Consider the following 274,826-nt stretch of genomic DNA (forward strand, 5'->3'; position numbering starts at 1 on the left):
AAATAGCGTTTTCTAAACCTAATACCTGTTTTCATAACCAAAAGTAGATATTTTCTCTAGAAAATGATGCACTGTAGCATTATAGGATGCATTTCTACCAGAATACCCGTTTTCCTCTACAAATGATGGACATTTCCACCCAAAATGACAATTTCTGTTAAAATTTTTACCATTTACACATGAATATCACCACTTCTTCCAGAAATAAGAAGTTCTCTCTTAAGTATCACTCCGTATTCTGGCAAAAATACATTTTTCTTACCTAAGAAAATGCTTTTCATTCCTGAGAATAGTATGTTCTAAACAACATATGGTTTTTAATTCCCAAAAGAAGATATTCTCTCTACTAAATGATACTTAGGAGCATAATATGACACATTGATTCCAGAACACCAGTTTTACTCTACAAAATAAGGACAGTTCCACCCGAAATATCAATTTCTGTCAAAACATTAAAAATTTTCACACGAATATCACTACACATACCAGAAATAAAAAGTTATCACTGAAGTATCACCAATTATCCTTTCAAATATTTCATTTTCTTTCCAAACTAATGCTTCTCATTCCTAAAAATAGCATTTTCTATACAAAATACTGGTTTTCATCCCCAAAGGTAGACATTATCTCTACAGAATGTTCCTTTGGAGCATAATAGAATACAGTGTTTCATGAATTCCTGTATTTTTCTACAAAATAAGGACATTTCCACCCAAAATAACCATTTCTGTCAAGATTTAGAGAACTTTGACATTAATAGCAGTACTTATCCTAGAAAAAAATAAAAAGCTACATTCTTGAGTATCACTTCTTATCCTTGCAAAAATTACATTTTTCTTAACAAATACAATGCTTTTCAGCCCTAAAAATATCATTTTCTCCCCAAAATACTGGGTTTCATCCTCAAAAGAAGACAGTTCCTCTAAAAAATGAATATTTGCAGCATAATATGATACATTGTTTACAGAATACTGGAATTCCTCTTTCAAATAAGGACACTTCCCCCCTAAAGATCAATTTCTGTTCTAAATTTTGAAATTTACACACGATTTTCACTACATAGACCAGAGATAATAAGTTCTCTCTAAAGCATCACCATTTATCCTGGCAAATATTTGAGTTTCTTTTGAAAATATGAATTTTCTTCACTAAAAATAGCGTTTTCTAAACCTAATACCTGTTTTCATAACCAAAAGTAGATATTTTCTCTAGAAAATGATGCACTGTAGCATTATAGGATGCATTTCTACCAGAATACCCGTTTTCCTCTACAAATGATGGACATTTCCACCCAAAATGACAATTTCTGTTAAAATTTTTACCATTTACACATGAATATCACCACTTCTTCCAGAAATAAGAAGTTCTCTCTTAAGTATCACTCCGTATTCTGGCAAAAATACATTTTTCTTACCTAAGAAAATGCTTTTCATTCCTGAGAATAGTATGTTCTAAACAACATATGGTTTTTAATTCCCAAAAGAAGATATTCTCTCTACTAAATGATACTTAGGAGCATAATATGACACATTGATTCCAGAACACCAGTTTTACTCTACAAAATAAGGACAGTTCCACCCGAAATATCAATTTCTGTCAAAACATTAAAAATTTTCACACGAATATCACTACACATACCAGAAATAAAAAGTTATCACTGAAGTATCACTAATTATCCTTGCAAAAATTTCATTTTCTTTCAAAAATAAAGCATTTCATTCCTAAAAATAGCATTTCTAAACAAAATACTGGTTTTCATACACAAAGAAAGACTTTATCCCTACAGAATGATGCTTTGGAGCCTAATAGAATACAGTGATTCAAGAATTCCCAAATTCCTCTACAAAATAAGGACATTCCCACCAGAAATATCAAGTTGTGTCATAATGTAGAAAACTTTCACACTAATATCCTTGCTTATCTCAGAAATAAAAAGGAATCTCATAAGTATCACTAATTATCCTTTCAAATATTTCATTTTCTTACCAAACTAATGCTTTTCATTCCTAAAAATAGCATTTTCTAAACAAAATACTGGTTTTCATCCCCAAAGGTAGACATTATCTCTACAGAATGTTCCTTTGGAGCATAATAGAATACAGTGTTTCATGAATTCCTGTATTTTTCTACAAAATAAGGACATTTCCACCCAAAATATCCATTTCTGTCAAGATTTAGAGAACTTTGACATTAATAGCAGTACTTATCCCAGAAAAAAAAAAAAAGGTACATTCTTGAGTATCACTTCTTATCCTTGCAAAAATACATTTTTCTTAACAAATACAATGCTTTTCAGCCCTAAAAATATCATTTTCTCCCCAAAATACTGGGTTTCATCCTCAAAAGAAGACAATTCCTCCAAAAAATGAATATTTGCAGCATAATATGATACATTGTTTACAGAATACCGGAATTCCTCTTTCAAATAAGGACACTTCCCCCCTAAAGATCAATTTCTGTTCTAATTTTTGAAATTTACACACGACTTTCACTACATAGACCAGAAATAATAAGTTCTCTCTAAAGCATCACCATTTATCCTGGCAAATATTTGAGTTTCTTTCGAAAATATGAATTTTCTTCACTAAAAATAGCGTTTTCTAAACCTAATACCTGTTTTCATAACCAAAAGAAGATATTTTCTCTAGAAAATGATGCACTGTAGCATTATAGGATGCATTTCTACCAGAATACCCGTTTTCCTCTAGAAATGATGGACATTTCCACCCAAAATGACAATTTCTGTTAAAATTTTTACCATTTACACATGAATATCACCACTTCTTCCAGAAATAAGAAGTTCTCTCTTAAGTATCACTCCGTATTCTGGCAAAAATACATTTTTCTTACCTAAGAAAATGCTTTTCATTCCTGAGAATAGTATGTTCTAAACAACTTATGGTTTTTAATTCCCAAAAGAAGATATTCTCTCTACTAAATGATACTTAGGAGCATAATATGACACATTGTTTCCAGAACACCAGTTTTACTCTACAAAATAAGGACAGTTCCACCCGAAATATCAATTTCTGTCAAAACATTAAAAATTTTCACACGAATATCACTACACATACCAGAAATAAAAAGTTATCACTGAAGTATCACTAATTATCCTTGCAAAAATTTCATTTTCTTTCAAAAATAAAGCATTTCATTCCTAAAAATAGCATTTCTAAACAAAATACTGGTTTTCATACACAAAGAAAGACTTTATCCCTACAGAATGATGCTTTGGAGCCTAATAGAATACAGTGATTCAAGAATTCCCAAATTCCTCTACAAAATAAGGACATTCCCACCAGAAATATCAAGTTGTGTCATAATGTAGAAAACTTTCACACTAATATCCTTGCTTATCTCAGAAATAAAAAGGAATCTCATAAGTATCACTAATTATCCTTTCAAATATTTCATTTTCTTACCAAACTAATGCTTTTCATTCCTAAAAATAGCATTTTCTATACAAAATACTGGTTTTCATCCCCAAAGGTAGACATTATCTCTACAGAATTTTCCTTTGGAGCATAATAGAATACAGTGTTTCATGAATTCCTGTATTCCTCTACAAAATAAGGACATTTCCACCCAAAATATCCATTTCTGTCAAGATTTAGAGAACTTTGACATTAATAGCAGTACTTATCCCAGAAAAAAAAAAAAAAGGTACATTCTTGAGTATCACTTCTTATCCTTGCAAAAATACATTTTTCTTAACAAATACAATGCTTTTCAGCCCTAAAAATATCATTTTCTCCCCAAAATACTGGGTTTCATCCTCAAAAGAAGACAGTTCCTCTAAAAAATGAATATTTGCAGCATAATATGATACATTGTTTACAGAATACCGGAATTCCTCTTTCAAATAAGGACACTTTCCCCCTAAAGATCAATTTCTGTTCTAATTTTTGAAATTTACACACGACTTTCACTACATAGACCAGAAATAATAAGTTCTCTCTAAAGCATCACCATTTATCCTGGCAAATATTTGAGTTTCTTTTGAAAATATGAATTTTCTTCACTAAAAATAGCGTTTTCTAAACCTAATACCTGTTTTCATAACCAAAAGAAGATATTTTCTCTAGAAAATGATGCACTGTAGCATTATAGGATGCATTTCTACCAGAATACCCGTTTTCCTCTACAAATGATGGACATTTCCACCCAAAATGACAATTTCTGTTAAAATTTTTACCATTTACACATGAATATCACCACTTCTTCCAGAAATAAGAAGTTCTCTCTTAAGTATCACTCCGTATTCTGGCAAAAATACATTTTTCTTACCTAAGAAAATGCTTTTCATTCCTGAGAATAGTATGTTCTAAACAACATATGGTTTTTAATTCCCAAAAGAAGATATTCTCTCTACTAAATGATACTTAGGAGCATAATATGACACATTGATTCCAGAACACCAGTTTTACTCTACAAAATAAGGACAGTTCCACCCGAAATATCAATTTCTGTCAAAACATTAAAAATTTTCACACGAATATCACTACACATACCAGAAATAAAAAGTTATCACTGAAGTATCACTAATTATCCTTGCAAAAATTTCATTTTCTTTCAAAAATAAAGCATTTCATTCCTAAAAATAGCATTTCTAAACAAAATACTGGTTTTCATACACAAAGAAAGACTTTATCCCTACAGAATGATGCTTTGGAGCCTAATAGAATACAGTGATTCAAGAATTCCCAAATTCCTCTACAAAATAAGGACATTCCCACCAGAAATACCAAGTTGTGTCATAATGTAGAAAACTTTCACACTAATATCCTTGCTTATCTCAGAAATAATAAGGAATCTCATAAGTATCACCAATTATCCTTTCAAATATTTCATTTTCTTACCAAACTAATGCTTTTCATTCCTAAAAATAGCATTTTCTAAACAAAATACTGGTTTTCATCCCCAAAGGTAGACATTATCTCTACAGAATGTTCCTTTGGAGCATAATAGAATACAGTGTTTCATGAATTCCTGTATTCCTCTACAAAATAAGGACATTTCCACCCAAAATATCCATATCTGTCAAGATTTAGAGAACTTTGACATTAATAGCAGTACTTATCCCAGAAAAAAAAAAAAAAAAGGTACATTCTTGAGTATCACTTCTTATCCTTGCAAAAATACATTTTTCTTAACAAATACAATGCTTTTCAGCCCTAAAAATATCATTTTCTCCCCAAAATACTGGGTTTCATCCTCAAAAGAAGACAGTTCCTCTAAAAAATGAATATTTGCAGCATAATATGATACATTGTTTACAGAATACCGGAATTCCTCTTTCAAATAAGGACACTTCCCCCCTAAAGATCAATTTCTGTTCTAATTCTTGAAATTTACACACGACTTTCACTACATAGACCAGAAATAATAAGTTCTCTCTAAAGCATCACCATTTATCCTGGCAAATATTTGAGTTTCTTTTGAAAATATGAATTTTCTTCACTAAAAATAGCGTTTTCTAAACCTAATACCTGTTTTCATAACCAAAAGAAGATATTTTCTCTGGAAAATGATGCACTGTAGCATTATAGGATGCATTTCTACCAGAATACCCGTTTTCCTCTACAAATGATGGACATTTCCACCCAAAATGACAATTTCTGTTAAAATTTTTACCATTTACACATGAATATCACCACTTCTTCCAGAAATAAGAAGTTCTCTCTTAAGTATCACTCCGTATTCTGGCAAAAATACATTTTTCTTACCTAAGAAAATGCTTTTCATTCCTGAGAATAGTATTTTCTAAACAACATATGGTTTTTAATTCCCAAAAGAAGATATTCTCTCTACTAAATGATACTTAGGAGCATAATATGACACATTGATTCCAGAACACCAGTTTTACTCTACAAAATAAGGACAGTTCCACCCGAAATATCAATTTCTGTCAAAACATTAAAAATTTTCACACGAATATCACTACACATACCAGAAATAAAAAGTTATCACTGAAGTATCACTAATTATCCTTGCAAAAATTTCATTTTCTTTCAAAAATAAAGCATTTCATTCCTAAAAATAGCATTTCTAAACAAAATACTGGTTTTCATACACAAAGAAAGACTTTATCCCTACAGAATGATGCTTTGGAGCCTAATAGAATACAGTGATTCAAGAATTCCCAAATTCCTCTACAAAATAAGGACATTCCCACCAGAAATACCAAGTTGTGTCATAATGTAGAAAACTTTCACACTAATATCCTTGCTTATCTCAGAAATAATAAGGAATCTCATAAGTATCACCAATTATCCTTTCAAATATTTCATTTTCTTACCAAACTAATGCTTTTCATTCCTAAAAATAGCATTTTCTAAACAAAATACTGGTTTTCATCCCCAAAGGTAGACATTATCTCTACAGAATGTTCCTTTGGAGCATAATAGAATACAGTGTTTCATGAATTCCTGTATTCCTCTACAAAATAAGGACATTTCCACCCAAAATATCCATATCTGTCAAGATTTAGAGAACTTTGACATTAATAGCAGTACTTATCCCAGAAAAAAAAAAAAAGGTACATTCTTGAGTATCACTTCTTATCCTTGCAAAAATACATTTTTCTTAACAAATACAATGCTTTTCAGCCCTAAAAATATCATTTTCTCCCCAAAATACTGTGTTTCATCCTCAAAAGAAGACAGTTCCTCTAAAAAATGAATATTTGCAGCATAATATGATACATTGTTTACAGAATACCGGAATTCCTCTTTCAAATAAGGACACTTTCCCCCTAAAGATCAATTTCTGTTCTAATTTTTGAAATTTACACACGACTTTCACTACATAGACCAGAAATAATAAGTTCTCTCTAAAGCATCACCATTTATCCTGGCAAATATTTGAGTTTCTTTTGAAAATATGAATTTTCTTCACTAAAAATAGCGTTTTCTAAACCTAATACCTGTTTTCATAACCAAAAGAAGATATTTTCTCTAGAAAATGATGCACTGTAGCATTATAGGATGCATTTCTACCAGAATACCCGTTTTCCTCTACAAATGATGGACATTTCCACCCAAAATGACAGTTTCTGTTAAAATTTTTACCATTTACACATGAATATCACCACTTCTTCCAGAAATAAGAAGTTCTCTCTTAAGTATCACTCCGTATTCTGGCAAAAATACATTTTTCTTACCTAAGAAAATGCTTTTCATTCCTGAGAATAGTATGTTCTAAACAACATATGGTTTTTAATTCCCAAAAGAAGATATTCTCTCTACTAAATGATACTTAGGAGCATAATATGACACATTGTTTCCAGAACACCAGTTTTACTCTACAAAATAAGGACAGTTCCACCCGAAATATCAATTTCTGTCAAAACATTAAAAATTTTCACACGAATATCACTACACATACCAGAAATAAAAAGTTATCACTGAAGTATCACTAATTATCCTTGCAAAAATTTCATTTTCTTTCAAAAATAAAGCATTTCATTCCTAAAAATAGCATTTCTAAACAAAATACTGGTTTTCATACACAAAGAAAGACTTTATCCCTACAGAATGATGCTTTGGAGCCTAATAGAATACAGTGATTCAAGAATTCCCAAATTCCTCTACAAAATAAGGACATTCCCACCAGAAATATCAAGTTGTGTCATAATGTAGAAAACTTTCACACTAATATCCTTGCTTATCTCAGAAATAAAAAGGAATCTCATAAGTATCACCAATTATCCTTTCAAATATTTCATTTTCTTACCAAACTAATGCTTTTCATTCCTAAAAATAGCATTTTCTAAACAAAATACTGGTTTTCATCCCCAAAGGTAGACATTATCTCTACAGATTGTTCCTTTGGAGCATAATAGAATACAGTGTTTCATGAATTCCTGTATTCCTCTACAAAATAAGGACATTTCCACCCAAAATATCCATATCTGTCAAGATTTAGAGAACTTTGACATTAATAGCAGTACTTATCCCAGAAAAAAAAAAAAAGGTACATTCTTGAGTATCACTTCTTATCCTTGCAAAAATACATTTTTCTTAACAAATACAATGCTTTTCAGCCCTAAAAATATCATTTTCTCCCCAAAATACTGGGTTTCATCCTCAAAAGAAGACAGTTCCTCTAAAAAATGAATATTTGCAGCATAATATGATACATTGTTTACAGAATACCGGAATTCCTCTTTCAAATAAGGACACTTCCCCCCTAAAGATCAATTTCTGTTCTAATTTTTGAAATTTACACACGACTTTCACTACATAGACCAGAAATAATAAGTTCTCTCTAAAGCATCACCATTTATCCTGGCAAATATTTGAGTTTCTTTTGAAAACATGAATTTTCTTCACTAAAAATAGCGTTTTCTAAACCTAATACCTGTTTTCATAACCAAAAGAAGATATTTTCTCTAGAAAATGATGCACTGTAGCATTATAGGATGCATTTCTACCAGAATACCCGTTTTCCTCTACAAATGATGGAGATTTCCACCCAAAATGACAATTTCTGTTAAAATTTTTACCATTTACACATGAATATCACCACTTCTTCCAGAAATAAGAAGTTCTCTCTTAAGTATCACTCCGTATTCTGGCAAAAATACATTTTTCTTACCTAAGAAAATGCTTTTCATTCCTGAGAATAGTATGTTCTAAACAACATATGGTTTTTAATTCCCAAAAGAAGATATTCTCTCTACTAAATGATACTTAGGAGCATAATATGACACATTGATTCCAGAACACCAGTTTTACTCTACAAAATAAGGACAGTTCCACCCGAAATATCAATTTCTGTCAAAACATTAAAAATTTTCACACGAATATCACTACACATACCAGAAATAAAAAGTTATCACTGAAGTATCACTAATTATCCTTGCAAAAATTTCATTTTCTTTCAAAAATAAAGCATTTCATTCCTAAAAATAGCATTTCTAAACAAAATACTGGTTTTCATACACAAAGAAAGACTTTATCCCTACAGAATGATGCTTTGGAGCCTAATAGAATACAGTGATTCAAGAATTCCCAAATTCCTCTACAAAATAAGGACATTCCCACCAGAAATATCAAGTTGTGTCATAATGTAGAAAACTTTCACACTAATATCCTTGCTTATCTCAGAAATAAAAAGGAATCTCATAAGTATCACCAATTATCCTTTCAAATATTTCATTTTCTTACCAAACTAATGCTTTTCATTCCTAAAAATAGCATTTTCTAAACAAAATACTGGTTTTCATCCCCAAAGGTAGACATTACCTCTACAGAATGTTCCTTTGGAGCATAATAGAATACAGTGTTTCATGAATTCCTGTATTCCTCTACAAAATAAGGACATTTCCACCCAAAATATCCATTTCTGTCAAAATTTAGAGAACTTTGACATTAATAGCAGTACTTATCCCAGAAAAAAAAAAAAAAGGTACATTCTTGAGTATCACTTCTTATCCTTGCAAAAATACATTTTTCTTAACAAATACAATGCTTTTCAGCCCTAAAAATATCATTTTCTCCCCAAAATACTGGGTTTCATCCTCAAAAGAAGACAGTTCCTCTAAAAAATGAATATTTGCAGTATAATATGATACATTGTTTACAGAATACTGGAATTCCTCTTTCAAATAAGGACACTTCCCCCCTAAAGATCAATTTCTGTTCTAATTCTTGAAATTTACACACGACTTTCACTACATAGACCAGAAATAATAAGTTCTCTCTAAAGCATCACCATTTATCCTGGCAAATATTTGAGTTTCTTTTGAAAACATGAATTTTCTTCACTAAAAATAGCGTTTTCTAAACCTAATACCTGTTTTCATAACCAAAAGAAGATATTTTCTCTAGAAAATGATGCACTGTAGCATTATAGGATGCATTTCTACCAGAATACCCGTTTTCCTCTACAAATGATGGACATTTCCACCCAAAATGACAATTTCTGTTAAAATTTTTACCATTTACACATGAATATCACCACTTCTTCCAGAAATAAGAAGTTCTCTCTTAAGTATCACTCCGTATTCTGGCAAAAATACATTTTTCTTACCTAAGAAAATGCTTTTCATTCCTGAGAATAGTATGTTCTAAACAACATATGGTTTTTAATTCCCAAAAGAAGATATTCTCTCTACTAAATGATACTTAGGAGCATAATATGACACATTGATTCCAGAACACCAGTTTTACTCTACAAAATAAGGACAGTTCCACCCGAAATATCAATTTCTGTCAAAACATTAAAAATTTTCACACGAATATCACTACACATACCAGAAATAAAAAGTTATCACTGAAGTATCACTAATTATCCTTGCAAAAATTTCATTTTCTTTCAAAAATAAAGCATTTCATTCCTAAAAATAGCATTTCTAAACAAAATACTGGTTTTCATACACAAAGAAAGACTTTATCCCTACAGAATGATGCTTTGGAGCCTAATAGAATACAGTGATTCAAGAATTCCCAAATTCCTCTACAAAATAAGGACATTCCCACCAGAAATATCAAGTTGTGTCATAATGTAGAAAACTTTCACACTAATATCCTTGCTTATCTCAGAAATAAAAAGGAATCTCATAAGTATCACCAATTATCCTTTCAAATATTTCATTTTCTTACCAAACTAATGCTTTTCATTCCTAAAAATAGCATTTTCTAAACAAAATACTGGTTTTCATCCCCAAAGGTAGACATTATCTCTACAGAATGTTCCTTTGGAGCATAATAGGATACAGTGTTTCATGAATTCCTGTATTCCTCTACAAAATAAGGACATTTCCACCCAAAATATCCATTTCTGTCAAGATTTAGAGAACTTTGACATTAATAGCAGTACTTATCCCAGAAAAAAAAAAAAAAAGGTACATTCTTGAGTATCACTTCTTATCCTTGCAAAAATACATTTTTCTTAACAAATACAATGCTTTTCAGCCCTAAAAATATCATTTTCTCCCCAAAATACTGGGTTTCATCCTCAAAAGAAGACAGTTCCTCTAAAAAATGAATATTTGCAGCATAATATGATACATTGTTTACAGAATACCGGAATTCCTCTTTCAAATAAGGACACTTCCCCCCTAAAGATCAATTTCTGTTCTAATTTTTGAAATTTACACACGACTTTCACTACATAGACCAGAAATAATAAGTTCTCTCTAAAGCATCACCATTTATCCTGGCAAATATTTGAGTTTCTTTCGAAATTATGAATTTTCTTCACTAAAAATAGCGTTTTCTAAACCTAATACCTGTTTTCATAACCAAAAGAAGATATTTTCTCTAGAAAATGATGCACTGTAGCATTATAGGATGCATTTCTACCAGAATACCCGTTTTCCTCTACAAATGATGGACATTTCCACCCAAAATGACAGTTTCTGTTAAAATTTTTACCATTTACACATGAATATCACCACTTCTTCCAGAAATAAGAAGTTCTCTCTTAAGTATCACTCCGTATTCTGGCAAAAATACATTTTTCTTACCTAAGAAAATGCTTTTCATTCCTGAGAATAGTATGTTCTAAACAACATATGGTTTTTAATTCCCAAAAGAAGATATTCTCTCTACTAAATGATACTTAGGAGCATAATATGACACATTGATTCCAGAACACCAGTTTTACTCTACAAAATAAGGATAGTTCCACCCGAAATATCAATTTCTGTCAAAACATTAAAAATTTTCACACGAATATCACTACACATACCAGAAATAAAAAGTTATCACTGAAGTATCACTAATTATCCTTGCAAAAATTTCATTTTCTTTCAAAAATAAAGCATTTCATTCCTAAAAATAGCATTTCTAAACAAAATACTGGTTTTCATACACAAAGAAAGACTTTATCCCTACAGAATGATGCTTTGGAGCCTAATAGAATACAGTGATTCAAGAATTCCCAAATTCCTCTACAAAATAAGGACATTCCCACCAGAAATATCAAGTTGTGTCATAATGTAGGAAACTTTCACACTAATATCCTTGCTTATCTCAGAAATAAAAAGGAATCTCATAAGTATCACCAATTATCCTTTCAAATATTTCATTTTCTTACCAAACTAATGCTTTTCATTCCTAAAAATAGCATTTTCTAAACAAAATACTGGTTTTCATCCCCAAAGGTAGACATTATCTCTACAGATTGTTCCTTTGGAGCATAATAGAATACAGTGTTTCATGAATTCCTGTATTCCTCTACAAAATAAGGACATTTCCACCCAAAATATCCATTTCTGTCAAGATTTAGAGAACTTTGACATTAATAGCAGTACTTATCCCAGGAAAAAAAAAAAAAGGTACATTCTTGAGTATCACTTCTTATCCTTGCAAAAATACATTTTTCTTAACAAATACAATGCTTTTCAGCCCTAAAAATATCATTTTCTCCCCAAAATACTGGGTTTCATCCTCAAAAGAAGACAGTTCCTCTAAAAAATGAATATTTGCAGCATAATATGATACATTGTTTACAGAATACCGGAATTCCTCTTTCAAATAAGGACACTTCCCCCCTAAAGATCAATTTCTGTTCTAATTTTTGAAATTTACACACGACTTTCACTACATAGACCAGAAATAATAAGTTCTCTCTAAAGCATCACCATTTATCCTGGCAAATATTTGAGTTTCTTTCGAAAATATGAATTTTCTTCACTAAAAATAGCGTTTTCTAAACCTAATACCTGTTTTCATAACCAAAAGAAGATATTTTCTCTAGAAAATGATGCACTGTAGCATTATAGGATGCATTTCTACCAGAATACCCGTTTTCCTCTACAAATGATGGACATTTCCACCCAAAATGACAATTTCTGTTAAAATTTTTACCATTTACACATGAATATCACCACTTCTTCCAGAAATAAGAAGTTCTCTCTTAAGTATCACTCCGTATTCTGGCAAAAATACATTTTTCTTACCTAAGAAAATGCTTTTCATTCCTGAGAATAGTATGTTCTAAACAACATATGGTTTTTAATTCCCAAAAGAAGATATTCTCTCTACTAAATGATACTTAGGAGCATGATATGACACATTGATTCCAGAACACCAGTTTTACTCTACAAAATAAGGACAGTTCCACCCGAAATATCAATTTCTGTCAAAACATTAAAAATTTTCACACGAATATCACTACACATACCAGAAATAAAAAGTTATCACTGAAGTATCACTAATTATCCTTGCAAAAATTTCATTTTCTTTCAAAAATAAAGCATTTCATTCCTAAAAATAGCATTTCTAAACAAAATACTGGTTTTCATACACAAAGAAAGACTTTATCCCTACAGAATGATGCTTTGGAGCCTAATAGAATACAGTGATTCAAGAATTCCCAAATTCCTCTACAAAATAAGGACATTCCCACCAGAAATATCAAGTTGTGTCATAATGTAGAAAACTTTCACACTAATATCCTTGCTTATCTCAGAAATAAAAAGGAATCTCATAAGTATCACTAATTATCCTTTCAAATATTTCATTTTCTTACCAAACTAATGCTTTTCATTCCTAAAAATAGCATTTTCTAAACAAAATACTGGTTTTCATCCCCAAAGGTAGACATTATCTCTACAGAATGTTCCTTTGGAGCATAATAGAATACAGTGTTTCATGAATTCCTGTATTCCTCTACAAAATAAGGACATTTCCACCCAAAATATCCATTTCTGTCAAGATTTAGAGAACTTTGACATTAATAGCTGTACTTATCCCAGAAAAAAAAAAAAAAAGGTACATTCTTGAGTATCACTTCTTATCCTTGCAAAAATACATTTTTCTTAACAAATACAATGCTTTTCAGCCCTAAAAATACCATTTTCTCCCCAAAATACTGTGTTTCATCCTCAAAAGAAGACAGTTCCTCTAAAAAATGAATATTTGCAGCATAATATGATACATTGTTTACAGAATACCGGAATTCCTCTTTCAAATAAGGACACTTCCCCCCTAAAGATCAATTTCTGTTCTAATTTTTGAAATTTACACACGACTTTCACTACATAGACCAGAAATAATAAGTTCTCTCTAAAGCATCACCATTTATCCTGGCAAATATTTGAGTTTCTTTCGAAAATATGAATTTTCTTCACTAAAAATAGCGTTTTCTAAACCTAATACCTGTTTTCATAACCAAAAGAAGATATTTTCTCTAGAAAATGATGCACTGTAGCATTATAGGATGCATTTCTACCAGAATACCCGTTTTCCTCTACAAATGATGGACATTTCCACCCAAAATGACAGTTTCTGTTAAAATTTTTACCATTTACACATGAATATCACCACTTCTTCCAGAAATAAGAAGTTCTCTCTTAAGTATCACTCCGTATTCTGGCAAAAATACATTTTTCTTACCTAAGAAAATGCTTTTCATTCCTGAGAATAGTATGTTCTAAACAACATATGGTTTTTAATTCCCAAAAGAAGATATTCTCTCTACTAAATGATACTTAGAAGCATAATATGACACATTGTTTCCAGAACACCAGTTTTACTCTACAAAATAAGGACAGTTCCACCCGAAATATCAATTTCTGTCAAAACATTAAAAATTTTCACACGAATATCACTACACATACCAGAAATAAAAAGTTATCACTGAAGTATCACTAATTATCCTTGCAAAAATTTCATTTTCTTTCAAAAATAAAGCATTTCATTCCTAAAAATAGCATTTCTAAACAAAATACTGGTTTTCATACACAAAGAAAGACTTTATCCCTACAGAATGATGCTTTGGAGCCTAATAGAATACAGTGATTCAAGAATTCCCAAATTCCTCTACAAAATAAGGACATTCCCACCAGAAATATCAAGTTGTGTCATAATGTAGAAAACTTTCACACTAATATCCTTGCTTATCTCAGAAATAAAAAGGAATCTCATAAGTATCACTAATTATCCTTTCAAATATTTCATTTTCTTACCAAACTAATGCTTTTCATTCCTAAAAATAGCATTTTCTAAACAAAATACTGGTTTTCATCCCCAAAGGTAGACATTATCTCTACAGAATGTTCCTTTGGAGCATAATAGAATACAGTGTTTCATGAATTCCTGTATTCCTCTACAAAATAAGGACATTTCCACCCAAAATAACCATTTCTGTCAAGATTTAGAGAACTTTGACATTAATAGCAGTACTTATCCCAGGAAAAAAAAAAAAAGGTACATTCTTGAGTATCACTTCTTATCCTTGCAAAAATACATTTTTCTTAACAAATACAATGCTTTTCAGCCCTAAAAATATCATTTTCTCCCCAAAATACTGTGTTTCATCCTCAAAAGAAGACAGTTCCTCTAAAAAATGAATATTTGCAGCATAATATGATACATTGTTTACAGAATACTGGAATTCCTCTTTCAAATAAGGACACTTCCCCCCTAAAGATCAATTTCTGTTCTAATTTTTGAAATTTACACACGACTTTCACTACATAGACCAGAAATAATAAGTTCTCTCTAAAGCATCACCATTTATCCTGGCAAATATTTGAGTTTCTTTTGAAAACATGAATTTTCTTCACTAAAAATAGCGTTTTCTAAACCTAATACCTGTTTTCATAACCAAAAGAAGATATTTTCTCTAGAAAATGATGCACTGTAGCATTATAGGATGCATTTCTACCAGAATACCCGTTTTCCTCTACAAATGATGGACATTTCCACCCAAAATGACAATTTCTGTTAAAATTTTTACCATTTACACATGAATATCACCACTTCTTCCAGAAATAAGAAGTTCTCTCTTAAGTATCACTCCGTATTCTGGCAAAAATACATTTTTCTTACCTAAGAAAATGCTTTTCATTCCTGAGAATAGTATGTTCTAAACAACATATGGTTTTTAATTCCCAAAAGAAGATATTCTCTCTACTAAATGATACTTAGGAGCATAATATGACACATTGATTCCAGAACACCAGTTTTACTCTACAAAATAAGGACAGTTCCACCCGAAATATCAATTTCTGTCAAAACATTAAAAATTTTCACACGAATATCACTACACATACCAGAAATAAAAAGTTATCACTGAAGTATCACTAATTATCCTTGCAAAAATTTCATTTTCTTTCAAAAATAAAGCATTTCATTCCTAAAAATAGCATTTCTAAACAAAATACTGGTTTTCATACACAAAGAAAGACTTTATCCCTACAGAATGATGCTTTGGAGCCTAATAGAATACAGTGATTCAAGAATTCCCAAATTCCTCTACAAAATAAGGACATTCCCACCAGAAATATCAAGTTGTGTCATAATGTAGAAAACTTTCACACTAATATCCTTGCTTATCTCAGAAATAAAAAGGAATCTCATAAGTATCACTAATTATCCTTTCAAATATTTCATTTTCTTACCAAACTAATGCTTTTCATTCCTAAAAATAGCATTTTCTAAACAAAATACTGGTTTTCATCCCCAAAGGTAGACATTATCTCTACAGAATGTTCCTTTGGAGCATAATAGAATACAGTGTTTCATGAATTCCTGTATTCCTCTACAAAATAAGGACATTTCCACCCAAAATATCCATTTCTGTCAAGATTTAGAGAACTTTGACATTAATAGCAGTACTTATCCCAGAAAAAAAAAAAAAGGTACATTCTTGAGTATCACTTCTTATCCTTGCAAAAATACATTTTTCCTAACAAATACAATGCTTTTCAGCCCTAAAAATATCATTTTCTCCCCAAAATACTGGGTTTCATCCTCAAAAGAAGACAGTTCCTCTAAAAAATGAATATTTGCAGCATAATATGATACATTGTTTACAGAATACCGGAATTCCTCTTTCAAATAAGGACACTTCCCCCCTAAAGATCAATTTCTGTTCTAATTTTTGAAATTTACACACGACTTTCACTACATAGACCAGAAATAATAAGTTCTCTCTAAAGCATCACCATTTATCCTGGCAAATATTTGAGTTTCTTTTGAAAATATGAATTTTCTTCACTAAAAATAGCGTTTTCTAAACCTAATACCTGTTTTCATAACCAAAAGAAGATATTTTCTCTAGAAAATGATGCACTGTAGCATTATAGGATGCATTTCTACCAGAATACCCGTTTTCCTCTACAAATGATGGACATTTCCACCCAAAATGACAGTTTCTGTTAAAATTTTTACCATTTACACATGAATATCACCACTTCTTCCAGAAATAAGAAGTTCTCTCTTAAGTATCACTCCGTATTCTGGCAAAAATACATTTTTCTTACCTAAGAAAATGCTTTTCATTCCTGAGAATAGTATGTTCTAAACAACATATGGTTTTTAATTCCCAAAAGAAGATATTCTCTCTACTAAATGATACTTAGGAGCATAATATGACACATTGTTTCCAGAACACCAGTTTTACTCTACAAAATAAGGACAGTTCCACCCGAAATATCAATTTCTGTCAAAACATTAAAAATTTTCACACGAATATCACTACACATACCAGAAATAAAAAGTTATCACTGAAGTATCACTAATTATCCTTGCAAAAATTTCATTTTCTTTCAAAAATAAAGCATTTCATTCCTAAAAATAGCATTTCTAAACAAAATACTGGTTTTCATACACAAAGAAAGACTTTATCCCTACAGAATGATGCTTTGGAGCCTAATAGAATACAGTGATTCAAGAATTCCCAAATTCCTCTACAAAATAAGGACATTCCCACCAGAAATATCAAGTTGTGTCATAATGTAGAAAACTTTCACACTAATATCCTTGCTTATCTCAGAAATAAAAAGGAATCTCATAAGTATCACTAATTATCCTTTCAAATATTTCATTTTCTTACCAAACTAATGCTTTTCATTCCTAAAAATAGCATTTTCTAAACAAAATACTGGTTTTCATCCCCAAAGGTAGACATTATCTCTACAGAATGTTCCTTTGGAGCATAATAGAATACAGTGTTTCATGAATTCCTGTATTCCTCTACAAAATAAGGACATTTCCACCCAAAATATCCATTTCTGTCAAGATTTAGAGAACTTTGACATTAATAGCAGTACTTATCCCAGAAAAAAAAAAAAAAGGTACATTCTTGAGTATCACTTCTTATCCTTGCAAAAATACATTTTTCTTAACAAATACAATGCTTTTCAGCCCTAAAAATATCATTTTCTCCCCAAAATACTGGGTTTCATCCTCAAAAGAAGACAGTTCCTCTAAAAAATGAATATTTGCAGCATAATATGATACATTGTTTACAGAATACCGGAATTCCTCTTTCAAATAAGGACACTTCCCCCCTAAAGATCAATTTCTGTTCTAATTTTTGAAATTTACACACGGCTTTCACTACATAGACCAGAAATAATAAGTTCTCTCTAAAGCATCACCATTTATCCTGGCAAATATTTGAGTTTCTTTCGAAAATATGAATTTTCTTCACTAAAAATAGCGTTTTCTAAACCTAATATCTGTTTTCATAACCAAAAGAAGATATTTTCTCTAGAAAATGATGCACTGTAGCATTATAGGATGCATTTCTACCAGAATACCCGTTTTCCTCTACAAATGATGGACATTTCCACCCAAAATGACAATTTCTGTTAAAATTTTTACCATTTACACATGAATATCACCACTTCTTCCAGAAATAAGAAGTTCTCTCTTAAGTATCACTCCGTATTCTGGCAAAAATACATTTTTCTTACCTAAGAAAATGCTTTTCATTCCTGAGAATAGTATGTTCTAAACAACATATGGTTTTTAATTCCCAAAAGAAGATATTCTCTCTACTAAATGATACTTAGGAGCATAATATGACACATTGTTTCCAGAACACCAGTTTTACTCTACAAAATAAGGACAGTTCCACCCGAAATATCAATTTCTGTCAAAACATTAAAAATTTTCACACGAATATCACTACACATACCAGAAATAAAAAGTTATCACTGAAGTATCACTAATTATCCTTGCAAAAATTTCATTTTCTTTCAAAAATAAAGCATTTCATTCCTAAAAATAGCATTTCTAAACAAAATACTGGTTTTCATACACAAAGAAAGACTTTATCCCTACAGAATGATGCTTTGGAGCCTAATAGAATACAGTGATTCAAGAATTCCCAAATTCCTCTACAAAATAAGGACATTCCCACCAGAAATATCAAGTTGTGTCATAATGTAGAAAACTTTCACACTAATATCCTTGCTTATCTCAGAAATAAAAAGGAATCTCATAAGTATCACTAATTATCCTTTCAAATATTTCATTTTCTTACCAAACTAATGCTTTTCATTCCTAAAAATAGCATTTTCTAAACAAAATACTGGTTTTCATCCCCAAAGATAGATATTATCTCTACAGAATGTTCCTTTGGAGCATAATAGAATACAGTGTTTCATGAATTCCTGTATTCCTCTACAAAATAAGGACATTTCCACCCAAAATATCAATTTCTGTCAAGATTTAGAGAACTCTGACATTAATAGCAGTACTTACCCCAGAAAAAAAAAAAAAAAGGTACATTCTTGAGTATCACTTCTTATCCTTGCAAAAATACATTTTTCTTAACAAATACAATGCTTTTCAGCCCTAAAAATATCATTTTCTCCCCAAAATACTGGGTTTCATCCTCAAAAGAAGACAGTTCCTCTAAAAAATGAATATTTGCAGCATAATATGACACATTGTTTACAGAATACCGGAATTCCTCTTTCAAATAAGGACACTTCCCCCCTAAAGATCAATTTCTGTTCTAATTTTTGAAATTTACACACGACTTTCACTACATAGACCAGAAATAATAAGTTCTCTCTAAAGCATCACCATTTATCCTGGCAAATATTTGAGTTTCTTTTGAAAATATGAATTTTCTTCACTAAAAATAGCGTTTTCTAAACCTAATACCTGTTTTCATAACCAAAAGAAGATATTTTCTCTAGAAAATGATGCACTGTAGCATTATAGGATGCATTTCTACCAGAATACCCGTTTTCCTCTACAAATGATGGACATTTCCACCCAAAATGACAATTTCTGTTAAAATTTTTACCATTTACACATGAATATCACCACTTCTTCCAGAAATAAGAAGTTCTCTCTTAAGTATCACTCCGTATTCTGGCAAAAATACATTTTTCTTACCTAAGAAAATGCTTTTCATTCCTGAGAATAGTATGTTCTAAACAACTTATGGTTTTTAATTCCCAAAAGAAGATATTCTCTCTACTAAATGACACTTAGGAGCATAATATGACATATTGATTCTAGAACACCAGTTTTACTCTACAAAATAAGGACAGTTCCACCCGAAATATCAATTTCTGTCAAAACATTAAAAATTTTCACACGAATATCACTACACATACCAGAAATAAAAAGTTATCACTGAAGTATCACTAATTATCCTTGCAAAAATTTCATTTTCTTTCAAAAATAAAGCATTTCATTCCTAAAAATAGCATTTCTAAACAAAATATTGGTTTTCATACACAAAGAAAGACTTTATCCCTACAGAATGATGCTTTGGAGCCTAATAGAATACAGTGATTCAAGAATTCCCAAATTCCTCTACAAAATAAGGACATTCCCACCAGAAATATCAAGTTGTGTCATAATGTAGAAAACTTTCACACTAATATCCTTGCTTATCTCAGAAATAAAAAGGAATCTCATAAGTATCACTAATTATCCTTTCAAATATTTCATTTTCTTACCAAACTAATGCTTTTCATTCCTAAAAATAGCATTTTCTAAACAAAATACTGGTTTTCATCCCCAAAGGTAGACATTATCTCTACAGAATGTTCCTTTGGAGCATAATAGAATACAGTGCTTCATGAATTCCTGTATTCCTCTACAAAATAAGGACATTTCCACCCAAAATATCAATTTCTGTCAAGATTTAGAGAACTTTGACATTAATAGCAGTACTTACCCCAGAAAAAAAAAAAAAAAAGGTACATTCTTGAGTATCACTTCTTATCCTTGCAAAAATACATTTTTCTTAACAAATACAATGCTTTTCAGCCCTAAAAATATCATTTTCTCCCCAAAATACTGGGTTTCATCCTCAAAAGAAGACAGTTCCTCTAAAAAATGAATATTTGCAGCATAATATGACACATTGTTTACAGAATACCGGAATTCCTCTTTCAAATAAGGACACTTCCCCCCTAAAGATCAATTTCTGTTCTAATTTTTGAAATTTACACACGACTTTCACTACATAGACCAGAAATAATAAGTTCTCTCTAAAGCATCACCATTTATCCTGGCAAATATTTGAGTTTCTTTTGAAAATATGAATTTTCTTCACTAAAAATAGCGTTTTCTAAACCTAATACCTGTTTTCATAACCAAAAGAAGATATTTTCTCTAGAAAATGATGCACTGTAGCATTATAGGATGCATTTCTACCAGAATACCCGTTTTCCTCTACAAATGATGGACATTTCCACCCAAAATGACAATTTCTGTTAAAATTTTTACCATTTACACATGAATATCACCACTTCTTCCAGAAATAAGAAGTTCTCTCTTAAGTATCACTCCGTATTCTGGCAAAAATACATTTTTCTTACCTAAGAAAATGCTTTTCATTCCTGAGAATAGTATGTTCTAAACAACATATGGTTTTTAATTCCCAAAAGAAGATATTCTCTCTACTAAATGACACTTAGGAGCATAATATGACATATTGATTCTAGAACACCAGTTTTACTCTACAAAATAAGGACAGTTCCACCCGAAATATCAATTTCTGTCAAAACATTAAAAATTTTCACACGAATATCACTACACATACCAGAAATAAAAAGTTATCACTGAAGTATCACTAATTATCCTTGCAAAAATTTCATTTTCTTTCAAAAATAAAGCATTTCATTCCTAAAAATAGCATTTCTAAACAAAATACTGGTTTTCATACACAAAGAAAGACTTTATCCCTACAGAATGATGCTTTGGAGCCTAATAGAATACAGTGATTCAAGAATTCCCAAATTCCTCTACAAAATAAGGACATTCCCACCAGAAATATCAAGTTGTGTCATAATGTAGAAAACTTTCACACTAATATCCTTGCTTATCTCAGAAATAAAAAGGAATCTCATAAGTATCACTAATTATCCTTTCAAATATTTCATTTTCTTACCAAACTAATGCTTTTCATTCCTAAAAATAGCATTTTCTAAACAAAATACTGGTTTTCATCCCCAAAGGTAGACATTATCTCTACAGAATGTTCCTTTGGAGCATAATAGAATACAGTGTTTCATGAATTCCTGTATTCCTCTACAAAATAAGGACATTTCCACCCAAAATATCAATTTCTGTCAAGATTTAGAGAACTTTGACATTAATAGCAGTACTTATCCCAGAAAAAAAAAAAAAAAGGTACATTCTTGAGTATTACTTCTTATCCTTGCAAAAATACATTTTTCTTAACAAATACAATGATTTTCAGCCCTAAAAATATCATTTTCTCCCCAAAATACTGGGTTTCATCCTCAAAAGAAGACAGTTCCTCTAAAAAATGAATATTTGCAGCATAATATGACACATTGTTTACAGAATACCGGAATTCCTCTTTCAAATAAGGACACTTCCCCCCTAAAGATCAATTTCTGTTCTAATTTTTGAAATTTACACACGACTTTCACTACATAGACCAGAAATAATAAGTTCTCTCTAAAGCATCACCATTTATCCTGGCAAATATTTGAGTTTCTTTTGAAAATATGAATTTTTTTCACTAAAAATAGCGTTTTCTAAACCTAATACCTGTTTTCATAACCAAAAGAAGATATTTTCTCTAGAAAATGATGCACTGTAGCATTATAGGATGCATTTCTACCAGAATACCCGTTTTCCTCTACAAATGATGGACATTTCCACCCAAAATGACAGTTTCTGTTAAAATTTTTACCATTTACACATGAATATCACCACTTCTTCCAGAAATAAGAAGTTCTCTCTTAAGTATCACTCCGTATTCTGGCAAAAATACATTTTTCTTACCTAAGAAAATGCTTTTCATTCCTGAGAATAGTATGTTCTAAACAACATATGGTTTTTAATTCCCAAAAGAAGATATTCTCTCTACTAAATGATACTTAGGAGCATAATATGACACATTGTTTCCAGAACACCAGTTTTACTCTACAAAATAAGGACAGTTCCACCCGAAATATCAATTTCTGTCAAAACATTAAAAATTTTCACACGAATATCACTACACATACCAGAAATAAAAAGTTATCACTGAAGTATCACTAATTATCCTTGCAAAAATTTCATTTTCTTTCAAAAATAAAGCATTTCATTCCTAAAAATAGCATTTCTAAACAAAATACTGGTTTTCATACACAAAGAAAGACTTTATCCCTACAGAATGATGCTTTGGAGCCTAATAGAATACAGTGATTCAAGAATTCCCAAATTCCTCTACAAAATAAGGACATTCCCACCAGAAATATCAAGTTGTGTCATAATGTAGAAAACTTTCACACTAATATCCTTGCTTATCTCAGAAATAAAAAGGAATCTCATAAGTATCACTAATTATCCTTTCAAATATTTCATTTTCTTACCAAACTGATGCTTTTCATTCCTAAAAATAGCATTTTCTAAACAAAATACTGGTTTTCATCCCCAAAGGTAGACATTATCTCTACAGAATGTTCCTTTGGAGCATAATAGAATACAGTGCTTCATGAATTCCTGTATTCCTCTACAAAATAAGGACATTTCCACCCAAAATATCAATTTCTGTCAAGATTTAGAGAACTTTGACATTAATAGCAGTACTTACCCCAGAAAAAAAAAAAAAAGGTACATTCTTGAGTATCACTTCTTATCCTTGCAAAAATACATTTTTCTTAACAAATACAATGCTTTTCAGCCCTAAAAATATCATTTTCTCCCCAAAATACTGGGTTTCATCCTCAAAAGAAGACAGTTCCTCTAAAAAATGAATATTTGCAGCATAATATGACACATTGTTTACAGAATACCGGAATTCCTCTTTCAAATAAGGACACTTCCCCCCTAAAGATCAATTTCTGTTCTAATTTTTGAAATTTACACACGACTTTCACTACATAGACCAGAAATAATAAGTTCTCTCTAAAGCATCACCATTTATCCTGGCAAATATTTGAGTTTCTTTTGAAAATATGAATTTTCTTCACTAAAAATAGCGTTTTCTAAACCTAATACCTGTTTTCATAACCAAAAGAAGATATTTTCTCTAGAAAATGATGCACTGTAGCATTATAGGATGCATTTCTACCAGAATACCCGTTTTCCTCTACAAATGATGGACATTTCCACCCAAAATGACAGTTTCTGTTAAAATTTTTACCATTTACACATGAATATCACCACTTCTTCCAGAAATAAGATGTTCTCTCTTAAGTATCACTCCGTATTCTGGCAAAAATACATTTTTCTTACCTAAGAAAATGCTTTTCATTCCTGAGAATAGTATGTTCTAAACAACATATGGTTTTTAATTCCCAAAAGAAGATATTCTCTCTACTAAATGATACTTAGGAGCATAATATGACACATTGTTTCCAGAACACCAGTTTTACTCTACAAAATAAGGACAGTTCCACCCGAAATATCAATTTCTGTCAAAACATTAAAAATTTTCACACGAATATCACTACACATACCAGAAATAAAAAGTTATCACTGAAGTATCACTAATTATCCTTGCAAAAATTTCATTTTCTTTCAAAAATAAAGCATTTCATTCCTAAAAATAGCATTTCTAAACAAAATACTGGTTTTCATACACAAAGAAAGACTTTATCCCTACAGAATGAAGCTTTGGAGCCTAATAGAATACAGTGATTCAAGAATTCCCAAATTCCTCTACAAAATAAGGACATTCCCACCAGAAATATCAAGTTGTGTCATAATGTAGAAAACTTTCACACTAATATCCTTGCTTATCTCAGAAATAAAAAGGAATCTCATAAGTATCACTAATTATCCTTTCAAATATTTCATTTTCTTACCAAACTAATGCTTTTCATTCCTAAAAATAGCATTTTCTAAACAAAATACTGGTTTTCATCCCCAAAGGTAGACATTATCTCTACAGAATGTTCCTTTGGAGCATAATAGAATACAGTGTTTCATGAATTCCTGTATTCCTCTACAAAATAAGGACATTTCCACCCAAAATATCAATTTCTGTCAAGATTTAGAGAACTTTGACATTAATAGCAGTACTTACCCCAGAAAAAAAAAAAAAAAGGTACATTCTTGAGTATCACTTCTTATCCTTGCAAAAATACATTTTTCTTAACAAATACAATGCTTTTCAGCCCTAAAAATATCATTTTCTCCCCAAAATACTGGGTTTCATCCTCAAAAGAAGACAGTTCCTCTAAAAAATGAATATTTGCAGCATAATATGACACATTGTTTACAGAATACCGGAATTCCTCTTTCAAATAAGGACACTTCCCCCCTAAAGATCAATTTCTGTTCTAATTTTTGAAATTTACACACGACTTTCACTACATAGACCAGAAATAATAAGTTCTCTCTAAAGCATCACCATTTATCCTGGCAAATATTTGAGTTTCTTTTGAAAATATGAATTTTCTTCACTAAAAATAGCATTTTCTAAACCTAATACCTGTTTTCATAACCAAAAGAAGATATTTTCTCTAGAAAATGATGCACTGTAGCATTATAGGATGCATTTCTACCAGAATACCCGTTTTCCTCTACAAATGATGGACATTTCCACCCAAAATGACAATTTCTGTTAAAATTTTTACCATTTACACATGAATATCACCACTTCTTCCAGAAATAAGAAGTTCTCTCTTAAGTATCACTCCGTATTCTGGCAAAAATACATTTTTCTTACCTAAGAAAATGCTTTTCATTCCTGAGAATAGTATGTTCTAAACAACTTATGGTTTTTAATTCCCAAAAGAAGATATTCTCTCTACTAAATGATACTTAGGAGCATAATATGACACATTGTTTCCAGAACACCAGTTTTACTCTACAAAATAAGGACAGTTCCACCCGAAATATCAATTTCTGTCAAAACATTAAAAATTTTCACACGAATATCACTACACATACCAGAAATAAAAAGTTATCACTGAAGTATCACTAATTATCCTTGCAAAAATTTCATTTTCTTTCAAAAATAAAGCATTTAATTCCTAAAAATAGCATTTCTAAACAAAATACTGGTTTTCATACACAAAGAAAGACTTTATCCCTACAGAATGATGCTTTGGAGCCTAATAGAATACAGTGATTCAAGAATTCCCAAATTCCTCTACAAAATAAGGACATTCCCACCAGAAATATCAAGTTGTGTCATAATGTAGAAAACTTTCACACTAATATCCTTGCTTATCTCAGAAATAAAAAGGAATCTCATAAGTATCACTAATTATCCTTTCAAATATTTCATTTTCTTACCAAACTAATGCTTTTCATTCCTAAAAATAGCATTTTCTAAACAAAATACTGGTTTTCATCCCCAAAGGTAGACATTATCTCTACAGAATGTTCCTTTGGAGCATAATAGAATACAGTGCTTCATGAATTCCTGTATTCCTCTACAAAATAAGGACATTTCCACCCAAAATATCCATTTCTGTCAAGATTTAGAGAACTTTGACATTAATAGCAGTACTTACCCCAGAAAAAAAAAAAAAAAAGGTACATTCTTGAGTATCACTTCTTATCCTTGCAAAAATACATTTTTCTTAACAAATACAATGCTTTTCAGCCCTAAAAATATCATTTTCTCCCCAAAATACTGGGTTTCATCCTCAAAAGAAGACAGTTCCTCTAAAAAATGAATATTTGCAGCATAATATGACACATTGTTTACAGAATACCGGAATTCCTCTTTCAAATAAGGACACTTCCCCCCTAAAGATCAATTTCTGTTCTAATTTTTGAAATTTACACACGACTTTCACTACATAGACCAGAAATAATAAGTTCTCTCTAAAGCATCACCATTTATCCTGGCAAATATTTGAGTTTCTTTTGAAAATATGAATTTTCTTCACTAAAAATAGCGTTTTCTAAACCTAATACCTGTTTTCATAACCAAAAGAAGATATTTTCTCTAGAAAATGATGCACTGTAGCATTATAGGATGCATTTCTACCAGAATACCCGTTTTCCTCTACAAATGATGGACATTTCCACCCAAAATGACAATTTCTGTTAAAATTTTTACCATTTACACATGAATATCACCACTTCTTCCAGAAATAAGAAGTTCTCTCTTAAGTATCACTCCGTATTCTGGCAAAAATACATTTTTCTTACCTAAGAAAATGCTTTTCATTCCTGAGAATAGTATGTTCTAAACAACTTATGGTTTTTAATTCCCAAAAGAAGATATTCTCTCTACTAAATGACACTTAGGAGCATAATATGACACATTGATTCCAGAACACCAGTTTTACTCTACAAAATAAGGACAGTTCCACCCGAAATATCAATTTCTGTCAAAACATTAAAAATTTTCACACGAATATCACTACACATACCAGAAATAAAAAGTTATCACTGAAGTATCACTAATTATCCTTGCAAAAATTTCATTTTCTTTCAAAAATAAAGCATTTCATTCCTAAAAATAGCATTTCTAAACAAAATACTGGTTTTCATACACAAAGAAAGACTTTATCCCTACAGAATGATGCTTTGGAGCCTAATAGAATACAGTGATTCAAGAATTCCCAAATTCCTCTACAAAATAAGGACATTCCCACCAGAAATATCAAGTTGTGTCATAATGTAGAAAACTTTCACACTAATATCCTTGCTTATCTCAGAAATAAAAAGGAATCTCATAAGTATCACTAATTATCCTTTCAAATATTTCATTTTCTTACCAAACTAATGCTTTTCATTCCTAAAAATAGCATTTTCTAAACAAAATACTGGTTTTCATCCCCAAAGGTAGACATTATCTCTACAGAATGTTCCTTTGGAGCATAATAGAATACAGTGTTTCATGAATTCCTGTATTCCTCTACAAAATAAGGACATTTCCACCCAAAATATCAATTTCTGTCAAGATTTAGAGAACTTTGACATTAATAGCAGTACTTACCCCAGAAAAAAAAAAAAAAAAGGTACATTCTTGAGTATCACTTCTTATCCTTGCAAAAATACATTTTTCTTAACAAATACAATGCTTTTCAGCCCTAAAAATATCATTTTCTCCCCAAAATACTGGGTTTCATCCTCAAAAGAAGACAGTTCCTCTAAAAAATGAATATTTGCAGCATAATATGACACATTGTTTACAGAATACCGGAATTCCTCTTTCAAATAAGGACACTTCCCCCCTAAAGATCAATTTCTGTTCTAATTTTTGAAATTTACACACGACTTTCACTACATAGACCAGAAATAATAAGTTCTCTCTAAAGCATCACCATTTATCCTGGCAAATATTTGAGTTTCTTTTGAAAATATGAATTTTCTTCACTAAAAATAGCGTTTTCTAAACCTAATACCTGTTTTCATAACCAAAAGAAGATATTTTCTCTAGAAAATGATGCACTGTAGCATTATAGGATGCATTTCTACCAGAATACCCGTTTTCCTCTACAAATGATGGACATTTCCACCCAAAATGACAATTTCTGTTAAAATTTTTACCATTTACACATGAATATCACCACTTCTTCCAGAAATAAGAAGTTCTCTCTTAAGTATCACTCCGTATTCTGGCAAAAATACATTTTTCTTACCTAAGAAAATGCTTTTCATTCCTGAGAATAGTATGTTCTAAACAACTTATGGTTTTTAATTCCCAAAAGAAGATATTCTCTCTACTAAATGATACTTAGGAGCATAATATGACACATTGTTTCCAGAACACCAGTTTTACTCTACAAAATAAGGACAGTTCCACCCGAAATATCAATTTCTGTCAAAACATTAAAAATTTTCACACGAATATCACTACACATACCAGAAATAAAAAGTTATCACTGAAGTATCACTAATTATCCTTGCAAAAATTTCATTTTCTTTCAAAAATAAAGCATTTCATTCCTAAAAATAGCATTTCTAAACAAAATACTGGTTTTCATACACAAAGAAAGACTTTATCCCTACAGAATGATGCTTTGGAGCCTAATAGAATACAGTGATTCAAGAATTCCCAAATTCCTCTACAAAATAAGGACATTCCCACCAGAAATATCAAGTTGTGTCATAATGTAGAAAACTTTCACACTAATATCCTTGCTTATCTCAGAAATAAAAAGGAATCTCATAAGTATCACTAATTATCCTTTCAAATATTTCATTTTCTTACCAAACTAATGCTTTTCATTCCTAAAAATAGCATTTTCTAAACAAAATACTGGTTTTCATCCCCAAAGGTAGACATTATCTCTACAGAATGTTCCTTTGGAGCATAATAGAATACAGTGTTTCATGAATTCCTGTATTCCTCTACAAAATAAGGACATTTCCACCCAAAATATCCATTTCTGTCAAGATTTAGAGAACTTTGACATTAATAGCAGTACTTACCCCAGAAAAAAAAAAAAAAAAGGTACATTCTTGAGTATCACTTCTTATCCTTGCAAAAATACATTTTTCTTAACAAATACAATGCTTTTCAGCCCTAAAAATATCATTTTCTCCCCAAAATACTGGGTTTCATCCTCAAAAGAAGACAGTTCCTCTAAAAAATGAATATTTGCAGCATAATATGACACATTGTTTACAGAATACCGGAATTCCTCTTTCAAATAAGGACACTTCCCCCCTAAAGATCAATTTCTGTTCTAATTTTTGAAATTTACACACGACTTTCACTACATAGACCAGAAATAATAAGTTCTCTCTAAAGCATCACCATTTATCCTGGCAAATATTTGAGTTTCTTTTGAAAATATGAATTTTCTTCACTAAAAATAGCATTTTCTAAACCTAATACCTGTTTTCATAACCAAAAGAAGATATTTTCTCTAGAAAATGATGCACTGTAGCATTATAGGATGCATTTCTACCAGAATACCCGTTTTCCTCTACAAATGATGGACATTTCCACCCAAAATGACAGTTTCTGTTAAAATTTTTACCATTTACACATGAATATCACCACTTCTTCCAGAAATAAGAAGTTCTCTCTTAAGTATCACTCCGTATTCTGGCAAAAATACATTTTTCTTACCTAAGAAAATGCTTTTCATTCCTGAGAATAGTATGTTCTAAACAACTTATGGTTTTTAATTCCCAAAAGAAGATATTCTCTCTACTAAATGATACTTAGGAGCATAATATGACACATTGTTTCCAGAACACCAGTTTTACTCTACAAAATAAGGACAGTTCCACCCGAAATATCAATTTCTGTCAAAACATTAAAAATTTTCACACGAATATCACTACACATACCAGAAATAAAAAGTTATCACTGAAGTATCACTAATTATCCTTGCAAAAATTTCATTTTCTTTCAAAAATAAAGCATTTCATTCCTAAAAATAGCATTTCTAAACAAAATACTGGTTTTCATACACAAAGAAAGACTTTATCCCTACAGAATGATGCTTTGGAGCCTAATAGAATACAGTGATTCAAGAATTCCCAAATTCCTCTACAAAATAAGGACATTCCCACCAGAAATATCAAGTTGTGTCATAATGTAGAAAACTTTCACACTAATATCCTTGCTTATCTCAGAAATAAAAAGGAATCTCATAAGTATCACTAATTATCCTTTCAAATATTTCATTTTCTTAATAAACTAATGCTTTTCATTCCTAAAAATAGCATTTTCTAAACAAAATACTGGTTTTCATCCCCAAAGGTAGACATTATCTCTACAGAATGTTCCTTTGGAGCATAATAGAATACAGTGTTTCATGAATTCCTGTATTCCTCTACAAAATAAGGACATTTCCACCCAAAATATCAATTTCTGTCAAGATTTAGAGAACTTTGACATTAATAGCAGTACTTATCCCAGAAAAAAAAAAAAAGGTACATTCTTGAGTATCACTTCTTATCCTTGCAAAAATACATTTTTCTTAACAAATACAATGCTTTTCAGCCCTAAAAATATCATTTTCTCCCCAAAATACTGTGTTTCATCCTCAAAAGAAGACAGTTCCTCTAAAAAATGAATATTTGCAGCATAATATGATACATTGTTTACAGAATACCGGAATTCCTCTTTCAAATAAGGACACTTCCCCCCTAAAGATCAATTTCTGTTCTAATTTTTGAAATTTACACACGACTTTCACTACATAGACCAGAAATAATAAGTTCTCTCTAAAGCATCACCATTTATCCTGGCAAATATTTGAGTTTCTTTTGAAAATATGAATTTTCTTCACTAAAAATAGCGTTTTCTAAACCTAATACCTGTTTTCATAACCAAAAGAAGATATTTTCTCTAGAAAATGATGCACTGTAGCATTATAGGATGCATTTCTACCAGAATACCCGTTTTCCTCTACAAATGATGGACATTTCCACCCAAAATGACAATTTCTGTTAAAATTTTTACCATTTACACATGAATATCACCACTTCTTCCAGAAATAAGAAGTTCTCTCTTAAGTATCACTCCGTATTCTGGCAAAAATACATTTTTCTTACCTAAGAAAATGCTTTTCATTCCTGAGAATAGTATGTTCTAAACAACTTATGGTTTTTAATTCCCAAAAGAAGATATTCTCTCTACTAAATGATACTTAGGAGCATAATATGACACATTGTTTCCAGAACACCAGTTTTACTCTACAAAATAAGGACAGTTCCACCCGAAATATCAATTTCTGTCAAAACATTAAAAATTTTCACACGAATATCACTACACATACCAGAAATAAAAAGTTATCACTGAAGTATCACTAATTATCCTTGCAAAAATTTCATTTTCTTTCAAAAATAAAGCATTTCATTCCTAAAAATAGCATTTCTAAACAAAATACTGGTTTTCATACACAAAGAAAGACTTTATCCCTACAGAATGATGCTTTGGAGCCTAATAGAATACAGTGATTCAAGAATTCCCAAATTCCTCTACAAAATAAGGACATTCCCACCAGAAATATCAAGTTGTGTCATAATGTAGAAAACTTTCACACTAATATCCTTGCTTATCTCAGAAATAAAAAGGAATCTCATAAGTATCACTAATTATCCTTTCAAATATTTCATTTTCTTACCAAACTGATGCTTTTCATTCCTAAAAATAGCATTTTCTAAACAAAATACTGGTTTTCATCCCCAAAGGTAGACATTATCTCTACAGAATGTTCCTTTGGAGCATAATAGAATACAGTGTTTCATGAATTCCTGTATTCCTCTACAAAATAAGGACATTTCCACCCAAAATATCCATTTCTGTCAAGATTTAGAGAACTTTGACATTAATAGCAGTACTTATCCCAGGAAAAAAAAAAAAAGGTACATTCTTGAGTATCACTTCTTATCCTTGCAAAAATACATTTTTCTTAACAAATACAATGCTTTTCAGCCCTAAAAATATCATTTTCTCCCCAAAATACTGGGTTTCATCCTCAAAAAAAGACAGTTCCTCTAAAAAATGAATATTTGCAGCATAATATGACACATTGTTTACAGAATACCGGAATTCCTCTTTCAAATAAGGACACTTCCCCCCTAAAGATCAATTTCTGTTCTAATTTTTGAAATTTACACACGACTTTCACTACATAGACCAGAAATAATAAGTTCTCTCTAAAGCATCACCATTTATCCTGGCAAATATTTGAGTTTCTTTTGAAAATATGAATTTTCTTCACTAAAAATAGCGTTTTCTAAACCTAATACCTGTTTTCATAACCAAAAGAAGATATTTTCTCTAGAAAATGATGCACTGTAGCATTATAGGATGCATTTCTACCAGAATACCTGTTTTCCTCTAAAAATGATGGACATTTCCACCCAAAATGACAATTTCTGTTAAAATTTTTACCATTTACACATGAATATCACCACTTCTTCCAGAAATAAGAAGTTCTCTCTTAAGTATCACTCCGTATTCTGGCAAAAATACATTTTTCTTACCTAAGAAAATGCTTTTCATTCCTGAGAATAGTATGTTCTAAACAACTTATGGTTTTTAATTCCCAAAAGAAGATATTCTCTCTACTAAATGACACTTAGGAGCATAATATGACATATTGATTCTAGAACACCAGTTTTACTCTACAAAATAAGGACAGTTCCACCCGAAATATCAATTTCTGTCAAAACATTAAAAATTTTCACACGAATATCACTACACATACCAGAAATAAAAAGTTATCACTGAAGTATCACTAATTATCCTTGCAAAAATTTCATTTTCTTTCAAAAATAAAGCATTTCATTCCTAAAAATAGCATTTCTAAACAAAATATTGGTTTTCATACACAAAGAAAGACTTTATCCCTACAGAATGATGCTTTGGAGCCTAATAGAATACAGTGATTCAAGAATTCCCAAATTCCTCTACAAAATAAGGACATTCCCACCAGAAATATCAAGTTGTGTCATAATGTAGAAAACTTTCACACTAATATCCTTGCTTATCTCAGAAATAAAAAGGAATCTCATAAGTATCACTAATTATCCTTTCAAATATTTCATTTTCTTACCAAACTAATGCTTTTCATTCCTAAAAATAGCATTTTCTAAACAAAATACTGGTTTTCATCCCCAAAGGTAGACATTATCTCTACAGAATGTTCCTTTGGAGCATAATAGAATACAGTGTTTCATGAAATCCTGTATTCCTCTACAAAATAAGGACATTTCCACCCAAAATATCCATTTCTGTCAAGATTTAGAGAACTTTGACATTAATAGCAGTACTTATCCCAGAAAAAAAAAAAAAGGTACATTCTTGAGTATCACTTCTTATCCTTGCAAAAATACATTTTTCTTAACAAATACAATGCTTTTCAGCCCTAAAAATATCATTTTCTCCCCAAAATACTGGGTTTCATCCTCAAAAGAAGACAGTTCCTCTAAAAAATGAATATTTGCAGCATAATATGATACATTGTTTACAGAATACTGGAATTCCTCTTTCAAATAAGGACACTTCCCCCCTAAAGATCAATTTCTGTTCTAAATTTTGAAATTTACACACGATTTTCACTACATAGACCAGAGATAATAAGTTCTCTCTAAAGCATCACCATTTATCCTGGCAAATATTTGAGTTTCTTTTGAAAATATGAATTTTCTTCACTAAAAATAGCGTTTTCTAAACCTAATACCTGTTTTCATAACCAAAAGTAGATATTTTCTCTAGAAAATGATGCACTGTAGCATTATAGGATGCATTTCTACCAGAATACCCGTTTTCCTCTACAAATGATGGACATTTCCACCCAAAATGACAATTTCTGTTAAAATTTTTACCATTTACACATGAATATCACCACTTCTTCCAGAAATAAGAAGTTCTCTCTTAAGTATCACTCCGTATTCTGGCAAAAATACATTTTTCTTACCTAAGAAAATGCTTTTCATTCCTGAGAATAGTATGTTCTAAACAACATATGGTTTTTAATTCCCAAAAGAAGATATTCTCTCTACTAAATGATACTTAGGAGCATAATATGACACATTGATTCCAGAACACCAGTTTTACTCTACAAAATAAGGACAGTTCCACCCGAAATATCAATTTCTGTCAAAACATTAAAAATTTTCACACGAATATCACTACACATACCAGAAATAAAAAGTTATCACTGAAGTATCACTAATTATCCTTGCAAAAAATTCATTTTATTTCAAAAATAAAGCATTTCATTCCTAAAAATAGCATTTCTAAACAAAATACTGGTTTTCATACACAAAGAAAGACTTTATCCCTACAGAATGATGCTTTGGAGCCTAATAGAATACAGTGATTCAAGAATTCCCAAATTCCTCTACAAAATAAGGACATTCCCACCAGAAATATCAAGTTGTGTCATAATGTAGAAAACTTTCACACTAATATCCTTGCTTATCTCAGAAATAAAAAGGAATCTCATAAGTATCACTAATTATCCTTTCAAATATTTCATTTTCTTACCAAACTAATGCTTTTCATTCCTAAAAATAGCATTTTCTAAACAAAATACTGGTTTTCATCCCCAAAGGTAGACATTATCTCTACAGAATGTTCCTTTGGAGCATAATAGAATACAGTGTTTCATGAATTCCTGTATTCCTCTACAAAATAAGGACATTTCCACCCAAAATATCCATTTCTGTCAAGATTTAGAGAACTTTGACATTAATAGCAGTACTTATCCCAGAAAAAAAAAAAAAGGTACATTCTTGAGTATCACTTCTTATCCTTGCAAAAATACATTTTTCTTAACAAATACAATGCTTTTCAGCCCTAAAAATATCATTTTCTCCCCAAAATACTGGGTTTCATCCTCAAAAGAAGACAGTTCCTCTAAAAAATGAATATTTGCAGCATAATATGATACATTGTTTACAGAATACCGGAATTCCTCTTTCAAATAAGGACACTTCCCCCCTAAAGATCAATTTCTGTTCTAATTTTTGAAATTTACACACGACTTTCACTACATAGACCAGAAATAATAAGTTCTCTCTAAAGCATCACCATTTATCCTGGCAAATATTTGAGTTTCTTTCGAAAATATGAATTTTCTTCACTAAAAATAGCGTTTTCTAAACCTAATACCTGTTTTCATAACCAAAAGAAGATATTTTCTCTAGAAAATGATGCACTGTAGCATTATAGGATGCATTTCTACCAGAATACCCGTTTTCCTCTACAAATGATGGACATTTCCACCCAAAATGACAATTTCTGTTAAAATTTTTACCATTTACACATGAATATCACCACTTCTTCCAGAAATAAGAAGTTCTCTCTTAAGTATCACTCCGTATTCTGGCAAAAATACATTTTTCTTACCTAAGAAAATGCTTTTCATTCCTGAGAATAGTATGTTCTAAACAACTTATGGTTTTTAATTCCCAAAAGAAGATATTCTCTCTACTAAATGATACTTAGGAGCATAATATGACACATTGTTTCCAGAACACCAGTTTTACTCTACAAAATAAGGACAGTTCCACCCGAAATATCAATTTCTGTCAAAACATTAAAAATTTTCACACGAATATCACTACACATACCAGAAATAAAAAGTTATCACTGAAGTATCACCAATTATCCTTTCAAATATTTCATTTTCTTTCCAAACTAATGCTTCTCATTCCTAAAAATAGCATTTTCTATACAAAATACTGGTTTTCATCCCCAAAGGTAGACATTATCTCTACAGAATGTTCCTTTGGAGCATAATAGAATACAGTGTTTCATGAATTCCTGTATTTTTCTACAAAATAAGGACATTTCCACCCAAAATAACCATTTCTGTCAAGATTTAGAGAACTTTGACATTAATAGCAGTACTTATCCTAGAAAAAAATAAAAAGGTACATTCTTGAGTATCACTTCTTATCCTTGCAAAAATTACATTTTTCTTAACAAATACAATGCTTTTCAGCCCTAAAAATATCATTTTCTCCCCAAAATACTGGGTTTCATCCTCAAAAGAAGACAGTTCCTCTAAAAAATGAATATTTGCAGCATAATATGATACATTGTTTACAGAATACTGGAATTCCTCTTTCAAATAAGGACACTTCCCCCCTAAAGATCAATTTCTGTTCTAAATTTTGAAATTTACACACGATTTTCACTACATAGACCAGAGATAATAAGTTCTCTCTAAAGCATCACCATTTATCCTGGCAAATATTTGAGTTTCTTTTGAAAATATGAATTTTCTTCACTAAAAATAGCGTTTTCTAAACCTAATACCTGTTTTCATAACCAAAAGTAGATATTTTCTCTAGAAAATGATGCACTGTAGCATTATAGGATGCATTTCTACCAGAATACCCGTTTTCCTCTACAAATGATGGACATTTCCACCCAAAATGACAATTTCTGTTAAAATTTTTACCATTTACACATGAATATCACCACTTCTTCCAGAAATAAGAAGTTCTCTCTTAAGTATCACTCCGTATTCTGGCAAAAATACATTTTTCTTACCTAAGAAAATGCTTTTCATTCCTGAGAATAGTATGTTCTAAACAACATATGGTTTTTAATTCCCAAAAGAAGATATTCTCTCTACTAAATGATACTTAGGAGCATAATATGACACATTGATTCCAGAACACCAGTTTTACTCTACAAAATAAGGACAGTTCCACCCGAAATATCAATTTCTGTCAAAACATTAAAAATTTTCACACGAATATCACTACACATACCAGAAATAAAAAGTTATCACTGAAGTATCACTAATTATCCTTGCAAAAAATTCATTTTCTTTCAAAAATAAAGCATTTAATTCCTAAAAATAGCATTTCTAAACAAAATACTGGTTTTCATACACAAAGAAAGACTTTATCCCTACAGAATGATGCTTTGGAGCCTAATAGAATACAGTGATTCAAGAATTCCCAAATTCCTCTACAAAATAAGGACATTCCCACCAGAAATATCAAGTTGTGTCATAATGTAGAAAACTTTCACACTAATATCCTTGCTTATCTCAGAAATAAAAAGGAATCTCATAAGTATCACTAATTATCCTTTCAAATATTTCATTTTCTTACCAAACTAATGCTTTTCATTCCTAAAAATAGCATTTTCTAAACAAAATACTGGTTTTCATCCCCAAAGGTAGACATTATCTCTACAGAATGTTCCTTTGGAGCATAATAGAATACAGTGTTTCATGAATTCCTGTATTCCTCTACAAAATAAGGACATTTCCACCCAAAATATCCATTTCTGTCAAGATTTAGAGAACTTTGACATTAATAGCAGTACTTATCCCAGAAAAAAAAAAAAAGGTACATTCTTGAGTATCACTTCTTATCCTTGCAAAAATACATTTTTCTTAACAAATACAATGCTTTTCAGCCCTAAAAATATCATTTTCTCCCCAAAATACTGGGTTTCATCCTCAAAAGAAGACAGTTCCTCTAAAAAATGAATATTTGCAGCATAATATGATACATTGTTTACAGAATACCGGAATTCCTCTTTCAAATAAGGACACTTCCCCCCTAAAGATCAATTTCTGTTCTAAATTTTGAAATTTACACACGATTTTCACTACATAGACCAGAGATAATAAGTTCTCTCTAAAGCATCACCATTTATCCTGGCAAATATTTGAGTTTCTTTTGAAAATATGAATTTTCTTCACTAAAAATAGCGTTTTCTAAACCTAATACCTGTTTTCATAACCAAAAGTAGATATTTTCTCTAGAAAATGATGCACTGTAGCATTATAGGATGCATTTCTACCAGAATACCCGTTTTCCTCTACAAATGATGGACATTTCCACCCAAAATGACAATTTCTGTTAAAATTTTTACCATTTACACATGAATATCACCACTTCTTCCAGAAATAAGAAGTTCTCTCTTAAGTATCACTCCGTATTCTGGCAAAAATACATTTTTCTTACCTAAGAAAATGCTTTTCATTCCTGAGAATAGTATGTTCTAAACAACATATGGTTTTTAATTCCCAAAAGAAGATATTCTCTCTACTAAATGATACTTAGGAGCATAATATGACACATTGATTCCAGAACACCAGTTTTACTCTACAAAATAAGGACAGTTCCACCCGAAATATCAATTTCTGTCAAAACATTAAAAATTTTCACACGAATATCACTACACATACCAGAAATAAAAAGTTATCACTGAAGTATCACTAATTATCCTTGCAAAAAATTCATTTTATTTCAAAAATAAAGCATTTCATTCCTAAAAATAGCATTTCTAAACAAAATACTGGTTTTCATACACAAAGAAAGACTTTATCCCTACAGAATGATGCTTTGGAGCCTAATAGAATACAGTGATTCAAGAATTCCCAAATTCCTCTACAAAATAAGGACATTCCCACCAGAAATATCAAGTTGTGTCATAATGTAGAAAACTTTCACACTAATATCCTTGCTTATCTCAGAAATAAAAAGGAATCTCATAAGTATCACTAATTATCCTTTCAAATATTTCATTTTCTTACCAAACTAATGCTTTTCATTCCTAAAAATAGCATTTTCTAAACAAAATACTGGTTTTCATCCCCAAAGGTAGACATTATCTCTACAGAATGTTCCTTTGGAGCATAATAGAATACAGTGTTTCATGAAATCCTGTATTCCTCTACAAAATAAGGACATTTCCACCCAAAATATCCATTTCTGACAAGATTTAGAGAACTTTGACATTAATAGCAGTACTTATCCCAGAAAAAAAAAAAAAGGTACATTCTTGAGTATCACTTCTTATCCTTGCAAAAATACATTTTTCTTAACAAATACAATGCTTTTCAGCCCTAAAAATATCATTTTCTCCCCAAAATACTGTGTTTCATCCTCAAAAGAAGACAGTTCCTCTAAAAAATGAATATTTGCAGCATAATATGATACATTGTTTACAGAATACCGGAATTCCTCTTTCAAATAAGGACACTTTCCCCCTAAAGATCAATTTCTGTTCTAATTTTTGAAATTTACACACGACTTTCACTACATAGACCAGAAATAATAAGTTCTCTCTAAAGCATCACCATTTATCCTGGCAAATATTTGAGTTTCTTTCGAAAATATGAATTTTCTTCACTAAAAATAGCGTTTTCTAAACCTAATACCTGTTTTCATAACCAAAAGAAGATATTTTCTCTAGAAAATGATGCACTGTAGCATTATAGGATGCATTTCTACCAGAATACCCGTTTTCCTCTACAAATGATGGACATTTCCACCCAAAATGACAATTTCTGTTAGAATTTTTACCATTTACACATGAATATCACCACTTCTTCCAGAAATAAGAAGTTCTCTCTTAAGTATCACTCCGTATTCTTGCAAAAATACATTTTTCTTACCTAAGAAAATGCTTTTCATTCCTGAGAATAGTATGTCCTAAACAACATATGGTTTTTAATTCCCAAAAGAAGATATTCTCTCTACTAAATGATACTTAGGAGCATAATATGACACATTGATTCCAGAACACCAGTTTTACTCTACAAAATAAGGACAGTTCCACCCGAAATATCAATTTCTGTCAAAACATTAAAAATTTTCACACGAATATCACTACACATACCAGAAATTAAAAGTTATCACTGAAGTATCACTAATTATCCTTGCAAAAATTTCATTTTCTTTCAAAAATAAAGCATTTCATTCCTAAAAATAGCATTTCTAAACAAAATACTGGTTTTCATACACAAAGAAAGACTTTATCCCTACAGAATGATGCTTTGGAGCCTAATAGAATACAGTGATTCAAGAATTCCCAAATTCCTCTACAAAATAAGGACATTCCCACCAGAAATATCAAGTTGTGTCATAATGTAGAAAACTTTCACACTAATATCCTTGCTTATCTCAGTAATAAAAAGGAATCTCATAAGTATCACTAATTATCCTTTCAAATATTTCATTTTCTTACCAAACTAATGCTTTTCATTCCTAAAAATAGCATTTTCTAAACAAAATACTGGTTTTCATCCCCAAAGGTAGACATTATCTCTACAGAATGTTCCTTTGGAGCATAATAGAATACAGTGTTTCATGAAATCCTGTATTCCTCTACAAAATAAGGACATTTCCACCCAAAATATCCATTTCTGTCAAGATTTAGAGAACTTTGACATTAATAGCAGTACTTATCCCAGAAAAAAAAAAAAAAGGTACATTCTTGAGTATCACTTCTTATCCTTGCAAAAATACATTTTTCTTAACAAATACAATGCTTTTCAGCCCTAAAAATATCATTTTCTCCCCAAAATACTGTGTTTCATCCTCAAAAGAAGACAGTTCCTCTAAAAAATGAATATTTGCAGCATAATATGATACATTGTTTACAGAATACCGGAATTCCTCTTTCAAATAAGGACACTTCCCCCCTAAAGATCAATTTCTGTTCTAATTTTTGAAATTTACACACGACTTTCACTACATAGACCAGAAATAATAAGTTCTCTCTAAAGCATCACCATTTATCCTGGCAAATATTTGAGTTTCTTTCGAAAATATGAATTTTCTTCACTAAAAATAGCATTTTCTAAACCTAATACCTGTTTTCATAACCAAAAGAAGATATTTTCTCTAGAAAATGATGCACTGTAGCATTATAGGATGCATTTCTACCAGAATACCCGTTTTCCTCTACAAATGATGGACATTTCCACCCAGAATGACAATTTCTGTTAAAATTTTTACCATTTACACATGAATATCACCACTTCTTCCAGAAATAAGAAGTTCTCTCTTAAGTATCACTCCGTATTCTGGCAAAAATACATTTTTCTTACCTAAGAAAATGCTTTTCATTCCTGAGAATAGTATGTTCTAAACAACATATGGTTTTTAATTCCCAAAAGAAGATATTCTCTCTACTAAATGATACTTAGGAGCATAATATGACACATTGATTCCAGAACACCAGTTTTACTCTACAAAATAAGGACAGTTCCACCCGAAATATCAATTTCTGTCAAAACATTAAAAATTTTCACACGAATATCACTACACATACCAGAAATAAAAAGTTATCACTGAAGTATCACCAATTATCCTTTCAAATATTTCATTTTCTTTCCAAACTAATGCTTCTCATTCCTAAAAATAGCATTTTCTATACAAAATACTGGTTTTCATCCCCAAAGGTAGACATTATCTCTACAGAATGTTCCTTTGGAGCATAATAGAATAGAGTGTTTCATGAATTCCTGTATTTTTCTACAAAATAAGGACATTTCCACCCAAAATAACCATTTCTGTCAAGATTTAGAGAACTTTGACATTAATAGCAGTACTTATCCTAGAAAAAAATAAAAAGGTACATTCTTGAGTATCACTTCTTATCCTTGCAAAAATTACATTTTTCTTAACAAATACAATGCTTTTCAGCCCTAAAAATATCATTTTCTCCCCAAAATACTGGGTTTCATCCTCAAAAGAAGACAGTTCCTCTAAAAAATGAATATTTGCAGCATAATATGATACATTGTTTACAGAATACTGGAATTCCTCTTTCAAATAAGGACACTTCCCCCCTAAAGATCAATTTCTGTTCTAAATTTTGAAATTTACACACGATTTTCACTACATAGACCAGAGATAATAAGTTCTCTCTAAAGCATCACCATTTATCCTGGCAAATATTTGAGTTTCTTTTGAAAATATGAATTTTCTTCACTAAAAATAGCGTTTTCTAAACCTAATACCTGTTTTCATAACCAAAAGTAGATATTTTCTCTAGAAAATGATGCACTGTAGCATTATAGGATGCATTTCTACCAGAATACCCGTTTTCCTCTACAAATGATGGACATTTCCACCCAAAATGACAATTTCTGTTAAAATTTTTACCATTTACACATGAATATCACCACTTCTTCCAGAAATAAGAAGTTCTCTCTTAAGTATCACTCCGTATTCTGGCAAAAATACATTTTTCTTACCTAAGAAAATGCTTTTCATTCCTGAGAATAGTATGTTCTAAACAACATATGGTTTTTAATTCCCAAAAGAAGATATTCTCTCTACTAAATGATACTTAGGAGCATAATATGACACATTGATTCCAGAACACCAGTTTTACTCTACAAAATAAGGACAGTTCCACCCGAAATATCAATTTCTGTCAAAACATTAAAAATTTTCACACGAATATCACTACACATACCAGAAATAAAAAGTTATCACTGAAGTATCACTAATTATCCTTGCAAAAAATTCATTTTCTTTCAAAAATAAAGCATTTCATTCCTAAAAATAGCATTTCTAAACAAAATACTGGTTTTCATACACAAAGAAAGACTTTATCCCTACAGAATGATGCTTTGGAGCCTAATAGAATACAGTGATTCAAGAATTCCCAAATTCCTCTACAAAATAAGGACATTCCCACCAGAAATATCAAGTTGTGTCATAATGTAGAAAACTTTCACACTAATATCCTTGCTTATCTCAGAAATAAAAAGGAATCTCATAAGTATCACTAATTATCCTTTCAAATATTTCATTTTCTTACCAAACTAATGCTTTTCATTCCTAAAAATAGCATTTTCTAAACAAAATACTGGTTTTCATCCCCAAAGGTAGACATTATCTCTACAGAATGTTCCTTTGGAGCATAATAGAATACAGTGTTTCATGAATTCCTGTATTCCTCTACAAAATAAGGACATTTCCACCCAAAATATCCATTTCTGTCAAGATTTAGAGAACTTTGACATTAATAGCAGTACTTATCCCAGAAAAAAAAAAAAAGGTACATTCTTGAGTATCACTTCTTATCCTTGCAAAAATACATTTTTCTTAACAAATACAATGCTTTTCAGCCCTAAAAATATCATTTTCTCCCCAAAATACTGGGTTTCATCCTCAAAAGAAGACAGTTCCTCTAAAAAATGAATATTTGCAGCATAATATGATACATTGTTTACAGAATACCGGAATTCCTCTTTCAAATAAGGACACTTCCCCCCTAAAGATCAATTTCTGTTCTAATTTTTGAAATTTACACACGACTTTCACTACATAGACCAGAAATAATAAGTTCTCTCTAAAGCATCACCATTTATCCTGGCAAATATTTGAGTTTCTTTCGAAAATATGAATTTTCTTCACTAAAAATAGCGTTTTCTAAACCTAATACCTGTTTTCATAACCAAAAGAAGATATTTTCTCTAGAAAATGATGCACTGTAGCATTATAGGATGCATTTCTACCAGAATACCCGTTTTCCTCTACAAATGATGGACATTTCCACCCAAAATGACAATTTCTGTTAAAATTTTTACCATTTACACATGAATATCACCACTTCTTCCAGAAATAAGAAGTTCTCTCTTAAGTATCACTCCGTATTCTGGCAAAAATACATTTTTCTTACCTAAGAAAATGCTTTTCATTCCTGAGAATAGTATGTTCTAAACAACTTATGGTTTTTAATTCCCAAAAGAAGATATTCTCTCTACTAAATGATACTTAGGAGCATAATATGACACATTGTTTCCAGAACACCAGTTTTACTCTACAAAATAAGGACAGTTCCACCCGAAATATCAATTTCTGTCAAAACATTAAAAATTTTCACACGAATATCACTACACATACCAGAAATAAAAAGTTATCACTGAAGTATCACTAATTATCCTTGCAAAAATTTCATTTTCTTTCAAAAATAAAGCATTTCATTCCTAAAAATAGCATTTCTAAACAAAATACTGGTTTTCATACACAAAGAAAGACTTTATCCCCACAGAATGATGCTTTGGAGCCTAATAGAATACAGTGATTCAAGAATTCCCAAATTCCTCTACAAAATAAGGACATTCCCACCAGAAATATCAAGTTGTGTCATAATGTAGAAAACTTTCACACTAATATCCTTGCTTATCTCAGAAATAAAAAGGAATCTCATAAGTATCACTAATTATCCTTTCAAATATTTCATTTTCTTACCAAACTAATGCTTTTCATTCCTAAAAATAGCATTTTCTAAACAAAATACTGGTTTTCATCCCCAAAGGTAGACATTATCTCTACAGAATTTTCCTTTGGAGCATAATAGAATACAGTGTTTCATGAATTCCTGTATTCCTCTACAAAATAAGGACATTTCCACCCAAAATATCCATTTCTGTCAAGATTTAGAGAACTTTGACATTAATAGCAGTACTTATCCCAGAAAAAAAAAAAAAAAAAGGTACATTCTTGAGTATCACTTCTTATCCTTGCAAAAATACATTTTTCTTAACAAATACAATGCTTTTCAGCCCTAAAAATATCATTTTCTCCCCAAAATACTGGGTTTCATCCTCAAAAGAAGACAGTTCCTCTAAAAAATGAATATTTGCAGCATAATATGATACATTGTTTACAGAATACCGGAATTCCTCTTTCAAATAAGGACACTTTCCCCCTAAAGATCAATTTCTGTTCTAATTTTTGAAATTTACACACGACTTTCACTACATAGACCAGAAATAATAAGTTCTCTCTAAAGCATCACCATTTATCCTGGCAAATATTTGAGTTTCTTTCGAAAATATGAATTTTCTTCACTAAAAATAGCGTTTTCTAAACCTAATACCTGTTTTCATAACCAAAAGAAGATATTTTCTCTAGAAAATGATGCACTGTAGCATTATAGGATGCATTTCTACCAGAATACCCGTTTTCCTCTACAAATGATGGACATTTCCACCCAAAATGACAATTTCTGTTAGAATTTTTACCATTTACACATGAATATCACCACTTCTTCCAGAAATAAGAAGTTCTCTCTTAAGTATCACTCCGTATTCTTGCAAAAATACATTTTTCTTACCTAAGAAAATGCTTTTCATTCCTGAGAATAGTATGTCCTAAACAACATATGGTTTTTAATTCCCAAAAGAAGATATTCTCTCTACTAAATGATACTTAGGAGCATAATATGACACATTGATTCCAGAACACCAGTTTTACTCTACAAAATAAGGACAGTTCCACCCGAAATATCAATTTCTGTCAAAACATTAAAAATTTTCACACGAATATCACTACACATACCAGAAATTAAAAGTTATCACTGAAGTATCACTAATTATCCTTGCAAAAATTTCATTTTCTTTCAAAAATAAAGCATTTCATTCCTAAAAATAGCATTTCTAAACAAAATACTGGTTTTCATACACAAAGAAAGACTTTATCCCTACAGAATGATGCTTTGGAGCCTAATAGAATACAGTGATTCAAGAATTCCCAAATTCCTCTACAAAATAAGGACATTCCCACCAGAAATATCAAGTTGTGTCATAATGTAGAAAACTTTCACACTAATATCCTTGCTTATCTCAGTAATAAAAAGGAATCTCATAAGTATCACTAATTATCCTTTCAAATATTTCATTTTCTTACCAAACTAATGCTTTTCATTCCTAAAAATAGCATTTTCTAAACAAAATACTGGTTTTCATCCCCAAAGGTAGACATTATCTCTACAGAATGTTCCTTTGGAGCATAATAGAATACAGTGTTTCATGAAATCCTGTATTCCTCTACAAAATAAGGACATTTCCACCCAAAATATCCATTTCTGTCAAGATTTAGAGAACTTTGACATTAATAGCAGTACTTATCCCAGAAAAAAAAAAAAAAGGTACATTCTTGAGTATCACTTCTTATCCTTGCAAAAATACATTTTTCTTAACAAATACAATGCTTTTCAGCCCTAAAAATATCATTTTCTCCCCAAAATACTGGGTTTCATCCTCAAAAGAAGACAGTTCCTCTAAAAAATGAATATTTGCAGCATAATATGATACATTGTTTACAGAATACCGGAATTCCTCTTTCAAATAAGGACACTTCCCCCCTAAAGATCAATTTCTGTTCTAATTTTTGAAATTTACACACGACTTTCACTACATAGACCAGAAATAATAAGTTCTCTCTAAAGCATCACCATTTATCCTGGCAAATATTTGAGTTTCTTTCGAAAATATGAATTTTCTTCACTAAAAATAGCATTTTCTAAACCTAATACCTGTTTTCATAACCAAAAGAAGATATTTTCTCTAGAAAATGATGCACTGTAGCATTATAGGATGCATTTCTACCAGAATACCCGTTTTCCTCTACAAATGATGGACATTTCCACCCAGAATGACAATTTCTGTTAAAATTTTTACCATTTACACATGAATATCACCACTTCTTCCAGAAATAAGAAGTTCTCTCTTAAGTATCACTCCGTATTCTGGCAAAAATACATTTTTCTTACCTAAGAAAATGCTTTTCATTCCTGAGAATAGTATGTTCTAAACAACATATGGTTTTTAATTCCCAAAAGAAGATATTCTCTCTACTAAATGATACTTAGGAGCATAATATGACACATTGATTCCAGAACACCAGTTTTACTCTACAAAATAAGGACAGTTCCACCCGAAATATCAATTTCTGTCAAAACATTAAAAATTTTCACACGAATATCACTACACATACCAGAAATAAAAAGTTATCACTGAAGTATCACCAATTATCCTTTCAAATATTTCATTTTCTTTCCAAACTAATGCTTCTCATTCCTAAAAATAGCATTTTCTATACAAAATACTGGTTTTCATCCCCAAAGGTAGACATTATCTCTACAGAATGTTCCTTTGGAGCATAATAGAATAGAGTGTTTCATGAATTCCTGTATTTTTCTACAAAATAAGGACATTTCCACCCAAAATAACCATTTCTGTCAAGATTTAGAGAACTTTGACATTAATAGCAGTACTTATCCTAGAAAAAAATAAAAAGGTACATTCTTGAGTATCACTTCTTATCCTTGCAAAAATTACATTTTTCTTAACAAATACAATGCTTTTCAGCCCTAAAAATATCATTTTCTCCCCAAAATACTGGGTTTCATCCTCAAAAGAAGACAGTTCCTCTAAAAAATGAATATTTGCAGCATAATATGATACATTGTTTACAGAATACTGGAATTCCTCTTTCAAATAAGGACACTTCCCCCCTAAAGATCAATTTCTGTTCTAAATTTTGAAATTTACACACGATTTTCACTACATAGACCAGAGATAATAAGTTCTCTCTAAAGCATCACCATTTATCCTGGCAAATATTTGAGTTTCTTTTGAAAATATGAATTTTCTTCACTAAAAATAGCGTTTTCTAAACCTAATACCTGTTTTCATAACCAAAAGTAGATATTTTCTCTAGAAAATGATGCACTGTAGCATTATAGGATGCATTTCTACCAGAATACCCGTTTTCCTCTACAAATGATGGACATTTCCACCCAAAATGACAATTTCTGTTAAAATTTTTACCATTTACACATGAATATCACCACTTCTTCCAGAAATAAGAAGTTCTCTCTTAAGTATCACTCCGTATTCTGGCAAAAATACATTTTTCTTACCTAAGAAAATGCTTTTCATTCCTGAGAATAGTATGTTCTAAACAACATATGGTTTTTAATTCCCAAAAGAAGATATTCTCTCTACTAAATGATACTTAGGAGCATAATATGACACATTGATTCCAGAACACCAGTTTTACTCTACAAAATAAGGACAGTTCCACCCGAAATATCAATTTCTGTCAAAACATTAAAAATTTTCACACGAATATCACTACACATACCAGAAATAAAAAGTTATCACTGAAGTATCACTAATTATCCTTGCAAAAAATTCATTTTCTTTCAAAAATAAAGCATTTCATTCCTAAAAATAGCATTTCTAAACAAAATACTGGTTTTCATACACAAAGAAAGACTTTATCCCTACAGAATGATGCTTTGGAGCCTAATAGAATACAGTGATTCAAGAATTCCCAAATTCCTCTACAAAATAAGGACATTCCCACCAGAAATATCAAGTTGTGTCATAATGTAGAAAACTTTCACACTAATATCCTTGCTTATCTCAGAAATAAAAAGGAATCTCATAAGTATCACTAATTATCCTTTCAAATATTTCATTTTCTTACCAAACTAATGCTTTTCATTCCTAAAAATAGCATTTTCTAAACAAAATACTGGTTTTCATCCCCAAAGGTAGACATTATCTCTACAGAATGTTCCTTTGGAGCATAATAGAATACAGTGTTTCATGAATTCCTGTATTCCTCTACAAAATAAGGACATTTCCACCCAAAATATCCATTTCTGTCAAGATTTAGAGAACTTTGACATTAATAGCAGTACTTATCCCAGAAAAAAAAAAAAAGGTACATTCTTGAGTATCACTTCTTATCCTTGCAAAAATACATTTTTCTTAACAAATACAATGCTTTTCAGCCCTAAAAATATCATTTTCTCCCCAAAATACTGGGTTTCATCCTCAAAAGAAGACAGTTCCTCTAAAAAATGAATATTTGCAGCATAATATGATACATTGTTTACAGAATACCGGAATTCCTCTTTCAAATAAGGACACTTCCCCCCTAAAGATCAATTTCTGTTCTAATTTTTGAAATTTACACACGACTTTCACTACATAGACCAGAAATAATAAGTTCTCTCTAAAGCATCACCATTTATCCTGGCAAATATTTGAGTTTCTTTCGAAAATATGAATTTTCTTCACTAAAAATAGCGTTTTCTAAACCTAATACCTGTTTTCATAACCAAAAGAAGATATTTTCTCTAGAAAATGATGCACTGTAGCATTATAGGATGCATTTCTACCAGAATACCCATTTTCCTCTACAAATGATGGACATTTCCACCCAAAATGACAATTTCTGTTAAAATTTTTACCATTTACACATGAATATCACCACTTCTTCCAGAAATAAGAAGTTCTCTCTTAAGTATCACTCCGTATTCTGGCAAAAATACATTTTTCTTACCTAAGAAAATGCTTTTCATTCCTGAGAATAGTATGTTCTAAACAACTTATGGTTTTTAATTCCCAAAAGAAGATATTCTCTCTACTAAATGATACTTAGGAGCATAATATGACACATTGTTTCCAGAACACCAGTTTTACTCTACAAAATAAGGACAGTTCCACCCGAAATATCAATTTCTGTCAAAACATTAAAAATTTTCACACGAATATCACTACACATACCAGAAATAAAAAGTTATCACTGAAGTATCACTAATTATCCTTGCAAAAATTTCATTTTCTTTCAAAAATAAAGCATTTCATTCCTAAAAATAGCATTTCTAAACAAAATACTGGTTTTCATACACAAAGAAAGACTTTATCCCTACAGAATGATGCTTTGGAGCCTAATAGAATACAGTGATTCAAGAATTCCCAAATTCCTCTACAAAATAAGGACATTCCCACCAGAAATATCAAGTTGTGTCATAATGTAGAAAACTTTCACACTAATATCCTTGCTTATCTCAGAAATAAAAAGGAATCTCATAAGTATCACTAATTATCCTTTCAAATATTTCATTTTCTTACCAAACTAATGCTTTTCATTCCTAAAAATAGCATTTTCTAAACAAAATACTGGTTTTCATCCCCAAAGGTAGACATTATCTCTACAGAATTTTCCTTTGGAGCATAATAGAATACAGTGTTTCATGAATTCCTGTATTCCTCTACAAAATAAGGACATTTCCACCCAAAATATCCATTTCTGTCAAGATTTAGAGAACTTTGACATTAATAGCAGTACTTATCCCAGAAAAAAAAAAAAAAAAAGGTACATTCTTGAGTATCACTTCTTATCCTTGCAAAAATACATTTTTCTTAACAAATACAATGCTTTTCAGCCCTAAAAATATCATTTTCTCCCCAAAATACTGGGTTTCATCCTCAAAAGAAGACAGTTCCTCTAAAAAATGAATATTTGCAGCATAATATGATACATTGTTTACAGAATACCGGAATTCCTCTTTCAAATAAGGACACTTTCCCCCTAAAGATCAATTTCTGTTCTAATTTTTGAAATTTACACACGACTTTCACTACATAGACCAGAAATAATAAGTTCTCTCTAAAGCATCACCATTTATCCTGGCAAATATTTGAGTTTCTTTTGAAAATAAGAATTTTCTTCACTAAAAATAGCGTTTTCTAAACCTAATACCTGTTTTCATAACCAAAAGAAGATATTTTCTCTAGAAAATGATGCACTGTAGCATTATAGGATGCATTTCTACCAGAATACCCGTTTTCCTCTACAAATGATGGACATTTCCACCCAAAATGACAATTTCTGTTAAAATTTTTACCATTTACACATGAATATCACCACTTCTTCCAGAAATAAGAAGTTCTCTCTTAAGTATCACTCCGTATTCTGGCAAAAATACATTTTTCTTACCTAAGAAAATGCTTTTCATTCCTGAGAATAGTATGTTCTAAACAACATATGGTTTTTAATTCCCAAAAGAAGATATTCTCTCTACTAAATGATACTTAGGAGCATAATATGACACATTGATTCCAGAACACCAGTTTTACTCTACAAAATAAGGACAGTTCCACCCGAAATATCAATTTCTGTCAAAACATTAAAAATTTTCACACGAATATCACTACACATACCAGAAATAAAAAGTTATCACTGAAGTATCACTAATTATCCTTGCAAAAATTTCATTTTCTTTCAAAAATAAAGCATTTCATTCCTAAAAATAGCATTTCTAAACAAAATACTGGTTTTCATACACAAAGAAAGACTTTATCCCTACAGAATGATGCTTTGGAGCCTAATAGAATACAGTGATTCAAGAATTCCCAAATTCCTCTACAAAATAAGGACATTCCCACCAGAAATACCAAGTTGTGTCATAATGTAGAAAACTTTCACACTAATATCCTTGCTTATCTCAGAAATAATAAGGAATCTCATAAGTATCACCAATTATCCTTTCAAATATTTCATTTTCTTACCAAACTAATGCTTTTCATTCCTAAAAATAGCATTTTCTAAACAAAATACTGGTTTTCATCCCCAAAGGTAGACATTATCTCTACAGAATGTTCCTTTGGAGCATAATAGAATACAGTGTTTCATGAATTCCTGAATTCCTCTACAAAATAAGGACATTTCCACCCAAAATATCCATATCTGTCAAGATTTAGAGAACTTTGACATTAATAGCAGTACTTATCCCAGAAAAAAAAAAAAAAAAGGTACATTCTTGAGTATCACTTCTTATCCTTGCAAAAATACATTTTTCTTAACAAATACAATGCTTTTCAGCCCTAAAAATATCATTTTCTCCCCAAAATACTGGGTTTCATCCTCAAAAGAAGACAGTTCCTCTAAAAAATGAATATTTGCAGCATAATATGATACATTGTTTACAGAATACCGGAATTCCTCTTTCAAATAAGGACACTCTCCCCCTAAAGATCAATTTCTGTTCTAATTCTTGAAATTTACACACGACTTTCACTACATAGACCAGAAATAATAAGTTCTCTCTAAAGCATCACCATTTATCCTGGCAAATATTTGAGTTTCTTTTGAAAATATGAATTTTCTTCACTAAAAATAGCGTTTTCTAAACCTAATACCTGTTTTCATAACCAAAAGAAGATATTTTCTCTAGAAAATGATGCACTGTAGCATTATAGGATGCATTTCTACCAGAATACCCGTTTTCCTCTACAAATGATGGACATTTCCACCCAAAATGACAATTTCTGTTAAAATTTTTACCATTTACACATGAATATCACCACTTCTTCCAGAAATAAGAAGTTCTCTCTTAAGTATCACTCCGTATTCTGGCAAAAATACATATTTCTTACCTAAGAAAATGCTTTTCATTCCTGAGAATAGTATTTTCTAAACAACATATGGTTTTTAATTCCCAAAAGAAGATATTCTCTCTACTAAATGATACTTAGGAGCATAATATGACACATTGTTTCCAGAACACCAGTTTTACTCTACAAAATAAGGACAGTTCCACCCGAAATATCAATTTCTGTCAAAACATTAAAAATTTTCACACGAATATCACTACACATACCAGAAATAAAAAGTTATCACTGAAGTATCACTAATTATCCTTGCAAAAATTTCATTTTCTTTCAAAAATAAAGCATTTCATTCCTAAAAATAGCATTTCTAAACAAAATACTGGTTTTCATACACAAAGAAAGACTTTATCCCTACAGAATGATGCTTTGGAGCCTAATAGAATACAGTGATTCAAGAATTCCCAAATTCCTCTACAAAATAAGGACATTCCCACCAGAAATACCAAGTTGTGTCATAATGTAGAAAACTTTCACACTAATATCCTTGCTTATCTCAGAAATAATAAGGAATCTCATAAGTATCACCAATTATCCTTTCAAATATTTCATTTTCTTACCAAACTAATGCTTTTCATTCCTAAAAATAGCATTTTCTAAACAAAATACTGGTTTTCATCCCCAAAGGTAGACATTATCTCTACAGAATGTTCCTTTGGAGCATAATAGAATACAGTGTTTCATGAATTCCTGAATTCCTCTACAAAATAAGGACATTTCCACCCAAAATATCCATATCTGTCAAGATTTAGAGAACTTTGACATTAATAGCAGTACTTATCCCAGAAAAAAAAAAAAAAAAGGTACATTCTTGAGTATCACTTCTTATCCTTGCAAAAATACATTTTTCTTAACAAATACAATGCTTTTCAGCCCTAAAAATATCATTTTCTCCCCAAAATACTGGGTTTCATCCTCAAAAGAAGACAGTTCCTCTAAAAAATGAATATTTGCAGCATAATATGATACATTGTTTACAGAATACCGGAATTCCTCTTTCAAATAAGGACACTCTCCCCCTAAAGATCAATTTCTGTTCTAATTCTTGAAATTTACACACGACTTTCACTACATAGACCAGAAATAATAAGTTCTCTCTAAAGCATCACCATTTATCCTGGCAAATATTTGAGTTTCTTTTGAAAATATGAATTTTCTTCACTAAAAATAGCGTTTTCTAAACCTAATACCTGTTTTCATAACCAAAAGAAGATATTTTCTCTAGAAAATGATGCACTGTAGCATTATAGGATGCATTTCTACCAGAATACCCGTTTTCCTCTACAAATGATGGACATTTCCACCCAAAATGACAATTTCTGTTAAAATTTTTACCATTTACACATGAATATCACCACTTCTTCCAGAAATAAGAAGTTCTCTCTTAAGTATCACTCCGTATTCTGGCAAAAATACATTTTTCTTACCTAAGAAAATGCTTTTCATTCCTGAGAATAGTATTTTCTAAACAACATATGGTTTTTAATTCCCAAAAGAAGATATTCTCTCTACTAAATGATACTTAGGAGCATAATATGACACATTGTTTCCAGAACACCAGTTTTACTCTACAAAATAAGGACAGTTCCACCCGAAATATCAATTTCTGTCAAAACATTAAAAATTTTCACACGAATATCACTACACATACCAGAAATAAAAAGTTATCACTGAAGTATCACTAATTATCCTTGCAAAAATTTCATTTTCTTTCAAAAATAAAGCATTTCATTCCTAAAAATAGCATTTCTAAACAAAATACTGGTTTTCATACACAAAGAAAGACTTTATCCCTACAGAATGATGCTTTGGAGCCTAATAGAATACAGTGATTCAAGAATTCCCAAATTCCTCTACAAAATAAGGACATTCCCACCAGAAATACTAAGTTGTGTCATAATGTAGAAAACTTTCACACTAATATCCTTGCTTATCTCAGAAATAATAAGGAATCTCATAAGTATCACCAATTATCCTTTCAAATATTTCATTTTCTTACCAAACTAATGCTTTTCATTCCTAAAAATAGCATTTTCTAAACAAAATACTGGTTTTCATCCCCAAAGGTAGACATTATCTCTACAGAATGTTCCTTTGGAGCATAATAGAATACAGTGTTTCATGAATTCCTGTATTCCTCTACAAAATAAGGACATTTCCACCCAAAATATCCATATCTGTCAAGATTTAGAGAACTTTGACATTAATAGCAGTACTTATCCCAGAAAAAAAAAAAAAAGGTACATTCTTGAGTATCACTTCTTATCCTTGCAAAAATACATTTTTCTTAACAAATACAATGCTTTTCAGCCCTAAAAATATCATTTTCTCCCCAAAATACTGGGTTTCATCCTCAAAAGAAGACAGTTCCTCTAAAAAATGAATATTTGCAGCATAATATGATACATTGTTTACAGAATACCGGAATTCCTCTTTCAAATAAGGACACTCTCCCCCTAAAGATCAATTTCTGTTCTAATTTTTGAAATTTACACACGACTTTCACTACATAGACCAGAAATAATAAGTTCTCTCTAAAGCATCACCATTTATCCTGGCAAATATTTGAGTTTCTTTTGAAAATATGAATTTTCTTCACTAAAAATAGCGTTTTCTAAACCTAATACCTGTTTTCATAACCAAAAGAAGATATTTTCTCTAGAAAATGATGCACTGTAGCATTATAGGATGCATTTCTACCAGAATACCCGTTTTCCTCTACAAATGATGGACATTTCCACCCAAAATGACAGTTTCTGTTAAAATTTTTACCATTTACACATGAATATCACCACTTCTTCCAGAAATAAGAAGTTCTCTCTTAAGTATCACTCCGTATTCTGGCAAAAATACATTTTTCTTACCTAAGAAAATGCTTTTCATTCCTGAGAATAGTATTTTCTTAACAACATATGGTTTTTAATTCCCAAAAGAAGATATTCTCTCTACTAAATGATACTTAGGAGCATAATATGACACATTGATTCCAGAACACCAGTTTTACTCTACAAAATAAGGACAGTTCCACCCGAAATATCAATTTCTGTCAAAACATTAAAAATTTTCACACGAATATCACTACACATACCAGAAATAAAAAGTTATCACTGAAGTATCACTAATTATCCTTGCAAAAATTTCATTTTCTTTCAAAAATAAAGCATTTCATTCCTAAAAATAGCATTTCTAAACAAAATACTGGTTTTCATACACAAAGAAAGACTTTATCCCTACAGAATGATGCTTTGGAGCCTAATAGAATACAGTGATTCAAGAATTCCCAAATTCCTCTACAAAATAAGGACATTCCCACCAGAAATACCAAGTTGTGTCATAATGTAGAAAACTTTCACACTAATATCCTTGCTTATCTCAGAAATAATAAGGAATCTCATAAGTATCACCAATTATCCTTTCAAATATTTCATTTTCTTACCAAACTAATGCTTTTCATTCCTAAAAATAGCATTTTCTAAACAAAATACTGGTTTTCATCCCCAAAGGTAGACATTATCTCTACAGAATGTTCCTTTGGAGCATAATAGAATACAGTGTTTCATGAATTCCTGTATTCCTCTACAAAATAAGGACATTTCCACCCAAAATATCCATATCTGTCAAGATTTAGAGAACTTTGACATTAATAGCAGTACTTATCCCAGAAAAAAAAAAAAAAGGTACATTCTTGAGTATCACTTCTTATCCTTGCAAAAATACATTTTTCTTAACAAATACAATGCTTTTCAGCCCTAAAAATATCATTTTCTCCCCAAAATACTGTGTTTCATCCTCAAAAGAAGACAGTTCCTCTAAAAAATGAATATTTGCAGCATAATATGATACATTGTTTACAGAATACCGGAATTCCTCTTTCAAATAAGGACACTCTCCCCCTAAAGATCAATTTCTGTTCTAATTTTTGAAATTTACACACGACTTTCACTACATAGACCAGAAATAATAAGTTCTCTCTAAAGCATCACCATTTATCCTGGCAAATATTTGAGTTTCTTTTGAAAATATGAATTTTCTTCACTAAAAATAGCGTTTTCTAAACCTAATACCTGTTTTCATAACCAAAAGAAGATATTTTCTCTAGAAAATGATGCACTGTAGCATTATAGGATGCATTTCTACCAGAATACCCGTTTTCCTCTACAAATGATGGACATTTCCACCCAAAATGACAGTTTCTGTTAAAATTTTTACCATTTACACATGAATATCACCACTTCTTCCAGAAATAAGAAGTTCTCTCTTAAGTATCACTCCGTATTCTGGCAAAAATACATTTTTCTTACCTAAGAAAATGCTTTTCATTCCTGAGAATAGTATGTTCTAAACAACATATGGTTTTTAATTCCCAAAAGAAGATATTCTCTCTACTAAATGATACTTAGGAGCATAATATGACACATTGTTTCCAGAACACCAGTTTTACTCTACAAAATAAGGACAGTTCCACCCGAAATATCAATTTCTGTCAAAACATTAAAAATTTTCACACGAATATCACTACACATACCAGAAATAAAAAGTTATCACTGAAGTATCACTAATTATCCTTGCAAAAATTTCATTTTCTTTCAAAAATAAAGCATTTCATTCCTAAAAATAGCATTTCTAAACAAAATACTGGTTTTCATACACAAAGAAAGACTTTATCCCTACAGAATGATGCTTTGGAGCCTAATAGAATACAGTGATTCAAGAATTCCCAAATTCCTCTACAAAATAAGGACATTCCCACCAGAAATATCAAGTTGTGTCATAATGTAGAAAACTTTCACACTAATATCCTTGCTTATCTCAGAAATAAAAAGGAATCTCATAAGTATCACCAATTATCCTTTCAAATATTTCATTTTCTTACCAAACTAATGCTTTTCATTCCAAAAAATAGCATTTTCTAAACAAAATACTGGTTTTCATCCCCAAAGGTAGACATTATCTCTACAGATTGTTCCTTTGGAGCATAATAGAATACAGTGTTTCATGAATTCCTGTATTCCTCTACAAAATAAGGACATTTCCACCCAAAATATCCATTTCTGTCAAGATTTAGAGAACTTTGACATTAATAGCAGTACTTATCCCAGAAAAAAAAAAAAAGGTACATTCTTGAGTATCACTTCTTATCCTTGCAAAAATACATTTTTCTTAACAAATACAATGCTTTTCAGCCCTAAAAATATCATTTTCTCCCCAAAATACTGGGTTTCATCCTCAAAAGAAGACAGTTCCTCTAAAAAATGAATATTTGCAGCATAATATGATACATTGTTTACATAATACCGGAATTCCTCTTTCAAATAAGGACACTTCCACCCTAAAGATCAATTTCTGTTCTAATTTTTGAAATTTACACACGACTTTCACTACATAGACCAGAAATAATAAGTTCTCTCTAAAGCATCACCATTTATCCTGGCAAATATTTGAGTTTCTTTTGAAAACATGAATTTTCTTCACTAAAAATAGCGTTTTCTAAACCTAATACCTGTTTTCATAACCAAAAGAAGATATTTTCTCTAGAAAATGATGCACTGTAGCATTATAGGATGCATTTCTACCAGAATACCCGTTTTCCTCTACAAATGATGGAGATTTCCACCCAAAATGACAATTTCTGTTAAAATTTTTACCATTTACACATGAATATCACCACTTCTTCCAGAAATAAGAAGTTCTCTCTTAAGTATCACTCCGTATTCTGGCAAAAATACATTTTTCTTACCTAAGAAAATGCTTTTCATTCCTGAGAATAGTATGTTCTAAACAACATATGGTTTTTAATTCCCAAAAGAAGATATTCTCTCTACTAAATGATACTTAGGAGCATAATATGACACATTGATTCCAGAACACCAGTTTTACTCTACAAAATAAGGACAGTTCCACCCGAAATATCAATTTCTGTCAAAACATTAAAAATTTTCACACGAATATCACTACACATACCAGAAATAAAAAGTTATCACTGAAGTATCACTAATTATCCTTGCAAAAATTTCATTTTCTTTCAAAAATAAAGCATTTCATTCCTAAAAATAGCATTTCTAAACAAAATACTGGTTTTCATACACAAAGAAAGACTTTATCCCTACAGAATGATGCTTTGGAGCCTAATAGAATACAGTGATTCAAGAATTCCCAAATTCCTCTACAAAATAAGGACATTCCCACCAGAAATATCAAGTTGTGTCATAATGTAGAAAACTTTCACACTAATATCCTTGCTTATCTCAGAAATAAAAAGGAATCTCATAAGTATCACTAATTATCCTTTCAAATATTTCATTTTCTTACCAAACTAATGCTTTTCATTCCTAAAAATAGCATTTTCTAAACAAAATACTGGTTTTCATCCCCAAAGGTAGACATTATCTCTACAGAATGTTCCTTTGGAGCATAATAGAATACAGTGCTTCATGAATTCCTGTATTCCTCTACAAAATAAGGACATTTCCACCCAAAATATCCATTTCTGTCAAGATTTAGAGAACTTTGACATTAATAGCAGTACTTACCCCAGAAAAAAAAAAAAAAAAGGTACATTCTTGAGTATCACTTCTTATCCTTGCAAAAATACATTTTTCTTAACAAATACAATGCTTTTCAGCCCTAAAAATATCATTTTCTCCCCAAAATACTGGGTTTCATCCTCAAAAGAAGACAGTTCCTCTAAAAAATGAATATTTGCAGTATAATATGATACATTGTTTACAGAATACTGGAATTCCTCTTTCAAATAAGGACACTTCCCCCCTAAAGATCAATTTCTGTTCTAATTCTTGAAATTTACACACGACTTTCACTACATAGACCAGAAATAATAAGTTCTCTCTAAAGCATCACCATTTATCCTGGCAAATATTTGAGTTTCTTTTGAAAATATGAATTTTCTTCACTAAAAATAGTGTTTTCTAAACCTAATACCTGTTTTCATAACCAAAAGAAGATATTTTCTCTAGAAAATGATGCACTGTAGCATTATAGGATGCATTTCTACCAGAATACCCGTTTTCCTCTACAAATGATGGACATTTCCACCCAAAATGACAGTTTCTGTTAAAATTTTTACCATTTACACATGAATATCACCACTTCTTCCAGAAATAAGAAGTTCTCTCTTAAGTATCACTCCGTATTCTGGCAAAAATACATTTTTCTTACCTAAGAAAATGCTTTTCATTCCTGAGAATAGTATGTTCTAAACAACATATGGTTTTTAATTCCCAAAAGAAGATATTCTCTCTACTAAATGATACTTAGGAGCATAATATGACACATTGATTCCAGAACACCAGTTTTACTCTACAAAATAAGGACAGTTCCACCCGAAATATCAATTTCTGTCAAAACATTAAAAATTTTCACACGAATATCACTACACATACCAGAAATAAAAAGTTATCACTGAAGTATCACTAATTATCCTTGCAAAAATTTCATTTTCTTTCAAAAATAAAGCATTTCATTCCTAAAAATAGCATTTCTAAACAAAATACTGGTTTTCATACACAAAGAAAGACTTTATCCCTACAGAATGATGCTTTGGAGCCTAATAGAATACAGTGATTCAAGAATTCCCAAATTCCTCTACAAAATAAGGACATTCCCACCAGAAATATCAAGTTGTGTCATAATGTAGAAAACTTTCACACTAATATCCTTGCTTATCTCAGAAATAAAAAGGAATCTCATAAGTATCACCAATTATCCTTTCAAATATTTCATTTTCTTACCAAACTAATGCTTTTCATTCCTAAAAATAGCATTTTCTAAACAAAATACTGGTTTTCATCCCCAAAGGTAGACATTATCTCTACAGAATGTTCCTTTGGAGCATAATAGAATACAGTGTTTCATGAATTCCTGTATTCCTCTACAAAATAAGGACATTTCCACCCAAAATATCCATTTCTGTCAAGATTTAGAGAACTTTGACATTAATAGCAGTACTTATCCCAGAAAAAAAAAAAAAAAGGTACATTCTTGAGTATCACTTCTTATCCTTGCAAAAATACATTTTTCTTAACAAATACAATGCTTTTCAGCCCTAAAAATATCATTTTCTCCCCAAAATACTGGGTTTCATCCTCAAAAGAAGACAGTTCCTCTAAAAAATGAATATTTGCAGCATAATATGATACATTGTTTACAGAATACCGGAATTCCTCTTTCAAATAAGGACACTTCCCCCCTAAAGATCAATTTCTGTTCTAATTTTTGAAATTTACACACGACTTTCACTACATAGACCAGAAATAATAAGTTCTCTCTAAAGCATCACCATTTATCCTGGCAAATATTTGAGTTTCTTTCGAAAATATGAATTTTCTTCACTAAAAATAGCGTTTTCTAAACCTAATACCTGTTTTCATAACCAAAAGAAGATATTTTCTCTAGAAAATGATGCACTGTAGCATTATAGGATGCATTTCTACCAGAATACCCGTTTTCCTCTACAAATGATGGACATTTCCACCCAAAATGACAATTTCTGTTAAAATTTTTACCATTTACACATGAATATCACCACTTCTTCCAGAAATAAGAAGTTCTCTCTTAAGTATCACTCCGTATTCTGGCAAAAATACATTTTTCTTACCTAAGAAAATGCTTTTCATTCCTGAGAATAGTATGTTCTAAACAACATATGGTTTTTAATTCCCAAAAGAAGATATTCTCTCTACTAAATGATACTTAGGAGCATGATATGACACATTGATTCCAGAACACCAGTTTTACTCTACAAAATAAGGACAGTTCCACCCGAAATATCAATTTCTGTCAAAACATTAAAAATTTTCACACGAATATCACTACACATACCAGAAATAAAAAGTTATCACTGAAGTATCACTAATTATCCTTGCAAAAATTTCATTTTCTTTCAAAAATAAAGCATTTCATTCCTAAAAATAGCATTTCTAAACAAAATACTGGTTTTCATACACAAAGAAAGACTTTATCCCTACAGAATGATGCTTTGGAGCCTAATAGAATACAGTGATTCAAGAATTCCCAAATTCCTCTACAAAATAAGGACATTCCCACCAGAAATATCAAGTTGTGTCATAATGTAGAAAACTTTCACACTAATATCCTTGCTTATCTCAGAAATAAAAAGGAATCTCATAAGTATCACTAATTATCCTTTCAAATATTTCATTTTCTTACCAAACTAATGCTTTTCATTCCTAAAAATAGCATTTTCTAAACAAAATACTGGTTTTCATCCCCAAAGGTAGACATTATCTCTACAGAATGTTCCTTTGGAGCATAATAGAATACAGTGTTTCATGAATTCCTGTATTCCTCTACAAAATAAGGACATTTCCACCCAAAATATCCATTTCTGTCAAGATTTAGAGAACTTTGACATTAATAGCTGTACTTATCCCAGAAAAAAAAAAAAAAGGTACATTCTTGAGTATCACTTCTTATCCTTGCAAAAATACATTTTTCTTAACAAATACAATGCTTTTCAGCCCTAAAAATATCATTTTCTCCCCAAAATACTGTGTTTCATCCTCAAAAGAAGACAGTTCCTCTAAAAAATGAATATTTGCAGCATAATATGATACATTGTTTACAGAATACTGGAATTCCTCTTTCAAATAAGGACACTTCCCCCCTAAAGATCAATTTCTGTTCTAATTTTTGAAATTTACACACGACTTTCACTACATAGACCAGAAATAATAAGTTCTCTCTAAAGCATCACCATTTATCCTGGCAAATATTTGAGTTTCTTTTGAAAACATGAATTTTCTTCACTAAAAATAGCGTTTTCTAAACCTAATACCTGTTTTCATAACCAAAAGAAGATATTTTCTCTAGAAAATGATGCACTGTAGCATTATAGGATGCATTTCTACCAGAATACCCGTTTTCCTCTACAAATGATGGACATTTCCACCCAAAATGACAATTTCTGTTAAAATTTTTACCATTTACACATGAATATCACCACTTCTTCCAGAAATAAGAAGTTCTCTCTTAAGTATCACTCCGTATTCTGGCAAAAATACATTTTTCTTACCTAAGAAAATGCTTTTCATTCCTGAGAATAGTATGTTCTAAACAACATATGGTTTTTAATTCCCAAAAGAAGATATTCTCTCTACTAAATGATACTTAGGAGCATAATATGACACATTGTTTCCAGAACACCAGTTTTACTCTACAAAATAAGGACAGTTCCACCCGAAATATCAATTTCTGTCAAAACATTAAAAATTTTCACACGAATATCACTACACATACCAGAAATAAAAAGTTATCACTGAAGTATCACTAATTATCCTTGCAAAAATTTCATTTTCTTTCAAAAATAAAGCATTTCATTCCTAAAAATAGCATTTCTAAACAAAATACTGGTTTTCATACACAAAGAAAGACTTTATCCCTACAGAATGATGCTTTGGAGCCTAATAGAATACAGTGATTCAAGAATTCCCAAATTCCTCTACAAAATAAGGACATTCCCACCAGAAATATCAAGTTGTGTCATAATGTAGAAAACTTTCACACTAATATCCTTGCTTATCTCAGAAATAAAAAGGAATCTCATAAGTATCACTAATTATCCTTTCAAATATTTCATTTTCTTACCAAACTAATGCTTTTCATTCCTAAAAATAGCATTTTCTAAACAAAATACTGGTTTTCATCCCCAAAGGTAGACATTATCTCTACAGAATGTTCCTTTGGAGCATAATAGAATACAGTGTTTCATGAATTCCTGTATTCCTCTACAAAATAAGGACATTTCCACCCAAAATATCAATTTCTGTCAAGATTTAGAGAACTTTGACATTAATAGCAGTACTTATCCCAGAAAAAAAAAAAAAGGTACATTCTTGAGTATCACTTCTTATCCTTGCAAAAATACATTTTTCTTAACAAATACAATGCTTTTCAGCCCTAAAAATATCATTTTCTCCCCAAAATACTGGGTTTCATCCTCAAAAGAAGACAGTTCCTCTAAAAAATGAATATTTGCAGCATAATATGATACATTGTTTACAGAATACCGGAATTCCTCTTTCAAATAAGGACACTTCCCCCCTAAAGATCAATTTCTGTTCTAATTTTTGAAATTTACACACGACTTTCACTACATAGACCAGAAATAATAAGTTCTCTCTAAAGCATCACCATTTATCCTGGCAAATATTTGAGTTTCTTTTGAAAACATGAATTTTCTTCACTATAAATAGCGTTTTCTAAACCTAATACCTGTTTTCATAACCAAAAGAAGATATTTTCTCTAGAAAATGATGCACTGTAGCATTATAGGATGCATTTCTACCAGAATACCCGTTTTCCTCTACAAATGATGGACATTTCCACCCAAAATGACAGTTTCTGTTAAAATTTTTACCATTTACACATGAATATCACCACTTCTTCCAGAAATAAGAAGTTCTCTCTTAAGTATCACTCCGTATTCTGGCAAAAATACATTTTTCTTACCTAAGAAAATGCTTTTCATTCCTGAGAATAGTATGTTCTAAACAACATATGGTTTTTAATTCCCAAAAGAAGATATTCTCTCTACTAAATGATACTTAGGAGCATAATATGACACATTGATTCCAGAACACCAGTTTTACTCTACAAAATAAGGACAGTTCCACCCGAAATATCAATTTCTGTCAAAACATTAAAAATTTTCACACGAATATCACTACACATACCAGAAATAAAAAGTTATCACTGAAGTATCACTAATTATCCTTGCAAAAATTTCATTTTCTTTCAAAAATAAAGCATTTCATTCCTAAAAATAGCATTTCTAAACAAAATACTGGTTTTCATACACAAAGAAAGACTTTATCCCTACAGAATGATGCTTTGGAGCCTAATAGAATACAGTGATTCAAGAATTCCCAAATTCCTCTACAAAATAAGGACATTCCCACCAGAAATATCAAGTTGTGTCATAATGTAGAAAACTTTCACACTAATATCCTTGCTTATCTCAGAAATAAAAAGGAATCTCATAAGTATCACCAATTATCCTTTCAAATATTTCATTTTCTTACCAAACTAATGCTTTTCATTCCTAAAAATAGCATTTTCTAAACAAAATACTGGTTTTCATCCCCAAAGGTAGACATTATCTCTACAGAATGTTCCTTTGGAGCATAATAGAATACAGTGTTTCATGAATTCCTGTATTCCTCTACAAAATAAGGACATTTCCACCCAAAATATCCATTTCTGTCAAGATTTAGAGAACTTTGACATTAATAGCAGTACTTATCCCAGAAAAAAAAAAAAAAAGGTACATTCTTGAGTATCACTTCTTATCCTTGCAAAAATACATTTTTCTTAACAAATACAATGCTTTTCAGCCCTAAAAATATCATTTTCTCCCCAAAATACTGGGTTTCATCCTCAAAAGAAGACAGTTCCTCTAAAAAATGAATATTTGCAGCATAATATGATACATTGTTTACAGAATACCGGAATTCCTCTTTCAAATAAGGACACTTCCCCCCTAAAGATCAATTTCTGTTCTAATTTTTGAAATTTACACACGACTTTCACTACATAGACCAGAAATAATAAGTTCTCTCTAAAGCATCACCATTTATCCTGGCAAATATTTGAGTTTCTTTCGAAAATATGAATTTTCTTCACTAAAAATAGCGTTTTCTAAACCTAATACCTGTTTTCATAACCAAAAGAAGATATTTTCTCTAGAAAATGATGCACTGTAGCATTATAGGATGCATTTCTACCAGAATACCCGTTTTCCTCTACAAATGATGGACATTTCCACCCAAAATGACAATTTCTGTTAAAATTTTTACCATTTACACATGAATATCACCACTTCTTCCAGAAATAAGAAGTTCTCTCTTAAGTATCACTCCGTATTCTGGCAAAAATACATTTTTCTTACCTAAGAAAATGCTTTTCATTCCTGAGAATAGTATGTTCTAAACAACATATGGTTTTTAATTCCCAAAAGAAGATATTCTCTCTACTAAATGATACTTAGGAGCATGATATGACACATTGATTCCAGAACACCAGTTTTACTCTACAAAATAAGGACAGTTCCACCCGAAATATCAATTTCTGTCAAAACATTAAAAATTTTCACACGAATATCACTACACATACCAGAAATAAAAAGTTATCACTGAAGTATCACTAATTATCCTTGCAAAAATTTCATTTTCTTTCAAAAATAAAGCATTTCATTCCTAAAAATAGCATTTCTAAACAAAATACTGGTTTTCATACACAAAGAAAGACTTTATCCCTACAGAATGATGCTTTGGAGCCTAATAGAATACAGTGATTCAAGAATTCCCAAATTCCTCTACAAAATAAGGACATTCCCACCAGAAATATCAAGTTGTGTCATAATGTAGAAAACTTTCACACTAATATCCTTGCTTATCTCAGAAATAAAAAGGAATCTCATAAGTATCACTAATTATCCTTTCAAATATTTCATTTTCTTACCAAACTAATGCTTTTCATTCCTAAAAATAGCATTTTCTAAACAAAATACTGGTTTTCATCCCCAAAGGTAGACATTATCTCTACAGAATGTTCCTTTGGAGCATAATAGAATACAGTGTTTCATGAATTCCTGTATTCCTCTACAAAATAAGGACATTTCCACCCAAAATATCCATTTCTGTCAAGATTTAGAGAACTTTGACATTAATAGCTGTACTTATCCCAGAAAAAAAAAAAAAAAAGGTACATTCTTGAGTATCACTTCTTATCCTTGCAAAAATACATTTTTCTTAACAAATACAATGCTTTTCAGCCCTAAAAATATCATTTTCTCCCCAAAATACTGTGTTTCATCCTCAAAAGAAGACAGTTCCTCTAAAAAATGAATATTTGCAGCATAATATGATACATTGTTTACAGAATACCGGAATTCCTCTTTCAAATAAGGACACTTCCCCCCTAAAGATCAATTTCTGTTCTAATTTTTGAAATTTACACACGACTTTCACTACATAGACCAGAAATAATAAGTTCTCTCTAAAGCATCACCATTTATCCTGGCAAATATTTGAGTTTCTTTTGAAAACATGAATTTTCTTCACTAAAAATAGCGTTTTCTAAACCTAATACCTGTTTTCATAACCAAAAGAAGATATTTTCTCTAGAAAATGATGCACTGTAGCATTATAGGATGCATTTCTACCAGAATACCCGTTTTCCTCTACAAATGATGGAGATTTCCACCCAAAATGACAATTTCTGTTAAAATTTTTACCATTTACACATGAATATCACCACTTCTTCCAGAAATAAGAAGTTCTCTCTTAAGTATCACTCCGTATTCTGGCAAAAATACATTTTTCTTACCTAAGAAAATGCTTTTCATTCCTGAGAATAGTATGTTCTAAACAACATATGGTTTTTAATTCCCAAAAGAAGATATTCTCTCTACTAAATGATACTTAGGAGCATAATATGACACATTGTTTCCAGAACACCAGTTTTACTCTACAAAATAAGGACAGTTCCACCCGAAATATCAATTTCTGTCAAAACATTAAAAATTTTCACACGAATATCACTACACATACCAGAAATAAAAAGTTATCACTGAAGTATCACTAATTATCCTTGCAAAAATTTCATTTTCTTTCAAAAATAAAGCATTTCATTCCTAAAAATAGCATTTCTAAACAAAATACTGGTTTTCATACACAAAGAAAGACTTTATCCCTACAGAATGATGCTTTGGAGCCTAATAGAATACAGTGATTCAAGAATTCCCAAATTCCTCTACAAAATAAGGACATTCCCACCAGAAATATCAAGTTGTGTCATAATGTAGAAAACTTTCACACTAATATCCTTGCTTATCTCAGAAATAAAAAGGAATCTCATAAGTATCACTAATTATCCTTTCAAATATTTCATTTTCTTACCAAACTAATGCTTTTCATTCCTAAAAATAGCATTTTCTAAACAAAATACTGGTTTTCATCCCCAAAGGTAGACATTATCTCTACAGAATGTTCCTTTGGAGCATAATAGAATACAGTGTTTCATGAATTCCTGTATTCCTCTACAAAATAAGGACATTTCCACCCAAAATATCAATTTCTGTCAAGATTTAGAGAACTTTGACATTAATAGCAGTACTTATCCCAGAAAAAAAAAAAAAGGTACATTCTTGAGTATCACTTCTTATCCTTGCAAAAATACATTTTTCTTAACAAATACAATGCTTTTCAGCCCTAAAAATATCATTTTCTCCCCAAAATACTGGGTTTCATCCTCAAAAGAAGACAGTTCCTCTAAAAAATGAATATTTGCAGCATAATATGATACATTGTTTACAGAATACCGGAATTCCTCTTTCAAATAAGGACACTTCCCCCCTAAAGATCAATTTCTGTTCTAATTTTTGAAATTTACACACGACTTTCACTACATAGACCAGAAATAATAAGTTCTCTCTAAAGCATCACCATTTATCCTGGCAAATATTTGAGTTTCTTTTGAAAACATGAATTTTCTTCACTAAAAATAGCGTTTTCTAAACCTAATACCTGTTTTCATAACCAAAAGAAGATATTTTCTCTAGAAAATGATGCACTGTAGCATTATAGGATGCATTTCTACCAGAATACCCGTTTTCCTCTACAAATGATGGACATTTCCACCCAAAATGACAGTTTCTGTTAAAATTTTTACCATTTACACATGAATATCACCACTTCTTCCAGAAAGAAGAAGTTCTCTCTTAAGTATCACTCCGTATTCTGGCAAAAATACATTTTTCTTACCTAAGAAAATGCTTTTCATTCCTGAGAATAGTATGTTCTAAACAACATATGGTTTTTAATTCCCAAAAGAAGATATTCTCTCTACTAAATGATACTTAGGAGCATAATATGACACATTGATTCCAGAACACCAGTTTTACTCTACAAAATAAGGACAGTTCCACCCGAAATATCAATTTCTGTCAAAACATTAAAAATTTTCACACGAATATCACTACACATACCAGAAATAAAAAGTTATCACTGAAGTATCACTAATTATCCTTGCAAAAATTTCATTTTCTTTCAAAAATAAAGCATTTCATTCCTAAAAATAGCATTTCTAAACAAAATACTGGTTTTCATACACAAAGAAAGACTTTATCCCTACAGAATGATGCTTTGGAGCCTAATAGAATAAAGTGATTCAAGAATTCCCAAATTCCTCTACAAAATAAGGACATTCCCACCAGAAATATCAAGTTGTGTCATAATGTAGAAAACTTTCACACTAATATCCTTGCTTATCTCAGAAATAAAAAGGAATCTCATAAGTATCACTAATTATCCTTTCAAATATTTCATTTTCTTACCAAACTAATGCTTTTCATTCCTAAAAATAGCATTTTCTAAACAAAATACTGGTTTTCATCCCCAAAGGTAGACATTATCTCTACAGAATGTTCCTTTGGAGCATAATAGAATACAGTGTTTCATGAATTCCTGTATTCCTCTACAAAATAAGGACATTTCCACCCAAAATATCAATTTCTGTCCAGATTTAGAGAACTTTGACATTAATAGCAGTACTTATCCCAGAAAAAAAAAAAAAGGTACATTCTTGAGTATCACTTCTTATCCTTGCAAAAATACATTTTTCTTAACAAATACAATGCTTTTCAGCCCTAAAAATATCATTTTCTCCCCAAAATACTGGGTTTCATCCTCAAAAGAAGACAGTTCCTCTAAAAAATGAATATTTGCAGCATAATATGATACATTGTTTACAGAATACCGGAATTCCTCTTTCAAATAAGGACACTTCCCCCCTAAAGATCAATTTCTGTTCTAATTTTTGAAATTTACACACGACTTTCACTACATAGACCAGAAATAATAAGTTCTCTCTAAAGCATCACCATTTATCCTGGCAAATATTTGAGTTTCTTTTGAAAATATGAATTTTCTTCACTAAAAATAGCGTTTTCTAAACCTAATACCTGTTTTCATAACCAAAAGAAGATATTTTCTCTAGAAAATGATGCACTGTAGCATTATAGGATGCATTTCTACCAGAATACCCGTTTTCCTCTACAAATGATGGACATTTCCACCCAAAATGACAGTTTCTGTTAAAATTTTTACCATTTACACATGAATATCACCACTTCTTCCAGAAATAAGAAGTTCTCTCTTAAGTATCACTCCGTATTCTGGCAAAAATACATTTTTCTTACCTAAGAAAATGCTTTTCATTCCTGAGAATAGTATGTTCTAAACAACATATGGTTTTTAATTCCCAAAAGAAGATATTCTCTCTACTAAATGATACTTAGGAGCATAATATGACACATTGTTTCCAGAACACCAGTTTTACTCTACAAAATAAGGACAGTTCCACCCGAAATATCAATTTCTGTCAAAACATTAAAAATTTTCACACGAATATCACTACACATACCAGAAATAAAAAGTTATCACTGAAGTATCACTAATTATCCTTGCAAAAATTTCATTTTCTTTCAAAAATAAAGCATTTCATTCCTAAAAATAGCATTTCTAAACAAAATACTGGTTTTCATACACAAAGAAAGACTTTATCCCTACAGAATGATGCTTTGGAGCCTAATAGAATACAGTGATTCAAGAATTCCCAAATTCCTCTACAAAATAAGGACATTCCCACCAGAAATATCAAGTTGTGTCATAATGTAGAAAACTTTCACACTAATATCCTTGCTTATCTCAGAAATAAAAAGGAATCTCATAAGTATCACTAATTATCCTTTCAAATATTTCATTTTCTTACCAAACTAATGCTTTTCATTCCTAAAAATAGCATTTTCTAAACAAAATACTGGTTTTCATCCCCAAAGATAGATATTATCTCTACAGAATGTTCCTTTGGAGCATAATAGAATACAGTGTTTCATGAATTCCTGTATTCCTCTACAAAATAAGGACATTTCCACCCAAAATATCAATTTCTGTCAAGATTTAGAGAACTTTGACATTAATAGCAGTACTTACCCCAGAAAAAAAAAAAAAAAGGTACATTCTTGAGTATCACTTCTTATCCTTGCAAAAATACATTTTTCTTAACAAATACAATGCTTTTCAGCCCTAAAAATATCATTTTCTCCCCAAAATACTGGGTTTCATCCTCAAAAGAAGACAGTTCCTCTAAAAAATGAATATTTGCAGCATAATATGACACATTGTTTACAGAATACCGGAATTCCTCTTTCAAATAAGGACACTTCCCCCCTAAAGATCAATTTCTGTTCTAATTTTTGAAATTTACACACGACTTTCACTACATAGACCAGAAATAATAAGTTCTCTCTAAAGCATCACCATTTATCCTGGCAAATATTTGAGTTTCTTTTGAAAATATGAATTTTCTTCACTAAAAATAGCGTTTTCTAAACCTAATACCTGTTTTCATAACCAAAAGAAGATATTTTCTCTAGAAAATGATGCACTGTAGCATTATAGGATGCATTTCTACCAGAATACCCGTTTTCCTCTACAAATGATGGACATTTCCACCCAAAATGACAATTTCTGTTAAAATTTTTACCATTTACACATGAATATCACCACTTCTTCCAGAAATAAGAAGTTCTCTCTTAAGTATCACTCCGTATTCTGGCAAAAATACATTTTTCTTACCTAAGAAAATGCTTTTCATTCCTGAGAATAGTATGTTCTAAACAACATATGGTTTTTAATTCCCAAAAGAAGATATTCTCTCTACTAAATGACACTTAGGAGCATAATATTACATATTGATTCTAGAACACCAGTTTTACTCTACAAAATAAGGACAGTTCCACCCGAAATATCAATTTCTGTCAAAACATTAAAAATTTTCACACGAATATCACTACACATACCAGAAATAAAAAGTTATCACTGAAGTATCACTAATTATCCTTGCAAAAATTTCATTTTCTTTCAAAAATAAAGCATTTCATTCCTAAAAATAGCATTTCTAAACAAAATACTGGTTTTCATACACAAAGAAAGACTTTATCCCTACAGAATGATGCTTTGGAGCCTAATAGAATACAGTGATTCAAGAATTCCCAAATTCCTCTACAAAATAAGGACATTCCCACCAGAAATATCAAGTTGTGTCATAATGTAGAAAACTTTCACACTAATATCCTTGCTTATCTCAGAAATAAAAAGGAATCTCATAAGTATCACTAATTATCCTTTCAAATATTTCATTTTCTTACCAAACTAATGCTTTTCATTCCTAAAAATAGCATTTTCTAAACAAAATACTGGTTTTCATCCCCAAAGGTAGACATTATCTCTACAGAATGTTCCTTTGGAGCATAATAGAATACAGTGTTTCATGAATTCCTGTATTCCTCTACAAAATAAGGACATTTCCACCCAAAATATCAATTTCTGTCAAGATTTAGAGAACTCTGACATTAATAGCAGTACTTACCCCAGAAAAAAAAAAAAAAAGGTACATTCTTGAGTATCACTTCTTATCCTTGCAAAAATACATTTTTCTTAACAAATACAATGCTTTTCAGCCCTAAAAATATCATTTTCTCCCCAAAATACTGGGTTTCATCCTCAAAAGAAGACAGTTCCTCTAAAAAATGAATATTTGCAGCATAATATGACACATTGTTTACAGAATACCGGAATTCCTCTTTCAAATAAGGACACTTCCCCCCTAAAGATCAATTTCTGTTCTAATTTTTGAAATTTACACACGACTTTCACTACATAGACCAGAAATAATAAGTTCTCTCTAAAGCATCACCATTTATCCTGGCAAATATTTGAGTTTCTTTTGAAAATATGAATTTTCTTCACTAAAAATAGCGTTTTCTAAACCTAATACCTGTTTTCATAACCAAAAGAAGATATTTTCTCTAGAAAATGATGCACTGTAGCATTATAGGATGCATTTCTACCAGAATACCCGTTTTCCTCTACAAATGATGGACATTTCCACCCAAAATGACAATTTCTGTTAAAATTTTTACCATTTACACATGAATATCACCACTTCTTCCAGAAATAAGAAGTTCTCTCTTAAGTATCACTCCGTATTCTGGCAAAAATACATTTTTCTTACCTAAGAAAATGCTTTTCATTCCTGAGAATAGTATGTTCTAAACAACTTATGGTTTTTAATTCCCAAAAGAAGATATTCTCTCTACTAAATGATACTTAGGAGCATAATATGACACATTGTTTCCAGAACACCAGTTTTACTCTACAAAATAAGGACAGTTCCACCCGAAATATCAATTTCTGTCAAAACATTAAAAATTTTCACACGAATATCACTACACATACCAGAAATAAAAAGTTATCACTGAAGTATCACTAATTATCCTTGCAAAAATTTCATTTTCTTTCAAAAATAAAGCATTTCATTCCTAAAAATAGCATTTCTAAACAAAATACTGGTTTTCATACACAAAGAAAGACTTTATCCCTACAGAATGATGCTTTGGAGCCTAATAGAATACAGTGATTCAAGAATTCCCAAATTCCTCTACAAAATAAGGACATTCCCACCAGAAATATCAAGTTGTGTCATAATGTAGAAAACTTTCACACTAATATCCTTGCTTATCTCAGAAATAAAAAGGAATCTCATAAGTATCACTAATTATCCTTTCAAATATTTCATTTTCTAACCAAACTAATGCTTTTCATTCCTAAAAATAGCATTTTCTAAACAAAATACTGGTTTTCATCCCCAAAGGTAGACATTATCTCTACAGAATGTTCCTTTGGAGCATAATAGAATACAGTGTTTCATGAATTCCTGTATTCCTCTACAAAATAAGGACATTTCCACCCAAAATATCAATTTCTGTCAAGATTTAGAGAACTTTGACATTAATAGCAGTACTTATCCCAGAAAAAAAAAAAAAGGTACATTCTTGAGTATCACTTCTTATCCTTGCAAAAATACATTTTTCTTAACAAATACAATGCTTTTCAGCCCTAAAAATATCATTTTCTCCCCAAAATACTGGGTTTCATCCTCAAAAGAAGACAGTTCCTCTAAAAAATGAATATTTGCAGCATAATATGATACATTGTTTACAGAATACCGGAATTCCTCTTTCAAATAAGGACACTTCCCCCCTAAAGATCAATTTCTGTTCTAATTTTTGAAATTTACACACGACTTTCACTACATAGACCAGAAATAATAAGTTCTCTCTAAAGCATCACCATTTATCCTGGCAAATATTTGAGTTTCTTTTGAAAATATGAATTTTTTTCACTAAAAATAGCGTTTTCTAAACCTAATACCTGTTTTCATAACCAAAAGAAGATATTTTCTCTAGAAAATGATGCACTGTAGCATTATAGGATGCATTTCTACCAGAATACCCGTTTTCCTCTACAAATGATGGACATTTCCACCCAAAATGACAGTTTCTGTTAAAATTTTTACCATTTACACATGAATATCACCACTTCTTCCAGAAATAAGAAGTTCTCTCTTAAGTATCACTCCGTATTCTGGCAAAAATACATTTTTCTTACCTAAGAAAATGCTTTTCATTCCTGAGAATAGTATGTTCTAAACAACTTATGGTTTTTAATTCCCAAAAGAAGATATTCTCTCTACTAAATGATACTTAGGAGCATAATATGACACATTGTTTCCAGAACACCAGTTTTACTCTACAAAATAAGGACAGTTCCACCCGAAATATCAATTTCTGTCAAAACATTAAAAATTTTCACACGAATATCACTACACATACCAGAAATAAAAAGTTATCACTGAAGTATCACTAATTATCCTTGCAAAAATTTCATTTTCTTTCAAAAATAAAGCATTTCATTCCTAAAAATAGCATTTCTAAACAAAATACTGGTTTTCATACACAAAGAAAGACTTTATCCCTACAGAATGATGCTTTGGAGCCTAATAGAATACAGTGATTCAAGAATTCCCAAATTCCTCTACAAAATAAGGACATTCCCACCAGAAATATCAAGTTGTGTCATAATGTAGAAAACTTTCACACTAATATCCTTGCTTATCTCAGAAATAAAAAGGAATCTCATAAGTATCACTAATTATCCTTTCAAATATTTCATTTTCTTACCAAACTAATGCTTTTCATTCCTAAAAATAGCATTTTCTAAACAAAATACTGGTTTTCATCCCCAAAGGTAGACATTATCTCTACAGAATGTTCCTTTGGAGCATAATAGAATACAGTGCTTCATGAATTCCTGTATTCCTCTACAAAATAAGGACATTTCCACCCAAAATATCAATTTCTGTCAAGATTTAGAGAACTTTGACATTAATAGCAGTACTTACCCCAGAAAAAAAAAAAAAAAGGTACATTCTTGAGTATCACTTCTTATCCTTGCAAAAATACATTTTTCTTAACAAATACAATGCTTTTCAGCCCTAAAAATATAATTTTCTCCCCAAAATACTGGGTTTCATCCTCAAAAGAAGACAGTTCCTCTAAAAAATGAATATTTGCAGCATAATATGACACATTGTTTACAGAATACCGGAATTCCTCTTTCAAATAAGGACACTTCCCCCCTAAAGATCAATTTCTGTTCTAATTTTTGAAATTTACACACGACTTTCACTACATAGACCAGAAATAATAAGTTCTCTCTAAAGCATCACCATTTATCCTGGCAAATATTTGAGTTTCTTTTGAAAATATGAATTTTCTTCACTAAAAATAGCGTTTTCTAAACCTAATACCTGTTTTCATAACCAAAAGAAGATATTTTCTCTAGAAAATGATGCACTGTAGCATTATAGGATGCATTTCTACCAGAATACCCGTTTTCCTCTACAAATGATGGACATTTCCACCCAAAATGACAGTTTCTGTTAAAATTTTTACCATTTACACATGAATATCACCACTTCTTCCAGAAATAAGAAGTTCTCTCTTAAGTATCACTCCGTATTCTGGCAAAAATACATTTTTCTTACCTAAGAAAATGCTTTTCATTCCTGAGAATAGTATGTTCTAAACAACATATGGTTTTTAATTCCCAAAAGAAGATATTCTCTCTACTAAATGATACTTAGGAGCATAATATGACACATTGTTTCCAGAACACCAGTTTTACTCTACAAAATAAGGACAGTTCCACCCGAAATATCAATTTCTGTCAAAACATTAAAAATTTTCACACGAATATCACTACACATACCAGAAATAAAAAGTTATCACTGAAGTATCACTAATTATCCTTGCAAAAATTTCATTTTCTTTCAAAAATAAAGCATTTCATTCCTAAAAATAGCATTTCTAAACAAAATACTGGTTTTCATACACAAAGAAAGACTTTATCCCTACAGAATGAAGCTTTGGAGCCTAATAGAATACAGTGATTCAAGAATTCCCAAATTCCTCTACAAAATAAGGACATTCCCACCAGAAATATCAAGTTGTGTCATAATGTAGAAAACTTTCACACTAATATCCTTGCTTATCTCAGAAATAAAAAGGAATCTCATAAGTATCACTAATTATCCTTTCAAATATTTCATTTTCTTACCAAACTAATGCTTTTCATTCCTAAAAATAGCATTTCTAAACAAAATACTGGTTTTCATACACAAAGAAAGACTTTATCCCTACAGAATGATGCTTTGGAGCCTAATAGAATACAGTGATTCAAGAATTCCCAAATTCCTCTACAAAATAAGGACATTCCCACCAGAAATATCAAGTTGTGTCATAATGTAGAAAACTTTCACACTAATATCCTTGCTTATCTCAGAAATAAAAAGGAATCTCATAAGTATCACTAATTATCCTTTCAAATATTTCATTTTCTTACCAAACTAATGCTTTTCATTCCTAAAAATAGCATTTTCTAAACAAAATACTGGTTTTCATCCCCAAAGGTAGACATTATCTCTACAGAATGTTCCTTTGGAGCATAATAGAATACAGTGTTTCATGAATTCCTGTATTCCTCTACAAAATAAGGACATTTCCACCCAAAATATCAATTTCTGTCAAGATTTAGAGAACTTTGACATTAATAGCAGTACTTATCCCAGAAAAAAAAAAAAAGGTACATTCTTGAGTATCACTTCTTATCCTTGCAAAAATACATTTTTCTTAACAAATACAATGCTTTTCAGCCCTAAAAATATCATTTTCTCCCCAAAATACTGGGTTTCATCCTCAAAAGAAGACAGTTCCTCTAAAAAATGAATATTTGCAGCATAATATGATACATTGTTTACAGAATACCGGAATTCCTCTTTCAAATAAGGACACTTCCCCCCTAAAGATCAATTTCTGTTCTAATTTTTGAAATTTACACACGACTTTCACTACATAGACCAGAAATAATAAGTTCTCTCTAAAGCATCACCATTTATCCTGGCAAATATTTGAGTTTCTTTTGAAAATATGAATTTTCTTCACTAAAAATAGCGTTTTCTAAACCTAATACCTGTTTTCATAACCAAAAGAAGATATTTTCTATAGAAAATGATGCACTGTAGCATTATAGGATGCATTTCTACCAGAATACCCGTTTTCCTCTACAAATGATGGACATTTCCACCCAAAATGACAATTTCTGTTAAAATTTTTACCATTTACACATGAATATCACCACTTCTTCCAGAAATAAGAAGTTCTCTCTTAAGTATCACTCCGTATTCTGGCAAAAATACATTTTTCTTACCTAAGAAAATGCTTTTCATTCCTGAGAATAGTATGTTCTAAACAACTTATGGTTTTTAATTCCCAAAAGAAGATATTCTCTCTACTAAATGATACTTAGGAGCATAATATGACACATTGTTTCCAGAACACCAGTTTTACTCTACAAAATAAAGACAGTTCCACCCGAAATATCAATTTCTGTCAAAACATTAAAAATTTTCACACGAATATCACTACACATACCAGAAATAAAAAGTTATCACTGAAGTATCACTAATTATCCTTGCAAAAATTTCATTTTCTTTCAAAAATAAAGCATTTCATTCCTAAAAATAGCATTTCTAAACAAAATACTGGTTTTCATACACAAAGAAAGACTTTATCCCTACAGAATGATGCTTTGGAGCCTAATAGAATACAGTGATTCAAGAATTCCCAAATTCCTCTACAAAATAAGGACATTCCCACCAGAAATATCAAGTTGTGTCATAATGTAGAAAACTTTCACACTAATATCCTTGCTTATCTCAGAAATAAAAAGGAATCTCATAAGTATCACTAATTATCCTTTCAAATATTTCATTTTCTTACCAAACTAATGCTTTTCATTCCTAAAAATAGCATTTTCTAAACAAAATACTGGTTTTCATCCCCAAAGGTAGACATTATCTCTACAGAATGTTCCTTTGGAGCATAATAGAATACAGTGCTTCATGAATTCCTGTATTCCTCTACAAAATAAGGACATTTCCACCCAAAATATCCATTTCTGTCAAGATTTAGAGAACTTTGACATTAATAGCAGTACTTACCCCAGAAAAAAAAAAAAAAAGGTACATTCTTGAGTATCACTTCTTATCCTTGCAAAAATACATTTTTCTTAACAAATACAATGCTTTTCAGCCCTAAAAATATCATTTTCTCCCCAAAATACTGGGTTTCATCCTCAAAAGAAGACAGTTCCTCTAAAAAATGAATATTTGCAGCATAATATGACACATTGTTTACAGAATACCGGAATTCCTCTTTCAAATAAGGACACTTCCCCCCTAAAGATCAATTTCTGTTCTAATTTTTGAAATTTACACACGACTTTCACTACATAGACCAGAAATAATAAGTTCTCTCTAAAGCATCACCATTTATCCTGGCAAATATTTGAGTTTCTTTCGAAAATATGAATTTTCTTCACTAAAAATAGCGTTTTCTAAACCTAATACCTGTTTTCATAACCAAAAGAAGATATTTTCTCTAGAAAATGATGCACTGTAGCATTATAGGATGCATTTCTACCAGAATACCCGTTTTCCTCTACAAATGATGGACATTTCCACCCAAAATGACAATTTCTGTTAAAATTTTTACCATTTACACATGAATATCACCACTTCTTCCAGAAATAAGAAGTTCTCTCTTAAGTATCACTCCGTATTCTGGCAAAAATACATTTTTCTTACCTAAGAAAATGCTTTTCATTCCTGAGAATAGTATGTTCTAAACAACTTATGGTTTTTAATTCCCAAAAGAAGATATTCTCTCTACTAAATGACACTTAGGAGCATAATATGACATATTGATTCCAGAACACCAGTTTTACTCTACAAAATAAGGACAGTTCCACCCGAAATATCAATTTCTGTCAAAACATTAAAAATTTTCACACGAATATCACTACACATACCAGAAATAAAAAGTTATCACTGAAGTATCACTAATTATCCTTGCAAAAATTTCATTTTCTTTCAAAAATAAAGCATTTCATTCCTAAAAATAGCATTTCTAAACAAAATACTGGTTTTCATACACAAAGAAAGACTTTATCCCTACAGAATGATGCTTTGGAGCCTAATAGAATACAGTGATTCAAGAATTCCCAAATTCCTCTACAAAATAAGGACATTCCCACCAGAAATATCAAGTTGTGTCATAATGTAGAAAACTTTCACACTAATATCCTTGCTTATCTCAGAAATAAAAAGGAATCTCATAAGTATCACTAATTATCCTTTCAAATATTTCATTTTCTTACCAAACTAATGCTTTTCATTCCTAAAAATAGCATTTTCTAAACAAAATACTGGTTTTCATCCCCAAAGGTAGACATTATCTCTACAGAATGTTCCTTTGGAGCATAATAGAATACAGTGTTTCATGAATTCCTGTATTCCTCTACAAAATAAGGACATTTCCACCCAAAATATCCATTTCTGTCAAGATTTAGAGAACTTTGACATTAATAGCAGTACTTACCCCAGAAAAAAAAAAAAAAAGGTACATTCTTGAGTATCACTTCTTATCCTTGCAAAAATACATTTTTCTTAACAAATACAATGCTTTTCAGCCCTAAAAATATCATTTTCTCCCCAAAATACTGGGTTTCATCCTCAAAAGAAGACAGTTCCTCTAAAAAATGAATATTTGCAGCATAATATGACACATTGTTTACAGAATACCGGAATTCCTCTTTCAAATAAGGACACTTCCCCCCTAAAGATCAATTTCTGTTCTAATTTTTGAAATTTACACACGACTTTCACTACATAGACCAGAAATAATAAGTTCTCTCTAAAGCATCACCATTTATCCTGGCAAATATTTGAGTTTCTTTTGAAAATATGAATTTTCTTCACTAAAAATAGCGTTTTCTAAACCTAATACCTGTTTTCATAACCAAAAGAAGATATTTTCTCTAGAAAATGATGCACTGTAGCATTATAGGATGCATTTCTACCAGAATACCCGTTTTCCTCTACAAATGATGGACATTTCCACCCAAAATGACAGTTTCTGTTAAAATTTTTACCATTTACACATGAATATCACCACTTCTTCCAGAAATAAGAAGTTCTCTCTTAAGTATCACTCCGTATTCTGGCAAAAATACATTTTTCTTACCTAAGAAAATGCTTTTCATTCCTGAGAATAGTATGTTCTAAACAACATATGGTTTTTAATTCCCAAAAGAAGATATTCTCTCTACTAAATGATACTTAGGAGCATAATATGACACATTGTTTCCAGAACACCAGTTTTACTCTACAAAATAAGGACAGTTCCACCCGAAATATCAATTTCTGTCAAAACATTAAAAATTTTCACACGAATATCACTACACATACCAGAAATAAAAAGTTATCACTGAAGTATCACTAATTATCCTTGCAAAAATTTCATTTTCTTTCAAAAATAAAGCATTTCATTCCTAAAAATAGCATTTCTAAACAAAATACTGGTTTTCATACACAAAGAAAGACTTTATCCCTACAGAATGATGCTTTGGAGCCTAATAGAATACAGTGATTCAAGAATTCCCAAATTCCTCTACAAAATAAGGACATTCCCACCAGAAATATCAAGTTGTGTCATAATGTAGAAAACTTTCACACTAATATCCTTGCTTATCTCAGAAATAAAAAGGAATCTCATAAGTATCACTAATTATCCTTTCAAATATTTCATTTTCTTACCAAACTAATGCTTTTCATTCCTAAAAATAGCATTTTCTAAACAAAATACTGGTTTTCATCCCCAAAGGTAGACATTATCTCTACAGAATGTTCCTTTGGAGCATAATAGAATACAGTGCTTCATGAATTCCTGTATTCCTCTACAAAATAAGGACATTTCCACCCAAAATATCAATTTCTGTCAAGATTTAGAGAACTTTGACATTAATAGCAGTACTTACCCCAGAAAAAAAAAAAAAAAGGTACATTCTTGAGTATCACTTCTTATCCTTGCAAAAATACATTTTTCTTAACAAATACAATGCTTTTCAGCCCTAAAAATATCATTTTCTCCCCAAAATACTGTGTTTCATCCTCAAAAGAAGACAGTTCCTCTAAAAAATGAATATTTGCAGCATAATATGACACATTGTTTACAGAATACCGGAATTCCTCTTTCAAATAAGGACACTTCCCCCCTAAAGATCAATTTCTGTTCTAATTTTTGAAATTTACACACGACTTTCACTACATAGACCAGAAATAATAAGTTCTCTCTAAAGCATCACCATTTATCCTGGCAAATATTTGAGTTTCTTTTGAAAATATGAATTTTCTTCACTAAAAATAGCGTTTTCTAAACCTAATACCTGTTTTCATAACCAAAAGAAGATATTTTCTCTAGAAAATGATGCACTGTAGCATTATAGGATGCATTTCTACCAGAATACCCGTTTTCCTCTACAAATGATGGACATTTCCACCCAAAATGACAATTTCTGTTAAAATTTTTACCATTTACACATGAATATCACCACTTCTTCCAGAAATAAGAAGTTCTCTCTTAAGTATCACTCCGTATTCTGGCAAAAATACATTTTTCTTACCTAAGAAAATGCTTTTCATTCCTGAGAATAGTATGTTCTAAACAACTTATGGTTTTTAATTCCCAAAAGAAGATATTCTCTCTACTAAATGACACTTAGGAGCATAATATGACATATTGATTCCAGAACACCAGTTTTACTCTACAAAATAAGGACAGTTCCACCCGAAATATCAATTTCTGTCAAAACATTAAAAATTTTCACACGAATATCACTACACATACCAGAAATAAAAAGTTATCACTGAAGTATCACTAATTATCCTTGCAAAAATTTCATTTTCTTTCAAAAATAAAGCATTTCATTCCTAAAAATAGCATTTCTAAACAAAATACTGGTTTTCATACACAAAGAAAGACTTTATCCCTACAGAATGATGCTTTGGAGCCTAATAGAATACAGTGATTCAAGAATTCCCAAATTCCTCTACAAAATAAGGACATTCCCACCAGAAATATCAAGTTGTGTCATAATGTAGAAAACTTTCACACTAATATCCTTGCTTATCTCAGAAATAAAAAGGAATCTCATAACTATCACTAATTATCCTTTCAAATATTTCATTTTCTTACCAAACTAATGCTTTTCATTCCTAAAAATAGCATTTTCTAAACAAAATACTGGTTTTCATCCCCAAAGGTAGACATTATCTCTACAGAATGTTCCTTTGGAGCATAATAGAATACAGTGTTTCATGAAATCCTGTATTCCTCTACAAAATAAGGACATTTCCACCCAAAATATCCATTTCTGTCAAGATTTAGAGAACTTTGACATTAATAGCAGTACTTATCCCAGAAAAAAAAAAAAAAGGTACATTCTTGAGAATCACTTCTTATCCTTGCAAAAATACATTTTTCTTAACAAATACAATGCTTTTCAGCCCTAAAAATATCATTTTCTCCCCAAAATACTGGGTTTCATCCTCAAATGAAGACAGTTCCTCTAAAAAATGAATATTTGCAGCATAATATGATACATTGTTTACAGAATACCGGAATTCCTCTTTCAAATAAGGACACTTCCCCCCTAAAGATCAATTTCTGTTCTAATTTTTGAAATTTACACACGACTTTCACTACATAGACCAGAAATAATAAGTTCTCTCTAAAGCATCACCATTTATCCTGGCAAATATTTGAGTTTCTTTTGAAAATATGAATTTTCTTCACTAAAAATAGCGTTTTCTAAACCTAATACCTGTTTTCATAACCAAAAGAAGATATTTTCTCTAGAAAATGATGCACTGTAGCATTATAGGATGCATTTCTACCAGAATACCCGTTTTCCTCTACAAATGATGGACATTTCCACCCAAAATGACAATTTCTGTTAAAATTTTTACCATTTACACATGAATATCACCACTTCTTCCAGAAATAAGAAGTTCTCTCTTAAGTATCACTCCGTATTCTGGCAAAAATACATTTTTCTTACCTAAGAAAATGCTTTTCATTCCTGAGAATAGTATGTTCTAAACAACATATGGTTTTTAATTCCCAAAAGAAGATATTCTCTCTACTAAATGATACTTAGGAGCATAATATGACACATTGTTTCCAGAACACCAGTTTTACTCTACAAAATAAGGACAGTTCCACCCGAAATATCAATTTCTGTCAAAACATTAAAAATTTTCACACGAATATCACTACACATACCAGAAATAAAAAGTTATCACTGAAGTATCACTAATTATCCTTGCAAAAATTTCATTTTCTTTCAAAAATAAAGCATTTCATTCCTAAAAATAGCATTTCTAAACAAAATACTGGTTTTCATACACAAAGAAAGACTTTATCCCTACAGAATGATGCTTTGGAGCCTAATAGAATACAGTGATTCAAGAATTCCCAAATTCCTCTACAAAATAAGGACATTCCCACCAGAAATATCAAGTTGTGTCATAATGTAGAAAACTTTCACACTAATATCCTTGCTTATCTCAGAAATAAAAAGGAATCTCATAAGTATCACTAATTATCCTTTCAAATATTTCATTTTCTTACCAAACTAATGCTTTTCATTCCTAAAAATAGCATTTTCTAAACAAAATACTGGTTTTCATCCCCAAAGGTAGACATTATCTCTACAGAATGTTCCTTTGGAGCATAATAGAATACAGTGTTTCATGAATTCCTGTATTCCTCTACAAAATAAGGACATTTCCACCCAAAATATCAATTTCTGTCCAGATTTAGAGAACTTTGACATTAATAGCAGTACTTATCCCAGAAAAAAAAAAAGGTACATTCTTGAGTATCACTTCTTATCCTTGCAAAAATACATTTTTCTTAACAAATACAATGCTTTTCAGCCCTAAAAATATCATTTTCTCCCCAAAATACTGGGTTTCATCCTCAAAAGAAGACAGTTCCTCTAAAAAATGAATATTTGCAGCATAATATGACACATTGTTTACAGAATACCGGAATTCCTCTTTCAAATAAGGACACTTCCCCCCTAAAGATCAATTTCTGTTCTAATTTTTGAAATTTACACACGACTTTCACTACATAGACCAGAAATAATAAGTTCTCTCTAAAGCATCACCATTTATCCTGGCAAATATTTGAGTTTCTTTTGAAAATATGAATTTTCTTCACTAAAAATAGCATTTTCTAAACCTAATACCTGTTTTCATAACCAAAAGAAGATATTTTCTCTAGAAAATGATGCACTGTAGCATTATAGGATGCATTTCTACCAGAATACCCGTTTTCCTCTACAAATGATGGACATTTCCACCCAAAATGACAGTTTCTGTTAAAATTTTTACCATTTACACATGAATATCACCACTTCTTCCAGAAATAAGAAGTTCTCTCTTAAGTATCACTCCGTATTCTGGCAAAAATACATTTTTCTTACCTAAGAAAATGCTTTTCATTCCTGAGAATAGTATGTTCTAAACAACTTATGGTTTTTAATTCCCAAAAGAAGATATTCTCTCTACTAAATGATACTTAGGAGCATAATATGACACATTGTTTCCAGAACACCAGTTTTACTCTACAAAATAAGGACAGTTCCACCCGAAATATCAATTTCTGTCAAAACATTAAAAATTTTCACACGAATATCACTACACATACCAGAAATAAAAAGTTATCACTGAAGTATCACTAATTATCCTTGCAAAAATTTCATTTTCTTTCAAAAATAAAGCATTTCATTCCTAAAAATAGCATTTCTAAACAAAATACTGGTTTTCATACACAAAGAAAGACTTTATCCCTACAGAATGATGCTTTGGAGCCTAATAGAATACAGTGATTCAAGAATTCCCAAATTCCTCTACAAAATAAGGACATTCCCACCAGAAATATCAAGTTGTGTCATAATGTAGAAAACTTTCACACTAATATCCTTGCTTATCTCAGAAATAAAAAGGAATCTCATAAGTATCACTAATTATCCTTTCAAATATTTCATTTTCTTAATAAACTAATGCTTTTCATTCCTAAAAATAGCATTTTCTAAACAAAATACTGGTTTTCATCCCCAAAGGTAGACATTATCTCTACAGAATGTTCCTTTGGAGCATAATAGAATACAGTGTTTCATGAATTCCTGTATTCCTCTACAAAATAAGGACATTTCCACCCAAAATATCAATTTCTGTCAAGATTTAGAGAACTTTGACATTAATAGCAGTACTTATCCCAGAAAAAAAAAAAAAAGGTACATTCTTGAGTATCACTTCTTATCCTTGCAAAAATACATTTTTCTTAACAAATACAATGCTTTTCAGCCCTAAAAATATCATTTTCTCCCCAAAATACTGTGTTTCATCCTCAAAAGAAGACAGTTCCTCTAAAAAATGAATATTTGCAGCATAATATGATACATTGTTTACAGAATACCGGAATTCCTCTTTCAAATAAGGACACTTCCCCCCTAAAGATCAATTTCTGTTCTAATTTTTGAAATTTACACACGACTTTCACTACATAGACCAGAAATAATAAGTTCTCTCTAAAGCATCACCATTTATCCTGGCAAATATTTGAGTTTCTTTTGAAAATATGAATTTTCTTCACTAAAAATAGCGTTTTCTAAACCTAATACCTGTTTTCATAACCAAAAGAAGATATTTTCTCTAGAAAATGATGCACTGTAGCATTATAGGATGCATTTCTACCAGAATACCCGTTTTCCTCTACAAATGATGGACATTTCCACCCAAAATGACAATTTCTGTTAAAATTTTTACCATTTACACATGAATATCACCACTTCTTCCAGAAATAAGAAGTTCTCTCTTAAGTATCACTCCGTATTCTGGCAAAAATACATTTTTCTTACCTAAGAAAATGCTTTTCATTCCTGAGAATAGTATGTTCTAAACAACTTATGGTTTTTAATTCCCAAAAGAAGATATTCTCTCTACTAAATGATACTTAGGAGCATAATATGACACATTGTTTCCAGAACACCAGTTTTACTCTACAAAATAAGGACAGTTCCACCCGAAATATCAATTTCTGTCAAAACATTAAAAATTTTCACACGAATATCACTACACATACCAGAAATAAAAAGTTATCACTGAAGTATCACTAATTATCCTTGCAAAAATTTCATTTTCTTTCAAAAATAAAGCATTTCATTCCTAAAAATAGCATTTCTAAACAAAATACTGGTTTTCATACACAAAGAAAGACTTTATCCCTACAGAATGATGCTTTGGAGCCTAATAGAATACAGTGATTCAAGAATTCCCAAATTCCTCTACAAAATAAGGACATTCCCACCAGAAATATCAAGTTGTGTCATAATGTAGAAAACTTTCACACTAATATCCTTGCTTATCTCAGAAATAAAAAGGAATCTCATAAGTATCACTAATTATCCTTTCAAATATTTCATTTTCTTACCAAACTAATGCTTTTCATTCCTAAAAATAGCATTTTCTAAACAAAATACAGGTTTTCATCCCCAAAGGTAGACATTATCTCTACAGAATGTTCCTTTGGAGCATAATAGAATACAGTGTTTCATGAATTCCTGTATTCCTCTACAAAATAAGGACATTTCCACCCAAAATATCCATTTCTGTCCAGATTTAGAGAACTTTGACATTAATAGCAGTACTTATCCCAGAAAAAAAAAAAAGGTACATTCTTGAGTATCACTTCTTATCCTTGCAAAAATACATTTTTCTTAACAAATACAATGCTTTTCAGCCCTAAAAATATCATTTTCTCCCCAAAATACTGGGTTTCATCCTCAAAAGAAGACAGTTCCTCTAAAAAATGAATATTTGCAGCATAATATGACACATTGTTTACAGAATACCGGAATTCCTCTTTCAAATAAGGACACTTCCCCCCTAAAGATCAATTTCTGTTCTAATTTTTGAAATTTACACACGACTTTCACTACATAGACCAGAAATAATAAGTTCTCTCTAAAGCATCACCATTTATCCTGGCAAATATTTGAGTTTCTTTTGAAAATATGAATTTTCTTCACTAAAAATAGCGTTTTCTAAACCTAATACCTGTTTTCATAACCAAAAGAAGATATTTTCTCTAGAAAATGATGCACTGTAGCATTATAGGATGCATTTCTACCAGAATACCCGTTTTCCTCTACAAATGATGGACATTTCCACCCAAAATGACAGTTTCTGTTAAAATTTTTACCATTTACACATGAATATCACCACTTCTTCCAGAAATAAGAAGTTCTCTCTTAAGTATCACTCCGTATTCTGGCAAAAATACATTTTTCTTACCTAAGAAAATGCTTTTCATTCCTGAGAATAGTATGTTCTAAACAACATATGGTTTTTAATTCCCAAAAGAAGATATTCTCTCTACTAAATGATACTTAGGAGCATAATATGACACATTGTTTCCAGAACACCAGTTTTACTCTACAAAATAAGGACAGTTCCACCCGAAATATCAATTTCTGTCAAAACATTAAAAATTTTCACACGAATATCACTACACATACCAGAAATAAAAAGTTATCACTGAAGTATCACTAATTATCCTTGCAAAAATTTCATTTTCTTTCAAAAATAAAGCATTTCATTCCTAAAAATAGCATTTCCAAACAAAATACTGGTTTTCATACACAAAGAAAGACTTTATCCCTACAGAATGATGCTTTGGAGCCTAATAGAATACAGTGATTCAAGAATTCCCAAATTCCTCTACAAAATAAGGACATTCCCACCAGAAATATCAAGTTGTGTCATAATGTAGAAAACTTTCACACTAATATCCTTGCTTATCTCAGAAATAAAAAGGAATCTCATAAGTATCACTAATTATCCTTTCAAATATTTCATTTTCTTACCAAACTAATGCTTTTCATTCCTAAAAATAGCATTTTCTAAACAAAATACTGGTTTTCATCCCCAAAGGTAGACATTATCTCTACAGAATGTTCCTTTGGAGCATAATAGAATACAGTGCTTCATGAATTCCTGTATTCCTCTACAAAATAAGGACATTTCCACCCAAAATATCAATTTCTGTCAAGATTTAGAGAACTTTGACATTAATAGCAGTACTTATCCCAGGAAAAAAAAAAAAAGGTACATTCTTGAGTATCACTTCTTATCCTTGCAAAAATACATTTTTCTTAACAAATACAATGCTTTTCAGCCCTAAAAATATCATTTTCTCCCCAAAATACTGTGTTTCATCCTCAAAAGAAGACAGTTCCTCTAAAAAATGAATATTTGCAGCATAATATGACACATTGTTTACAGAATACCGGAATTCCTCTTTCAAATAAGGACACTTCCCCCCTAAAGATCAATTTCTGTTCTAATTTTTGAAATTTACACACGACTTTCACTACATAGACCAGAAATAATAAGTTCTCTCTAAAGCATCACCATTTATCCTGGCAAATATTTGAGTTTCTTTTGAAAATATGAATTTTCTTCACTAAAAATAGCGTTTTCTAAACCTAATACCTGTTTTCATAACCAAAAGAAGATATTTTCTCTAGAAAATGATGCACTGTAGCATTATAGGATGCATTTCTACCAGAATACCTGTTTTCCTCTAAAAATGATGGACATTTCCACCCAAAATGACAATTTCTGTTAAAATTTTTACCATTTACACATGAATATCACCACTTCTTCCAGAAATAAGAAGTTCTCTCTTAAGTATCACTCCGTATTCTGGCAAAAATACATTTTTCTTACCTAAGAAAATGCTTTTCATTCCTGAGAATAGTATGTTCTAAACAACTTATGGTTTTTAATTCCCAAAAGAAGATATTCTCTCTACTAAATGACACTTTGGAGCATAATATGACATATTGATTCCAGAACACCAGTTTTACTCTACAAAATAAGGACAGTTCCACCCGAAATATCAATTTCTGTCAAAACATTAAAAATTTTCACACGAATATCACTACACATACCAGAAATAAAAAGTTATCACTGAAGTATCACTAATTATCCTTGCAAAAATTTCATTTTCTTTCAAAAATAAAGCATTTCATTCCTAAAAATAGCATTTCTAAACAAAATACTGGTTTTCATACACAAAGAAAGACTTTATCCCTACAGAATGATGCTTTGGAGCCTAATAGAATACAGTGATTCAAGAATTCCCAAATTCCTCTACAAAATAAGGACATTCCCACCAGAAATATCAAGTTGTGTCATAATGTAGAAAACTTTCACACTAATATCCTTGCTTATCTCAGAAATAAAAAGGAATCTCATAAGTATCACTAATTATCCTTTCAAATATTTCATTTTCTTACCAAACTAATGCTTTTCATTCCTAAAAATAGCATTTTCTAAACAAAATACTGGTTTTCATCCCCAAAGGTAGACATTATCTCTACAGAATGTTCATTTGGAGCATAATAGAATACAGTGTTTCAAGAATTCCTGTATTCCTCTACAAAATAAGGACATTTTCACCCAAAATATCCATTTCTGTCAAGATTTAGAGAACTTTGACATTAATAGCAGTACTTATCCCAGAAAAAAAAAAAAGTTACATTCTTGAGTATCACTTCTTATCCTTGCAAAAATACATTTTTCTTAACAAATACAATGCTTTTCAGCCCTAAAAATATCATTTTCTCCCCAAAATACTGTGTTTCATCCTCAAAAGAAGACAGTTCCTCTAAAAAATGAATATTTGCAGCATAATATGACACATTGTTTACAGAATACCGGAATTCCTCTTTCAAATAAGGACACTTCCCCCCTAAAGATCAATTTCTGTTCTAATTTTTGAAATTTACACACGACTTTCACTACATAGACCAGAAATAATAAGTTCTCTCTAAAGCATCACCATTTATCCTGGCAAATATTTGAGTTTCTTTTGAAAATATGAATTTTCTTCACTAAAAATAGCGTTTTCTAAACCTAATACCTGTTTTCATAACCAAAAGAAGATATTTTCTCTAGAAAATGATGCACTGTAGCATTATAGGATGCATTTCTACCAGAATACCTGTTTTCCTCTACAAATTATGGACATTTCCACCCAAAATGACAATTTCTGTAAGAAATTTTAAAATTTACACAGCAATATCTCCACTTCTTCCAGATATAAGGAGTCCTCTCTTAAGTATCACTTCGTATTCTGGCAAAAATATTTTTTTCTTACCTAAGAAAATGCTTTTCATTCCTAAGAATAGCATATTTATAACCACATCTGCTTTTCATCGCCAAAAGAAGAAATTTTCCCTACAGAATGATGCTTTGGAGCAAAATAGAATACGGTGTTTCTAGAATTCCCAAATTCCTCTACAAAATAAGGACATTCCCACCAGAAATATCAAGTTGTGTCGTAATGTAGAAAACTTTCACACTAATATCCTTGCTTATCTCAGATATATAAAGGAATCTCATTAGTATCACTAATTATCCTTTCAAATATTTCATTTTCTTGCCAAAATAATTCTTTTCATTCCTAAAAATAGCATTTTCTAAACAAAATACTGGTTTTCGTACCCAAAGGAAGACATTATCTCTACAAAATTATGCTTTGGAGCATAACATGGTAGATTGTTTCCAGAATTCCTGTATTCCTCTACAAAATAAGGACATTTCCACCCGAAAAATCGATTTCTGTCAAGATATAGAGAACTTTGACATTAATAGCTGTACTTATCTCTGAAAGAAATAAAAAGGTACATTCTTGAGTATCACTTCTTATCCTTGCAAAAATACATTTTTCTTACCAAATAAAATGATTTTCATCCCTAAAAATTGCATTTTCTAAACCAAATAATGGTTTTCATCCCCAAAGAAGACATTTTCTTTACTGAATGTTGGTTTGTTGGATAAGAGAATCCATTGTTTCAAGAATTCCTGTTTTCCTCTACAAAATAAAGACATTTCTACCCCAGTTATCTGTCTCCAGATGAAGGTCAACCCAATGCTGCCATGACTTGAGCAGGTTGCCCTCCCTTTGCTGCTTAACCCAATGCTGCCATGCGATGTGCAGGGTGCCCTCCAGTTGCAGCTCAACCCAGTACTGCTATGCCATGTGCAGGTTGCCCTCCAGCTGCAGCTCAACCCAGTGCTGCTCGTCCATTCGTTGCTCACCTGCTTCTGCTCCTGCAGCAGCTTCAGACACTGCAGCGCTCTTAATGTTCCGCTGGCAAATTGGGCCCGCATTGCTGCACTGCTCACACAGCTCCTTGCAGGACCTGAGCCAATTGCAGAATGGGGCCGGTGGGTTCCGTGCTGCCCCACTGCCCCTGCCCCACCCTGGGTGGCTTCTATGAGGTCAGAGTGTCATTGTGACACACCAGCACTGGAGGGTCCTTGAAGGTCACAGACGCAGAGCATGGTTTGTGATGGAAGAGTCCTTGAAAGTCATTAAGAACCAGGGAATGGTTTGGGTTGGCATGATCTCTTTGGGAGGCTCCTTGATGGCCCTCCTCTGGACCCTTTCCAAAATCTCTATGTCTTTCTTGTACTGAGGGCTCCACACCTGGACACAGTACTCCAGATGGGGCCTCACAAGAGCTGAGTAGAGAGGGACAATCCCTATCCCTGCTGACCACCCCTCTCCTGATGGAGCCCAGGATCCCATTTGCTTTCCGAGCTGCCAGAGCGCACTGCTGGCTCATGTTAAGTCTCTTGTCCATCAGGACCCCCAGGTCCTTCTCAGCCGAGCTGCTCTCCAGGACAACTCCTCCCAGCCTGTACAGGTGCCTGGGGTTCTTCCGGCCCATGTGCAAAACCTTGCACTTTGCCGTGTTGATCCTCATTAGATTCACACAAGCCCAGCTTTCTAGTCTGTTGAGGTCCCTCTGAATGGCACCCCTTCCTTCCAACGTATCGACCGCACCACTCAGCTTGGTGTCGTCAGCAAACTTGCTGAGGGTGCACTCAATTCCCTTATCAATGTCATTAATAAAGATGTTCAAGAGCACCGATCCCAAGACAGACCCTTGAGGGACACCGCTCGTTACTGGCCTCCACCTGGACATAGAGCCATTGACCACCACCCTCTGTCTGCGGCCTTTCAACCAATTGCTTATCCATCGAGTTGTCCACCCATCACATCCACTTCCCTCCAATTTGGAGATGAGGATGTGGTGGGGGACCATGTCAAAGGCCTTGCTCAGGTCCAGGTAAATGACATCAGTCACCTTCCCTTCGTCCACCAACACCGTCACTCCATCATAGAAGGCCACAAGATTAGTTAAGCATGACCTTCCCATGGTGAAGCCGTGCTGGCTGTCTCGGATCACATGCTCATTCTTTATGTAATGGAGCATGTTGTCCAGGACGATCTGTTCCATGATATTCCCAGGCACGGAGGTGAGACTCACCGGCCTGTAGTTCCCCGGGTCCTCCCTGCTCCCCTTCTTGTATATGTGAGTGACATGACACATCCAGCAGCAGCTCAACCCAATGCTGCCATGCTATGTGCAGGGTGCCCTCCAGTTGCAGCTCAACCCAGTGCTGCCATGCCTTGTGCAGGTTGCCCTCCATCCAGCTGCAGCTCAACCCAATGCTGCTCGTCTATTCATTGCTCACCTGCTTCTGCTCCTGCAGCAGCTTCAGACACTGCAGCGCTGTTAATGTTCCGCTGGCAAATTGGGCCCGCATTGCTGCACCGCTCACACAGCTCCTTGCAGGACCTGAACCAATTGCAGAATGGGGCCGGTGGGTTCCGTGCTGCCCCACTGCCCCTGCCCCACCCTGGGTTGCTTCTATGAGGTCAGAGTGTCATTGTGACACACCAGCACAGGAGGGTCCTTGAAGGTCACAGTGGGTTTGTGTCTATGTTGGGTTTGGGTTTGAGGATTGGGTTTGGGGTAGGGTTGGTTTTAGCTTTGGAGTTTGGTTTTGTGTCTATGTTGGGTTTAGGTTTGGGGTTTGGGTTTGTGTCTGTGTTCAGTTTGGGGTAGCTGTGGTTTTAGCTTTGGGGTTTGGGTTTGGGGCAGGGTTGGTTTTAGGTTTGGGGTTTGGGTTTGGGATAGGATTGGTTTTAGGTTTGGGGTTTGGGTTCAGGGTAGGGTTGGTTTTAGGTTTGGGGTTTGGGTTTGGGGTAGGGTTGGTTTTAGATTTGGATTAGGGTTTGTGTCTATGTTCGGTTTGGGATAGGATTGGTTTTAGGTTTGGGGTTTGGGTTTGTGTCTGTGTTCAGTTTGGGGTAGGGCTGCTTTTAGCTTTGGGGTTTGGGTTTGTGTCTATGTTGGGTTTGGGGTAGGGTTGCTTTTAGGTTTGGGGTTTGGGCTTGGGGTAGGGTTGGTTTTAGATTTGGATTAGGGTTGAGGGTAGGGTTGGTTTTAGATTTGGATTAGGGTTCAGGGTAAGGTTGGTTTTAGGTTTGGGGTTTGGGTTTGTGTCTATGTTGGGTTTGGGGTAGGGTTGGTTTTAGGTTTGGGGTTTGGGTTTGTGTCTGTGTTCAGTTTGGGGTAGCTGTGGTTTTAGCTTTGGGGTTTGCGTTTGGGGCAGGGTTGGTTTTAGGTTTGGGGTTTGGGTTTGGGATATGGTTGGTTTTACGTTTGGAGTTTGGATTTGGGGTAGGGTTGGTTTTGGGTTTGGGTTTTTGGTTTGGGGTAGGGTTGGTTTTAGATTTGGATTTGGGTTTGGGGCAGGGTTGGTTTTAGATTTGGATTAGGGTTCAGGGTAGGGTTGGTTTTAGGTTTGCGATTTGGGTTTGTGTCTATGTTGGGTTTGGGGTAGGCTTGCTTTTAGGTTTTAGGTTTGGGGTTTGGGGTAGGGTTGGTTTTCGATTTGGATTTGGCTTCAGGGTAGGGTTGGTTTTAGATCTGGATTAGGGTTCAGGGTAGGGTTGGGTTTAGCTTTGGGGTTTGGGTTTGTGTCTATGTTGGTTTTGGGGTTTCAGTTTGGGGTAGGGTTTGTTTTAGATTTGTGGTTTGCGTTTGTATCTATGCTGGGTTTGGGTTAGGGGTACAGTTGGTTTTAGGTTTGGGGTTTGGGTTTGTGTCTATGTTGAGTTTGGGTTTGTGTCTGTGTTGGTTTATGGTTAGGCTTTGGCACTGGATTAGGGTAGGGTTGGGTTTGGGTTAGGCTTCGGCCTTGGATTAGGGTTCGGTTTTGGTTTAGGGTTTGGGATGGCGTTTGGGTCAGAGTTAGGGTTGTGAATCATGCACAACTTAAGCAGATCCAACCTGAAGGACAAAGGCGCTGGAGTAAATGTCAGCTCAGGAACAGAACTGGGAGTGGGCCGCAGAGTTTGCTTTCAAGGGAAGATTGGACAGATGTGCTGCTGTTGAAAATAAGATTGCAGATGTGCTGGTGTTGAAGATAAGATGGCAGAACAGATGCCTCAGCTGGACGTAGCATCAACAGGAACCAGTTTGGGCACCCCCCCTTAGAGAGTTGGGCATTTATAGTGAGAATGGCTATTAGCCTTCATCCCACCACCACCAGAGATGTTCATTAATGCTTGGAATCTCTGCCCATGTCATTGGGATTAATGACCATGTATAGGCTATGCCTATCAATGGGTAGTCGCTGCAGTGATCCCCACGCACCCAGTGCTGCAATAAAGGGAACAGAACTCATTGGCGTGTCACATTCCTGTCTTGATTTCCTTGGCTTCACCATGGCCACAGCTTATAGGACTGGTCATAGATCAGCTTCCAAAGCCCCTTTTTTTAAAGGAGATGCCACAAAGCTGTACTGCCTGGTGGTGTTGTTGATCAGGTAGTAGAGAGCATTCAAAAGTCTCCAAATGATGCATTATAGAAAGCTGCAGCCACATCATGAATCCCTTCCCCTGCCCCCATCCCCAAATCCATCACCAATCAACCCCTCCATCCACGGCCCCAAATCCCCCCCTTCCATTTCTAGGAACCAATGAAGCTACATTGTGTGCCTCCGGTGGCACAGTGGTTAAGGACGCCACTTTGCAACACCAGAGGCCCGGGTTCAAATCCCCCCTGTGTCGCAAGTGGTAGAAGTGCCGCTCTGCTACTCAGGAGGCTCAAATCCTGGGGGTTGGACTCGATGATCTCTAAGGTCCCTTCCAACCCGCACGAGACTGTGATACTCTGATACATCCATGGCCCCAGATCCATCTCCAATGAACCTTTATTCACAGCCCCAAATTCATCCCTCCATTTAGAGGAACCAATGAACCCCTTTATCCACAGCCCCAAATCCATCTCCAATGTACCTCCACCCATGACCCCAAACCCATCACCAATGAACCTTCATCCACCACCCCAAATCCATCCCTTCCATTTATAGGAACCAACGAACCCCTTCATTGATGGCCCCAAATCCTTCCCTTCCATTTATAGGAACCAATTAACCCCTCCATCCCATCCCCAACCCCCCACTTCCCCCTTCAGCCTCAACGCACAGAACTGACACATTGTGGGCCTAAAAATGAACCCAAAATCCAAACCCTAAATAAACAGGCCCAAAATGATGCAAAATGAACCCAAAACCAGACCCCAAATTAAGCCGTGGGGCTTCCAAACTCCACCTCAGCACCTTCCCACCTTTGGCTGCTTGATGCCCCCCATGGCAGCAGCTCTCCTGCCCTGCTGCAGCCTGTAGAGCATCTCCCCCCGGTTCCTCCTCATCTTTTCCTCATAGCTTCGGCCCTTTAAGGTCATGACGTCGCCATATTCCTCCTTCAGCTTCTTCATCACAGCCTTCAGTTCCCCTTCGTACCTCGTGAGCTCTGCGTTCAGCTGTTGCCGTGTCTCACCAGGCCATGATGGGAGCCCATGTTGGCCTTGGAAGCCATTGGGGTTGGAGTCTGGGATCCCACGTTGACCTATAAAGAAGCCATTGGGGTTGGAGTCACGGCCACCCAGGAGGGGGGTTGAAGGCAGAGCACAGATGAGGGTCCTGCATCCTGAAGGAGCATCTGGTACAGAGCAGACACATCTGAAGGATGAGCTCCAGCATGGCTGGCACCAACAAGGAGCAACCCAGGATGAGCAAGAATGGCCCCAGGGTGGGAACTGCCTCTGGACAGACATGCAGTGACACTGAAGGTACACGTGCCCACAGCCACCAAGGGAGCGGTGCTGCAGCCAGTCTTGGGATGGAAATGGCACTTTCCATCTGCCACCTCCATCCTGCCCAGCAGTGGGAGGGGTGCCAGGAAGCAGCAGATGCAGAGTGTGACCTGCTTTTATTTTAATCTCCAGAGCGAGTTGCCATCTGGGATGCGGTGGCCGCCTTTGTATGAGAGAATCATGGAACAATTGGAGCAGGAAGGAACCCCAAAAGGGCACCCGGTCCCACCGCCCTGCGGGGAACAGGGACACCTACCTCCAGATGAGGTTGCTCTGAGCCTGGTCCAGCCTGGCCTTGAAAGCCTGTCTGGGCACCCACCACCTCTCTGGGCAAGACATCCCAGTGCCTCACCACCCTCCAGCCAAATCCTTCTTCCTCCCATCCAAAGCCAATCTTCCCTCTTTCTGCCTGAAACTGTTTCCCCTCCTCCTATCCCAAGTGACCCTGCTAACAGCTTTAGAAAGCCTTCATGCAGCATGAAAACATGCCTGTGAGCAAACAAGCAGAGAGAGCAGCAAGGATTGCTGTTGCACTGCGTCACGCCGCTCACTGCCCTCTCCTCCCTTACCAACTCCCCAAAATAAAGCCCACCCCCCCCCCCTTCAATATATACTCATTAATAACACACACACACACACCCTTTATATAGAAACCCGGAACGCAGCGTTGGGTGCGGCGCAGCCCTGGGGCAGGAAGCGCTGATGATGGGAGGGGGCCGGGCCATATACACTCATATGGGCCCGCCCCTAAGCTCTGCCCCCCTGCACGGAAGGACACAAAGTTCCCCTGTCGTGGCTGTGGGTGACCACTAGGGGGCGCCGTAGGCATAAAGATTGCCCCCCACGCCCCTTCCCCTTCAACCCAATTTGGTTCCAAAGAGACCCCCCCGCCCCCCCCATTAAACTGGGGTCTTAGAGTGCCCCCACTGACTCCAAATACCTCCCCCAACCCACCCTATAGACCCCAAACCCACCCCACTGCACCCTAATCCCACCCCACAGCCCCCAAACACCCCCCCAAGCCCACCTTAAAACCCCCAAAGTCCACCCCATAACCCCCAGATACCCCCCAAACCCACCCTATGGCCCCAAAATCCACCCCTCAGCCCCCAAATACTCCCTTAAACCTACAATATAGACCCCAAACCCACCCCACTGCACCCTAATCCCACCCCACAGCCCCCAAACACCCCCCAAGCCCACCTTAAAACCCCCAAAGGCCACCCTATAACCCCCAGATACCCCCCAAACCCACCCTATGGACCCCAAATCCACCCCTCAGCCCCCAAATACCCCCTTAAACCCACCCTATGGATCTGAAATCCACCCCTTAGCTCCAAAATACCCCCTTAAACCATGCTGGAGCCTTGGGGGCGGCTGTTGGCGGCCCTCAGCCCACAAACCTCTTCCGCTCCCTCTGCCGTTCCCCCCCCTCCGCCCCACGCAACCAGGTCAGGCCTCTCCGGTCTCCACTCCCCCTTCCCCCCATTATCCCCAATGGGTCCGTGCCGTAACCCGCTCCCCCGGAGGGAACGCGTGCTCTGCGGAAATGAGTCCCCTGGGAAACGCGATCCGCTTCACTGGCGTTCCGCCCTTGCTTTGGTTCTTACGGCCTACAGAGCCGGAGGAAGGCGATCCCGGGAAGGGGGGGGGGGTGGTGTCCTCAGAGGAGTGGGGACGTGTCAGCTGTGTCTCCACGGAGGGCTGTGTGTCCCCCCCCTACAGGTGGAGCTGCTGCTGCTGCTGCTCGTGTACCCCCGTGGGCGCCCCCCCCCACCACCCAAAACGGAGGGGGGCTGCGGGGATACCTGAGAGTATTGGCTCGGGCGCCCGGCCCCCCCCGGCCCAAAGCGTGCAGCCGCTACCTGCGGCGTTTGGCTGCCTGGAGCCTGGGGGGGTTACGGGAGGGCTTTGGCACGATGGGGAGCCCCGGAGGGGGGTTACGGCTTTGCCTCCGTTTGGAGCCCGACAACGCGACCCCCCCTCATCGCCTCCACATCCTGCCGGTGCTGCTGCAGGTGGGGGGGGGGGGGCTCAGGGCTGATCGGTGCGGTTGGAGTCGGGGGGAGCAGAATTAAGGCTCACCCTGCGCCCCTCCCGGTTTTCCCCCCCACCCCCCACTCCTCCCGGTCAATGCCCTATTCAGCTCCTAAGGCCCCGGGCGATGGGGGGTGTCTCCGACTCCTCTTTGCCCCCCCTTCCTTTACCCGTAGCGGCTCAATTGCGACCCTACCCCCACCATGGGATGCCTCCAGGCGACGCCGCATGTTCGACGCCATGTGGGAAATGCTGGGAGTGGGACCCGAAAGCCAGTTGGTGTGAGAAGGGGCTCGGCCCCCCGCCGTCATCACCCCCTTCATGTTGGATGAAGGGGACGGAGATGGGGGGTGGGTGGCGGCCGCCTCGTTGCCCCCCCGTGGTCTGGCCATAGGAAATAATTCATCTCGATGGTTTTCTTATGGATTCATTTGCTTCCTCGAGGTTGTCCTGACATTTGGCAATTTCCTTCAGTAGCGTTTTGAGCCTTTTCACTTCTGCATCCTTCTGCTGTAGAAATATCACATTCCAAACAGGACGAACCAGATCATTTTAGAAACAATTACAAGCCAAGTTGCATTTTGGTGTTAAAAACAGCCATAGACTCATAGAATAGCCTGGGTTGAAAAGGACCACAGTGTGCAGGGTCTCCAACCAGCAGACCAGGCTGCCCAGAGCCACATCCAGCCTGGCCTGGAATGCCTCCAGGGATGGAGCATCCACAACCTCCATGGGCAACCTGTTCCAGTGTGTCACCACCCTCTGTGTGAAAAACATCAACCTAATATCCAACCTAAACGTCCCCATATAACTTTAAAACCATTCCCCCTTGTCCTATCACTATCCACCCTTGTAAACAGCCATTCCCCTGCCTGTTTATATGCTCCTTTCAAATACTAGAAGGCCACAGCGAGGTTTCCCTGGAACCTTCTCTTCTCCAAGCACAACAAGCCCAGTTCCCTCAACCTGTCCTCACAGGAAAGGTACTCCAGCCCTCTGATCATCTTACTGGCCCCCCTTAGCGTTATTTGCAATTCTCTTTTGCCTTCCTGCAAGCACACCTGCTTCAGGGCACATTTCATCCCACTGTTAGGCCTTGTAAGAAGCACTATGGCAAGTCCATATGCAGAAAACACTGGCATTCCATTCACTAACAGAGAAACTATTCTGCCCTTGCTCCTGACTCTTGTCCCTACCTCCTCCTGCACTGGGCAGTGTTTGTGGGCAATGAAAGAAATACCCACATTCTGGAAAATACAGACAAAAAAGAAACAGGCAGAAAAGCGGCACTAATACTTTGTCACTGGTGGGAATCTCCACAGAAAGTGCTGTGCTAAAGGTGTGAGGTTAAGGGATCATCACTGTCACGATAAAAGTCAGAGCATGGAAGATTTAGCGATGGCGTGCTGACTAGAAGGAAAAAACAACACTTACCTTGGAGCTTGTTCATTTTCTCTCCTTTCATCAGATATCATCATCTACGTAGCTCTGAGGTTGGCCAAAGCCTGTTGCCATGAGCTTTGCTAAACGCAACAGTGCTGTGGCTCAGAGGTATTACACCGGCACATAGCATAGGAGAACTCCATAACCCAAGTGTCAAGGGAAGAAGAAAGGGGAACTGTTACAATTAATTACGTTCACTAAATTGATAATTGTAGGCTTCTTGTCACACACTACTGCCTACAGCAAAACAGCACAGATGTTGACAACTGTGATTTCTGCATACAAGCAACCACTCGAGGCTGAGCACACTCTCCTGTCCCTTTGCCATGTCTAGAAAGACCCAGAAGAGCTCAGTGTTCTCTTGCTGTTAGTTTACATCCTCCAAGCACTTCCAAAGGCACGCTGCTCTGTAGAAAAAGCTGAGCTGCCCAGAAAGTTTGTGCAGGAAGAAGGCAGCAGTATCAGTGCACGTCATCCTGGGGGATCTGAAAGCATTTGTGAAGAGAACAGGGAAAGAAGAGGGAAGAGAGCAAAACCAACAGGCACTAGCACTGCTGCCCACAGGGGGCGGGGCTTGAGGCAGGGCCTGTGCCAGAGGGGGGCCTGGCACAGTTAGGGCCAGCTCAGGGCCCAGAGCAGACGGGGAGCAGGCAGAAGCAGGGCCTTGGGGCCCAGGATGGAGGAGGACCAGGCACAGCTGGGGCCAGCTCAGGGCCCAGAGCAGAGGGGGACCAGGCACAGCTGAGGCCACTGCAGGGCCCAGGTGAGAGGGGAACCCAGCACAGTCGGGGCTGCTTTGGGGCCTGGGCCGGAAGGGGGCCCGGCACAGCCAGGGCCTATCCCCCTTTTTTGCACATATGAAATGCTCCCAGCTGTGCTGCACAGCAGAACATCTTTCAATGGAGATGAAAGCCTGTGAAATGAAAGAATCCTTTCTTATTTCTTTCACATTTGTGTTTGTTGACTGCAGTTCCAACCAGGTGGACTCGCAGTGTCTTGCAAGTGCCACCTGGAAGCAGGTACAGACTGGAGACACAGCACCCTCAATGTCCAGGTGAGTAACAGCAGCCAAGGAGGCCTTTGGGCTCTGCAGGGTCCAAGTGTGGAGCATTACACACAGGAGCAGCTGAGTATAAAGACAGTGGCAGAGCTGCAGAGCTTGCCATAGTAGGGAGGCACAGTGGCTCAGCTCATTTCCCACAGTAACACAGGAAATAAGAGCCATGAGGGAAATGCAGATGCCTTCTGCCCCCATCAGAGGGGAGGAATGAGCTGCACTTCCACAGAGACATTCCTCTCACAGCCACTCACACCTCAGGTGTGGAGGGACGAGCTGGGGCTGCTGGTGGCAGCTGTGGAACACTGCCATCTGTGGTGCTCCATCCTACCTTGGAGGTGGGCATGTAGAGCTGAGGACCTTTGTCACTGCACAAATGACTGCAAGCAGAGATGTAGCAGAGGGAACATAAAGCATTTGATAACTTATACAAAGCAATGAGTAATAGAAATGACAATATTTCCAACCAAATATCCCCCATCCTAACAGTCATATCTGATCTCTACAATCCCACCCAAACAATTTCCCAGCCCCCTCCAATTCCTCCTCACTATCCCACCCCTGAATTTCCCTCCCCCAATTCCCACACAGTAATTGCCCACACTAATTACCAGCATGCAGGGCATGGGGAACACCTGTTCCTTGTGTGCAGACACCTGGAAAAAAAAGAAGTGGCAGGGAACTGGGGGTCTGTAGCAGGTTGTGGAGGCTCTGCATAGAACGTAACCCCAGACCACAACCCCATCAGCTGCTGGAGCAGCATCATCCCTGTCATTGGGGGATGTTGCCAGTGGTGGACAGGGACACAGGGAGAAGCCACACCTTGGTGTAGCTCTGATCTGCTCATGTCCAGTCCAATCTTCTATAGCACTTTCCATCTTCTGTCCTTTGTTCTTAACCGTAGCCTTCCTTCTCTTCTGCTCTTTTCCTTTCCTTTAGTTGACTTACCTGTATCTGCTTTTCCCCTCTTCTGTTCTTTTACTGCTCTGGTCAGCATCCAGTGTCTGCACCGCAACTCTAGGTTTTGGGATGGAGAAAGGTACACAGGGCATAGATTTGTACAAGAAAAGCTCTCTTGCTGTGCCCAAAAGATGACAAAAAGGAACCCTCAGGACCACAAAGGCAGCTTGTTTCTCCAAAGGCCACAGCGTAAGCTCGTGTAACTGGGAAGGACTCTGTTATACATCTCCTAAAAGTGCCTTTGAATTAATAATTTTCTGGTCTTGTTTCCAATTGTTGCTCAGAGGAAATGAGGTTTTTATCCTTGTATCTTTGCAGGAAGACAGAGAGGAGGGAACCTGTCTGGTGAAATGCTCAGGTGCTGTTTCCTTCCTTGCACCAACAACCTGTTTGTGTCCATGCGATGCCAGTTGTCCTCCTGACAGTTTCTACCGGTCCTTCTCCGAGTCCTTCTGCTAAGCACTGCTATTTCTGTATCCTCGGGGCCCTGTTAGGACTAAAAAGGGGAGCGGATAACAGACGGAAGGATCTGGCCTTCTGCTGGGTGAAAGCCGCCTGCATGTCCTGTTCCTGCTTTCTCTTTTCCCCAGGTGGCATTGTGCTTCCCAAGGAGCATATGGACCTTTTAGATGGGAGTGCGCAGCAAGGAACACATGGGGTCTCAGCTTCCTTCCTGCTCTACATCTGAGTGAGGGACACCGTGACCTGCTCAGGAGGCAAGATGTCATGTCAGGGAGGTGTGTTTTCCTTGTTGTTTTTTATCATCTGTGCTTTGCTTTGCTGTGTTATTTTTTTTCCTTTGCAGTTCTATGGTTTTCTTTCCTATTTGGTGTTTTCTATGTCGTGTTTTTTTTTGTTTTTTGTTTTTTGTTTTTTTTATAAGTTTTTTTCTGTTTTTCCTTGTCTTAGTTTTTTTCTTTTGTTTGATTTATCATTTTTTCTTTGCTTTTATTATTATTATTTTTTTTAATTCTGTGTTATTTCCTAAAATCCTTCATGGTTTATTTGTTGTTGTGTTTTTCATCTATGTTTTGCTATTTTTCTTTATATACGCTGTATGAGAACTGTTGAATCACAGTCTGAGCCACTGATTATCACCTAGGGAAGGGACCTGGTCAGCCCTGGTTAGTGCAGGTGAGGCCAATGCAGCTGAGTGACTGGAAGGGATGGAGCCTGGCTGCACCTCTCTTACAGCTCATTTTTGAAGGCTGACTGCCCCTGGGTGGAATTTTTTTTGATGGTTTCTCCTCTGTGGAGTTTGTTCTGTGCACTTCCATCCTCAGTGGTGGGTGAGCCATTCTTTCCTTACCTTTGTAGTATATTCACACTGTGCTAGTCTTTCTGTTGTTACAGATAGTATGTGTTTTTTTTTCTATTTGTTTTCTGTGGTTTTTTAAACTTTGATTCCCTGGTTTTTGGCTTGCTTTTTTTCTTTATATTTCTTTTTTTTTTTTCTTTTTCTTTTTTTTTTTTTTTTTTTGCTGTGTCCTATTCTGCTTTACGGTGACATTTGCAAGAGACTGTGAATTCTCCTGGTTCAAATTGCAGTTGGCTTAATCAAATGTGTAAGAAATATATAAGGGCTGCTGAGGCCAGGCTGGAGTTGCATTTCTTTATGAACTGGGGTGTTGCTGCGGATGCGTTTCTCTCCTGTTTTGTCTCTTTTGCGGCTGTTCAAGAATATTAGATTGTGCTATGTCAGTGTTTGTTGCCATCCTGCTTTCTCTTCTCTGTCTTGCAGGTCAGCTCGTGCTAGAAGTCAGTGGTATCACTGTATGAATGGAGGTCAGTTTAGGAGCAGCTGCTGATGGAAGGAATCAAGACCAGGCTAATAAATGGAAGCATCTCCTGGTAAGGTGTCAGAGGTGGCAGTAATGATGTCTGTCATCGTTAAAACCAGAGGGCAGGCTCATCCGAGTGCTTGCTGACTGATACTTCGGAGTATCTCGTTCTCCAGCTGAACGATAAGAAAGCTAAATATGCTGAGCCATTACAGCTTGTGCTGAAGTTGTGAATGTGCTCCCAGATGTTTCCTTTAGTGGTAAATCATGTTCTGGCACTGTGGTAGTCCTATCTCTGGCATGATCTGGAGCACCGTGTCTTGTTGCGAGCCTTGTGTGCCTGTTTCCATGAACCTTGCTTTCTTTCTCTCTTCAGAGTAAGGGCAGGGTGCTTCCTTGCTTTTGGTGGATTCATCCAGGAGGCTGTTAGAAGGCCAAATGCAATGTTCATTACATGGAGGGACAGGATGGGAATGGACTGTCGTTGCCACCAGGCAAAAGTGAGTTTCTTATGTCATGAATGATATAATTTTGATTATTCAGAGCAGTTGCAGTGTGGTAGAGGATGTCACGAAACCATTTATTTGGGAGCGCAGGGAAGAGTCATGAGAACCGAAACCGTAGTTTCTGTTTTGGCTGTCAAAATGGTGGAGTTTCTTTGGGAGGGCAATAGCTGGGCTTCCTGTTAGCAGGCCCCCTCTGAGAGATTGGGCTTTGCTTGCTGCTTTGCTGTGCCTACCTGCCTGCTCCCTGTGCTTGTTCCTTTTACATTTCAGTGCTTCTTTTCCCTTGCTTGATGCTTTTCCCTTTCAGGGCTTCTTTTCTCTTTCAGTGCTGCCTTTGCCCTTTATGTACTCCTTTTCCCTATCAGTGTTACTTTATGCTGTTCCTTTCCCTTTCGGGGCTCCTTTTCCCTTTCAGGGCTGCTTTTCATTGCTTATTTTCTTTTTCAGGGCTGCTTTTCCCTTTCAGGGCTGCTTTCCTTTGCTTATTTTCTTTTTCAGGGCTCCATTTACCTTTCAGGGCTCCTTTTCACTTTCAGGGCTCCTTTTCTTTATCAGTTCTCCTTCTCCCTTTCAGGGCTGCATTTTCTTGTTCCTTTTCCATTTCACTGCCGCTTTTCCCTTTCACTGCCGCTTTTCCCTTTCATGCTGCTTTTCCCTATTAGTCTTGCTTTTCCCATTCATTGCTGCTTTTCCCTTTTATTCTTGCTTTTCCCGTTCACTGCTGCTTTTCCCTTTCACTGCTGCTTTTCTCTTTCACTGCTGCTTTTCCCTTTCACTGCTGCTTTTCCCATTCCATGCTGCTTTTCCCTTTTAGTCTTGCTTTTCACTTTTAGTCTTGCATTTCCTTTTCACTGCTGCTTTTCCCTTTTAGTCTTGCTTTTCCCTTTTAGTCTTGCTTTTCCCTTTCACTGCTGCTTTTCCCTTTCAGTCTTGCTTTTCCCTTTCTGTTCTGCTTTTCCCTTTCACTGCTGCTTTTCCCTTTCACTGCTGCTTTTCCCTTTCACTGCTGCTCTTCCATTTCACTGCTGCTTTTCCCTTTCACTGCTGCTCTTCCCTTTCACTGCTGCTTTTCCCTTTCACTGCTGCTTTTCCCTTTCAGTCTTGCTTTTCCCTTTCAGTCTTGCTTTTCCCTTTCTGTTCTGCTTTTCCCTTTCACTGCTGCTTTTCCCTTTCACTGCTGCTCTTCCATTTCACTGCTGCTTTTCCCTTTCACTGCTGCTCTTCCATTTCACTGCTGCTTTTCCCTTTCACTGCTGCTTTTCCCTTTCAGTCTTGCTTTTCCCTTTCTGTTCTGCTCTTCCCTTTCACTGCTGCTCTTCCCTTTCACTGCTGCTTTTCCCTTTCACTGCTGCTTTTCCCTTTTCACTGCTGCTTTTCCCTTTTCACTGCTGCTTTTCCCTTTCACTTCTCCTTTTCCCTTTCACTGCTGATTTTCCCTTTCACTGCTGATTTTCCCTTTCACTGCGGCTTTTCCCTTTAACTGTGGCTCTTCCCTTTCACTGCTGATTTTCCCTTTCACTGCTGCTTTTCCTTTTCACTGCTGCTCTTCCCTTTCACTGCTGCTTTTCCCTTTCACTGCTGCTTTTCCCTTTCACTGCTGCTTTTCCCTTTCACTGCTGCTTTTCCCTTTTCACTGCTGATTTTCCTTTCACTGCTGATTTTCCCTTTTAGTCTTGCTTTTCCCTTTCAGTCTTGCTTTTCCCTTTCACTGCTGCTTTTCCCTTTCACTGCTGCTCTTCCCTTTCACTGCTGCACTTTCCTTTCTCTGCAGCTTTTCCCTTTCTCTGCTGCTTTTCCCTTTCACTCGTGCTTTTCCCTTTTAGTCTTTCTTTTCCCTTTTAGTCCTGCTTTTCCCTTTCACTGCTGCTTTTCCCATTCACTGCTGCTCTTCCCTTTCACTGCAGCTCTTCCCTTTCACTGCAGCTCTTCCCTTTCACTGCAGCTCTTCCCTTTCACTGCAGCTCTTCCCTTTCACTGCAGCTCTTCCCTTTCACTGCTGATTTTCCCATTCACTGCTGCTTTTCCCCTTCACTTCTGTTTTTCCCTTCTTAGTCTTGCTTTTCCCGTTCACTCTGCTTTTCCCTTTCACTGCTGCTTTTCCCTTTCACTGTTGCTTTTCCCTTTCACTGCTGCTTTTCCCTTTCACTGCTGATTTTCCCCTTCACTGCTGATTTTCCCTTTCACTGCTGCTTTTCCCTTTCACTGCTGCTTTTCCCTTTTAGTCTTGCTTTTCCCTTTCACTGCTGCTTTTCCCTTTCATGCTGCTTTGCCCTTTCACTGCTCCTTTTCCCTTTCATTGCTGCTTTTCCTTTTTATTCTTGATTTTCCCTTTCACTGCAGATTTTCCCTTTCACTGCTGCTTTTCCCTTTCACTGCTGCTTTTCCTTTTCACTGCTACTTTTCCTTTTTATTCTTGCTTTTCCCTTTCACTGCTGCTTTTCCCTTTCACTGCTGCTTTTCCCTTCCCCTGCTGCTTTTCCCTTTCACTGCTGCTCTTCCCTTTCACTGCTGCTTTTCCCTTTCACTGCTGATTTTCCCTTTTAGTCTTGCTTTTCTTTTTCAGTCTTGCTTTTCCCTTTTAGTCTTGCTTTTCCCTTTCAGTCTTGCTTTTCTTTTTCACTGCGGCTTTTCTCTTTCACTGCTGCTCTTCCCTTTCACTGCTGCACTTCCCTTTCTCTGCTGCTTTTTCCTTTCTCTGCTGCTTTTTCCTTTCTCTGCTGCTTTTTCCATTCACTGCTGCTTTTCCCATTCACTGCTGCTTTTCCCTTTCACTGTTGCTTTTCACTTTTAGTCCTGCTTTTCCCTTTCTGTGCTATTTTCCCTTTTAGTCTTGATTTTCCCTTTCACTCGTGCTTTTCCCTTTTAGTCTTGCTTTTCCCTTTCACTCGTGCTTTTCCTTTTTAGTCCTGCTTTTCCCTTTCACTGCTGATTTTCCCATTCACTGCTGCTCTTCCCTTTCACTTCTGCTCTTCCCTTTCACTGCTGCTCTTCCCTTTCACTGCTGCTCTTCCCTTTCACTGCTGCTCTTCCCTTTCACTGTTGCTTTTCCCTTTCACTGCTGCTCTTCCCTTTCATTGCTGCATTTCCCTTTGTCACAGTTTGAACTAAAAATCCACCTGCGTCCGTGACAGGGGCCGTGGGTCCCGGAGGGGCCCTGGGCCGAAAAGGAAAAAGTTAATTAGGAAAAGAAAACAGCGGCAACGATCTAAGGAGGCACACTTATTTACTAAATACTATATCGAAATACAGGATAATAAAATATAATATAATATAATTGAAAATTGAGCTAACGAATCAGACAAAATGAGAGAGAGAATGAGTCCCGTAACCGAGAGGCCTACTGTGAAATTTAGGCGAGACGGTGAAGGCTCCCACACACTCCCCTGAACGCCAGAACTCGAAAGACGTCAGTCTGTTCTGCGACAGAGTTAATATAGAGTCCAGGTCCCGTGACCTATCGTGTTGTTCCCTGGGAGATGTAGTCTTCTTCTGTAAGTTGCAGATTCAGTAAAATTATTCATGCTTTATATGATGTTATGATGTGGAATACTGATAGCAAAAATTACAAAATTATTAAACCATGACATTCCACCCCTTATTCTACATCATTACATTATGTTTATACATACATACACACTCATATGTATAATTGTGAATAATCAGCAACCTTATTTTCCTCAACAATTTATATTTATTCCATACAAATCCCTAAGTTGAGAACTAAACTCTATAACCTAACTTACTATTTATTAATTTTGAGAAAATGGCAAAACTACCAGAAAAGGAAAACACGTCAGCGGTAGAGGGGAAAAGCAGTGCTAGTAGGGCGTCCCCCACATCAAGTTGCACTCATCCTTTCCCAGCCACCACAGCAGATTCCCTTTTGACTTATACTTCTTTCCATGTGTGCTCTACACATGCATGGCCAGTGCAGGATATAGAGTCCAGATGGAAAACCTGCTTACAGAATGCCTAATTAAGGTATATAGAGAAAAGTGTTTCCTTAACATTAATCCACTCTATCTTAAGTCCTATACCTAATTGAACTATTCTGTACCTAATTGAAATATTTTCTGAGACTCTACCTATATATCTACAGGAAAAAATCATTGGCTGCACTCCCCCAACATCAAATTCCCTTGTGGTACACATTGAACATTCCCATTTTTGTCCATCACCCACCACGTGCACCCAGGTCCCTGGGCAAAGACAGTACCCCGGAGAGGTTTGCCCTTTCCAGACGCTGGAAGGACCCAAACTGTTTTTCCCAAAACACTTTTTATGTGTACTACAGGAACCTTATCTCCCTCCATGGTACGTAGGGAGCTGGATTGGTTAGGACCATTACGATTACTAGATCCTCGAGTGTTGACCAACCAGGTGGCTTCTGCTAAATGGTTCTCCCAGTTTTTGTACGTTCCACCACCCATTGCTTTCAACATAGTTTTCAACAACCCATTGAATCGTTCAATCTTACCAGAAGCTGGTGCATGATAGGGAATATGGTAAATCCACTCAATGCCATGATTTTTGGCCCAAGTGGTTACAAGAGAATTTTTAAAATGGGTCCCATTATCTGATTCAATTCTTTCTGGAGTGCCATGCCGCCACAGGATTTGCTTTTCCAACCCTAATATGGTGCTTCGGGCGGTAGCATGGGGTACTGCGTATGTTTCAAGCCACCCAGTGGTTGCTTCCACCATGGTGAGTACATAACGCTTACCATTGCGAGATCGTGGCAAGGTGATATAATCAACCTGCCATGCCTCTCCATATTTATACTTTTGCCATCGCCCTTCCCCCCAAAAAGGTTTCATCCTCTTGGCTTGTTTAATTATGGCGCATGTTTCACAGTCATGAATAACTTGAGCAATAGCGTCCATAGTTAAGTCCACCCCTCGGTCTCTGGCCCACTTGTATGTCGCATCCCTTCCTTGATGACCTGAAGTCTTGTGGGCCCACCGAGCTAGGAATAATTCACCCTTGTTCTGCCAATCCAAGTCTATTTGAGCCACCTCAATTTTGGCAGCTCGATCAACCTGATGGTTATTTTTATGTTCTTCAGTAGCCTTACTTTTAGGCGCATGAGCATCTACATGGCGCACCTTTACAACAATGTTCCTTATTCGGGCAGCAATGTCTTTCCACAGTTCAGCAGCCCAAACAGGTTTACCCTTTCGTTGCCAATTATCATCTTCCCACTGTTGCAACCACCCCCATAAGGCATTTGCCACCATCCATGAATCAGTATAAAGATGAAGCATTGGCCACCTCTCCCGTTCAGCTACATCTAAAGCCAGCTGAACAGCCTTTACCTCTGCGAATTGACTTGATTCTCCTTTACCTTCAGTGGCCTCTGCAACTTGTCGTGTGGGGCTCCATACAGCAGCTTTCCATCTGCGATGCTTCCCTACAATACGACATGATCCGTCTGTGAATAGGGCAAATTTCTTTTCGTTTTCTGGTAGCTCATTGTTTGGTGGTGCCTCTTTAGCACGTGATACCTCTTCTGTAGGTGGCTTTTCAATTTTTTTACTCTCAGGCCAGTCCATGATCACTTCTAGAATTCCAGGACGGCTGAGTTTTCCCATTCGAGCTCGTTGAGTAATTAATGAAATCCACTTACTCCAAGTGGCATCAGTAGCATGATGGGTGGAGGGAACCTGTCCTTTAAACATCCAGTTTATTACTGGCAAGTGAGGTGCTAGAAGAAGCTGAACCTCTGTCCCAACTACTTCAGAAGCAGCCCGAACCCCCTCATACACGGCTAAGATCTCCTTCTCAGTCGGAGTGTAGCGCTCCTCAGACCCTTTATATGCTCGACTCCAGAATCCTAGGGGTCGGCCTCGGGTCTCTCCTGAGGCTCTTTGCCACAAACTCCAAGTGGGACCTTTCTCTCCAGCAGCAGTGTAGAGGATGTTCTTCACATCCTGTCCCGTCCGTACTGGCCCCAAGGCCACGGCACGGGCTATCTCTTGTTTTACCTGCTCAAAAGCCTGCTGCTGCTCAGGACCCCATGAGAAATTATTCTTCTTCCGTGTTACCTGATAGAGAGGGCTCACTATGTGGCTGTAGTTTGGGACATGCATTCTCCAAAAGCCCACTACTCCCAGAAAAGATTGGGTCTCTGTTTTGTTGGTGGGCGGAGACATAGCAGTGATTTTGTCAATCACATCTGCTGGGATGTGACGACGTCCATCTTGCCATTTTATACCTAAGAACTGGATTTCCTGGGCAGGCCCCTTCACCTTGCTGCTCTTAATGGCAAAACCAGCTTGCAAAAGAATTTGGATTATCTGTTTTCCTTTCTGGAAAACCTCTGCTGCTGTATGGCCCCACACTACAATATCATCAATATACTGCAAGTGCTCAGGAGCATTACCCTGTTCCAAAACAGCTTGGATCAATCCATGGCAAATTGTTGGGCTGTGCTTCCACCCCTGAGGTAAACGGTTCCAGGTATACTGAATACCTCTCCAGGTAAGAGCAAACTGTGGCCTACATTTTGCAGCCAATGGGATGGAAAAGAAGGCATTAGCAATGTCAATGGTGGCATACCACCTAGCTTCTTTTGACTCCAATTCATACTGGATTTCTAGCATGTCTGGTACAGCAGCACTTAATGGAGGTGTGACTTCATTCAGGCCACGGTAATCTACCGTCAGCCTCCATTCCCCACTGGTTTTACGCACTGGCCATATGGGGCTGTTAAAAGGCGAGTGAGTTTTGCTAATCACTCCCTGATTTTCTAATTGGCGAATTAGCTTGTGAATGGGGAGCAATGAGTCCCTATTGGTGCGGTACTGCCGTCTGTGAACCACTTTGGTGGCAATTGGTACCACTTGGTCTTTTACCTGGAGCAACCCCACAGCAGAAGGATCATCTGACAGACCAGGTAAAGTTGACAGCTGCTTAACACCGTTTGTGTTAACAGCAGCTATCCCAAAGGCCCATCGATACCCCTTGGGATCCTTAAAATGTCCCATCCTAAGGTAATCGATTCCCAGTATACATGGAGCCTCTGGACCAGTCACAATAGGGTGTTTTTGCCAGTTTTTACCAGTGAGGCTTATTTCGGCCTCCAACATAGTCAATTCTTGAGAACCCCCAGTCACTCCATGGATATATATTGGTTGTGTCCCTTGGTGACTTGAGGGCATTAGGGTGCATTGTGCACCAGTGTCCACCAAGGCTTTATATTTCTGTGGTTGAGATGTGCCAGGCCACTTAATCCACACAGTCCAGTATACTCTGTTGTCCCTTTCCCCCCCCTGGCTGGGGGCAGGGCCCCTCTATTGTTTACCTCGGTGGCTTGCAGCAACTGGAACTTTCCCCCTTTTGGAAGAGTTCGCCTTGGTGGTTGTTTTGTACTGTAATTCTTTCACTCGTGCCTGAAGTGCAGAAGTGGATGAATTATACCACCTCTTTATATCCTCCCCATGATTACTCAAGAAATACAACAAAGCAAAACGTATGGTCTTATCGTTGTCATTTGCTTGAATATGAGGACCTCTCTTTTTTATGGTTGAGATTTTCGATGATACGGGTCTAGAGGAACTCATGTTGTTTAGCTTTTTCAATAGGCAATCGTGGGAATCCTGGTCCCCATCATCTGGTACCACCATGGATCCATCTACATCAGGCATGTTAGTCAACATGTCAATAATTTCATTTTGTGTTCCCTCCATTCTGTTTAACCTTTCAGCTATTTTGACAATGGCTGAAGTATAACGATTAACTTCTGTAGTGCTTATAAATAATTCAAGCTCCTGAAGTTTAGCAATTAGTTCATTAACAAGGGGTTTCCTTTCCCCTTGGCCATATACTAATGCAAGTGCACTGGCATGCTTTTCTGGAGCAGCCCTTGTAAAGTCACGCCACATTTGTCGTGGTACACGGACTATCTCAGGATCATGTAATTGGTTCGGGTCATTGCGGTTGAAGTGGGAGCTGTATAGCATTTCCACCAGAGCATTTTCTCTCAAAGTTTGGATGCCTTTCTCTATATCAGTCCATTTCCTTTTCTCAGGCTCCAAGTCCCGTTTAAAGGGGAATCTATCTCTTACCGCTATCAACATCCGCTTCCAGAGGGTGTAGGACTGATCTTGGCATGTGCCAATACCTCTGTCCACACGTGCATCTCTGGAAATGCTACCCAGTTGGCGAGCTTCATTGCCATCAAGCCACACACTGCTGGCACCATTGTCCCAGCATCGAAGTAACCAAGTGACCATATGTTCTTTTGGCTGACGTGTGTAATCCTTTCTTAGATCCCGAATTTCACTCAGTTTTAAAGATCTATCAATAATGGTCATAATACTTTGCTCACCTTTTGCTCTATCAAGAGTCCCAGGTGTTGACGGTGGCAACTGTGTTTATGAGGCTGCCCCATCTGTAAGTTTGGACTCGAGAAATTCTCGTAAAGAAAATCTAACTTTTGGCTCCTCTTCATCTGACTCTGACTCTTGTATTATTTCCTCTAGGTAACCCTCCTTCTTTTTCCTCTCTCCTAACTTCCTCTGCTCCTCATACTTCTTCTGCTCCTCTATCATCTTCTTATACCCCTCTAACATCCTCTGCTCCTCCAACTTCTTCTGGTCTTCTGACTCCCCCTGCTCTCCTGAGTCCCCCTGCTCTCCTGAGTCCCCCTGCTCTCCTGAGTCCTGCTCTCCTAACTCCCTCCGCTCTTCTAACTCCTTCTGCATTTTCTCTAACTGAGTTGAAAATTGTTTTACTTTTCGCCCTCTTACAGGGGCAACCAACATTGTATCTGGTGCCCCTGGTAGTTGGTCAAGGTGTGGTACATACGGTTCAGACTTGGGGATGTTCCCCTTGGACTGGAGGGTGCATAGCTTGGATCGGAGGAGATCGCGCTCGAACTCCAGGGTGTCGAACTCAGCCCTGAGGGCGTTGTACTTGGACTGAATCGTGTCGAACCCGGACTCGAGCGCGTCGTGTTTGAACTGGAGAGTGTTGCGCTCAGATTGGACGGCATCGTACATGGTCTGGAGGTTGTTACGATCGATCTTGATAGCATCGAACTGAACCTTGAGGTCGCTGTACATGGACCGGAGGACATCTCGCTCAGATCGGAGGGTGTTACATTCAGACTGAAGGATGTTGTGCTCAGACTGGAGGGTGTTGTAATCAGTCTGGAGGGTGTCACGCTCCGACGGGAGAATGTCGCGCTCAGACTGGGGGCATCTATTCTCAGTCTGGAGGGCGTTGTGCTCGGACTGGAGAGTGCCGTGCTCGGACTGGAGAGCATTGTGCTTGGACCGGAGAGCGTTGTGCTCGGACCGGAGAGCGTTGTGCTCGGACTGGAGAGCGTTGTGCTTGGACCGGAGAGCGTTGTGCTCGGACTGGAGAGCGTTGTGCTCGGACTGGAGAGCATTGTGCTTGGACCGGAGAGCGTTGTGCTCGGACTGGAGAGCGTTGTGCTCGGACTGGAGAGTGTCATGCTTGGACCGGAGAGCGTTGTGCTCGGACTGGAGAGTGTCGTGCTCGGACCGGAGAGCGTTGTCCTCGGACTGGAGAGCGTTGTGCTCGGACTGGAGAGTGTTGTGCTCGGACTGGAGGGTGCCGTGCCCGGACTGGAGAGCGTTGTGCTCGGACTGAAGAGTGTTGAGTTTGGATTGCAGGGATTCTTTCTCATACCAATATGTGTCTCGTTGATGTAGGAGGTCTTCTCTCTCAGCTCTGAGACTCTCTTTCTCATACCAGAATGAGTCTCATTGTTGTAGGAGGTTATTTCTCTCATCAAGGAGACTCTCATTCTCAGCCCTGAGACTCCCTCTCTCAGCATCAAAAACTTCCCTCTCAGAAATGGTATTAAATAAGGCCCGATAAGCATTAGCTAGGCCCCAAGTCATTTGTGCCTCCTGAGATCTGCCTGAGCCACAACATTCCTGTCTCAAATATGCGGTCAAACTCTTGGGATTCTTTAAGTGTTCAGGAGTAAAGCTCCATGACACTAAAGATGTCTGTCTTCTAAAAGTCTCTCCAAAGTCTCTCCACACTCCCTGCCACTCAGTATTCTCTAATTCTAGGGAAGACTTCCTCCTGAGGTTATAAATCCAGATACTGAGTGAGATCACTACAATAACCAACAGTAAATTCAGGGAGATTAATAAGATTGACAGTGTGGTCCACTGGGACAACTGGTCAGTCGAAGACTGCTTAAAGGATGCAAAGAAAAAAGGAGGAGTACGCTCAAAAACCACCATTCCTGAACTAATAGTTGCATTAGTTGCATTAGTTGCTCCCTCTGGAGCTGCATGCAGATACCAAGTAAGCGTTGATAACCATGCTTTCAAATCATTATACATGTTTACAATTCCATAGGAAAAAGTGGCTAGCTTAAACATGCTCCAATATGTTTGGAGCATCACAAAAGAGGAACTAATGAAATGCAGTCCCTGGTAGAACAAACTTACTAGAGGGAACATTTTTTTTCTTCTTTTTTTTTTTCTTCAATAGAGAGAAAAAAGTAAAAGAAAACAAAGCTCAGCGGTGTTTATAAAATATACCGGAGTATTGGCAGTCCGCCTGGACTTTCAAGGTCAAGCTCGCAGGCGCAGAATTGCAAACCTAAGATAGCTCCTTAACAAAGAAAAACAACTTGTAGCCCTGTTAAAAGCAACAGAAGAAAACACAGAAAAACAGCAACTCAAATTGCCTGCATTCTCCACCAAAATCTGTCACAGTTTGAACTAAAAATCCACCTGCGTCCGTGACAGGGGCCGTGGGTCCCGGAGGGGCCCTGGGCCGAAAAGGAAAAAGTTAATTAGGAAAAGAAAACAGCGGCAACGATCTAAGGAGGCACACTTATTTACTAAATACTATATCGAAATACAGGATAATAAAATATAATATAATATAATTGAAAATTGAGCTAACGAATCAGACAAAATGAGAGAGAGAATGAGTCCCGTAACCGAGAGGCCTACTGTGAAATTTAGGCGAGACGGTGAAGGCTCCCACACACTCCCCTGAACGCCAGAACTCGAAAGACGTCAGTCTGTTCTGCGACAGAGTTAATATAGAGTCCAGGTCCCGTGACCTATCGTGTTGTTCCCCGGGAGATGTAGTCTTCTTCTGTAAGTTGCAGATTCAGTAAAATTATTCATGCTTTATATGATGTTATGATGTGGAATACTGATAGCAAAAATTACAAAATTATTAAACCATGACACCCTTTCACTGCTGCTTTTTCCTTTTAGTGCTGCATTTCCCTTTCACTGCTGCTTTTTCCTTTCACAGCTGCTTTACCCTTTCACTGCTGCTTTTCCCTTTTAGTCTTGCTTTTCCCTTTTATTCTTGCTTTTCCCTTTCACTGCTTCTTTTACCTTTCACTGCTGCTTTTCCCTTTCACTGCTGATTTTCCCTTTCACTGCTGCTTTTCCCTTTCACTGCTGATTTTCCCTTTCACTGCTTCTTTTCCCTTTCACTGCTGCTTTTGCCTTTTAGTCTTGCTTTTCCCTTTACTGCTGCTTTTCCCTTTCACTGCTGCTTTTCCCTTTCACTGCTGCTTTTCCTTTTTATTCTTGCTTTTCCCTTTCACTGCTGCTTTTCCCTTTCACTGCTGCTTTTCCCTTCCCCTGCTGCTTTTCCCTTTCACTGCTGCTCTTCCCTTTCACTGCTGCTTTTCCCTTTCACTGCTGCTTTTCCTTTTTATTCTTGCTTTTCCCTTTCACTGCTGCTTTTCCCTTTCACTGCTGATTTTCCCTTTTATTCTTGCTTTTCTTTTTCAGTCTTGCTTTTCCCTTTTAGTCTTGCTTTACCCTTTCAGTCTTGCTTTTCCCTTTCACTGCTGCTTTTCCCTTTCACTGCTGCACTTCCCTTTCTCTGCTGCTTTTCCCTTTCTCTGCTGCTTTTCCCTTTCTCTGCTGCTTTTCCCTTTCTCTGCTGCTTTTCCCATTCACTGCTGCTTTTCCCATTCACTGCTGCTTTTCCCATTCACTGCTGCTTTTCCCTTTTAGTCCTGCTTTTCCCTTTTAGTCTTGATTTTCCCTTTCACTCGTGCTTTTCCTTTTTATTCCTGCTTTTCCCTTTCACTGCTGCTTTTCCCATTCACTGCTGCTTTTCCCTTTCACTGCTGCTCTTCCCTTTCACTGCTGCTCTTCCCTTTCACTGCTGCTCTTCCCTTTCACTGCTGCTCTTCCCTTTCACTGCTGCGTTTCCCTTTCAGTGCTGCTTTTTCCTTTTAGTGCTGCTTTTCCCTTTCACTGCTGCTTTTTCCTTTCACTGCTTCTTTTCCATTTTAGTCTTTCTTTTCCCTTTTAGTCTTGCTTTTCCCATTCACTCATGCTTTTCCCTTTTAGTCTTGCTTTTCCCTTTCACTGCTGATTTTCCCTTTCACTGCTGCTTTTCCCTTTCACTGCTACTTTTCCCATTCACTGCTGCTTTTCCCTTTCACTGCTGCTTTTCCCTTTTAGTCTTGCTTTTCCCGTTCACTCTGCTTTTCCTTTTCACTGCTGTATTTCCCTTTCACTGCTGCTTTTCCCTTTCACTGCTGCTTTTCCCTTTCACTGCTTCTTTTCCCTTTCACTGCTGCTTTTCCCTTTCACTGCTGCTCTTCCCTTTCACTTCTGCTCTTCCCTTTCACTGCTGCTTTTCCCTTTCACTGCTGATTTTCCCTTTCACTGCTTCTTTTCCCTTTCACTGCTGCTTTTGCCTTTTAGTCTTGCTTTTCCCTTTACTGCTGCTTTTCCATTTCACTGCTGCTTTTCCCTTTCACTGCTGCTTTTCCCTTTCACTGCTGCTTTTCCTTTTTATTCTTGCTTTTCCCTTTCACTGCTGCTTTTCCCTTTCACTGCTGCTTTTCCCTTCCCCTGCTGCTTTTCCCTTTCACTGCTGCTCTTCCCTTTCACTGCTGCTTTTCCCTTTCACTGCTGCTTTTCCTTTTTATTCTTGCTTTTCCCTTTCACTGCTGCTTTTCCCTTTCACTGCTGCTTTTCCCTTTTATTCTTGCTTTTCTTTTTCAGTCTTGCTTTTCCCTTTTAGTCTTGCTTTACCCTTTCAGTCTTGCTTTTCCCTTTCACTGCTGCTTTTCCCTTTCACTGCTGCACTTCCCTTTCTCTGCTGCTTTTCCCTTTCTCTGCTGCTTTTCCCTTTCTCTGCTGCTTTTCCCATTCACTGCTGCTTTTCCCATTCACTGCTGCTTTTCCCATTCACTGCTGCTTTTCCCTTTTAGTCCTGCTTTTCCCTTTTAGTCTTGATTTTCCCTTTCACTCGTGCTTTTCCTTTTTATTCCTGCTTTTCCCTTTCACTGCTGCTTTTCCCTTTCACTGCTGCTCTTCCCTTTCACTGCTGCTCTTCCCTTTCACTGCTGCTCTTCCCTTTCACTGCTGCTCTTCCCTTTAAATGCTGCGTTTCCCTTTCAGTGCTGCTTTTTCCTTTTAGTGCTGCTTTTCCCTTTCACTGCTGCTTTTTCCTTTCACTGCTTCTTTTCCATTTTAGTCTTTCTTTTCCCTTTTAGTCTTGCTTTTCCCTTTCACTCATGCTTTTCCCTTTTAGTCTTGCTTTTCCCTTTCACTGCTGATTTTTCCTTTCACTGCTGCTTTTCCCTTTCACTGCTACTTTTCCCTTTCACTGCTGCTTTTCCCTTTCACTGCTGCTTTTCCCTTCCCCTGCTGCTTTTCCCTTTCACTGCTGCTTTTCCCTTTCACTGCTTCTTTTCCCTTTCACTGCTGCTTTTCCCTTTCACTGCTGCTCTTCCCTTTCACTTCTGCTCTTCCCTTTCACTGTTGCTTTTCCCTTTCACTGCTGCCTTTCCCTTTTCACTGCTGCTTTTCCCTTTCACTGCTGATTTTCCCTTTTAGTCTTGCTTTTCTTTTTCAGTCTTGCTTTTCCCTTTTAGTCTTGCTTTTCCCTTTCAGTCTTGATTTTCCCTTTCACTGCTGCTTTTCCCTTTCACTGCTGCACTTCCCTTTCTCGGCTGCTTTTCCCATTCTCTGCTGCTTTTCCCATTCTCTGCTGCTTTTCCCATTCACTGCTGCTGTTCCCTTTTAGTCTTGCTTTTCCCTTTCACTGCTTCTTTTCCCTTTCACTGCTGCTTTTCCCTTTCACTGCTGCTCTTCCCTTTCACTTCTGCTCTTCCCTTTCACTGCTGCTTTTCCCTTTCACTGCTGATTTTCCCTTTCACTGCTTCTTTTCCCTTTCACTGCTGCTTTTGCCTTTTAGTCTTGCTTTTCCCTTTACTGCTGCTTTTCCATTTCACTGCTGCTTTTCCCTTTCACTGCTGCTTTTCCCTTTCACTGCTGCTTTTCCTTTTTATTCTTGCTTTTCCCTTTCACTGCTGCTTTTCCCTTTCACTGCTGCTTTTCCCTTCCCCTGCTGCTTTTCCCTTTCACTGCTGCTCTTCCCTTTCACTGCTGCTTTTCCCTTTCACTGCTGCTTTTCCTTTTTATTCTTGCTTTTCCCTTTCACTGCTGCTTTTCCCTTTCACTGCTGATTTTCCCTTTTATTCTTGCTTTTCTTTTTCAGTCTTGCTTTTCCCTTTTAGTCTTGCTTTACCCTTTCAGTCTTGCTTTTCCCTTTCACTGCTGCTTTTCCCTTTCACTGCTGCACTTCCCTTTCTCTGCTGCTTTTCCCTTTCTCTGCTGCTTTTCCCTTTCTCTGCTGCTTTTCCCATTCACTGCTGCTTTTCCCATTCACTGCTGCTTTTCCCTTTTAGTCCTGCTTTTCCCTTTTAGTCTTGATTTTCCCTTTCACTCGTGCTTTTCCTTTTTATTCCTGCTTTTCCCTTTCACTGCTGCTTTTCCCTTTCACTGCTGCTCTTCCCTTTCACTGCTGCTCTTCCCTTTCACTGCTGCTCTTCCCTTTCACTGCTGCTCTTCCCTTTAAATGCTGCGTTTCCCTTTCAGTGCTGCTTTTTCCTTTTAGTGCTGCTTTTCCCTTTCACTGCTGCTTTTTCCTTTCACTGCTTCTTTTCCATTTTAGTCTTTCTTTTCCCTTTTAGTCTTGCTTTTCCCTTTCACTCATGCTTTTCCCTTTTAGTCTTGCTTTTCCCTTTCACTGCTGATTTTTCCTTTCACTGCTGCTTTTCCCTTTCACTGCTACTTTTCCCTTTCACTGCTGCTTTTCCCTTTCACTGCTGCTTTTCCCTTCCCCTGCTGCTTTTCCCTTTCACTGCTGCTTTTCCCTTTCACTGCTTCTTTTCCCTTTCACTGCTGCTTTTCCCTTTCACTGCTGCTCTTCCCTTTCACTTCTGCTCTTCCCTTTCACTGTTGCTTTTCCCTTTCACTGCTGCCTTTCCCTTTTCACTGCTGCTTTTCCCTTTCACTGCTGATTTTCCCTTTTAGTCTTGCTTTTCTTTTTCAGTCTTGCTTTTCCCTTTTAGTCTTGCTTTTCCCTTTCAGTCTTGATTTTCCCTTTCACTGCTGCTTTTCCCTTTCACTGCTGCACTTCCCTTTCTCGGCTGCTTTTCCCATTCTCTGCTGCTTTTCCCATTCTCTGCTGCTTTTCCCATTCACTGCTGCTGTTCCCTTTTAGTCTTGCTTTTCCCTTTCACTACTGCTTTTCCCTTTCTCTGCTGCTTTTCCCTTTTATTCTTGCTTTTCCATTTCACTAGTGCTTTTACCTTTTAGTCTTGCTTTTCCCTTTTAGTCTTTTTTTTCCCTTTTAGTCCTGCTTTTCCCTTTCACTGCTGCTTTTCCCATTCACTGCTGCTCTTCCCTTTCACTGCTGCTCTTCCCTTTCACTGCTGCTCTTCCCTTTCACTGCTGCTTTTCCTTTCACTGTTGATTTTCCCTTTTGAAGAGTGAGCAAAGCCTCAAAATGGTGGTAAGGTAACACTGTGCTATAGAAAGGGAAAGGGGAACTTCACAGAAACCAAGACAAAGGGTAACTGTACATTTAAAAGTGCAGGGAAAGGGGGAATTGCAGACACTTAGTCAAAATAAAGCCAGAGAAGAGGGCAATAAAGATAAGAAGAAACTGTCCGGAGACCTCTGACAAGAAGGATTAGATCCCCCCCCCCCCGGGCAAGATGATGCCGACATGGGAGAACAATAACAGCAGATAACACCAAGAAGAAAACAGAAGAAGAATTTCACCCCAAAACATCGGCAAGGGTCGCAGGGAATGGGGTCAGGGGGAATGAGGGAATGGGGTCGCGGGGAACGGGGCCATAGGGAATGTAATGAATATGTAATCAAACTGAGGAGGAGACTATTGATTATGTATTAGCTTAACCTATATCTGTAACACACTTTTCTCTTTACGGTGTGCAAGTTTGGAGGAGCTATCCCCCTTGCACCCGGCACTGCGCAACGCTGGAATAAACATACCTGCTTTATAACCCATCTCTGGATTATAGAGTTTGATTCCGCAAGTCAATTTGGCACCCCAGATGGGACACTCTCTGTTCGGCTGCAGGACCAGCTGAGAAGGGGGACGCCTTTGGCGCGCCCCGAGATTTCTCGGAAGGACTCCCTCCCTCATCTGATCACTGCAGGAGCCGACAAGAACCATCTATCGGCGGACCAGGTATGTGAAATGGGGGACCCGTAAGTCGTGAGGAGACGTCCTACGCAGGGCACAGTGGAGTCGGCGTGCTCCCCCCCAGGGATGTGAGCTCACGGGTTAGGTTAGGTTGCCGGCTGGGTTTGGACTCCCTAGGGAGTGCCTACAAAGGGGCCAGTAAGTCGTACGCATGGTAAAAGGGCTATTGCTCACATTCAGGTGATTGCTAATTGGGCAGAGCTTGTCTGCTCTCTGGTACAGGGTGATTTGGGTAATCCTGGGATAATTGGTATCATACAGCGCTGTCTATATAGGTGACCTAAGTAAACAACTAGCACCGGTGTTCTTAACATCTTTGGTTAAGCTTAACAAATGATATATTGTAATTGTGTTTGAATTGTCGTGTGAGTGTGGTGTGAGTGAGACGCAGCACAGCTGCGGGGCGAGTGTGGAGTCCCGACCCACGGTTCCGTCCTCCCGCGAGGGAAACGGCCGGGGACGGACGAAGCGAAAGTTGTCTCCAATACTTGTTTGTCTTTGTTTTAATACATGTTTATTTTGTATTATTAATTACTGGTTGTTGTAAAGTATGTGGTCATAAGTCATAACAATGCTGTTGTGTCAGAAGTGGTTTTACTTATAAAAGAATACGGTGGTTTATATTAAGTTACGATGGGAAAATCACAGAGCAAAGAGGTCCCTGCGCGCTCACCCCTGACGTGTATACTGGCACATTGGCGAGATATCGCTGGGGAACCAGGAGGAACCCTGAGCTGAAAAAAATTCTGATTAAATATTGTAATCAGTGGTGGTTGATGTATAAGCTAGAGGACAGGGACAATGAACATATAGAGGGATGTCTGTGTGGAATGAGTATCAAGCCATTTATGTGATACTGTGTTCTGCCTGCGAAGAGGTGTAAGGGAGGTGGGTCAGTCAGTGATGGCTCTGTGGCGAGAGGTGTATAACTGAACGATATGGATTGCTAAGGGAAAGTTATAAGGTAGTAAGAGTGTTTATGGAAACTGAAGAACTGTGTTGTTTGATTTGTGGGTTTTGAAGGGAATGGGACAAACTGTTTTGCTGGTATAAGAAAGTGTAGTTGTTAATGTCATACGGAAGTATCGTTGAGGGTACGTGGAAGTGTAAATGAGGGTACAAATAGTGGAATAGTGTACAGAGGAAAAAGGGTTAAAGAGAAAGTGAGTTTATCTGTACTGGCATGAGAACAACCCCCCCGCACCGTTCCCCTGCAATCAGAACTCTCAGAGTGGGAGAGGGAGCCAGGGTCAGAGACTGCTGCTGTAAACAGCAAAGGGGAAGGTGGAGAGGACAGGGCACTGGAAGTGAGAATAGCCTTCATGTGCAGAGATGTGGGAAATCTGAAATCTGGGCAGCACTGGATGGCTCTGGAGAGGAGGTGAAATGTAATGATTAGAGTTTGGAAAGCGAAAAAGTTTGGGAAGGACACAGGTTGAGGAAGGCAAAGATAAAAACAGGGATGTCAGGTCTGAAGAGAGGAGTACAATAAGAAGAAAACAAACAAACAACAACAACAACAGAAAACAAAACAAACACCTGATTGAGAATCAGAGATGTTCAGGAAATTGAGAATAATAACAGCTGTTACTGTTGTGGTGCTAGAGTAGGGCCATAGGACCCAGAGATCCCCCACGAGGAAAGGGGAGGGAGGCTTGAAGAGCCCAGGGAGGGCTCTGCTCCGCTGGAATGAAAGCAGTGTACAAACTGCAGTGGGACACTGGTAGAGAAATCCGACCAAGCTGAGTGAGAAGGAATTGTCTCTGATTGCAGAACTGAACAATGAGAACTTGGGAAGTTTACCCTAGCAGATACACCGATGAAACTGCAGCTAAAGAAGCAGGATAAAGTAGTTCATTTTCTGATGGATATGGGAGCTTCTTACTACCCATAGATGGTTTTGTAACATTAGTAGGTGCTACTGCCCAACAAGAAAAGGCTTACTTTTGGAATTAATTAAATATAAGCTAAGAAAACAAGTAGGAATACAGGAATTCTTGTACCTGTCAGGTTACCCTGGCAAGAAATTTAATAAAACTGGAGCTAAGGGTCAAACAATATTGGCTGATTAAGAATTGTAAGTCTGACTATTAACACAAACTGGGAAAAACAATGTTATACCCCCAGGAGCCACAGCAATCTCAAATAAGACACACTTAGGGGTGTGGGCATCAGGGCCAAAAATTAAGTTAAAAGCAAGAGCTCACCCACTCAGGGTAAAGTGATGCCCTTTGAGGATATGTGACTGTAGAAGGATAAAAGAAATAATAGATAATTTTTTTTGAGTTTGAATTACTAATTGAATGGGAATCCAAGTACAAAACTCCAGTTTTGCCAATTTGCTAAATTTTCGGTAGTTTGGTAGAAGACATGAGGACAAGTAATAGAATTGTTGAATGGATACACTCAGTGATGGAAAATCCATGCACTTTATCAACCAAGTTAAGGAATGACTAGGTGGAGTTTACCTTCTGGATTTGAGGGATGTCTCTTCTGCCTGGTTTGGCTAAAGGAAGCCTAAGGTTATTTGCCTTTGAATAGGAAAGCCCTAATAAAGGGAGAAGAGACTCAGTTAACCTGGACAGTGTTACCCAGGGTTGTGAGAACAGCTTAATGATTTTTGAGAACCGGTCAACTTGTGAGCCTGAGACCTGGGATCCTCCATCCTAGGGTGGAACTTTACTGGAGCATGTGGATGCCACAGCAACAAAAGGACTGTGTACAATAGACTGAGAGTTTGCTGAGTTTCTTGGTTTACAGAAAGCACAAATAACTCAGAAATTACAGCTGGACTTTGGACCTTAAGGACTGCCAAGAAAGAAGCCATCTGCTAAGCCCCTGAGCTGCAAACTGTCAAGGAACTCCATACGTTCCCAGGAATGACAGGAGGATGCTGACCATGGGTACACAGCTACGGACTGATGGTAAACCTCAAACAGCTTGAAGTGAGTAAGGGATGGTGCCTGAGGGCAGTGGCTGCACTAGTGCTCAATATTCAAGAAGCCTATAAATCTACACTGGGCCAAAGGACACCAGTTTTAATATCTCATACAGTGTTTACTGTATTGGAGGCAAAAGGGGGACATTAGTTCATTGGCTCTCACCCCAAAGATTCCTGAAATACCAGGCCATCCTGGTAGAGCAGGGTGATGTAGAAATAATTGTGACTAATATTGTCAACCCAGTATCTTTCCTTAGCGGAACTCCCGGAGAACCACTATTACATGACTGCTTTGAATCAACTGAAGCTGCATATTCCAGCCGGTCAGTCGAACCTGAAGGACGAACCCTTAGAAGATGCAGAAGACACCTGGTTTACCAGCAACTGCAATTTTATGAGACATGGAGACTATAAGGCAGGACATGCAGTAACTGCTACTGACCAGGTAATCGAAGCACAACCACCAGCTGTGGGGACTTCCCCTCAGAAGGCTGAAATAACTGCCTTGACAAGAGCTTTAATCATATGGACAGATGCTAAATATGTGCCGCACGCTCATAGTACCATCTGAAAAGAGCAAGGATTGCTCACATACAAGAAAAACAGCCTCATTTAAATCTACCAATGGTTATTATATGTTGTAAAAGACATCAGAAATGTAACACTGTACAGGAAACAGAAAAAAAGATGATAGATCAGGTGGCAGAACAGGCAGTTGAAGAGGGCTTCAATTCCAGACGGTAAACTTAAAATCTCTGAAGCCAAGTCAAAACCTGTAAAATATTCTAAAGAGTACAGGAGTCCAATTAATAATTTAGAAAGGAAGAGAGCAAGCTGACAGATGTGTGCATGCCCAAATGGACACATTATTATGCCCTTTAGTATTTTATGGAAATTGGTTATAAGGGAAGAGAATATATTGAGCAAACCAACACTACAAAGTACAGTCCCAGTACCAGGAACAGGGCACAAGTGGGCCTCATGGGAGAGGGCCTTCCAGGACAACAACGGCAAATTGAGTTCACAGAACTCCCAAGAAAAGGGGGGTACCACTGTATGAAAATTTCTGTAACCTTAGAAACAATTGAGGATGCTGCTGCAGATGCTTGATGGACAATCCAAAAGGAGATATCCTGTTTATCCAAAGATGCATTGCAACATGGAGTAGGCAGGGATAACACCGATTGGGGAATAGTTTTCTCTGGATCATGGGATAAACTTACTAGTTGCCAAATTTAGGATGACTAAAACAGCTTTTCTTAGCCTGCATCACCTTGCTACTCTTGGTGTGTTTTACTTGTGTTGTTATAAGATGTCTTTTGTGTCTGTTCCATCATGGAAGAGACATGAGCTGAGACAAAAGGTAGAGAGCGGAGCCTATTTTGAGACCCATTAAGAATCTAGCAGGTAAAAGCCTGCTAGATTAAAGAAAAGGGGGGAATTGAAGAGTGAGCAAAGCCTCAAAATGGTGGTAAGGTAACACTGTGCTATAGAAAGGGAAAGGGGAACTTCACAGAAACCAAGACAAAGGGTAACTGTACATTTAAAAGTGCAGGGAAAGGGGGAATTGCAGACACTTAGTCAAAATAAAGCCAGAGAAGAGGGTCGCGGGGAACGGGGCCATAGGGAATGTAATGAATATGTAATCAAACTGAGGAGGAGACTATTGATTATGTATTAGCTTAACCTATATCTGTAACACACTTTTCTCTTTACAGTGTGCAAGTTTGGAGGAGCTATCCCCCTTGCACCCGGCGCTGCGCAACGCTGGAATAAACATACCTGCTTTATAACCCATCTCTGGATTATAGAGTTTGATTCCGCAAGTCACTTTTAGTCTTGCTTTTCTTTTTCAGTCTTGCTTTTCCCTTTTAGTCTTGCTTTTCCCTTTCACTGCTGCTTTTCCCTTTCACTGCATCTCTTCCCTTTCACTTCTGCACTTCCCTTTCTCTGCTGCTTTTCCCTTTCTCTGCTGCTTTTCCCTTTCTCTGCTGGTTTTCCCATTCACTGCTGGTTTTCCCATTCACTGCTGCTTTTCCCTTTCACTGCTGCTTTGCCCTTTTAGTCCTGCTTTTCCCTTTCTCTGCTGCTTTTCCCTTTTCATCTTGCTTTTCCCTTTCACTCGTGCTTTTCCTTTTTATTCCTACTTTTCCCTTTCACTGCTGCTCTTCCATTTCACTGCTGCTCTTCCCTTTCACTGCTGCTCTTCCCTTTCACTGCTGCTCTTCCCTTTCACTGCTGCTCTTCCCTTTCACTGCTGCTCTTCCCTTTAAATGCTGCATTTCCCTTTCAGTGCTGCTTTTTCCTTTTAGTGCTGCTTTTCCCTTTCACTGCTGCTTTTTCCTTTAACTGCTACTTTTCCCTTTTAGTCTTTCTTTTACCTTTTAGTCTTTCTTTTCCCTTTCACTGCTGATTTTCCCTTTCACTGCTGCTTTTCCTTTTTATTCTTGCTTTTCCCTTTCACTGCTGCTCTTCCATTTCACTGCTGCTTTTCCCTTTCACTGCTGCTCTTCCATTTCACTGCTGCTTTTCCCTTTCACTGCTGCTCTTCCCTTTCACTGCTGCTTTTCCCTTTCATTGCTGCTTTTCCCTTTCACTGCTGCTTTTCCCTTTCACTACTCCTTTTCACTTTCACTGCTGATTTTCCCTTTCAATGCTGCTTTTCTTTTTAAGTACTGCTTTTCCCTTTCACTGCGGCTTTTCCCTTTAACTGTGGCTCTTCCCTTTCACTGCTGATTTTCCCTTTCACTGCTGCTTTTCCTTTTCACTGCTGCTCTTCCCTTTCACTGCTGCTTTTCCCTTTCACTGCTGCTTTTCCCTTTTCTCTTCTGCTTTTCCTTTCACTGCTGATTTTCCCTTTTAGTCTTGCTTTTCCCTTTTAGTCTTGCTTTTCCCTTTCAGTCTTGCTTTTCCCTTTCACTGCTGCTTTTCCCTTTCACTGCTGCTCTTCCCTTTCACTGCTGCACTTCCCTTTCTCTGCAGCTTTTCCCTTTCTCTGCTGCTTTTCCCTTTCACTGCCGCTTTTCCCTTTTAGTCCTGCTTTTCCCTTTCTCTGCTGCTTTTCCCTTTTATTCTTGCTTTTCCCTTTCACTCGTGCTTTTCCCTTTTAGTCTTGCTTTTCCCTTTCACTGCTGCTTTTCCCATTCACTGCTGCTCTTCCCTTTCACTGCAGCTCTTCCCTTTCACTGCAGCTCTTCCCTTTCACTGCAGCTCTTCCCTTTCACTGCTGCTCTTCCCTTTCACTGCTGATTTTCCCATTCACTGCTGCTTTTCCCTTTCACTTCTGTTTTTCCCTTTTTAGTCTTCCTTTTCCCGTTCACTCTGCTTTTCCCTTTCACTGCTGCTTTTCCCTTTCATGCTACTTTTCCCTTTCACTGCTGCTTTTCCCTTTCACTGCTGCTTTTCCCTTTCACTGCTGCTTTTCCTTTTTATTCTTGCTTTTCCCTTTCACTGCTGCTCTTCCATTTCACTGCTGCTTTTCCCTTTCACTGCTGCTCTTCCATTTCACTGCTGCTTTTCCCTTTCACTGCTGCTTCTCCCTTTCAGTCTTGCTTTTCCCTTTCTGTTCTGCTTTTCCCTTTCACTGCTGCTCTTCCATTTCACTGCTGCTTTTCCCTTTCACTGCTGCTCTTCCCTTTCACTGCTGCTTTTCCCTTTCATTGCTGCTTTTCCCTTTCACTGCTGCTTTTCCCTTTCACTACTCCTTTTCACTTTCACTGCTGATTTTCCCTTTCAATGCTGCTTTTCTTTTTAAGTACTGCTTTTCCCTTTCACTGCGGCTTTTCCCTTTAACTGTGGCTCTTCCCTTTCACTGCTGATTTTCCCTTTCACTGCTGCTTTTCCTTTTCACTGCTGCTCTTCCCTTTCACTGCTGCTTTTCCCTTTCACTGCTGCTTTTCCCTTTTCTCTTCTGCTTTTCCTTTCACTGCTGATTTTCCCTTTTAGTCTTGCTTTTCCCTTTTAGTCTTGCTTTTCCCTTTCAGTCTTGCTTTTCCCTTTCACTGCTGCTTTTCCCTTTCACTGCTGCTCTTCCCTTTCACTGCTGCACTTCCCTTTCTCTGCAGCTTTTCCCTTTCTCTGCTGCTTTTCCCTTTCACTGCCGCTTTTCCCTTTTAGTCCTGCTTTTCCCTTTCTCTGCTGCTTTTCCCTTTTATTCTTGCTTTTCCCTTTCACTCGTGCTTTTCCCTTTTAGTCTTGCTTTTCCCTTTCACTGCTGCTCTTCCCTTTCACTGCAGCTCTTCCCTTTCACTGCAGCTCTTCCCTTTCACTGCTGCTCTTCCCTTTCACTGCTGATTTTCCCATTCACTGCTGCTTTTCCCTTTCACTTCTGTTTTTCCCTTTTTAGTCTTCCTTTTCCCGTTCACTCTGCTTTTCCCTTTCACTGCTGCTTTTCCCTTTCATGCTACTTTTCCCTTTCACTGCTGCTTTTCCCTTTCACTGCTGCTTTTCCCTTTCACTGCTGCTTTTCCTTTTTATTCTTGATTTTCCCCTTCACTGCTGCTCTTCCCTTTCACTGCTGCTTTTCACTTTCACTGCTGCTTTTCCCTTTTAGTCTTGATTTTCCCTTTCTCTGCTGCTTTTCCCATTCACTGCTGCTTTTCCCTTTCACTGCTTCTTTTCCCTTTCACTGCTGCTTTTCCTTTTTATTCTTGATTTTCCCTTTCACTGCTGCTTTTCCCTTTTAGTCTTGCTTTTTCCTTTCACTGCTGCTTTTCCCTTTCACTGCTGCTTTTCCCTTCCCCTGCTGCTTTTCCCTTCCCCTGCTGCTTTTCACTTCCCCTGCTGCTTTTCCCTTTCTCTGCTGCTTTTCCCTTTCTCTGCTGCTTTTCCCTTTCACTGCTGCTTTTCCCTTTTAGTCCTGCTTTTCCCTTTCAGTGCTGCTTTTCCCTTTTATTCTTGCTTTTCCCTTTCACTCGTGCTTTTCCCATTTAGTCTTGCTTTTCCCTTTTAGTCTTTCTTTTCCCTTTTAGTCCTGCTTTTCCCTTTCACTGCTGCTTTTCCCATTCACTGCTGCTCTTCCCTTTCACTGCAGCTCTTCCCTTTCACTCCAGCTCTTCCCTTTCACTGCTGCTCTTCCCTTTCACTGCTGATTTTCCCATTCACTGCTGCTTTTCCCTTTCATTGCTGTTTTTCCCTTTTAGTCTTTCTTTTCCCGTTCACTCTGCTTTTCCCTTTCACTGCTGCTTTTCCCTTTCACTGTTGCTTTTCCCTTTCACTGCTGCTTTTCCCTTTCACTGCTGATTTTCCCTTTCACTGCTGATTTTCCCTTTCACTGCTGCTTTTCCCTTTCACTGCTGCTTTTCCCTTTTAGTCTTGCTTTTCCCTTTCACTGCTGCTTTTCCCTTTCATGCTGCTTTTCCCTTTCACTGCTGATTTTCCCTTTCACTGCTGCTTTTACTTTTTATTCTTGCTTTTCCCTTTCACTGCTTCTTTTCCCTTTTAGTCTTGCTTTTTCCTTTCACTGCTGCTTTTCCCTTTCACTGCTGATTTTCCCTTTTAGTCTTGCTTTTCTTTTTCAGTCTTGCTTTTTCCTTTTAGTCTTGCTTTTCCCTTTCAGTCTTGATTTTCCCTTTCACTGCTGCTTTTCTCTTTCACTGCTGCTCTTCCCTTTTACTGCTGAACTTCCCTTTCTCTGCTGCTTTTTCCTTTCTCTGCTGCTTTTCCCATTCACTGCGGCTTTTCCCTTTCACTGTTGCTTTTCCCTTTTAGTCCTGCTTTTCCCTTTCTCTGCTATTTTCCCTTTTAGTCTTGCTTTTCCCTTTCACTCTTGCTTTTCCTTTTTAGTCCTGCTTTTCCCTTTCACTGCTGATTTTCCCATTCACTGCTGCTCTTCCCTTTCACTGCTGCTCTTCCCTTTCACTGCTAGTCTTCCCTTTCACTGTTGCTCTTCCCTTTCACTGCTGCTCTTCCCTTTCACTGCTGCTCTTCCCTTTCACTGCTGCTCTTCCCTTTCACTGCTGCTATTCCCTTTCACTGTTGCTTTTCCCTTTCACTGCTGCTTTTCCCTTTCATTGCTGCATTTCCCTTTCACTACTGCTTTTTCCTTTTAGTGCTGCATTTCCCTTTCACTGCTGCTTTTTCCTTTCACAGCTGCTTTACCCTTTCAATGCTGCTTTTCCCTTTTAGTCTTGGTTTTTCCTTTTAGTCTTGCTTTTCCCTTTTCACTGCTTCTTTTACCTTTCACTGCTGCTTTTGCCTTTCACTGCTGATTTTCCCTTTCACTGCTGCTTTTCCCTTTCACTGCTACTTTTCCCATTCACTGCTGCTTTTCCCTTTAACTTCTGCTTTTCCCTTTTTGTCTTGCTTTTCCCTTTCACTGCTGCTTTTCCCATTCACTGCTGCTTTTCCCTTACACTGCTGCTTTTCCCTTTCACTGCTGCTTTTCCCTTTCACTGCTACTTTTCCCATTCACTGCTGCTTTTCCCTTTAACGTCTGCTTTTCCCTTTTAGTCTTGCTTTTCCCTTTCACTGCTACTTTTCCCATTCACTGCTGCTTTTCCCTTTAACTTCTGCTTTTCCCTTTTAGTCCTGCTTTTCCCTTTCACTGCTGCTTTTCCCTTTCACTGCTGCTCTTCCCTTTCTCTGCTGCTCTTCCCTTTCACTGCTGCTTTTCCCTTTCACTTCAGCTTTTCTCTGTTAGTCTTGTTTTTCCCTTTCACTGCTGCTTTTCTCTTTCACTGCTGCTTTTCCCTTTCAGTCTTGCTTTTCCCTTTTATTCTTGCTTTTCACTTTCACTGCTGCTTTACCCTTTCACTGCTGCTTTTCCCTTCCCCTGCTGCTTTTCCCTTCCCTTGCTGCTTTTCCCTTTCACTGCTGCTTTTCCCTTTCACTGCTGCTCTTCCCTTTCACTGCTGCTTTTCCCTTTCACTGCTGAAATTCCCTTTCTCTTATGCACTTCCCTTTCTCTGCTGCTTTTCCCATTCACTGCTGCTTTTCCAATTCACTGCTGCTTTTCCCATTCACTGCTGCTTTTCCCTTTTAGTCCTGCTTTTCCCTTTTCGTCTTGCTTTTCACTTTCACTCGTGCTTTTCCTTTTTATTCCTGCTCTTCCCTTTCACTGCTGCTCTTCCCTTTCACTGCTGCTCTTCCCTTTAAATGCTGCATTTCCCTTTCAGTGCTGCTTTTTCCTTTTAGTGCTGCTTTTCCCTTTCACTGCTGCTTTTTCCTTTCACTGCTGCTTTTCCCTTTTAGTCTTGCTTTTCCCTTTCACTCGTGCTTTTCCCTTTTAGTCTTGCTTTTCCCTTTCACTGCTGATTTTCCCTTTCAATGCTGCTTTTCCCTTTCACTGCTGCTTTTCCCTTTCTCTGCTGCTTTTCCCTTTCACTGCTGCTTTTCCTTTTTATTCTTGCTTTTCCCTTTCACTGCTGCTCTTCCCTTTCACTTCTGCACTTCCCTTTCTCTGCTGCTTTTCCCTTTCTCTGCTGCTTTTCCCTTTCTCTGCTGTTTTTCCCATTCTCTGTTGCTTTTCCCATTTACTGCTGCTTTTCCAATTCACTGCTGTTGTTCCCTTTTAGTCTTGCTCTTCCCTTTCACTGCTGCTCTTCCCTTTCACTGCTGCTTTTCCCTGTTAGTCTTGTTTTTCCCATTCACTGCTGCTTTTCCCTTTCACTGCTGCTTTTCCCTTTCACTGCTGCACTTCCCTTTCACTTCTGCACTTCCCTTTCTCTGCTCCTTTTCCATTTCTCTGCTGCTTTTCCCTTTCTCTGCTACTTTTCCCATTCACTGCTGCTTTTCCCATTCACTGCTGCTTTTCCCTTTCACTGCTGCTCTTCCCTTTCACTGCTGCACTTCCCTTTAACTGCTGCACTTCCCTTTCTCTGCTGCTTTTCCCATTCTCTGCTGCTTTTCCCATTCACTGCTGCTTTTCCCATTCACTGCTGCTGTTCGCTTTTAGTCTTGCTTTTCCCTTTCACTATTGCTTTTCCCTTTCTCTGCTGCTTTTCCTTTTATTCTTGCTTTTCCCTTTCACTAGTGCTTTTCCCTTTTAATCTTGCTTTTCCCTTTCACTGCTGCTCTTCCCTTTCACTGCTGCTCTTCCCTTTCACTGCTGCTTTTCTCTTTCACTGCTGCTTTTCTTTTTTATTCTTGCTTTTCCCTTTCACTTCTGCTTTACCCTTTCACTGCTGCATTTCCCTTTCACTGCTGCTTTTCCTTTTTATTGTTGCTTTTCCCTTTTACTGCTGCTTTTCCCTTTCAGTCTTGCTTTTCCCTTTCAGTCTTGCTTTTCCCTTTTAATCTTCCTTTTCCCTTTCACTGCTGCTTTTCCCTTTCACTGCTACTTTTCCCTTTCACTGCTGCTTTTCCCTTTTAGTCCTGCTTTTCCCTTTCTCTGCTGCTTTTCCCTTTTAGTCTTGATTTTCCCTTTCACTTGTGCTTTTCCCTTTCACTGCTGCTTTTCTTTTTCACTGCTGCTTTTCCCTTTCACTGCTGATTTTCCCTTTCACTGCTGCTTTTCCCTTTCACTGCTGCTTTTCCCTTTTAGTCTTGCTTTTCCCGTTCACTCTGCTTTTCCTTTTCACTGCTGGTTTTCCCTTTCATTGCTGCTTTTCCCTTTCACTGCTGCTCTTCCCTTTCACTTCTGCTCTTCCCTTTCACTGCTCCTTTTCCTTTTAACTGCTGCTTTTCCCTTTTCACTGCTGCTTTTCCCTTTCTCTGCTGTTTTTCCCATTCTCTGCTGCTTTTCCCATTTACTGCTGCTTTTCCCATTCACTGCTGTTGTTCCCTTTTAGTCTTGCTCTTCCCTTTCACTGCTGTTCTTCCCTTTCACTGCTGCTCTTCCCTTTCACTGCTGCACTTCCCTTTCACTGCTGCACTTCACTTTCTCTGCTGCTTTTCCCTTTATCTGCTGCTCTTCTCTTTTATTTTGCTTATCCCTTTCACTACTTCTTTTCCCTTTTAGTCTTGCTTTTCCCTTTTAGTCTTACTTTTCCCTTTTAGTCCTGCTTTTCCCTTTCACTGCTGCTTTTCCCATTCACTGCTGCTCTTCCCTTTCACTGCTACTCTTCCCTTTCACTGCTGCTCTTCCCTTTCACTGCTGCTCTTCCCTTTCACTGCTGCTTTTCCCTTCCCCTGCTGCTTTTCCCTTCCCCTGCTGCTTTTCTCTTTCACTGCTGCTTTTGCCTTTACACTGCTGCTCTTCCCTTTCACTGCTGCTTTTACCTTTCACTGCTGATATTCCCTCTCACTGCTGCTTTTCCCTTTCACTGCTGCTTTTCCCTTTCAGTCTTGCTTTTCCCTTTTATTCTTGCTTTTCAATTTCACTGCTGCTTTACCCTTTCACTGCTGCTTTTCCCTTCCCCTGCTGCTTTTCCCTTCCCCTGCTGCTTTTCCCTTTCACTGCTGCTTTTCCCTTTCACTGCTGCTCTTCCCTTTCACTGCTGCTTTTCCCTTTCACTGCTGAAATTCCCTTTCTCTTATGCACTTCCCTTTCTCTGCTGCTTTTCCCATTCTCTGCTGCTTTTCCAATTCACTGCTGCTTTTCCCATTCACTGCTGCTTTTCCCTTTTAGTCCTGCTTTTCCCTTTTCGTCTTGCTTTTCACTTTCACTCGTGCTTTTCCTTTTTATTCCTGCTCTTCCCTTTCAGTGCTGCTCTTCCCTTTCACTGCTGCTCTTCCCTTTAAATGCTGCATTTCCCTTTCAGTGCTGCTTTTTCCTTTTAGTGCTGCTTTTCCCTTTCACTGCTGCTTTTTCCTTTCACTGCTGCTTTTCCCTTTTAGTCTTTCTTTTCCCTTTTAGTCTTGCTTTTCCCTTTTAGTCTTGCTTTTCCCTTTCACTGCTGATTTTCCCTTTCAATGCTGCTTTTCCCTTTCACTGCTGCTTTTCCTTTTCACTGCTGCTTTTCCCTTTCACTGCTGCTTTTCCCTTTCACTGCTGCTTTTCCTTTTTATTCTTGCTTTTCCCTTTCACTGCTGCTCTTCCCTTTCACTTCTGCTCTTCCCTTTCTCTGCTGCTCTTCCCTTTCTCTGCTGCTTTTCCCTTTCTCTGCTGCTTTTCCCTTTCTCTGCTGTTTTTCCCATTCTCTGCTGCTTTTCCCATTTACTGCTGCTTTTCCAATTCACTGCTGTTGTTCCCTTTTAGTCTTGCTCTTCCCTTTCACTGCTGCTCTTCCCTTTCACTGCTGCTCTTCCCTTTCACTGCTGCTTTTCCCTTTCACTGCTGCTTTTCCCTGTTAGTCTTGTTTTTCCCATTCACTGCTGCTTTTCCCTTTCACTGCTGCTTTTCCCTTTCACTGCTGCACTTCCCTTTCACTTCTGCACTTCCCTTTCTCTGCTCCTTTTCCATTTCTCTGCTGCTTTTCCCTTTCTCTGCTACTTTTCCCATTCACTGCTGCTTTTCCCATTCACTGCTGCTTTTCCCTTTCACTGCTGCTCTTCCCTTTCACTGCTGCACTTCCCTTTAACTGCTGCAGTTCCCTTTCTCTGCTGCTTTTCCCATTCTCTGCTGCTTTTCCCATTCACTGCTGCTTTTCCCATTCACTGCTGCTGTTCCCTTTTAGTCTTGCTTTTCCCTTTCACTATTGCTTTTCCCTTTCTCTGCTGCTTTTCCTTTTATTCTTGCTTTTCCCTTTCACTAGTGCTTTTCCCTTTTAATCTTGCTTTTCCCTTTTAGTCTTTCTTTTCCCTTTTAGTCCTGCTTTTCCCTTTCTCTGCTGCTTTTCCCTTTTAGTCTTGATTTTCCCTTTCACTCGTGCTTTTCCCTTTCACTGCTGCTTTTCCCTTTCACTGCTGATTTTCCCTTTCACTGCTGCTTTTCCCTTTCGCTGCTGCTTTTCTTTTTCACTGCTGCTTTTCCCTTTTAGTCTTGCTTTTCCCGTTCACTCTGCTTTTCCTTTTCACTGCTGGTTTTCCCTTTCATTGCTGCTTTTCCCTTTCACTGCTGCTCTTCCCTTTCACTTCTGCTCTTCCCTTTCACTGCTCCTTTTCCTTTTAACTGCTGCTTTTCCCTTTTCACTGCTGCTTTTCCCTTTCTCTGCTGTTTTTCCCATTCTCTGCTGCTTTTCCCATTTACTGCTGCTTTTCCCATTCACTGCTGTTGTTCCCTTTTAGTCTTGCTCTTCCCTTTCACTGCTGCTCTTCCCTTTCACTGCTGCACTTCCCTTTCACTGCTGCACTTCACTTTCTCTGCTGCTTTTCCCTTTATCTGCTGCTCTTCTCTTTTATTTTGCTTATCCCTTTCACTACTTCTTTTCCCTTTTAGTCTTGCTTTTCCCTTTTAGTCTTACTTTTCCCTTTTAGTCCTGCTTTTCCCTTTCACTGCTGCTTTTCCCATTCACTGCTGCTCTTCCCTTTCACTGCTACTCTTCCCTTTCACTGCTGCTCTTCCCTTTCACTGCTGCTCTTCCCTTTCACTGCTGCTTTTCCCTTCCCCTGCTGCTTTTCCCTTCCCCTGCTGCTTTTCTCTTTCACTGCTGCTTTTGCCTTTACACTGCTGCTCTTCCCTTTCACTGCTGCTTTTCCCTTTCACTGCTGATATTCCCTCTCACTGCTGCTTTTCCCTTTCACTGCTGCTTTTCCCTTTCAGTCTTGCTTTTCCCTTTTATTCTTGCTTTTCAATTTCACTGCTGCTTTACCCTTTCACTGCTGCTTTTCCCATTCACTGCTGCTTTTCCCTTTTAGTCCTGCTTTTCCCTTTTCGTCTTGCTTTTCACTTTCACTCGTGCTTTTCCTTTTTATTCCTGCTCTTCCCTTTCAGTGCTGCTCTTCCCTTTCACTGCTGCTCTTCCCTTTAAATGCTGCATTTCCCTTTCAGTGCTGCTTTTTCCTTTTAGTGCTGCTTTTCCCTTTCACTGCTGCTTATTCCTTTCACTGCTGCTTTTCCCTTTTAGTCTTTCTTTTCCCTTTTAGTCTTGCTTTTCCCTTCCACTCGTGCTTTTCCCTTTTAGTCTTGCTTTTCCCTTTCACTGCTGATTTTCCCTTTCACTGCTGCTTTTCCCTTTCACTGCTGCTTTTCCTTTTCACTGCTGCTTTTCCCTTTCACTGCTGCTTTTCCCTTTCACTGCTGCTTTTCCTTTTTATTCTTGCTTTTCCCTTTCACTGCTGCTCTTCCCTTTCACTTCTGCTCTTCCCTTTCTCTGCTGCTTTTCCCTTTCTCTGCTGCTTTTCCCTTTCTCTGCTGTTTTTCCCATTCTCTGCTGCTTTTCCCATTTACTGCTGCTTTTCCAATTCACTGCTGTTGTTCCCTTTTAGTCTTGCTCTTCCCTTTTACTGCTGCTCTTCCCTTTCACTGCTGCTCTTCCCTTTCACTGCTGCTTTTCCCTTTCACTGCTGCTTTTCCCTGTTAGTCTTGTTTTTCCCATTCACTGCTGCTTTTCCCTTTCACTGCTGCTTTTCCCTTTCACTGCTGCACTTCCCTTTCACTTCTGCACTTCCCTTTCTCTGCTCCTTTTCCATTTCTCTGCTGCTTTTCCCTTTCTCTGCTACTTTTCCCATTCACTGCTGCTTTTCCCATTCACTGCTGCTTTTCCCTTTCACTGCTGCTCTTCCCTTTCACTGCTGCACTTCCCTTTAACTGCTGCAGTTCCCTTTCTCTGCTGCTTTTCCCATTCACTGCTGCTTTTCCCATTCACTGCTGCTTTTCCCATTCACTGCTGCTGTTCCCTTTTAGTCTTGCTTTTCCCTTTCACTATTGCTTTTCCCTTTCTCTGCTGCTTTTCCTTTTATTCTTGCTTTTCCCTTTCACTAGTGCTTTTCCCTTTTAATCTTGCTTTTCCCTTTTAGTCTTTCTTTTCCCTTTTAGTCCTGCTTTTCCCTTTCTCTGCTGCTTTTCCCTTTTAGTCTTGATTTTCCCTTTCACTCGTGCTTTTCCCTTTCACTGCTGCTTTTCCCTTTCACTGCTGATTTTCCCTTTCACTGCTGCTTTTCCCTTTCACTGCTGCTTTTCTTTTTCACTGCTGCTTTTCCCTTTTAGTCTTGCTTTTCCCGTTCACTCTGCTTTTCGTTTTCACTGCTGGTTTTCCCTTTCATTGCTGCTTTTCCCTTTCACTGCTGCTCTTCCCTTTCACTTCTGCTCTTCCCTTTCACTGCTCCTTTTCCTTTTAACTGCTGCTTTTCCCTTTTCACTGCTGCTTTTCCCTTTCTCTGCTGTTTTTCCCATTCTCTGCTGCTTTTCCCATTTACTGCTGCTTTTCCCATTCACTGCTGTTGTTCCCTTTTAGTCTTGCTCTTCCCTTTCACTGCTGCTCTTCCCTTTCACTGCTGCACTTCCCTTTCACTGCTGCACTTCACTTTCTCTGCTGCTTTTCCCTTTATCTGCTGCTCTTCCCTTTTATTTTGCTTATCCCTTTCACTACTTCTTTTCCCTTTTAGTCGTGCTTTTCCCTTTTAGTCTTACTTTTCCCTTTTAGTCCTGCTTTTCCCTTTCACTGCTGCTTTTCCCATTCACTGCTGCTCTTCCCTTTCACTACTACTCTTCCCTTTCACTGCTGCTCTTCCCTTTCACTGCTGCTCTTCCCTTTCACTGCTGCTTTTCCCTTCCCCTGCTGCTTTTCCCTTCCCCTGCTGCTTTTCTCTTTCACTGCTGCTTTTGCCTTTACACTGCTGCTCTTCCCTTTCACTGCTGCTTTTACCTTTCACTGCTGATATTCCCTATCACTGCTGCTTTTCCCTTTCACTGCTGCTTTTCCCTTTCACTGCTGCTCTTCCGTTTCACTTCTGCAATTCCCTTTCTCTGCTGCTTTTCCCTTTCTTTGCTACTTTTCCCATTCACTGCTGCTTTTCCCATTCACTGCTGCTTTTCCCATTCACTGCTGCTCTTCCCTTTCACTGCTGCTTTTACCTTTCACTGCTGATATTCCCTCTCACTGCTGCTCTTCCCTCTCACTGCTGCTCTTCCCTTTCACTGCTGCTCTTCCCTTTCACTGCTGATTTTCCCTTTTAGTCTTGCTTTTATTTTCAGTCTTGCTTTTCCCATTTAGTCCTGCTTTTCCCGTTCACTGCTGCTCTTCCCTTTCACTGCTACTCTTCCCTTTCACTGCTGCTCTTCCCTTTCACTGCTACTCTTTCCTTTCACTGCTGCTCTTCCCTTTCACTGCTGCTCTTCCCTTTCACTGCTGCTCTTCCCATTCACTACTGCTCTTCCCTTTCACTGCTACTCTTCCCTTTCATTTCTGCATTTCCCTTTCACTTCTGCTCTTCCCTTTCACTTCTGCTTTTCCCTTTCACTGCTGCTCTTCCCTTTCACTTCTGCACTTCCCTTTCTCTGCTGCTTTTCCCTTTCTCTGCTGCTTTTCCCATTCTCTGCTACTTTTCCCATTCACTGCTGCTTTTCTCATTCACTGCTGCTCTTCCCTTTCACTTCTGCACTTCCCTTTCTCTGCTGCTTTTCCCTTTCTCTTCTGCTTTTCCCATTCTCTGCTGCTTTTCCCATTCACTGCTGCTTTTCCCATTCACTGCTGCTGTTCCCTTTTAGTCGTGCTTTTCCCTTTCACTAGTGCTTTTCCCTTTTAATCCTGCTTTTCCCTTTCTCTGTCGCTTTTCCCTTTCTCTGCTGCTTTTCCCTTTAACTGCTGCTTTTCCCTTTCACTGCTGCTCTTCCCTTTCACTGCTGCTCTTCCCTTTCACTGCTGCTCTTCCCTTTCACTGCTGCTCTTCCCTTTCACTGCTGCTCTTCCCTTTCACTGCTACTCTTCCCTTTCACTGCTACTCTTCCCTTTCACTGCTGCTCTTCCCTTTCAGTGCTGCTCTTCCCTTTCACTGCTACTCTTCCCTTTCATTTCTGCTTTTCCCTTTCACTGCTGCTTTTCCCTGTTAGTCTTGTTTTTCCCTTTCACTGCTGCTTTTCCCTTTCACTGCTGCTTTTCTCTTTCACTGCTGCTTTTCCCTTTCACTGCTGCTTTTCCCTTTCACTGCTGCTTTTCATTTTATTCTTGCTTTTCCCGTTCACTGCTGCTTTTCCCTTTTAGTCTTGCTTTTCCCATTCACTCTGTTTTTCGCTTTCACTGCTTCTTTTCCCTTTCACTTCTGCTTTTCCCTTTCACTGCTGCTTTTCCCTGATAGTCTTGTTTTTCCCTTTCACTGCTGCATTTCCCTTTCACTGCTGCTTTTCCCTTTCACTGCTGCTCTTCCCTTCACTGCTGCTTTCCCCTTTCACTGCTGCTTTTCAATTTCACTGCTGATTTTCCCTTTTAGTCTTGCTTTTCTTTTTCACTCTTGCTTTTCTCTGTTAGTCTTGTTTTCCATTTCAGTCCTGCTTTTCCCTTTCACTGCTGCTTTTCCCTTTCACTTCTGCTATTCCCTTTCACTGCTGCTTTTCCCTGTTAGTCTTGTTTTTCCCTTTCACTGCTGATTTTCCCTTTCACTGCTGCTTTTCCCTTTTAGTCTTTCTTTTCCCTTTTAGTCTTGCTTTTCCCTTCCACTCGTGCTTTTCCCTTTTAGTCTTGCTTTTCCCTTTCACTGCTGATTTTCCCTTTCAATGCTGCTTTTCCCTTTCACTGCTGCTTTTCCTTTTCACTGCTGCTTTTCCCTTTCACTGCTGCTTTTCCCTTTCACTGCTGCTTTTCCTTTTTATTCTTGCTTTTCCCTTTCACTGCTGCTCTTCCCTTTCACTTCTGCTCTTCCCTTTCTCTGCTGCTTTTCCCTTTCTCTGCTGCTTTTCCCTTTCTCTGCTGTTTTTCCCATTCTCTGCTGCTTTTCCCATTTACTGCTGCTTTTCCAATTCACTGCTGTTGTTCCCTTTTAGTCTTGCTCTTCCCTTTCACTGCTGCTCTTCCCTTTCACTGCTGCTCTTCCCTTTCACTGCTGCTTTTCCCTTTCACTGCTGCTTTTCCCTGTTAGTCTTGTTTTTCCCATTCACTGCTGCTTTTCCCTTTCACTGCTGCTTTTCCCTTTCACTGTTGCACTTCCCTTTCACTTCTGCACTTCCCTTTCTCTGCTCCTTTTCCATTTCTCTGCTGCTTTTCCCTTTCTCTGCTACTTTTCCCATTCACTGCTGCTTTTCCCATTCACTGCTGCTTTTCCCTTTCACTGCTGCTCTTCCCTTTCACTGCTGCACTTCCCTTTAACTGCTGCAGTTCCCTTTCTCTGCTGCTTTTCCCATTCTCTGCTGCTTTTCCCATTCACTGCTGCTTTTCCCATTCACTGCTGCTGTTCCCTTTTAGTCTTGCTTTTCCCTTTCACTATTGCTTTTCCCTTTCTCTGCTGCTTTTCCTTTTATTCTTGCTTTTCCCTTTCACTAGTGCTTTTCCCTTTTAATCTTGCTTTTCCCTTTTAGTCTTTCTTTTCCCTTTTAGTCCTGCTTTTCCCTTTCTCTGCTGCTTTTCCCTTTTAGTCTTGATTTTCCCTTTCACTCGTGCTTTTCCCTTTCACTGCTGCTTTTCCCTTTCACTGCTGATTTTCCCTTTCACTGCTGCTTTTCCCTTTCACTGCTGCTTTTCTTTTTCACTGCTGCTTTTCCCTTTTAGTCTTGCTTTTCCCGTTCACTCTGCTTTTCCTTTTCACTGCTGGTTTTCCCTTTCATTGCTGCTTTTCCCTTTCACTGCTGCTCTTCCCTTTCACTTCTGCTCTTCCCTTTCACTGCTCCTTTTCCTTTTAACTGCTGCTTTTCCCTTTTCACTGCTGCTTTTCCCTTTCTCTGCTGTTTTTCCCATTCTCTGCTGCTTTTCCCATTTACTGCTGCTTTTCCCATTCACTGCTGTTGTTCCCTTTTAGTCTTGCTCTTCCCTTTCACTGCTGCTCTTCCCTTTCACTGCTGCACTTCCCTTTCACTGCTGCACTTCACTTTCTCTGCTGCTTTTCCCTTTATCTGCTGCTCTTCTCTTTTATTTTGCTTATCCCTTTCACTACTTCTTTTCCCTTTTAGTCTTGCTTTTCCCTTTTAGTCTTACTTTTCCCTTTTAGTCCTGCTTTTCCCTTTCACTGCTGCTTTTCCCATTCACTGCTGCTCTTCCCTTTCACTGCTACTCTTCCCTTTCACTGCTGCTCTTCCCTTTCACTGCTGCTCTTCCCTTTCACTGCTGCTTTTCCCTTCCCCTGCTGCTTTTCCCTTCCCCTGCTGCTTTTCTCTTTCACTGCTGCTTTTGCCTTTACACTCCTGCTCTTCCCTTTCACTGCTGCTTTTCCCTTTCACTGCTGATATTCCCTCTCACTGCTGCTTTTCCCTTTCACTGCTGCTTTTCCCTTTCAGTCTTGCTTTTCCCTTTTATTCTTGCTTTTCAATTTCACTGCTGCTTTACCCTTTCACTGCTGCTTTTCCCATTCACTGCTGCTTTTCCCTTTTAGTCCTGCTTTTCCCTTTTCGTCTTGCTTTTCACTTTCACTCGTGCTTTTCCTTTTTATTCCTGCTCTTCCCTTTCAGTGCTGCTCTTCCCTTTCACTGCTGCTCTTCCCTTTAAATGCTGCATTTCCCTTTCAGTGCTGCTTTTTCCTTTTAGTGCTGCTTTTCCCTTTCACTGCTGCTTATTCCTTTCACTGCTGCTTTTCCCTTTTAGTCTTTCTTTTCCCTTTTAGTCTTGCTTTTCCCTTCCACTCGTGCTTTTCCCTTTTAGTCTTGCTTTTCCCTTTCACTGCTGATTTTCCCTTTCAATGCTGCTTTTCCCTTTCACTGCTGCTTTTCCTTTTCACTGCTGATTTTCCCTTTCACTGCTGCTTTTCCCTTTCACTGCTGCTTTTCCTTTTTATTCTTGCTTTTCCCTTTCACTGCTGCTCTTCCCTTTCACTTCTGCTCTTCCCTTTCTCTGCTGCTTTTCCCTTTCTCTGCTGCTTTTCCCTTTCTCTGCTGTTTTTCCCATTCTCTGCTGCTTTTCCCATTTACTGCTGCTTTTCCAGTTCACTGCTGTTGTTCCCTTTTAGTCTTGCTCTTCCCTTTCACTGCTGCTCTTCCCTTTCACTGCTGCTCTTCCCTTTCACTGCTGCTTTTCCCTTTCACTGCTGCTTTTCCCTGTTAGTCTTGTTTTTCCCATTCACTGCTGCTTTTCCCTTTCACTGCTGCTTTTCCCTTTCACTGCTGCACTTCCCTTTCACTTCTGCACTTCCCTTTCTCTGCTCCTTTTCCATTTCTCTGCTGCTTTTCCCTTTCTCTGCTACTTTTCCCATTCACTGCTGCTTTTCCCATTCACTGCTGCTTTTCCCTTTCACTGCTGCTCTTCCCTTTCACTGCTGCACTTCCCTTTAACTGCTGCACTTCCCTTTCTCTGCTGCTTTTCCCATTCTCTGCTGCTTTTCCCATTCACTGCTGCTTTTCCCATTCACTGCTGCTGTTCCCTTTTAGTCTTGCTTTTCCCTTTCACTATTGCTTTTCCCTTTCTCTGCTGCTTTTCCTTTTATTCTTGCTTTTCCCTTTCACTAGTGCTTTTCCCTTTTAATCTTGCTTTTCCCTTTTAGTCTTTCTTTTCCCTTTTAGTCCTGCTTTTCCCTTTCTCTGCTGCTTTTCCCTTTTAGTCTTGATTTTCCCTTTCACTCGTGCTTTTCCCTTTCACTGCTGCTTTTCCCTTTCACTGCTGATTTTCCCTTTCACTGCTGCTTTTCCCTTTCGCTGCTGCTTTTCTTTTTCACTGCTGCTTTTCCCTTTTAGTCTTGCTTTTCCCGTTCACTCTGCTTTTCCTTTTCACTGCTGGTTTTCCCTTTCATTGCTGCTTTTCCCTTTCACTGCTGCTCTTCCCTTTCACTTCTGCTCTTCCCTTTCACTGCTCCTTTTCCTTTTAACTGCTGCTTTTCCCTTTTCACTGCTGCTTTTCCCTTTCTCTGCTGTTTTTCCCATTCTCTGCTGCTTTTCCCATTTACTGCTGCTTTTCCCATTCACTGCTGTTGTTCCCTTTTAGTCTTGCTCTTCCCTTTCACTGCTGTTCTTCCCTTTCACTGCTGCTCTTCCCTTTCACTGCTGCACTTCCCTTTCACTGCTGCACTTCACTTTCTCTGCTGCTTTTCCCTTTATCTGCTGCTCTTCCCTTTTATTTTGCTTATCCCTTTCACTACTTCTTTTCCCTTTTAGTCGTGCTTTTCCCTTTTAGTCTTACTTTTCCCTTTTAGTCCTGCTTTTCCCTTTCACTGCTGCTTTTCCCATTCACTGCTGCTCTTCCCTTTCACTACTACTCTTCCCTTTCACTGCTGCTCTTCCCTTTCACTGCTGCTCTTCCCTTTCACTGCTGCTTTTCCCTTCCCCTGCTGCTTTTCCCTTCCCCTGCTGCTTTTCTCTTTCACTGCTGCTTTTGCCTTTACACTGCTGCTCTTCCCTTTCACTGCTGCTTTTACCTTTCACTGCTGATATTCCCTCTCACTGCTGCTTTTCCCTTTCACTGCTGCTTTTCCCTTTCACTGCTGCTCTTCCGTTTCACTTCTGCAATTCCCTTTCTCTGCTGCTTTTCCCTTTCTTTGCTACTTTTCCCATTCACTGCTGCTTTTCCCATTCACTGCTGCTTTTCCCATTCACTGCTGCTCTTCCCTTTCACTGCTGCTTTTACCTTTCACTGCTGATATTCCCTCTCACTGCTGCTCTTCCCTTTCACTGCTGCTCTTCCCTTTCACTGCTGATTTTCCCTTTCACTGCTGATTTTCCCTTTTAGTCTTGCTTTTATTTTCAGTCTTGCTTTTCCCATTTAGTCCTGCTTTTCCCGTTCACTGCTGCTCTTCCCTTTCACTGCTACTCTTCCCTTTCACTGCTGCTCTTCCCTTTCACTGCTACTCTTTCCTTTCACTGCTGCTCTTCCCTTTCACTGCTGCTCTTCCCTTTCACTGCTGCTCTTCCCTTTCACTACTGCTCTTCCCTTTCACTGCTACTCTTCCCTTTCATTTCTGCATTTCCCTTTCACTTCTGCTCTTCCCTTTCACTTCTGCTTTTCCCTTTCACTGCTGCTCTTCCCTTTCACTTCTGCACTTCCCTTTCTCTGCTGCTTTTCCCTTTCTCTGCTGCTTTTCCCATTCTCTGCTACTTTTCCCATTCACTGCTGCTTTTCTCATTCACTGCTGCTCTTCCCTTTCACTTCTGCACTTCCCTTTCTCTGCTGCTTTTCCCTTTCTCTTCTGCTTTTCCCATTCTCTGCTGCTTTTCCCATTCACTGCTGCTTTTCCCATTCACTGCTGCTGTTCCCTTTTAGTCGTGCTTTTCCCTTTCACTAGTGCTTTTCCCTTTTAATCCTGCTTTTCCCTTTCTCTGTCGCTTTTCCCTTTCTCTGCTGCTTTTCCCTTTAACTGCTGCTTTTCCCTTTCACTGCTGCTCTTCCCTTTCACTGCTGCTATTCCCTTTCACTGCTGCTCTTCCCTTTCACTGCTGCTCTTCCCTTTCACTGCTGCTCTTCCCTTTCACTGCTACTCTTCCCTTTCACTGCTGCTCTTCCCTTTCACTGCTGCTCTTCCCTTTCACTGCTACTCTTCCCTTTCATTTCTGCTTTTCCCTTTCACTGCTGCTTTTCCCTGTTAGTCTTGTTTTTCCCTTTCACTGCTGCTTTTCCCTTTCACTGCTGCTTTTCTCTTTCACTGCTGCTTTTCCCTTTCACTGCTGCTTTTCCCTTTCACTGCTGCTTTTCATTTTATTCTTGCTTTTCCCGTTCACTGCTGCTTTTCCCTTTTAGTCTTGCTTTTCCCGTTCACTCTGTTTTTCGCTTTCACTGCTTCTTTTCCCTTTCACTTCTGCTTTTCCCTTTCACTGCTATTTTTCCCTGATAGTTTTGTTTTTCCCTTTCACTGCTGCATTTCCCTTTCACTGCTACTTTTCCCTTTCACTGCTGCTCTTCCCTTCACTGCTGCTTTCCCCTTTCACTGCTGCTTTTCAATTTCACTGCTGATTTTCCCTTTTAGTCTTGCTTTTATTTTCACTCTTGCTTTTCTCTGTTAGTCTTGTTTTCCATTTCAGTCCTGCTTTTCCCTTTCACTGCTGCTTTTCCCTTTCACTTCTGCTATTCCCTTTCACTGCTGCTTTTCCCTGTTAGTCTTGTTTTTCCCTTTCACTGCTGATTTTCCCTTTCACTGCTGCTTTTCCCTTTCACTGCTGCTTTTCCCTTTCACTGCTGCTCTTCCCTTTCACTGCTATACTTCACTTTCTCTTCTGCTTTTCCCTTTCACTGCTGCTTTTCCCTTTTAGTCTTGCCTTTCCCTTTCACTGCTGCTTTTCCCTTTCACTGCTGCTTTTCCCTTTCACTGCTGCTTTTCCATTTCACTGCTGCTTTTCCTTTTTATTCTTGCCTTTCCCTTTCACTGCTGCTTTTCCCATTCACTGCTGCTTTTCCCTTCCCCTGCTGCTTTTCCCTTTCACTGCTGCTCTTCCTTTCACTGCTGCTTTTCCCTTTCACTGCTGATTTTCCCTTTTATTCTTGCTTTTCTTTTTCAGTCTTACTTTTCCCTTTTAGTCTTGCTTTTCCCTTTCAGTCTTGCTTTTCCCTTTCACTGCTGCTTTTCCTTTTCACTGCTGCTCTTCCCTTTCACTGCTACTTTTCCCATTCACTGCTGCTTTTCCCTTTTAGTCTTGATTTTCCCTTTCACTCGTGCTTTTCCTTTTTAGTCCTGCTCTTCCCTTTCACTGCTGCTTTTCCCATTCACTGCTGCTCTTCCCTTTCATTGCTGCTCTTCCCTTTCACTGCTGCTCTTCCCTTTCACTGCTACTCTTCCCTTTCACTGCTGCTCTTCCCTTTCACTGCTTCTCTTCCCTTTCACTGCTGCTCTTCCCTTTCACTGCTGCTCTTCCCTTTCACTGCTACTCTTCCCTTTCATTGCTGCATTTCCCTTTCTCTGCTGCTTTTTCCTTTCACTGCTGCTTTTTTTTTACACTACTGCTTTTCCCTTTTAGTCTTGCTTTTCCCTTTCACTGCCGCTGTTCAATTTCACTGCTGCTTTTCCCTTTCACTGCTGCTTTTTCCCTTTCACTGCTGCTTTTCCCTTTTAGTCTTGCTTTTCCCGTTCACTCTGCTTTTCCCTTTCACTGCTTCTTTTCCCTTTCACTTCTGCTTTTCCCTTTCACTGCTGCTTTTCCCTGTTAGTTTTGTTTTTCCCTTTCACTGCTGCTTTTCCCTTTCACTGCTGATTTTCCCTTTCACTGCTGCTTTTCCTTTTTATTCTTCCTTTTCCCTTTCACTGCTGCTCTTCTCTTTCACTGCTGCTTTTCCCTTTCACTGCTGCTTTTCCCTTTCACTGCTGCTCTTCCCTTTCACTTCTGCTCTTCCCTTTCACTTCTGCTCTTCCCTTTCACTGCTGCTTTTCCCTTTCACTGCTGCTTTTCCCTTTTCACTGCTGCTTTTCCCTTTCACTGCTGCTTTTCCCTTTCACTGCTGCTTTTCCTTTTTATTCTTACTTTTCCCTTTCACTGCTGCTTTTCCCTTCCCCTGCTGCTTTTCCCTTTCACTGCTGCTTTTCCCTTTCACTGCTGCTTTTCCTTTTTATTCTTACTTTTCCCTTTCAGTGCTGCTTTTCCCTTCCCCTGCTGCTTTTCCCTTTCACTGCTGTTTTGTTTTCACTTCTGCTCTTCCCTTTCACTGCTGCTTTTCCCTTTCACTGCTGTATTTCCCTTTTCACTGCTGCTATTCCCTTTCACTGCTGCTTTTCCCTTTTAGTCCTGCTTTTCCCTTTCACTGCTGCTTTTCCCTTTCACTGCTGCTCTTCCCTTTCACTGCTGCTCTTCCCTTTCACTGCTGATTTTCCCTTTTAGTCTTGCTTTTATTTTCAGTCTTGCTTTTCCCTTTTAATCCTGCTTTTCCCTTTCACTGCTACTTTTCCCTTTCTCTGCTGCTTTTCACTTTCTCTGCTGCTTTTCCCTTTCTCTGCTGGTTTTCCCATTCACTGCTGCTTTTCCCTTTTCACTCGTGCTTTTCCTTTTGAGTCCTTCTTTTCCCTTTCACTGCTGCACTTCCCCTTCACTGCTGCTCTTCCCTTTCACTGCTGCTCTTCCCTTTCACTGCTGCTCTTCCCTTTCACTGCTACTCTTTCCTTTCACTGCTGCTCTTCCCTTTCACTGCTGCTCTTCCCTTTCACTGCTGCTTTTCCCTTTCTCTGCTGCTTTTCCCTTTCACTGCTGCTCTTCCCTTTCACTTCTGCACTTCCTTTTCTCTGCTGCTTTTCCCTTTCTCTGCTGCTTTTCCCTTTCTCTGCTACTTTTCCCATTCACTGCTGCTTTTCCCATTCACTGCTGATATTCCCTTTCACTTCTGCACTTCCATTTCTCTGCTGCTTTTCCCTTTCTCTGCTGCTTTTCCCATTCACTGCTGCTCTTCCCTTTCACTGCTGCTCTTCCCTTTCACTGCTGCTCTTTCCTTTCACTGCTGCTCTTCCCTTTCACTTCTGCACTTCCCTTTCTCTGCTGCTTTTCCCTTTCTCTGCCGCTTTTCCCTTTCTCTGCTGCTTTTCCCATTCACTCCTGTTTTTCCCATTCACTGCTGCTTTTCCCTTTCACTGCTGCTCTTCCCTTTCACTGCTGCTCTTCCCTTTCACTGCTACTCTTCCCTTTCACTGCTGCTCTTCCCTTTCACTGCTTCTCTTCCCTTTCACTGCTGCTCTTCCCTTTCACTGCTTCTCTTCCCTTTCACTGCTACTCTTCCCTTTCATTGCTGCATTTCCCTTTCACTGCTGCTTTTTCCGTTTAGTGCCGGTTTTCCCTTTCACTGCTTACTTTTACTTTCACTGCTGCTTTTCCCTTTTAGTCTTGCTTTTCCCTTTCACTGCCGCTGTTCACTTTCACTGCTGCTTTTCCCTTTCACTGCTGCTTTTCCCTTTTAGTCTTGCTTTTCCTGTTCAATCTGCTTTTCCCTTTCACTGCTTCTTTTCCCTTTCACTTCTGCTTTTCCCTTTCACTGTTGCTTTTCCCTGTTAGTTTTGTTTTTCCCTTTCACTGCTGCTTTTCCCTTTAACTGCTGCTTTTCCCTTTCACTGCTGCTTTTCCTTTGTATTCTTCCTTTTCCCTTTCACTGCTGCTTTTCCCTTCCCCTGCTGCTTTTCCCTTTCACTGCTGCTTTTCCCTTTCACTGCTGCTCTTCCCTTTCACTTCTGCTCTTCCCTTTCACTGCTGCTTTTCCCTTTCACTGCTGCTTTTCCCTTTTCACTGCTGCTTTTCCCTTTCACTGCTGATTTTCCCTTTTAGTCTTGCTTTTCATTTTCAGTCTTGCTTTTCTATTTTTGTCTTGGTTTTCCCTTTCAGTCTTGCTTTTCCCTTTCATTGCTGCACTTCCCTTTCACTGCTGCACTTCCCTTTCTCTGCTGCTTTTCCCATTCACTGCTGCTTTTCCCATTCACTGCTGCTGTTCCCTTTTAGTCTTGCTTTTACCTTTCACTACTGCTTTTCCATTTCTCTGCTGCATTTCCCTTTTATTCTTGCTTTTCCCTTTCACTCGTGCTTTTCCCTTTTAGTCTTGCTTTTCCCTTTTAGTCTTTCTTTTACCTTTTAATCCTGCTTTTCCCTTTCACTGCTGCTTTTCCCATTCACTGCTGCTCTTCCCTTTCACTGCTGCTTTTCCCTGTTAGTCTTGTTTTTCCCTTTCACTGCTGTATTCCCTTTCACTGCTGCTTTTCGTTTTTATTCTTGCTTTTCCCTTTCACTGCTGCTCTTTCTTTCACTGCTGCTTTTCCCTTTCACTGCTGATTTTACCTTTTATTCTTGCTTTTCTTTTTCAGTCTTACTTTTCCCTTTTAGTCTTGCTTTTCCCTTTCAGTCTTGCTTTTCCCTTTCACTACTGCTTTTCCCTTTCACTGCTGCTTTTCCCTTTCACTGCTGCTTTTCCCTTTCACTGCTGTATTCCCTTTCACTGCTGCTTTTCCTTTTTATTCTTGCTTTTCCCTTTCACTGCTGCTCTTTCTTTCACTGCTGCTTTTCCCTTTCACTGCTGCTTTTCCCTTTTATTCTTGCTTTTCTTTTTCAGTCTTACTTTTCCCTTTTAGTCTTGCTTTTCCCTTTCAGTCTTGCTTTTCCCTTTCACTACTGCTTTTCCTTTTCACTGCTGCTTTTCCCTTTCACTGCTGCTTTTCCCTTTCACTGCTGTATTCCCTTTCACTGCTGCTTTTCCTTTTTATTCTTGCTTTTCCCTTTCACTGCTGCTCTTTCTTTCACTGCTGCTTTTCCCTTTCACTGCTGATTTTCCCTTTTATTCTTGCTTTTCTTTTTCAGTCTTACTTTTCCCTTTTAGTCTTGCTTTTCCCTTTCAGTCTTGCTTTTCCCTTTCACTGCTGCTTTTCCCATTCACTGCTGCTCTTCCCTTTCATTGCTGCTCTTCCCTTTCACTGCTGCTCTTCTCTTTCACTGCTACTCTTCCCTTTCACTGCTGCTCTTCCCTTTCACTGCTGCTTTTCCCTTTCACTGCTGCTCTTCCCTTTCACTGCTGCTCTTCCCTTTCACTGCTACTCTTCCCTTTCATTGCTGCATTTCCCTTTCACTGCTGCTTTTTCCTTTTAGTGCTGCTTTTCCCTTTCACTGCTGCTCTTCCCTTCCCCTGCTGCTTTTCCCTTTCACTGCTGCTTTTCCCTTTTAGTCCTGCTTTTCCCTTTTAGTCTTGCTTTTCCCTTTCTCTGCTGCTTTTCCCATTCACTGCTGCTTTTCCCTTTCACTGCTGCTTTTCCCTTTCACTGCTGCCTTTCCTTTTTATTCTTGATTTTCCATTTCACTGCTTCTTTTCCCTTTCACTGCTGCTTTTCCTTTTTATTCTTGCTTTTCCCTTTCAGTGCTGCTTTTCCCTTTTAGTCTTGCTTTTTCCTTTCACTGCTGCTTTTCCCTTCCCCTGCTGCTTTTCCCTTCCCCTGCTGCTTTTCCCTTTCACTGCTGCACTTCCCTTTCTCTGCTGCTTTTCCCTTTCTCTGCTGCTTTTCCCTTTCACTGCTGCTTTTCCCTTTTAGTCCTGCTTTTCCCTTTCTCTGCTGCTTTTCACTTTTATTCTTGCTTTTCCCTTTCACTCGTGCTTTTCCCTTTTAGTCTTGCTTTTCCCTTTTAGTCCTGCTTTTCCCTTTCACTGCTGCTTTTCCCATTCACTGCTGCTCTTCCCTTTCACTGCAGGTCTTCCCTTTCACTGCTGCTCTTCCCTTTCACTGCTGATTTTCCCATTCACTGCTGCTTTACCCTTTCACTGCTGCTTTTCCCTTTCACTGCTGCTTTTCCCTTTTAGTCTTGCTTTTCCCTTTCTCTGGTGCTTTTCACTTTTAGTCTTGCTTTTCCCTTTCACTGCTGCTTTTCCCATTCACTGCTGCTCTTTTCTTTCAGTCTTGCTTTTCCCTTTCACTGCTGCTCTTCCCTTTCACTGCTACTCTTCCCTTTCACTGCTGCTTTTCCCTTTCACTGCTGCTCTTCTCTGTCACTGCTGCTTTTCCATTTCATTGCAGCTTTTCCCTTTCACTGCTGCTATTCCCTTTTAGTGCTTCTTTTCCCTTTCACTGCTGCTTTTCCCTTTCACAGCTTCTTTACGCTTTCACTGCTGCTTTTCCCTTTTAGTCTTGCTTTTCCCTTTTAGTCTTGCTTTTCCCTTTCACTGCTGCTTTTCCCTTTCACTGCTGCTCTTCCCTTTCACTGCTGCTTTTCTCTTTCACTGCTGCTTTTCATTTTATTATTGCTTTTCCCTTTCACTGCTGCTTTACCTTTTCACTGCTGCTTTTCCCTTTCACTGCTGCTTTTCCTTTTTATTCTTGCTTTTCCCTTTTACTGCTGCTTTTCCCTTTCAGTCTTGCTTTTCCCTTTCAGTCTTGCTTTTCCCTTTTAATCTTGCTTTTCCCTTTCACTGCTGCTTTTCCCTTTCACTGCTACTTTTCCCTTTCACTGCTGCTTTTCCCTTTTAGTCCTGCTTTTCCCTTTCTCTGCTGCTTTTCCCTTTTAGTCTTGCTTTTCCCTTTCACCCTTGCTTTTCCCTTTTAGTCTTTCTTTTCCCATTTAGTCCTGCTTTTCCCTTTCCCTGCTGATTTTCCCATTCACTGCTGCTCTTCCCTTTCAGTCTTGCTTTTCCCTTTCACATCTGCTCTTCCCTTTCACAGCTGCTCTTCCCTTTCACTGCTGCTCTTCCCTTTTAGTCTTGCTTTTCACTTTTAGTCTTGCTTTTCCCTTTCACTGCTGCTTTTCCCTTTCACTGCTGCTTTTCCTCTTCACTGCTGATTTTCCCTTTCACTGCTCCTTTCGCCTTTCACTATTGCTTTTGCCTTTCAATGCTGCTTTCCCTTTTCACTGCTGCTTTTCCTTTTCACTGCTGGTTTTCCCTTTCACTGTGCGTTTCCCTTCTAGTCTTGCTTTTCCCTTTCACTGCTGCTTTTCACTTTTAGTCTTGCTTTTCACTTTCACTGCTGCTTTTCCCTTTTAGTCTTGCTTTTCCCTTTTAGTCTTGCTTTTCCTTTTCACTTCTGCTTTTCCCTTTCACTGCTGTTTCTGCCTTTTAGTCTTGCTTTTCTTTTTCCCTGCTGCTTTTCCCTTTCACTGCTGCTTTTCCCTTTCACTGCTGCTTTTCCCTTTCACTGCTGATTTTCCCTTTCACTGCTGCTTTTCCTTTTTATTCTTACTTTTCCCTTTCACTGCTGCTTTTCCCTTTCACTGCTGCTCTTCCCTTTCACTGCTGCTCTTCTCTTTCACTGCTGCTTTTCCATTTCATTGCAGCTTTTCCCTTTCACTGCTGTTTTTCCCTTTTAGTGCTGCTTTTCCCTTTCACTGCTGCTTTTCCCTTTCACAGCTGCTTTACCTTTTCACTGCTGCTTTTCCCTTTTAGTCTTTCTTTTCCCTTTTAGTCTTGCTTTTCCCTTTCACTGCTGCTTTTCCCTTTCACTCCTGCTCTTCCCTTTCACTGCTGCTTTACCTTTTCACTGCTGCTTTTCCCTTTCACTGCTGCTTTTCCTTTTTATTCTTGCTTTTCCCTTTCACTGCTGCTTTTCCCTTTTTGTCTTGCTTTTCTTTTTCAGTCTTGTTTTTCCCTTTCAGTGTTGTTTTTCCTTTTCAGTCTTGCTTTTCCCTTTTAGTCTTGATTTTCCCTTTCACTGCTGCTTTTCTCTTTTAGTCCTGTTTTTCCCTTTCTCTGCTGCTTTTCCCTTTTAGTCTTGCTTTTCCCTTTCACTGGTGCTTTTCCCTTTTAGTCTTGCTTTTCCCTTTTAGTCTTGCTTTTCCCTTTTAGTCCTGCTTTTCACTTTCACTGCTGCTTTTCCCATTCACTGCTGCTCTTCCCTTTCACTGCTGCTTTTCCCTTTCACTGCTGCTCTTCCATTTCACTGCTGCTTTTCCCTTTCACTGCTGCTTTTCCTTTTAACTGCTGCTTTTCCCATTCACTGCTGATTTTCCCTTTTAGTCTTGCTTTTCTTTTTCAGTCTTGCTTTTCCCTTTTAGTCTCGCTTTTCCCTTTCACTGCTGCTTTTCTCTTTTAGTCCTGCTTTTCCCTTTCTCTGCTGCTTTTCCCTTTTAGTCTTGCTTTTCCCTTTCACTGGTGCTTTTCCCTTTTAGTCTTGCTTTTCCCTTTTAGTCTTGCTTTTCCCTTTTAGTCCTGCTTTTCCCTTTCACTGCTGCTTTTCCCATTCACTGCTGCTTTTCCCTTTCACTGCTGCTTTTCCCTTTCACTGCTGCTCTTCCCTTTCACTGTTGCTTTTCCCTTTTAGTGCTGCTTTTCCCTTTCACTGCTGCTTTACCCTTTCACTGCTGCTTTTCCCTTTTAGTCTTGCTTTTCCCTTTTAGTCTTGCTTTTCCCTTTCACTGCTGCTTTTCCTCTTCATTGCTGATTTTCCCTTTCACTGCAGCTTTTCCCTTTCACTATTGATTTTCCCTTTCACTTCAGCTCTTCCCTTTCACTGCTGCTTTTCCCTTTCACTGCTGCTTTTCCCTTTCACTGCTGCTTTTCCTCTTCGCTGCTGATTTTCCCTTTCACTGCTTCTTTTCCCTTTCACTATTGCTTTTGCCTTTCACTGCTGCTTTCCCTTTTTACTGCTGCTTTTCCCTTTCACTGCTGGTTTTTTCTTTCACTGTGCGTTTCCCTTCTAGTCTTGCTTTTCCCTTTCACTGCTGCTTTTCACTTTTAGTCTTGCTTTTCACTTTCACTGCTGCTTTTCCCTTTTATTCTTGCTTTTCCCTTTTAGTCTTGCTTTTCCTTTTCACTGCTGCTTTTCCCTTTCACTGCTGTTTCTGCCTTTTAGTCTTGCTTTTCTTTTTCCATGCTTCTTTTCCCTTTCACTGCTGCTTTTCCCTTTCACTTCTGCTATTCCCTTTCACTGCTGCTTTTCCCTGTTAGTCTTGTTTTTCCCTTTCACTGCTGCTTTTCCCTTTCACTGTTGCTTTTCCCTTTCACTGCTGCTTTTCCCTTTCAGAGCTGCTTTACCCTTTCACTGCTGCTTTTCCCTTTTAGTCTTGCTTTTCCCTTTTAGTCTTGCTTTTCCCTTTCACTGCTGCTTTTCCCTTTCACTCCTGCTCTTCCCTTTCACTGCTGCTTTACCCTTTCACTGCTGCTTTTCCCTTTCACTGCTGCTTTTCCTTTTTATTCTTGCTTTTCCCTTTCACTGCTGCTTTTCCCTTTTAGTTTTGCTTTTCTTTTTCAGTCTTGTTTTTCCCTTTCAGTCTTGCTTTTCCCTTTCAGTCTTGCTTTTCCCTTTTAGTCTTGCTTTTCCGTTTCACTGCTGATTTTCTTATTCTCTGCTGCTTTTCCCTTTCACTGCTGCTTTTCTCTTTTAGTCCTGCTTTTCCCTTTCTCTGCTGCTTTTCCCTTTTAGTCTTGCTTTTCCCTTTCAATGGTCCTTTTCCCTTTTAGTCTTGCTTTTCCCTTTTAGTCTTTCTTTTCCCTTTTAGTTCTGCTTTTCCCTTTCACTGCTGCTTTTCCCATTCACTGCTGCTCTTCCCTTTCACTGCTGCTCTTCCCTTTCACTGCTACTCTTCCCTTTCACTGCTGCTTTTCCCTTTCACTGCTGTTTTCCCTTTCACTGCTGATTTTCCCTTTCACTGCTGCTTTTCCTTTTTATTCTTACTTTTCCCTTTCACTGCTGCTTTTCCCTTTCACTGCTGCTCTTCCCTTTCACTGCTGCTCTTCTCTTTCACTGCTGCTTTTCCATTTCATTGCAGCTTTTCCCTTTCACTGCTGTTTTTCCCTTTTAGTGCTGCTTTTCCCTTTAACTGCTGCTTTTCCCTTTCACAGCTGCTTTACCCTTTCACTGCTGCTTTTCCTTTTTAGTCTTGCTTTTCCCTTTTAGTCTTGCTTTTCCCTTTCACTGGTGCTTTTCCCTTTCACTGCTGCTTTTCCCTTTCACTGCTGCTTTTCCCTTTTCACTCCTGCTTTTCCCATTCACTGCTGATTTTCCCTTTTAGTCTTGCTTTTCTTTTTCAGTCTTGCTTTTCCCTTTTTATTCTTGCTTTTCCCTTTTAGTCTTGCTTTTCCTTTTCACTGCTGCTCTTCTCTTTCACTGCTGCTCTTCCCTTTCACTGCTGCTCTTTCCTTTCACTGTTGCTTTTCCCTTTTAGTGCTGCTTTTCCCTTTCACTGCTGCTTTTCCCTTTCACAGCTGCTTTACCCTTTCACTGCTGCTTTTCCCTTTTAGTCTTGCTTTTCCCTTTTAGTCTTGCTTTTCCCTTTCACTGCAGCTTTTCCCTTTCACTATTGATTTTCCCTTTCACTTCTGCTCTTCCCTTTCACTGCTACTTTTCCCTTTCACTGCTGCTTTTCCCTTTCACTGCTGATTTTCCTTTTTAGTCTCGCTTTTCTTTTTCAGTCTTGTTTTTTTTCCTTTTAGTCTTGCTTTTCACTTTCAGTCTTGCTTTTCCTTCTTAGTCTTGCTTTTCCTATTTATTCTTCCTTTTCCCTTTTAGTCTTGCTTTTCCAATTCACTGCTGTTTTTCCCATTCACTGCTGTTTTTCCCATTCACTGCTGCTCTTCCCATTCCCTGCTGCTCTTCCCCTTCCCTGCTGCTCTTCCCTTTCACTGCTGCTCTTCCCTTTCACTGCTGCTCTTCCCTTCAATTGCTGCTTTTCCATTTCACTGCTGAGTTTCCCATTCACTGCTGCTTTTCCCTTTCACTGCTGTTTTTCCCTTTTATTCTTGCTATTCCCTTTCACTGCTGCTTTTCCCTTTCATTTCTGCTTTTCCCTTTCACTGCTGCTTTTCCCTTTCACTGCTGCTTTTCCCTTTCACTGCTGCTTTTCCCTTTTCACTGCTGATTTTCCTTTTAACTGCTGATTTTCCCTTATAGTCTTGATTTTCTTTTTCGGTCTTGCTTTTCCCTTTTAGTCTTGCTTTTCCCTTTTAGTCTTGCTTTTCCCTTTCACTGCTGCTTTTCCCTTTCACTGCTGCTCTTCCCTTTCACTGCTGCTTTTCCCTTTCACTACTGCCTTTCCCATTCACTGCTGGTCTTCTCTTTCACTGCTGCTCTTCCCTTTCACTGCTGCTCTTCTCTTTCACTGCTGCTCTTCCCTTTCACTGCTGCTTTTCCCTTTTAGTGCTGCTTTTCACTTTCACTGCTGTTTTTCCCTTTCACAGCTGCTTTACCCTTTCACTGCTGCTTTTCCCTTTTAGTCTTGCTTTCCCCTTTCACTCTTGCTTTTCCCTTTTAGTCTTCCTTTTCCCTTTTAGTCTTTTTTTTCCCTTTTAGTCTTGGTTTTCCCTTTTAGTCTTGCTTTTCCCTTTCACTGCTGCTTTCCCCTTTCACTCTTGCTTTTCCCTTTTAGTCTTGCTTTTCCCTTTTTGTCTTGCTTTTCCCTTTTAATCATGCTTTCCCTTTTAGTCTTGCTTTTCCCTTTTAGTCTTGCTTTTCCCTTTTAGTCTTGCTTTTCCCTTTCACTGCTGCTCTTCCCTTTCACTGCTGCTTTTCCCTTTCACTGCTGCTTTTCCCTTTCACTGCTGCTTTTCCCTTTCACCGCTGCTTTTCAATTTCACTGCTGATTTTCCCTTTTAGTCTTGCTTTTCCCTTTTAGTCTTGCTTTTCCCTTTTAGTCTTGCTTTTCCCTTTTAGTCTTGATTTTCCCTTTCACTGCTGCTCTTCCATTTCATTCTTGCTTTTCCCTTTTAGTCTTGCTTTTCCCTTTTTATCTTGCTTTTTCCTTTCACTGCTGCTTTTCCCTTTCACTGCTGCTTTTCCCTTTTAGTCTTGATTTTCCCTTTTAGTCTTGCTTTTCCCTTTCACTGCTGCTTTTCCCTTTCACTGCTGCTTTTCCTTTTCACTGCTGCTCTTCCCTTTCACTTCAGCTCTTCCCTTTCACTATTGCCTTTCCCTTTCAATGCAGCTCTTCCCTTTCACTGCTGCTTTTCCCTTTCACTGCTCCTTTTCCTTTTTATTCTTGTTTTACCCTTTCACTGCTGCTTTTCCCTTTCACTGCTGCTTTTCCCTTTACCTGCTTATTTTCCCTTTTAGTCTTGCTTTTCTTTTTCTGTCTTGTTTATCCCTTTCAGTCTTGCTTTTCACTTTAAGTCTTTCTTTTCCCTTGAAGTCTTGCTTTTCCCTTTTAGTCTTGTTTTTCCCTTTTAGTCTTGCTTTTCCCTTTTAGTCTTGCTTTTCCCTTTCACTGCTGCTTTTCCGTTTCACTGCAGCTCTTCCCTTTCACTGCTGCTTTTCCCTTTCACTGCTGCTTTTCCCTTTCACTGCTGCTTTTACTTTTTAGTCTTGCTTTTCCCTTTCACTCGTGCTTTTCCCTTTTAGTCTTGCTTTTCCCTTTTACTCTTGCTTTTCCCTTTTAGTCTTGCTTTTCCTTTTCATTGCTGCTCTTCCCTTTCATTGCTGCTCTTCCCTTTCACTGCTGCTTTTCCCTTTCACTGCTGCTTTTCCCTTTCACTGCTGCTTTTCCCTTTCACTGCTGCTTTTCCCTTTCACTGCTGCTTTTCCCTGTTAGTCTTGTATTTCCCTTTCACTGCTGCTTTTCCTTTTCACTGCTGATTTTCCCCTTCACTGCTGATTTTCCCTTTCACTGCTGCTTTTCCCTTTCAGTGCTGATTTTCCGTTTTAACTGCTTCTCTTCCCTTTCACTGCTGGTCTTCCCTTTCATTGCTGCTCTTCCCTTTCATTGCTGCTTTTCCCTTTCATTGCTGCTTTTCCCTTTCACTGCTGTTTTTCTCTTTTAGTCTTGCTTTTCCCTTCCACTGCTGCTTAACCCTTTCACTCTTGCTTTTCCATTTTGGTCTTGCTTTTCTCTTTTAGTCTTGTTTTTCCCTTTTAGTCTGGATTTTCCCTTTTAGTCTTGCTTTTCCCTTTTAGTCTTGCTTTTCCCTTTCACTGCTGCTTTTCCCTTTCACTGCTGCTCTTCCCTTTCACTGCTGCTCTTCCCTTTCACTGCTGCTCTTCCCTTTCACTGCTGCTCTTCCCTTTCACTGCTGCTATTCCCTTTCACTGCTGCTTTTCCCTTTCACTGCTGCTTTTCCATTTCATTCTTGCTTTTCCCTTTTAGTCTTGCTTTTCCCTTTTAGTCTTGCTTTTTCCTTTTAGTCTTGCTTTTCCCTTTCACTGCTGCTTTTCCCTTTCACTGCTGCTTTTCCCTTTCACTGCTGCTTTTCCCTTTTCACTGCTGCTTTTCCCATTCAGTGCTGATTTTCCCTTTTAGTCTTGCTTTTCTTTTTCAGTCTTGCTTTTCCCTTTTATTCTTGCTTTTCCCTTTTAGTCTTGCTTTTCCTTTTCACTGCTGCTCTTCTCTTTCACTGCTGCTCTTCCCTTTCACTGCTGCTCTTCCCTTTCACTGTTGCTTTTCCCTTTTAGTGCTGCTTTTCCCTTTCACCGCTGCTTTTCAATTTCACTGCTGATTTTCCCTTTTAGTCTTGCTTTTCCCTTTTAGTCTTGCTTTTCCCTTTCACTGCAGCTTTTCCCTTTCACTATTGATTTTCCCTTTCACTTCTGCTCTTCCCTTTCACTGCTGCTTTTCCCTTTCACTGCTGCTTTTCCCTTTCACTGCTGATTTTCCTTTTTAGTCTCGCTTTTCTTTTTCAGTCTTGTTTTTTTTCCTTTTAGTCTTGCTTTTCCCTTTCAGTCTTGCTTTTCCTTCTTAGTCTTGCTTTTCCTATTTATTCTTCCTTTTCCCTTTAAGTCTTGCTTTTCCAATTCACTGCTGTTTTTCCCATTCACTGCTGTTTTTCCCATTCACTGCTGCTCTTCCCATTCCCTGCTGCTCTTCCCCTTCCCTGCTGCTCTTCCCTTTCACTGCTGCTCTTCCCTTTCACTGCTGCTCTTCCCTTCAATTGCTGCTTTTCCATTTCACTGCTGAGTTTCCCATTCACTGCTGCTTTTCCCTTTCACTGCTGTTTTTCCCTTTTATTCTTGCTATTCCCTTTCACTGCTGCTTTTCCCTTTCATTTCTGCTTTTCCCTTTCACTGCTGCTTTTCCCTTTCACCGCTGCTTTTCAATTTCACTGCTGATTTTCCCTTTTAGTCTTGCTTTTCCCTTTTAGTCTTGCTTTTCCCTTTTAATCTTGCTTTTCCCTTTTAGTCTTGATTTTCCCTTTCACTGCTGCTCTTCCATTTCATTCTTGCTTTTCCCTTTTAGTCTTGCTTTTCCCTTTTTATCTTGCTTTTTCCTTTCACTGCTGCTTTTCCCTTTCACTGCTGCTTTTCCCTTTTAGTCTTGATTTTCCCTTTTAGTCTTGCTTTTCCCTTTCACTGCTGCTTTTCCCTTTCACTGCTGCTTTTCCCTTTCACTGCTGCTCTTCCCTTTCACTTCAGCTCTTCCCTTTCACTATTGCCTTTCCCTTTCAATGCAGCTCTTCCCTTTCACTGCTGCTTTTCCCTTTCACTGCTCCTTTTCCTTTTTATTCTTGTTTTTCCCTTTCACTGCTGCTTTTCCCTTTCACTGCTGCTTTTCCCTTTACCTGCTTATTTTCCCTTTTAGTCTTGCTTTTCTTTTTCTGTCTTGTTTTCCCTTTCAGTCTTGCTTTTCACTTTAAGTCTTGCTTTTCCCTTGAAGTCTTGCTTTTCCCTTTTAGTCTTGTTTTTCCCTTTTAGTCTTGCTTTTCCCTTTCACTGCTGCTTTTCCGTTTCACTGCAGCTCTTCCCTTTCACTGCTGCTTTTCCCTTTCACTGCTGCTTTTCCCTTTCACTGCTGCTTTTACTTTTTAGTCTTGCTTTTCCCTTTCACTCGTGCTTTTCCCTTTTAGTCTTGCTTTTCCCTTTTACTCTTGCTTTTCCCTTTTAGTCTTGCTCTTTTTTCATTGCTGCTCTTCCCTTTCATTGCTGCTCTTCCCTTTCACTGCTGCTTTTCCCTTTCACTGCTGCTTTTCCCTTTCACTGCTGCTTTTCCTTTTCACTGCTGATTTTCCCCTTCACTGCTGATTTTCCCTTTCACTGCTGCTTTTCCCTTTCAGTGCTGATTTTCCGTTTTAACTGCTTCTCTTCCCTTTCACTGCTGGTCTTCCCTTTCATTGCTGCTCTTCCCTTTCATTGCTGCTTTTCCCTTTCACTGCTGCTTTTCCCTTTCACTGCTGTTTTTCCCTTTTAGTCTTGCTTTTCCCTTCCACTGCTGCTTAACCCTTTCACTCTTGCTTTTCCATTTTGGTCTTGCTTTTCCCTTTTAGTCTTGCTTTTCCCTTTTAGTCTGGATTTTCCCTTTTAGTCTTGCTTTTCCCTTTTAGTCTTGCTTTTCCCTTTCACTGCTGCTTTTCCCTTTCACTTCTGCTTTTCCCTTTCACTGCTGCTTTTCCATTTCCCTGCTGTTTTTCTATTTCCCTGCTGCTTTTCCTTTTCACTGCTGCTTTTCATTTTCCCTGCTGATTTTCCCTTTTAGTCTTCCTTTTCCCTTTCACTGCTGCTTTTCCATTTTATTCTTGCTTTTCCCTTTCACTGCTGCTTTTCCCTTTCACTGCTGCTTTTCCCTTTTAGTCTTGCATTTCACTTTTAATTATGCTTTTCCATTTAGTCTTGCTTTTCCCCTTTAGTCTTGCTTTTCCCTTTTAGTCTTGCTTTTCCCTTTTAGTCTTGCTTTTCCCTTTCACTGCTGCTTTTCCCTTTCACTGCTGCTTCTCCCATTCACTGCTGCTTTTCCCTTTCACTGCTGCTTTTCTTATTTAGACTTGCTTTTCCCTTTTAGTCTTTCTTTTCCCTTTCACTTCTGCTTTTCCCGTTTAGTCTTGCTTTTCCCTTTCACTGCTGCTTTTCCCTTTTAGTCTTGCTTTTCCCTTTCACTGCTGCTTTTCCCTTTCACTGCTGCTTTTCCCTTTCACTGCTGCTTTTCGCTTTCACGGCTGCTTTTCCTTTTCACTGCTGCATTTCTCTTTCACTGGTGCTTTTCCCTTTCACTGCTGCTTCTCACTTTCACTGCTGAATTTCTCTTTCACTGCTGCTTTTCCATTTCACTGCTGCTTTTCCATTTCCCTGCTGCTTTTCCCTTTTCGTCTTCCTTTTCCCTTTCACTGCTGCTTTTCCCTTTCACTGCTGCTTTTCCCTTTCACTGCTGCTTTTCCTTTTTAGTCTTCCTTTTCTCTTTTAGTCTTGCTTTTCCTTTTTAGTCTTGCTTTTCCCTTTTAGTCTTGCTTTTCCCTTTTATCCTTGATTTTCCCTTTCACTGCTGCTTTTCCCTTTCACTGCTGCTTTTCCCTTTTAGTCTTCCTTTTCCCTTTCACTGCTGACTTCCCCTTTCATTGCTGCTTTTCCCTTTCACTGCTGCTTTTCCATTTTAGTCTTGCTTTTCCCTTTCACTGCTACTTTTCCCTTTTAGTCTTGCTTTTACTTTTCACTGCTGCTTTTCCCTTTTAGTCTTGCTTTTCCCTTTTAGTCTTGCTTTTCCCATTTTAGTCTTGCTTTTCCCTTTTAGACTTGCTTTTCCCTTTTAGTCTTGCTTTTCCCCTTTATTCTTGCTTTTCCCTTTCAGTCTTGCTTTTCCCTTTCACTGCTACGTTTCCCTTTCACGGCTTCTTTTCCCTTTTAGTCTTGCTTTTACCTCTCTCTGCTGCTTTTCCCTTTTAGTCTTGCTTTTCCCTTTTAGTCTTGCTTTTCCCATTCAATGCTACGTTTCACTTTCTCTGCTGCTTTTCCCATTCACTGCTGCTTTTCCCTTTTAGTCTTGCTTTTCCTTTTCTCTGCTGTGTTTCCCTTTCACTGCTGCTTTTCCCTTTTAGTCTTGCTTTTCCCTTTCACTGCTACATTTCCCTTTCACTGCTGCTTTTCCCTTTTAGTCTTGCTTTTCCCTTTTAGTCTTGCTTTTCCCTTTTAGTCTTGCTTTTCCCTTTTAGTCTTGCTTTTCCCTTTTAGTCTTTCTTATCCCTTTTAGTCTTGCTTTTCCCTTTGAGTTCTGCTTTTCACTTTCAGTCTTGCTTTTCCCTTTTAGTCTTGCTTTTCCCTTTCAGTGCTGCTTTTCTCTTTTAGTCTTGCTTTTCCCTTTTAGTCTTGCTTTTCCCTTTTAGTCTTGCTTTTCCCTTTCACTGCTGCTTTTCCCTTTTATTCTTGCTTTTCCCTCTTAGTCTTGCTTTTCTCTTTCACTGCTGCTTTTCGCTTTCACTGCTGCTTTTCCCTTTTAGTCTTGCTTTTCACTTTCACTGCTGCTTTTCCATTTTATTCTTGCTTTTCCCTTTCACTGCTGCTTTTCCCTTTCACTGCTGCTTTTCCCTTTTTAGTATTCCTTTTCCCTTTCACTGATACTTTTCCCTTTCACTGCTGCTTTTCCCTTTCACTGCTGATTTCCCTTTTAGTCTTCCTTTTCCCTTTCACTGCTGCTTTTCCATTTTATTCTTGCTTTTCCCTTTCACTGCTGCTTTTCCCTTTCACTGCTGCTTTTCCCTTTTAGTCTTCCTTTTCCCTTTCACTGCTGCTTTTCCCTTTCACTGCTGCTTTTCCCTTTCACTGCTGCTTTTCCCTTTTAATCTTGCTTGTCCTTTTTTTTGTTGCTTTTCCCTTTTAGTCTTGCTTTTCCCTTTTATTCTTGCTTTTCCCTTTCACTGCTGCTTTTCCCTTTCACTACTGCTTTTCCCTTTTAGTCCTGCTTTTCTCTTATAGTCTTGCTTTTCCCTATTAGTCTTGCTTTTCCCTTTCACTGCTGCTTTTCCCTCTTAGTCTTGCTTTTAAATTTTAGTCTTGCTTTTCCCTTTTATTCTTGCTTTTCCCTTTTAGTCTTGCTTTTCCCTTTTAGTCTTGCTTTTCCCTTTCACTGCTGCTTTTCCCTTTCACTGCTGCTTTTCCATTTTAGTCTTCCTTTTCTGTTTTATTCTTCCCTCTCCCTTTTAGTCTTGCTTTTCCCTTTTAGTCTTGTTTTTCCCTTTTAGTCTTGATTTTCCCTTTTAGTCTTGCTTTTCCCTTTCACTGCTGCTTTTCCCTCTTAGTCTTGCTTTTAAATTTTAGTCTTGCTTTTCCCTTTTATTCTTGCTTTTCCCTTTTAGTCTTGCTTTTCCCTTTTAGTCTTGCTTTTCCCTTTCACTGCTGCTTTTCCCTTTCACTGCTGCTTTTCCATTTTAGTCTTCCTTTTCTGTTTTATTCTTCCCTCTCCCTTTTAGTCTTGCTTTTCCCTTTTAGTCTTGTTTTTCCCTTTTAGTCTTGATTTTCCCTTTTAGTCTTGCTTTTCCCTTTTATTCTTGCTTTTCCCTTTTAGTCTTGCTTTTCCCTTTTATTCTTGATTTTCCCTTTCACTGCTGCTTTTCCCTTTCACTGCTGCTTTTCCATTTTAGTCTTGTTTTTCCCTTTCACTGCTGCTTTTCCCTTTTAGTCTTGCTTTTCCCTTTTAGTCTTGCTTTTCCCTATTAGTCTTGCTTTTCCCCTTTATTCTTGCTTTTCCCTTTCAGTCTTGCTTTTCCCTTTCACTGCTACGTTTCCCTTTTCACTGCTTCTTTTCCCTTTTAGTCTTGCTTTTACCTTTCACTGCTGCTTTTCCCTTTTAGTCTTGCATTTCCTTTTTAGTCTTGCTTTTCCCTTTTAGTCTTGCTTTTTCCTTTTAGTCTTGCTTTTCCCATTCACTGCTACGTTTCCCTTTCTCTGCTGCTTTTCCCATTCACTGCTGCTTTTCCCTTTTAGTCTTGCTTTTCCCTTTCTCTGCTGCTTTTCCCTTTCACTGCTGCTTTTCCCTTTTAGTCTTGCTTTTCCCTTTCACTGCTACATTTCCCTTTCACTGCTGCTTTTCCCTTTTAGTCTTGCTTTTCCCTTTCACTGCTGCTTTTCCCTTTTAGTCTTGCTTTTCCCTTTTAGTCTTGCTTTTCCCTTTTAGTCTTGCTTTTCCCTTTTAGTCTTGCTTATCCCTTTTAGTCTTGCTTTTCCCTTTGAGTTCTTCTTTTCACTTTCAGTCTTGCTTTTCCCTTTTAGTCTTGCTTTTCCCTTTCAGTGCTGCTTTTCCCTTTTTGTCTTGCTTTTCCCTTTTAGTCTTGCTTTTCCCTTTTATATTTGCTTTTCCCTTTTATTCTTGCTTTTCCCTCTTAGTCTTGCTTTTCCCTTTCACTGCTGCTTTTCGCTTTCACTGCTGCTTTTCGCTTTCACTGCTGCTTTTCCCTTTTAGTCTTGCTTTTCCCTTTTAGTCTTGCTTTTCCCTTTTAGTCTTGCTTTTCACTTTCACTGCTGCTTTTCCATTTTATTCTTGCTTTTCCCTTTCACTGCTGCTTTTACCTTTCACTGCTGCTTTTCCCTTTTTAGTATTCCTTTTCCCTTTCACTGATACTTTTCCCTTTCACTGCTGCTTTTCCCTTTCACTGCTGATTTCCCTTTTAGTCTTGCTTTTCCCTTTCACTGCTGCTTTTCCCTCTTAGTCTTGCTTTTCCCTTTTATTCTTGCTTTTCCCTTTTAGTCTTGCTATTCCCTTTTAGTCTTGCTTTTCCCTTTCACTGCTGCTTTTCCCTTTCACTGCTGCTTTTCCATTTTAGTCTTCCTTTTCTGTTTTATTCTTCCCTCTCCCTTTTAGTCTTGCTTTTCCCTTTTAGTCTTGTTTTTCCCTTTTAGTCTTGATTTTCCCTTTTAGTCTTGCTTTTCCCTTTTAGTCTTGCTTTTCCCTTTTAGTCTTGCTTTTCCTTTTTATTCTTGATTTTCCCTTTCACTGCTGCTTTTCCCTTTCACTGCTGCTTTTCCATTTTAGTCTTGTTTTTCCCTTTCACTGCTGCTTTTCCCTTTTAGTCTTGCTTTTCCCTTTTAGTCTTGCTTTTCCCTATTAGTCTTGCTTTTCCCCTTTATTCTTGCTTTTCCCTTTCAGTCTTGCTTTTCCCTTTCACTGCTACGTTTCCCTTTCACTGCTTCTTTTCCCTTTTAGTCTTGCTTTTACCTTTCACTGCTGCTTTTCCCTTTTAGTCTTGCTTTTCCTTTTTAGTCTTGCTTTTCCCTTTCAGTCTTGCTTTTCCCTTTCACTGCTACGTTTCCCTTTCACTGCTTCTTTTCCCTTTTAGTCTTGCTTTTACCTTTCACTGCTGCTTTTCCCTTTTAGTCTTGCTTTTCCTTTTTAGTCTTGCTTTTCCCTTTTAGTCTTGCTTTTCCCTTTTAGTCTTGCTTTTCCCATTCACTGCTACGTTTCCCTTTCTCTGCTGCTTTTCCCATTCACTGCTGCTTTTCCCTTTTAGTCTTGCTTTTCCCTTTCTCTGCTGCTTTTCCCTTTCACTGCTGCTTTTCCCTTTTAGTCTTGCTTTTCCCTTTCACTGCTACATTTCCCTTTCACTGCTGCTTTTCCCTTTTAGTCTTGCTTTTCCCTTTCACTGCTGCTTTTCCCTTTTAGTCTTGCTTTTCCCTTTTAGTCTTGCTTTTCCCTTTTAGTCTTGCTTTTCCCTTTTAGTCTTGCTTATCCCTTTTAGTCTTGCTTTTCCCTTTGAGTTCTTCTTTTCACTTTCAGTCTTGCTTTTCCCTTTTAGTCTTGCTTTTCCCTTTCAGTGCTGCTTTTCCCTTTTAGTCTTGCTTTTCCCTTTTTGTCTTGCTTTTCCCTTTTATATTTGCTTTTCCCTTTTATTCTTGCTTTTCCCTCTTAGTCTTGCTTTTCCCTTTCACTGCTGCTTTTCGCTTTCACTGCTGCTTTTCGCTTTCACTGCTGCTTTTCCCTTTTAGTCTTGCTTTTCCCTTTTAGTCTTGCTTTTCCCTTTTAGTCTTGCTTTTCACTTTCACTGCTGCTTTTCCATTTTATTCTTGCTTTTCCCTTTCACTGCTGCTTTTACCTTTCACTGCTGCTTTTCCCTTTTTAGTATTCCTTTTCCCTTTCACTGATACTTTTCCCTTTCACTGCTGCTTTTCCCTTTCACTGCTGATTTCCCTTTTAGTCTTCCTTTTCCCTTTCACTGCTGCTTTTCCATTTTATTCTTGCTTTTCCCTTTCACTGCTGCTTTTCCCTTTCACTGCTGCTTTTCCCTTTTAGTCTTCCTTTTCTCTTTCACTGCTGCTTTTCCCTTTCACTGCTGCTTTTCCCTTTTAATCTTGCTTGTCCTTTTTTGTCTTGCTTTTCCCTTTTAGTCTTGCTTTTCCCTTTTATTCTTGCTTTTCCATTTCACTGCTGCTTTTCCCTTTCACTGCTGCTTTTCCATTTTAGTCTTGCTTTTACCTTTCCCTGCTTCTTTTCCCTTTTAGTCTTGCTTTTCCCTTTTAGTCTTGCTTTTCCCTTTTAGTCTTGCTTTTCCCTTTCACTGCTGCTTTTCTTTTTTAGTCTTGCTTTTCCCTTTCACTGCTGCTTTTCCCTTTAACTCCTGCTTTTCCATTTTAGTCTTCCTTTTCCCTTTCACTGGTGCTTTTCCCTTTTAGTCTTTCGTTTCTGTTTTATTCTTCCTTTTCCCTTTTAGTCTTGCTTTTCCCTTTTAGTCTTGTTTTTCCCTTTTAGTCTTGCTTTTCCCTTTTAGTCTTGCTTTTCCCTTTTAGTCTTGATTGTCCCTTTCACTGCTGCTTTTCCCTTTTCTGTCTTGCTTTTCCCTTTCACTGCTGATTTTCCCTTTTAGTCTTGCTTTTCCCTTTTAGTCTTGCTTTTCCCTTTCACTGCTGCTTTTCCCTTTTAGTCTTGCTTTTCCCTTTTAGTCTTGCTTTTCCCTTTTAGTCTTGCTTTTCCCTTTCACTGCTTGTTTTCACTTTTAGTCTTGCTTTTCCCTTTCACTGCTGCTTTTCCCTTTTATTCTTGCTTTTCCCTTTTAGTCCTGCTTTTCCCGTTTAGTCTTGCTTTTCCCTTTCACTGCTGCTTTTCCCTTTTAGTCTTGCTTTTCCCTTTCACTGCTGCTTTTCCCTATCATGGTTTTGTAATTTTGTAATTTTGCTATCAGTATTCCACATCGTAACATAATGTCAAGTATGGATACTTCTCTTGAATGTGCAGTCCACAGAAGAAGACTACATATCCCAGAGAGCAACAGGAGTAACAATAAGTTACGGGACCAGGACTCTATATAATCTCGTTTTCAGGCTGGAGTGCCCTCCTTCTTCTCTCGAACTTCTCGGAGAGTGGGATGCGTTCCAGCCGTGTCGCCTAGAGTTCATAGTAGGCCTCTCAGTTTTCGGGGACTCTCTCTCTCTGTTTCGTTCGATTTGTTAGCCTCAGTTATATTATATTGTGTTATCTTGTATTTCGATATCATATTTAGTAAAATAAGTTTTTCCTCCTTAGATTGTTGCTGTTTTATCCCACTCGCCTTTTCCCCCTACTTACCAGGCCCCGGGGGGGGCCCACGGGGTGGCTTCCCGTGTCACGGGCATAGGTAGATCTATGTAACCCGTGACACCTATTAGTCTTGCATTTCCCTTTCACTGCTGCTTTTCCCTTTTAGTCTTTTCCCTTTCACTGCTGCTTTTCCCTTTTAGTCTTGCTTTTCCCTTTCACTGCTGCTTTTCCCTTTTACTCTTTTCACTTTCACTGCTGCTTTTCCCTTTTAGTCTTGCTTTTCCCTTTCACTGCTGCTTTTCCCTTTTAGTCTTGCTTTTCCCTTTTAGTCTTGCTTTTCCCTTTTAGTCTTGCTATTCCCTTTCACTGCTGCTTTTCCCTTTTAGTCTTACTTTTCCCTTTTAGTCTTGCTTTTCCCTTTTAGTTTTGCTTTTCCGTATTAGTCTTGCTTTTCCCTTTCCCTGCTGCTTTTCCTTTTTAGTCTTGCTTTTCCCTTTTATTCTTGCTTTTCCCTTTCACTGCTGCTTTTCACTTTCCCTGCTGCTTTTCCCTTTTAGTCTTGCTTTTCCCTTTCACTGCTGCTTTTCTATTTTAGTCTTGCTTTTCCCTTTTAGTCTTGCTTTTAACTTTTAGTCGTGCTAAAAACCCTTCTTAAGGCCTCAGCACCATCAAAGAAGAGGCCACCCCGCCGGCAGCAATAGAAGAGCCCATGGGGCAGCTGAGGAAGCGGGGGCCAGGCAGCACCTGGGGCACACACTGGCCCCAACGGACCCTTGTCATCACCGTCCAATTCAACCTCAAATAGAAAACAGAAAGACTGCAAACAATAAATTAACATTGAAAACAATTGAAAAACAAAGTGTTGGTATTGAGTGTTGGTATTGATATCGGCACAGCTGTTGACGCTTCCCCATCCTTGACGCTCTCTCCCCTTTTTCCTACTGCCGTGCAACTGCTGCCACTGCTGCATTCCAGACACGAACCCCACGGGCTTCAGAGAGGGCAATGGCAAACCTCTGCTCCTGGGGACCAACATCCACAGGCCGTGCTACAGCTGGGGTCAGCCAGCTGGAGCAGAACTACCAGTCCTGCTGGACGCCAGGCTGAACCTGCAAGGAACCCACCCGGGCTGCCTTGCCGAACGCTGTCCTGGGCTGCGTGAGGCCAGGTGCCACCCGTGGGTGAAGGGCGGTTATCCCGCCCTCTGCTCAGCCCTGAGGAGGTCACAGCTGGAGCGCTGGGACCGCAGCTGGGGTCCCAACACGCTATCCCCAACAGGGGATAACAACACGCTTCTTCCCATTACGAGTGGACCATTCGGTTCTACCACTCCAGATCCGCAGCCCATCCCTGTACAACCGCTCTTAAGTAGGGACCTATACACTTCCTTCTTTGCAGGCATTTGAAATGTCTCTACAGAAGACAAAACCAGACAAAAATCTTTCCGTGCCTATTCACACCACGTTCCTAAGACAACACAGCTGGTTCTTAAACACGGTAGTACGTACCCTTGGTTTACTGCACATCTGGTGAACAGAAAGTTCTCCAGCCTCACTACGGAATAAAGAACTCCACCATCATTCCCATGCTCCCTATGAAGCATACTGAGCTCCAACACTCACTCAGTCCCTCACTCAATCTTACCCCTGCTAATGTTCTTCCATCTAATTCCACCTCACATCACAACACAAGCTGTCACAGCCTGGTGTACAGTCTCATCAAAGGGAACGCTGCTTGTTTGCCATCAGAATTCATTAAAAAATGAAACAATTCAACAACCAACAACCACTACTTCTCATATTACCTACAGGCAACAATGCCTGAAGAACTGGAGTGTCAGATGGCATGCAAAACATTACAAGTTGGCTCGTAGGAATGAAAGAATTTCATGAGAGAACGAGGTGTTGGTATTGATAACGGCACAGCTGTTGACGCTTCCCCATCCTTGACGCTCTCTCCCCTTTTGAATGCGGGCAACTTGAGTTGCTGTTTTTCTGTGTTTTCTTCTGTTGCTCTTTTAGCTTTTAACAGAGCTACGAGTTTTTTTCCCTGTTAAGGAGCTATCTCAGGTTTGCGATTCTGCACCTGCGAGCTTGACCTTGAAAGTCCAGGTGGACTGCCAATACTCCGGTATATTTTATAAACACTGCTGAGCTTTGTTTTCTTTTACTTTTTTTCCTCTCTATTGAAGAAAAAAAAAGGAAAAAAAAATGTTTTCTCTACTAAATTTTTTTTACCAGGGACTGTGTGCCATTGGTTCCTTTTTTGAGACGCTCCGAACATATTGGGTCATGTTTAAGCTAGCCACTTTTTCTTATGGAGCTATACAATTGTATAATGGATTGAAAGCATGGTTAGCAATGCTCACTTCGTATCTGCATACAGCTCCAGAGGGAGCAACTAATGCAACTAATTATACAGAAATGGTGATTTTTAAGCGTGCTCCTCTTTCTTTCTATGAATCCTTTATGCAGTTTTTGAATGATCAGTGGGCCACACTCTTAATCTCCCTGATCTTACTGTTGATTATTATAATAATCTCACTCAGTATCTGGATTTATAACATCCGGAGGAAGTCTTCCCTAGAACCAGAGAATACTGAGTGGCAGGGAGTGTGGAGAGGCTTTGAAGAGATTCTCAAAGGACAGACATCTTCAGTGTTATGGAGCTTCACTCCTGAACACTTGAAGAATCCTGAGAGTTTGATTGCATATTTGAGGCAGGAATGTTGTGGCTCAGGCAGATCTCAGGAGGCACAAATGATTTTGGGCCTAGCTAATGCTTATCGGGCCTTATTCAATACCATTCCTGAGAGGGAAGTTTTTGAAGCTGAGAGAGAGAGTCTCAGGGCCGAGAAGGAGAGTCTTAGAGATGAGGCAGAAAAACTTTGGACTGAGAAGGTAGAGAGAGAAAAAGCTTTTGAAGCTGCGAGAAAAGATCTCCTGTACCAACGAGACTCAATCTGGAACGAGAAAGAGAATCTTAGAGCTGACGCAGAAAAACTTTGGGATGAGAAAAGCTCCCTGCAATCCCAACTCAACAGTCTCCAGTCCGAGCACAGCGCCCTCCGGTCCGAGCACGACACTCTCCAGTCCGAGCACAGCGCCCTCCGGTCCGAGTACAACACTCTCCAGACTGAGCGCGATGCCCTCCTGACCGAGCACAATGCCCTCCAGACCGAGCACAATACTCTCCAGTCCAAGTATGACGCCCTCCAGTCTGAGTGCGGCACCCTCCAGGCCAAGCACGATGCCTTCCAACCCAACTGCGATGCCCTCCGGTCCGAGCACAACACTCTTCAGTCTGTGCATAATGCCCTCCGGTCCAAGCATAACGCTCTTCAGACTGAGCACAATGCCCTCTGGACCGAGCACAATACTCTCCAGATTGAGCACAATGCTCTCCGGTCCGGGTACAATACTCTCCAGTCCAAGTATGACGCCCTCCAGTCTGAGTGCGGCACCCTCCAGCCTAAGCACGATGCCCTTCAACCCAATTGTGACACCCTCCAGACCGAGCACAACACTCTTCAGTCCGAGCATAATGCCCTCCAGTCCAAGCATAACGCTCTTCAGACTGAGCACAATGCCCTCCGGACCGAGCTCAACACTCTCCAGACTGAGCACACTGCCCTCCAGGCCGAGCATAACGTCCTCCGGTTCGGGTACAACACTCTCCAGTCCAACTACAACAGCCTCCAGACTGAGCTTGGTGCCGTCCAGTTTGAGCGGAACGCTTTCCGAGACCAGCTATGTGCCCTCCAGGGTGAGTTGAATGTATTTAACCAACTACCAGGGGCACATGTAGTCCAATTGGGCCAGCCACTGGGGGCGCATGTAGTCCAATCTGACCAGCCACCGGGGGCACATGTAGTCCAATTGGACCAACCATCGGGGACACCAGATACAATGTTGGTTGCCCCTGTAAGAGGGCGAAAGACAAAACAAGTTTCAACTCAGTTAGAGAAAATGCAGAAGGAGTTAGAAGAGCGGAGGGAGTTAGGAGAGCAGGACTCAGGAGACTCAGGTGACTCGGGAGAGCAGGGGGAGTCAGAAGACCAGAAGAAGTTGGAGGAGCAGAGGATGTTAGAGGGGTATAAGAAGAAGTTTGAGGAGCAGAAGAAGTTTGAGGAGCAGAAGAAGTTAGAGGAGCAGAGAAAGTTAGGAGAGAGGAAAAAGAAGGAGGGTTACCTGGAGGAAATAACACAAGCGTCAGGGTCAGAGTCAGAAGAGGAGCCAAAAGCTAGTTTTTCTTTACGAGAATTTCTCAAGTCCAAACTTACAGATGGGGCAGCCTCATCAACACAGTTGCCACCATCAACACCTGGGACTCTTGATAGAGCAAAAGGTGAGCAAAGTATTACGACCATTATTGATCGATCTTTTAAACTGAGTGAAATTCGAGATCTAAGAAAGGATTACACACGTCAGCCAAAAGAAAATATGGTCACTTGGTTACTTCGCTGCTGGGACAATGGTGCCAACAGTGCGTGGCTCGATGGCAGTGAAGCTCGCCAACTGGGTAGCATTTCCAGGGACTCACGTGTGGACAGAGGTATTGGCACATGCCAAAATCGGTCCTACACCCTCTGGAAGCGGATGTTGATAGCGGTAAGAGATAGATTCCCCTTTAAACGGGACTTGGAGCCTGAGAGAAAGAAATGGACTGATATTGAGAAAGGTATCCAATTTTTGAGAGAAAATGCTCTGGTGGAAATGCTATACAGCCGCGAGTTCAATCGTAATGATCCAGACCAATTACATGATCCTGAAGCAGTCCGCGTTCCACGACAAATGTGGCGTGACTTTACAAAAGCAGCTCCAGAAAAGCATGCCAGTGCACTTGCATTAGTATATGGCAAAGGGGACAGGAAACCCTTTGTGAATGAACTAATTGGCAGACTTCAGGAACTTGAATTATTTATAAGCGCTACAGAAGTTAATCTGTATACTTCAGCCATTGTCAAAATTGTGGAAAGGTTAAACGAAGTGGAGGGAACACAAAATGATATTATTGACAAATTGGCTAATGTGCCTGATGTAGATGAATCCACGGTGGTACAAGATGATGGAAACCAGGATTTCCAAGATCGCCTATTGAGAAAGCTAAACAACATGAGTTCCTCTCGACCTGTATCATCGAAAATCTCAACCATAAAAAAGAGACATCCTCGTATTCAAGCAAATGACAATGATAAGACACCTCGTATTCAAGCAAAAGACGATAGGACTACACGTCTTGCCTTGTTGCGTTTCCTCTGTAGTCATGGGGAGGACATGAAGATATGGTGTAATTCATCCACCTCTGCACTTCAGGCACGAGTGAAAGAATTACAAGGTGAAACAACTACCAAGGTGAACTCTTCCAAGAAGGGGAGAGTTCCAGTTGCTGCAAGTCAACGAGGTAAACAATAGAGGGGCCCTGCCCCCAGCCAGGGGGGGGAAAGGGACAACAGAGTATACTGGACTGTGTGGATTAAGTGGCCTGGCACATCTCAACCACAGAAATATAAAGCCTTGGTGGACACTGGTGCACAATGCACCCTAATGCCCTCAAGTCACCAAGGGACACAACCAATATATATACATGGAGTGACTGGGGGTTCCCAAGAATTGACTATATTGGAGGCCGAAATAAGCCTCACTGGTAAAAACTGGCAGAGACACCCTATTGTGACTGGTCCAGAGGCTCCATGTATACTGGGAATCGATTACCTTAGGATGGGATATTTTAAGGATCCCAAGGGGTATCGATGGGCCTTTGGGATAGCTGCTGTAAACACAAACGGTGTTAAGCAGCTGTCAGCTTTACCTGGTCTGTCAGATCCTTCTGCTGTGGGGTTGCTCCAGGTAAAAGACCAAGAGGTACCAATTGCCACCAAAGTGGTTCACAGACGGCAGTACCGCACCAATAGGGACTCATTGCTCCCCATTCACAAGCTAATTCGCCAATTAGAAAATCAGGGAGTGATTAGCAAAACTCACTCGCCTTTTAACAGCCCCATATGGCCAGTGCGTAAAACCAGTGGGGAATGGAGGCTGACGGTAGATTACCGTGGCCTGAATGAAGTCACACCTCCATTAAGTGCTGCTGTACCAGACATGCTAGAACTCCAGTATGAATTGGAGTCAAAAGAAGCTAGGTGGTATGCCACCATTGATATTGCTAATGCCTTCTTTTCCATCCCATTGGCTGCAAAATGTAGGCCACAGTTTGCTTTTACCTGGAGAGGTATTCAGTATACCTGGAACCGTTTACCCCAGGGGTGGAAGCACAGCCCAACAATTTGCCATGGATTAATCCGTGCGTGCACGCAGCTCCTGAGGACACTGAGCTGTATTTCTGGTTAAAATGCACAAAACAGCAACAGCCAACAAAGGTGGCTGCTGCCAGCTCACCTGACCAGCACCTCATGCTCTGTTGTTCTCTTTTAGCACAAACCATGCAGTACTAACACCACCAAAGCAGCAGTGCTGCTGTAAGCCCATGCTGCTCCTGGACCCCCCCTCTGCCTCACACCACAGGTCAGAAAGCAAAACTCAGAGGGGGAGCAGTGGAAATACAAACAGCAAATGCTCCCCATAAAGCTGCAATCCACCCAGCAGGCTGTTACCTCTCTGTTATTTTCATTACTTGGTATCAGCTGGGTTACAGATGGCTGCTCAGAGTTACCAGCTTCAAAAACTAGGTCAATGGTATCAGAGAGAGGAAGGAAACATAACGATCCTGGGCTTTACGAACCCAAACCATCCAAATAACAGCAGCCTAACAGAGAAGATGATTTCACTGAGAGTCCTCATTAACCCCAGGCCTGGCAGCTGCACTGCTGAGCGATCAGAGCAGTGAGAGGGGCAGAGGACCGTGCAGCTGCAGCTGCGCACTCAGTACCTTTTACCATTGCCCAGTAATTCCTATAGGAGTTAATCCTGCTGCGTAACCTTCCAGCAAACATAATCAGTAGCTCTCCAGCATTTCCTAAGACATAGTTAATTTTTTTGTTAGCAGGTTGGTTATGCACAAAAAGCAATACAAAGGGCACTACCACTGCTCTAATTCATACAGAAGTGCCCCGGATCAAAGACCAATGCTCCTGCACTCCTCCAGACCCCAGTTTCATACAACACATTCTGCAGCCAGGCTTCCCCTGCCCTCGTTCCCATGGGGATGGTTTCCCTATTCCAGCAGTACAGGCAGTTACAGCACACAGGGCTTCCAGCCGCAGCGTGGAGCAGAAGCAAACAGCTGTGTGCCAGGGAAGAGTGAGCACCAATACCAGTTACCTGAAATGTCGGTATTGAGGCCAAAGATTTGTGTTGTGAAAGCACAGCCACACTTACAGCCACAGAAACCTCCGCTGTGGGCTTTGACTGGGTCAGGTTATGGGATTTCTTCCCAGTAAATATGTAATTGTGGGTCTTTAGGTCAGAACAATCAAATCATATTTGAAGGACTCATTACAACAACGTTTAGCTGAACAAGTTTCCCAATTGAAAGCAAGTTGTAAGCATGTTTAAATGCTACACATCCAGTGCCCAATCTCTTTGAACCTATGGAGAAGAATTCTTGGGGAGCACCAAACATTGTATCACCCCAAACAGGGACAGTTTAGTGTCTTAACCAAAGGGCTGCAGCAGCCTGGATAGGCATACAATGGGCTCAATGATACCGTTTAATATTTTATTAAATTAAGTGGACTTCCTTGGGTACAGCTGTCACACACCACGAGAGACCCCTGAGCCACAGCCTGGAAGCAGCTCCAGTCACTGAAGTGCAAACCATACCAATGGAAATAGCAGACACCTCGCTGCTGTCAGGGGCTGGATTGAAGAAGATAGTAATTAACATCCCCTAAAGTAAAACACATTCAGTTTTTCGCTACATTTATGACCTCTTCCTAATGTCTAAACCTCATTTTAATAAGATTATGCTGAACACGGTATACATCTATTGAATAATCTGTATATGTTTTACCCTTTTGTTGTACCCTTTTTAACACAGCTCATCCCGTGCAAATACCTCAATATCTTATTTGTGCAGAGAAGCAATGGATAAGGAGCTCATGGGACATTCTGTCCAACAAAAGCATTGCTGCTCACAACTTCTGTGCTTTCTTTTTTCACAGGTAATTACTGAGCCGGAATGTAAACGAAGCTTGTCACTACATTTAAAGAAACACTTGGGGATTGCACAGTGGCAGCACTGAGGAGCAGTGCAGGATGCTGCTCCATCGCTCCCAGGCAATCGTGGCCCATTTGTTTCTCTCACAGGCACCACAGAATGTGAGAGAAGTAAACAGAGAAGGACACCAGAGTCCCTCTGGGACAGGATCCCCATAGAACAGCCCCCCAACTGCTGCCTGTTCTGCCATCAGGACACGCTCCTCCCCTGCATTAGAGAAATGAAGAAATGAGGGGCTCAGGGGTGTCAGTATGGTCACAGACAGTGGCAGGCATGCTGCTTTCTCTTGCAACACTCAAAAACAATGGTGTCTTTGTTGTGGGGAGGCTAAATAAATAATGCAGCTAGCAGATGACATAAAGAAAAGGAGCATTACCTGATTAAGTTCCAAATGTTGGCTGGGGCAGCTCCGCCACCCTCACAGGTAAACAAACAGCTGTGTGAGCTGGCAGCTTGCTGTTCTTTAGGGCAAAAAGTGCCCAGGGTGCATAGAGAGACACAACATGAAGATTCTTGGGTATTAAGTACCGTTTAGCACTGGATGACGTCTGATAACATGTATTTATTGTTATTATGCTTTAATTTACTGCACTGGAATGGATGAGTACATGAACCCAGTAGGAGTGGAACCAATGGCCCTTGGACATGGCTTCTGAAGAAAACCCAGCCATCATGCAAGGCAGCTCGAGCACATTTCCAGAAGTAAAAGTTCTATTATTCTACCAACCAAATTCTAAAGAGTATCAGAGGTCTCCAAACAGACATCACATTACATCACTACAGACATAACATTGAGCTTTACATACTGACCATCCACAGCTCCCAAGGCCATCCCTGGAATTCCCCTTGGAAGCAAAGAGATCAGCACTTGGAACTAAGAAAGTGACCACATCTATTATTGACAAGTCCGTAGTTGTTAATAGTTGTAGTGACTTATAGTTGCTTGTTTACTCTGATTATTTACATTCATTCACTTTATGTTTATCCTGTTTTTCATTCGCCTCATGAAGAGCCTCAAAGCTCAAGCGCTGCCGTAACACTGCACACCCCTGACAATGAGTACAGGCACTGTGACCATCTGCACATCAAAAAGTCACAAATATCTCATTCTCAAACATAAAGCCTATGCTCATACATACGCACAGAACGAAAAATGTAAATCCTGCATCATTTGTGGCAACACACAGGACTGTATTTGGGCATAATTTTCTCGTTACCCACCCTCCACTCCAGCTTGGTGTGCACTGTACAGCCAGAGGAACCTGAACTTACCAGAGCGGGACACCCCCAGGAGCGCTGTGACCAACTTCACCCCCATCTCAGCCCATTCACTGACACCTCAGCACCCTCCAGTATTCAGTGCCTGAATCCTCACCCACAGAATCATCACCCTTCTGACAGCAAAGACTATCAGGAAACGTTCCTGTCAGCTCATGAAATATTTAAACACATTTGATCACTTTTGAAAATGTACAAAATTAAGTTCCAGAGGAGCATTAATTTCAGGTGGATCTCCAGGTCTGCCATACACCTGCAGTAATGGCGAGCTGATGTCACAAGAGCAGATGATGAAGAGGAAGGTGATAGAAACTGGAGTGTGTTTGAGACTTGGCACCAACCATATTTCTAGCACAGTCTTTCCTTTGCAGATAACTTTCAAAGAAATTAAAGCTTCATTTTAATAACTAAGGTTAAGAAAACATCACAAACAAAAAGGAACTAACTGTGATTAGCTCTTTTTTCCCCCCTTCTCATTGCTTTCAGCTGTCTGTATGGAAATTATACACGTCTATAATTATGTTTAAAGAACATTCACAGAACTCCTACTCCATTTGTGTTCACCCCACCCCTCCCAGCCCCATTCCCACCTGCTCAGCTCTGCCAGGTCCTGGGGCACAGTGTCAGAACCCCCAGTTCCAGTGTGGCCAATGCCCACCAGGAGCCCACAGTGACAGTCGGGCTCTGCACCTGAAGGCATGGGTTGGAGGCAGCCGGGTCATTTATCTCTTGGGATGAGCCCAGAGTCAGCCCAGCCATGGCTGGGAGCTCCTGGAGATTCCAGTAGGATAAGGACAATCTTCAGACATTTAAGGTATGAAAATCAAAGCGAGTGCATTTTCTGTTGATTATTAATTGGCCAGACTTGGGAGGATCTTCAGAGGGAAGAACAAAAGGTGCATCCCTAATGCAAATCCATGCAAAACAAAAATTAGTTCCTTTCTCCAAATCATGGGAAACGCAGCTGCTCAGTGACAGCTCAGAACTACTGAAAATAGGGAAGACAGCATTTGATCCCCTAAGATCATCGTTAGGGACACAGGGTTTGTTCTGCTAACTTTGCCCCAAAAACCCAGACCGAGTAAACAACCAGAGTGCAAATTATCAGCTGAAACAAACTCCAGCAAAGTCAGGACAAGGCAGCGAGCGAGTTCAACTCCAAAGCTGACTTCACTGTTCAAAGTTGAACAGGAGAGTTCAACTCCAAAGCACAGAGGTGGCTCAGAAGCACGGCAGCACTCCCACATCCCCGGCCCTACGCGTGCTCAGATTCGCAGCTCAGCACCAAACACAGCAGTCAAGAGGCAGCATCAGAGCACACGAAACCTCCCAGGCAGATTCATAAGTAAATCATTTGCATCTGCTCTCCCAAATCACTGGAAAGTCTGCTGGGATTTTCTCCCCCTCCCCTGCAAACACCTTTCCTTCCCAGCCACACCTCTGCCCGATTCATTCACTTTGGATTCCTGTTTTCCAGCTGCATGCTCAAATCGTTTCATGAGTTTTAACGTTTTCTCCTGGACTTTCACACCGAAGCACACACACACACACTGCTAAGAGACACTTCTTAAACACAACACATCCGAACATCTCACAACACAACTAAGTGCTCAGATCTCAGCAGCGCAGTGTATTCGCTCCCTGCCCCGTCCTGGCGCTCAGACCTTTGCTGCTCAGAGGAGACCCCGCAGTGACCGCAGGAATTAGCGATGCGGCTCAGACTGCGACCACACAGATTTTAAAGCCCAGAGAATGGCATGTCGATGCACGGCAGAGCCGCCTTAGCCACGTAACGCCGCTTATTCAATCTACAGCAGGGCTCTTTTCACCGCGGAGATAACATCACATGAGACACAATCATCGTCAGGACCATTTTGAGCAGACAACAGGACGCCGTACCTTTAGCGCTGTACAGATGAGAGCAGCATCCCCGGGAGGGATTTCCGAGAGTCCGTTTCCAGCCGGGACCGCTTCAGGCAGGAATCAGCGCAGTAACACCCGCACGGCAGCTCCCGAGAGCACAACTTCGGAACTTCCCCAAGCACTGCAGGGTTTCACCGGCCCCTCAAATCGCTGCATAAGCGATCCCTCCCCCTCCGCCCTTCCCAAATCCGTCTACCTCCGTCAGTCCCAAATCGCTTCCAGATGGGTACACGCACTCTCAGCTATTGGACCCGAGCGGCGCAACTCACGGAGCGGAGCCGACCCCGCTCGGCCCAATCCCCGCAGCGCTGCGCTCTGCCGGCCCGGCCCCGGGGAGGCACGGAGGTGGGGTCACGGGGAGACACGTGCGGCTGGAGCGGAGCTGCTGGGGAGAAAGGAGGAGGAGAACCCCCCACGGACACGGGGAAAGGGCGAAGCGGCCGCCCCGAAGTCGCAGGAACGGGCAGCGCCGGGCGGAGCAACGGCGTGGGCTCCGGTCCGTGGAGTTCGGAGCGGCCACGAGGGGCTGCTTCACAGCCCAGTGCTTTTATGGCTGAGGGTCACACAAGGACACGCACGGCAGCACAACAAAACGAACGATTCCTTGTTTTCCTACCAGCCGGTGGCTGCCAGAACGGCTGGAATTGCTATTTTATTTAAAAACTATTTTAAAACATCCGAAAAACGTCACACGTGGGTACTGTTATTTACCTACCCCATCAGCTGCCCTGCGCCAGGTAACAGCGGCAGCATCAGTGCCGTGCTGCTGCTTGTAGGTACCTTCCAACGTGAGGACATGGCAGATCTCAGCTCTGTAGCAGCACAAAAACAGGAGGAAGAAAGCCAAGCATCAGCACCCACCTCCTGGCTTGTCAGGAGGGGGTTCATTTGGGTTTTTGTCCTTCCCCTTTATATAGAAAAAGTAAAATAGAAAAGGGTGAAGGTCTTCTGCCAACCTGTCTCTGCATATATTACGAGCGCTTTGGTTGTTCTTAATGACCAACCAGCACACTCTAACCACATGTGCTTTTCCCCAGACCATGCAGCTGATGACAGCACTGCATGGTATCGCCCTACAAAGAATCCACGCTAACAGCAGCACTGCAGAGCCACCACCTCACCTCCTGCCTTCCTCCTTAACAAAGGGCACAGCCTGAGCTGCCCCATGGCCCTGGCTGGATTGAGCAGCCAAGGAATGAGCTCTCATCGTTCTTTTTTAATGAACACCTGATTACAACAAGGAGAGACCCACCAGCTTCTACGCAGTATAGGCTGAACGGGTGAGGATGTGAGTGCCATGTTTGAACACTACGTAACAACATTTATCACCTCACATAACATGGCTGATGGGAAGCAATGAGTGGATGAGTTGTAAACCAAGATTTCAGTACAGAAGAGCTCTAAGTGAGCACTCCACAAGCACATACCTTCACTGCAGCAGGACTGAAGGGACTGGATGAAGCCAAGCAGCCCCAGCAGCCCACGAGCAGAGGAGGGCCAGGCTCCATTCCAGTGGCCAAAGCAGGGCCGTGCTGTGCCAGGCAGTTGTTTTCACCAAGGGTGAAGTACAGCTTTTCTCACATTGCTGCCTATTCAGTCACTGAACTCTACTAAATGAACCAACTGACTGACTACCCTGCCAAGAACAGTTATTAATTCCAGTGGTACAAACTGCCCAGTCTCTCAATGCTGTGCTACATGCTCAGCTTCCTGCTGGTAATGCATCCAAAGGAGCAACAGTGCACCTATGCAGTGTGCCTTGCTCCTGGCATGGAGAACACAGCTCATCACAGCACTGCGTGCAGCAAGCTTCATACTCAGAGCAGGACACAGCTCCACAGCAGGCACTGAGCTCACAGTTACAGTGTAGAAGTAGTTAGCTACAGACCTACAGCATTATCAAGGGACCTTACAGAGAGCACCTGTTGCTTCTTGTATTTCACAGTACTCTGAATCAGCCCAACAAGCCCAAGTAAAGCACTTGGTTGGGGCAGAACAGCTGCACCTGCAATTGATGCTTCCGCTCTCTCATGGAAACAAACAAATGTCATTATCTTGCTACAGGGCAAAGCACCAAGTCTTCTCTGCTTCATAGAAATTCAAAGATTGCCATTAGTTTGTGATAGTACAAATGAGGTACTTGGTGTTTCCCAAGGAAGAAGAAAGAAAAGATATTGGAGAGCAGCTTTAATAGTCATGAAACAGCAGAAACCATCATCATCATCATAGTCTCGTGCGGGTTGGAAGGGACCTTAGAGATCATTGAGTCCAGCCCCCGGGATTCGAGCCTCTGTGTAGCAGAGCGGCACTTCTACCACTTGCGCCACAGGGGGGATTCGAACTCCGGGCCTCAGCGTTGCAAGGCGGCATCCTTAACCACTGCGCCACCGGGGCACACATCATGTTTGTCTGACGTTAACACAGGGAGGGAATGGTTTACATGCACAGGAGAGCAGCAGATCAGCTCTTCAGGTGTCACTGAAGGATGCATTTCTAAAACAAACAGAAGTACCGACCTCATCCAAAGCGCTGTTACACAGATGGCCTTAGACCTGATGGCATCCCCTTATCACAGTCAGAACAGCTCTAAGAGATCTAAGCAAAAAGGTTATGTTGTTTCACATTAGAGATTGGTTGTTGGAGATGGAGGGAGAAAAGCAAACGACCACACCTGTCATTGACATATGATCAGCTAATCTCATTTATTGCTTGGCTGCGTGTACATTTATAATACAGATAATTAGCTCATACATAGTGCAAAAGCGGAGCTCATCATTGGTTCCCAATTACATACCATCCCCAAGTATCTTTGCAACTTGGAGTTATCATCCTGATAGTTACTCCCTTGCTGAGTTCACAAAACCATGGCTAGTTTCTCACCATCACAGGGCATCCTGTTGCTCTTGCTGTCCTTGCAGGTGGTACAGCTGCTTGTTTAGCTGCACTGTGTTTATGACCCTTCTCAGCTAACTAGCTGTCAATAACACTCCAAAATTGGTATCTGAATTAAACCTTCCATTCCAAATGAAAGAATTCTGTAAGTTAATTAAGCATTCTCTGAACAAGCACACCTTATTTAGAAGCCCTAAGATGCAAAAGCCAGATTACAGGTGACACTTCACTAGATTACTGATAGCACAGCTCTAATTAAAACCATCTGGCATGAAAACACGTTTTCCTTACTAAGTAAAACAAAACTCCACCCCTTTCCTTACATCATGCAACGAGTTTCTAAACACACCAAGCACTCACTACTACTCCAGATGGAATCTTTAGGAGCAACAATATTTAGCATCTTATATATATTAAGCAATGATAACTGGTGCTGTTGCTGAACTTCCTTTAACAGCTAACACCCTGATACCGGAGTGCCGGCAGATCGCGCTCACTCAGCCGGACCGGCGGCATCACTTGGGCTCCCGGCTCCCCCTGGGGGCTGATCCACGAACATGGTGCGCTGCAGTTCACCAGGTGGAGAAGTTTAACCCTGAGAAGCAGCGTTTGTTGGTGAGACGCTTCCACGTGCAGAGACTCAGCCCGGCCGCACACACACGCACGTGGATTCCACAGCCAGCTGCGGATCTTCCCCTTTGGTTTCTAATCACAAAGAAACCTCCCTTTAGAGTCACAGCTGAAGCATATATAAGGGCTCGCACTCGTGTGCGTTCGTTTTTTCTTGAATATTTTGGGGGAGGCGTTGTTAGGCTGCAGCTCTGAAGAGCATGGAGGGTACCTGGAGGGTCTGCGTTTGTTTCTATTGCTGCATTCACTGGTTTTCTTTCAGCATCCAGTGCTCCCCCCGCTCCAGGGGTCACGCAGCTCCAGACAAGGGCTCCGGGCTTATGAGAGCTCCTGAGCTCCGCGAGCTCTACCCGCTGCTGCGGCTGCCCAAGGGAGCGAGCCGAGGCTGTGCGCTCCTGCCCCCCCTGCTCAAAGTGCTGTCCGACCAGGGATGGCAGAGCTGGGAACGTGGGACCCCCAGGCTCCAGCTGGACTCCCGAGCCCTGCGGTACATGAAGAGGCTGTATAAGATGTACGCCACCAAGGAGGGAATCCCAAAGGCCCACAAGAGCCACCTCTATAACACTGTTTGACTTTTCACCCCGTGTTCTGAGTGCCAGCACTGCCACAGGGACCTGATTACAGGTAGGTGATCAGGTAGGTGATTTACAGCACAGGCTGCTGGAGGCGTTTTGGTTTTTAACAGGCAGCCTCATGCCAATGTCTCCTAAATACAGCAGCAGTTAAAGCAGTGGTCTGAATCCAAATCAACTTGGAGCAAATTTGGAGGCTGCTGTTGAAATTCATAACTTTAGATAAAAAAAAAATCATTAACATAAAGTTGTAAGTTTATTAAGATCCACAGAGACCACATCTGACTCTTAACCCTTTGCTTCTCTGTGTTTGAAGATCACTTAATGCACTTGTGTCTACCAAAGAACAATCTCTAACTCAGGAAAGCAGCAGTGCTGAGCAGTAAGAGAAGCAGCAGTGCTGAGCAGTAAGAGAAGCAGCGTGCTGAGCATTCAGCTCTACACCTGGAGAGAAGGCCAGCACGGGGCTTCATCAGCCTCAGAATGAGACAGAAATTGTAGTAAATACAAATAACATCATGGGAAATGACAACAAACAGCGTGTACTACAGTAGGGACAAATGAGACAGAAATATGCATTCAGAATAGCTTGGAAGCTGTCATTCTGTTTCATGAGAGAGAAGCAAACTGACAGAAATGACTTTCTGCTTTGCTGTTAGTCAGCATCACTGGCAGCTGTTGGTCAGGAATGTGTGAGTAGGAACAATAACTGCAGCTAATGCTAAAAATCTAAAGTTTTAAAGGGAACATGGCAGCACACCCGTTAGAACTTACATCATTTCATGGTTTCCTGCACAGTCCAAAGGCTCTGGTTCCTTTTTCCCCATTGGAACTGCCAACTTTGTGTGCTGTTCCTTAACTGCACTCAGTGCCTCTTAGAAACCTTGGGCCTTCTTGGTTTTGTTGATAAGTTTTGGTTCTGACTGAAGTAGACATTCCATATAATAAAAATATGGGCATCTAAATTGGTTTCTTCTGCTGCTTACCAATTTCTGGTGATCCACTATGTCAGAGCATTTATGTACCGGTGGCAAATCAAGATGCATTAACTGTGCAAGATCTTTGTTTCTCTTTTCAGGAGACCTTCACTCAGTGGATCTGCTCTTCAACCTGGACCGTGTTACTGCTCTCGAGCACTTACTCAAGTCTGTCTTGCTCTACTCATTTGACACCTCAGTTCCCACTTCTTCCTTTACGAGCACGTGCCATTTGGCTGTTAAGGAGCATGATTCTTCTAGCCAAGAATGTCCCAGCATTTCACACTCTGTAGCTTTTAGCCTGCACTTTGAAGTTAGAAAGCGCAAGTGGATTGAGGTTGATGTGACTTCTTTTCTGCAGCCTCTCATTGCTACTAACAGGAGGAATATTCATATGGCTGTGAACTTCACTTGTCTGATGGGTAACCCATAACATAACACTAACCAGGATAATCTCATTAATATGGCTCTGGTCCCCCCTTCTCTTCTTCTTTACCTAAACGATACCAGCGAGCAAGCTTATCACAGGTGGAACTCACTTAGACACAGAAGGAAAAGCCCAGCGCGGCCCAGGCAGAGGAACAGCCTGTTTGCTGATGTGACAGGTGACAAAGGAAGAGAGAACACGCAGGTTAAAAGGGCATCCAGGCATCGAAGGGAAGATAATCTGAAGGAAGCTCCAGCAACTCCGCCTCAAAACCTGAGTGAATATTTCAAACAATTTCTGTTTCCTCAAAACGAGTGCGAGCTTCACAGCTTCCGTTTAAGCTTCAGCCGGTTAAAATGGGACAAATGGATCATAGCACTGCATAGATACAGCCCTCAGTACTGCAAGGGTGACTGTCCAAGGGTGGTTGGGCACCGTTATGGCTCACCTGTACATACAATGGTGCAGAACCTCATATATGAGAAACTGGACTCCTCTGTTCCCAGGCCCTCCTGTGTTCCTGCTGAATACAGCCCTCTGAGCGTCCTGACCATAGAGCCTGATGGCTCCATAGTCTACAAAGAATACGAGGACATGATAGCTACTAAATGCACTTGTCGGTAGGGGGTGCACCTTAACCTGCTTCACACTTGCTTTAGGTGTTTTGTAATCTCAGAATATTTGTGGTGTTTGTGTAATTCTGACGGTTCTTTCAAACTGAATAGGAGCATGGAGTTAATTAGTGGGTGTTTATATAATAGCACTGTTTTTGTAGCCACTCGGGCTTTCTAGAATGTGGAAATAAATGTAAATATCTTTTTATTGGAATAATGTTGCATTTGAACAGAAGTGGTTTCAACTACCAGGTGCCTATTTTAAGCTGTTTTGGTACAGATTTAATAATAAATAAAATGAGTGCCTATCACACATATCACTTGAATTCAGTGTCTGCTAGTCTTACTTTATATAAAGAAATCCTTTGTAATGGCACTTCTGTTAAGCTTCTGGATAAGAGGAAAGGCTCATGTTAAAATTATTCTCAGTATTTCATTCTTTTTCCTTTCCAAATTTCCAGCCCCCCCCCCCCCAGTGTTTTTCTTGTAGTAGGAATGTTGCAGAAAATGCTTGTTTCAGGATGAGAACAACTCAAGCTAAGAGAGCTTTGGCTGCAGCTCACACAAAGGGGGCTGCTTTTGGTAGGGATTTTTTAATAGAATATGGTGCTGTTTTGAGTGTGGGGGTTTTTTTAGTTGCGAAGAATAGCTTTTAAAACAGTTTGTGAGCATGTTGTTGCGTAAACTCCCGTTCTCTACCAGCCCTTAACATTAGATCATGACTCACACGGCTCCGTGGGGCTTAGGCTGGGAGCACAGCCTGGTGGGGACAGCACGGAGCCCAAGGACTGTACATGGCTCACAGGGCACTGGCAGGGCAGCAGACGTGCTTTAGTCCCTCGGCATGAGCCTGGAGCTGCGGTGCTGCCTGACACAGCCCAGCTCTGCCCATTGCGTTGGCCTGAAGCTGCTGAACTAAAAATAGTGCTGACTTCGGTGCTGTGTGAGGTTCATCTCACCAAGGGCTCCAGGCGAAATGGTTCCACGTCAAACAAAGTCCTGCCTCAGCTTGGTGCTGTGTCTGATTGGCTTTAAAAAGGGTTGCTTGCTGAATGTACGCCACTCCCACCGATCCATTCCAAATGATGGGAGCTGAGCTCTGCCAAACGTGTGTGTATTTGAAGCCGCCTCCTTTCACATTGTGGCTGCGGCTCTTTCAGCAGTGACAGATCGTGGAAGCGCCCTGTGGTGCCTTTTCTCACCGTTTTTAGGGCGTTTTGGCATTTTTAGGGGATTAAAGATGCTGTGCACCCTGCAGCTGGTTCAGCAGAAGCGAACACGGAGATGTGAAGTTATTCGCTCTTTATCACGAGTGTGGAAAAGTCAATGGAGGACAAAGCATTCAGGCTGTGGAAGCTGTAATGGGGGCAGCTACAGAAACGTATCACCTCATATCAGAAACGTGATGGATCCGAGGGCGCATCCTCTGCGCAGTGATAACGCACCCATTGCAACCAATGGCGACCAAGGGCCGCCTCGCCGCCAGGAAGCAGAAGCAGCATGTGAGGTTCCGTTCTGAGTCGCGCTGCAGCGGGGCGGTGTGACAAGGTGACACGGTCCGGCCATGGGCATCCACTTCGGGAACCTGGCCCAGGTGCGGCACATCATCACGTACAGCCTGTCGCCCTTCGAGCAGCGCGCCATCCCCAACGTCTTCTCGGACGGGCTGCCCAACGTGTGGCGGCGCTTCAGCTCGCAGGTCTTCAAGATGGCGCCCCGTGAGTAGGAGCGGGGCTGAGCGGGGGCCTGATGGAGCTCGGGGGGGCACAGTGAGCAATGGGGTCTTATGGTGGCAATGGGGCTTTGTAGTGGCAGTGGGGTCTTATAGTGGCAATGAGGCTTTATTGTGGCAGTGGGGTCTTATAGTGGCAATGGAGCCTTATGGTGGCAATGGGGCCTTACGGTGGCAGTGGGGCTTTATGGTGGCAATGGGGCTTTATAGCGAGGTGTCATGGCTGTGTTGCCGTAGAAGCACAGCGGGCAGCCCGTGCTGCTCTGTGCCGTGCCCTGTGTCAGTGTTTCCTTTCCGTTTCCAGCCTTCCTGGGCACCTACCTGCTGTACTCGTGGGGCATGCAAGAGTTTGAGAGGCTGAAGAGGAAGAATCCTGCTGACTATGAGAACGACCAGTGACTGCACCGCTCAGTGTCACCGCTCTGCGTTACTTGTTCCATTGCTCATTCACGGAACCAGAGGGACGGGGAGATAATACATAATAATGCCTAATAAACTTTAACTTTGGCCTGTATATTTATATGAAGTCTGTGTCTTACATTGTTTAAGGTGAATTATACCCCGTTATCTGTCAGGTGAATGCCATACAGAGATAACAGTACTAAAATCCTCTAAGCTCAAATTGCTTTATTTCACATTTCTCTCTGACTCTATTTTCTAGATACATTTCTCAGTGTATTCAGTTGAAGGCAGCCCTGGCTACAGTACAGGTGATGAGAAATAGCAGAGCATTGGTGAGCAATTTGATCCTTTTATCCTCCTCTCACTGGCCACTTTTTGCTTGAATTAGAACATATTCCAGTCTGTGTACCTGTGAAGAACAGTCTGATATGATACTGACAAAAATTGCCCAGCCTGACTGATGGTTCAGAATTGAATATGAGCTTTGATCCTTTATACAGTTACCAGGTTATCATATTTATTAATAATAATCAGATGATAAACTGCAATTCTGATGTTTGGTTAGCGTTAACTGGCTGAATTAAAAGCAGTTCCTAGGGAACTACAAGGAAGTAAAAGGATTATTTTAACACCCAAAGATGATTTAAGGAACTCTATTACTACCATTAAATTTTCAAATGCATGACTACAAAATTCACCCCGGGGCTCTTACATGTATGACACGTTTCCCTCTGCAAAGTCCAGAACATTTGGCCCATTCCTTTATCTTTTATTTTTCTTAGTGTTGAGCTGTCTGCCTCAAATTCAAGCAAAGTAACACCTTTATCTCCCTGTCACGCTATTCCTGTAGCTGGTACTGAAAATTTATCTAATCTGGAGAGTATGACGTTCTTCTGTGATAGATCCTTTGTGGGTTAAGGGCTGAGCTGTCTGGAAGTCAAAGATGCTCAGTCTCTCACTTCAGCAAGCTGTGAATATACACTTCCAATAGCTGCAGGCTTTCTTGTTCTGTACTCCCAAGTGCAGTCTGAGGTTGGCAGAAACAAGCAAAGCAAGCTACTCAGTGCTGTAAGTTCTGCTAAAAATAATCTATTTCAGTTCTATTTCTACTTAAGCAAGGGAAGAATAAACTGGGTTCTCCAATTCTGAGCAGCCAAACATGTCGGCAGCCATACTTCATTCAGAACTCTTGTTTGGGTCTTATTTACTTACCCTCAAACAGCAACAGGAGTTGATTCGTAGCCTGAATAACAGGACATCTAAGGTTTCGTACTGTGGGAGTTTGAGTCAATACTTCCTTTTTGGTACCTCTCAGCAGTTCTGTTGAGCATGAGCAGCTCAGAACAGAGCCCAGCCTCTCGTGAGGTCTCTGCTCCCATTCACAGACAGCTGAACTATGTCCAGACCAGCTGCTAGACTGCTGTAAACAGGTGGCAAGTTCAGCTGCCACTGCTGAGTTTACCTACAACCCAGCAGCCCCGTGAGCTTCAAGCGACAGCACCGCTGCCAGGCCCTGGCTTTTAACCTTCATGCTGCAGGGTCAGCAGCTGGGCTGGAGCTGCTCCCTGTCTGTTCCTGCTGCTGGCAGCGCCTGCTGCAATCCCGCTGAGCTGTTCTCATCTCTGCAGTTGCCTGCGGGCCCAGCCGTGCAGCAGGGAGCAAGAAGCAAACCTGGCACATTGACATGCTGCTGCAGTGATGGCTCCCACCTGCCAGGTGGTACGTGGGAGCTCAGCTGAGCAGCATTTCAGAGTCTGAACAATGCAGCTGAAAATCAGTCTGTCCCCTCATTTATTTCTGATGTTCCTTCACTAAATGCTAAAAGTGGCAACACAGCAATGTTTTACATTCTTTTCAATTGTTTAAACAATTGCAGTGGCTATCTACTGGCCTGCAACAGACATCTGGACTGCACTGCATTTGCACACATGGAAACAATCAGTCCCTTTTTTTTCTTGCACAGATGAAACAGATGCAGCCCAGAAGGGATCTGCAACTACAAAGACACTATAAAGAACTTATAATACACAACAATTTTGATGTATCATCACACGACTAGTTTTAGCTAGCAAAAAATGCTGAGAAACAATGACATGCTGGAGGCACTGCTCTTAGAGTTGAGATGCCATTCAAACCTGTGCTCCACAGGTGAAGGCAGTAATTAAAACTCAGTTGTATGTAAAGAAAGGATTCAGTAGAAGAAACAGTTGAGAAATTCACAGCAAAATGTAAAAAAAACAACCAACCAACACTGAAGTTCAGCTATTTGATCTGCAGTGATTATGTGAGACCCAAGAATGCAAAATAAAGACCAGTTTTGATTCCTCCTCACAGGGAAGCAAGACAAATAAGGGGAAGTGGGAAAATGTAAGAGGAACGCCGGGAAAGGAGCAAATCTTCCTGCAGTGGGTTGGAGGCAATATGCTGCAAAGGGCTTTCATTTAATCCCAGTGAAATTTGGGCTTCGCAGTAATCATTTGTAGGCTGGAACCTGAAAACCAAGCAGGCATTATCTTAATCTATGTAACTTGCCTTCCACGCTGGCACTTATGCCTCCATATTGGGCAATCACAGAAAACTGTAGCCTACTGCATTCACATTTGGATTTATAATGTAGCTGAAGCACAATTATTTTGTACAGTACCTGAAATATTTGTTTTTAAACAGACTGCTTCCAAATCTACGTGCAGAGCTTGACACAGCTATACTGGTGTTCTGCCACTCTGCAACTGAAAAAAGTCATTTCCTTGACAGATACAGCAAACCTGGACATACGTGGTAGCTGGGTGCATGAAGCATCACAGCCAAAAAGGAGTAAATAGTGACAAGGTGCATTTACAGAGTAGTAATCTTAGACACACACCTACTCCTACTTGTCTCAGTGGGAGACAAGTGGGGGAAGCATGTTTCAACTTTGATATTTTGGAAGAAATGGGAAGCAGTATGTAGTGCTTTTTAAACATTATTTTCTCTGGGCTGTTGGCAATCTTCTATCACCACAGAAGAGTTTAAGATTTCCCTTAATTACAGTCTGCCTGTCCACATCAGTGGGAGTTTTGTAGGCACCTTTCAGAAGATGAATCGTGAGGTAGACTGTGAGATACAGAGGCAGAGTACAGCAGAGAGCATTCATCTCCATAAACCAGTCTTGCTACATAGAGCAACTCACCTCCATAAAATCCTTGCAGCCATCCCTTCTACTTTTTTGCCTAGCTATCTAGAGATTAACTGCACATGAGGATCCTTGAAAGGACAGATCTGTGATTTACCTACCAAGTAATAATATTATTTTGACATTCCAAACCCCACATGGAAAATATTATATCTGATTCTCAAGTACTGCTTTGTGGGAATAAAGGTTAAATTATTTGCTTGTGATTCTTTCACACACCAAGAATGAGAAGCAGAGTCGAAAGTTTGATTCTCTGCTCAAAATACTCTCAGGAGAGCAGTATTTACCTCCCAGCTGGCAAACTCAGAGCTGTGCATGCTGTGAATGTCACAGAAGTCAAATAAGGTTATGGCTTTTTGATCTTCACCATGAGACTGTTGGCCACCCACACTTTTACTTGCAGGCACACAAGGGAGTTCTGGTAACATGCTAGATAGGTGTTAAAGAAAGAACAGTTGGCAAATCTGGTAAGCTGACCAGACAAAGTACAAGTGGAAGGAGAGTAAATCATTAGCTAGATAGATAGGCCTTGAACCAGATCGCTTCAGTAGATGCTAACTTTGTAATTCCCTCTTGCTCCTAAATGAACTTTGTTCCTGTAATGACTGACAGCTGATGCAGCGATAAGAGAATGAAGTCTATAAAAATCTGGCTGTAGCTTGGGAAGTTCTATTCGGGGCTCTTCCAACCTCCTCCACCCACAGCTGCTCCTACAGTTGAAGTGGCAGCTCATCCTGTGAAGATGCACTGTTGGAAAAGCATGGCATTCCTTTTATTCTTCTCACTGCTGCTCAGTCAGGTAAGCACAGATTACTGTTTGAAGTGCTAGTTCAGACGTCAGACAGCAAAGACGTGCATGAACGAGAGGAACTGGCAGGAGTCAGCAGTGTGGGTAGAGCTCTTTTGGGGGACTCAGCATCCCAAAGAAGCAGAGTGTCTGCCTAGTGAAGATGGGTCACTTGCTCAGTTACTTTTCAGAGTAATTGTGCCTTCCCTCCCAAAGTAACTAAAATGCTGATTTTTAATAACTATTTCTTTAGGACTCAGATACAAACAATTATGCTTTAAGAGAGCAATGTCTGAAAACAAGGAAGATTTAAAGTCCTTCACTTAGTAATGCTTAAGATGATTGACCCGAGCATCAAAATGACCCTCTGCCCACTGCTGCTGCATGTTGCTGACAGTTGGCTGCTCTGTTCCAGGCACACTCTGCTTCCCTGCACCAACCACAGCCCCTCCAGAGACAGAAGCGGATGACACCTTTCTGGAGAGGAGTCTCACTGAGACCCGTTGGAGCCTCATGTAGGGATAACAGTGAATGCATTACAATGCTATGCAGGTACTAACCCTAATCAACATCATGGCTTGGAGACGTTTGATACTGTGTTATGTGGAGGAAGTTCCTACTTCTTCTCAATCAATTAAGATATGAGATTAACTCTGTGCATAAAAGAAAAAGATGCCAGGAATAAGGATGGAGCAATAGATTGAGACCTCTTCTGTTGGCAGTACAAACAGAACAGAGTCCAAGTGCCCTTGATGACAGGCCTGAGCCATTGCAGTGCAACCCCTGAAAAGTCATCTTAGAAAGAGAAAAAAGAACACAGAGTTCGAGACTGAATTTAGGTACTGAGGCCTTAAAAATTAATCCTTAAGGCCAAAATAATTCACTTTAAAGCATATATTAATTAAAAGGGACTAGTTCAGCTCTCATTTTGAAGAGAGCTAAAATACTAAAGCAAAAATTCCTCAGTTGCCATGCACACGAAGTATGAGTAAATTGTCCAAATCCATATAAAAAGTGATGTTGAAGTTACTTGGTGACTGAAAGCTGATTTTGTGGCACCTACTGTACTGCCAGAAAGCAAATGGAAGAAGAGCAGAACATATACATCATCTAGATGCAAATGCTACAGGAAATGGTAGTCAGGCTCCTCTTTTGCATGCATTTGAAATGCTTCTTGTGGTTCTACCAACTAGTATGGATGAACTGTAACAGCAGCTACAGGAAGATAAATAGACAGAAAGGTGTCTCTTATGGGTAACTTGTACGCCACTATCTGACTACTGGGTCAGACCTGGGTAAGCTGTTCTTTGCAGTTACCATGAGAAGCAAAGAATGTAAAACGAATAAAGTCAAACTGAATTAAGTCAGTGAGATAACAGCAGCACCACTGCAATGGCTGAGTAAGATGAGCACCGCTAGGGCTGGATAGACTTGTGTAAGCCCTACATGGCCGCCAGTCTGAGCTGTCAGTGCCTGATGATGTTTTGTCCTCCAGGAAGAACCGCTGCTTCCTTAGAACTGCCTCCGAGTGACCTGCCTCTAAGAACACCCACTGCTGTTACTGCTGCCACGGCTCAGCTCTACTTGTGACGTATTTATTGACCACTCAGAAGCTACGACAGCAAATCAGCAACAAGTACATTTGACTTTCCTGCCACAGGAACTGGTAAAAGGACTTCAAAAAGATGGAGAGCATTCGCTCACCGGGGTTGTACCTCTGCAGCACGCACTGAGGATGGCCAAGCTCAATAAAAGGACTCTGCATCTCATGTTTGTTTTGTTTGTAATTGTTCATATATATATATTTATTTTAAGGTGCGTATTAAAAGTTTATATTCCGCAAACTACCTGGGTTTCCCCTTGCATCCTGTGACCACAGTGTCTGCTGACGGCACATCAGGCACTTCAAGCAGAAGTGCTTATTTCACAGTGGACTTTAGACATTTATCGTTCAACCTGGCAAGTGTGTAAAGTTGATCACGCTTCTGTCTCATTTCAGTCTCAATAGCTGAACTCTTAGCCGGACTTCAAATAAAAGCCTGTTAGAAGAGAGAGCAAACAAACTGATAATAATAGTGCTAGCAGATTCAATATACTAAATATATCTGCTGATAACTGGAAGAAGTATTTACTTTTAAATTATTTCTAATCAAAATTGCCTACGTCCCAAGCTGACCTCCCCGTCTGAATAATCCCATTATTTCAACATACCTCACATACTGGACAGTATCTTCCCTTGTTATGCAGAGTGCTGGGGTCAAAAAAGAAACCTCTGCTTAAAAATACAGCAGCAGGGAGCACGCAGCCCTTTCAACAGACAGGACCACTTTGAAGTTTAATACAGAAAATCTATTTGATATTTATTAAACTTAGTTTCTCCAGTTACAGTTTTGCATTGTACAAAGCATTTTAATGACACAGTAGTTAAAAAGATCTTTACAAATTGAAATGTGATACCCTTTTCTCCAAATATTTTAATTGCCATAAATTTGTTTAAAAATACACATTAAACGCATGTTTCAGACACTAAACTTTCTATAATCTCAATACCACAAAATACATAGAATATACTATACAGATGTGGAAAAAATCTAGTTAGTATATAATACTTTGCTCACCATTAACAGCTTTATTACGTGAAATGCACATACTGACTTAGAAATCCTAATTTGAGCCCCAAAGTACCCTTTGAAATTTCAAATGTATTGCAACAAATAAAATCACAGTTGGTGTGTTTCTTTAGGTTTTGGTTGAAGACGGACGCCTAAATATTCCCATAGAAACAAAACGTAACACATGGACTCGTCATGTACAAAGTGTGAAACAGAGACATCCCATTAGTTACTAGCAGTACCTTTCTGTATGATTCACAAGGGCTTCATTTATAAGAGACAGGTGAAAAGTTACCTTCCCTCACCCACAAACCCTCCCCCCAAAAAACCCTTCTTCATCAAATAATAATTTCAATTAAGATAAAGGATTTTTAATAAATATATAAGCACTTTATCCTCCATATACAAAATTTCTTAAAACAATTTAAAAGGGGGACCAGATACAAATGTCAGGAACTGTGCTTGCAAAAGTCACGCCTGGTCCTTAGAGTTGAGTTTTCAGATGTGTAACATCAATGCAGCCGAAAAGAAGCGCTGCAGAAGTACTGTGCACCCAACAGCACCGATTCCCCGGGCTGCATATAAAAACCAAGTCGGGGAACACTGCATTCCAATTTGCCCGTATCAGCTCCAATAGCAAACGCAGAGAGGTATGACAGGAGTAGGTACGTTTCCATTAAGTTTCCAGATGAAATTAAAACTTTTACATAAAGATGGCCTATATAAACCCTAACGCTGTAACACAGCGTTTCAAATTGTTCAGTATAGTGTATTCGATTGAAACTCAGCTGAGATCGGCAGAGAGCAAAGAACTAATGCTGTCGATAGCTGATCTAGCAACGACCAGAGCTCGTATTGAGAGAAAAATGTACTTATTACATCGCTAAGCCCTCCCTCCCTGCCTCCCCCCATCCCCAATACCGCTGCTTTCAAATGGCATCATGGCATCAGAAACCAATTCCTTGAAAAGTAATGGAGTTTGACATACATCACGATTCCCTGATTGATTGATTGCTTTTAGGTAACTTTCACACTGTGGAGATTTGCCTCCTGGAACAGCTCTGTATTTGTCTGAGTTGGCCACCAAAAGCTTTGGCTAGTCTTCACACTTCAAGATATCCAGCATTAACATACAGGTTTCCATAACACTGTTTCATTAGATGGAATAATTTAAACCCTGACCAAAATTTTTGTCAGAAATCTAGAAATTTGGAAGTTGCTTACTCCCCAATGGGTAATTCAAACTTGACTTGCTCAGGCCCTTAACATAAACGCTGCGGTGACAGTAAATATCTGTTAGGTAACTGAAATATTAAATACAGCAAAGGTAGTCTCTTGTTCCAATAGTTTCCCATTCTGGAAAACTACATCATTATCTGCCTACGGCTTTATTTTACTTGCCCCGGGCAAGCACATCATTCCCATAAAGTACTGACTCTGTATGTTGGGGCCATTCATAAATACATTTCAGGGCTTTTTTTTTTCTTCTTCTTTTCCTTTGTTATCACAGCAATCAAGCCTCAGCAATCTAAAGGAATATACATTGCACTCCTGTATAATATGCAAGATTTATCACCAGTAAGATGGTGACTCAGCACTCAATAAATAATATATCAATATAGTCAGTTGCACCATAATCTAAAAACAAGTATAACATATACTTTGGACAGACTGATTTCATATATATATACATATATATTAAAAGACACATACAATACAAATTGCATACTGCCATCAAAAGCCAAGAAGAGCCATTCACACGCTCTACTTTATGGCTAATAGTTTCAAATCAAAATAAAAGTATCGGGCTGTTTTACTCTGGTGTCCTGAAGATTTGTTTATAAGTATAAATGGTTGCACCTTACCATCTAGGAACCTGCAAGTTTCACAGCAAATCCAAATAATAGTGATATCTGAGCAAGCCTAGTCTGATTAAGCCATTTTTAAGATTCACCAACTGGGACCACGTTCGGTAAGGGAATTAAGATCTCAGTGTTGATATGTGCTTAAGATCCAATCATCTAGGGAATCGTTGAGGAAGCTGGGAGTGAGGGATCCCCTCCTCAGCCACCAGCGCAGCCTGCCTTAGTGCTGACGCTGTCTGCATTTCCACTGCTGTTGTGTAGAGGTTAACAAAAGGACAGAGTTGGACTGTTAGTCTGCATCGTGGCACCGGGATGGAAGCATATTCAGTATTTGCATTTTTTTAATTGCTATGAAATCTGACAAAGTACACAACTTCTGTCTTAGAAACAATGGTAAAGCCCAAATCAGATATGCTTTTGGAAGCGTGAAATTTAAGTGTCTCTGATTGAAATAGCCACAGATGAGTAAGGCATTTTTCAAATAACAAGACCACTGCGTATCTCCCATACAGACAGAAAACCTGGGCAGCACTCCAGGGAATGTTTCCCTGTGACGGATTCTGTCAGCCATTCCAGGTCCACATTTTAACACAATGTAAGAAGTCTTTCAGTTACCCAAAGACCCACTGACCTGGGGACAAGCAAAACATTTTTGTAAGAGACAACTGCGTGTAACACTAAAAGGTATTTGTGGGACTCTAAGGAAATAAAAAGAGAAAATAAATTCCCAGAGATGAGACCATTCCTGCTTACAGTCATGGTCACGGTGCACAAAGGAGCAAGCTGGAAGCAGCCGCACCGGCTGGTGCAGCACTACACAAAAAAAAACAACTATGAATGCAACTCCTACAAAGGTATTTTTTATATAGCGTCAAAAGAGTGCTAGGCACTTTAGAGTATTAAAGGAAAAATTAGTTGACAGTGTCCTATTAACCAGGATGCAGAGTCTGAGGGTACAGAGTTTTGTCTCTAACAGCAAACACGAAAAGAATGCGATCTTGCACAGTGATTTAATAAAAAGGATGCTCCAACCAACAGACCTGATCAGTGATTCAGCTCTAACGGGAAAAGTCACAGGTCCGCTAACCAAACACATGTTGGTTCGTATGTAGCAAAGCTCTTCTGGAAGTACAAAACACGCTGGAACACAAAGGAAGCTCTACGAATATGCAGCTACCTTTTAGTAGGTTACTCATTTCAAAACTTCTAAACTCTTAAAGCCCATAGGACATACTGCAGTACTAAGTAGAGTAGAATTCTATTCCTTCTTTCGAGGTTGCCATGATTTTGGCACTTAACCACGACGACACAAAACTTTAGTGCAATATTTTTTCCTGAACGTGCACGTTCATCTCTGGTACAGAACTAAGGGTTAAATGGGAGATAAAACAAAGCAGCATTCCACAATCGCACTCTAAAGTATTCAGAGCTTGACTCTTTAGAAGACCACTGCAATGAGAAGTCAGTTTGCATGACAGACACTGGTACTTTTGAAAAAGAAATGGAATTTTACCCAAGTACTGCAGAAGACCACTGCATACAGTACACCTGGTCCTGCTGTAAAACATCTTGTAAACAGTTCATAAAATCTTCATCTAAAAGTAAGGCATAAGGCACACCAGACATGTTAGGGGCACTAAGCAATACTGAAAGCAGTAGCATTTTAAACCTTTGACTCAGACAAGCACCTCATGTGGAAAGGTACTTTGGTTTTGAGAGCAGTCGACTGCAACTCCACAAACTGTTTCTGTTACACCAACTCGCTTCCCTCTCAAATGAATATTCTGCTCCATCAAATGCATCAAACACGAATGGGACCTTCATTAACATGGGGTAAATACAAGTTTTAAATCCATTCTGCATCAAAACGATTAGACAACTTCCCTGTAATAGCAGGTGTGCTCCCCCACCCCACAATGACTGTTGCACTGTTATGCTGTAGTGTCCATTAACCACCAGACATTTTTTCAGGCAGAAAAAAAAATGGACCTCCGTCTCTACTTAAGATTCCTGATTTTCCAGTCAATGAGAAAGTTGCAAATGGCAGTTCTGGTAGGAATTTAACCACTGTTGGTTTTTTTCACCACAAAACTGCTGATTTTGCAAGTGTCAAAAAATGACAAACAAAATGCGTTTTAAATGAAGAGAGATTAAAAAAAAAGCACAAGATTGTCCATTTCAGAAACCTTTCCTATATGCCTTTCCTATCAGACCGAAGTTCATTCCTACACCATTACTCTGATATTACATTGAATGCAAATTGTTTCATGATTTGCTATAGTGTTAACCAATGGTTTGAAACTGCCTTGAAAGCAACCCAAGTCAGAACCAGCTAAATATTTTTCCATATAAATTTCTTTAAAATTCATTTAAATGAAGTATTTTAATACGTAGAAGAATATCTGGAATTTTTTCTATTTAGTACAAATTCTGCAATAATAAAACTCTAGCTGTCATTTATTAGTTGATCATAGGCATTAGGCATGAAAAGTATGGTGTTTCTACACGTTAGAACCTATCAATCCTAATTCCTTTTACAGGTTCTACCACCACAAGACATTACAGAGTAACAAAGCTCACAGAGTACTTAAATAAAGTGTCTATGTTTAATTTTTCCTAAGTACTTGGAAGGGTAAAATTTAGGGAAGAAACAGCTAAAAACTACCCAAAAACTGGGCTTTTCAAAATTAAAATTAAAAAAATTAAAATAAATAGGATTTAAACCGACTATTTACGTATTGTGACGGGAATTCCAATGACTGATCCATCCATGATAGATTAGCCAAGCTACACCTTTATATGTCGCAAATTTAAAAATATTTAAATAACTTAAAAAGGGAATACTGAAGGAGTTCATTAACAAGATCGTTTTGGGTTAAAACACAAAACACAAATCAAGATGGGAGACATGTGAAAGCATTCTTTGTTTTTAGTGTCAACTAAGCAATGTGTTATGGCAGTCTTCCTTATTGACATGACACAGTGTTGTGGAGATAAATCAGAGGCAGCGAGAAAAATGTGTTCAATTTTCCATTCCTTCAGTTCGAAGTATCACTTGGCATCCAGGCGCAACCAGTGTAGTCCCTGACGGGTGTAACGCACTAGGTCTGTCATGATGCTCGAGTTAAAAACCAGAGGGCCCATAGCTTTATCCAGTTCGGCAAAGAACTCTAAAACAACAGAAACACAAATTAGGCACAGTCGTTCTCATTGGCTGCCGTAAGTGAAATATTGCTCTCCCTAAAAGAACACCACCTCAGCACAAACCTTGCAGATCAAGGCAAAAGAAATGAAAGACGGCTGAAGATGGCAGAAGAAAGAGAAAGAGATCCTTTCTAAGCCCATTTCTTTACTGTTTTGCAGAAGGTAAGCATAATTACAGTGTGGCCTAACTGTTACAAAGCATTCTTGGCCTTCTCCCTCGAATGTGTATATTCACTCCAGGATTTCAGAAAAGGAAATGCACCAAGTTCTACTTCCTAAAGAGAAAAACTTGCAGGAAATGCAAGACTTATTTATTTATTTTAAGCATAGCTGGTAGGAAATGTTAGATCTCCAACACCACCTGACAACCAGGACAGCCAGCCCAGAGCATCGCTGTCACCAAAGGAATTACTTTCCATCTTTCTTTTACAAAGGACCCAATTATTTATCATTATGCACTGTTAACTCCAAAATTGAAAACCTGTTAGAATTTAACACAATGTATACATCTTAGGTTACAACTTGCCTTTGCCTACCCTTACCTTTCTGTTCTTTAGACAGCTGTTCAGCTTGGTCCCAAATTTCAGTGGCATAGAGGAAGTTGGATGTAACTTGGACGTAGCTGGCTGCCATCTGATGGATCCTCTGGGGGATCGTCACCGAAGACCCACTCCCTGAAGGGTTGGCTGCCCCAGAGGAGTAATTTCCTGAATTCCCTGGAGACAGCTTTGGAGAGACTGGAGACGGCATACCAACAGGCTTGCTGCTTATCCAAAGGAAAACATTACATTGTAAAACACGCACACAGATATGTCAGGTGTGTCATGCAAATGTCTTCCTACAGCTCAGAACATGGGATGCTAAGGCACTCCTACTTCACACACTGAGAACTCAGGACTGGCCCTAAAACAAGTGAGCTTTTGAAAACCTCTCATGTTCCTTCAGCTCCTTTATTTTAGCCTCACAGCCAAATCAACATGCAGCATCTTTCAATCAAATCTGTTGTTTAAATAAATTGAACCTCACATAGTAATAATGAAAAAATTAAAGCAAGGCAATTATACTGCTGTTGTATTTTCAAATAACATGATGCATATCTGAAATGCCCTCCTAAAATTCTGGTTTTTGTTTTGTTTTGATAGAGTAATCTATAAAAAGTCTGTTGTCAGGTTTCAAGAACAGAAGTAAACTGCTGTACCATGGAAGAGCTTACTGTGAAAGCACTTGTAGCCATCTGGGCTACAAGTGCATCACTGCAGCACTAATAAAGCTATTGTTTTGAGAGCAAAAGCATTACATAAAACAACAAACCACTGAGACAAGTGACCTGTGTGTTAAGGACACACTGAGAAGTTTTTTGTTCATTCCTCCCAACAAGGAGTTGCCTGAGAATATCTCTGTACAGCACATTTCTCAACCTCTTATCAGAACACTTACCTGAACAAAGGGATCAAAATCTAGACCTTAGAACAATTAGAAATTAGAACAAAAACAACAGAAGCTCAAGAAAGTAAAAGCTGCTCTTTGAGCACCTCAAACTCACAGTTTATGTGGAGAATGAGCTATAAACATAGAAATACAGGTAAACTTTTACTACCTACCTTCCCATACCAGGTGACGGTGCTTGAGAATTATTATAGGAATTCTGTTGGGAAAAAGTAAACGTATGTTTATACCTCAGCTAATTATATTTTATCTGGTTGTTTAATTGCTCATTTCTGAACATGAGTTCTCATGGCTTTTCTTTTAAGCATATAATAATATCAAAATATCCTAAATAATATCAAAGTACTTTCAAAATTGGGAAAAGCATCCATTTCACTGATGACTAAGACACAAATCAGCAAAGTTTTAACTTTGTTATATCAACAACAAAATTAAAATTCTCTTTGAAGCCAACTAAATTTACTAAAAGCTGCACCAAAATATTAATAGGAAGCTATCATTAGGACCAATGGGTTGATGACATCATAGTCATGCTGTATCCTCCCAGCTTTAAACTGCTCAGCTTGAATGTACTTTCAAGGTCCATTCCTAAATTAGGGCATACTGGAAGTTCACGTGCAGCAATCTGAATACCAGGCAGAGGAATTTTAAGTAATGTAGAGCTTCAAATTGATTAGTTTTTTAATATTTGAAGAAAATATATATCCAATTACCTTCAGATGTTCAGTCAGAGTTTTAGAATATTTCAATGCACTTTCCTTTTTCAGTTTGAAAAGCCTTAGGTATAGTAGAGATTGGCACCGAAGACTAACCAAAGACAGAACAACAAAACATTTCCAGTTAAAGTCAAGCTTATCACAACATACCAAAAGTCAAAAATGGAGTGCCCATGTTTTTAAAAGCTTTTCTCTCCCAACACTAAACAGCCAACTGTCAAACTGTAACTAGACAAAGTCCCACACCACCTTTACTTCTCAAGAAAGTAAAGAACAGTTTTGTGCCTTAAGCTGAAACTAGGTTGCAGTGACTTTACTGATACAGCCTTCACTTTTTTCTCATGTCAGGACACACTGAATCTGGTGCATGCTGCTATAGTCCCCCCTCCCTTTTCCACCTGACACAGTCAGCTTTGTTCAACTGCTTGCTGGAGCCATTTAATTAGTCCAGAAGGCAAATGACAATTCTTAACAGCCATTTCAAGTTTTGCCATATCACTGTGTGAACACACAGCAAAGACCCCAAACCCTCCTTCTGCTACTCCTCCCAAATCCAATAGATAATTTCCTTTCCAAGAAAGTTTCAAAACAGAACTGGAAATTCATTCAAATGAGTAAAGCAGTGTGCTCTGATTATGTTATTTTACTAAAATTAAAGCCAAGACCAGACAACAGTTTGCTTGTTAATGTAATCTCAAAGTTTCCCGAAGCATTTAGGTCACAGCCCAACATCAGCTGACCATGCAACCAACTCAACAGTAGTCTGTTATTTTGGAACACTATAATTTACAAAGAGAGCAAATGAAGAGCTCAGTTCATCAACAGTAACTTTATCAAAACACTAAGGATAATGAAATTCACAAAGGCACCTCTATCATTTTTAGCCATATTAACAATTCCATTGCATGCGACAAGTTACCAATGACATCGCGTTCTAAAATAAAAGCAGTAACTGACAGAACATTATGGAAGTCAAAGTTGAAGTCAGTCAGTCATTTTCTTAATAGCTGAAAGACTTTGCTGTTGTTAACAAGCCCTTACAGTAATCGATCTATAGCATCAATGGTACTGAACAGTCAAACAGAAAACTCCTATTTGGTTCAAAACACCTGAAAACTCAGTGTAAGACAGCATTTCACAGACTGAAATCTGTGTGTGTAATTAATCAGTGTGTAATATAAAGTTCAGGATACACGTACCAAAGCACTGCTAGCCTTTTGTCTGCAGCCGTACCATCTGGTGCCAAGTAATTCTTCAGTTTCATAGTGTACCTATAAACAAATCACCAACAAGAAAACTATCAAGTAAATGAAACATTATACAATCATTTATCAGCCACCAAGTTCTTATGAAATTCAACTTTCAACTCCTTCACTGTTTCAGGTCTTTCCCTCAGACCCTAAACAGAACGTGGCTAGGCAATAATTGGAATAGTTCTGCTCTGCACATGTCACAAATTGTTAAGACATCACAAACTTTGGAATAAAGGATCTCAGCCCTCAAGAACACACTTGAAGCTTCAGTAACTGGAACAAAGTGGCTAGTGATCCGTTCTTAGTGTAGAGCAAGGGACTCCAAAAGTTAGTGGCAGAACATGAGTAAAATGCAGAAGCTTTGATTTCCAGCCCTCTTCCCCAACCATCTGAGTTCTGTGTGTGCTTTACAGCGCTTACTTGATTAAGTCCACAGTTTCTAAATACATAGTGAACGGGGACTTGGATTCCTGAGCATTTTTCTCCAATGCATTCCCACACTCAATGAATGACACCACTGCATCTAGGTAGTACACAGCCTTCTCAAACCTGTCAGACTGAGAAGATTGGATAAAAAAAAATAAGGAAAATATTGAGAGGAAATACCAGAAAGTTCTAGTACAGACAGGCAGCAACACAGCACAAGCAGTAAACAAACCCCAGCATAATGTGCAAATACTGGATAAACATTGTAGATTTGCTTACCAATGCATCTGCATTATGTTTTAACTTCTTTGCTTGCTGTAAATAATGATCAGCTGAGTAAGTCCTACAATAGAAGACACATTTAAGGAGTCAGACCACCTACTCTGTACTTCCTTTTATGACAAAAGTTTGTTAATGTTACAGCTTTCACTTCATCCCCCTCTAACTCAAGTTACAATAACAGGAGGTACTGCATCACAATCCCATTTGGGTTCAAAAAATGAAGGCTCCTCTTTGCTACCAAAGACAACAACTGCTCACCATGGGCAAAGCAGACTCTGTTAAAAGAGAACAGGCAGCAGTGATATCCTGAAAGTGTGTGATGGATACATCAACACTTAAAAACAGGACAACCCTGGACTGTTTAGATCTACTGTTTGGTCCATCCACGCTCTGCAGGAACACACAGGGCAGACTAGAGTTTCTCCTCAAGGAGTGCACCATCTGCCAAATATTTGGTGCACAAAGCAGGCAGAGAAGCACGTTGCTGCAGAACAGCATGCAGATCTCCAGAGCATGAACTAGTATTCAGCATCTTTTGTGAAGCAAACAGGACAACCCTTCTCCACAGAAGAGCTCACTGTGCTGCAAGATTAGCACCCCCAAAAAGGGAAAGGCACCCTCTGCTTTTCTTACCTGTCATCAAAAACAAGTTTTGCTCTTCTGGACTTTGAGCTCTCTGTAGATGGAGCAGAAACAGGAGGGCAGTTCGATGAATTGTTCAGAATCTTCTCCTGAAAGGAAAATGGTCACCGAATCATGTCAAGACTTTTTTTTTATTTTTATATTCTCAAAGACAAAGAGGAATTTACTGTACACATTTTTCCCATGATTTCACACTCTGTAAGCAGTAAGTTCAGTTTAGTAGCTGCTTTAGCTGCCATTCACCATACAATAACACAGTTTCCCTGAGGCTTTCATCTCATGCTGGCACAGGGGATGACACAGAGGCTATAATTAAGCTGAGCCCTACTACACTAGGAGATCTCCCTTATTGCTAAATCATGATTTTCCACTCTGAACAAAGAGGCTATATATACTTCTATGACTTCTCATGTCTTTCAACAATAAACTACTGAATGTCTCTGGGTAGAAAAGATTAGTATTTCAGAAACACCAACTTCAAGGAGAAATAACAGCTGTCTTCACAACATGCTGCCCTTGCTCCCCTTAATTTTACATGGCTCAATGTGACACTTCAGGCTAAAGAAGGGACATCAAAACATCTTGTGAATTCTAAGTGAATCTCTTCTCACTAGATCAACAGCATAAGGCAATTTCCCAGCTTCAGTGTGCTTTCAGTTCTTTGGAGTCATCGTGACCAAAGGCCAATTACACAGAGTATTTAATAGCCTGCCTTTATCAGATCCTTGCTAATTAGAAGGATCTCAAAGTTGCGAGGCACTGCACTTGCACAGCAATGCCCTAACTACCAGTGTAACATAAAACACCACCAAAACATGCAGGAAAATGCAGCATTTCCAAAGTATGAAAAGAAAAACATCAAACAAGTTAACAGCTGGTTTAGGGACAGTTCTATGCTGATGAATAAGGAAAGGCCAGAGCAGCAGTCTATGATGCAAATCTGCTATCTACAGGCTTCCTGTAAGTGCAGACACCGATGCACACAACCTTCCCAGGTTTCTAAAATTTCACAGTAATGGCATGTAAATTAATCCAGCAGGTCTCCCAGTTTAAATATTGCACGGACTCCACCCTAATGACTAAGCTACTTTATGCCACTGCCGATGGCAATTTGCTGCTTCACTCCTCCCCAAATCAATTACCCTTCCTGAACACTTCAGAGCAATCAAGGAGAAATGGTACATTTGGAATCCCAAAGATAAAGGTGAAATCCCTCCAACTTGAACATATTACACTCAAATCTGGTTATACAACAGAAATTACTCTATGAAGATACCCAGATGTGCTCACAAGTTTACTCCTGTCCAGTAATACACATTTATATACTAATGAAAAAGCACATTACATATCATGACCTTACACTATCATCATCTTATAATGTTTTTGAAACCCTTCAACTACATATGTTCTTAATCTAAGTTGCTTAAAAAACACTTTCTGCATCACCTTTTCCACAGTGTTTTCTCTACTCTAACCACAGAGAGCTCTGTACCATCCTGATCTGGAATCAGATGAACCTTTCTAGAATCCTAGGGTGAAAAATGAGAGCCACAGCTTTGTATCTCAGCACTGTGCACGGACCCAGCTCCTGTTCTCCTTAAAATGAGGACAAGATCTGTACTTGCTCCAGCGACATAAGAGTAACCTCATTATTCATTTAGTGTGAGCAGATCTGTAGTGATATTTCTCATTAACAAATTAAACAGCAAATACGCAGCATCTGTCATCAAAAGATGACTAAATGCACTTTAGTAATTAACATAAATATTTGGTAGGAATAAACATTAGCATTCGACAATCTCTCCTAAGTTATTTTCCAGTTTAGAGTCTAAGCACCATGGTACGAAACAAGGCAAATCTGAAACTAATTACATTTCAACAACTGCAAATTATTTAGATGACACTGCACGTCAAAATGCAAAGCCAAGAAATAAGTTCAAGGCATTCACAGAACAAGCCCTTTACCTTTGTTTCTTTAGCTCTGCCATAACCTTTTCCCTCTATCTTCCTCTGTTTAGAAGATGAGCAGCTTTTACTGCCACTGCTGCTGTCCTTACTAACATTGCTGCTGGACTTCAAGGATGATGACGGACTGGCTGTCCTCTTCCGGGACCCGTGCTCTTGTTTGGAATCCTTCTGAAGGACTGGGGCAGCAGGAGATGGCAGTAAATCCTTCTCTTTAACAGCACTTGGTTTTAAAGACCTGGACAAAATGAATACATTCAGTTTTGTTTTTTACTTTTCAAAATAGAAATAAAACAAAAATCCAGCATCACTTCCTTTTTTCTCTCCACACCCTTCCCCCATTTAAGCCTTTTCCCTCTCCTTTCCCCTCTCCTTTCCCCCCCCCCCAAAAAAAAATAATAAAACAAGATTTTTAATGTTAAACATAGCAAGACAGATTCAGAGGAAGCAAATTATCACCACAGTAACTAAACGTTACGAAGCCTGATTAAACTAGTTTTCACCACTTTATCTGTTCTGACCTGAAAACGCAGAAGGCAAGTTCTAACCATAAAACCACATCCCTCAACAGTTCTTAAAAACACCCTAAACACTTGTAATGTTAGAAATGAATGCCAGCATTAGCGCCAGTCTGTCTATTGCAGACAAGTCAGTCTAACAGCTCAGAAAAAAGATGGCCCAGATAACTGTTCTCTAGAAGCCATTGGCCTTTTGGTACAGTCTTACCTTGGCTGCTGAGGATTCCAGTTGCTAATTCTGGCATCCCTTTTCACAGAGAACAGTACACAAAATAACTATTTACATGAAGTTTTTGAAAAACCATCTTGTTGCATTTAACCAAGTGCCCTTCAGAAAATCACACCAGCAACAAAACAAAATATCAGGACTAAAGGAAAAAAAACATGACAGACGAGCATCCATTTTTTCTACATTTCTTAACAGAAACAAAGAAGGCATTTAACTCAGAAAGACTTCTAGCATCTGTAGCCAGAAGCTGCAGCTTCTCACACATCAGTAATTCAACAAATATTCGCAGTAGAGAATTTTTTTTCCATGATATAATTATACCAGCTGTCTGTTGTTTGATCTGAAAAAGGTGAACCCTTCATAGTAGGGTTTACCTAGTCAATATTTTCAGTTATGGATATGAATTTCCACCAACAACTAATGGAAACTTCAAACTGAAGAATCAGAAACCATGAAATATTACCCACTGATTAGTAAGGAGACATTTTGTTGTGGAGGAAGGAGAAGAAGGTAAGGGAGAGATGGATACAGGCATGAGTCTTCTCCTTGATCACTCTGAGCCTTCAGTGCTGAAAAGACAGGCAAGATACTCACTCCCTACTGCTAGAAGTCTTGAGTCCTGATGGAGCTTTTTCTTCCAGTTTTGTTTTCTTGCTTTCACTGGCTCTGTTTTCATCCTCATTCTGAATACAGCAAACAAGAAACACATCCAGATAAATGTCTACATTTACAGCTTCACGAAGACAGTAATTTTTCACACTTAACGGATTTAATTCAGTGGGCGTCTTGCAGCGTACAGAATAATACCTGTACAGGCTACAGAAACATCCCCTGAAGCAACTACCTTGTATCATATATTTGAAAAGTGGCAGTCTCAAGTTGTTCATTTTATAACACGCATATCACTATGAAATAACAAAAATCTGCCAAAGGCTTTGGTACGAAATCAGATTTTATGCTGGGGAGTCAAACACAGGTGTCTTATGAATGCCAGGAACTGTAAAACCCATGGAGTCTGTAAGAGATGTCGAAGACCAGATTTTTATATAAACCTAATCCTAAAGTTGAAGAGTTTAAGAGGATACACAATCTGTGCTACCTCCAGGAATGCAAGCTACAGTGCTAACACATCTAAAGGTACAACCCTCTGCCTTTCATGAATGAAAACTCCAATATTCCCTATTACAACGGCACAGGAAGGATCAATTTATTCTACATAGAATAGGTAGGCAAAGTAATCTCCTAAATTACTGAGCCACTGCAGTGAGGTATGACATTGGTTACTGGGCCATATGCTTAACCCCTTTAGCAAGATACTAAAAGGCTAAGATAACAGGCAAGATTTTATTTACGATACTGTTACCTGTTTATGTTTCCTTTTGCCTTTTGTGGAACTCTTATCAGAAGGCTGCTTCTGAGATTCTCTTGCATGCTTCTCTGGCACATTTTTCTTTTCCACTTTGGGCACATCAGCATCCTTGTAAGGCTTCCCTGGTATTCTTGATAAGAGGCTCAGGTATCCATTTTGTGAAGGTACCCACTTCACAATAAGTGGGTACCTTTCATCAGGATCGCTGAGTGGTGAAAGAAGCTCTTTCTCTTCCATAGGAGAGAACATTCTTTGCCGAAAAAAGCTGTCATCCTCCTCCATGGAAGATTTAACAGGAGTCCTATTGCTCTCGGAGTATTTGGGTGTTTGTGATGAAGGAGGCAGGCTTTCATTTTCATCTGAATCAGAGGATGAGGTATCTGTTTCTATGAATTCCCTGGATTTCTGGGCAGATTTGCTTGAAGCCTTGTATTTCTTTTTCTCTGTTGTAGGCCGAGGGGAAGATTTGGGCTCTTTCTTTATATTAGGTTTTCTGGAACCTTTAGTGGCTGCCTTATGCCTGTTTGAAGGTATGTTTGTTGCCATGTCTACTGGGGTTTCACTTTCTATTTTAAGACCTCCTCTAGGCTCTTCAACAGATGTCTTTTCTGCTTTCTTGGGCTGCTTTTTACCCACGGTCCTCCTCTGTGTTGAGCTGTCACTCTGGGCAGGTGATTTCTGCGTGCCACGACTGCTCTCTGAGCCCTTTTGGGTGGGTTTGGAATCTCGCCCTGGTGTTGAAGAAATCGAGTCCTTGGATCCGCTTTGATCAGCGTACCCACTTCCTGTTCCCTGATCCCGTCCCTCTTTTTTGTAGCCTTGTGAGGATGGGATGTTGCTGTCCACAGAAGAAGCTGGTGACACTTTATGTGAATTAACTTTGTTCAACCAGTTATCCAGTTGCCACTTGTTTGTTGGCGGTGGCTCCGGCTAAAAACAAATTTCAATAAAGCACTGTTAGATACAGTGTTTCACGTGGCTTCCATCTTTTCTGCAGCCCTACTGTGCTGCAAGCCAAAGCAAGAGGTGCACTCGAGCATCTGAGGTCAGTAACTAATGAAAAATGCATATAACTACAGATAGCAGGTCTGCTTTTTCCTTCAATCAGAAGAACTGCAGTCCACAGGAAGCACTTGCTGCCATGGCATTCCAGACTAAAAGCTACTGGTTTTTAAGCTACTGTTCCCATGTCTTCTGCACTCCAACAGATAACTATGGTAAAAATCACCTCAAATAGCAAATGTGTGCTTATAGAAAATATAGTTATCATGTCAAATTACAGGTACTTTAGCAAAAGAATATGTGGAAATATGTGGAAATAATTCTACACTTGACAAGTTTTTGTTAAAAAAAAAAAAAGAGACCGAGAACATGTTCATTTTTTTCTGCTTTTAAAACTCAGGATTAATGCCTGATGACAGCCCAAATGCGTGACAAATCCTACCTCAGGGGATGCACTCTGTGATGGTTCATTAGCTTCACTATCACTGGAACTGCTTTCACTTTCAGAGTCAGATCCTGAACTGCTTTCAGACCCACTGTGGCTGCTTGAGTCATCCCTAGAATTATCTGCTCCTTCACTGTTATGTTGTGAAGGTTCAGAACTACTGAAAACAAAAAGGAAGAAAAATAAACAAACATTACTCAGTGCAAAGGCATCCTGGAAGTTCTTCCATTAGGAAGAATAAAATGTAATATTTTAACTAACATTTGCTAAAGAGTTCAACTGAGCACAATTCACCTTGTTCCCCTCCCCCCTTCACAATGTTGTCAGTATAATATTTGCAGAATATGTGTTGGCCACTGATTAAACTCTAATCACCTTCTGGTCTAATCAAAGACAAACAACTAACACTGATTTTAGAAACGAGATCAAGCCAGAAGCGCTGACTGGACCAAACATCACTACCATTGGATTGCAGCATAGAAAGTAAAGGAATGCCTACCTTCCAGGTGTGCTCCTTGGAACTGTTTTATCACAGTCCTGCAATTAAGAAGAAGAGCATGAGGCTTCTAGAAGCATATGCAATTACATTGCAAAGTATTGATATCAAGTCTTAAAGATTCTAAACACTTAGCCTGAAGAGTGCTCTAATTCAGAAATACAGAGGTTTAAATTTGCCTGCCTTTGGCTTGTACAAAAGGAAAAATAAATCACAGTTCTTTTATCCAAGCTTTTACCACAAACGTGTCATCTCAGAACCCTCCATATTCTGACAGTAGTTCTGAGATTTCCTATTTTCTCCACTCCCCCATGCCATGTTTTAGAACCAGATGATACAAATTTTTACTGTGCTATTCCAGAAATGTTCCATGCCCCAGTAATTAAACAACTAAATGCACCATCTTCAAGTTTTCCATGTGAAAAAATAACAAACAGCGGAACTGAGAACAGCAAAAAAAGCAGCATGGACTTCTGCTGGGTAGCACAGACTCAAGAGGTATGTTTAATTCAGCAGGCTGAACACCATCTCTGGCTGGAGAAGCACAGAGTTAATATTGCCAAGGAGCAAAAGATACGATAAAAATAAAGGAGCTGCTAGACTTATAGTTACAGAAACAACCTGGGAGTAAAAGACACACACAGCAGCTCTTATCCCGAACAGTTGCTGCATGGACATCTGTGTGCCATGCACTCTTTAGCCAGCACAGAACATGAGGGGCTCTCCCTTAGGTGGCAGCCCATTGTGTGTGTTAGGAAACTGACTCTGTTTCCATTCCACATTTAGAGAAAGCCCATTTGAAATCATCAAAGCATGAGTCCCTAGGTAAAAAAAAAAAGTACTGTTCTCACAAAACCAGATCATTTTCCTCACATTTGCATTTTAGAGTACCTGAAGTTTGTTTGAAAACTTGCTAATTGTTTTTCGTACCTCAACTGCAAATTCTCCTTCAGCTTTTCAGTTTGCTGTTGGACTACTGAACATTGCTGATGTAACAAACCATCAATACACTTGGTTTATTCTACTGAATCTTTAGTATCTTGTGAACATACCTGCTCTCCATCGCTGTCTTCGCTACTGCTAAGTTTTAAGTCATCTTTCAACATACTAAGTAAGTAAAAGGGAGAAAGTGAGACAAGTTTTTCCATGTAATTTAATTACATTCAAAGCACTCTTCTATATTCCAACAAGTTACTGTTTATGCTACAGAGCTGGGTGTGTGGGTGAAATCCACAAGTTACCATTTAAAACATTTAATGTCTAAGAATGGCAAGTTAAGTCATTCTTTAAAGAAAACTACGGGCTGTAGTGCTTTGATTCCTTTGTTCGTTCTTTAAAGTTTAGAAAGGAATTCTGACACGTTTTACTAATGCAGGTGGAGCTAAAACATCTGCGTTCAACCTCTTACACACCACGGACAAGAATACTGTTTCCCATTGAATTAAGAAATGTGATTGCTTCATGTCTAGTGGCAAAATCCCAACTGTTCGACATCATAAATTTTCTACTATTCTTCAAAGGTATAATTGCTCCTATTTAGGGTAGTCATACATACACATACTATTTCATGACACTGAAAGTACAGGAACACAAAGAAAACATAGTGGGGTATTTGTGCTTATTTAAAAACACCTTCGTTACAAAAATAAAACGTCTTACTCTGTCTGGTTCGATTCACATCTGGAGAAAGAAGATAAGAAAGGATTAGAATACTTCCCAATTTCACAGTACAGCTGTTCTACTTATAATCTGAAAAGAAACAGCAACCTCGAGAATCTACTTAGACATCTATTTTCAGCTGCTACCCTTATCAAAAGATGCATTTATCTCACTTTTTAACGCTTTCTTAACAGAGCACAATCGCTTTATCGGAAATTCTATTGACACAGCAAACATCTCCTCACCCCTCTTCCCATGCACCTCACTTTAACTAATGTGAAGTGCTAACTCCAGTTCTTGCACCTTCCTACACCCTCCCATTCTGGAACCAGCACAGCCCTTTCATAGAGGACTACACTGCTATAACAAAAGAAAAGCCAAATGATGAACTCCTACTGCTACCACTTATTGAAGTGGCTGTGTATAAACATCTGAAACCTCATGTTTTAAGGAACTGACATAGTCTATAATAAATAAATAAATGAACAAGCCACTCTTCAATTATTTCCCATTTCTTTCTCACAGATGATTTGTTTTTTAATCTTATTAATACTAAAAATGTAAACAGAAAAACTAAACTTCATTTCGTAACTGCATCACAGCAAATACTAACTTAGAATACCTTCAGAATCTGCAGTTGCTTTCAGTAAACATTCCATCAGGTGGAATGGGCATTTTTTGTTTGGAAATTGTATTTAAACAGAATGTAATCAATTTTCAGGTATGAATAGGGCAAAAGACAGTTAGATTTTTCCTGCTGCTTTTTTATTTTTTCTTTCTGATGTCTGATTAATGAAGCATAATGTTAGGTCTGTGTACGCAACTAATAAAAATGCCTGTCAGTCACTTAAGAGAATGAGTAACTACTTGTACAAACTTAACTAGATCTCAAACTTAATTTACTGTCTCCTCTAATAACAGAACAGTTCCTCATCCAATTTGTGCAACTGCAACAAGCTGCTTCCAGCTGACAGCTTAGCAATGCACGTTTAGTAAATCCTGTCCCATCCTGCCCATTCTCACACACTGATACACTTCCAGCTCACCAGCCAATTCCTAGGGCCAAACTCCTGCTCAGTATCCTACAGCTGAGAAGAAAGCAGGGGGATGGAAGGAAGGCACAGCGCACCTGTTACACCGGTGTGCCATTATTTGCCCTACTATTCCTGAAAATAGGTTGAAATCAACTTTTTTTTCCCTCTCCTGTCAGTTAAGTGTAAAGCATGGCCAAGAGTGTGCAAGAACTGACACATTCTGGTAAAGAAACAGCTACTTCCAGAATCTTTTAAAAGTTGACTGTTACATGAGAAATGTTTTCTCAACTGCTACTTACGATTTGGATTGATGGCCATTGGATGTTTTTGATGAAGGATTATATCGTTCTAGAAGGAAAAAGAAATAACGCTGTACTCTTTTGAACACAGACAGCAAAACAGTCACTGCAAAGTGGACAGAACTAAACAGGCTTAGCCAAACAAACTCAAGAATGGCGGAGTGAACAGGAGAAAGAGGGACCAACTGACGTCAGGTGCAGCCTCTCACACATTGACCAAGTGAGAGAGGAGCAGAGACAGACTGCCAAGAGAAGCAATGACCTTAATCAAGAAAATCTAGAAGGCTTTTTTAAATTGTTGCTGTCTAAACCAACACACACTTAATATGTTTCTGAAGGTGTGAAAAACTTCTGCTTCTATCAAGGTAGGATACAAGTGACAATCCTGAAGTAAAAGAGGATAGGTCTAGCTTAGATATTAGGAAGAAATTCTTTAGTCAGAGTGTGGGGAAGCCCTGGCACTGCTGCCAGAGAGCTGTGGGTGCTCCATCCCTGAAGCCAGGCTGGGTGGGACCTGGGCAGCTTGGTCTGGGGGGAAGCTTGGAACTGGATGGCATCTAAGGGACCTTAGAGCCCAAACCCTCCCATGAAAATTATTCTATTACCCTCTACATGCTGAGGAGATCAATTAAATCAAGTTTTTAATCTGTTTCAGCATTCCTACGCAGCTTTTTAGTGAATGAAAAGTCTTTAAATCCAAAAAGCAAACTCATAAACCAAACCCTACAGTTAGAACACTGTGATATAATCTGCTTTTTGGTTTGTCTTCTTTTTCCTTCCCTGTTCTTTAGTTCTAGTAAATTACTAAACATAGCACAACAGAAACAATATCTGAGGTTGTTGGAAGTGTCACAGAAAACTGAAAATGGAGCTGAGAAATGGTTCTGTGTTTTAATCTATTTGGCCTCCCTGATGACATACCTAAAGATCAGCTGTTTCCAGAATGTAACCTATTGGCTAGCCTTATGGAATTAAGTTTTAATTTGTTTCCTTAATTCCCCACTGTATTAGGAGTTTAGATTAAGCTGCTTGTGAATACCTAAGAATAAACCATTCCACTTTTACTATTTAATCTGTTTAATCACTTTGACAGGGACTGGTAAGACTGTTGGAAGGCAACAGCACAAATCTAATTCATTTTTGCCAGATATGTTACCTGGTTAAATGCTTCATTTCAGTAATATTCAAAATGAAGACACAGTCAAATAGGAATAAAAGGTGCATTTGTCTAGACTTTGGAAATACATTCTGGGATAATACACTCAAGAATATTAACAATTCTTGAGCAGTTCTCTTCAATTTTCATATCCATAATGCGAAAGTGGACAAGAAAAAGGAAGAAAATGCATTGTGCTTTTTCTATTAAAATATGAACTTCGTTGCTTTCCAGCATACCCAGGGGTTTTCTCTGTGGGTGTTTTCACACTCAGCTATTTTCAATCATATCAACCAAGGAAGCCTATTTTTCGAGAATTAAAAAAATAACAACAATTTAAAGAAACAATTTTATTTTTTTCCCCTTTTCTAGAAGTTATGAGTGAGTTACACAACAGTTATTAACTTTCCAGTTCTCAGCAAGAAGCCACAAATAAAATCAAGTGTTTATTTCATAAGTCTTGAGAAAATACGGACAATTTTTACGTGCAACCCATTCCATTACCAGCCTGGAGAGGTCTCATGATCTAATGGCCTGACTTCTTAAGGGGTACTAAGAATACTCAGTTGTAACAAAAACACTGCACATAGGAAAGGAAGTTTAATGTACTTACTCTGTTCTCCAGTGCCAAAACTGGACTGTTGAGACTCCTAAGGGAACAAAAGATCACAGGAGTTTTTTCAAAGGGAATTTTAACTTCTCAAAAATCATGCCATAATCAAGCTATTGTTCTGACTTTAAAGGATGGCACATATCCTTTAAAAAAACAACAACAAAACAAAACCAACACCTACTCCCAAAGAAAACCAACATGCTAAAAACAAAACCCAGTGGTAACAACCAAACAGAAACAGGGAGCCCTTTCCTGGGCCCAAGCTGCCTTCCCCAGCAGTGACAGAGCAGCGAGTACATGGGAAGAGCATCCTTAGCTCATCTGTCCCACTGACCCATCTGTCCCTGCTTGCTTGCTTGGAAGATGGGCCACGTGCAGTTGTCATACACAGTACCTGAATCTCCAGAAACTGTGCAACTTCTGCAAACCCTATCTTCCCTTTCTCACCTTCATCCAAATCCTCACGTAACTGAGCAACCTGGCTGTATAAAAGCCAACAGACAGTGATAAATACCTGCCTCGATATACAGTGGATTTGCTGTCTATGAAACTAGCCTTGAAAGACAGAGCCTCGCCAATTCTAGCACTGGTAAGATCTCTGTATTCCTGTTCCAGAAAACCCAATTCTGCCTCCTGAAACACAGTACATTATCAAACACTTGAAATAAATAAATAAACAAATAATCAGAGAGTATTGTGTTACTGAAAACCTACTTCTAAGCTAGTGTGCCATTTTAAAATAGGACCTTCCTGACCTCCTTTTAAAATGAGGACAACTGCTGACCTTACGCATAAAAACAGAGAATGTTTGAGTCAATTCACCAAGCTGATAGATGTACTCTGTGACAGTGAATTGCAGGGGTTTGGGGCACAGCTGTACAGCAGTCTTCACAAACAGCCAGCTCAGTGACATGATGCAATTTATAAATGCAGTTTCCAATTGTAACTTCATAAACACACAAAAGCTCTACATGGCAAGGCATACTTACATATATCTGACTTCCTTTAACATTTTTATTTCAAAAGTGGCAGCAGTTGAAATCATGACTTGAATGAGTATTGTCAGTGGAATGGAGAAAGAGTGCAATTTTCTCAAAAACAAAACCTCTTAGGGAACTTTAAGATGTTCCCAATGCCCTTCATCTTTACTGACTGAAAGAAGAGACATTAAAATCAACCTATGGTTAAACTGCAAAGTCAAGATCAAGTTGCAGAAGTCTTCTTACTTCAACAGAGAGCAAAAGCCGTACTCTCTTCAGAATACAAACTGATTCTTATCTTTCACACAGGTTCAATGAGTACAAGCATGATTCCTCAGTTTCCTTTTTCCTGTCAACTAAGACAAGTAGGTAAATACTTGATAAAAGTACCTGATAAAATGTAGGTAAAACCAAAAAAAAGACCCTACAGTAATCAAAATACCACATATGCAGAACGACTGCGCTGTGCTGAGCACAAGATGAGTAACTGGGACTGTTCTCATCAATGTACATACCATAAATTCTACAGAAAGTGTCTGCCTCAGTGCTTACCTCAGCCAGCTTCCTATTTCTAAGGCAGTATTCCAGTTAAGGGCACTTTAACGAGGTGTTATGCTTAAATGTGCAACTTCTTCCAAATAACTCACCATCTATTTTGCCTCTGAATACACGTCTCTCAGAAACTCAAAGATTAATAAAGAAATAAACAGAAATATATATTTTTTCAAGTCCAATTTCTTGAGAAAGAAGAAATTAAGAACATTTTGAAGGATGGAAATGCTTTTCACAAAAGCACAGCAGATTGCTGAAGTTAAGTGGAAGACACTTCAACAGGTAAGAAACCATTGCTTGGACTCTGACACAAAATGGTGATTAGAATGGTAGTCAGGTACATAATTCTTACCTGTCCATTTTTGGTTTGGCTGTGGTGAATAGGATCCATTTCCATTTAATATCTGACAACCCAGGTCAGACCTCACTTTTAATTCTCAGAATAAAGTTTCTGGATCACAAGGATCACAAGGGATCGACGCAACTGACTGCTGCCTTCACAACTACTACAGCACGGGACACTGAGCAAACCCAGAGACCAGTGCACCTCTTCAGAGATGTCTGCAGGTCACCGCTCAGGTACACAGACATAACAGCTGTCAGTGACATCACACTCCCTGTTCTATGATGGAAAGATTCCATCCAATAAGAAACAGCTGCATTTCTGAATATATTTTACAAACACACCAGTCCTCCTGCTCTGCATTTTTTGACTGTGAACCCCTGGCTTTAAAGACTTACACAGGATGAAATTACAGAGCGTTAGGTGATGGGATAACATTTTTATCAAGAGTCAGGAATCTGTTTTTCACAGCACCCATAAAACTTTTTATGACCTATTTTCATGAAGTTTTATCTTCTGATTCAAAGACTTCCTGATAATTATAAGATATATTTATAGTAATGCAGACAGGCCCCAGTCAGGATTTTGGGTCCCTGCAAACACTTGCTGCACACAGGGAAAATGATCTTATGCCAGCAATCTTAGACATAAAATCCACCCATCCACCAAAATGAGCCTCATTTTCTACATGTAGGCAAAGTGTACCAGACTTCTGCACACAAGAGAAATGCTGTGAGATGCTGCAGCATATAACTTGTAAATAAATAGAAAGTTAAGGAGAATAAGATTTTCTAGAACAGTGTGGCTTGATTCAAGTAAACCAGCGCTGTGTTCAGCCTTCTGAATTCTGTTCCGGGTCTAGGCTGTACAAGCCTACGGCTCACTAACTTGCTGGAATTTGGAGAAATCCCACTGTCAAGAATGACAGAGGGGAGAAGGCAGAGGAAATTACAGACTTTGGAAACAGAGAATTTGACAAAGTTCCATGGTTAAGATGTACGCACACAAAATAAATAGGCTGGCAGAAAGTTGAAAGGCTCAGGGCAGCCATACATGGAATTTTTTCGCAAACTTTGTGAAGAAACAGAATCCAAGGTTGACAGATTCAGAAAGAAAAACACAGCCTCCCTTTTGTGTTCAGACGTCAACAAGGCTGTGCAATATTATGCAGTTCCTATCTGCAGCACAAAGGCCTTTGTATTTCTGCACACTTTCTTTCCCCCCCTGAATCAAACAGCCACTGAGAGAAGAACGTAGGCAACACAGGCTGCTGACACCAAAGCTGCCCATAGCTCTGGGCTACCCAGGCAGTGACAGTACCAGGACCATCCAACCTTCTGTCAGCCTGTGGCACTTTGGTGGATGTGCACTTACAACACACAGCCTGGAACATTTGGCCAAAAAGCAACCATGAGTTGTAGTCGGAGCCTTTTGGAAAGCTCCATTCACACACTGCTCTGAATTCTTAAATGTTGAAAAGCTGGATAACTTAAAAAGTAGTCTGTCTGTGTGCTTCAAACAAAGAAGTAACTAACAACTCTATTAAAATCTTTGATCAAATTTAAATGCAACTTTGCCCAGTTATCATTTTCTCATTTTATTTCATATGGCCAACAAAGTATCTGTGAAGAAGATTTATCCTTCAGCCTGGGAAGACACAAAAACACCCAGGACACAGAACTCTAAGAAAAGCATTATTTAAAGCATTGCTTTTTAGGGAGGCAGGTGAAAGGAAGCAAACTAAAATGTCAGCCATATCTATTTATCAAAGACTACCAAGGGCTGAATGAAAGAACTGCCATTAGCAAATAAAAAACCACTTCTATGTGTTCTTCTGCATACAGGCCCCTTTAAAACTGCCCTCTTGATTGCACGTCAAATAGGATTTCCTATACAGAGGAGATTACCACTGTCTTAGCAGAGGCTGAGAAGACACCTGTTCATAGAAAATAATGACTAAATCCCTACAGGCAGAGAAGAGAAGGAAAAAGACCAAAATACTTTGCAATACTTCATACTTATTTTGACAGTTTACACTTATTTTGATAGAAAGAAAGCCAAATGAAAAGTGTCTATTGATGCCCAATCCATGCTTATTCTCTAAAAAATGAAGCCGTTGTTAAAATCTACACAGTCAATAGAGTTTTTAGTCCCATGCATTAGAAGGTGAAGGAAACAGGCAAGCAGCCACACAAGTGAAAAATACTAATTAAATGGCCTGAAGATCCCTGTATCTTAAACCCCTACAAAGAGTCACAGTGACCCAATTCTCCCCAACCAACCACAATAATGCAGTTCTTTCCCTCCCTCTGCTCATCTTTTTCTCCCTCAAATTTCCTCTTTCCCCTAAGAGGCAGATGAATTACAGCTGACTTCAAATAAATGGATCAATCACTTCACAAACTCAGTTCTGTTATTTTCTTATATTCCAATTCTCATTCTGGGCAAAGAAAGTGGATTTATTTAATCTGCAGCCAAATTCTAGGCCTTCAGCCAAGTTTCAACAGGGATTTTAAGTAGTACTTCTGTACAGCACCACTTAAATTGACCAAGAATAGTTGAAACACTAACCAGTGCTTCAAAGAATGTATAGGTGAGCTGCATGGAAGACTTTAAGAACTGTAGACATTGTCACCTTAAAGTCTATAATGTATTGGTCAGACAACGCTTTACTTAGCAGTAAAATAGCATCAGCTCAACCTCACCACTCAGTTATGTAATTTTTAATTAGTATTTATACTGGAATAACTTGTTGCCAACACAGTTATAGGGGTTCTTTCCTGAAAAACCAGTTGGGGTTTTTTCTGTTGTTTCTTTTTTGCCCTTCAAATCAGTTTTACTGTATCCCAACCAGCTTTAGTTAGCTTCATACTTGTAGGTTTTAGTTATCAGGCACAGCAAACAGAAGGGAAGACAGGAATCAAAAAACTCACAACTTCCCTCCTGAGGGAGAAAAGTCTTCAGCTGCAATGTTTGACCTCCCGCAAACAAAACAGAGATAAGGGAATGGCTTTGTTTTCAAAGTGAGTTTTGAACTGTATAATGAAAACCTTCAATGGTACCACTTAATGACCACTGCAGCAGAAGCAGAAAAAAGGTTTTTTCAAAAAATAAATTATCTTGTCTCATTATCCCTTTCCTCTCTTGAAAATAGTCCCTGCTTCATAAGTATTAGCATAAATCTGCCTATGGAGATGATTAGTAACTAACTGTCCATCCTTAGTTTCAATACTTGCTTAAATGCTGGTTTAGGTGACAACTGGGACCTGAAAAGATTTCAGATATAAACAGATTTGTAGCACATATTTCCCTACAATTTCCACAACAAAATAAAAAAACACATTTGTACAAATGGCAGAAACTCACAACTTTGTACGGTTCAGCAAAGAGAGGAGAGTTGGGTGGAAAGGCTTCTTCACCCTGCTGGATTTCTTGATTTTGCCTTTCCCTTTCTTTCATACGCAGCACATTTCGGTCTTCACGGTTCATGTTGCTGCAAAAAAACAACCAACAATTCCCTGGTCACAGAAGGAAAGAGGAGGATGGAAGCACACCCTGTTCTGCAAGAGATTCCAGGCAAGAACCCCCCGTTGACTGCAGCTCCTCAAAACTGAAGTTTGTCCAGCTTAAAACATTTCACATTTAGAGCAGCTATAACCTACAATCTGTTCCTGACAGGGACAGTTTATGCACTTAAATAAATAAATCACAGAGTCCTCAGGCAAACAACTGGAAGTTGGAGCCTTCAGCTCTGTTGGCACTGCGATGCAGCAGTCAGGAGTTGTCCAGGCTCCAGGAAATCCAGAAGGATCGGCCCCTCTGGTAGCCCAACAGACAGCACACATTACAGTGCTCTACTGCAAAAATGTAGATCAAAAACAAAGAAATCTCACATATTACAAATCTTCCTTGGAAGCCTGGCCTTGCTGCTTGCATTAACAGCAACGTGTCAAATTGCAGAAATGCAAAATCCACAAACAAGTCAGCAATGATTTCCTTTGAAGTTCATAAAGCACCAGGACTTACAGGAGTAAACAAAATAAGGTATAAATAAGGTCTCTAACTCTTTTTTGTACGTGTCATGCTGTACTTTGCATTAAGAGATTTATAAAAGTGGCTTCTTGATCTACAAAATGATGGTAGGTGCATCCAGAACATAAATACTATTCCAATTTAAGTGTAAAATGAAAAAGGTGTCTGCTCAGAAAGTCATTATTTCATATTTTCAGACAGCTGCCTGATTATTAGAAATACAGCATCATAATCCTGCCACAGAGCTCATCTGAAAGCTCTATGAAACCAGCTGTTCCATTCTGGGCACAACTTCCACCTACCACTCAGCTTTTAAAAAAACATTATTTGTGCTTTTCACCTTAAAATCATTTGAGCCTTTCACTGCAGTTTCTTACTCACTTGGCTTCATTTTTTCCTACTGCTCTGCCCACAGGCACATCAAAACCAGAAGAAATCCCCGGTGTAAGTTTAAATGTGTGATGCTTTAGGGTGTGAGTTTGTTGCATTTCCCTGAGATACCTGCACTGTAAGCAAGCTAAAAGCATCAGCATCATCCAACGTGACGCTGACATCGAGCCTAGGAATGTGCTAACTTTTAACGTACATATGAAAATCACTTCTTCTCTAATTGTGCTAAAATCAGTTGAACTCATGCAACTGCAAGTGAATGCAAGTCTGCCAGCTGAGGGAGGGCCCTGCACGCTGCAATGCAGCCAAGCTACAAACTACAACCAATGTTCACAGTGATGGCAGAACATAAACCTGCCTTGAAAGTTGGAGGTATAAACAGCTTTTTCTTTTTTCCTCCTTCAGATTTCTTGTATATCCAAGACTTAAACAGCAACAAATGTCAGACTTAATCACAGATAGTGACCTGTTAAAGCCAACCATTAGGATCTATGCCATTTTACTATCAAAGGCAAAATGTTTGGCAGGGAACAGAGTATCTACACCTACCTGTGGGTAGTTCATTCAATAAAAAGCACTAAGATAATGAATCATATGCAGCTATCCCTTTAGAAGATAATTACACTTTACAAGTAGAGAGTTACACTTTAACACGAGGATCTTCACTGAGCATCACCTTTCAAAACTGTATCAACATCTGTTGAAAAAAACAAGTGTACTATACAAAGATATAAAAACAAATATAAAGGGAGTTACAGTGCTATTTGAGTATAAGAGTAAAAAGGTCAAAAGAGTCAAAACAGTTTAAATCTGCTCTCCACTAAATATCCCAAGACAGACGGAAAATTTGATTTAATATGCTGTTACCCTTTTTTTCCTCCCAGTACATTTCACTTGGGTCTCTCAATATGCATTATGCTACATTTATATTCCTAGTTAAAGAGTCATAACTTCTTCAGAGCGAAGAAGCAGCAAATGCCTGCCATGAATCTGTGCAATGAAGTGCTCCTTAAAAAATCAAAAATGCATGAAATGATCCAGAGCTGAAAGCTGAAAATCATCCATGCCAACCTTCAAAATTACCATTGTGTTTACAAATGTCATAGGAGAATATGATTTTAGTTCCCAGGATTTCCTGTCTTCACAATGAGAAAAATATCTGATATTTAGCCAAGACTTTGTCTTGAGGCTTGTATACAGAGTCATGTCCACAGCATGTGAACATTTGGGTGAACACTTCCAAGGCACAGCACGCATGCCAGTGCAGCTAAGTGCTTCTACCCTGACCTGGCCTCTGTTATCCTGATGAATTTTCATTCAGTGAAATGAAGTAGGATTCTTGGGGTGGGACATCGCAACTGCTTAACTGCACACAAAAACACTCTGTAACAGCATAAAGGAACATGAAGCTGTACTTAACCTTTTTAAGTGGGCTTTTCCTGCAGCCATATTTCTCATAAATTACAAAGAGGAGAGTAAGCCATACCCTTTATCCTTTTCTGCATGTACAGCACCACACCACCTAAAGCAAAACACTGCTAAATATGTATTAATTCACATGGTAATATAGAGTGAATAAGATGGAAGTACAAAGATAGTAGGACTCTTCTGTTACCTACAGCACTCTGCTAGCTGAGTGTTTTCCTGGGAAACAACCAACTGAATACCTGTAGAAAATTATATTCTGAATCTTTCCTTTTGTGGACCCTCCTTAAATGAATGGAATTTCAGACTTAAACCCTATAAAACTGCAGAATTAAAATTGAAAAACTAGGACCTTAACATTTCTGTGCAAATCAAGATGAATCTGAACATTTGTAAAACATGACCATCTTGGGAAATGAGAAATGTCTTTGGATATTTATTATGCCACAATTTAAAAACATTCTGAAATCTCAGTAGCTTGGGCCTGAGTTAGCTCCCAGTCAGATGGAAAGATTTTGTTTAAAGCTGTAAATCCTTCTAATGGTATTTAACTGTTTGAGTCATTGGAGAATTTCCTGTCGGAGTGACAAAGTGCGTAAATAAAAACTAAACCATCTGAAATATCAAAGAGATCACAGACACCTTTGGCTTCAGTCTATAGGAAAAAGCTCAATTGCCTCATCTCAGTGCAGCGCGCAGCACACAACATCAGGGCAGAACACCAGACAGAGAAAGCTTTTTTGTGTGTGTTTACACAAACAAACCCAGTAGGGAGTGTAACTGACTAGGATAGTTTTCAAGATCCCTTCACAAAAGCGATCCCAGAAATGCCAAAAAGTGTAGCACATATTTAGTCTGAGACTGAATTGAGGAAAAAGCAATCACTTCTTTCAGGTGAACACTCCAAAGCTAATGGGAATGCCTTATTATAAAGGCCAAGGCAACTTTTAAAGATTGAAAATTAGAACTAGAAGTTATTTTTGCTGTTGTAGGTGTCACGGAGTTCTCTCTAGAGCTCACTCCGGGACAGTGGGCACAAACCCGGGGCAGCAGGAACAAAAGCCCCCCCCCCCTTTTCTCTAGCGGCAGTGCGGCGTGGCCCGGCCCGGCCCGGCCAAGTGCGTTTAGGGAGACGGGGAAGGGAAGGGAGATTGCGATTAGGTCTAACAAAAAATAAGGGAGAAAAAAAGGTGATCTGAGAACGAATGGCAGTTTAATAACCTAATAATGCTAAACAAACAACAAGAGAGTATCAACAAAGAGAATACCAAGTCCCCAATCTCACCGGTGGAGCTGTGGAAGGCAGGAAGGTCTGACCACGTTGTCTCCTCGCAGGGAGCCGGGCCAGCAACCCCGTCCCCTTCCTCACTTCCCTTCCGGTGCCCCTCCACACATGAACATTTGAGGCAGTTCACAGAGAAAAAAAAAACTTGTCCCCTTTACTCCCATTATTAGGCATGGTGTTCTGATGTGGAATACCAACACCAACCAAATTGCAAAACCATAACATAAGGAAACAAACATTTGGGGAATGGCAGAATGGGGTAAAATTTACCGTCACGTCAAGAAAGTTGAAATTTCACTCTCATGTTCTTGGTGTGGTTTCTGCTATAATTATTTGGACTAATTAAGCTTTTCCCTGACGAAAGCCTAGAAGTATATCACAAGAAGGACCAACTTACCCATGACCTTTTATTTGTCTTACTCAAGCATCTCCTCCTGACCAAAACTGACAATAAAATATTCAGCCAGACTACAGGTTTGAGTAGCTGGGTTGTTTCTAGGATCTCCTGCAATCATAAGCTTGTAACACACACTTGTCTTTTGACTAAGTGTCTTTTACAGTGCAGTAAAACAACAGGTTTTCACATGGCTATTCCTCATTTACCTTGCTCTGAACTCATTCACAAACCATGCGGGATCAGTCCAGGGAGAAGGGGAGGAGAGGGGAAGGGAAAGGGGAAGTCCACTGTCCTCTAAAATCAGGCTTCTTAGCCTAAAGCTCAACAGCAAATAGCAGTCCACTTGCCCACATTGCTAGACTCCGAGCATTTAAAGAACATCAGCTGACCTCATTATGAGCTCTAACATAGCCAAAGGAATTCACATATTCAAATATTCTCTTGAGTGATGAGAAATATGGAGCATAACTTCAGACTTCTGCTGTTCAACTCTCACTTCTATCATCAACCAGGGTAACAGTTCAATGCTGTTTTAGATGGAAGACTCATACTTTAAATAACTCAGCTCATTAAGGCTTGGATTCCCTACTACAATTAGCTAAATTCCAGTTTGGATCATGCTTCACCTTGGATCACTTAGGGATTCAGCCACTTAATGGTACTAACTCAGTTTGTCTACAGAGAAGCTGTTTTCTATAGCAACAATAAGCTGGGATTGCAACTGGATGTCGGGAGAGCACAAATCCCACAGTTATCCTGCACCAACATCCTCTCCTTCCACCAGAACTGCAAGTTTTTAAACCAGACTCATGCAAGCTTGCATGACACACCTTGTGCAAAACTGTTGGCAGCCATCAGGACAGCCAGTTGCTTCCTGTATAGACACTGTTCCATCAGTTTGGGTTTTTTGCCTCGCTAGAACAACATCCAGTGGTGAAAACTCACACAGCTGAAGCAACCACGCTGATATACTGCAGTCACTGGAGGTGCTCAAGAGCCACGGGTATGTGGCACTGGGGACGTGGTTAGTAAGTACAGTGAGGGTGGGCTGGGTTGGACTCAGCTATCTCAGTGGTCTTTTCCAGCCTTGGGTGCAACTTGTAAGAGGGAATGAAGCAGCAAACTGCCCAGCACTGAGCTGCATTCTTCCGACATGTGGTATCAATGAAGTGCTGTATTTCCCTATCTTCTCTGGAACTATTATTCATCTAACCTAACTGAAACAGTAAGCCTGAACCTAGATATAAATCAGGATCATAGTCACCCGTGGTTCCTTATATATTCAGAAATACACTCTAGAGGGTAATTCAGTGCATCTAGAAATTCAAGTAGTCTCTGAAGGTCTTTGTATTTTCCAATGTCTGTTGGCCGCAGAAGTATGTGAAGTGATGGACATGGCCCAACGATCAGCACTGACAATCAGCTGCAAGTTAATATCTGTGGGTTGTTTGGTTTGTTTGCTTGTCTGTTTTATTTCCTACAACCATTCAGTTTGGAGAAAAGATGAGCAACTGCCAATAGAAGTGATAAGTGCACATTTTGGGACACAGAAGCAGAATTTTGTGACAACTGTCAGCCCAGAATATGTTGATGATGAAGTTGTCCTAACAGTGCATGCCAGTGATTTGACAAACCCTGCTCGGTATGACACAGTTTGTCTTCAATTTTTGGTATCTTTGATTCCCAGTTGGCTCTTAGGCAAAAAAAAAAAAAAAGCCACCCAAACAACCTAGTCCTCATCTCATCCTTCCCATCCAGCTGCTGCCTCACAGAAGGGGTAAAATAAAAACTCTCTTGGACTAGCAGAGAGATTTACAATGGAGTAACTTAAGTAAGGATGGGAGACTGAAGGTGTTGGGGAAGACATCCAGGCTTTAGCTACAGGGCATGCATGCAGAATCACAAAACAAAGGCCAGTCAGAGAAATCAGAGCTTCGTCAGAATTAATGGGGTTGTTTCTACATGCCCACCCTATCTGCCAGTGTAAAACCTTCCAGTGAAAAAAAAGAAAGCTACAGATGGGTGGGGAGAATTGTTGGTGAAATTATTTGTGATATTTTTTGCTAATAATATGCTTAAAATCCTGGAGCAAGACTTAAAGTTAAGCAACTCACTCTATGTAAGTAGACTTACAGAAGGGAACCATAAAGCTTATGGAAGGGAACTGTCAAGCTAATCCACAGCTAAAACAGAGTAGAGACGAATTGCAGGAGCTTGTTTACTTTGCAGAAGTGTGAGCTTTAACCACTGCTGAGCTCCTAGTACAAAAGTCTGAACCAATGCAACAAACCAACCCGTCCATGTTGTACGAAGGAATGTACTGACACCACCAGAACACAAAATTCAATGGCTAAAAATACCAGCAAAAATCATCCAGCCCTTCTCCATTGCTCCAGGACATGCTCAGCTCTTTGTGACACAGATATTTCACTAACCTTTTCTGAATCCCACAGTGAAGGCTTCAAAGCCCCTCCAAATGACATATCCAGTCATCCAACCATTAAAAAGGTTTTCTGTTGTAGAACTTGCATCTTTGTCATTGCAATTGAAGTCCCTTATTTCTGCACAGAGAACAGATTGTTTGCTTCCACTTTCTAAAAGCCTTTTATATACTCAAAGCCTGCTATCATATTATATATGAGCACCTTCAAAGAGCCAACAGAGTCAATGATTTCATTGGAAGCATCAGATTTTATGACTCGCAGTAAGTGATCACCATAACTCACACTCACATCTCCTGCGTGTAGAGGAGATCCTCCTTGCATCTACAAAGATGCAAGAAGAAAAGAGGCAAAGAAGGGGTAAAATAAATCCCATCTTACATTTGGGATGCTTAATTCCAGCCTTGAAGGCTGATTTGCCCACTTAACAGCTGTGCTCTTCAGAAGCAGTTGTTCCACAGTTATTTAGAGAGAAAGACAGGTTTTGTACTTGGTTGTTAACACAAAGAACAGCATAAACACACAAATGAACTCAGCTTTGCAGTGTTGTAATGGCTGATGAGGGAAGCCAAGGATCCTTCCACACTGTCAGCCTTCATTTCCAGAGACATACCTTTGGGGGTGATGGTAATGCTGCTCTTGTCATCTCTGTACTCACACAAGTACTCTCCCTCATCCTCAGCCCGGATCCCTCTTATTGTCAGGGTTCTTCTGACCCCTTCCTCATCAATCTGGAAACGTTTGCTGGGTTTGATCTCAACTGCATTCCTGCGCCACACCACCTTCCCTTTGGCATGGCTCACTTCACAGCTTAAAGTGACACTGCCTCCAATCTCAGCATTAACAGCTTCGAGCTTCTTGGTGAACTTCACTGGGATTTCTAAGATGCAGAGGAAAGAAAAGAACTATGAGAATGCACAAGTTAACAAACGTGTTCTACAAAACCAAATGAAAAACCCCATGAACAGACACACTCGGGGATCATGGCAGGCTGAAAGAAATCCAAAAGATAGAAATCTGGAGATATTATCAGCATGGAATTATATTATCATTCTATTTCTGCAATGTAAGAACAGCGCCTTAAAGAGACTGAAAGACTACCTTCCAGTGTCTCTAATCTTCTACCTAATGAGATGTGTGGTGGTTTTTTGCTGCTATTGTCGGTTGGTTGGGATTGTCTCTTATTGCTGGTTTTATTGTTCTGTTTTTTAGCATCAGAGTCTGATTTGCCTGACTACCATTAAAAATCTGTACAGATGGAAGAACCCCAGCAGCCACAGTTGTATTTCATGTCACTGGAGACACAGCCAATGGAATCAGAGATCTGGGAATGTGACACATTCAACCTGTTGACATGACCTGCTAGCAACCACTCCCATGCAGTAACAGCCAAAGGGAGCTGGTGGGGTGCATGCCAGCTGCAGATTTCTCCAGTGTGGGTGTCTGAAGGGACACAAACCCCATTCTACATCCTCCTCATCAGCTCTGACATGCTTAGCAGAGTCAGGAAGAGCTGAGGCTCTGAACACAACCTACCAACTGCTTTAGGAAGAGATAGAAACTGGGTGATGACAGTGAAAAGCAAACACCAGAAAAGAACCCATCATAGTCCCTGAGCTCTCAAGTGGCCAGCAGAGGACAAACTTGGATCTCTGGAGGCAAGAAGGTCTTTTCTGGTCTATGCTGGGGATGCTACAGCAGCTGCAACAGCAATTCAAGCGTAAAGGTTGGAACAGCTTGTAGAATAGACCAATCTTCTTCACTTCATCCTCCCATAAGAAAAGAGCAGCTGTAAAAAAGGACACAACTTGCAGGCCTCTACCTCCTTACCTTTCACTTCTAGAATTCTAAAACTAACTAAGAAGTATTAATACGCTGAGTATGGCCTAAGTAAGGCATATTTTCTATTCATTCTACTCCCAATCTCTTGGCCTCTTCATCTTGTACAACACTTTGCCACAGAACTGGGCAGTTCTGGGACACACAGCAGCAGAGGGGATTGTCTTAATCACCTTCCTCCCTATCTCTTTCTCTGCTCTTCAGAACATCCCATGCCTGCTTTCAGCTTCTGCTCACTGACACAGATCAGGTGATGAGGCATGCAAAGATGAACAAAATCTATATAGAAGTTCCTTAGTCAAAAATATTCCACAGCCACATTTTCACCTCACTACCACTACATAAAAAAGGAGAATCCAATTAGTGGTGTGGGTCATTGATGTTGTTCCAGGGGGAATTGTGGCTGTTCCATGCCCACAGTGTAGAAGACAGACAGTCTTCCTCCAAGCCACATAAACAGTTGCTTAGTGTTCCCAAAGTGAATATCAGCTCTTCTGTTGAAACAAAGTGTCAAATCTAGGCAAGAAAGAACCTAGGAACTGAAGGAACCAAGAGGGTCCTTGAACACCAGTCCCATGGTTGCAAGTCACTATGCAAACATATTGAACCCAAAAGAACATCTGTCCTGCAGGCAACCAAAACCTGAGTTCCTTTTACTTAAGACCCACTGTGAAACATCAAAACACATAAACGTGTGATAGTCAAACCACTGGCTGCCTTTTCATGACCCAGAACAGTACTCCTGGCTTCCTGATGGAAGGTTGGGAACATGCAGCCAAAGGGACAGGATCAAAGGCCTCCCTGAAATCTAGAAAGATTACATCCTTTTCCTTCATACACTGAGTCGGTGGCCTTATCATAGAACAAGATTTGATGACCAAGACTGGTTGCACACATGCTCCCTCACCGATGTTTAGGCCACCAGACTGTTTACCCAGGCAGAGCTTCAGCACACAGAGGCATTTTGACCAGAACCTTGTGCTGAACTCTAAAACTTACCCACAGGCTTCCTGACTGTGTGGTACTGGCACGTCCTGTTTGGGATGGAATTCTCAAGGGAATGTGCTTGCCACGAGCCTTCTGAGACTGAAGCAAGAGATAGGTTGCCACAACTGGTCGTAATTCTGCTAGAAAACAAGAGGATGTAGATCTCTTCAGAAACATTGTCAGTACAAAGACAATTTCTGCATGTCTGCCATATTTTCCCCTTGATGTGCAACCTTCACGTCTGATCACATTAGGGTAGTTTCAGGCCTCAGCTGATTCACACAATATGTAAGAGATAAAGAAGCAGACTATTCTCGTTTTTGCTTGAAAGTTAGTGTATTGTACAATTGCTGGAAGTGAAATCTAAAGCTGGTGCCAGAATCTCTCTACTGAAGTGAATGGCAAAGCTCCTACTAATTCAGTTTGTACAGCATTTCAGCTGGACTCCCATTTCTGGGGCCAAGTTTCAGCCCAGCTCCAAGGAGCATCGACATTCAGCTGGATTTTCAGCAGCTTTTTGACTACTATGAGAACCGTGGGTACAATGCTTGAGAGACTCAGTGTAGTATAGTAAGCTTGAATTACTTATCAGGCATTAGAAGTCCTTTGAATTAAGACTGTGATAATATCACAGACTTGAACTGAAGAACTTTTTCCCCTTGTAGGTCGATCGTTCTCTTTATTCCCTGTACCTAAAAAAGAAGTAACAGTGACTCCACTATTGATCTTGCCTAGATAAAACTTACATTTTACATCTAGTCTTACTAAGGTTATATGGAAATCTTAACAATCCTTCAAATTCTACCACTTTCTATTTAACAGAAAGACAACTCAATTTCAAGAGACAACTTTCAGATTCAGGTTAAAGCCAGAGTACCCATCATGTTTTAAATCTCTTCTACAGCTTGGAATATCATTATTGACATTTATACAGCATCTCTAGAAGCACTCAGTTCAGCTTTTCTCATTTATTTTCTAAAGTTACTGGAATTAATTTATTTCCTGAAGTATTTGTGAACTGTAATTCCAAATTTGCTTGGTTGTCCTACCTGATGTGTTGATATTTTCCACCTATCAGTGAATCATTTCAAAGCAGGGAGTTAAGCCAGCATGTGACATCTGCTGTTCATCCATCAGTTTCTGTTTTGAGTCTGCCTGGACTTCCAGAGATTCATAAGGATTTCAGCATGGTAAAAAAATAACAAAAAGGCTGAGAAAACACAATTAAAGGAGAAAAAAGGAATAAATGTGAACTTCAGAAATGCAGTTATTAGGTAGACTATGAAGTTCTGCAGTGGTAACTTACCTCTGAAAGGTGTGAAATATTTCATGTTTGAGAATAAGTGAGTGTTAGAGTCTGTTAATACAGTAAGGTTATTTACTGTAGGAGTGGGCTTAAATACAGAGAATTACTGACATACGTTTATTACCTCTGACGTTAATGCTGATCTACTCTCTCTTCTCTTGTTGTGAAACACAGAAAGCTGTTACACAGTCTTCATCAAGGTGTCCCAGCTGCAAGAATAAGACCTATACTGAGGAAACAGCTTTCAAGTCATCTCACAGCCCAATCTCACCGTGGTAGTGTTCTGCTGTGCAGCAGTCAATAATTAGCCATGATTTCAGATTCTTTTTTAAATAGTGTTATGGCTACATATTACAAGGAGTAAACAGAAAGAGTCGTCCAACTTCAGCAACTAGTCCCTCTGTGGCAACAGGTCCTGAGTTCTGAATTCAAGTACAAAAGCCTGTCAGCAGATGAGACCTTTTACTAGAGCAGAAGTGACGCTTCTATCTCTTCTTGATTCCTAGTTCCATGGCGTGCACAGCATGTTCTGCTGCATGCACAGCACAGCTGTTCTTCAGAGCAACAGTGGCACCCAGTGACCAACAGCAGCCATTGTCTGCAAATACACAGCAACTTCCCAGGATCTGCAGCAACAATCTCCCCACACACTCCACTGCACACAGACACTATGACCCTGATTAGACTCAAGCAGCAGACTTAAAACAAGTCAGAGTTTTAGATTCCAGGATATTTCAGGACCTATCATGTGTGAAATTCAGTTACACAACAGTGATTAGGTGCCTGCGTTTCAAGCAACTTTCAGATCACGGCCATGTAAAATAAATTCAGTGCAGAAATAGCAAGCTTGTACCTTAATACCTATAGGATTATCCATGTTATAGTGCATTCTGATTGAGTTCTAAAACTTTCTCATCCTAGATCACTTCAACAAGTTCCACCAGTTCAAGCAATGCAGTTCTGAGATCCTGTGTATGTCAGGCAGATAGAATTGAACAGTGCAGGAATAATCTCTGACAGCTTTAAGAGCTCCGTTCTGCTTACAAACTCTCAGTCCAAAACTATTCTCAGTTTTAAGGCAATGAACACCTGAAGAAGTTGGATCATCTGCCATTTGCCGCATTCTGCTTCTTGGCATCATGATTAGCACAAAAGGGTTTTCTGCTGTCCTGCAGAGATGGACAAAGTCCTGCTTACAAATGGACCAAGTTTCAGTGTACAGCAGAGTTTGTACCAGACTAAAAAGCCACGTCATTCAATTCATGTGCTCAGGTTGTTATGCACTCAGAAAGGAAACAGAACTAACTGTTGGATTCTGAAGGCAATCTGTGGGGTCCTACATTACCTCCTGATTCTGGAAGAGGAAATGCTAATAGCAAATGCAGAACTTTGATCTTTGTAGACATGAGAAGAGCTGGCATTTAGGAACATTCATTTCAGGGAAATCAAATGATGTGTCTGTATTTTTACTACAGATAGTATAGGGAGCAGCCAGTTGAAGAACCAGATACAAAAAATCCAGCCCATTGGCAAGAAAATTCTTCTCCTTAAATTCTGTATGCTATCATGGTACAGAATTAGGCTACAGTGCCACATAGGCCAACCAAGTGTAGAACCAAATCCACAAAATACTGGTAGACAAAGCAGCAAAAACAGGGACAATATTCAGCAGACAGGCCTTTCTACCCACAGCTCAGCATGTTCTGCCATCCGAAAAGCAAGGCCTCTTGTCAAGCTCAGCTATTTCCCTTCTCAGTGTATTCTAGCACCACTGATACCCACTGGTATCCTCCTGTAGAGTGCCATCATATTGTCATCATCCAAAGGAAAAACCCACACAGCAGAGCATACAGCACTACACCCATGCTCCAAATATCCGCCTGAAAAACAAAAAGACAAGCTTACAAACCTGAAGCACCTCAAATGGCTTCCTGACAGACTGGATTGTCTGCCCTTGCCAAAGCCCACATATAGCCCATGAAAAGCTGGCTCTTTCCCTCAGGAAATAAAGCCTTATTGTCCCAGAGAAAGCATATAACCCTCATTCAAATGCCCTTCCACTCAGCTTAGAGCACGACTAAAACCAGCATCTTCACCTTAGCTCATCACACTGCTGCAGTTCCTTTTACAAGGATTTAACTGCAAAAATGAAATCAAAGCTGTCACAAGGGATTTAGCACAGTTACGTGTTACTGGCTACGAGAGCTGTCAGCACAGTCACCTGTCTGGCTTTGCTGCTGTTCTATTTATGTATAGGCACAACAAGGTTCAGACACCTCACAGTGCAATTCTCACTTTGACTGTAAAGAAAAAGGAGGCTTGAAAAGCAGTGTGTGGAAAACAAAGAAACAAGAATTAGAACAACAGTGGGGCCATGGCACTTGTAGGAATTGCTCCGCCTTTAACAGCGATTCAAGAAGGATGAGGGCATTCCAAAACAAACCAGTTTGGACAGATTAACAACTGCAAGTAGTGGGTTCCAAAATTCCAGACATGAAATCAAAGCTGGAAAAACTCTTCACATTTTCATCTCTCAATTTTTAGTACATTGTGCATTACAGTGCAAACAAGTCTTCACATACAACTTGGAAGCTAAAGACAAGTCTGACAAAACAGACTGCACAGAAATGATGGATAATTAACAGAGCAAATTGCTCTTTCAAAAACTTAGTAATAGAAAGAGATCTCTGAAGTTGCTGTTCTGTAGAGCACCAAAGCAGTCGCTTGAGGCAGTTCAGGATTAGCCTGAGACAAACCAGCCAGCTGTGTGAACTGAGACCAATTGCACTTTTCTAGTCTGTGGCCACTGACAGCTTCTGAGAGCTACCAAGCAATGCAACCTAGCAGAATTCAGAAGGGAAACCAAGAGAGCTTACCTGAGCTCCACTGCCTTTAAATGCTCTGTGGAGAGGGAAGGGAAAGAGGGGAAAACAAACACCGCTCTACATCCCTTTGAGCCAATATACGCTTTGCCCTGGATTAGCTCTGGTCCTGCATAAGCTGGGCTTCCACAGCATGTGTTCAGGCGGTAATCAAGGCCTGCCTGGAATAACACAAAAAATAGAGAGAAATGTTTGCTTTAACAGAGTTTATGTCTTCTGATCATAACACTTGAGAAGCCTCAGAGGCTTCTTCTCCTGTGTATATTTTCATTCATCTTATATTTTGCTTTCATTCAATGTGACCTCTCTAGGCAAATATTGTCTAACACCATGAGTATCACATAAATGTGCAGATCTCAAGCTGCTCACTTATCTAGTACCCTTGGCATGATGCTTTATTTTCCTCAGCTGATCATCTAGATTGTGCCTGTTGATTGTGCAACAACAGCCTGTTGGTCTCGATTACCTGTGAGAGGCTCTAAATTTGGCCAGGAAAAATCATTTGAGGATAAGTAATTATCTGGGACTCAGTAAGGCAGTCTTCCCATGCTTTCATAACAGCCGAGATACACACACACACAAACTCATGGAACCCCACTGCTTTGCACAATCCTGTGCACACTCACATGTGTCATGCACTGATTTCCCAGCCAGTCCTCATGGGGTCTATTACTTAGGACAGGAGTGCAGGGGAGCAGCCAGAAGCTGTTTGCATTCCCTGCTGTCTGCTGGGCAGCTTTGCTGGAGATGCTTGGGTTACTTTGTTTTTCCTTGGGAGGTGGGAAGGAGCTTTGGGTTGGAGGCACATCCCGTGCCAGAGCATCCCGATGGCACGTGTGGGGCACTGATCTGCAGCAGATGAAGGGGAGGAGGACCCAGCACAGCTCTGCACCATGCTCTGCCACACTGGGCAGCTTGTTCCTGGCTCAGCAGCATCATCAGACAAGAAGCAGGGAAGGAAATCAAGGATGGGGGGTACCATCAAACGCAGTTAGTGCATGCCTGTGCAAGACAAACAGACCCAGAGCTTGCGGGTTGTTCCTGCTTTTGTAGCATTTGTGTGCTGTAGCTGAGCAAAAGGTTCTGCTGCTTGAATCTTCTTCTGCAAGAGCCGCCTACCGGTAAATGTCTGCGGGGATGTACTCGGTGTGCACTTCTGAAGCCATTTGAGAACCTAGTCGTTCTTGCTGCAGGACCCCTGTCTTCTGTTAAAAGCTGAACGGTCCCCAGAGCACCTGTTTCCATCAGCTACCACCATCCAAAGCAGCCAGCCTTCTTACAGTCACCTGGCCCAAACATCCCTTTTGCTCTACACTTGATTCATGCAAGAGATGGGAGCTTGGCATGCACACCATCCTTCCAACACCCCATCCCAGCAGCAAGGGATCACAGCACTGGCACAGCTGAAAGAAAAAGGGTGTGCGAGTTTCCTGTTAGCACTCAGTGTGAACAAATCTGCCAATGAGCAACACCGTGAGCCCCCACTCACCTCAGCACAGGTCAACCTGTAACCCCAGCCTTCCCCTATCCATGTGCAAACGCACACCCATGTGTCACCCTGCCTGCTTTGCACACCCCCATGCACGCACTGCATCGTGTGCCCTCCTTTGCATTCACAGACGTGTGCCAACCACCCCTGGGAACACGTACGTGCCTACACCTTCCACAAACACCCCTTTGTGTGCACCTGTGTGCAACCCAACTCCTCAGCACACACACACGTTTGTGCCACACTGTCCACGCACTCACCACGTGCCCTCCAGCACCCAAGGATTGCAGAGATGCTCCAAACTGTGCCAGAGATGAAATATCACAGTGCTGGGACATGATTGATCACTAAGGAAAACACTTGGAAGCATATTCAATCTGTGGAAGCTGAAATTACTGGGCACAGTCAGCTTTCCTATGGCTCAGCTGGAGGAGGCGGGTGCTCTCAGACATCTGAGACACTTGCACAATCCTGGGATCATTCTGACGGAAACTATGTCTTCAGATATCATGGTTAAAACCATCCAAGATGATCATGCAGAGCCTTAGCTCTGGAGAAGCACTTCTTCCCCACCCTTCACTACTCCAAGCAGCTCCAACATACTTCTCAGAAGAAATCCAGGCCAGTACAGACCTGGCAGACCAGAACCAAGTGCAGCTTGCGGGAGGGCAGTGCCCACTCCTTGCTTCCACCCTGCTCCAGCAGGTTAAGGAGTCTGAGCCTCACTGGCCTTTGACAGCTCAAGACTTTCATCATCTCATGCCAACATTTCTCACTAAGATACACCTCAGGCATTGAATTCTCTTCTCACTACCTCCTCCCAGTCCTTCCCTAGGAACAGAAACCATTCAGATTCTACAGAAACCTACAGCATCTGCACTGCAAGAGCACACTGAACCACCTGCAACAATGAAACGTGGTTTTGGAGAGTGGGTTTGAAAACACACCTTTAGACAGCTGTCTCCCTGTAGCCAAAAGGAAACCAAGTAGCAAAAGAAGAGTCCAGCCTGAAACATGCCCATGCTACTAGCCCAGGTTTTTCACAGTCAATGCAGAATCCATCCTGCTCTTGAGCTAACAAATGACCAGTGGGTCTCCTTTGCTCCATGCCTTCTCCTTCAAAGCCAGAAAAAGAAAGAATAAACAAGCAGAAGAAACCCAGACGTACCTTTCCACACACAGAGCAGAAAGTGGAACAGCAGTTGTCTCCTTCCTGAGACATGGTGGGGAGCATCCCAGAGGAAGCCCAAGTTCTTTGCTTCTCTCCACAGGGACTTCAAGCACTCTTGGCAAGAGCTGCTTTGGTTCTTTCTTCAACTGCTTCCATCACCAGAATCTCCTTTGGAAAAGGAACCCGAAAGAAAGAATCAGCAAATGAAAAAGAATGAGTAATAACCACTTTCCCAGCTTTCTTCTGACATGCAATTTAGACTCTCAACTCTGGCAAGGTCTTAAAATCAGCTGGTTACAAGAACTGTCCCACAATATATCCAGCTTCTGTACAGCTGCCGTTATTTCTGACAGCGAGTGTAATCACAGAATCATAGAATGGTCCGGGTTGGAAGGGACCTCAAGGATCATGAAGATCAATCACCTCCCTGTCCCTGCTGGCCATCCCCTCTTCTGATGGAGCCCAGGGGACCATTTGCTCTCTGAGCTGCAAGAGCACGCTGATGGCTCACATTCTGTTTTTCATCCACCAGGACCCCCAGGTCCTTCTCTGCGGGGCTTCTCTTAAGGACTGCTCCTCCCAGTCTGTAGAAATGCCTGGGATTCCTCCAGCCCAAGTGCAAAACCTTGCACTTTGCTGTGCTGAACCTCATTAGATTCACGTAGGCCAACCTCTCGGTTGAGTTCCCTCTGAATGGCATCCCTTCCTTCCACTGCGTCAGCCGCACCACTCAGCAAACAGCAGAGGGTGCACTCCATTGCATCATTGGTGTCACTGATAACCATGTAAAAAAGCACTGGTCCCAAGACAGATTCCTGGATGACACCACTTGTTATCGGCCTCCACCTGGACATAGAACCATGAATCACCACCCTCTGTCTGTGGCCTTTCAACCAATCCCATATCCACCAGGTGGTCCACCTGTCAAATCCATATCCCTCCAGTTTAGAGATAAGGATGTGGTGGAGGGCCATGTCAAAGATCTTGCTCAAGTCCAGGTCAATGACATCTGTTACCTTCCTTTTGTCCACAAATGCCGTCACTCCATCATAGAAGGCCACCAGATTGGTTAGGCATGGCCTTCCCCTGCTAAAGCCACGCTGCCTGTCTTGGATCAAATGCTCATTCCTTATGTTATCAAGCATGTCTTTGAGGCGGATCTGTTCTTCACCATCTTCATCACAGTTCTACATATGAATCAAATAATTGGTGTTGGTGTCACCAAGAAAACCTTTGTCTTCTACTCCTGCTGCAGCTTTCACCAGAAGCAAAGGGAGAGGCCACCTCCTAGATCCAAATTTTAAGAAACCAACGCCCAGTAGGTGCCATCTGAAATAAAATAGCAGAGAAATTAAGATGACTCTTCTGCATCCAGCTTTGATCACTTCTTCACTCAGGCACACCACCATGTGTGATCAAGGAGATGCTGCCTCTAGGCTGCATTCAGCTTACAGACTGTGTGGGAAATCACAGCTTGAACCTCTCATTAATCAGCTGAGGCAAGTGTTGGGTCAGCTGCGGGAGCACAGGTGAGAGTAATCTAGCTGTGCTCCAGTAAGGGGTGGACCTCGACTCCACCTCCTCTGAGACCTCATGTAAGGGCTGACCACCACTGAGGCAGCATCTCTTGGAGGTTGCTCCCCAGTTGAGACTGCCTCAGCTTTCTGATTAAGGTATCAATATGGGTGAGTTTCCCTTTGCTAATAACCTTTGACTATTTACCACCATCTTGGTTAACATCTTTATATTAGCCACCCTTACAGAGACCATAAGGGTTTGGGCTTCCAAACTCCTAGCAAGCATTTGGATCAGCCAGCTTCCTGCTGGGGAGCCCCCTGCATCACTGCTGCCTATTCTGGTACTGTACCCGCAGATGCTTCAGAGCTCATTAGCATGGACTTCCTTCCTCCCCTCAGCAGCTGCTCCTGCACTCACCTTCATTCCTACTCAGATACCGGCCGCTTCCAGCACCAGCTGACCTGCAATTCACAGAAAGGAAAGGTGGGAGTCATGCAAACGCACAAGCCCAAGGCTGCGTCACCACCACGTATGGCAGCCTCGGGAAGTCAGCTGCAACTACAGCCTTTGTCAGAATGGAAACAGGCACCGTCAATTAAGTGTGACCTCTGAACTCACTGCCACCATCAGAAACAGGCACTGAAATCGCTCACTTCACTGCAGCTGGTTATCTCCAAATTCTTTTGCTTTTGGGAAATGATGGACATGGAATTGAAGGACACCAGAAAATTGATACCTACTTCATTGTAGGTGGTTAAGCTTGGAAGCAAGACTTGAGCAAGAAAAGCTTCTCAGCTCCTTGTAAGGCACTAAGTGATGGGATGATTTCCCATCCCTGCAGAAACCCTGACCTCTGCCACAGGTGGGTGAGTGACACAAAAGTTGAGCTGCCCATTCAGAAGCACGTGGGGCAGGCCATGGAGCGGTTACATACCAACACATGAACAGGTACTTTCCCATCGCAAGGGAAATCCCTTCTCCCTGCCATGCCATGCCCACACCGCTCCTCAGGGCTGCACTGACAGCACAGACACAATTGAAACATCTTTTGTCATCATTGTGGTTTTTCACAGACCCAGACAATGAGATACTGGGTTGCTGTGTGGGCTCTGAGGCGGCACTGCCATTTCCAAGCCATTGCTTCCTAGGGGCACAGAAAGTAAAACACTTTAACAAAATCTCACCCAGAGATTGCTATTTTACCATTCTTCCATGCAAAACAGGAGGACAATACAGCGGATTTGTGCAGCTGCATCAACACCCCGGGTGCTAAAGGAATGCAAAGACAGAAATATCAAACCTACAAGGAGGGAAGCTATGTTTAGCAATATCTTTTCTCATTTACAACAGGCAGTTGGCACTCTGAAGGAAAATCCCAGGCCTCAAGTTCTGACAGTGCGACAATCTGGTACGGACTCAGATGTGAGTGATCCAAATGGTTTATTCCAGGTTCTAATATCACTTCTGTGCATTCACACGTTTTCTCTCTTAACTTCCCCACAGCCTTCACATGTCCACAGAACATCCCACAAACTCTCCTTCACGGCACATGTAGGCACTCATCCCACCAGAGCCATCAGTCATTCCTAGCCATGTGCTTCTCCTCCAGTCACGGACAGTATCACACGGCCATCATGCATCTTAAATGACTTAGTTTTTCTGTTCTTTCTGGAGGCGTCCTTGGTTCCTAGCCTTACCTTCTCATGCCGTTCATCTTGCTCTGCAGCTCCTGCTCTGAAGAGTCTTCTTATGTTCCCACATGACAGGAAGAAAATGAAGACACAACCCCTGCCACCAAGGTCAGCTCTGCAGCACACGTTACCTGAGGAGCACTTGGCTACTCATGCAAACTGCACAGTGCCAGGAAGATTGTTACATGTTGCACTTCTTCTTCTCCTGGCTCAGAAATTAAATTTTCTACCTAGAAAATGGAAAACAAACAAACAAGCAAACAAAAAACAACAACAACAAAAAACACCTCACCTGACATAAAGGAGACATGATTGTTACTATGGAATTCCGGAGGGCAATGTATTTGCCCTCTCTATGAATAAGCTGACTGCAAAGGACTAAGAACAGCCACGATCACGTTGAGAACTTGCGGGTAAAATTCGGGACTGAACCAATAATGGGCTTCTGGAGGTGAGGGTCTGCTCCAGGCCGCCTGGTCAAGGGAGCCTGTTGATGGGCCCTGCTTACTGCAGCTACCAGAAGCACCGCGCTCACTGACTCTCAACTTGATGGGGGATTCCAGTCAGGCTGGGAAATCAGCATGGCTGGCTGCAAGCTGTCTGAGAGACTGCTGGACTGCACTGGGAATAACTTTGTGGGCCAAGCATTAAGCACACCAAGCAGAAGGGAAGCATTACTGGACATGGTGCACAGCAGGGGTTAAGACTGGAGGTGGTCAGGGCTGTAGTGACCATGCCCTCCTAGAGTTCCTCATCTCAAGGAATGCGGGCCTGGCAAAAAGCAAAGTCAGGACCCTGAGCTTCAGGAGAGTCAGCTGCAGGCTGTTCAAAGAATTCTTGGACGAGAAACACTGGAAAACTGTTCTTAGGGGCAAAGGGTTCAAACATCCCTTTGTGTGCACCTGTGTGCAGCCCAACTCCTCAGCACAGCCCTGTGCAAGCACACATTTGTGCCACCGCATCCACGCACTATCTATGTGCTCACACACACTCACACAACCACATCCCTTAGTGCAGCCCTGTGCGCACACACACTCACACATGTGTAACCCCTTCCTTTCACTCCCAAAGTGCACGCACACACCGGTACCACAATGTCCTTGTGCAGCTCCAACACTCTGCACACCCCTGTGCACGTACATATATGTGCATGCTCGTCCTTGCACACATACCCACAGACCTACACACACCTGAGCAATACCACTGGTTTGTACACTCATGGACACAAATGTGTGTACAACACCATCCATGCACAAATACACACACACACACACACACATGGATCCCCACTGCTTTGCACAATCCTGTGCACACTCATGTGTGTCATGCACTGATTTCCCATCCAGTCCTCGAGGGGTCACTTACTTAGGACAGGAGTGCAGGGGAGCAGCCAGAAGCTGTTTGCATTCCCTGCTGTCTGCTGGGCAGCTTTGCTGGAGATGCTTGAGTTGCTTTGCTTTTCCTTGGGAGGTGGGAAGGAGCTTTGAGTTTGAGGCACATCCCGTGCCAGAGCATCCCGATGGCACGAGGGGGATCAGGGCCCCTCTATTGGTTACCTCGGTGGCTTGCAGCAACTGGAACTTTCCCCCTTTTGGAAGGGTTCACCTTGGTGGTTGTTTTGTGTTTTAATTCTTTCACTCGTGCCTGATGTAGATGAATCCATGGTGGTACCAGATGATGGAGACCAGGATTCCCACGATCGCCTATTGAGAAAGCTAAAAAGTGTGAGTTCCTCCTGACCCATATCAACAAAAATCTCAACCATAAAAAAGAGACGTCTTCGTATTCAAGCAAATGACAACAATAAGACCATGCATGTTGTTTTGTTGTATTTCCTCTGTAATCATGGGGAGGATATGAAGAAGTGGTATAATTCATCCACTTCTGCACTTCAGGCACGAGTTCCTTAGAATTGGAAGAGACCCTTAAAGGCCATCTAGCCCAGCTCTCCTGCAATAAACAGGGACACTCACAGCTAGATCAGGTTGCTCACAGCCTGGTCATTAGTCATCCCAGAGGCAAACCACATACGGAATGATCTCTCCTTCAGTCATAAATCCTTGGAGACAACAGCATTGACACGGCATGTTACTGAAGCAGTAAAAGAAATTGCTCCTGTAACTCTCCTTGTGTTAAGTAAAATGATGATAAAAAGCAATGAATGCTTTGGCAGGACACCAAAACCATCCTCCTTCGTTGATATCTGCTGCAATGGAACCTTCCACTGGAAGAAAGCCTCTGATGACTTGTCACCCCAGAGAGGTGAGCTTTAGAAGCAGGATTGCTGCACAATAGAATGAACTGGAGCTCCTTAGCATCTCTTACATCCAGGAGGGGTGTGATCAGACCCACCTATCACCTTCAGGTGCACTTTCTGACACCTTGTCTGACTTCACTGTCACTGTGCCAGCATCCTCAGGCTTAACCTGCTTCATTGTCAGTGTGCAGCAATTGCCAACGTTCTTGATGTCATTGTAATTGTTGGTGTAAAGGAGGTTGCCATTCAGGAACCATTCCACGTCCTGTCATTACGGGACAGCTCGCAGGAGAAGACAGCAGAGCTCTCTTCTTCAATTTCCACATCCTGCAGGTGCTTCGTTACTTCTACATTGCGGGCTGTGGGGAAACAAGGTGAACTGTTACCACTGTTACTATAAATCATACTGGGATGTGGTAGAATGGTTGGACTAGATGATCTTTGTGTAATCTTCTCAGTGAAGATTATACATTTATAAAGTTAGCAGGAGAGAACGGCAGAAATCAACCTCAAGAAGAGAAATCTGAGGTGAAATAGGACATGGAAGAGGCCACCCTCCCTGCTCATACCTTCAGCTGTCAGCGTGGCCTCAGTCTGCAATTCCTGCCTTGCACTTGTACACACCAGCATCATCGGGCTTCAGCTTCAGAATCTTGAGCTCTGCTGAATGCTTATCCCTCTTGATCTTGTACTTCTCAGAGGGCTCGATGGGTGTGTGGCCCTTGAACCATTTCACAACCTTTGTAGAAGGCCTGAAGTCACAGGACAGGATGACAGAATGACATTCCAAAGCTGTCTTGTCCTCCAACTTCCTGGTGATTTCTATATGGTAATCTGCAAAGCAGGGGTGGAAGAGAAGAAAGGATGAGGACAATTGGAAGAAGAGGAAAGTCTCTTGCGTCTATTCCATTCCATTTAATTTCGTGTTCACATCGGTTCTTTGAACAACTCTAAAGATAAAACAAACGATTGTCTATAGGGAATGCCATTGACTACATTTCTATGAAGTAATACTGTACAGTATCTACCAAATGCAAGCTCCAGCTCTTGTTTTGTGCTTATTAAATTGCTCCCAGTTGAGGCTTTTGTTCAAATAAGAGTGAGTTGAAAATATAACAAGTACTTTAGGATGTGAATGGAGACTCTTATGCTGGGGACAACAGCAGATAAAAAGCCTGCAAGTTTCTTTCAGATGAAATCAATGAGAAACTGCACCAAATTTAGGTGCTACCAAACTTAAACTTGTCTAGTTCAGAAATACAATTAATTTCACCTGATTTGACTTCTTTGCTATAGCCAAGGACAAAACCTCAGCTCTGTAGATCTGAATAGTAAGCACATCACAACTATTCAAACAGATCTTTTACTGAGATGCAGCTGTCTCATTTAGTGTCCAACGACTTTGAACTGGAAATGGAGCAGACCAAAGCAGAATCTAAACATGGCTTCTACAAGGACTGATCAAGTGCGGCCACCGTCAAATTCAAAGTACCTGATACAGAAGGATCACACTCACTGTCAGACAAAACCTCTCTGGAGAGGTGAACTGAGTGCCCTGTTCACCCTCACTTTGGAAATAACTGCACTCATTTCCTACCTGCTCCTGGCAGTGTGGGATGGTGGGATAGCATCACACTTCCCACACTAAGCATCCCACCATGTCACTTGTTCCACCCTAACCTCAGTCCCAAAACAAAAGGGGAACTCCCTTCTGAACAATCTTCACTTCATTTCAGATGTCCTTTCTGCTTGACCTCCAACCCACCCCCCACTCAGGAGAAAGATCCCCCTCTTACACCCTACCATCTTGCCGCATTCTGATGTTGTCATCAGCCTTCAGCTTGTTGTCATCTTTGTACCACTGGCTCTGAACCTCATCATGTGAAATCTCACAGACAAAAGATGCACTCCCATACTCATTCACTTCCACATCTTCCAGTGGTTTAGCAATCTTGATATCTCCAGCTGTGAAACAGTAGAGACATATTTGTCACGGTATTTCTTTAACTGAGTGCAGCATCTTTTCTTTACACACATTTGCATAGAAAATAAGTAGGATTATGTTTTATTCTAAACCATCATCCATTCCTGAGTCATTTCTCTCTTCAACACAGTCAATGCTTTATTGCCCTTGAACTTAAAGATAGACTTACTAGCTACAGTGGAGCTCCCTGCAAACAGTTTTCACGGAAACCAGAATCTCATTTATTCTAAAACTCTTCAAGCAAAATTAAGGGTAGAAAAAGAATAGAATGGAATGAATCTTTAAGGTCATTTAGTTCCAGTCCCCCTGCTATAGGCAGGGACACCTCCCTCCACACCAACTCTTCTCCTCAGGGTCAAGGCTTCTCTCAAATCATTCTCCTCTAAGCCTGTGCCTGTGCTTGGGATTGCCCTGACCCAGGTGCAGGGCCTTGTACTTGGCCACACTCAAGTTCATGAGGCTGCCAAGGGCCCACCTCTCCAGCCTGTCCAGGTCCCTCTGGGTAGCATCCCTTCCCTCTAGCACATCAACAACACCGCTCAGCCTGGTGTCATCTGCAGACTTGCTGAGGCTGCATTTGATTCCACTGGCCACGTTGCCTACAAAAATGTTAAATAACACTGGTCCCAACACCACCCTCCACCTGGACACTGAGCTATTGACTGCAGCTCTCTGAGTGTGACCGTCCAGACAGTTCCCTATCCTGCAACTGGTCCATCCATCAAAACCATTTTTCTCCAGTTTGGTGACCAGGATGTCATGCAGGACGGGATCAAATGCTCTGCACAAGTCCAAGTAGATGATGTCAGTTGCTCTCCCATTATTCACTGATGCTGTTACTCCATCATGAAAGGCCACCAAGTTTGTCAGACATGGCTTGACCTTGATGAAGCCATATTGGTTACCACAAATTACCTCATTTTTATTTTCCAAACTATGCCAAGGAGAACTAGACAGAACTCTACAATGTCGTGTCACTACAAACCTGTCTGAACCATTGGCTTCTCTGCATGCTCATCACTAGTCTCTCCTTAGCTTGTGTGCCCACAGACAATGTATGGGGAATGTCAGCCACAAATCTTACCTAGGGGACATCTTTGCTTCAAAATCCTTTGAACATCACACAATCCCTTTTAACTTTCCAGATCTGCATTTATTTATGTCAGAATCAGGCCATATTTCTGTGCTGCTATTTCCCTTTCCTTCTGAAGGGCCTGGATATAACTTGGATTAACATCAGGAGAAGAGTTCCTGTATAGAATCATAGATTTACCCAGGTTGGAAAAGACATTGAAGATCATCAAGTCCAACCGCAGCCTAACCAGTACCCTAACTCTAAAAACCCTACACTAAATCATATCCCTGAGTACCACATCCAAAAGGCTCTTAAACACAACCAGGGATGGCGATTCAACCACCTTTCTGGGGAGCCTATTCCAGTACCTAAAATCTCTAGTACCTAAATCTCTCTAAAAGAGCACAGGTATTAATCTGACCAGAAAGGTTCCTGTTTGTTCATAAAATGAGCCTTTTCCGCTCCATCTTGCATAGGCCACTGGGCACAGGGTAGCTGGGAGACCACAGAAAAAGTGGTTCTGTGAGCAATAGGGAAACTACTGCCTAATCCAACTCCTCCAATCTCTGCGCTCTGCCAGCATGTCTAAATAGGGTGGCAGATACACACAGGAGATAAATATTTCCACTTCCCTCAGCCAACACTGCTCTGAATTTCTATGGGACACACAGTTAGATGAAAAGGCATTTGACAAAGAAGGAAATGAAAGAGTTTAATCTGCTGTGTCATTCTCTCGGTAGCCAGAATAACTAACCCTCGCCAGTGTTAGTTCAAAGAATAGGCAGATTTTATCTCCTGACATGAGCAGTAATTCAAAGAAGCTGGTATATGATCCAGTATCCTGCATATTCACTGCAGGCAGGAAAAGACATTATGAGATAAGGGAGATCTACACATCACTTGTTATGAACACCTCATAAAGATAAAACCACACACAAGAGGAGAGTTTATGAAGAGGACCACTCTTGGACTACTTTCCAAGAGGCATCAATTAGTAACTCTCTTCGCTCATTTTTCACACTACTCTACAGTGTCCTCCTGAGCCCCCTTACTCCTGTTGCCAACTGCTGATGCAGGGAATCCTGAGGAACCAAGGATTCATAGTTGTTCCATCAGTAGTCCTTGGTCAGCTCTCCCTCCCTGCCCCTTCTGTTTTGATCCCACTAACCAAATTTTAGTTAGTCTGAAAAGAGGATGGAAAACTCCGCAGCAATTAGTTTCTAAATATCTTGCAATGGGCAGCTTGTAGGAGCCCCATCTCAATGCCCACAGCACAGGAGGCAGGACTGCTTAGCCCATGCACTAGTGCATTTACCAGCACAGATGTAAGCCCAGATCTATGCACACCAAATACAGGCTCTCAGTTTGCACAAGGAGGCATCCATGGAGCTGAAGTATTAGGCAGATATTGTGGTGGGGCAGCAGTTATTGAGATGCCAGACAGAAAGGACACAGATAACGTGGCAACTCAGCTTTACCATTATGACTGCTGATGGAACATCTAATTTCACTGCTCAAAAGAGAACTTACATATAACTGGAAAGGATGAAATTCACAGGGGAAACCACACACAGACACACACAAAAGCAATACAAAGGAGATGAAGGATGGTTCACATACTGGTGATTCACTCTGAGACGCAAGCAAATGAAAGATTATCCCCAACCATTTGCCTCCTGAAATGCTAAATATATAAACTTGTTGCAGTTATAGCTCTGCCAGACGTGAGTCATACACTGTAAAACCTTATGGGGTCAATCAGTTTAACTTCAGAAATTCATTACACCACCAGAAACAGACAAGTTTGACCAGGCTGGTTCATTTCAGCTCTTCAAAACTGTTGATAAAACTGCCCGAGAGCTGAAATGCTTACCAGCAAAAGCTAAAAACTGTAAATCAAATGTAATAGGCTGGCTTTGTCTACTGTATAGAAATGATGCCTGAAAAAAAGAAAAGAAAAAAAAAAAAAAAGAACCTAAACCAGAACAAATGGAATGGCTGCATAAAACAGCCAGTACTGAAACAGCAACCCAACCTGGTTGCAGAATGAGAGAGAAAATGAGAGTTCACCAAAGTCATGGGACAGGACAGATGTTCATGTTCATGCTAACACTGAACCCAAGTGGCCACATGAGGACAGCATCTAGTAGGAAATCAGAAAAAAGCATCCTTTCAGGTGGCATCTACCAGGGCACAGCAGACCCGTGTGTTCAGTAACTAGTCTGATGCTTCAGAGCCCACTGATGAGCTACAAACTGGGGTTGGACCAGAGCAACACACGGAGGGAAAATGTGTCTTGAGCATAAAGAAGAAAGAGAAATATATCCAAAATGACTAACCAAGAAATGCCAAAACTGCCCATGAAGCATTTCTACCTGTGTTGTAAAACACCACAAGCGGATTTATTTGCTCTTTCAGTTAAACATACCATGAACCTTTAGGGTAGCTGATGTCTTGTCTTCAGCTGCTTGGCACGTGGATGTTCCCTGATCTTCATATTCACACTTGTGAAAAACGAGGTTTCTCTTATTTCCCTGGGAAGTAATGCCCACTTTTTTACTTTGACGGAGCTCCTTCCCATCCTAGAAGGGAAAATATCAAGTCACATCTCCATGAGTCCTTCCATCTCTGCACTGAGCAAAGGCAGCCTTCAGATCTATGCTTAATTCACCCACTCCCCTAGAATTAATTGAACTGTGCTTACTGGAACATATGCTGAAGCTTAAGCACAGTGCAAGGTTTTCAACATGTAGGAATGGCTATAGAAAATTCAGAAATTCTGGCTGACCTATGACAGCTTAAAGCACTGCGGAGGACTGTTAACAAGCCCGTTTGGACATCACCTTGAATAAATGACGTTATCCTCAAGTAAGGGAAGGAACAGCTGAGCACCGGGGAGGTACACAAAGTGCCAGAGCAAATTCTCACACTGTCAGGTGCAAAGAAAACTCAGATTTCACCCTAAAACCCAGATCACAACAAGGCTACAAAATCCTGGCTGAGAATTTCTGTGTTAGAGTTGAAGCTCAAGACTGTGCTCCAACCAACAATATTTTGTGCAGCAAGACCTCAGGAGTTCACAAGAAACACAAAACAAACTTCCATTTCAACTTGATAAATGAACTCAGGACATAATAACAAAGAGTGCTGATCTGGGCAATTAAAAGCGCATAAAGAAAAGAGAGCAATACAAAAGCTATCAGGCAAAAGCTCAAACTCTCATCCCTTGGAAGTGAAATTAAAGGCTCTCATTCATTTCCAGACAAGTCAGAAAGGAAAATACCATTACATGCCATACCTTGAACCACTTGACGTCCACCTTGGGCCTGGACAGCTCACACTCAAATGTGACCTTGTCCTTCTGAGTGACGCTAATGTCTGCCGATGGTTTGCTGATTTTCACAAACAATTCTGAGAAGGAGAAAGAAGGATGTGGATTTAGTTGGGAATGAGGTCTCTAGGAGCATCTGGCATAAGGAATAATGAAAGGTAGTGCCAACTCTCCATGCTTACTAGAACTTGTCAGTAACAACAAAAAAACCTATTGTTTTGAGCACATTATCATTACTTGTGCTAGGGACAATAATGTTCCAACAATCCTCTTGATATATCAGGGATACTCTGGTGGCAATGGCCCAGTGCATAACATTCTTATATGCATTATTGACATAATTGCCAATAGAATATTGGCATAACTGCCAATAGAAGTGATAAGTGCACATTTTTGGACACAGAGCAGAATTTTGTGACAACTCTCAGCCCGGAATATGTTGATGAAGAAGATGTCCTAACAGTGCATGCCAGTGATTTGACAAACCCTGCTCTATATGACACAGTTCGTCTTCAATTTTTGGGATCTTTGATTCCCAGTTGGCTCTTAGGCAAAAAAAAAAAAGAAAAAAAAAAGAAAAAAAAAAGTCACCCAAACAACCTAGTCCTCCCTCATCTCACCCTTCTCATCCAGCTGCTGCCTCACAGAAGGGGTAAAATAAAAACTCTCTTGGACTAGCAGAGAGATTTACAATGGAGTAACTTAAGTAAGGATGGGAGACTGAAGGTGTTGGGGAAGACATCCAGGCTTTAGCTACAGGGCATGCATGCAGAATCACAAAACAAAGGCCAGTCAGAGAAATCAGAGCTACCTGAGAATCAATGGGGTTGTTTCTACATGCCCACCCTATCTGCCAGTGTAAACCCTTCCAGTGAAAAAAAGGAAAGCTACAGATGGGTGGGGAGAATTGTTGGTGAAATTATTTGTGATATTTTTGCTAATAATATGCTTAAAATCCTGGAGCAAGACTTAAAGTTAAGCAACTCAGTCTGTGTAAGCAGACTTACAGAAGGGAACCATAAAGCTTATGGAAGGGAACTGTCAAGCTAATCCACAGCTAAAACAGAGTAGAGACGAATTGCAGGAGCTTGTTTACTTTGCAGAAGTGTGAGCTTTAACCACTGCTGAGCTCCTAGTACAAAAGTCTGAACCAATGCAACAAACCAACCCGTCCATGTTGTACGAAGGAATGTACTGACACCACCAGAACACAAAATTCAATGGCTAAAAATACCAGCAAAAATCATCCAGCCCTTCTCCATTGCTCCAGGACATGCTCAGCTCTTTGTGACACAGATATTTCACTAACCTTTTCTGAATCCCACAGTGAAGGCTTCAAAGCCCCTCCAAATGACATATCCAGTCATCCAACCATTAAAAAGGTTTTCTGTTGTAGAACTTGCATCTTTGTCATTGCAATTGAAGTCCCTTATTTCTGCACAGAGAACAGATTGTTTGCTTCCACTTTCTAAAAGCCTTTTATATACTCAAAGCCTGCTATCATATTATATATGAGCACCTTCAAAGAGCCAACAGAGTCAATGATTTCATTGGAAGCATCAGATTTTATGACTCGCAGTAAGTGATCACCATAACTCACACTCACATCTCCTGCGTGTAGAGGAGATCCTCCTTGCATCTACAAAGATGCAAGAAGAAAAGAGGCAAAGAAGGGGTAAAATAAATCCCATGTTACATTTGGGATGCTTAATTCCAGCCTTGAAGGCTGATTTGCCCACTTAACAGCTGTGCTCTTCAGAAGCAGTTGTTCCACAGTTATTTAGAGAGAAAGACAAGTTTTGTACTTGGTTGTTAACACAGAGAACAGCGTAAACACACAAATGAACTCAGCTTTGCAGTGTTGTAATGGCTGATGAGGGAAGCCAAGGATCCTTCCACACCGTCAGCCTTCATTTCCAGAGACATACCTTTGGGGGTGATGGTAATGCTGCTCTTGTCATCTCTGGACTCACACAAGTACTCTCCCTCATCCTCAGCCTGGACCCCTCTTATTGTCAGGGTTCTTCTGACCCCTTCCTCATCAATCTGGAAACGTTTGCTGGGTTTGATCGCAACCTCATTCCTGCGCCACACCACCTTCCCTTTGACATGGCTCACTTCCTCTTCCTCTAAGCCACATAAACAGCTGCTTAGTGCTCCCAAAGCGAATGCTCACCAGTTGTTTCCAACTTGAAGGTCATCTTCTGGCCAGCAGCCTCGCAGATGTATTCTCCAGCATCTTTCTTCTCCAGCTGCTCCACAACCAGACGCCGTGTTTTGCCCACAGATTCCATTCTGAACTTTCTGGAGGAGGCAAGCAGTCTTCCATCCTTGTACCATTTTACTTCGGTTGGATCCTGTGCTACTTCACAGCTGAGGGAGGCACTTGCTGCCAGGGCAGCACTCACCTCTTTCTGCACCTTCTCCTGGTTTATAAACACAGGTTTTGGCTCTGAGGGAAGAAAAGAAAAAGTATTGACTGAGGGACTGAAATGAGACCAACTTGCAGGTCTGTATGTACAGGTTGGAACAGGTTTAGGTTACTACTTGTGCCCAAACTAATAGCCTTCACTAGAGAATATCAGCTCTTCTGTTGAAACAAAGTGTCAAATCTAGGCAAGAAAGAACCTAGGAACTGAAGGAACCAAGAGGGTCCTTGAACACCAGTCCCATGGTTGCAAGTCACTATGCAAACATATTGAACCCAAAAGAACATCTGTCCTGCAGGCAACCAAAACCTGAGTTCCTTTTACTTAAGACCCACTGTGAAACATCAAAACACATAAACGTGTGATAGTCAAACCACTGGCTGCCTTTTCATGACCCAGAACAGTACTCCTGGCTTCCTGAACAGACTCCTCATGGCCTCTACCATTGCCACAACTGTGACTGTCAAAGGCACAAAGGAAATATGCTCACCAACGCAGTCCTTTCTTCTTTGTGTGTGATTTGCAGATATCTATCTTACTTTGAGCTCTGGGAATAGTCAGCTCTACCAGGTCTCTTACTGTGAGTAGCAGACTCACCTATCCAGATGCAGCCTCCAACATAAAGGCATAGTAAAAAGGCAGTGTACTACTAGGAGAAGTTCCTGCTTCTCCTGCCATGAAAGGCTGCACGTAGAACATGCACTCCAGCCTCACTGCACATACTTATCTTAGTCAAATGTTTAGGTGAACAAGAATTATAGTTCGGGATCTCAGGCACAGGAGAGATTTGAATAATATCTTGAATATTGCTTCCACTGTACATATATCAGTAATTATTATTCTACAGACAGACTGAAACAGGTCTTTGTGCCATACTAAAACCACATACTTGCTACAAACCCAGGCAATCAAGTATAGGGAAAAAACCTCAGCACAGACTACTGCAACTGGATCACTGTATAATGGAAACTAGATTTTACTTTGCTGTTCTCTGCTGTATTTCCGACAACACCTGTCTTACCTGTAACATGAATCTTGAAGGTGAGTCTCTGGCCAGCAGCCTCGCAGCTGTACTCCCCTGCATCTTTCTTCTCCACCTGGCTCACCACCAGCCGACGCTGTTTGCCCTCTGACTCAGCCTTGAACTTCTTGCTCGAGGTGATCAGTTTCCCCTCCTTGTACCACTTCACCTCCGTCTTCTCCTGGGCCACCTCGCAGCTCAGCGTGGCATTTTCTGTTGGTGCAGCCTTCACCACCTTCTGTACCTTCTGCTTGTTGATAAAGGCATTTTCTTCTTCTGGAATTTAAAGAAAACGGGCAAATTTAAGACATGAATCTTTTCTACACAGCCTTCCCCAAATGCCCAAATTAGTCTTTGGACTGTACCATTGAGGACAGCTTTCCCACTCACATTTCCTGACAGTGCTATGAACTGAATGCCAACATCTGAACTATATCAATTGCCAGTGAAGAACTTCCTCCCTGCCAGACCAAAACAGCTTAGATAGCCCTAAACTTGTTTTCATTTCCACCAGTATCATGTTCCAAAATCTTCAAAAATTAAAAAACACCCCTCTCCCCACTGTCCAGCAGCACACCAGCATACGCAGTCATTGAAAAGTCTGTTTCATACAAGGGGACAGGCATTACATTGTCCAAACAAGCTGACAGTTGTAAGTTGCTTTGCCAGCAAAAGCCAGGTGAGGGTCAAGGTTAAATTCTGTTTGTGATTAAGTCATAGTGAGGAAATGTATTTTTCTCACCTACTTATTTCTGAAAACAGTTCTAATATCTCCTGAGTTTTCAGAGGCAGTAATAAAATGGTTTCCCCTATGGAATCATAGAAGGGTTTGGGTATAGAAGGAAGCTTTAAAGATCATCCAGTCCAACCTCTTGCCGTGGTCAGGGACATCATTCACTAAATGAGGCTGCCCAGGGTCCCCATCCAGCCTGGCCTTGGACACTCCAATGATGAGTCACCCACAACCTTCACTGGACAATCTGTTCCAGTGTATCACCACCCTCATCATAAAGAACTTTTCTCATGTCCAAACTGAGTCTACCCTCTTCACTTTTGAAACCATTGCCCCTTCTTATGTTGCTATAGACCCTGGTAAAAAACCTTTTTCCACTTTCTTATCAGACTCTCCTAATAAATAGAATGACTGTCTTCCTCCATTTCTGGAAAGAAAAGCACCAGCTTGAAGGCTTTCTATTTTTAAGCATTTCTTTTGTACCTGCTATAGAGAAGAAAACAAAAGACAATACGGGAAAAGCTTTTTAGTTGCAGGTTTCTTTAATTTAATAGAAACCACCAATGCCGCCTTCTAGCATTGTGACCAAATGCTGTCTCTGAGACTATTTAGGAAGAAGCATTTGCAGGGGTGTGCTTGTGCCCTGAAGATATCTTTAATATTCTTTAATTTCCCCTGTAATTATTGACTTCTCATTTTGCTATCACTGCATCTACTTGAGATCCCCAGGGAAATTCCCGAATTATTTCCAGCCTGTCTTAAGCTGAGGCTACACAAGTCCTCTGCGTTCATAGCTTCAGAAGGCAAAGAGGAATGTACACAAACAGAATTTAAGGACTGTCTACATCACTGAATGCTGGGGTTAAATGTGTCAAACCACTTAACTTTCCCCTCGTTCTTTGTTGGGGGGTTCAATACAGTTGAAACAATTTCTCTTACCTGTGACATCAATCCTGAAGGTGAGTTTCTGGCCAGCAGCCTCGCAGCTGTACTCCCCTGCATCTTTCTTCTCCACCTGGCTCACCACCAGCCGACGCTGTTTGCCCTCTGACTCAGCCTTGAACTTCTTGCTCGAGGTGATCAGTTTCCCCTCCTTGTACCACTTCACCTCCGTCTTCTCCTGGGTCACCTCGCAGCTCAGCGTGGCATTTTCTGTTGGAGCAGCCTTCACCTCCTTCTGCACCTTCTGCTTGTTGATAAAGGCATCCTCTGCTTCTGGAACTGGAAAACATTGGGTAAAATATACATTAGATATGAACAACTTGTGACTGGAAGACATTAAAAGTTGCTTCTATGTTGTATTGGACCATTTCCTGGAGCAACACTGCTTCACAGTGTTTTTCACACATTATAATGCATCCTCAGCACAGTCCCTATGGTCATCCCATCCCTCTGGGTAGTCTTTACTATCAGCTCGGCCTCCTAATTTTCAGATTTCTTCTAATGAAGACAATGACAGATCTTCATCTGTGTGTCTTTTTGATATCGCTCCACTCTGCACTGGAGATCAGCAAAATACAGCTCAATTATGAAGTGAAGACCTCAAAATCAGGAAACCATAGAAATTTAAGAGCAGAAAACCATCTTTTGACTCTACCCTATGGTTATGATATAGCCCTTAATATGGTGAATATTTGGCCTACATTAGATTTTGTAGCTCAATTTTATGCATAAATCATGGTTTTGTACTCTCAGCAACCCCTGATTCTTCAGAGAACTGGCTGAGGTCATCTCCTCTTAATACCTAACACATATAGAAGAAAGTGTTTAAAGCCCACCTTACCCTTTGTGTCAACAAATGGAGTTAGCATCAGAAAGATAGCAAGTGTAATTAGTTAGGCATACACACTTCAGTTAAGGTGATTCAGTTAATCACTTTGCTAAGTGGGATCGATTGATACATTGAATCTTTTATTGATTACTTTAATGACTGTTTTATCTGATTCTCCTTTTACCAACAACTGGTTGCTGAGAGCGTTCATGCTAGTTCCTATTTGAGGCGTGGGAGAACAGATAAACCCTAAATAAATGGGCTTCCATTTCTATTCCACGGTTTGCCCTACAAAAGGCTGTAGAAGTGCAGAATATTTATGATGCACTTACATCATGGACTTCTCTAGTGCTAGCCAGCTTGTAACAGCAGAGCAATTTTGAATAAGCTTCCTATGCTTGTTTGGGTCCCAGGAAAGATCCCAGGGTCCTGATGTTGATACCAAGACAGAGGCTCCAAGGATGAATGCAGGACTAGCAGGTGTGAGGGGGATTGACATTGTCTTTTATTTGCAGTGGAGACATGGAAGACCACTCATTCAGATCATTCATGCAAGCATATTCAGGCATACCCAGCTCAGGTGACCGGGAAGGCTCCTGCTCCCCAGCAGTCATGGCAAACCCTTCCATGACCTGTCCCCTATCTCCTTCCTCCCCGCTGTCACTCTGTGAAGCCTTCTGCTGCCATCCCTTTCCCTTCCTTCATGACTTTCACCTCTGCATGCTGTCTGAATTCTGAGTGGCAGCAGCTGCCCAGGAGGGTAAGTTCAGCTCAAGTTCCTGTGCTGCTGACCGTTGCAGTACGTGCAATCCCAGGATTCACACCACAGCTCTACCACCAGCACTGCAGTCCACTGAAGGCGAGGGAGCAGGGCAGCAAGCCAATGCAAGAATGCAGTTGACACACTCTACATTTGACCTCCCTGCTTGTATTGACTGTAGAAGCATCATTCTCTCCGCCCATCTTCAACAGCCCCTGTTCTGACTGATGATTTTCAGGGGAGGTTCAAGTTGGATGTTAAGAAAAACTTCTTCTGAAGAGGAGTGGTGATGTGGTGGCACAGCTTTGCAGGGAGCTGGTGGGGTCACCATCCCTGGGAGTGTTCAATAACCATGGAGATGTGGCACTGAGGGACGTGGGCAGTGTGCATGGTGGGATGGGGTGAGGCTGGATGTGGGGATCTTTGTGGTCTTTTCCAACCACAATGATTTGATGAAGATCAGAAGGCTTGCTTATTAGCAAGACAACAAACATGGCCTAGACCAACCAGGTGATGCAAAACTTCTCACAAATGCAATGGAGCTTTGGCCCACTTCAAATAAGGATTTCAGCGTGCACCACAAATACTGAGATAATGAGATGGCAGAATCAGCCCTTTTTACTCTCGTTTTCTATAGATTTCCAAGGTGTGCAGCACTTGTTTCTTTTAAGCAAGAAGGTCTAATCTGCATCCCATAATGCTCAACACTCAGCACCTAACATTCAACATGTCCTTAAAATGGGATTGTTCTGTGCTACCAGTGGAACCCTGGGGTAGAGGAACCCTGAAAATCTTTCTGAGTGCAATGGTAAGAGGACAAATTAAGACTCAGGAAGCCATTGCACTTTGGGAGAAGCTAGTAAGATGAGGATTTCTGTAGTGAAAGAGCCAACCACTCCAAGAGTACTCATAATCCCTCCTGACTTTCACACCACATCATTTTGCAGTGAGGGCTGGACTTGCACGTCATGTTACGGTGGTACACATGAGAAACGGTAGCTAGGCAAGCACTCTCCTTGTATGGCAGTGCAGGAGGTATTACATTACCCTGTGCAGCCATGAGCTCATCCGGTCTGAAAGAGAACAGAAAACCTTTGGTTTCTGAGGCAAACAGCTAATAATAGCCCTCAGCTAGCAAAATTCAAGTGTAAAAGCACTACATTGCTGTGTTTTCTCCCTACACCTCTGCAATAAGACGTGGGCTGGCTTTGGCTGCTGAGGATTAACTTGGTTGATTCCAGCTGTTGCCATAGTCTTTCGGTTATCGTTCATATTTCATTTTCTCTGACAGATACCTCCCAAATCTACCCTTTCTGTAATCCACTCTTTGCTGAAACTGCCAATTTCCTGAGCCAAAAGCATGAGCAACACAACTCATGGAACAGATCGAAAGGCCCCAGAATCACATCCATGTGGTGTGGGAACAGTAAGAGCTGATAGTTTAAAGTCTACACCGCAGGCAGCAGCAAAACTGTCTACTACAGGAGCAGAGATATATTGCACACCAGGGACTGAAGGAGCAGAATGCCCCAAGATGGAGAGAGCAAAGACTGCAACCTTTACAAGGGAACAGAACGCAAGCTATGCCCTGCAAGGACACCAGGTCTGTGTGAGCAGAAAGGCAGTAGACTCCCAGTACAGTTGCTCCTCCACATAGCTGATCAAAAGCCAAACCTTGACCAGGATTAAGCTCCAATGTGTTCACTGCCATAAGAAAGAAGAGGAGAAAACAGATTCCCTGTCCTGATCAGCTCAGAATACAAGACAAGAACTGTAAAGTTAACAGAGAACAAGTTGACTTATGAGCACAAACCAGCAGAGTGCAGCTACAAATAAAACAGAAGACAAACCCTCGTCATCAGCCAGCTCACTAATGGTCACTCAGAATGCAGCTGATGTGCCCATGGCTATCTGGAGTCTAAGTTAAAATTTACCGGATTATGTGCAAAATATACTAACACCAGAGCAATCTCTACTGCAGCTGGAGTGAGAGATCTGCCTCCATGCTAAACTCTCAGACTAATGAGAAACGTACAATTAGAAAGGTATCAATGGATTCATGACTGGTCATTACATTTACAGAACATGGAATGAATGGTCGTCAACGTGGGATTCAACAAGCCAAAGGCAAGTGCAATGCCTCTGACTAAAAGTTCTTAGGACACCGACAACCAAACCTCAGTGCAGCCACAGTAGAGATCTGTAACTACTACTGTTGAAATATCAACTGGCAGAGCAGTGTTGCACATTGTACAAATCACAGTTGGACATCTATGGACAGCTCATTATAAAAGTAGTCCTAGGGGAAGAGCTGGATGAAACACTGTTAAAAACAAATATTCATTTTAGCTGCACGTTTGTAAGCATTTCTTTTCATCCTCCCCAAAACAGTTTCATGGCAGAATCAAGAGGACACATTCACACAGACGTTTCCACAGCCAGACTATGGAATAATCAAAGAATATCAACCAAAATATGTTTCCTAGCAGTTACATGAATCTTGAAGGTGAGTTTCTGGCCAGCAGCCTCGCAGCTGTACTCCCCTGCATCTTTCTTCTCCACCTGGCTCACCACCAGCTGACGCTGTTTGCCCTCTGACTCCACCTTGAACTTCTTGCTCGAGGTGATCAGTTTCCCCTCCTTGTACCACTTCACCTCCGTCTTCTCCTTGGCCACCTCGCAGCTCAGCGTGGCATTTTGAGTCAGTACAGCCTTCACCTCCTTTTGTACCTTGCCCTTGTTGGTAAACACGTCTTCTTTCTCTGCAGGGACATCACAACAGTCACACCGTTTTGCTGTAGTCTGCTGCAGAGCTAACTCCAGTTCCCCATTTTCACTATACTTGCCCTTCACAGGGAGCATCGTGATGCCTCATTAAGACAGGAAAATACTTTCCCCTCTATTTTGCCTTGGGAAATGATAAGCATATCATTTCATATCATATCATATCACATCATATCACAAAGCTAAACATTTCGCAGTCTGATAGCAGATTTGGACATGAGATTTAGAACACCTGCATGCACTGCTGAACCTCCTCCCTTCTCTTTTTTTCTTATCATGTCTCTCTGCATTTCCAGTAAATCGGAAGGGAACGGCCCTCTAGAACAGGTTGCCCAAGGAGACTGTGGATGCTCCATCCCTGCAGGCATTCCAGGCCAGGCTGGATGTGGTTCTGGGCAGCCTGGGCTGCTGGTTGGCAACCCTGCACATAGGAAGAAGGGGGTTGGAACTGGATGAGCACTGTGGGCCTTTGCAACCCAGGCCATTTATGAGTCTGATTAGTGGCATTTTCCACCTAATTGTGTCACTCAAATTTTGTAACCAGATCTCTTCAAACACCTCCCCTTTTCTCACTCCTTGCATGCCTGGTGTGCTCTTGCACTGTAACCCTGCAGACACCAGCTGACTACAAGAGCTGCACAAGTTACCCTCCTTGCCTATTGTTTGTTGCAGTAATTCATTCCTGGATGGAAAAGCACATGTAGAAAAGTGTTGCTATGACACTAGATGACAAAGAAAGTCCTATAGCCAAAATGTTTTGCACCAGAGAGGCTGTCAGTTGATCCTCCAAATGCAAGACACACCAAATGAAGCGTTCCTTTATCTCTGGGATTCCAAGCATTTTCTCACCTCTGACATTCAATTGGAATGTTGCTTTGTCATCTTCTGTTTCACAGCTGTAGCTCCCTTGGTCTTTCAGGGTCACATTTTTGACCTTGAGCTTGCGGTGCGTCCCCTGGGAGATGATGGTTGTCCTCTGGTCCTGCTTCACCTCTGTTTGATCTTTCTTCCGTACGACAGCTCCGCTTGCAGCTGACACCTCACACACCAGCTCCAGGTCTTCAGAAGGACTGACTGATATTTCTGGAGTCGTTTTGGGCTTGTTGACAGAATTAATGGCTTCATCTGAAGAAAAAAAGAGAAAGTGGTTTACATCCTGACTCAGGCTTATTCAGCACAGCATGAAGATACAGTTAGAACTGATTTTAAAGTCTCTGCTCATTACATTTGGGTGATCGAGTTTCACCTCTGGAGGTACTCACATACAAACATCTGTTTGATTCTCCTGTGTAAGGAAAGAGTAAGTTCTATGCAGACAGTTCTTATTTCTTTTAATCAATTCTGTATTCTGCACATGTTCTTCTGAAGCAAAAATGAAGGCAGCTTCATTTTACTTAATAAAATGAAGTAACATGTTTGCAATACACGAACAAACCTATTTAACACCTTGTCTCTAAGCTAACAAGCAGCGTTTGATGAGCACATCCGTATTTCATGCCCTTCATTGCATCCAGACAGAACCTGCCTGAGGAGCAAGCTGATGGCTGTCAGCTACAGGCAGACCTAGCTTAGTATTGCATTTCTTAGAGCAACAACTGTTGCTTTCAGTCACTGAATATACCAAGGCCAATTGCTATGCCAGGCACATTTATGGCATCAGTGAACAAATAACTCGTTAAAAATTGTAATAGACAGGAGACATCTATTCTTTTAAAACTAGGTGACCAAAGAAGAACAGTCCCTCTAGAGTCAAGCTGTTAAGAACTAACAGCATCAATCAGTATCACATAGATAGATTACTTCCCTGCCCTAAGACCATCTTGTGACCATTTGGTGCTCCTAATTAAGCCCTCCTGATGGCTTTTTTGTCTGAGCCATGTGACATTTTGTGATAGGAGTTACTGCTAGTGTTCCCTTAACCCTACACCAAAGTAGGAGGTATCCATTCTCAGGGAATCATGCAGGCTTCCTCTGTATCTGATGCTCAGAGACAGCCCCAGAACTTTTTAAATCTTAGCTTAGCTCTCGACCAATAATGTTCATCAAACAGTGCAACTTGTCCTTTGGGGATGCCTTTGTTCTGCATCAACCAGTTCCAACGGAGTCTTCTTGGCTTGTTTTAGATCAGTTTTTCAACAGGTAAAGCCAGGGTCTTTGAATTACAAAGTGAAATTGCAGAATGCATGATTCTCAACCAAACAGAACGGGAGGTGGGATGCAGGGTGAATACCTGAGCTAACACCACCTGCAAGCAATCCTTCAATATCTTAGGAATCTCTAGCCATCCCAAATCCAGTGTTGTGCTTGATCTATCATCTCTGCTGAGTTTTTAGCCTGCTGATGGTGAGCATCATGGTGGTGATGGGTGAGCAGTCGGACTAGAGGGTCTTAATCAACCTTAAGGATCCTGTGATCAGAGGAACGTGAATGTGCTGTTAAAGGTCACAAGTGCTGCACTGCAGCATGAGCATACACAGCGAAAGGCTTTCAGTAGAGCTTCAGTTCATAAATGAGGACTGGGTTATGGAAAATAGGCTCAAGATATAAACCAGAAAACAGATCTTAACGCCAGGTTCTGTGAATGCAGCCAGCTGAATTTCACAGATCTTGAATTTCAATGACAATTTCTTGTGTTATTTTACCCTCCAGCTCCACCCTGAACAGGAACATGTCAGTGACAAGCATTACTCCTCCAGGCTTGACCTGACAGTGCTTTACTTGTACTATGAGCTAATGCCAGGAAGAGCAGGAAAAGAGTTTCATCCACGTGCCTTCTCCTTCCTTAGTAAAACCAGTGTGAAACTGCAGCCACGTCAGGCTGAAGGAGACGTCTCAGATGTCCTGCCTGGATGCAGGAGGTCACGTGTCAGAGGATGTCTGGCACGTCAAGTCTCATGGCAGTGCAGTGCATGACAAACTGCAACAACACTTTCCTGTGGGCTCCTTTGGGCACGAGGCCCAGCGGGTGACACACCTCTGGCTGCAGCTCTTCAGAGCCTCCCAGCAGCCACGTGATGCCCATGGGAGAGACACAGCTGACCCGCACAGCAGATGATTTACCAGCTAGCTCTGGTTTACAGCAAGAGAAGATACAAGTGGCCATGCTGAATGGTGAAATACTGCGAGTGTGTGGCATGGGTATAAGATTGGTGAGCCTGAGGATGTTCAAAGTCAGGCTGGACAGGGCTCAGAGCACCTGATGGAGCTGCGGTGCCCCTGTTCATTGCGGGGGGAGTCCAACTAGCTGACCCTTCAGGGTCTCTTCCCTATCTATGAGATACACGAAAGCTGATTCTGCAGTAACCAAGCTACCAACAGCAGTTGTTTGTCTTACAGCTTGCCAACACAGGTTTTAAAATAACAGCATTGATTACTCATTTGATAGTCACATTACAGTGCAAAGCACATGGAAACGTCCATCAGCTAATTCAATTAATTCTGGGGGCAGACCTGCCAGTATGAAATATTATGCTAACATGACAAAGAGAGAGAAGAAAAGCAAAATTAAGACTAGCTGACAAGCCTTGGCAGGAAGTTCTTTTCTCCATCAATTTAGTCCCATTATTCAATTCTGTTGGGAGCTGTCTCCATGCCTCTCTGCAGTTCGTTCTTTGAGAAGAAGCAACTAAGTAAGCTCTCCAATACCAAAGTGCATACACTGCTCTAGGGCTTTGTTGTTTCTCCATGGACCAACAAGGGTGACAAGCCAGCAGAAGATGATGAAGAGCCTCATGCATACTCAGTGTAAAAAAAAAAAAGGCAATTGTTGCTGGGAAGAAGGTTCATTTGCATCTGTGTCATCTGCAGAGGGTACTGCAGAAATGGAAAGTCTTCCACTGGAGCAAACAAAGGGCTCTCATTTATCGCAATCAAGGCCCAGCGTGTGGATCTCAGAGATCAGACCTACACCCTGCAGCAAAACAGAGACCTGCGTGGGAAAGTTCAGTTTCTCTCTACATCTGTGCAAGAAAAAGCCCACCATGGAATGACAGCTAAGTAAACATCCCTGTGACTCTTCACAGGTCTCTTCTACATTTGGGATCACTGCTACAAAAAGAGCATTTTACATCATCTCTCGTGGCCACCCTGAGAGAAGAGCAGGAAGGCTGGGATGCTCTTTTTCCTATCTTTCCCTTGACTTCCTCTATATCTTAGGGACGAATCACAGGACAGAACACAGAAATCAAATGGCTCTACAAAGCAGATTGGCCAGTTCAAGTCAAAACAGCCACTGAAAACACCCCAGATGCTGTCTGACAACAGCTGGACTGTCGGGGAGTCAGGTGAATGCAGTCTGCTGGCCCTGGGCAGGAAGAGGACAGCCCAGACTGTCACATACCTTTCACTGAAAGCTGATAGAGCATTTTATCCCCCTCACAGATGCACTGACAACTTCCAGCATCATCCATTGAGTCGTTGTGAATTTTCAGGGTGTGTTTCTTCCCCTCAATGTGCAGTTCATATTTTTCACTGGCCTTGAGCTCCTTCCCATCCTTCATCCACTCCACAGTAGCACCTGTGTCTGAAAGCTCAGCCTGCAGTTTGGCTTCCTCACGCAGCCGAGCGCAGATCTTTTCTACATCTTTGCTCTTATTGGTAAATCTCACTGCAGCACCTGTCAGGAGCAAAGGCCGCGTTATTTCAATTGATATCAGGCTAACGTGGTCAATGTTTGCTGCAACATCTCTGAAAAAGTATCACCTTTTGTTCCTGCACTCATCATTGTGTCAGTGCTGAGCAATTCAAGATATTTCATTTGGTCTTCTTGCCGGATTTACTAAGTAAAAATCAACCAAACATCTCCTTCTACTGATTAATAATGCTCTAAACATGCTTCTGCAGAGGTTTCCACCCAATGACAAACAGCTCCTCCCATAATGAATCTTTATTTGTTCTATTTTGTCATGCAAAGCTGATTGATAGAGATATTATTGGAATGATTGCTCCCCTACTTCTAAACTATTCCAGTGCAATCAGAAAGGCTGTCTGAACCTGGAGCTGAAAGTACTGCTCTATGGTGATGCAGTGGTAAACCTGCTGACTGAATGCACTGGCCAAGAGCTGTGAACTGCAGACATTCATCAGCTGGCATGGAGCAATCTGGTTCAGATACCAAGCAGCTGGGTAGATTGGCTTACCCTACACTCAGTGCTATCATGTTTAGGTCATTACCAGGACTCACGTCAGTCCATGGGATGCAATTTCAGGTATTTGGTACAGTCAGTGAATGCCTACAGCCCCACTTCTAATCATCAGATCACAGCAACTATGCCTTGACTGTAAGAGGAAAGGAGAAGGATCAAAGCAAATACCTCTCACTCTCATCTTGCTGCTGACATCAACATTTTTGGCAACAAATTTCACTTCTGCTCCATCATCCTTCTTGGGGACGTTCTTCATGATAAGGCTGTGAGTAGTTTGGGTTCTCTTGATGATGCAGGTCTCGCTTTCCTGTAAGACTTTACCATTGAGGTACCAAGTGCCGCAACACATTGTTGTAAGGTCAATAGTAAACATGGCATCCACTCCAGGTACAGCTTCACCAGTTGTTAGGGGGGATTTCACAGCCAGGACTGGGTCTGAGGAAGAACAACGTTTGTCTTAATGCTCTTTAGATGCAAGTCTGGTATCTCATTTAGAGATGGAAGATTAAATCATAGGTACATTTCTACTTCTCCCTTTGCATGAGTGCTGAAAGAAGCACTTCTATGCTTAAGATCTGCTACAGAAAGTTCTGCCTCTTGCACATGTGAGATATCAAAAGATAAGGATATTCATGTCTCTGTCACAGAAATAGAACTTGTATCACTTTAGTGGTAGCTGGAGGTTGATAGGAGATAGGAGAACTAGGAATAAAGGAAAGCCTTTGGTGTGTTAATGCACTACTGTCCTTAAAGTCAAAGGAAGCATCTTTAGGGAACCAACACAGCTGCTCAGCACACACTGACCCATTTCCATTGGGGTTTTTGTGCTTACCAAGGTGCACGCTCCCTGGGAATTCCAGAGACGGGCTCTGTCCATGCGCATTGACTGCAGACACTCGGAACTGATCATCAGCCTCTTCAGACAGATTGCTCACCATGAACTCTGGGACGGGGACATGAGACTTGTGGCACTCACCCACGTGAAGCCAGTTAGTTTCTTGCATTCCACAATGTAGCCATGGATTGGAATGGGGAGGTGCATCTTCGGAGGGGACCATGCCAGCGTCACTGAGGTTTCTGTTTTATTTTTCACCACGGGGTCAGTTGCGGGCTGGGTGGGAGGTTTTCTGGGAGCTGAACAGAAATAAATACAGAAATATTAGCATAAGGTCATTTAGGCTGGAAAAGACCTTCAAGATCAGCAGACTCAACTTTCAGCATGACCTACTGAGTCCCACCATTAACTAATGTGCTACCTGAGGACATATATGACAAGCTTATTCCTGCAGGTATTTGCATAGTGAATATATTCACCCTCTGGTTGCTTTGGAACATTTTAGAGGTTAAAATCCCATCAGACTTTTTCACTGTGTGCAGCCACTGATACAGGCAGGAGGCTGGGAATTACCTGATGGGCTCTAGTTACAGACTACTGACACAGTAAAGGATTGATTTCATTTCATTTTGGCCATCAGAAAGTTTGGTGTCTGGTTTGAGTCACCCATCTAGACTCCAATTATAATCATATGGAGAACAGCGCATTTAGGAGAACTCATCTCAATAAACCTGAATGAAATCACAGAATCATAAGATCACGGGAGGGCTTAGGTTGGAATAAACCTTCAAGATCATTAAGTGCTAGATGCCAAACGTCCCACTAACACAGCATGAAGCCGAAAGCTAGACGCTGGTATCAGATCTCCTGACCTTACCATCAGAAACTGAGATGTCATATTTTGCTCAGAGGTACCTGCTTGTAGGAGGGACAGCTTCCGAGCTTGTTCTGCTCCAGGAACCAGCTCGAGCTTCAGAATTTAAACAGCAGTCAGAAATTAAACTGAGCTTTGTCACCTCCATCAAATAGAAGGAGTGGTTGGGTGGTACAGCTTTCCAAATCGCTTAGAAACTGTCACAACAATCAGATGCCTACCTTTTCTTTTTGAACTTGTTAATACATAGAGCTTAATAGCATCAGAATGCCCCAAGCACTTCAGATAACACGACAGCTGTAAACCCTTCTTTAAGGATTCCTTTGTTTAACCACTGAGTAACTGTAATTCAGTGGTGCTGGTGGGAGAAGTCCTAATCTTCCCAGATGGTGAATAGAGTTGATGTTCACATGCAGACTGGTGCTGCAGCAGAGCCAGAAACCACTCATTTGGGAAACACAGCACCAAGAAAATAATGGGAAGAGCTTCATAAAATCAGGCAGCTTCACCCAAATTTCATGTCAGGTCCATTATTCTTCCTATTTTCAGGAAGAAATATTTTCCCTTTTTCTTGTAGTATCATTTTCTTTTCCTTTCATGCAAGCAGCTTTGTAGCTTACAAATTGTTTTCTAATCACCTCCTGGTGTGGACAAATCACACAGGTTTGACTCCATGTTTTACATAGTTAGCATTTTATATTTGTTCCAGTATGGAAATGTACAGTCATAGAATGGCCTGGTTTGAAAAGGATCCCAAAGATCATCCAGTTCCAACCCCCTGCTATGTGCATGGATCTATCTTTTTCATACGTATATTCCCATAGATGTACATATATATACCACACCTACACCCCCACAATCTGCTACAACTCCATAGAATTATCAAGGTTGGAAAAGACCTATAAGATCATCCAGTCCAACCATCACCAATACTTCCCAGTTAAATCACATCCCTCAACACAACACCCAAACTTTTTGTGAACTTCCCAGGGTTGGTGACTCTACATGAGAGAAAAGGGCACTCAGATAAGGGATTCTGCATTTGATATTAGCAGAGGTGGGATGAGACCGAGCACTGCCCCAGCTCCTGGGATAACGCAGAAGGGCTGAGACCTTCCAGCTGCTTCCACCCATGGTCACACAGCAAAGCCGACCCTGCAGGAGTCTGCATCATTCTTTGCATGGCATTGCTAAGAGGAAGATCCCCCCCTACCCTTGGCTCTACACTCCAGCTGCTGTCTGCCATCTGTAAAGCCACCACAGCTCTCCTACTGGAGTTCCCATCTGCACAGTGACAGCTTGGTTTCTTCTTACTGTCAAAGCAGCCACAGCCTCAGTGCTTCTAAAATCTCCCCTTTTCAGCTGATTTCCTCTTTCTAGTAGCTGGGCAATTCCTCCCTCTCACAGTCATCCCTCTGCCCCACTCTGTGCCCACAGACCCACAGAGGGCACACAGAGCCAGCCCTGTCCCAGCTGCTGCTGCTTCACATCTGACAGTCTCAGGAGCTGAGATCCAGGCCGAGACAGCAATGCCCAGACATGGTTTGTAGGACGTTTGTGAGAGGAAATAGGGAGGTTTGTGATTAAACCTGCCCCCTAAGGAGGAAGGCAATGCTGCCTGCAGCCCCAGCAGGCATTACAAAACATCCCCATTTACAGGAGGGTTTTAAATAGCACAATTCAGGAACTACAACTGCACAAATTCCCGCATGCCCTGCAATAAGTTTGGGAATGGACAAGGTTCTACCACCTGTGCAATGCCATAGAAATAACAACCATCCACCTGTAAACCTCCATCCTCTCCCCTGCTGCACAAAGGGAAGCTCAACAGCAGTGCACAAATGTCCCAGCAATGTCTGAGCACTGCTCTGTGCATCCCAACCTGCTCATCCCATCCACTCCTGGCTGGGCAGCAGGATTGGGGTGGCACACTGCAATGGGCACAGAGGAACATGGAAGCCCCACACATGTGAGGAAGGGGCTGGCTGTGCTCCACACTCACGTTATCAGACGTGATTTACCCTTCTGTGGGGAGCCTCTGCTCTTTCCCGGCTCATCCTCCAGCGTCTGGGACTCCAGGATCTCATTCAGGCTGTTGTTGGCTGCAGGGCAGCAGTACTCCTCCATATTCCTTCCCATATTTGCCCCCAACAGCCCCCAGTAGCCCCATATCACCCTAAGGCCCCCACAACCCTCTATCTCTCCATACACCACCCCTTAAAGCCCCAGACCTGCCCATATCCTCCAATAGCTCCCCACAACCCCTACACACCCTCAGAGCCCCCTAGAGCCCCTAGTCCTCCTATGGCCCACCACAGCCCCATATCCCCCCTAGAGTCCCCCTCAACTCCCTTTACAGCCCCTGCACAGCTCTATAGAACAGTCTTACAGAACTACCTCTAGTAGAAGCAATCTCCACACAGAGATCCTTTCCCAGTGGCACTCAGCCCTTCAGTGGGGTCTAAGAGAGCTGCAGCCAGACTCAAACACAACTGCTCACACAGCTCAGCTGCCTTCACCTGTGCTCCTGACGCTGACACATTGCAGCCCCACATCCCCCTCTGCCCCCCCCACAACGGCCACTCCCGCGCACTGCGGCTCAGCCAATCGGAGCCGGCGGAGCTGCCGCTGCCCAATGGGAGGCCGGGGGAGGCCGGCGCTGGGACGGGGAGAGGAGAGAAGAGACAGAGGCAGCACTGAGGTGGGATGGGCTGATGGGGAGTGCGGGGAGGACAGGGGGGTGTGGGGCTGTGGGGGGGCAGAGGGGGATTGTCCCCTCCTGCTCAGCTCTTGTGAGGCCCCATTTGCAGCACTGTGTCCAGGCCGGGGAAGGATGTGGAGCTGTTGGGGTGGGTCCAGAGGAGGGCCACTGTGATGATCAGAGGGCTGGAGCAGCTCTCCTGTGAGGAAAGGCTGCATGTGGCTCTGGGCAGCCTGGTCTGGTGGTTGGCGACCCTGCACATCGCAGGGGGTTGGAACTGGATGATCTTTGAGATCCTTTTCAACCCAGGCCTGTGATAAAATGTTTGCTCATTAAGACCGGGATGTGGTAGCATTGTGGTGGAGTGCTTGTTCATTAGGACCGGGATGTGATGGTGGAATATGGAGGCCACAAGGGTTGCAGAACACTCTAATTTTATGGGTAGATTGTGTACTCTGCATAGTTACAGGCAAAGCGCGCCCCGATGGATACAAAGTTTCACGGAAGGACCAACCAAGGAACGACACACCAAGTGGCACGATCACGACCGACCAATTAAAGGACAATACACTCGGGATGGACCTTACAAAAGAAGTTGCAAGGGACGGGAAGGTGCGGCAGTTGGAGGAACGAGGATTCCCCTGTCGCCCAGCGCTGAATTGCCTTTTTGTTTTACCCGCTACAATTAATAAAAGTTTCTAATTGGAACATTATCGGCTCATTGCTTGTAAATTGATGACAATTTGGTGCCGTGACTCGGATGGGAATACTGGCGTGGGTACGAGCCTGAGGGGGCGCCCCGCCTAAATAGGTGGCCTCGGCTCCTATCCTCCCGCCCTACTCCTGCCGACGATCCGAAATTTAAAACACAAAGGCAAGTAAAAACCGGTTAACCCTTTAAATTTCGTGCACGAAAGTCCGGACGAAGACGCAGGACAGGTGAGTATAGTCCGGTCTGGGTTGGGAATCCGGCGTGTGGCGAGTGTTGTGTGCCTGTGAAGGGGGGCCGGCAGCCGGCACTAACCCGAGCGAGTGTGGACCCCACAGTAGTGCGGTTCCCATTGCCCGCGAGGGCGTGGGCCACGACCTGGGGGAAGCGAGTGAATGCAACACTGAGTGAGGGCACGCCGAAGGGTGGGTACAGGGTATAAGCGGGACCCTTTCACCACCACAACCCCTAGGGCTATGGGCTCTATGGAGGGTTATTCTTTGGTATTCCCCTAGAGCTACGGGCACTAGGGATGATTATTATTATTTAGGTGTTCCCCTAGAGCTACGAGCACTAGGGATGATTATTATTCAGGTGTTCCCCTAGAGCTACGGACACTAGGGATGATTATTATTTAGGTGTTCCCCTAGAGCTACGGGCACTAGGGATGATTATTATTATTTAGGTGTTCCCCTAGAGCTACGAGCACTAGGGATGATTATTATTCAGGTGTTCCCCTAGAGCTACGGACACTAGGGATGATTATTATTTAGGTGTTCCCCTAGAGCTACGGGCACTAGGGGGAGCTACAGACGTTGAATAAAACAAGAGAGCAAGAAGTAAAGAACGAGATGGGGCAGTGTAAAACTAAACCACCCACCCCTTCTAAACGACCATCCATTCCTAAGGACTCACCTCTAGGGTTCATGCTAATTGCCTGGACGCACTATCCAGGAACAAGAAATAAAGATAAAGCAAAGATGATTTATTATTGTATAGAAATTTGGAGCGGACAACAAATTGGCCCGGCAGTATGGTGGCCTAAGTATGGTTCTAATGAAGATTGGGTACAACAGCAATTAAATTTTTGGGTAAACTCCAAAACCCCTTTCAATCAAGAAGAAAGTGACTATGCAGCAGTATGGGTCACTCGCCCAGAGGGTTTAGGAGTCCCCATTTTTAATTTGACACGAAAAGAAAAAGATGTCGAAAAACGTAAACCTCGAAGGGAAGAGGAGGCCTTAGTGGGACCCCCACCATATGCTGTACCACCAGCAATTCCCCTACCTTCTCCTCCTCAGTTGGATCATGGGCAGATGGATTCGAGAGAGGGAGAAGTACAAAAGATAGAAGGGGGAGGGCCTGTGACACGGGCAAAGGCACGACAAAATAACCTCTACCCTTTAAGAGAAATGCCCATGGGAGGTCCACAACCTCAGATGGGGTTTATATCAGTGCCCTTAAATTCAGGGGATGTTAGAGATTTTAAGAAGGAAATGGGTAATATACTAGAAGATCCCCTGGGGGTGGCAGACAGAGTAGATCAGTTCTTAGGGCCAAATGTTTATACCTGGGAGGAACTACAATCTATTCTAAGTATACTGTTCACAGCAGAAGAGAGAGGTATGATTAGGCGTGCAGGGATGCGCATTTGGGATGCTCAACATGCCCACGGGCCCGCTGCGGATATTAAATGGCCCTTACAGAATCCGCAATGGGACCATCAAAATCAACATCATAGGACTCACATGCAGGACCTGCGAACTATCATTATCCAGGGCATTAGGGAGGCAGTCCCAAGAGGTCAGAATATAAATAAAGCTTTTAATGAAAGACAAAAGAAGGAGGAAACACCCACTGAATGGCTAGAAAGGTTACGCAAGAATTTACAACTATATTCAGGATTGGATCCCGATACACCGATAGGCCAGGCTCTGCTCAAAACACAGTTCGTAGCTAAGGCTTGGGAAGATATCCGCAAGAAACTAGAAAAGATAGAAAATTGGCAGGATCGGGGGCTTGATGAACTTTTGAGGGAAGCTCAGAAGGTATATGTAAGAAGGGAGGAAGAAAGACATAATAGGCAGGTTAGGATGATGGTAGCAGCGGTCAAAGAAAGTAGGGAATTGGAAAGGAAAATGGGGGGATGGACGCAAAATCGAATTCCAGGACAGCAAAAATTTAGGAAGCCTGAAAACAGGGAGAAGGAGAGAATATGCTATTATTGCAGGAAAAAGGGACACATGAAGAGGGACTGCAGGGTTAGAATGAGAGACGAAAAGTCCTTCCAAGAAGACTAGGGGTGTCAGGGGCTCTATATATTGGGGACCCAGAAACAACAGGAGCCCTTGATAAAATTGAAAATTGGTCCCCAAGCTGAGGAGGTAGAGTTTCTAGTAGATTCAGGAGCAGAAAGGTCTACTATACAACAGATCCCCCTCGGATGCAAACCTTCCCGGGAAACTACCAAAGTAATAGGAGCAAAGGGAGAACCTTTTACAGTAGGAATAGTTAAAAATGTAATGATAGAAGCAGAGTCCAAAGTGGGGTTGGGTGATTTCTTGATACTGCCTGAAGCGGAGTTCAATTTGTTAGGACGGGATCTGATTATTGCATTAGGCATAGGACTAGAAGTAGAGAATAAAGAATTGAGAATCAAACTCTGCCCTCTTAGGGTAGAAGATGAACAAGAGATCAATTCTGATGTCTGGTATACCCCCGAGAGTGTGGGACAACTAAAAATACCCCCTTTCACGGTAAAAATCAAGAATCCTGAAATCCCAGTAAAAATAAAACAATATCCTATTTCCCTGGAAGGAAGGAGGGGTCTCAAACCAGAAATAGATAGATTAGTGAGCAAAGGATTACTGGAACCCTGTATGTCCCCATTTAATACCCCTATATTACCGGTAAAGAAACCTGATGGAACATATCGGTTGGTTCATGATCTGAGGGAAATTAACAAGCGCACTGTATCTAGGTTCCCAGTTGTAGCTAATCCCTATACATTGCTAAGTAAATTAGGGCCCGACAACTTGTGGTATAGTGTCATAGACTTAAAAGATGCTTTTTGGGCTTGCCCTTTAGATGAGACATGCCGCGATTTTTTTTGCATTTGAGTGGGAAGACCCAGATACTAACAGAAAACAGCAATTAAGGTGGACTGTACTCCCCCAAGGCTTCACAGAATCCCCTAATTTGTTTGGGCAAGCCCTAGAACAGATCCTGCAAGAGTATCAGCTAGATCCTGATACCAAATTAATACAGTATGTAGATGATCTATTAATTGCTGGAGAGGATGAGGGAAAGGTTCGGAAAGAAAGTATTAAATTGCTGAACTTTTTGGGACTGAAAGGACTTAAAGTATCAAAAAGGAAATTGCAATTTGTGGAAGAGGAGGTTAGATATCTAGGGCATTACCTGAGTAAAGGAGAAAAGAAGATAGATCCTGAAAGGATACAAGGAATATTGTCCCTGAAGTCGCCAAACAATAAGAGACAAATAAGACAATTGCTGGGATTAGTGGGATATTGTAGACAATGGATTGAAAATTATAGCAGTAAAGTAAAGTTTCTATATCAAAAGCTCAGTACCGATGGATTAATAAAGTGGGATAGACAAGATGAAGAGAATCTACAAAAGCTGAAGGAGGATCTCATCAATGCCCCTGTCTTGAGCCTGCCTGACTTAAAAAGACCCTTTTATTTATTCGTTAACATAGACAGTGGTACAGCGTATGGGGTTTTAACACAGGATTGGGCAGGGAAGAAGAAACCCGTTGGATATTTGTCAAAATTATTAGACCCTGTGAGCCGAGGATGGCCCACTTGCTTACAAGCAATTGTTGGGTGTGCGTTATTGGTAGAAGAAGCCAGGAAAATTACCTTTAACAGCAATATAAAGGTACTATCTCCCCACAATATTAGAAATGTGCTCCAACAAAAAGCTGAAAAATGGATATCTGATTCTCGTCTTCTAAAGTATGAGGGTATCTTACTGGAAGCCCCTAACTTAACCCTGGAGACCACAAGTCTCCAGAATCCTGCAGAATTCTTATATGGAAAACCCGAAAATGTGGGACTCATTCATAACTGTTTACATACGATAGAAGAACAAACAAAAATCAGACCAGATTTAGAAGAAGAAGAATTAAGAGAAGGGGGCCATATGATGCAGGAACCCCTAAAGATCACCCGGGGGTGGTAGATCAGAACATTCAAGCTTATATCACGGAATTAATGAAGTATAAACAGGAATTGTGGAAAAAGGGACAATTGACTCAAAGACCCCCTCTGGACATTACCCTCCATCGAATAAAGCCTGGAGATTGGGTTCTGATAAAGACCTGGAGAGAAACCACACTGCAGCCTCGCTGGGAAGGTCCCTATCTGGTGTTATTGACTACCAATACTGCCATCAGAACTGCTGAAAAAGGATGGACACATGCTAGTCGTGTTAAGGGTCCAGTACAAAATCACGAATGGAGAGTCACTAGTCCAGCGGGTGATTTGAAAGTAAAACTGTCACGAAACCCTCCGTCAAGGAAAATGAGAACATGAATTAACAATGATTGTATAAACGTATCAGTATAGAATTTAATGTAGAAGGGAATATTTTGACTATTGTGAATGCAACTGTTGGGATATGTTTTAGAAAGGTAGTGGACCCACTGCGAAAACAGGAATACACAAATTGGTTATTAGCCTTCAGAGTGGCCGTGGAAATTTTAATAGAAGGGGGTAAACCTGGGGGTGAATTTAGATCCTTACCAGCATCACTTAAGTGTATAACCAGTGGGAAAAAGAATAGGGTGCAGTACCCCAAAGACCCACTTAAAAGGGAAGCAAAACCATCCCCTCCTGAAGAATACTCTTGCTGCCGAGAAGATTATACACCCCATGGCTCGAGGCAACCGAGTCGATGGGCGAGGCAGAGGAGATAAAACATGTGGAGGGGTCTGCTCCATTATGAATGAATCCAAAGATTTAGAATCCAGAAGATACCCCAAGACTGGAAATAACTCCCCCGAACAATTAAAGACTCACTACTGCAGTGGGAAAACTGCCTATCTAAAACTAGCTCAATTGATAATAATATTAAGTCTCATTAATGAGGGTTGGGGTACAGAGGTACAGACACATGAGCCATTTAAGTGGTCCCATCAGAAGTAGTGTTACAAAATAGAAGGGGGTTGGATCTTCTCCTATTGCAGCAAGGGGGACAATGTGTGGCTCTTAAAGAACAATGTTGCACCTACGCTGATCAAACGGGGGTAGCAATAGATACAATGGCTGAACTAAGAAAACAGAACAAAGAAAAAGAGCCCAGGAGTCGACAAGAACTAAAACGGTTTAATGAGCAAAACAAAATAGTACAATAAAAGAAAAGGGGGGACTGTGATAAAATGTTTGCTCATTAAGACCGGGATGTGGTAGCATTGTGGTGGAGTGCTTGTTCATTAGGACCGGGATGTGATGGTGGAATATGGAGGCCACAAGGGTTGCAGAACACTCTAATTTTATGGGTAGATTGTGTACTCTGCATAGTTACAGGCAAAGCGCGCCCCGATGGATACAAAGTTTCACGGAAGGACCAACCAAGGAACGACACACCAAGTGGCACGATCACGACCGACCAATTAAAGGACAATACACTCGGGATGGACCTTACAAAAGAAGTTGCAAGGGACGGGAAGGTGCGGCAGTTGGAGGAACGAGGATTCCCCTGTCGCCCAGCGCTGAATTGCCTTTTTGTTTTACCCGCTACAATTAATAAAAGTTTCTAATTGGAACATTATCGGCTCATTGCTTGTAAATTGATGACAGGCCATTCTATGACTGTACAGTTCCATACTGGAACAAATATAAAATGCTAACTATGTAAAACATGGAGTCAAACCTGTGTGATTTGTCCACACCAGGAGGTGATTAGAAAACAATTTGTAAGCTACAAAGCTGCTTGCATGAAACGAAAACTACAAGAAAAAGGGAAAACCTTTCTTCCTGAAAATAGGAAGAATAATGGACCTGACATGAAATTTGGGTGAAGCTGCCTGATTTTATGAAGCTATTCCTGTTATTTTCTTGGTGCTGTGTTTCCCAAATGAGTGGTTTCTGGCTCTGCTGCAGCACCAGTCTGCATGTGAACATCAACTCTATTCACCATCTGGGAAGATTAGGACTTCCCTTCTCCCACCAGCACCACTGAATTACAGTTACTCATTGGTTAAACAAAGGAATCCTTAAAGAAGGGTTTACAGCTGTCCTGTTGTCTGAAGTGCTTGGGGCATTCTGATGCTATTAAGCTCTATGTATTAACAAGTTCAAAAAGAAAAGGTAGGCATCTGATTGTTGTGCTAGTTTCTAAGTTATTTGGAAAGCTGTACCACCCAACCACTCCTTCTATTTGATGGAGGTGACAAAGCTCAGTTTAATTTCTGACTGCTGTTTAAATTCTGAAGCTCAAGCTGGTTCCTGGAGCAGAAAAAGCTCGGAAGCTGTCCCTCCTACAAGCAGGCACCTCTGAGCAAAATATGACATCTCGATTTCTGATGGTAAGGTCAGGAGATCTGATTCCAGCGTCTAGCTTTCGGCTTCATGCTGTGTTAGTGGGACCTTTGGCATCTAGCACTGACCAACAGCAACTGACAGGCTGGTAACAGTGCACCCCAAAGCAGTTATGTGTCTGTTTATGTTATGAGGGAAAATGGTATCGCATTGAGATTTCATGTTTTTACACTTTGCAGATCTAACTAGCTGCTGGAAGAATCCTGTATGCCATGTTCACACCATTTTCAATGAGCTGGATGAGTCTGTTGTTGGCATTTTAATGCCATTGACCAGGCAGGTAATATGTATGGAGTATTTGGCTCTCTCTAAAGTCATGAATATTTGAGTATCTTCAACATGTGGCTCATTGCTTCCATTTCAGGGTGCCCAGAGAAGCTGTGGATGCCTGTCCTTGGTGTTGAAGGCGAGGTTGGATGGGTGATGGGCAGCCTGAGCTGGTTAGTGTGCAGCCAGCCCATGGCAGGGTTTTAAGAACTGAATGATCTTGATGTTTTCTTCCAACCCAAGCCCTCCTGTGATCCTATGATTCTGTGATTTCATTCACCCAGCCCCCAGCTGACCCCGTGGTGAAAAATAAAACAGAAAGCTCAGTGACGCTGGCATGGTCCCCTCCGAAGATGCACCGCCCTATTCCAATCAATGGCTACATTGCGGAATGCAAGAAACTAACTGGCTTCACCTGGGTGAGTGCCACAAGTCTCATGTCCCCGTCCCAGAGTTCACGGTGAGCAATCTGTCTGAAGAGGCTGATGATCAGTTCCGAGTGTCTGCAGTCAATGCGCATGGACAGAGCCCGTCTCTGGAATTCCCAGGGAGCGTGCACCTTGGTAAGCACAAAAACCCCAATGGAAATGGGTCAGTGTGTGCTGAGCTGCTGTGTTGGTTCCCTAAAGATGCTTCCTTTGACTTTAAGGATAGTAGTGCATTAACACACCAAAGGATTTCCTTTATTCCCAGTTCTCCTATCTCCTATCAACCTCCAGATACCACTAAAGTGATACGAGTTATGTTTCTGTGACAGAGAGATGAATATCCTTATCTTTTGATATGTCACATGTGCAAGAGGCAGAACTTTCTGTAGCAGATCTTAAGCATAGAAGTGCTTCTTTCAGCACTCATGCAAAGGGAGAAGTAGAAATGTACCTATGATTTAATCTTCCATCTCTAAATGAGATACCAGACTTGCATCTAAAGAGCATTAAGACAAACATGTTGTTCTTCCTCAGACCCAGTCCTGGCTGTGAAATCCCCCCTAACAACTGGTGAAGCTGTACCTGGAGGGGATGCCATGTTTACTATTGACCTTACAACAACGTGTTGCGGCACTTGATGCCTCAATGGTAAAGTCTTACAGGAAAGCGAGACCTGCATCATCAAGAGAACCCAAACTACTCACAGCCTAATCATGAAGAACGTTCCCAAGAAGGATGATGGAGCAGAAGTGAAATTTGTTGCCCAAAATGTTGATGTCAGCAGCAAGATGACAGTGAGAGGTATTTGCTTTGATCCTTCTCCTTTCCTCTTACAGTCAAGGCATAGTTGCTGTGATCTGATGATTAGAACTGGGGCTGCAGGCATTCACTGCCTGTACCAAATACCTGAAATTGCATCCCATGGACTGATGTGAGTCCTGGTAATGACCTAAACATGATAGCACTGAGTGTAGGGTAAGCCAATCTACCCAGCTGCTTGGTATCTGAACCAGATTGCTTCATGCCAGCTGATGAATGTCTGCAGTTCACAGCTCTTGGCCAGTGCATTCAGTCACCATGTTTACCACTGCATCACCATAGAGCAGTACTTTTAGCTCCAGGTTCAGACAGCCTTTCTGATTGCTCTGGAATTGTTTAGAAGTAGGGGAGCAATCATTCCAATAATATCTCTATCAATCAGCGTAGAATGACAAATTAGAACAAATAAAGATTCATTATGGGAGGAGCTGTTTGTCATTGGGTGGAAACCTCTGCAGAAGCATGTTTAGAGCATTCTTAATCAGTAGAAGGAGATGTTTGGTTGATTTTTACTTAGTAAATCCTGCAAGAAGACCAAATGAAATATCTTGAATTGCTCAGCACTGACACAATGATGAGTGCAGGAACAGAAGGTGATACTTTTTCAGAGATGTTGCAGCAAACATTGACCACGTTAGCCTGATATCAATTGAAATAACGCGGCCTTTGCTCCTGACAGGTGCTGCAGTGAGATTTACCAATAAGAGCAAAGATGTAGAAAAGATCTGCGCTCGGCTGCGTGAGGAAGCCAAACTGCAGGCTGAGCTTTCAGAAACAGGTGCTACTGTGGAGTGGATGAAGGATGGGAAGGATCTCAAGGCCAGTGAAAAATAGGAACTGCACATTGAGGGGAAGAAACACACCCTGAAAATTCACAGCGTCTCCATGGATGATGCTGGAAGTTGTCAGTGCATCTGTGAGGGGGATAAAATGCTCTATCAGCTTTCAGTGAAAGGTATGTGACAGTCTGGGCTGTCCTCTTCCTGCCCAGGGCCAGCAGACTGCATTCACCTGACTCCCCGACAGTCCAGCTGTTGTCAGACAGCATCTGGGGTGTTTTCAGTGGCTGTTTTGACTTGAACTGGCCAATCTGCTTTGTAGAGCCATTTGATTTCTGTGTTCTGTCCTGTGATTCGTCCCTAAGATATAGAGGAAATCAAGGGAAAGATAGGAAAAAGAGCATCCCAGCCTTCCTGTTCTTCTCTCAGGGTGGCCACGAGAGATGATGTCAACAGCTCTTTTTGTAGCAGTGATCCCAAATGTAGAAGAGACCTGTGAAGAGTCACAGGGATGTTTACTTAGCTGTCATTCCATGGTGGGCTTTTTCTTGCACAGATGTAGAGAGAAACTGAACTTTCCCACGCAGGTCTCTGTTTTGCTGCAGGGTGTAGGTCTGATCTCTGAGATCCACACGCTGGGCCTTGATTGTGATAAATGAGAGCCCTTTGTTTGCTCCAGTGGAAGACTTTCCATTTCTGCAGTACCCTCTGCAGATGACAC

At 39.8% G+C, this 274,826-nt stretch overlaps 2 protein-coding genes, 4 long non-coding RNA genes and 1 pseudogene across 8 annotated transcripts; 3 read left to right on the top strand and 4 right to left on the bottom strand.

The window, feature by feature from the left end:
* Positions 1 to 94,852: 94,852 nt before the first annotated feature.
* LOC146755019 (uncharacterized) lies at positions 94,853 to 96,663 on the bottom strand. Its single transcript, XR_014938428.1, has 2 exons — positions 96,454 to 96,663; positions 94,853 to 95,567 (listed from the first exon to the last, which is right to left on the bottom strand). It is a non-coding gene; the product is annotated as an uncharacterized LOC146755019 (long non-coding RNA).
* Positions 96,664 to 102,244: 5,581 nt separating this feature from the next.
* Positions 102,245 to 165,300, top strand: LOC146755020 (uncharacterized). Of its 3 annotated transcripts, XR_014938451.1 has the most exons (4): positions 102,257 to 102,445; positions 103,053 to 103,162; positions 103,469 to 103,592; positions 165,014 to 165,300. It is a non-coding gene; the product is annotated as an uncharacterized LOC146755020 (long non-coding RNA). The 3 variants fall into 3 exon arrangements; XR_014938452.1 differs by having other exon boundaries at positions 102,245 to 102,445; positions 103,053 to 103,592; positions 165,021 to 165,300; XR_014938450.1 differs by having other exon boundaries at positions 102,247 to 102,445; positions 103,053 to 103,592.
* Positions 120,568 to 124,872, bottom strand: LOC146755021 (uncharacterized). Its single transcript, XR_014938453.1, has 2 exons — positions 124,828 to 124,872; positions 120,568 to 120,833 (listed from the first exon to the last, which is right to left on the bottom strand). It is a non-coding gene; the product is annotated as an uncharacterized LOC146755021 (long non-coding RNA).
* A 14,712-nt stretch (positions 165,301 to 180,012) lies between the features above and the next one.
* LOC146755022 (growth/differentiation factor 9-like) lies at positions 180,013 to 182,845 on the top strand (annotated as a pseudogene).
* A 5,895-nt stretch (positions 182,846 to 188,740) lies between these two features.
* On the top strand, positions 188,741 to 190,648 carry LOC146755023 (liver-expressed antimicrobial peptide 2-like). Its single transcript, XM_085526406.1, has 3 exons — positions 188,741 to 188,891; positions 189,295 to 189,431; positions 190,375 to 190,648. Exons 1-3 carry the CDS (start codon positions 188,835 to 188,837, stop codon positions 190,409 to 190,411), a joined length of 231 nt encoding a protein of 76 aa, XP_085382532.1. The 5' UTR covers positions 188,741 to 188,834; the 3' UTR covers positions 190,412 to 190,648.
* A 5,613-nt stretch (positions 190,649 to 196,261) lies between these two features.
* On the bottom strand, positions 196,262 to 217,474 carry LOC146755024 (AF4/FMR2 family member 4-like). Its single transcript, XM_085526407.1, has 18 exons — positions 217,352 to 217,474; positions 212,111 to 212,147; positions 210,342 to 210,390; positions 209,009 to 209,029; positions 208,402 to 208,456; positions 207,353 to 207,390; positions 206,851 to 207,013; positions 205,401 to 206,336; positions 204,632 to 204,720; positions 203,291 to 203,528; positions 201,317 to 201,414; positions 200,681 to 200,744; positions 200,396 to 200,532; positions 199,922 to 199,993; positions 198,720 to 198,813; positions 198,162 to 198,205; positions 197,103 to 197,323; positions 196,262 to 196,526 (listed from the first exon to the last, which is right to left on the bottom strand). The coding sequence occupies exons 1-18, from the start codon at positions 217,472 to 217,474 to the stop codon at positions 196,408 to 196,410; spliced, it is 2,598 nt and encodes an 865-aa protein (XP_085382533.1). The 3' UTR covers positions 196,262 to 196,407.
* A 9,333-nt stretch (positions 217,475 to 226,807) lies between these two features.
* On the bottom strand, positions 226,808 to 228,602 carry LOC146755025 (uncharacterized). Its single transcript, XR_014938439.1, has 4 exons — positions 228,212 to 228,602; positions 227,831 to 227,991; positions 227,367 to 227,473; positions 226,808 to 226,918 (listed from the first exon to the last, which is right to left on the bottom strand). It is a non-coding gene; the product is annotated as an uncharacterized LOC146755025 (long non-coding RNA).
* Positions 228,603 to 274,826: the final 46,224 nt, after the last annotated feature.

Source organism: Coturnix japonica, chromosome 36 (assembly GCF_054131305.1).
Source record: "Coturnix japonica strain WE chromosome 36, WE-NBRP24, whole genome shotgun sequence".
Taxonomy (NCBI): Eukaryota; Metazoa; Chordata; class Aves; order Galliformes; family Phasianidae; genus Coturnix; species Coturnix japonica.

Coding starts and splice junctions, on each gene's coding strand:
- LOC146755023 (XM_085526406.1), top strand. CDS start 188,835: ATGCACTGTTGGAAAAGCATGGCATTCCTTTTATTCTTCTCACTGCTG. Junction 188,892..189,294: donor TCTCACTGCTGCTCAGTCAG/GTAAGCACAGAT, acceptor GCTCTGTTCCAG/GCACACTCTGCTTCCCTGCA. Junction 189,432..190,374: donor TGCATTACAATGCTATGCAG/GTACTAACCCTA, acceptor TTTGTCCTCCAG/GAAGAACCGCTGCTTCCTTA.
- LOC146755024 (XM_085526407.1), bottom strand. CDS start 217,474: ATGAACCGTGAAGACCGAAATGTGCTGCGTATGAAAGAAAGGGAAAGG. Junction 209,030..210,341: donor AATGGCCATCAATCCAAATC/GTAAGTAGCAGT, acceptor TTCTTTCTCCAG/ATGTGAATCGAACCAGACAG. Junction 199,994..200,395: donor GAAACTGTGGACTTAATCAA/GTAAGCGCTGTA, acceptor ATTTGTTTATAG/GTACACTATGAAACTGAAGA.